The 288358-nt window shown below is 44.2% G+C and overlaps 6 protein-coding genes and 1 long non-coding RNA gene across 8 annotated transcripts in view; 4 read left to right on the top strand and 3 right to left on the bottom strand.

Moving 5' to 3' along the window:
- LOC143818142 (uncharacterized) overlaps positions 1-2214 on the bottom strand; it is a 12522-nt gene extending 10308 nt beyond the window's left edge. Inside the window, exons 1-2 of the long non-coding RNA XR_013224339.1 lie at positions 1577-2214; positions 457-571 (exon numbers count right to left, since the gene is read on the bottom strand). This is a non-coding gene — a long non-coding RNA (uncharacterized LOC143818142). The remainder of the gene's footprint in view (positions 1-456; positions 572-1576) is intronic.
- Positions 2215-23635: 21421 nt separating this feature from the next.
- RNPEP (arginyl aminopeptidase) lies at positions 23636-83694 on the bottom strand. Its single transcript, XM_077295378.1, has 11 exons — positions 83241-83694; positions 80104-80244; positions 73269-73414; positions 73039-73155; positions 65193-65428; positions 61010-61123; positions 41771-41883; positions 37000-37108; positions 35016-35240; positions 28062-28204; positions 23636-24775 (listed from the first exon to the last, which is right to left on the bottom strand). The coding sequence occupies exons 1-11, from the start codon at positions 83595-83597 to the stop codon at positions 24626-24628; spliced, it is 1851 nt and encodes a 616-aa protein (XP_077151493.1). The 5' UTR covers positions 83598-83694; the 3' UTR covers positions 23636-24625.
- An 11937-nt stretch (positions 83695-95631) lies between these two features.
- Positions 95632-273940, bottom strand: CSRP1 (cysteine and glycine rich protein 1). Its single transcript, XM_077295382.1, has 6 exons — positions 273792-273940; positions 238126-238241; positions 225431-225599; positions 205576-205705; positions 99800-99893; positions 95632-96308 (listed from the first exon to the last, which is right to left on the bottom strand). Exons 2-6 carry the CDS (start codon positions 238235-238237, stop codon positions 96232-96234), a joined length of 582 nt encoding a protein of 193 aa, XP_077151497.1. The 5' UTR covers positions 238238-238241; positions 273792-273940; the 3' UTR covers positions 95632-96231.
- On the top strand, positions 126736-137242 carry LOC143815782 (microtubule-associated serine/threonine-protein kinase 4-like). Its single transcript, XM_077295379.1, has 18 exons — positions 126736-127257; positions 127816-127917; positions 128375-128468; positions 129276-129346; positions 131654-131739; positions 132070-132278; positions 132747-132885; positions 132978-133110; positions 133250-133415; positions 133550-133651; positions 133905-134027; positions 134181-134290; positions 134384-134475; positions 134744-134842; positions 135160-135258; positions 135597-135685; positions 136283-136372; positions 136918-137242. The coding sequence occupies exons 1-18, from the start codon at positions 127030-127032 to the stop codon at positions 137055-137057; spliced, it is 2172 nt and encodes a 723-aa protein (XP_077151494.1). The 5' UTR covers positions 126736-127029; the 3' UTR covers positions 137058-137242.
- LOC143815783 (microtubule-associated serine/threonine-protein kinase 4-like) lies at positions 153252-164212 on the top strand. Its single transcript, XM_077295380.1, has 18 exons — positions 153252-154228; positions 154787-154888; positions 155346-155439; positions 156246-156316; positions 158624-158709; positions 159040-159248; positions 159717-159855; positions 159948-160080; positions 160220-160385; positions 160520-160621; positions 160875-160997; positions 161151-161260; positions 161354-161445; positions 161714-161812; positions 162130-162228; positions 162567-162655; positions 163253-163342; positions 163888-164212. Exons 1-18 carry the CDS (start codon positions 154001-154003, stop codon positions 164025-164027), a joined length of 2172 nt encoding a protein of 723 aa, XP_077151495.1. The 5' UTR covers positions 153252-154000; the 3' UTR covers positions 164028-164212.
- Positions 177562-188181, top strand: LOC143815784 (microtubule-associated serine/threonine-protein kinase 4-like). The gene is made up of 18 exons (XM_077295381.1): positions 177562-178196; positions 178755-178856; positions 179314-179407; positions 180214-180284; positions 182593-182678; positions 183009-183217; positions 183686-183824; positions 183917-184049; positions 184189-184354; positions 184489-184590; positions 184844-184966; positions 185120-185229; positions 185323-185414; positions 185683-185781; positions 186099-186197; positions 186536-186624; positions 187222-187311; positions 187857-188181. The coding sequence occupies exons 1-18, from the start codon at positions 177969-177971 to the stop codon at positions 187994-187996; spliced, it is 2172 nt and encodes a 723-aa protein (XP_077151496.1). The 5' UTR covers positions 177562-177968; the 3' UTR covers positions 187997-188181.
- On the top strand, positions 246749-252091 carry LOC143818141 (uncharacterized). Of its 2 annotated transcripts, XM_077299549.1 has the most exons (6): positions 246749-247310; positions 247382-247445; positions 249381-249421; positions 250536-250746; positions 250828-250984; positions 251106-252091. In XM_077299549.1, the coding sequence occupies exons 3-6, from the start codon at positions 249398-249400 to the stop codon at positions 251152-251154; spliced, it is 441 nt and encodes a 146-aa protein (XP_077155664.1). In that variant the 5' UTR covers positions 246749-247310; positions 247382-247445; positions 249381-249397; the 3' UTR covers positions 251155-252091. The 2 variants fall into 2 exon arrangements, with proteins under 2 accessions (XP_077155664.1, XP_077155665.1); XM_077299550.1 differs by lacking the exons at positions 246749-247310; positions 247382-247445 and adding an exon at positions 247510-247622 and having other exon boundaries at positions 250828-251133.
- Positions 273941-288358: the final 14418 nt, after the last annotated feature.

The following is a 288358-nucleotide window of genomic DNA, read 5'->3' as shown; positions in this document are numbered from 1 at the left end:
ACTCAAGACTTTTCTTTTCAACTCCTTTGGCATGGTTAAAAGTTATTTTTTCATTCCTATTACTTTTGGGATACTACTAGCATTTGTTTTGCCTTCCAGTTGTCCTATTGCAAGAGGATTGTGAACACTACAGCAGTGTTTTTTATACTTTCCTTCGTTAAATAAGATTTGGTTCAGTTGATCACCTAATCAGAAGCACATTAATTAGAATGAGGTGTACTCTGGTTGGAATTCAACTGACACTGGAATGGAATGGCTATCAGACATGTAGAGAAGCTGATTTTTATAAAACTGTGCAGTGGTCTCTTAAATTTTTGCCAGAGCTGTATATATTACAGTCTCCTTTATTATGTATATTTTGCTGTCCATTATTACACAGTGCCCTCTCTTGTCATATACAGCTCCGTCCCTTACATATCGGATTATATAGTGTGCTCTTTTTTTTTACATATCAACCTGTCTTGTTAGATATATGATGCAATGACAGCTCATGGAACATGGGAAAGCTTCTTTTCTAATGGAGGAGTTGATGCACTGGTCACCGGCGGCTCTATCAGCAGTCATTTTATATCTAAGAAGAGAGGATTATGTAATAAAAGAGGTTGCTGTGAATAACAAAAATAACAAGAATACACTATGTAAGGGACAGCACTGTACATAGCAGCAGAAGAAACTATATAAGGGAAGACACCATATATAACTAGAGAGAATAGTATGTAATAAGGGAAGGTGCAATACATAATAAAAGAGGAAACTATGTAACTAAGGATGGTGCTATGCATAGTAAGTGAGTACACTATATAGTGACTGTGCTATACATAATTTGTACACTATATACTAAGGGACTGTGCTATACATAATAAATCAGTACACTATATAATAAGGGACTGTGCTATACATGAGTACACTATATACTAAGGGACTGCTATACATAATAAGTGAGTACACTATATACTAAGGGACTGTGCTATACATACATACATAAGTCAGATCACTATATAAGGGACTGTGCTATACATAATAAGTGAGTACACTATATACTAAGGGACTAATATACATAATAAGTAAGTACACTATTTAATAAGGGACTGTCCTATACATAATAAGTGAGTACACTATATACTAAGGGACTGTGCTATACATAATAAGTCAGCACACTATATACTAAGGGACTGTGCTATACATAATAAGTGATTACACTATATACTAAGGAACTGTGCTATAAATAATAAGTGAGTACACTATATACTAAGGGACTGTGCTATACATAAGGCTACATTCTTGTATCTGTGTGCCGTGTCAGTGTGCTGCGCATTTTTACAGATGCATTGAGCATGTCCTATTCTGATCCTCAAAATTGCATCAGACGAGGACATTCTCTGACCCTTACAGATTATATTATCAGAAGGGATCTATAAAACTTTAAGACTCTGTGTGCTGTCTGATAAAAAAATCTGCAAGCACTCTGACATATCACACAAATGTGAGAATGTAGAATGAGGGATTTTACAGATAACATTATCACTCCACATCACATAGTGCAGATACAGAATTATATTCACATCCAGGAACTTACCGCTGATGTCTCGTCTCATTACAGCCGTTTTCTGCTGCTTCTTCTCCATCTGGACATACCTTCATGTTGATATCTCCCAGCCACAACTAATCTTGCCATGATGATCATCGCAGACCTGAAAATAACAAGGTCACATATATTGTATATACACATGGGTCTCCCCCTGAATATATGTATCCCATCATTAAAATATAAAGTGATAAGTAGCACTGTGCCCCCATTAACTATAATCTCTGACTCCCAATAATATAAACTATTCAGGTTGTGACTGTCCCCAATTAACTGTAAGGCTATGTGCACGCGGAAAATATGCAAGGTTTTACAGTATAGGCAAAGTGAATGAGATCCCTGAAGTCTCATGCACACACTGCTTATTTTTCCTTGCAGATTTGCAGCAGATTCAAATCTGCATAATGTAAATTCTTGAAGTGTATTTTACCCATACTAATGAGTAGAGGAAAATAAACAACCAAAGCATGGCAAAAACGTTGCAAAAGAAAAACGTATTTTACGCAGCGTTCTTTCTGCCAACACATTAGGACATGCAGCAGAATTTTCTCCTGCAAATCCTGAATGTGTGCACATAGCCTTAGTCCCTGTCCTGTGTCCCTCCCCATAAGTCATTGATAGTATAATAATGAATTTGGGGGTGAGAAAAGACATCAGGTACTGAGCATCCTCCGCCACCTCCCAATTCATTACAAGTCCCTGACATTGTCTTTTCTCACCTTTCAGCTCATTCTAAAGGGTCCTATGCAGCTTACCCCCTCCTCTACTCTCCTTTTTAAGTTCCTGATAACATCACAATGAATTGTGAGATAGAGGAGGACACTATCAGGTGCTTAGCACTCTTCTCCAACACCCAATTCATTTTACATCCATATCTAACTTCCTCCTCACCCTCACCTTCCCCCTAAGTCCATTATAAGTCCCCCTTCCTCCCATCCCAATCCCCCACATCCCTCATTGTCATCCTACCCCCGCATTTCATCACATCACTTTCCTCCACCTCCATCATTGCCCTCTCCACCATTTCCATCATTGCCCTCTCTACCACCTCCATCATTGCCCTCTCCACCACCTCCATCATTGCCCTCTCCACCTCTGCAATCATTGTACTCTGCCACCACCTCCATCATTGTCCTCTCCTCCACCTTCATCATTGTCCTCTCCCCTGCCTCCATCATTGTCCTCTCTCCACCTCCATCATTGCCGTCTCCACCACCTCCATTATTGCCCTCTCCACCTCCACAATCATTGTTCTCCCCTAACACCTCCATTAATGCACTCCTCCACCACCTCGATCATTGCCTCCTCCACCACCCCAATCATTGTTCTTCTCCACCACCCCATCATTGCCCTCTCCACCACCTCCATCATTGCCCTCTCCACCTCAGCAATCATTGTTCTCCTCCACCAACTCCATCATTGCCCTCTCCACCACACCAATCACTGTTCTCCCTCACCTCCCTCCAATGTATTGTTTAAAAAAAACACACATCACCACTCACCTCTCCACATGTTATCCCGCAGCTGCAGCACCATCGTCACCAGCTGCTTTCTCTCTGACACAGGAGCGCAGAGTACTGACATCATCCAGCCACATGACTGTGTCAGACAGAAAGCTGCTGGGCAGGAAGCAGAGAACAGATCCCTGCAGCTCCACTCCGCTGCCATTTTCTCCTGTAGGCAGCATGGCTGCAGGGATCTCTCCCTGCCTGCCGCATATGAGGACAATCTGGCCATGGGCCCCATGGAGCCTTGATCCCAAAGAAACAGGCCAGATTACCCTCATTTTTAGTCTGAAGGCCCCCTTCACCTCTGGGCCCCAGGTGCAGATGCACTGGATGTACCAGCGGTATGTCTGCCCCTGCTTTCCTTACATTTTTCTAACAATAGTACTGTATGAAACTGATGTTTGTGCCACCTGAGTGTGGCTGGAGTTAAAAAAAAAAATTGGAAGTGTTGCATGAGGTATCAGGTCCCCCTTAACCAGGTCCTCCTTGAAACTTCAATTCCAAGCTGTAAATGCTGGGCCAGACACTGATACCTTATGTATGGCCCATGGCTGATTGCTGCTCTGACATTTGCAAATTTCTACTGTGGGTCAATTGATGCTACTTTTCATGGTGTCTGACCCTAATTTTAGCTGTTTGGGAAGCTTTTGGTCAATCCTTAAAGCAGTGGTGGGGAATCTTTTTCCTGCAAAGGGCCATTTGGATATTTATACCATCCTTCAGGGGCTGTGGAACTCCACCCACAAAGTACATCCTATCTCTGGCACTGGTTTCAGGACGTAATCTTTCATTGTATGCCCTTCAATGCTCAGTAGTGAACACTGCGTGTGTGTGCTAACAGAGCAAGAAGAAATTAATGAGCTTGGTAAAATCAAAATACAGCTCCTTGCTCAAGAATGTGGTCCCTGAGAATCTGCTCGGGGGCCTGATAAAAGGTCATCAAGGGCCGTAAATGGCCCTGGGGCCTGAGGTTCCCCACCCCTGCCTTAAGGTGTTGTGTATACATTTGGTTTAGTCTCCCATTGGGTTCGGGAACATTCGTTGAACATGTTTGGAGGGCATCTAACAGTTTGGTGATTCGAACCGAACCTTGAAAGGTTCGCTCATCTCTAGTGGTGACTACCTGATAAAGCTGCTTGAGAGAATGCCAAAGGGGTGCAAAGCTGCTATCAGAGCAAAAGGAGGGAACATTGAGGAATCTAATGTTTAATACGTATTCAGGTTTATCTCACAAGCATTTCTTTACTCCTTGTTTCTATATGTGTATCTTCGTGATTTTCCTACCTTCAGTCTGATTCCACAGTGTGCATTTTCCAATAATAACAAGGAAAACCATTATAAGATTAGGTTTGTTCAACGTTTTAACGAGTATTTTATGCAACTGTGTAACTAACAACCAATAAGAGTAAAAATATACTGAAAAACATACCTGAGCTTGTATATGCTCTATATGATGGGAAAAAATTTGAAAAACAAGATGGACACAAAATATAAAGAAACTGTAAGCATTTATGTTGCATGTACACCTATTCATTGGCTATGATAAAGTGTATAAAGAACTATATGGAGATATAGCAAATTAGGAAGGGACTCACATTATGTATAATGAAAATAGATAATTAGTGGCTAAGGGCTAGCTAATCTTATATTGTATGGTAGTCTGTGCAGTAATTTCCCTTGGTGTACGCCACCCTATTATAGTTCAGTATCCTTTTCCAAACAAAACACTTCCCAATAAATATACAGTAGTTTATGGATTATGTTTGGAACTAAAGGGTGCAAACTCCAGGTAATGTAACATCCATTGCTGCTCTGCACATGCGGGGACCCCAACATAGTCACCACTCAAGCGATACTTGAACCCTGTAAAAAAAAGTGTATTGAAAGTAATAGGAAACACAATTGTGCTCATACACTCCCTGACAGAAGTTATGTCGCTTATCCATGTTATGTAAATAAAAGCTTATAACCTGACGTTAAATTCATCCATTGGTTGTATAAATTATTCTTTTGAAAGCTGAAATCCTCCAAAATGTGGTTTAGGTTAAGAAAATAAATTGGCATCAATGCAGAAATATTGATCAGTTATTGGACACAGAATGGTCAGATTTTGGCAAGACAAAAGTTTTGTCGACTGGTCGTATAATGCACCCAATCTTAGTTTACATCCTCACCTGTACTCAGTAAATGATAGGTTAATTAGTGTCTGTGTATAAAAAGAAACCCAGCACCCCAGACCATCACTTGTACTGCAACTTGGGCTCTGACAACATGCAAAAAATCCACCTTGCGACAAAAGCCTGGATTATCAAGAGGCTGAAGACCAGATCCACTGCAGAGGTGGCTGGCACCTTTTAATGTGTCTCAGCGTCAAGTACAAAGCATTAAAAATTTTTTGAAGAGACTGGAGATGTGTTTGACAAGCCCAGGTCCGGCAGACCCCGCAAGGCAACTGCTCAGGAGGAACGTTTGTTGGATAGAAAATCCAAAGCAAGCCCCTCTTCCACTGCAGCAGAGCTCCAACCGGCCTGGTCACCTCAAGTCCCTGTGTCAACTAGAACAGTTTGTAGCATTCTGTCTCGAAATGGCCTCCATGGTCGAATCAGTGCCCTAAAGCCAGCACTAAACAAAAGGAAAATAAAAAACTGTGTGGCATTTGCAAAGTCCCACTGCCTGCTAAACAGATGGACACTGGAAAAGTGGTAGAAGGTGGATTTCTCTGATGACTCTTCAGTAGAATTACACCACAGCTGCCGCAAATACTGGCATGTAAGACTGCATTCTTTGCTATTCCTGATGACTTCATTAATAAACTGTATGAATCATTGTTGAACCGCATGGATGCAGTCCTTCAAGCTCATGGAAGTCACACAAAATATGAAATATTACTCTAATAGCACCACAACTTCATTCACCAATGTTATGCAACATATATTTGTATTTTAAGTTAATTATTTGTTTGAATATCACATTACTTTCTGTGGGCGACAAAACTTTTGTCTTGCCAAAATCTGACCATACTGTGTCCATTAAATGATCAATATTTCTGAATTGATGCCAATTTATTTTCTTAACCTAAACCACATTTTGGAGGGTTTCAGCTTTCAAAAGAATAATTTATACAACCAATGGATGAATTTAATGTCAGGTTATAAGCTTTTATTTACATAACATGGATAAGCGACATAACTTCAGGGAGTGTAGGCTGTATATAGGCTGAAGCTGCTGGCGGTTTGACAGGCTCTTTGTGCAATCCTGTCTCATTTCCACATGTACTAAATTGTATAAACACACCATTAACATGCAACAGACCTGCTGAAACTTTAAAAATGCATATAAAATACATGAAGACCCTTGGTCGGTAACTATATAAGGAATGCAGCACGTTGCATCCTAGTTGTCCGGTGCTAGGGCGGTCTTCGTGGAGCGAATGTTGTGTAGTGGGAATGTCCTCCTGTTGCTATGCCTCCCCTAGTGCTAGCAGAGACACGGAATAGCGGTGTGCTCTGGCTGGAAGCGCCTCCATTTAGTAGCGAGGTGAGCGGTGGGCGTTGTAGAAGTGACGTCACCAATCCTCAGCGACAGGCTAGTGGATGGGCCAAAAACCAATGCACACACCGCTATTCTGTGTCCCTGCTAGCACTAGGGGAGGCATAGCAACAGAAGGACGCTCCCACTATGTGCCGCTCACTCCACGACGACAGCCCTAGCATCGGACAACTAGGATGCAAACCCCACTCATCAGGAGAAGAGTAGGTGCTGCATTCCTTATATAGTTACTGACCAAGGGCCGTCCCATATTTTATATGCATTTTTACAGTTTCAGCAGGTCTGTAGCGCGGTAGTTGTGTGTTTAATACAATTTGGTACTTGCACCCTGTAGCCGCAACGGCAGTACCTGAACCGTTTTTCGAGAGCTGTGTGTCTGGACAGTCCACCAGTTTCCAAATCTTGCCTGTCTGTGACTCTTCTCCCATGTTCCCATCCAGCGAACCCGACCCCTGGGATCAGCAGCTGCGGTACCAGAGTCTGCCTAAGAGTGGTACATGGCAACTACCTGCAGCTCAAACCTGACCCACCATCAGGAGCTCCAGTGAACTCCAGGTAGCCACTTAGCTGTGCCCTTCCTAGACAAGCATGGCCCTGTGGTACAGTGGGTCCACTTATGGCCCCACCGGCGAGTGTGAGGCTGCCGTCACACTATCAGTATTTGGTCAGTATTTCACATCAGTATTTGTAAGCCAAAACCAGGAGTGGGAGAAAAAATCAGAAGTGTTAGATACGATTCTATTATACTTTTTCTCTGTTTGTTCCTCACCTGGTTTTGGCTTAAAAATACTGATGTGAAATACTGACCAAATACTGCTAGTGTGACCGTAGCCTGACAAGTATCAAAGCCATAAGGGCCGAGGTTGCCTCTTTCAGTAGTGACATGTTATATTTTCTGTGGGACCTCACAGGAACTTAGCATCATAAGTAAGGGAAGTAGATACATCATAAAAGTTAGCCTTATTAGATAACTAAAGGACAAAGCAAAAGAAAAAATACAAGAGAGGAGTATAATAGCAGTGGATACTAAACACTAACAAACACCTTACTAGAAAATAAGATAAGTTGATAAAACATGGATTCTGTAATAAGTCTGTAAAGCAAAGATAAGAATTAGATGCCATTATACCAACTTTCAGTAGTTAGGTAATAAATGTTGCCACATACACTTGATGATATAATACTGACCTCTAGTGGATACATGTTGAAGTGTTACCACTATTATTTACTGATAAAAATGTAAATTGCGCTGTGTGAACTTGAAAATATCTCCAACGATTAATAACACATATAAGTGATCATACCCTGTTAGATAGGATGATCCTATGAAAGGTGTCATTAAGAGTCCAAATGTATTGCCGTTTGGTAATGAACCAATCAACAAAGATAAAGGTAATATATCCCGATTGTCTCTTTATATGAACAGGCAATATGAACAAAAAATTGTCCCTTGATTCTCACTTTGTCTAAACACAATCAGTGTACATGAAGATAATACTTCCTGATGCCCTCTTTATAAATGAATGAACACTATAAGTGGCTGTGTGCAGTGATCCCACTGGCAACGTACACTAGGCTAACCGCACAGTCCAATTGAAGCGATCCAACTCAGACTAACGTCACCCACTACGGAACAGTCGTTTGGACTGTGTTTAGTACTTACTGTCCTTGTACAAAGGGAATTCACTTTATCTACTTGAATATGAAAGCAAAATGTTATGAGAAAATTTAACTTACTACTTTTCAATGTAATCCTCCTTGACTTCACACTTGTTCCACTTTACATCCAGTGATTTGATAAAAATCGGGTTGCATTCTGAACAATGTTATTCTATGTATCCCTGCTCATCTGTGATTTTTTTCTCAGCTCAAATCAGACTGGTAAAAAAATAGCAGCAAGCTGCAATTGTCCTCGAGTATCGGACAAGACTTGCCAATGCAGGTCAATGGGTGCGATAAAAAAATCACACAGCACACGGACCATGTGAGTGCCATCTGATTTTTACACACCCATGTCCTTGAAAAAATGAAGACATTTCATCTTCCGCATACAGCAAAATCACAGTGTGACCCGACAAAATAGAATTGATATACACTGCTCAACAAATAAAGGGAACATTAAAATACCACAACCTGGATATCACTGAATGAAATATTCCACTTGTAAATCTTTATTCATTACATAGTGGAATGCATTGAAAACAATAAAACATAAAAATTATCAATGTAAATCAAAATTAATATCCCATGGGGTCTGGATTTGGAATAATACTCAAAATTAAAGTGGAAAATCAAATTACAGGCTGATCCAACTTCAGTGGAAATGCCTCAATCTTTAACCTTCATCATGCAGAAACTGCTGACAAACCCAGGTACTAGTGCACCTGCAAATGGTCTCAAAATGGGTCTGAGGATCTCATCCTGGTACCTAATGGTAGTCAGGGTAGCTGAAATGCCTCCCCACACCATTACTGACCCACTGCCAAACTGGTCATGCTGGAGGATGTTGGAGGCAGTAAAATGTTCTCCGCGGCATCTCCAGACTCTGTCACGTATGTCACACGTGCTCAACGTGAACCTGCTCTAATCCGTGAAGAGCACAGGGTGCCAATGTCGAATCTGTCAATCTTGGTGTGCTCTGGCAAATGCAGGTTGCTAAACTGTAAGGACAACATCCACTTATGGGTGTAAGGCCCTCATACCACCCTCATGGAGTCTGTTTCTGACAGTTTGAGCAGACACATGGATGTTAGTGGCCTGTGTAATAATTATAGGGGATAACTCAGGAGACTCTGCGTGGAACAAGACAACTACAGGACACAGATTTATACGTGGTAAAGTCTATATTATCACACGGTGATTCAAACAGGTGCAGAGAGAAACTCAAGTCCACAACACTTGGTGCAAATAATAAACACAGCTTAGCAGTCTATAGGAAACTTCAGAGGAAAATGCAATCAAGCAGAAAGTCTATGAAGCACAGTTATTCTTGAGGATACTTGACACGAATAAATCCTTGTCTTAGTCCAGGCACAGATAGATATGCTTTTTAGGCAGTTCAAATCATATCTTAGCTCAACCAGGGAGGCCTGGTTAATAGTCTCAGGTTATTGCAAAGCAGCAACAGCTTACATGACCAGCAAATGCAGATGGAAGTAAACACGAGCAGCAGATGAAGGAGGATTACTGGAACTGGTGTATGCAGCAGGAACTCAGAGCAGAGTAGCAGGATAACCCCACAGGTTCACAGGAGCAGGTATATAGCCAGGGAGTCATCAGAGGTCAGGAGCTGGATGCAAGGCAGAATACTCTAGCACAGACTGAAGGCTGGGGTGGAGTTTTATAGCAGGAAGACACAGTGCACATGAGACCAAAGACGCCATCTTGGAAAAGGGCAGTAATGCACAAAAGGTAAAAAATGTTCAGAGTCCTGACAGCCTGCTGGAAGTCATTTTGCAGGGCTCTGGCACTGCTGCTCCTGTTCCTCTTTGCACAAAGGAGGTAGCGGTCCTGCTGCTGGGTTGTTGCCCTCCTATGGCCCCTTCCACATCTCCTGTTGTACTGACCTGTCTCCTGGTGTCTGCTCCTTGTTTTGGACACTATGCTGTCAGACACAGCTACACTTCTTGCCAAAGCTCGCATTGATGTGCCATCCTGGATTACCTGAACTACCTGAGAAACATCTGTGGGTTGTAAACACTGCCTCATACTACTGTACAGTACTTTTAGGGGTGAGAGCAATAACAAAATGCAAAAGTGATAAGAACAGAGAAATTGTGGTCACCCCTTGCAGAATCACTCCTTTATAGAAGTTGTCTTGCTAATTGCCTATCATTTCTACTTTTTGTCTGTTCCATTTGCACAACAGCAGGAGAAATTGATTCACAATCGGTGTTGCTTCATAACTGGACAGGTTGGTTTCACAGAAGATTGATTGGAGTTACATTGTGTTAAGTGTTCCTTTTATTTTTCTGAGCAGTGTATATACATAGAATAAATAGATATAAGGATGTCAGTGACATATATGATTAGTACAGTGCTTGTATAGCTTACTGTACATGTATTTAATAAATAAATATCTGTATGGGTCCCCCATTATAATAACCAGTAAAGGCTAAGTATACAGCTGTGAGCTAATATTAATAGCCTAGGAAGCTCCATGGGTATTACCCTCTTCCCAAGCTATAAACAACTGCCCCCAGCTGTCCACTTTCTCACTGCTGGTTAATCATATTTTGGGGGATCCCACGCCATGTTTTTCATAAAATACATGTAAAGTAAGCTACACACACAAAGCACCGATTATACTGTATATATCTTTAAATTACAGAGTAATTCTCTAAAAGCTTATGTTAAAATCCCATCACAAACTCATCACATTCGCATGTCACTCAGATGCTAGGTACCAAAAATCACATTGTACTTGCATGAAAATTGCATGCCACTTGCATGACACGACCAATTTTTCAGGAATATCGGACCGATTTTTTTTTCTTTTTTTAACAGTGATGGGTATGAGCCCGAAGCCACATTCTCTGATAGCGGCTTTGGATTTGGGAAACTTGTGAGCTGGTGCATTGTAGTAAAGCAACAGCACACCTGTCGACAACTTACCATGGCGATTCTTTGTCTCCCATAATGCCTTCATTGTTAAAGCATAGATGTCTTCAGTAGGGTTGAGACATTTATAGGATCGGGTCGGGTTTCACGAAACGCGACTTTTTCAAAAGTCGGGTCGAGTGAAATCGGCCGATCCTATAAAAAAGTCGGGGTCGGGGTCGGCCGAAACTCGAAACCCAATGCAGTGCATTGGGTTTCCAATGGTTCCCAGGGTCTGAAGGAACGGAAACTCTCCTTCAGGCCGTGGGATCCATATTTAAGTGTAAAATAAAGAATTAAAATAAAAAATATCGCCATACTTACCCTCTGATGCGCCCTGGTACTAAGCGGGAACCTTCCTTCCTTAGAATCAGCCTTCCAGGACCTTGCGATGACGTCGCGGTGACGTCGCGGCTTGTGATTGGTCGCGCGGCCGCCCATGTGACCGCTCGCGCGACCAATCACAAGCCGCGACGTCACCGTGACGTCACCGAAGGTCCTGGAAGGGCTGATTCTTAGGAAGGAAGGCTGCCGGAAAGAAGCCGAGGGTGAGTATATTCCTATTAGGTATATACTCACCCTCGGACGCGCCCTGCTTCTTTCCGGCAGCCTTCCTTCCTAAGAATCAGCCCTTCCAGGACCTTCGGTGACGTCACGGTGACGTCGCGGCTTGTGATTGGTCGCGCGAGCGGTCACATGGGCGGCCGCGCGTCCAATCACAAGCCGCGATGTCACCGCAAGGTCCTGGAAGGCTGATTCTAAGGAAGGAAGGTTCCCGCTTAGTACCAGGGCGCATCAGAGGGTAAGTATAGCGATATTTTTTATTTTAATTCTTTATTTTACACTTAAATCTGAATTCCGATACCAATTCCCGATATCTTAAACATATCGGGAATCGGTATCGGAATTCCGATTCCAGATTCAGAAGATCGCCGACTTCATGGCCGACCCCACACAGGGGTCGGGTCGGGTTTCATGAAACCCGACTTTGCCAAAAGTCGGCGACTTCTGAAAATTGCCGACCCGTTTCGCTCAACCCTAGTCTTCAGTAATTATAGTCTCGTGTGGCACAAATTCTAGAAATAAAAACACCAAAAAACTATTCCTATGATCTTTCCAGCTGACTGAAGGACATTTACATTTTTTACGAGTTGGTCACCTCTTGTGATTCCTTTGTATGGACTCTTATTTGGTCTCAGGCTTATGATGGTGGACCCACGTTTTAACACTCGTACAAATTCAAAGATTATAGTCTCCTGGATTTTCTCCAAACATTAACCCTTAAAAAATTCCATCAGACCAAAAATCATTACATAAAATATATTTTTATTTTTAAAATTAATTGCAATCACAGAAAAACAACAATAAAATATATGGAAATTTTATTAAAATTATTTAAAAACAATATCCAACAAATATATCATTATTTAGAATATAAAATGTATAAAAAATTATATTAATATTATATAACTCCTCCAATCGAGATTTTACTGGGGATAGATGAAATATTAAATCCCGTATGTGCAGGACTAGGCAACACCAAACTGATCAGTATGAAAATTAAATAAATATAATGCAGCAAATAATATTTTAATAATATAATATGTGATAAAAGTAAATCAAATACATTTGTGAATAATATGTGTGTATATCCATATATACATACACAACCCTTTATGTGCAACAATTCATTATTCAATTAATAATAAAGTGCAATAGTGCAATGAAAAACAAATTGTATACAAAATATATAAATATGATCACAAAAAATGGTGAGCAAAAAAATCAAACACCCAATTAATTATATTTTACACTATCACAGTGCTGCCAATTGTGCCAACCTATATTGAACAAAAGTTTGTTAATACTGACCAGTTAGGGATGCCACCGCCCCGCACACACCGCCCCGCACACACTGTGATAGTGTAAAATATAATTAATTGGGTGTTTGATTTTTTTGCTCACCATTTTTTGTGATCATATTTATATATTTTGTATACAATTTGTTTTTCATTGCACTATTGCACTTTATTATTAATTGAATAATGAATTGTTGCACATAAAGGGTTGTGTATGTATATATGGATATACACACATATTCACAAATTTATTTGATTTACTTTTATCACATATTATATTAAAATATTATTTGCTGCATTATATTTATTTAATTTTCATACTGATCAGTTTGGTGTTGCCTAGTCCTGCACATACGGGATTTAATATTTCATCTATCCCCAGTACAATCTCGATTGGAGGAGTTATATAATATTAATATTATTTTTTATACATTTTATATTCTAAATAATGATATATTTGTTGGATATTGTTTTTAAATAATTTTAATACAATTTCCATATATTTTATTGTTGTTTTTCTGTGATTGCAATTAATTTAAAAAATAAAAATATATTTTATGTAATGATTTTTGGTCTGATGGAATTTTTTAAGGGTTAATTTCTATAGTGGTTTTCCTCAGTTTGTATACATTGTCATTTCTGGTGTTTCTTTCTACATAGGTTTTTGTTTTCTCCAAACATGTCTAAATTTCTTGGCTAAATTGCTGGCAATATGTTTTTTGCTCAGGTGTGAGGATTTGTGACACATTTTAAATCTTGTTCACTGAAGATTGCTGTGCAACTCTGGATGGTCCAGATGGATGGAGTGGTGGATAATTGATGGATGGCCACAATGTTCCATGGGGAAAGAGATGGTAGGCCCGTTAAGGGTCCCCTGAAGGTACGAAAATAACCTGGGAAAAGTATATATAGTTGCTGATTGGCCACTTTCTTCCATAGGACAAAAAGAACCATGCCATCCACAGCAAAATCATCTTCATGCATGACAATGCACTATTTCATGCTGCAAGGAATACCTATTGACTGTTAGGGCTCATACCCATATGTCTGAAAAAAACGGTCCGATTTCCGGACTGAAAAAACGGACGAGTGCTATGCGAGTGCCCTGAGAGTACAATGCGATTTTTACACCTAGCATCTGATTTACATCCGAATGCATTGCGATTGCAATGCGATTTTAACATGAGCTTTTACATACAGTTCTCTGTATGTAAATGTCCATGTTAAAATCGCATTGTAATGCACAACTGTACATAGTTAAAACGCATGCACAACGCTGCGTTTTGCGCCGCATGCGTCCTTTTTTTGATTGATTTTGGACGCAGCAAAAATGCAACTTGCTGCGTCCTCTGCGCCCGGACGCGTGCGCCGCAGTGACGCATGCGGCGCAAAACGCAAGTGCGACGCATGTCCATGCGCCCCCATGTTAAATATAGGGGCGCATGACGCATGCGGCGACGCTGCGGCGCCCGACGCTGCGGCGCAGACCGCACATGTGAACGTAGACTAATATAGTTATTAAGGTTGAAGGAAGACTTTAAGTCTATCTAGTTCAACCCATAGCCTAACCTAACATGCCCTAACATGTTGATCCAGAGGAAGGCAAAAAAAACCCATGTGGCAAAGAGTAAGCTCCACACTGGGGAAAAAAATTCCTTCCCGACTCCACATACGGCAATCAGACTAATTCCCTGGATCAACACCCTATCAAGGAATCTAGTGTATATACCCTGTAACATTATACTTTTCCAGAAAGGTATCCAGTCCCCTCTTAAATTTAAGTAATGAATCACTCATTACAACATCATACGGCAGAGAGTTCCATAGTCTCACTGCTCTTACAGTAAAGAATCCGCGTCTGTTATTATGCTTAAATCTTCTTTCCTCCAGACATAGAGGATGCCCCCTTGTCCCTGTCTCAGGTCTATGATTAAAAAGATCATCAGAAAGGTCTTTGTACTGTCCCCTCATATATTTATACATTAAAATAAGTACACATCCTTTTAAAACCAAATATTCTTCAATATATAATATATATATATATCTTAATAAATACTTACCTTGTAATGTCTTCACATCCTGTTCTGTACAGATGTGTCCGGATCCCAGAATTCCAAGCGGCGGAAGTTCACCGACCTCCATATTGGGACACCCAAGTGATGGGTGTCTCAATATGGAAACTGCTGGTGGTATCAGCCTCTTGCGCGGTACCACCAGTGGAAAACTGTCGCACCACACACACACACACACACTGTATATGCCGTAAGCACCACACACACTGCATACGCTGCGTACAGCCTCTTGCGCAGTACCACCAGCGGAACACTGTCGCGAACACGCCGCCGCTGGGATCTGCTGAATGATTCACTGACCGCCGCCATCTTTGTACAGGAGGCGCGCATGCAGTTTTAATATGACTGTCGCTATCTGTCATTCGGCTGATCCTGGCGGCAGATGCGCGACGTATCTACAGGCAGAGGAAGCCAGTTACATTAAAGGGGTTTTCCCACGAACGAAAGTTTATTTTAAAAATTGTCTGTGTCCGACTGTGTACGGAGCATACAACATCTCCTGGGCAGGGGAGGAAGCGAGACAGCAGACAAGGGGGATAGCACATGGGGTAGACAAGTCAAAGAAGAGAGCACAGATGGGAGAAGTCAGCACATGGGGAAAGAGACAGTGGATAGGTGGATGATCACATGGGGGAGAGATTCTCAACGCTGCAAAGGCTGCCCCCAGCTTGACATTACCACCCTACATCTAGTATCTATCTATCTATCTATATACACTCACCGGCCACTTTATTAGGTACACCATGCTAGTAACGGGTTGGACCCCCTTTTGCCTTCAGAACTGCCTCAATTCTTCGTGGCATAGATTCAACAAGGTGCTGGAAGCATTCCTCAGAGATTTTGGTCCATATTGACATGATGGCATCACACAGTTGCCGCAGATTTGTCGGCTGCACATCCCAAAGATGCTCCATACAAGGCAGGATGGATCCATGCTTTCATGTTGTTTACGCCAAATTCTGACCCTACCATCCGAATGTCGCAGCAGAAATCGAGACTCATCAGACCAAGCAACGTTTTTCCAATCTTCTACTGTCCAATTTCGATGAGCTTGTACAAATTGTAGCCTCAGTTTCCTGTTCTTAGCTGAAAGGAGTGGTACCCGGTGTGGTCTTCTGCTGCTGTAGCCCATCTGTCTCAAAGTTCGACGCACTGTGCGTTCAGAGATGCTCTTAGGCCTACCTTGGTTGTAACGGGTGGCGATTTGAGTCACTGTTGCCTTTCTATCAGCTCGAACCAGTCTGCCCATTCTCCTCTGACCTCTGGCATCAACAAGGCATTTCCGCCCACAGAACTGCCGCTCACTGGATTTTTTTTCTTTTTCGGACCATTCTCTGTAAACCCTAGAGATGGTTGTGCGTGAAAATCCCAGTAGATCAGCAGTTTCTGAAATACTCAGACCAGCCCTTCTGGCACCAACAACCATGCCACGTTCAAAGGCACTCAAATCACCTTTCTTCCCCATACTAATGCTCGGTTTGAACTGCAGGAGATTGTCTTGACCATGTCTACATGCCTAAATGCACTGAGTTGCCGCCATGTGATTGGCTGATTAGAAATTAAGTGTTAACAAGAAGTTGGACAGGTGTACCTAATAAAGTGGCCGGTGAGTGTATATATATATATACAGTATCTCTATCTATATATATATACAGGGGTTGGACAAAATAATGGAAACACCTAACGTTTTGGCATCATAATCTTTGAACATGTGATAAACATGCAAACCGTGACATATGGTAATGTTTTGTAGTTGATTATTTGTGTTATGTGATATGGAAGAAGGAAGGTCCGAAACGCGCGTCGGGGCGGACGGACCGGGTCACTGGCAGTTTCTTGTTGCCGGGCATCGCCTCTTAGCAGGTAATTATGGTCATGACATGGAAGTGAGGCGGCTGCCTTTAGATCAGCAATATGCTGACATTGAGTATAGGCATACCTGGGCGGTAATTTGGGTTAACCCTTAGCTTTTTGTCTAGGAGTGTACATTGTTTATGGCACCCTGCCCATATGTGAGCCCATAATAATTTTGGGCTTCACTTATCTCCCAGTGTCCTGGTGTGTTCTGACATACACAATATTCCATAATGCATTTTTTAGCATTTGCATATTTCCCTCTTGTATTTTGTAATTTGTTTAGTGTTTGACCTAATGTTTGGTCATTTTAATTAATAAATTATAAATCTTTTCTATATATTTTGGACCCTGTAATCATTCAGTTGTGTGGTTTTTGGTGATATGTGTATGTAAATTAACTGTTTGTTTTGCATAATTGTAAGAACATTGATGAGAACCTGATACCAATGGCAGACCTCTCAGATTTTCAAAGAGGCCAAATTGTTTGTGCTCATAAGGCAGGCGCAAGTGTAACAGAAAGTGCCCGAAGGCTTGGCGTAGCAAGAGGTACTGTCTCCAAAGTAATGACTGCGTTTGAAAGAGAAGGAAAAATGCCCGTAGCAAAGCACAGGTCCAGCCAAAAGTCAAAGGTGACAGAGAGACCGTCGGACTCTAAAGCGAATTGTGAGAGAGGATCGCAAGACAACGGCTCCGAAAATCACTGCTGAGCTCAATGAACACCTACAGAACCCAGTTTCCACGAAAACTGTTCGTCAGGAGCTGCACAAATCTGGATTCCACGGAAGAGCTGCAATTAGAAAACTGCTGCTCTCAGTGACAAATGTTTCCAAGCGTTTAGAGTGGTGTAGAAATCTCCAGAATTGGTCCCTCGAGCAGTGGAAATGTGATATTCTCAGGCGAACCATCGTTTACCCTATTTCTGACCTCCGGCCGAGTGTAGTTTGGAGACAGCCAAAAGAAGCATTCCATCCAGACTGCCTTCTCCCAACCGTTAAACATGGCGGAGGTTCTGTGATGATCTGGGGTGCTATGTCGTGGAGATCCGCCGGGTCAATGATATCCTTTCATGGAAGAATTAACAGCCGAGATTATTTAGGCATCTTGGGCGACCAAGTGCATCCAATGGTTCAAGCACTGTTCCCGGAGGGGAACACCATCTTTCAGGATGATAATGCACCAATTCATACAGCTAGAATCGTTAAAGCATGGCACGAGGAACATACTAATGAAGTTGAGCATCTCATCTGGCCCCGACAATCCCCAGACCTCAACATTATTGAGCATTTATGGTCGATTTTAGTGATTCAAGTTAGATGTCGATTTCCACCACCATCTTCGCTCAAAGAATTGGAGGGTGTTTTAACTGCAGAATGGGCTAAAATTCCTTTTGGAAACAATTCACACCTTGTATGAATCCATACCTTGGAGAATTGAGGCTGTAATCACCGCAAAAGATGGACCTACACCAGATTAAACTAACTTTTGTTGATGTTTACAGGTGTTTCCATTATTTTGTCCAACCCCTGTATATCTATAGCTATATCTCTCTCTTTCTCTCTCTCTATATATACAGTTAGGTCCATATATATTTGGACAGACACAACATTTTTCTAATTTTGGTTATAGACATTACCACAATTAATTTTATACAAAACCATTCAGATGCAGTTGAAGTTCAGACTTTCAGCTTTCATTTGAGGGTATCCACATTAAAATTGGATGAAAGGTTTAGGAGTTTCAGCTCCTTAACATATGCCACCCTGTTTTTAAAGGGACCAAAAGTAATTGGACAATTGACTCCAAGGCTATTTCATGGACAGGTGTGGGCAATCCCTTTGTTATGTCATTCTCAATTAAGCAGATAAAAGGCCTGGAGATGATTTGAGGTGTGGTGCTTGCATTTGGAAGGTTTTGCTGTGAAGTAAACATGCGGTCAAAGGAGCTCTCCATGCAGGTGAAGCAAACCATCCTTAAGCTGCGAAAACAGAAAAAACCCATCCGAGAAATTGCTACAATATTAGGAGTGGCAAAATCTACAGTTTGGTACATCCTGAGAAAGAAAGAAAGCACTGGTGAACTCATCAATGCAAAAAGACCTGAGCGCCCACGGAAGACAACAGTGGTGGATGATCGCAGAATAATCTCCATGGTGAAGAGAAACCCCTTCACAACAGCCAACCAAGTGAACAACACTCTCCAGGAGGTCGGCGTATCAATATCCAAATGTACCATAAAGAGAAGACTGCATGAAAGTAAATAGAGAGGGTTCACTGCACGGTGCAAGTCACTCATAAGCATCAAGAATAAAATGGCTAGACTGGACTATGCTAAAAAACATCTAAAAAAGCCAGAACAGTTCTGGAAGAACATTCTTTGGACAGATGAAACCAAGATCAACCTCTACCAGAATGATGGAAAGAGAAAAGTATGGCAAAGGTGTGGTACAGCTCATGATCCAAAGCATACCACATCATCCGTAAAACACGGCGGAGGCAGTGTGATGGCTTGGGCATGCATGGCTGCCAGTGGCACTGTGTCACTAGTGTTTATTGATGATGTGACACAGGACAGAAGCAGCCAAATTAATTCTGAAGTATTCAGAGACATACGGTGTGCTCAGATCCAGCCAAATGCAGCAAAACTGATTGGTCGTTGTTTCATACTACGGATGGACAATGACCCAAAACATAAAGCCAAAGCAACCCAGGAGTTTATTAAAGCAAAGAAGTGGAATATTCTTGAAAGGCCAAGTCAGTCACCTGATCTCAACCCAATTGAGCATGTGTTTCACTTGTTAAAGACTAAACTTCAGACAGAAAGGCCCACAAACAAACAGCAACTGAAAACCACCACAGTGAAGGCCTGGCAGAGCATCAAAAAGGAGGAAACACAGCGTCTGGTCATGTCCATGAGTTCTAGACATCAGGCAGTCATTGCCAACAAAGGGTTTTCAACCAAGTACTAAAAATGAACATTTTATTTAAAATTATTGAATCTGTCCAATTACTTCTGGTCCCTTTAAAAACAGGGTGGCACATGTTAAGGAGCTGAAACTCCTAAACCCTTCATCCAATTTTAATGTGGATACCCTCAAATGAAAGCTGAAAGTCTGAACTTCACCTGCATCTGAATTGTTTTGTTTAAAATTCATTGTGGTAATGTATATGACCAAAATTAGAAAAATGATGTCTCTGTCCAAATATATATGGACCTAACTGTATATACTGCTCAAAAAAATAAAGGGAACACTAAAATCCCAAATCCTAGATATCACTGAATGAAATATTCCAGTTGTAAATCTTTATTCATTACATAGTGGAATGTGTTCAGAACAATAATACCTAAAAATGATTAATGTAAATCACAACTAATAACCCACGGAGGTCTGGAGTTGGAATGATGCTCAAAATCAAAGTGGAAAATGAATTTACAGGCTGATCGAACTTCAGTGGAAATGCCTTAAGACAAGGAAATGATGCTCAGTAGTGTGTGTGACCTCCACGTGCCTGTATGATCTCCCTACAACGCCTGAGCATGCTTCTGATGAGGCGGCGGATGGTCTCCTGAGGGATCTCCTCCCAGACCTGGACTAAATCATCCACCAACTCCTGGACAGTCTGTGGAGCAACGTGAAGTTGGTGGATGGTGCGAGACATGATGTCCCAGATGTGTTCAATCGGATTCAGGTCTAGGGAATGGGCGGGCCAGTCCATAGCTTCAATGCCTTCATCTTGCAGGAACTGCTGACACACTCCAGCCACGAGGTCTGGCATTGTCCTGCATTAGGAGGAACCCAGGGCCAACCACACCAGCATATGGTCTCACAAGGGGTCTGAGGATCTCATCTCGGTATCTAATGGCAGTCAGGCTACCTCTGGCGAGCACATGGAGGGCTGTGCGGCCCTCCAAAGAAATGCCACCCCCCACACCATGCTGAGGGATGTTGCAGGCAGCAGATTGCTCTCCACGGCGTCTCCAGACTCTGTCACGTCTGTCACATGTGCTCAGTGTGAACCTGCTTTCATCTGTGAAGAGCACAGGGCGCCAGTGGCGAATTTGCCATTCCTGGTGTTCTGTGACAAATGTCAAGCATCCTGCACTTTGTTGGGCTGTGAGCACAACCCCCATCTGTGGACCTTGGGCCCTCAGACCATCCTCAAGGAGTCAATTTCTAACAGTTTGTGCAGACACATGTACATTTGTGGCCTGCTGGAGGTCATTTTACAGGGCTTTGGGAGTGCTCCTCCTTGTACAAAGGCTGAGGTAGCAGTCCTTCTGCTGGGTTGTTGCCCTTCTATGGCCCCCTCCACGTCTCCTGGTGTACTGGTCTGTATCCTGGTAGCGCCTCCAGCCTCTGGCCACTACGACAGACAGAGCAAACCTTGCTCCAGCTCGCATTGATGCACCATCCTGGAGGAGATGCCCTATCCGAGCCACATGTGTGGGCTGTAGAGTACGTCTCATGCTACCATGAGTGTGAACGCACAACCAATATTCGAAAGTGACCAAAACATCAGCCAGAAAGCATTGCTGAGATGTGGTCTGCGGTCCCCATCTGCAGAACCACTCCTTTATGGAGTGTGTCTTGATAATTGCCAATACTTTCCATCTGTTGTCTATTCCATTTGCACAACAGCATGTGAAATTGATTCTATTCTGTTGTTTAAATGTTCCCTTTATTTTTTTGAGCAGTGTATATAAATATTAGATATATAGAATAAAAGCTGGCAAATGATCTGCCGTGTACAGTATAGAATAGCTTTAGATAGAATATATACACATAGAATATATATATATTTACATACATACATACACACACATACATACACAATGCTCAAAAAAATAAAGGTCACTGAGGCTGCAGTGACTCACAGCTTGACCGGCGGTGAACTCTTCAGCGTGGGAAAATGAACTGGCATTTTCCCACGTTACCGAGGTCATCCCAGTTCAGGCTGTGAGAAATAGCAGCTTCAGTGATTAGCGGTGCCATCACTGAAGCTGCCGCTTGGATGTTTGCTGGTGTTGTGTGGGAGGGGAGTAGGTGTTTTCAGGTCATGGGGCACTACAGCATTAAAAAAAAGGGGCTGTCAAAGTTGTGACAGTAGTAGTAGCAGCACCATTCCATCTGTCAATCAAACCATTTTTTCTTGAAGATTGGGCCAGAAGTTAGTATGGTCCTTTGAATTCACAGGCTTCTGTTTTCATAAGAGATCATATTGTACTTAAAGCGGTCTTGTTACCAGGTTAAAAGTGGCCAGTTTTTGCCCTTACCTTTTGCCTCATTTTGAATCCACCACACAGTACCAGTGATTTGGGTTTTTTTTAATGTATTTTTTATGGTCTTTACTGAGGTGTGTGTGTGTGTGGCCCACATGGTAATAATGCAGAACAGCCCAAAGACATGCCGTCAGAGTATCCAATGAAACATGCCCCCCCCCCCCCACCCCTATTGATAAAAATTAACACTAAATACAAAGTCCCATATCTCCGAATACTTGGAAGCAATGGGAATAAAATGACAAAAACTGCCCACTTTGTACATGGTAAGTCCTCATTACATTTCACAATTTCAGTTATTTGCCAACCTTAAACTTTGTGTACATTTATTGTGCTAGCCTATTTTCTTCTCTGCATAAATATTCCACAGATTTTGGTTTCAGCTCCGCTCCCAGAGAAGCTCTGTCACTTCCATCCATGAAATATGTGATCGTGCTGAAGGAGCGATTAGTTATGGGAGGTGTAGGAGTATGAAGGAAGCACAAGAAAGCAGTGAGAGCCATGTGGTATCACAGAAGAGCTGTGAAGTGGGGAGGACGTGCAAAACTTGCCAAAAGAATACACACTCATTCTGTGCTAACTTTCTAGTATAGGTACACACCTCATACACTTTACCGCATTCAGGAACATTTTAATACACATCAGGATAGTAGTATTTGACAAAGATGACAGAGGGGATAACATCTACAGTGATAAAAGTGACTTAAAGGGGTACTACCAATGTGTGGGTTAGCAGCACACCGCTCTGTAGACTTTTCACTCTCTTGTTGCTAGGTGGGATGAGGGGAAAAGATGGGGGTTCGAGGTCTGTGAGTGCCTGTTCTTCAGTCTACACAGTGATCACTATACTTGCATATAATAACAGGGCTTTTGAACAAGTCCATTGCTTGAAAATAGAAGCAGCAATTTGGAGAACTGCTCTGGCAGGAGGGACAGGTGGAACCAGGTGCTTGTGACTGAACTACCGATAGCCTCTGACATACAGCTGATGTCGAGGAGGAGGTGAGCAGTTTACTGCTTTATAAAAATTAAAAAGGACCTTTTACCAATTCTTTCAAGTTATAAATGTTTGGAAGGATGTAGGACCTACAGAAAAAATAAAAAGAAGAATTCAGCCGTCCCACCATTCCTGTTTTATCAGTGGACCACTCTGATGCAGATGGATAGTGGAAAATAGGGACAGAATGTGACAAAAAAAAAAAAACTTTGTAGCCTTACCAAATTAATTTCAAAATCGCCCATGCATGCTGTAAACTGGCGACCTAGGTTGCTGCCTACTCCCGCCAACCCTTAATCCCAGCACTACCTAGAGTAAGAGTCGTACATCAATTGTGTTTTGTTTTTTTATAACGAGTAACACCATGCAACAGTGATAAAAGCAATCCATCTTCATGGCTTTATAGTTGAATAGCATGGTTAGCACTGGGGTCCTGGGTTCACATCCCACCAAGGCGTTTGTATGTTCTCCCCGTGTTTGTGTGGGTTTCCTCCGGGTTCTCCGGTTTCATCCCACATTCCAAAGACATACTGATAGGGAATCTAGATTGTGAGCCCCATCGGGGACAGCAATGATAATGTATGTAAAGTGCTGTAGACTATGATGGAGCAATATAAGCGAGTAAAATAAATACATACGTGAACTGAATATTGCACAGAATACATTCATTTAACATTTTATCTTGATATGTGTCTGGTGTTATGAAACAAGATATGAATTACAAATCCCTTACTATGTATTAATTCTATATAAAGCATTGATATTGCGTATATTATCTGAAGACATCAGACACAAATATACACAATTATGAAACATGTGCCTTTTCAGATGAAAGCATACAGGTCCTTGGTTCATGCTTCCTATAGTACGAGCACCACGAGTAACCAAACAAGTTCCATTTACCAAGAGCCCTTGCCACCAGGTGAGTATATAAGTATAGTGCTATAGACCCTGTTTTATGATATTTCATATGTATATAAATGATTATTACAGCATCAACAATAGCTAGTGGCTCCATTAAGTGTCATGAACAGCACTGGAATTACCAAACATGACAGCTTAGGACAGATCTACAATAGCAAACATTAACTGAAGGCATTTTCCTGTAGAATAGGAGATGCTACTTGGATAAAAGGCATTGTGAATCATTTATTTCATTCTGTTAATTACACATTACAGATTGTTTACCAGAACTGTGCAAATGACAAATGTTAAGATTTTAATGAGGTCTCCGCAAATGGAGAAATATTTGGAAACTAGTAAAGCCACATAAAATCAATATCTAATACTTTCTTATAAAGTATTCAATAACATATGACTTTTCACAAGCCCATGATCTTTTTCACATAATTACGGACATTAGAGTGAAGCTGTGAAGAGGTTTGCTTGAAGGTCTCAATGGCTAGCGCACGAGCAGACTCTGACCCAGCTTGCATCGCACGGTACAATGGCAATGTATACTTCTGTTTTCCCTGAAAGTATATTAGGTAGAAGGAGGAAAAAGGAAAAATTGTGTTAATTAACTGTGTGTAAGTTGTGTCTTCAGAGAGGAAGAGGACTATAACTCTAGTGCCACCTATTGGAAGTAGCAATCCTAACAGTCAATGTCGACCCTTTAACGAGCCTGGTCACATGACTTAGGATAAAAGCCAAACCAGATCTCAATTTGCAGAAACTGTGTTTCGGGGTACTGCCCCACGTCAGTGCAAAGCGGAGATCTGGCTTGGCTTCCCTGTGTGTACAAATATACATGCAAATGTTGTAAGCAGATGTGCTAACAATGCTGCAAAGTAAGAATGCTTTAAATAATAGAAGTGTTAATAGCTTATATACATCAGTTAACCCCTTTCCGACATCCACCGTACATGTAAAGCGCAAGTTAGAAGCAGGTGTATGAAGAGGGCTCACAGGGTGAACCTGACAGATACCTGGCAGATAAAAGCTGCAAGGCCACATTCACACTTTCATTATTTGGTCAGTATTTTTACCTCAGTATTTGTAAGCCAAAACCAGGAGTGGGACAATCAGAGGAAAAGTATAATAGAAACCCGTCACCACTCCTGATTTTGGCTTACAAATAATGAGGTAATATACTGACCAAATACTGAACGCGTGAATGGGGCTTAACAGACAGCCAGGACTCGCCAAGAACCACCGCAATTTTTACTATGATGTATGTAGCAATACTGTGGTATCGCTGTATATAGCACAAACTATCACATGGTCACAGATTCAAGACCACTGAAAGAAGGACTAAAATTAAAAGTAAAAACAGGTGGTTTAAAAAAAAAAAAAGTTTGAATTTCCACCATCAAAAATAAAGAAAAAAAATGAAATACATGTGGTATCACCATGTCTAAAAATGTTCAAATCTATTAAAATATAAAAATGATTATCCTGTTATAATAATTGTATATATTGATATTCACTGATATCAAAACTTATAAAAGGCATTTACATCTCTTAGATTTAGTTGAAATAAGATTGAGACATCCCTATTGGTAAATACCGTAAACAAACAAAAAAAATGAAAACCCGTCAAAATTGTGGGTTTTCTTGGTCACTGCATTACCACAAAAAATACTGTAAAAAGCAATAAAAAAAATAATGTCAATAAAATCGTTGTCTCACCCCGCAAAATATAAGCCCTCACACAAGTCTACCGACCATAAATTAAAGCATTCAGTGTCTCGGAAAACAGTGACTCAATCAAGTTGCGTTTTTTTTTTTTTTCAAATTTGAAGTGGGGCATCATCGTATTTACAAGTGGGGTATAGCCGTAATCATACTCATGAGGAGAATCATATTGCCAGGTAATTTTTTACCACCCAATGTACACCGTAAAAACAATTCACCACAAAAGGAAGGAAGACAAAAACTGAGGGTTTTTTGGGGGGAATTTCTCCGCACTTTGAATTTTTTGCCAGTTTTTCTGTACACTATGTTGTAGAATGAATGGTGTCATTAAAAAGGTACAACTCGACCAGCAAAAAAAAATAAAAAAAAAGCAAGCCCCTTACTTCTAAGTGGAAAGAAATACACAGCTCAAAAAAAAATAAAGGGAACACTTAAACAACAGAATATAACTCCAAGTAAATCAAACTTCTGTGAAATCAAACTGTCCACTTAGGAAGCAACACTGTTTGACAAACAATTTCACATGCTGTTGCGCACATAGAATAGACAACAGATGGAAATTATTGGCAATTATCAAGACACCCTCAATAAAGGAGTGGTTCTGCAGGTGGGGACCACAGACCACATCTCAGTACCAATGCTTTCTGGCTGATGTTTTGGCCACTTTTGAATGTTGGTTGTGCTTTCACACTCGTGGTAGCGTGAGACGGACTCTACAACCCACACAAGTGGCTCAGGTAGTGCAGCTCATCCAGGATGGCACATCAATACGAGGTGTGGCAAAAAGCTTTGCTGTGACTGTCAGCGTAGTGTCCAGAAGCACTACCAGGAGAAAGGCCAGTACACCAGGAGTTGTGGAGGAGGCCGTAGGAGGGCATCAACCCAGCAGCAAGACCACTACCTCAGCCTTTGTGCAAGGAGGAACAGGAGGAACACTGCCATAGCCCTGCAAAATGACCTCCAGCAGGCCACAAATATGCATGTGTCTGCACAAACGGTTAGAAACCGACTCCATGAGGATGGTCTGAGTGCCCGACGTTCACAGATGGGGGTTGTGCTCACAGCCCAACACCGTGCAGGACGATTGGCATTTGCCACAGAACACCAGGATTGGCAAATTCATCACTGGTGCCCTGTGCTCTTCACAGATGAAAGCAGGTTCACAATGACCACATGTGACAGACGTGACAGAGTCTGGAGACACCATGGAGAGCAATCTGCTGCCTGCAACATCCTTCAGCATGACCGGTTTGGCAGTGTGTCAGTAATGGTGTGGGGTGGCATTTCTTTGGAGGGCCGCCCAGCCCTCCATGTGCTCGCCAGAGGTAGCCTAACTGCCATTAGGTACCGATTGAGATCATCCGACCCCTTGTGAGACCATATGCTGGTGCGGTTGGCCCTGGTTTCCCCCTAATGCAGGACAATGCCAGACCTCATGTGGCTGTAGTGTGTCAGCAGTTCCTGCAAGATGAAGGCATTGAAGGTATGGACTGGTCCGCCCATTCCCCAGACCTGAATCCGATTGAACACATCTGGGACATCAATTCTCGCACCATCCACCAACGTCACGTTGCACCACAGACTGTCCAGGAGTTGGCGGATGCTTTAGCCCAGGTCTGGAAGAAGATCCCTCAGGAGACCATCCACCACCTCATCAGGAGAATGCCTGCCCAGGCATTGTAGGGAGATCATACAGGCACGTGGAGGCCACACACGCACACACACACGCACACACACACGCACACAAAAACGCACACACACACACATCATTTCCTTGTCTTGAGGCATTTACACAGAAGTTGGACCAGCCTGTAATTTGATTTTCCACTTTGATTTTGAGTATCATTCCAAATCCAGACCTCTAAGGGATATTAATTTTGACTTAAATTATTCATTATATAGTGGAATGTGTTGAGAAGAATAAAACATAAAAATGATCAAAGATTCGCAACTGAAATATTTCATTCAGTGATATTTAGGATGTGGTATTTTAGTGTTCCCTTTATTTTTTTGAGCAATGTTTAAAAAAGAAATGGAGGAAGGGGAGGAAAAAAAAAATAGACATGTCGGGAAGGGGTTAATATTCTCACAACTTTTTAGTAACCTATCGTACAAACTTACTTGGCTAAGCAGGAAATCTCTGACTTTGTGAAAATGATCTTGATAATCATTTTTCAAGACAATCTGGGCCCAACGGAGTCGCAGTTCAGCATTAGTTGCTTCAGAAATCTTGGTGTACAATTTTCCAAGCTCTTCAACATTGCCTACATAAAAAAATGATCAGAATCTGTTCATTACGCCAATAAATTATATCTGAAACCAATAAAACAAAAGAAAATTATAAACATCACACAACAGGCTGCTTTCATTTCTGACTTTCTTCTTCCAGTAATTTCAGGAGTTTCTGCCTTTACTTTGAAAAATATAAGTTTAGGAAAGTGGACATGCAGTGAGGGTTTAATATATAAACATTCATTACTTACTGATATACCCAAATTAAGAAAGAAGAGCCAATTCTTGCTTGCTGCATTTGCTCCAGAGTAGTGCGGAGTCTGCAGTGGGCTGACGATTGGCTTAATTCTCTTGCCAACATTGTACTTGCTTTGTAATCACAAGAAAGGGGGCTAGCTTGGCTACCACGCACACGGTACTCGTCATAGGTCATATGCATTTATCTTCTACAAAGAAGTGGACCTACCAGTACCAGGAACATATGCAGATATCAGGAGCATTGAACAGCATTCTTATCTACTTCTGAACCGCCTGTAGACTATAAACATCCAAGTGGCTACACTCAGAAAAGTTGTCTGTATGGTGCTGTGGCTGGAGACTGAGATAATAGCTGACCCGGACCTTCAGGAGGGGAATACATGGCATTACCAATCATGCACTAGGACGGTAATCCTCTCCAGAAGAGGTTAATTAGTGGGAAAAGGAGGAGTTTTTTTCTGCCAAGGGAGTCTTCCTGCACAGCTGAATTGGAGGAGAGGGCAGGCTGTCAGCTGTGCATCGTGGGGGTGTTTGCTTCGTTTTCTTCGCCCCAGTGATGATCAGTGATAGGATGTTTTTTTATGTAAACAGAAACGGCATGGTCTTAAAATATGGTGACGGCCATTCTGTTACTCCCCGCCGCCGCTGTTGTGAAGTAGCTGTCCTGCCCTTTCCTTCCCCTTAACTACCATTTCATCATGGCATTGCGTTATAGTTTTGAAATAATTAAAAGTAAGGTTATTAGAGTTTTTGTCATCGCTGTATGTTCAAGAAAATTTATTAAAAGGCAGTGGTCAAGTTTAATCCACCAATTCAACGTGTGATGTGTATTTTGTTATTTAGGTAATTTCATAGTTAATCTTAAGGTAAAAAAAGTTAGATCATTATGTGCCATGACTTAGGATTACTACATCCAATAAATGACCTAGGGTTCCAGTTTCACTCTTCTCTGAAGAGGCAGATTTAATTTCCCAGAGGAGCACTGCATGGCCTACAAGTCTCCTTACACTGGCTTGGTACTCTCCACAAGAAGAAATGTTCACCCTTTACACTCACAGTCACACACGAAGTGCAAGCACCCTGAAACACATGTCCGCAATTTGAGTACCTGGTTTGGCTTCTTATCCTAAGTCTAATAAGTGGCGATAGAGTTCAAGACCTCGTCCTGTGTCAGAAGAGGCCATTTGCATATATACAGCGAGGGAAATATGTATTTGATCCCATGCTGATCAAATATAAATTTATACAATGTGATTTTCTGGATTATATTTTTGGCATCCTCTCTCAATGTTAAAATTAACCTACCCTTAAAATTATAGACTGATAATTTCTTTGTCAGTTGGGAAACTTACAATATCCGCAAGGGATCAAATACTTATTTCCCCCACTGTAGATCTGAAGCCCATAAATACATTTTTTGTTTCTTTTTTAATTGTAATCTCATTAAATGATGCAGTTAATAAAATAGCACTTATACCTAGGTTCACCAATTGGCCTTTTAGATAATTGTGGACTCACTTTTATTTTATATGATTTTCAGTTGCATAAAAAGATGTGTGCTGCAGTGCAGTCTTCAGTTCTGTGGCCGGCGTCCTGGGGACCATTTGCATTTACTAGACTTCCAAATGCAGTATGCACCCTCAAAGAGCTGCAAGACTGCACACACAAGGAAGCATTGAAAATCATGGAGAAAATACAAATCTTAAATAAATGCAAACTAAGGCCCATTTAGATGGAGTGATAATTGGGGAAAAACTGATTGATTATTGGGCAGGATAAACAGACTGGCAAACCAGATGAACGCGCAAAATATTCATTCATTCAGTGCGATGGCTTAAGTCTGCTGAAAAATTATCTCTAAAAAACTTTTTCTAAAGCTAGCACATGCTTTTGTTTAAACAGGTGATGTGTGGCCAATAACATGATATTCTAAGAGCACCAAACTATCATATTTATGATTCTGTGAACATATAATTATGGTCTAAACAGGTCATTAACCCATTTATGACCTCTGGCGTATAGGTACATCATAGGTCGCCTCCCTCCCTTTTATGTGGGCTCCGGCACCAAGTCCACAACTTTTCAGGCACAACAGCTGATTTGATCAGCTGTCATGTGTCCCTAATAGCCAAGGGTGGAAATGCAATCCACTCACAGCTGTTAACAAGTTGAATGACGCTGTTCAATCTCTGACAGCGGCATTTAACACAAGCGGACACGAAGCGTGTCACACACCCCGCCCATCGGCACCTGTCACATGATCACAGGGCTCCAATGGGTTGGCATGAGAACCTGCAGGAGACCATTGTGGTTATACAAAGAAAAAGAAAGAGAAAAAAGCAGCGCAATTAAAGTGCACAGCAGCGTTGCAGCTGCCACCGGGCGCCGCAGCTTCGCCCTAAGTGGTGAACGTATTATTTTCGTAGCGCTAGTAGATGTTCTATTGCCCTGCGCATGCGTCACCTGTTCTTTCCCAGCACGGCTTGTATCGTATCCAGGATAGTGGGTATTCCGGTATTGCGCATGCGCCTCTATTGTGAGAAGGGCGTGCACTAAGTGGTGACGTGGGGAATTGGTTCCAGCCAGGCGTAGACCGGTGCCTGTCACACCCAGCAAAGCCAAACATAAGGGCCTGAATGATTGGTGAATCTAGGTAACTAGGGAAGGCCCTCTGCATGTGAGTGACGTGGAGGCCAGGCCAGCGCATGCGCAATTGTCTCTCCCGGTAAGAAACACAGACACTTCTGGAACATACCTTAATATGTTGCAAACTCTGGAGTGGAGCTGCCGCCCATTCGACCTTCCTGACTCACCCTGACCCTGACAGACTGTTCCACTGCTTAATGAGTGCCGGACACAGGTGCCAGCAATCATGGACTTTATAGTAAGTGCACTTACGCTATATATACCAGACGTAACCAACTGTTTCTCACTTCCCCTGACGAAGCTACCAGGAGTAGCGACACCCGTTGGGAGCCAGCGGGCTCAACCACTCCCAGTGAGTATCACTGTTCTTATATTTAACCATGTGCTATGGGCTGTGCATTGCTGATTGTGACTCCGGTGTGGGATATCCTCATAGGCATTCCACAGTGGCATGGGTACAGCTTTAACCTATGTTAGACAGCGTTGTACTATTCCTGTGTTTTACATGACAACACTATTAGTCACAAGTGTACATGTTTAGCAATTACTGTTGGATAATATTGTATTTATCTCTTGCTTCACATGGCAGTACAGCTACTTTAGCATGTTAACCCCTTTACCCCCAAGGGTGGTTTGCACGTTAATGAAAAGGCCAATTTTTACAATTCTGACCACTGTCCCTTTATGAGGTTATAACTTGGGAACGCTTCAACGGATCCCGCTGATTCTGACATTGTTTTCTCGTGACATATTGTACTTCATGATAGTGGTAAAATTTCTTTGATATTACCTGCGTTTATTTGTGAAAAAAAACAGAAATTTGGCGAAAATTTCGCAATTTTCCAACTTTGAATTTTTATGCAATTAAATCACAGAGATATGTCACACAAAATACTTAGTAAGTAACATTCCCCACATGTCTACTTTACATCAGCACAATTTTGGAACCAAAATTTTTTTTGTTAGGGAGTTATAAGGTTTAAAAGTTAACCAGCAATTTCTCATTTTTACAACACCATTTTTTTTAGGGACCACATCTCATTTGAAGTCACTTTGAGGGGTCTATATGATAGAAAATAACCAAGTGTGACACCATTCTAAAAACTGCACCCCTCAAGGTGCTCAAAACCACATTCAAAAAGTTTATTAACCCTTCAGGTGTTTCACAGGAATTTTTGGAATGTTTAAATAAAAATGAACATTTAACTTTTTCACAAAAAATTTACTTCAGCTCCAATTTGTTTTATTTTACCAAGGGTAACAGGAGAAAATGGACCCCAAAAGTTGTTGTACAATTTGTCCTGAGTACGTTGATTAACCACTGTTTGGGCGCATGGCAGAGCTCGGAAGGGAAGGAGCGCCATTTGACTTTTCAGTGCAAAATTGACTGGAATTGAGATGGGACGCCATGTTGCGTTTGGAGAGCCCCTGATGTCACTATTTTGGAAAGTAGACCCCCTAAGGAACTTACCTAGATGTGTGTTCAGCACTTTGATCCATTAAGTGATTCGCAGACGTTTATAATGCAGAGCCGTGAAAATAAAAATTCAATTTTTCACAAAAATGATCTTTTCGCCCCCAATTTTTTATTTTCCCAAGGGTAAAAGAAATTGGACCCCAAAAGTTGTTGTACAATTTGTCCTGAGTACGTGATACCCCATATGTTGGGGTAAACCCCTGTTTGGGCGCACGGAAGAGCTCGGAAGGGAAGGAGCACTGTTTTACTTTTTCAACGCAGAAATGGCTGGAATTGAGTTCGCCGGGGGTCTCAGGGAAGCACGCAGGGAACCCCCTCCCTGCGCGATGCTTCCCTGTACCGCTGGTACACTGCGATCATGTTTGATCGCAGTGTGCCGGGGGTTAATGTGCCGGGGGCGGTCCGTGACCGCTCCTGGCACATAGTGCCGGATGTCAGCTGCGATAGTCAGCTGACACCCGGCCACGATCGGCCGCGCTCCCCCGTGAGCGCGGCTGATCGCGCTGGACGTACTATTCTGTCCTTGGGAAGTAGGGCCCACCCCACATGGACGGAATAGTACGTCCAATGACAGAAAGGGGTTAATATAGTTATATTCTAACGTAAGTGGGATGCTGGAGGGGAGAATCGACACTGGAGCCTAAGGCAGATGCACATGCATATTTTCATACTGTCATATTAACTATTTATTGTTACTCACTGGGAAAGTCTTTTGGATTATTTTTCCTTGGTGAGCCTGCTAACTCATATCTTCACATAAAGGGGATATTGACCATGCATGTTTGGGTATGTTTTACATGCTTTTTAAATGTTTTTATGTCTATTAGCACTTTTTTCGTCTCAATAAAGCATTGTTTACACTAATTACAAAGGCTGTGTGTGCACTTTAACTGCACTGCTTTTTTCTTTTCTCTTTCTTTGTATATGCATGGTTTTGGCGCATTAGTAGCACCCGCCTTTTATTATAAGCTACACTCTAGAGGTGCCCCCTCGATTTCTTTGTTTCAGACCCCTGTGGTTGTCATTGCTGATCTGCTATGAGCACCGACCCGTGGCCAGAGTTCACAGCAGATGAGCATTTATGCTACACAGACCAGGGCTGAAGCAATCAGAGGATTGCAGCTTCAAGTCTCCTAAGAAGACTATTGCAAGAAGTAAGACAAAATATATATATATTTTTTGTTTAATTATTGTGTGTGTGTGTGTGTGTGTGTGTGTGTGTGTGTGTGTGTGTGTGTGTGTGTGTGTGTGTGTGTGTGTATATAGTGGTGTAGTGACCAATGTTACAGCCAGGGGGTGCTGTGTGTGCGCTGCAAGATGCACTTGGAGGCATAATAGTGACGAGACAAAGTCCGGCAGTGTTGTGAATGGCAGATATGTGTTGCAGAGGGAGTCTGTGTGGTAAGTCTGATGCAATGTTCTTGTTCTGGGACCTGTAGTCCCGCAAGAGTTTGTATAGTGGTAAGGGAGACTTACTAGGCTAGTTGTGTGAGATGGGCGGGACAAACTAGCCACACATCCACGCTCCCACCTGTGGGAGTGGTTAGTACTATATAATGTGACTGAGGGCTGGTCACATGGTCTTGGAGTGTGGACCTGAATGGTCTATGCCAGAAGGTCCTGGAAGCCTGTGTTGGAAGTTCTGGAAAATAGGATTCCTGAAGAGCACATGGCAGGGCTCTGGACCTAGCACATGCCAGTGTGTGGAAGGGATGGAGATCCGTGTTGTACTGACCGGGGTCAGAGTGAGAAACGTCTGAAGGATACCTCTGTGGAGGAGAGGTATCCGAGAAACCTGTGCGGCACCAACAGGTAACGCAAAGGGATCCGTGTTATGCTAACCGAGGTTAGAAGAGAGAGACATTGTGTATGGGGCACCTCTGAGGCCAAGAGGTGTCCAGGAACCCGTGAAGGTCGCCAATGGGTAACGGACGAGGTCCGTGTCTTATGCTGACCGGGGTCAGAGATGAACTGTTGTGAAGTGGAATACGTCCAGATGGTGTTCAAACTGTTACTAAGTTCCTGAGGATGTGCTTTATATTGTGTGAAATAAAGTAGTAGGCGCTATATATATATATATATATATATATATATATATATATATATATATATATATATATATATATATATATATATATATATATATATATATATACATATATATATACATATACATATACACACACATATACATACACACACACGCTTGGACCCACTTGTGCAGGTTGTCTATGGCTTCCTGCTATACGTTAAGAGCTGTAAAAAGAATGTGTGTATTTTTTCAGTTTATTAACAGCTCTAGAATTGTAAGACAGGAAGTCGCAGACAATTTCCACGAGTGCTTTTGATCTCATGATTGGTTTGAGAATTTCTGTAATGTGACCAGTCTCACCATTTACACCCTAGTGTTCAAGTGGTTGTGAAATGGTCAAACATAATTAATGAGTTAATTAATCTCTTACCCATTGGAAGCGGTGACTTGTCAAGTACTCTATCCAAAAAATAGACAAGCTGATAGGTTTTCCATTGTGTGATATCCACTTTGGTAATAGACTCAAAGTCAAGCGGTGAAGAAGCCAAGAGTTCAGCCAAAGCTTCAGATGGCTTCATCAGAGAGTTGCCGGAAGACAAATCTGGAAGAAATGGTGGCCAGCCAGGCGTGTTCAACCAATGGTCAAATTCAAAGCCTAGTTTGAGAAAATCACATTTTAGTTTAGGAAATACGGTAAATATAGACATGCTCGAAGTTCTCAACTTTAGGTGTAATGTACAAAGCGCAGAAAATCAATACAAAGAAAATGGAGAAAGACAAATAAAAATATCAACAGCTTCGGTGATAAGTACATGTTGATCTTCGGATTAGTGTTAAGGTGGTCTGTATCTTCACGTACTGTGGAGTAACATTTTTCCCCATCAACAATATTTCACAGTAAAGCAAACTTCATTAGTTTATTATAATTAGACCATATTTAACCAGTGATCACAACTTCAATATAGAAATAATTCTTGTGATCTTGCACTAATCCTCCAACATGACCGAATCTTACTTGTGCACATAGTTCAGTGGCCTTCTCTTCAGTCCATCATACTTTATGACCAGTGATGGGGTTATGGCGTATATTTTTTGTTCACTCATCCCTAATGCCTTCATAGCAACTTCAGAGAGTATTTAACCATATTGTTAATCTTCTCCCAGGTCAAAGATAATACTGTGTTGGACATTGGCAGCCCTGTGATGCACCTACCTGTCAGCACGCACAGCTCCTTTTTGATTTCTTGTCCTGGCACAACGTCATTATTGTAACATGACGCATGGGCAACTGCAGCTAGACACATTAATGATTTTGAGCCAGGACTACAAATGAAAAGAAGAGCCAGGGATGCCAACATGGAGGGCACATTATGCAGGGTACCCATGGACTACCGACAATGCTGGTGAACCAGGGACCCTCAACGATATACAGTCTACTTCACCTACAGCACGTAAGTCAAAAACACTTAGGCTGTGTTCATATCTTGCAAAACCTTCTTACTGATTAAAAGTAGAAACTGATACATGACTAAGACACACATGAGGTCAAAACACGTCAACATTATGCCACTTACGGTACTCCTCCTTAATATGTGCATGGGATTGTAATGATTATATAAAGGACTCTCTTGATTCTACAAGATAGTCCATCAGTGCTTTCTTCAGCCTTTGAATTAACTCATTTACGTGTAATTGAGATCACCTTGAGGTGCCTTTTTTAAGACAAGACCAATTTTCCTTGCTTTCCATTATAAGACACCTCCTTTGCCTTCAAAACTAGTGTTCCAATACTCTTAAGAATGTGAAATGCACAACTGGGTCCCATATACACTATGTGGCCTTACAAACTATTTATAAATGGGTAATGTTACATTGAGATTACAGGGTTTTCTCACTCTTGAAATACACCCTAAAATCCCATTTGCTTACATAGCTGCTGCCTGACATTGAGTACTGACACTTTCCTGCCTTGTGACCAGAATAGCCATGTTCTTCTTGTCCCGTTTTCCCCAGTTTAAATCCTATTTAAACTATTAATGCAGCCGAGGTGCGTTATTTTACATTTAACAACACTAAAATTAATCTATGTTTTTTGACGTGTGGTCAGATTATCTACGTCATTCTACAAAATCAAGCAGAACTTTTATTATCCAGAAAAATGTTGAATCAGCAAACTATGCCACTTTACTTTCTCATCAACAAGGTAATTAATAAATAGATTAAAAATAAATGATTTAACATCATTTAATTTAAGCATCAAATTTAAAATGATCCTTATTGGCTACAAGGGGTTTACAAAATACAAATAAGTTACAAATACGAAAATGATGAAACTATTGCATTGTGTATGTATCATAGTTATGAAAAGGTGGTATAATATTTACAGCGTTACATACCAATTACTTGAAACTTACCCTTGATTTTATCAACACCCTTTTCCTTAAGTTCTGGAAAATAATCCAAATAAAAGGCCAACGCTTCATCAGCCGTGATGCTCTGAAACTTAAATCTGTCAACATAAGCCTAAAAATGCAAAGACAGGTTATTCATCACAGCGTCAATAGGTGTTGAACATAATCAATCCTGTACATAATCAATCCTGTTAAAATATGTATCCTTTAACTCCTTCACGACCTTGGGATTTTCCATTTTTGCGTTTTAATTTTTTTTGCTCCCCTTCACTTGAGCCATAAGTTTTTTTTATTTTTCTGTCAATATGACCATGTGAGGGCTTGTTTTTGAAGAATGAGTTGCATTTTTGAAAGACAACACTGATTTTTACCATATAGTGTACTGGAAAAAAAAACAGGAAAAAAATTCCAAGTGTGGTGAAATGGCAATAAAAAGTGCAATCCACATTTTTGTTTTCTCTTACCATCTTTACTAAATGCTAAAACTGACCATCCATTAAGATTCTCCAGGTCATTACGAGTTCACAGATACCAAACATGTCTAGGTTATTTTTTATTTTAGTGGTGAAAAAAAAAGTCCAAATACTATAAGAAAAAAAAAAATGGCGCCATTTTCCAAGACTTGAAGTGTCTCCATTTTTTTAAGATCTGGGGCTTATTTTTTGTGCAATGAGCTGACATTTTTATTCATTCCATTTTGGGGTAGAAACAATGTTTGATGGCCTGTTACCATTTTTTGGTCGCCACAATATTGCAATAAAATGCAGTAATTCTGATTTTTTTTTTAATCTCTTTACACTGTTTACCGATCGGATTAATTTAGTTTATATTTTCATAAATTGGATATTTCTGAATGCTGTGTTACCAAATGTGTATTTTTTTTATTGTTTTATCTTGAATGGGGCAAAAAAGGGGGGGCAATTTGAACTTTTAAATATGTATTTTTAAAATATTTTTTACTTGGTTCAATAGTCCCATTAGGAGACTTGAAGCTGTGCTCATCCAAAAAAAAATCATCAGCTCCTATGAACGAAGGCCATGGGCCGGCGTTCATAGCAGATCTGCAATGACAAGCACAGTGGTCTTCTGTAGACCCCCAGTTGTCATGCCAACTCATCAGGGCCCAGGCCACATAATCACGGGGTTTGTGACTGGCTTCCTGTAAGTGAGAGTTAAATGCCGCTGTCAGAAATTGACAGTGACATTTAGCATGTTAACTGCCGTGGGTGGATCGAGATTCCACCCGAGGATGTTAGGGGCACCTGACCGCTGATCAAATCAAGTGACACTGCCGCAGTTTCTTATGGGATTCGGGGACAGCGGCCGGAAGTCCCAACTGTTGATTCTATATCATCAGAGACAGCTTTGGTGGACAACCCCCAGAGGCTTTCCTGCCAACTACCCAGCCCTCCACCTCCAAAACCAACTACTCCACCATTACAGAAGATACTCTCCACTCTACTCTCAAGATCGCATCTCATCACCTGTGCACTCGACCCGATCCCATCCCACTTCATCCCAAACCTTGCCACAGTCTTCATCCCAACCCTAATCCATCTCTTCAACCTATCACTAACAACTGGCGTTTTCCCCCTCAAGTTTTAAACATGCCTCAATCACACCTATCCTCAAAAAGCCCTCTCTTGACCCATCCTCTGTATCTAGCTATCGCCCTATATCACTTCTCCCCTATGCCTCAAAACTACTGGAACAATAAGTCCATCTTGAACTGTCCTCCCATCGCTCTTCCTGCTCCCTCTTCGACCGCTTACAATCTGGCTTCCAGTCACACCACTCCACTGAAACTGCCCTAACTAAGGTCACCAATGACCTATTAACCGCCAAGAGCAAGCGACACTACTCTGTCCTTCTCCTCCTAGACCTGTCCTCTGCCTTTGACACAGTGGACCATTCCCTATTATTACAGACCCTCTCATCTCTTGGCATCACAGACTTGGCCCTATCCTGGATCTCGTCATACCTAACAGACCGGACATTCAGCGTCTCCCACTCACACACCACCTCCTCACCTCACCCCCTATCTGTTGGAGTCCCGCAAGGTTCAGTCCTAGGGCCCCTGCTCTTCTCCATTTACACCTTTGGCCTGGGACAGCTCATAGAATCTCACGGCTTTCAGTATCACCTCAAAAACCCTAGTCCATGCCCTCATCTCCCGCCTTGACTACTGCAACCTGCTGCTCTGTGGCCTCCCCTCCAATCTATTCTAAACTCTGCTGCCCGACTAATCCAACTGTCCCCTCCCCCTCTGTCAATCCCTTCACTGGCTCCCCTTGCCCAGAGACTCCAGTACAAAATCCTAGCCAAGACATACAAAGCCATCCACAGCCTGTCTCCTCCATACATCTGTGACCTCATCTCCCAGTACTTACCTGCACGCAACCTCAAATCCTCACAAGATCTCCTTCTCTACTCCCCTCTTATCTCCTCTTCCCACAATTGCATGCAAGATTTTTCTCGCACATCACCCCTACTCTGGAACTCTCTACCACAAAATATCAGACTCTCGCCTACCATCGGAACCTTCAAAAAGAACCTGAACACCTACCTCTTCTGACAAGCCTACAACCTGCAGTAACCACCAAATTGACCAAACCGCTGCACGACCAGCTCTACCCTCACCTATTGTATCCTCACCCATCCCTTGTAGATTGTGAGCCCTCGCGGGCAGGGTCCTCTCTCCTACTGTACCAGTCGTGACTTGTATTCTTTAAGATTATTGTACTTGTTATTACTATGTATACCCCTCACATGTAAAGCGCCATTGAATAAATGGCGCTATAATAATAATAATAATAATAATAATATCTGAGACTGGGTAATAAAAGGAACAGATTAATATGGGCAAAAGAACAGACATTGGACTGAGGAAGATTGGAAAAAAGTGTTATGGACAGACGAATCCAAGTTTGAGGTGTATGGATCACACAGAAGAACATTTGTGAGATGCAGAACAACTGAAAAGATGCTGGAAGAGTGCCTGACGCCATCTGTCAAGCATGGTGGAGGTAATGTGATGGTCTGGGTTTGCTTTGGTGCTGGTAAAGTGGGAGATTTGTACAAAGTAAAAGGGATTTTGAATAAGGAAGGCTATCACTCCATTTTGCAACGCCATGCCATACCCTGTGGACAGCGCTTGATTGGAGCCAATTTCATCCTACAACAGGACAAGGACCCAAAGCACACCTCCAAATTATGCAAGAACTATTTAGGGAAGAAGCAGGCAGCTGGTATTCTATCTGTAATGGAGTGGCCAGTGAAGTCACCAGATCTCAACCCCATTGAGCTGTTGTGGGAGCAGAATGACCGTATGGTACGCAAAAAGTGCTCATCAAGCCAAACCAACTTGTGGGAGCGGCTTCTGGAAGCATGGGGTGAAATTTCTCCAGATTACCTCAGCAAATTAACTGCTAGAATGCCAAAGGTCTGCAATGCTGTAATTGCTTCAAAGGGGCATTCTTTGATGAAAGCAAAAAAGTTTGAAGGAAAATATTATTATTTCAAATAAAAACCTTTGTTTCGAACCTTGTCAATGTGTGGACTAGATTTTAAATTAATTCGGGAACTCGTTTGATTAAAAAAAAAAAAACAAAAAAAAAAAAACACCATGAGTTTTCATGGAAAACACAAAATTGTCTGGGTGATCCTAAACGTGTGTGTGTGTGTGTGTGTGTGTGTGTGTGTGTGTGTGTGTGTGTGTGTGTGTGTGTGTGTGTGTATGTATATATATATATATATATATATATTATATATACACACACACATATACATACACACACACACACACACACCGTATACGGTATATATCCTCACACGGAAATGGCAATACAATTTTTTTTTTTATTATAACTAATTTGTTGCTATTTATTTTTCCACGATCACCATACTTGCACTGACTTGGTAAATCAAATTGCTGAGTAGAAACATACAAACAAAGCCCCCCCCCCCCACCCCCCCAAAAAAAGAAAAGGGAATTGACTTTTTTTTAACCAATCCACTACCCTTGATTTTTTATTTATTTTCCAGTACAGTAAAATAATCAGTCTTTCAAAACTACAACGCATCCCCTATCCAGCAAAATATGCCCTCATATAGATGTGTCAGAAAAAAAAAGTTAAGCCTCAAAAAGGGAAGAAAAAAACAAAAAAGCACAAATGAAAAACTGCAATGTCGGGTAAGGGTTAAATATATAATAGGATTAGTAAAGCTATCATGGCACCATTAAAGAACAGAAGCAGAGAGCCCATCCTCATAGCAACAATGGATATTGACAGACATATCCAGACTATAGGCTTTACAGCTTTTACTGTAACAGACATTTCACATACACAGAAAAAAAATTATTTGCATTTGAACTGTTTTTGCAAGACTGCAAAGATATTTAAGAAAAAAATAAAAACTGTGTTTGTTGGAAAAGATGCAATCATTTATTAATATCAGGTTTCTTTTTCTCCTATATGCATATATGAGTCGAGGCCTCCTACTCAGTGATTGCTAGCCATCTTTGCACGCGCAGTCACAAAGGCAAAACGATCAACAGCCAGTAGGACCGCAAACTGGACTCGTATACATACCAACACCGGAGATTTCAATGAATGAAATGCAAGTTACAGTGAATCTTTTCCGGCAAAAAAAAAAAAAAAAAAAAAAAGGATAATCAATCTGACCTCCTCCTGCTCTATGCCTGCAGATCAGACACCATTTTCAACAAGTTCCCAAAAATGTGCTCCCAAAATATCAATATATGAAAAAATACCTTTAGAAAGTCATCAAATTTTTTCTGATCTCCAACCAGGTGGGCGAGGTAAGAGACAAAGCAAAATCCTTTTTCATATGGAGTTTCATTGTAAGTGTCATCCGGATTTACCCCTGTTGAGCAAATTATTTAAACACTTCAGTCTTGGAGCATTCACATCCCCCATCACGTTTGTCACCGGCAGTAAACCTTTGTTTTTGCGGTGTCACATTATGAGCGTATACAATGTTCAAAGTGCAGCACTTAAAACATCCATCGGATCTCTATGAACAAGATGTTCAAGTTGAATAACTAATTGTGTGATCTTTACTTGACAGTATAATTCTATGTGCGAACGGAGTCCCTTTCAGGCCATAACCCACCAGAACAAGCATTTAATAGAGTAAAAAGTATGAACATATGCACCCCATAGTAAAAACGACTTTTAGTATTTCTTATCGTTTTAACTGCTTCACGTTTGTAAAGACATGAAGTGGTTAAAAGTAGTGACCAGCCCATTCTTCAGGCAGCGCCCACTTGGTCGACAGCCACTAGTTACACTTTCAAGGCAACTATATAAAAAAAGAAAATAAATTATAGCCAGCGAGTAGGGTTGAGCGAAACGGATCGGTCATTTTCAAAAGTCGCCGACTTTCGTGAAACCCGACCCGACCCCAGAGTGGGATCGGCCACACGGTCGGCGATCTTCGCGCCAAAGTTGCGTTTTGCATGACGCTTTCCCCGCCATTTTTTAAGCCAATGAAGGAGTGCGTGCAGCGTGATGACATGGGTTCCGGCTCGCTTTGTGCAGCGTCACAGGGGGTAAAACCGCCATGTTAACGTTTGGGATATAGCGATTTCCACAGTGAAACACGAGAGAGAGAGCGAGAGAGAGAGCGCGAGAGAGAGAGCGAGCGAGCGAGAGAATTGACTTGCATTGGGTTTCATGTTTCGGTCGGCCCCCCGACTTTGCACAATAATCGGCCGAGTTCACACGATCCGACTTTCGAGACAGTCGGGTTTCACGAAACCCGACTCGATCCTAAAAATGCAAAAGTCGCTCAACCCTACCAGCGAGTACTCAGGTGTCTAAGAGACACCGCGTGAACATAGCCCAATGTGAACAAAAGGAAGTATCAATGGTCAATTAAGACCAACATCATCAACCAATTGAAGGACTCCAAATCTGAAAAAAACATCAATGTAAAAAATAAATGCAATAACAAGCGTATTGTGCAAATTTCATCATGTCAACTAATACAGTATTAACGGCCCCCCATGAGCCTACATAATATCCCAGTTCTCAGTTGAATTCAGTCCTAAAAAAATGTGAGGGCCAGTCAATGGCATCAAAGCCTGGGTCATCCCAAGAACAGTTTATACTCTTTAGCCACAGGAGGCCAGGCACTGTCCTGCACCTGGCAGCACCCAATACCCACTGCAATGATAGGACTTTACCACATGGTAACCAAAATCCTTTGAGCCAATTTGTCAACCCGAGAATATGCCTCCCAGTCAGGCTAATGTTGTAGGCAGCATAATAATCACCAAGGTGTCTTCAAACTCTTTCATAGGTCGGTCTAATGTGCTCAGTGTAAACCTCATTTTTGAGAACTAAGCACTGTGCTTTGCTAAGAGCACAGTTCTCAATGCATGATGTTGAGCCCTCATACCACCATCATGTAGTTTATTTCTGATAGTTTGATTAAAAACATGCAAAGTAGTAGCATGCTAGAGGTCACTTAGCAGGCCTTTGGCAGAGTTCTTCCTATTATTATTATACATTTTTATAGCGCCATTTATTCCATGGCGCTTTACATGTGAAAAGGGGGCAGATATAGACAAATACATTAAACATGATCAAAAACAAGGCACACTGGTACATAAAGAGGGAGGACCCTACCCGCGAGGGCTCACAGTCTACAGGGGGTGAGGATACACTAGGGGAGGGTAGAGCTGGTGGTGTGGCAGTTCAGTAGGTTGAGGATCACTGCAGGCTTGTCGGAAGAGTTGAGTCTTCAGGTTATTTTTGAAGGTTTCTTTGGTAGGCGAGAGTCTGATGTGTTGTGGTAGAGAGTTCCAGAATATAGGGGAAGCACGGGAGAAGTCTTGGATGCGGTTGTGGGAAGAAGAGATGAGAGGGAAGTAGAGAAGGAGATCTTGAGAGGATCGGAGGTTGCGTGTAGGTAAGTACCGGAAAACCATGTCACAGATGTATGGAGGAGACAGGTTGTGGATGGCTTTGTATGTCATTGTAAGGGTTTTGAACTGGAGTCTCTGGGCGATGGGAAGCCAGTGAAGGGCTTGGCATAGGGGAGAGGCTGGGGAATAGTTGGGCAGCAGAGTGTAGGATGGATTGGAGTGGTGCCAGAGGGGAGGCCAGAGAGTAGGAGGTTGCAGTAGTCAAGGCGGGAGATGATATTCACTTGGTCTTACTTCTGGTTTGATGCCATTACGCGGCCCGGTCTGTCTCATATCGGGCGGCAACTGTTCCGTTCTCTGAAGATTATAATGAGACATGGCAGTACTTCTTACAATGGTGTTTATGGATGTTCCATACTGGAGGATCTGGACTACTGATGCAACCTGGGCTGCAGGTACCACCACCTCATGATACCAGTACTGACAAGGACACTACAAAACTAGAGAAGAATCAGTCAGCAAGGATAAGAAGATAGTAATTGTCTTTTCAACTGGACAGATTGTAATGGCTGAAGATTAAGTGACTTGGGGTTACAATATGCTTAAAATGACGCTTGGTAATGTCCAGAAACACTATTTACCTCCAAATGTAAGGTTAAATCTGCAGGTAAATAGGATTCAAATGATGTTAGGCTGCTAACTGAAGCAGCAGTTACAAGGAGAAAACTAATTTACTGTATATCCTCCCTGCAGCCACTAGCTTCCAGTCATCGAGGTGGCACAGGTAGCACTAACATAGTGAGAATGTTGTAATCACACCATAGCACTTTGATTAACAAGAGAGCACCATATGTGTTCAGAGCAGTTGGTCAGTGAAGGTGCAGGAGAGTGACTACAGTTTTGCTCACAGTATCTTGATTGTTGAGTGTAATCACTCTTTGTTGCGTTCCTATAATCTGAAGCGAGCGGCTAATGGGAGGATAAATGCTAAATTTCCCCCTGTAGCTGCTGCCCCAGTAATGCAGCCTAACAAGATTTAGGGGCCATCTACCTGCAAATTACCTGTTTAATTGCAGGTAAATAGCGTTTCCAGACATGACAGTTTCCCTAACCTTTTTTTTTTTTTAGCAGCATAGATACCCTTATGTTGTAATGTTTTGGTATACTGGGTTTGTACCCTTGGCAGGCTTAAAGCTTTTGTTAAACCACCTGCTCCTACATCAACTACTGGCACCCAGCGCTGCACTGCTAGGGCTGATGGCATGATAAAGCGTTCTTTCTCGGTCTATACCCGTAGATGCAATGGTTGCTATTGATGACTATATCAAAGGTTTTAACAACTGTAGTGGTGGCCTGCTTTATGTTCTCTGTAACTGCTGCAGTTTATTAACAGCAGGGGCATGAGCCTCATCAGCTGCACCTTTCACCTGCACTGTTTTTGTTCTGTAGCCTCTTTAAATGCTGCTGAATAGAGTAGACCCCTGGACGAAGCATTTCCTTGCGAAACGTGCGGAGGGTGTGGTGGGTTCCTGGTTTTATACACTGCAGGTAATGTTAGCTTTACTATTAGTCCTAGAAGTGTGGTCAATATGCTTTAAGATTTGTGCTTTGCAGGATTGTCACTGACTTATTTACGCTTCACTCAGCACTTTTTACTTTCTATAGGGACACTTTCTGGCATAAAAAAAAATCTAGCAAAATTTAGGTTATAATTTATAATAAATTCAATTGGCCGTTATCATAGATTTGTCTTTTGAGCCATGTACTTCTTCCCCTGCATGAGACGGACCAATCATAAATCAGGCAGGAAAATACAGAGAGGAAAATGAAAAAGCCCCCACAATAGTTTAGAACAAGCCATCGCCTGTGTGATACACAAAAATGACAGAGCCTTTTTTTTTCCTCACTGCTGAATGACTACAAGTGTCAGGAGCAGAGCAGAGATTACAAACACCTTTCATCTCACAGCAGTTAGTATGGGGAGAGGGGAATATCGCAGAGCTGACAGCACTGTGACAGCAGAGCTGTACCTGCAGCCATGTTTGTAATGAAACAAAGCTCAGCTGTGCTAGACTGCTCTACCCTCAACCCAGCAGTGGTATCAGTTATTGCAATCCTGTCTGTGATGATAAGGAAACTACTGAAAGACAGGAAGTATGAGTTTAAAATTATCATAGTGGCAAGTGTGCAAATTGCAAGAGTATTACAGTAATGTATTTTTTTTTTTTTTTAATATGGATCGTGATAGAAAAAAAAAAAAAAACACAAACCATATTTAGTTACTGAAGTTCATATTTTGCTTGCTCAAATTCTGTGCATTGAACTCGTGTGTGATTGCCACTTAATCCAGACATCCCATACTGTATAAAATCTTTTCCATGCCCGCTTAAACATTTTGCAAAGTAAAATGGCTTCAAATAAAGAAGTGTTCATTCATAATTGATAAAAATAAACTAACAAAATGCAAAGTGAACAAACATAAGAGAAATCTAAATCATATCACTATTTGGGGTGACCACACTTTACCTTCAAAACAGCAGCAGTTCTTTCAAGTACACTTGCACACAGTTTTGTGAAGTAACTCTTGAGAGGTTGTTCCAAACATCTAGGAGAACTAACCCCAGATCTATGATTGTAGGCTTGTGCAAATCCTTTTAACTTTTAATCCCAGAGAAATGCAAATGTTGAGATCAGAGCTCTGTGAGGCCACACTATCACTTCCAGTACTTTTTGTTTTGTTTTTTGCATTGGCTTAAATAAAACGGAGAATAAAATGTCCAATCTGCCACAGTGTCGTAATGAGTCAGATGGGCTCCCAATACAAAGTGTGGACTTGCCCCCCTCCTCATGTTGGTCAGATGTATGGGCCCTTCTAGCATTCTAAAATCCTATAATAACAGATGTGATGCCCTCCCCTATATTTAGTAATGTCCCCCATCCTGGGCCCTTGCCATGTATGTATGCCCCTGATCTTGGGCTTCTTACCGGTATAAATTTCCCCCATCCTGAGCCTATCATGATATACAAGTTCCCCCATCCTGGGCCCACCCTGGTATAAATGTCTCCATTCCTGGTATATATGTTCCCCATTCTGATTCTGTTCTTTAATGCAGAAAAAAAAGAAGATTTATTTCCCACAAAGCGCGGTGACCTCTTCTGTAGCCAGTGGGCAGCGCGTGTAGTCAGTGCCATGTGCAGCCAGTGACTACCATACCTACGTCAGCTGCCGGCCTCCGATTGATAGTCAGCAGGTATTCTGGTGCAGGGATCCGGCAGGCCTCTGTGCAGCATTGCATTTCAGCAGAATGTGTGTCCTCGGGTGCATACCCAGGAGAAACATGAGCTGGCGTCAGCGGGCCCCCCTGCACCTCTGGGCCTGGTCACACAATCAGTCTATTACAGTAGCTGGAACAGGTGTAGAGCCCACAGGCCGGGGCCCAGAGTCCAAAAATCAAATCAGAGATACTGTGCAAGCAAAAATTAGCCGCAGGTGTCAGGATCTTATACAGGACTTTCCATGTACCACAAACCAGGCTCTGAATAGCAGACATGGAGATGAAATCTTCAGCAACGCGTAGATGTAAAATTTCCACTGATCTAATTTGTGGACAAAGCCTCCAATGGTGAACCGCTAATAGTGAGGATAACAATAGGACCCCAAAGCTTTTATTATACTCACAAAATTGCTATGACTAAAAACACTCTGGGGCTGTTGTCCTGCTGCAGAGTAAGGGTATGTGCACAAGTCCGGAATGCATGCAGAATTTTCCTGAGATAAACCTGAGGTTTTCAGCAGCAATTCTGCATGCGTTTTTTTCACGTTTTTTGCGCGGATTTGGCACTTTTTTTTGCAGATTTTATGTGGATTTTTTGCGTTTTTTTCCGGACACTCCAAAACAATGGGAAATCCGCAAAATTAATGAACATGATGCTTCTTTTCCCGAAATGCGTTTTTTTTTGCGGAAAAAAATGCATCATGTGCACAAAAAATGCGGAATGCATTCTAAATGATAAGATGCATATCTATGCGTTTTTATCGCGAAAAAACGAGCAAATTCCTGAATGTGTGCACATACCCTTAGTTTGGAAACAATCAGACATCTTTCTGATGGCACAGCACGAAGGGTAAGTGTCTGCCTGGAATTATCAGAATGAAGAACACCAAGAAAAGGGGCAACATTGAGGACCGAAGACGTATCATAATTACCGTATATACTCAAGGAGAACCAGCACATTTGTTTGTGCAAAAAAAGCGCCCCCCTGTTTATACTCAAGAGAGGGTCCAAGAAGACGGAGGAGAGCAGCGGGTCACAGGAGGCGACTACTGCGCTGGCAGTGAATATTTATTGCTCTATAATAGCGCGCACAGTGTCAGCCGCAGCCCCCAGCATCAGGAGGCAATCATGTGCGCCCACTACTTAGAAAAATTATTTATTATTATTTATTATTATGTTTTTCTGATGGTGGCCATGCAGACCAGGCTGGGGGATGAGGAGGCCGTGCATACCTGGCTTATACTCGGGTTGGCTTATACGTGAGTATATACGGCAAGTCCCTTGATTTTAGTAAGTGGAGTCGGAGATTTGGCAAAGCTTAATGGTGTCCTCAATGTGGAGAAATACAGGCAGATACTTATACATCACCATCAGGGAGGCAACTGAATGGGTCCAAATATACTCTGCATTAGGACATGCCCAAATATACAACCAATGTTACTAAGGGTGCTTCCACACTGCGTTTTGGCACCCGTTCGTTAGCCCCATCGGAGCTTATGTCGGAACCCTCGTACAACAGGGTATAATGGTGCAGACAGAGTGAACGTGTGCTCTGTTGTGCATCATTCGCAGGCGTGTACACCTACTGGAGGCAGACACTCAGACGCATTATCTTCAGCATCAGTCCGGAGTCACACTGCTGTCAATTCTCTCTGCGCGAGAATCGGGCCGATTATGCAAATGATGCTCTGCTCAAATACTGACAGAGTTTGAGCTGAGTGTCAGTGCACTGTGCTCAGATTTTCTCGCATGTGAGTATTTCAGTACAGGTGTGGAGAAGATAAAAGATTGAGAAAGCAATTTCCCTCCACTGCTGATGTCCAAGGTAATTGGACTGCACTCGGATGACATTCAAGTGCAGTCCGATGTTTCAGACGCACCCATAAACTTGTATGGGTGCACGTAATCCTATTATGGGATGCACTTGCAGTATGATATGATTATTTTCTCATGAATTGGCATGAGAAAATAATGATAGTTGTCAACTGCCCCATAGCATAAGACTGGCCAAGTGCTATCTGATAAAACATTGCATAGCACTTGGCCGTGTTATATGGTAGTATGAGAGAGCCCTTAAGATGAGCAAGGAGTCCTGGGAGTGATGCTATGCCCCCACAGAGCCCTCATCTAAACAGTCTGTCTGGGGCTTTATTTAGATACAGAAGGATTTGCACAAGTCCATATCCATAGATTTGTAGTTAGTTCTCAAACATGCTTGAAACAACCTTGCTTCCTTCCATCAAATACTGTGTGAAAGTGTAACTAAAAGAATTGAAGAGTTGATGCAGTTTTCAATGGTAACAGGTGGTCACCCCAAATATTGATTTCATTTTTCTCCTTTATTCACGGGGGAAAAAAAAAAAAATACACTTCACACAGCATTTTAACTTTCTAGTATATTTTCCACTCCAGCATAAAACTTGTACAGTACGGTATATACAAACACTATTAACCCATTCCCGACCTGTGACACAGCGTATGCGTCATGAAAGTCGGTGCCAATCCGACCTGTGTCGCATATGCTGTGTCATAGTATGATCGCGTTCCTGCAGATCGGGTGAAAAGATTAAGTGTAATTTCACCCAACCTGCAGGGACGGGGGAGTGGTACTTCAGCCCAAGGGGGTGGCTTCGCCCCCCCAGTGGCCACTGTTTAGGCACATCAGGGGCTCTCCAAACGCGACATGGTGTCCGCTAACGATTAGAGCTAATTTTTCCCATCTCCCATGACAGCACACCTGAGAGAGGGATCCGCCCAGCCAGGACAGGAAACCTACTGAAATAAAAGGGCGGTACCTCTCCCTCGCTTCAGTTGGGTTTCCTGTCCTGATGGGAACCCTTGTGCTGAATCGGCGGTATTTTGATTGAAGATTTCCACTCACCCACTCCTGTCCCGGCACTGGAAGGGCAGGCAGGACGCCTGTATGCCGGCCTTCAGGATGCTGGAAGCGCCGTTCGCAGATCCTGTGGGCTCTTGCGCACGTGCGGGCGTCGGGTCAGCACAGTCCGGGGGCCCTCCTGTGACTGCCACGCCGCTCTCTCCCCCTCTGCTGTCGGATCTCCGGTCACTTCCGAGCGCGCGGCTGGAGTCGCGCGCAAGGCACGCTGGGAGTGGGCGTGCCTACGTAACATCAGAGCTGCGCGCCGGATCCAAGATGGCGGCGCCCATGGGACGGACGCCGGCGGCAGTGCGGACATTTCGGCAGGATACAGGAGAAGGGGAGGTGCATATGTAATACCGGAAGAGGCGGTGAGCGCTACGGATCACCCTTTTTTAAGGGTGAGGTCTGCATAGAGCGTCGCTCACTTCTATACAGCTCTCCAAGTATGGAGGATCGTATGGAGCAGCAGCAGCAGCCTTTACAGCAGCAGCAAGAGCCCTTATCAGGTGATGCACCTGCTCACCGACATGCTAAAAGAAGTAGCGGCTCAACTGGAAGGAGCGGCAGTCGTCCTGGCCAGACGTCACAGGACTCTTCAGCTTCTAGGAGGGACGTTGTCCCTGCTCCTATTCAGCCTCAGAATCCGGTACCTTTCATGGTCAGCGGGTGGTGAGTGATCTACGTGAATGTCACCCTGGTGGTAATGGGCTACATTTTCTGTTTACTTGGCAGGTGCCGAAGAAGGCTAGTACCAAGTCAAAGAACAAGGAATGTGCCCTCTGTAGAGCTCCGTTGCCAGTCCAGTATCAAAAAAGTCTTTGTGTGGATTGTATCCAAAAGACTATCCAGGAAGAGACCCCTGACTTTGCTTCTAGTCTTATGGCTATAATTAGAGCCGAAGCTGAAGGCTCAGTAAAGACAGCCCTTAAGAAAAAGGGTAGTAAAAACCCAGAGCCTGTTTCAGATTCCGAAATTTCTCATTCTGACGAGGAATATCAGGAGGAACCGTTATGTCCCTTCCCCTCCTCTTCTATATCCTCTGGCTCCTCTTCAGATAGCGATGCTGGGGGCTGTCCGTGTTTTCTAACTGAGAACACGGATAAATTAATAAAAGCCGTTAGAGCTTCAATGGGCTTAAAAGATGAGAAACCGGCTAAATCCCTGGAGGACATTATGATTGGAGGTTTAGAGCAAAAAAGGAAGCGTACATTCCCAGTTAACTCTAAAATAAAAGCCCTTATAGAAAAGGAGTGGAAGAAGCCAGAGAAATCGGGTAATCTACCCTCGGCTTCGAAAAGACGTTAGCCCTTTGAGGAGAAAGATTCAGAGACATGGGATAAGGTTCCAAAAATTGATGGTGCGGTAGCCAGGTCGTCTGAAAAGTTATCCCTTCCCTTAGATTCCGGAGTGTTACGGGACCCTTTAGACAAAAAAGCGGACGGGTTCCTAAGACACACTTGGGAAGCAACCGCAGGGGGTTTAAAACCGGCGATTGCGGGAACTTGTGTTGCACGCTCCCTTATAGTCTGGCTACAACAGATAGAGGAGCAACTGAAGTCTAAAGTAACGAGGGAAGAGATCCTATCTAATATAACTATGGCTAAAGGAGCAGCAGCCTTTATAGCAGATTCCTCGGCAGACTCCGTGAGGCTTGCAGCTAGAGCAAGTTTATCCAATGCGGCTAGACGTGCTCTATTGTTGAAGGGGTGCCCGGGCGACTTGCCTTCGAAGAATAGACTTTGTTCCATACGGTGTGACGGCCATTTCCTCTTTGGTCAGAAACTAGAAGACATTTTGGAAAAAGCAGGGGATAGGAAAAAAGGTTTTTCCCTCGCTTTCCGGTGGACATTAGAAGACCTTATTTTCAGAGGGGGAAATTTAGTAGAGGCCGCCCCCCGTTAGATAGGAGGAATTGGGACTCCAGAGACAGGAAGGGTTCTGGATACATGTTTAAGGGTCCCTCTACGTCAGCAAAAAAGCCCTCCCAATGACGCCAGGCCAGAGGTAGGGGGAAGACTCATTCTTTTTCCCCGCCTGGGTAAATATCTCCCCCAGTCGCTGGGCTCTAGAGGTGGTCAAGGACGGCCTAAAAATAGACTTTGTTTATCCACCGCGACAGACTTATTTTGACATCCCAAAGAAAATCCCTGGAAGAGCAGCTAGCCTTAGAAGCAGAGGTATTGGAACTAGTGTTAAAACGAGTTCTGGTAGAAGTCCCTGGGGAAGAGGAAGGAAGAGGTTTCTACTCCCCTCTTTTTTTAATAAGAAAACCAGACAGATCACTAAGAACTATTGTCAACTTAAAGAAACTTAGTCGATAGTAAATTGCTCCTTCAAAATGGAGTCGGTAAATACAGCGATAAAACTTCTGTTCCCAAACTGCTTCATGGCGGCTATAGATTTAAAGGACGCCTACTACCACGTCCCAATCCATCAGGACTACCAAAATTTTCTAAGAGTAGCAGTTTATGTCCAAGGAAGACTTTGCCACTATCAATACGCTGCTCTCCCATTCGGCCTGTCTATAGCGCCAAGAATATTCGCCAAGCTAATGTCAGAGATCATGTCCTTCCTCAATTCTCGGGATGTGGTTATAGTTCCGTATCTAGACGACTTCCTTATAATAGGGAATTCGGCAGTACACTGTCTAGCACAAATAGAAGAGGCGACGGCAACACTAGAGGTGTTGGGGTGGAAAACAAATTTCACCAAATCAAGGTTGACGCCGGAGTTAGTTCAGTCCTTTCTGGGCTTGGTCCTGGACTCCAGGTGTCAACTTTGTCTCCTGCCAGAAAACAAATTGGTCAAAATACAAAATCTCGTAGAGTTAGCAATTCAACACCCGGTGAGGACACTAAGGAAGGCGATGTCCCTGTTAGGTTCTCTGACATCCTGTATACCCGCGGTGAGATGGGCGCAGTTTCATCTAAGACAGTTACAGTGGGAGGTCCAGTCAGCACAAAGGTGGTTAAAAGGGCATTTAGAGGGGAAGCTATGCCTTTCATTAGACGTAACAGATTCCCTAAAATGGTGGGCAGTAAGAGATCATTTGGCGTCGGGGGTCCAGTGGATAACTCCGATAGAGCACGTCATCACTACAGACGCAAGTGGTACAGGATGGGGGGCTCATTTAGGGACCCTCTCTGTTCAGGGATCCTGGTCCCGACTAGAATCACATCAGGCGTCCAATATAAGAGAATTATGGGCTGTAGAGAGAGCTATAAAACATTTCCTTCCTATCCTTCGGGGTCACCACACCAGAGTCATGTCAGACAATTATGCAGTAGTAGCATATATCAACCACCAAGGGGGAACGAGATCCCCTTCCCTTATGGAGTCAGTGTCTGTCCTCCTACAGCTAGCAGAGCACCATCTACTATCCCTCTCTGCCCTTCACATAAAGGGGGTTGAAAATACGAAGGCGGACTACCTAAGTCGCAAAATACTGAAACAGGGAGAATGGTCATTGAATCCCCGGGTGTTTCAACAGATAGATTTATTTGCCACTCGGAACAACAGGAAAGTGGTGAATTTCTGTTCGTTAGACCCGAGAGAGAAAACATTTGCGGTAGATGCTCTTCAAAACCAATGGAAATTCAGTCTTGCTTACGTTTTTCCACCGATAGCAATGATTCCGGCAGTGGTAAGAAAGATCAGAATGAAGCAGGCGAGAGTAATTCTGATTGCTCCTTTTTGGCCGAAAAGACCTTGGTTTTCCTTCCTAAGACAGATGTCGGTAACCGATCCATGGATTCTGCCAGAAATTCCGGACCTGCTTACTCAAGGTCCAATATGCCACTCTCAGGTGAAGGGCTTCCATCTTGCAGCCTGGAATTTGAGAGGGCATTACTGAGTCGGCAGGGGTTTTCAACAGGGCTAGTCTCCACCTTGTTGAAAAGTAGAAAACCGGTCACGTCTAGAATTTATGGTAGAACGTGGAAAAAGTTTCTAGATTTTTCAGGGCAACCTTTGGGGGATGAGGCTCCTGTGGGCACTATTTTAGAGTTTCTACAAACAGGTTTACAACTAGGGTTGGCAACCAATACGCTCAAAGTACAAGTGTCGGCGTTAGGAGCCTTATATAATTGTGATCTGGCCTCCAATAGGTGGGTGTCCCGCTTTATAAAATCAGGTAGTAGGTCTAGACCAGTGGTAATTCAGAGGGTTTCCCCATGGGATTTGAATCTGGTTTTAGATGCTCTAAGTAGTAGTCCATTTGAGCCTTTACAGGAATTATCGGTAAAACTCCTCACTCTTAAAACAGTGCTTCTGGTAGCGTTGACATCAGCCCGTGGGGTGAGTGACTTGCAAGCCCTGTCTATTTCCCCTTCTTACACACAAATATTTGAGGACAAGGTAGTTCTGAGACCGGATCCGGCGTATCTGCCGAAGGTGGTACTTAAATTCCATAGGAGTCAAGAAATTGTATTACCCTCCTTTTGTGATAATCCTAGGAACCCAGGTGAAGAAAAATGTCATACACTGGATGTAAGAAGGCTATTTTACAATACATGTCTTTGACCAGTCAGTGGAGGAAGGATCAGTCCCTATTTGTAGCTTTCCAGGGTAGCAGGAAGGGATATGGGGTATCCAAAAGTACTATTGCTAGGTGGATTAGGGAGGCTATTACCTTATCCTATGCTTCACGTGGTGCCCCGATCCCTGAAGGCATCAAGGCTCACTCCACCAGAGCTGTGGCTACTTCCTGGGCAGAAAAAGCAGAGGTATCGATTGATCAGATCTGTAAGGCCGCTACCTGGTCCTCACCGTCTACCTTCTTTAAACACTACCGACTAGATCTATCCTCCTCATCTGACCTTACCTTTGGTAGAAGGGTGCTACAACCGGTGGTCCCTCCCTAAGGTGTTCCTTTCTCCAAAAATCTCAGGTGTGCCGTCATGGGAGACGGGAAAACACCAAGGTTACTTACCGGTAGCCGTTTTTTCCAGAGCCCATGACGGCACCTGTATATTCCCTCCCTTCTTTTTCACCCTTTGGTGTGCACTTTTAACTGGGTGTTTTTTTGTTATTATTATAATGTGGTGGTAGATTGCCATGTGAACTAACCAAGGGGGCCTCTCATGCTCTGAAAACCAACTGAAGCGAGGGAGAGGTACCGCCCTTTTATTTCAGTAGGTTTCCTGTCCTGGCAGGGCGGATCCCTCTCTCAGGTGTGCGGTCATGGGCTCCGGAAAAACCGGCTACCGGTAAGTAACCTTGGTGTTTTCATTCAAAAGGCAAATGGATCTTCTTCCCTTCCAAGCCTTGCCGTGTGCCCAAACAGTGGTTTACCCCCACATGTGAGGTATCGGTGTACTCAGAAGAAATTGCCCAACAAATTTTAGGATCCATTTTATCCTGTTGCCCATGAGAAAATGAAAAAGTATTTATTTATTTTTTTCCACAAAAAAAAATTTTTGCCTCAATTTTTTCATTTTTAAGGATCAATTTGTGAAGCACCTGGGGGTTCAAAGTGCTCACTATGCATCTAGATAAGTTCCTTGGGGGATCTAGTTTCCAAAATGAAGTCACTTGTGGGGGAGCTCCAATCTTTAGGCACACAGGGGCTCTCCAAACGCGACATGGTGTCCGCTAAAGATTGGAGCCAATTTTTCATTCAAAAAGTCAAATGGCGCTCCTTCCCTTCCGAGCCCTGTCATGCGCCCAAACAGTGGTTCCCCCCCCACATATGGGGTATTAGCGTACTCAGGACATATTGTACAATAACTTTCGGGGTCCAGTTTCTCCTTTTACCCTTGGGAAAATAAAAAAAAAATTGTTGCTAAAAGATCATTTTTGTGACTAAAAAGTTAAATGTTTATTTTTTCCTTCCATGTTGCTTCTGCTGCTGTGAAGCACCTGAAGGGTTAATAAACTTCTTGAATGTGGTTTTGAGCACCTTGAGGGGTGCAGTTTTTAGAATGGTGTCACTTTTGGGTATTTTCAGCCATATAGACCCCTCAAACTGACTTCAAATGTGCGGTGGTCCCTAAAAAAATGGTTTTGTAAATTTTGTTGTAAAAATGAGAAATTGCTAGTCAAATTTTAACCCTTATAACTTCCTAGCAAAAAAAAAAAAAAAAAAAATTTTGTTTACAAAATTGTGCTGATGTAAAGTAGATATGTGGGTAATGTTATTAACTATTTTGTGTCACATAACTGGTTTAACATATTCTTCTTAAACCACTTATTCTGGTTTAACAGAATAAAAATTCAAAATTTGAAAATTGCGAAATGTTCAAACTTTTCGCCAAATTTCCATTTTTTTCACAAATAAACGCAAACATTATTGACCTAAATTTACCACTAAATTAAGGTCAAAATAGGCTGGGTCATGAAGGGGTTAAAGAATATATAAACTCCACTATTTCTATGCAAGTAAAAAAAAAAATAAAATTTGAGGATCTTGGCTATTTTTATTTTATTGTGCATTGACAGTGGGGTTGTGGAAGCCTCCTGGGCTGAGCAGGCAGGTTTCAATCAGAGCAAAGCTGGATCTGCTCTAACACCGAAAGATGGCACTTTGAGAGGTAAAATGTAAGGTCCACTTATGAGGAACATCTTCTAGTGTGATGGTGTCTACACTTTTTTTTTTTTTTTTTTTAATGAAGAAGGCAGACCGTCTTTACTCCTATATTTATTGCATTATAACGCTGTTAACCTGCTGATTCACCCCATATCTGCAGGTTAACAGTGCTATTTCTGGTGACAGGTTCACTTTAAAACTAACGTGTTTGGATGCATACTGCTCTGCGCAATCATTGTGGGCAATGGGGCAGCAGCTGTTTGATATTCTGGGACTTGTGGTGTTGCTCAAGTGATTCCTGAATATTGGCATATCATTAACTTCTTTATGTTTGCTTTGACCACACTATGCCAACTGGAGGCAGCGAGAGGTTTATAGTTATAGGTTGTACCTCACCCTGGTTTTATCACGATAGATAGACCAAAGGTTTGGACACACCTTCTCATTTAAAGATTTTTCTGTATTTTCATGACTATGAAAATGGTACATTCACACTGAGGGTATCAAAACTATGAATTAACACATGTGGAATTATATACTTAACAAAAAAGTGTGAAACAACTGAAAATATATGTCTTATATTCTTGGTTCTTCAAAGTAGCCACCTTTTGCTTTGATGACTGCTTTGCACACACTTGGCATTCTCTTGATGAGCTTCAAGAGGTAGTCACCTGGAATGGTCTTGAAGGAGTTCCCAGAGATGCTTAGCACTTGTTGGCCCTTTTGCCTTCACTCTGCAGTCCAGCTCACCCCAAACCATCTCGATTGGGTACAGGTCTGGTGACTGTGGAGGCCAGGTCATCTGGCGTAGCACCCCATCACTCTCCTTCTTGGTCAAATAGCCCTTACACAGCCTGGAGGTGTGTTTGGGGTCATTGTCCTGTTGAAAAATAAAGGATGGTCCAAGTAAACGCAAACCGGATGGAATAGCATGCTGCTGCAAGATGCTGTGGTAGCCATGCTGGTTCAGTATGCCTTCAATTTTGAATAAATCCTCAACAGTGTCACCAGCAGAGGACCCCCACACCATCACACCTCCTCCTCCATGCTTCACAATGGGAACCAGGCATGTAGAGTCCATACGTTCACCTTTTCTGCGTCGCAAAGACACGGTGGTTGCAACCAAAGATCTCAAATTTGTACTCATCAGACCAAAGCACAGATTTCCACTGGTCTAATGTCCATTCCGTGTGTTCTTTAGCCCAAACAAGTTTCTTCCGCTTGTTGCCTGTTCTTAGCAGTGGTTTCCTAGCAGCTATTTTACCATGAAGGCCTGCTGCACAAAGTCTCCTCTTAACAGTTGTTGTAGAGATGTGTCTGCTGCTAGAACTCTGTGTGGCATTGACCTGGTCTCTAATCTGAGCTGCTGTTAACCTGCGATTTCTGAGACTGGTGGCTCGGATAAACTTATCCTCAGAAGCAGAGGTGACTTTTGGTCTTCCTTTCCTGGGGCGGTCCTCATGTGAGCCAGTTTCTTTGTAGCGCTTAATGGTTTTTGCCACTGCACATGGGGACACTTTCACAGTTTTCCCAATTTTTCGGACTGACTAACCTTCGTTTCTTAAAGTAATGATGGACACTCGTTTTTCTTCACTTAGCTGCTTTTTTCTTGCCATAATACAAATTCTAACAGTCTATTCAGTAGGACTATCAGCTGGGTATCCACCAGACTTCTGCACAACACAACTGATGGTCCCAACACCATTTATAAAGGCAAGAAATCCCACTTATTAAACCTGACAGGGCACACCTGTGAAGTGAAAACCATTCCCAGTGACTACCTCTTGAAGCTCATCAAGAGAATGCCAAGAGTGCAAAGCAGTCATCAAAGCAAAAGGTGCCTTCTTTAAAGAACCTAGAATATAAGACATAACAAAAAGTGTGAAACAACTGAAATTAAGTATATAATTCCACATGTGTTAATTCATAGTTTTGATGCCTTCAGTGTGAATGTACAATTTACATAGTCGTGAAAATACAGAAAAATCTGCAAATGAGAAGGTGTGTATATATTTGCCTAAGGGGTACTTCCGTCTGTCGCGGAAATCCCAGGTCGCTGATTGGTCGCGGCCGACTGGCAACGACCAATCAGCAACAGGCGCAGTCCGGCTGCGAATTGGCCCCTCCCTACTCCCCTCCAGTTAATGCCCCTTCCAGTCAGCGGCCACATAGGGTTTTAGCAGTCCGTTAAACGGACTACGTTATAACGTGGTGTAACGCAGTCCGCTAACACTGCTATTAACCCTGTGTGACCAACTTTTTACTATTGATTCTGCCTATGCAGCATCAATAGTAAAAACATATAATGTTAAAAATAAAAAAAATAAATAAAAAAACATTATATTCTCACCTTCCGGCGCCTTTCCCGCTCCTCGCGACACTCCGGTCCCAAGAATGCATTTCGGCAATGACCGGAGAGGACGTAGAGGTCTCGCGAGACCGCTACATCATCACGTGTTATTGTCGCAATACATTCTTGGGACCGGAGCGTCGCGAGGAGCATCGCTAAACACCTGGCTCCGGGGGCCGCCGGAAGGTGAGTATATAACTTTTTTATTCTTTTTTTAACAGGGATATGGTGCCCACATTGCGATATACTGTGTGGCCTGTGCTATATACTGCGTGGCCTGTGCTATATACTACTATACATATTCTAGAATACCCGATGCGGTAGAATCGGGCCACCATCTAGTTTGCTTAATAATTCTGACTTGGCTTCTGACTTCTCTGGCTTTGACCCCGCTTAAGTACCCTTCTACCATCCCGCTAGATAATGTCCTGCACAACATCTGTACATGGAAGCCATCTTAAGAGCTGCCTGGCTACTACGAACAGAGCTACGTTATAGAATAATTGGCTTCAAAAATTGGAACAAACCACGTTTGTACAGCACCTTGCAAAGTGGATTCAGTTAGAAAGGATACCAAAACTTAGGGGAACTTCAGGTTATTTCTTTCATTTATATTAGGTTAATCCTTGTAAAAGTAAGCTACACACCATAGGCACCAATTCTGTATCTCACATATGTCCAGCATCTATTTCTTCTCGCTCTCTAATTTCTATTCTACATTCTATGTTATGGATGTTACTCTTATGTCATCCATGTGCACGTCTGTGATACGTATGGTCATCCGTGCTGGCGGGGAAAAAAAAATAAATAAAAAATAAATAAATAATAAAAAAAATATATATATATATATATATATATATATATATATATATATATATATATATATATATATATATATATATATATATATACATACACACACACATACATATACACACACACACACACACACACGTCTTAGTGTGGGTCACACTGAAAACAGGTGTGCAGCCCCATAAATTATAAGGCTATGAGCACACGTTACGGATTTGGCTGCGGATCTGCAGCAGTTTTCCATGAGTTTACTATACCATGTAAACCTATGGAAAACAGAAACCGCAGTGCCCATGTTGCGGAAAAAAACGCGCAGAAAAGCAGCAGTGGTTTACACCTGCTCCATAATAGGAATCCGCAGGTGTAAAACCGCAGGATGAATCCGCACAAAATCTGCAGGTAAAAGCAGTGCCTCTTACCTGTGGATTTATCAAATCCGCTGGGGAAAAATCTGCAGACCTCTGAAATACGTGCGCACATAGCCTAATGGGTGTGCATGTGAACAAGGATGCCACATGTACAGGAAACACTGAAGGGCCTCAAACGGTGCACAAGTTACATCCAAGTGTTTATGTGGTGAATGATAATTTAATGTTTCCCATATGAAAACTGCACCACTCCTCACACTTCATCCACTGACTAGCACCATTTAACATCAACATTAACGTTTTCAGTCAATTCTGCTGAAGTAGTTTTTCTGTGGCACAGAACCAGGCATGGCAGTCTTTGCCTTTACATGAAAGCAATGAGATTTATATGCCATGACCCGGTCAATGTTCATAGGAGGAAAGCTGGCAATGCCGGTTTAAAAAGGGGCTAAACCACTGCATCCTTAGAACGCTCCAACAGACCTTGGACTGATTGTGCTGATCCAGTTATTTAGCCAACACAACTTGGCCTTGTCATGGTTACTCCGATCCTTATACTCTCCATTTTAGCAGCTTTCCAATGACAAGAATGTAGTGTTCATTTTCTGCCTACCCACAATAGCCCACCCCTTAGCAGGGGCTATTTCAATGAGATCAGCAATATTATTCATTTCTCACATAAGAGGTTTTCAGGATACGGCTTGTCAATGTAAACATCTGAAAGGTGCATGCACCCTACCTCTTTGCTCTCGACTCCTGTTCCGTTATATGCATTTTTTTTTTCATATAAAACTTTATCCCTTGCTATCAATAGAACATTAATCTAAATTTTCTTCAATGAGTCAATTCATTTTAGAACTTAAAATGCTGCGAGTACAATATAATAAATGCTTTTAGAAACGCACCAGGCTCAATTTTGACTCTTAGTCTGTTCAATGCATGATCTTCTCCTGATGAATCCATGTGTTGACGAAGAAGGGCTCTCCCAATCGCAGCTTCTAGACAACTGTATGCAGCTCCTATAGAAAATATTTTAGATAATTTTAAAGATTAAAGGATTTTCTCTTCTCTACCATATAAAGTTCATTCCCTACACAACCACCTGCCACAGCATTCATTGCTTCCTCTTACGCAGCAAGTGCTCAACAAGAAGGTCCCACCTTGAGACAAGAGGGGCTTAGTGCACTGGTATGTGCTCACTAGTCTTGCAGTGAGCTTTCCAGTAAGAGGAGCCAATGTGTCAGCTAAAACTGTACACCAGTCCCTCATGACTCAGGACAGAAGAACACTGCTCATAAAGGGAACACTTAAACTACACAATGCATCTCCAAGTCAATCACACTTCTGTGAAATCAACCTGTCCAGTTATGAAGCAATACCAATTGAGAATCAATATCTCCTGCTGATGTGCAAATGGAACAGACAACAGGTAGAAATGATAGGCAGTTGGCAAGACACTTCTATAAAAGAAGTGGTTCTGCAGGTGTTGACCACAGACCATTTCTCTGTTCTTCCTTTTTGGCTGTTTTGGTCACTTTTGCATTTCGGCATTGCTCCCACCCCTAGAGGTACAGTCGCATGAAGAGGTGTCTACAACCCAGAGAAGTTGCTCAGGTAGTGCAGTTCATTCAGGATGGCACATCAATGCGAGCAGTGGCAAGAAGGGTAAGTGTGTGTCAGCACAGTGTCCGTAGTATGGAGCAGATACCAGGAGACAGGCAAGTACACCAGGAGACATGAAGGGGGCCATAGGAGGGCAACAACCCAGCAGCAGGACCACTACTTCCTCCTTTGTGCAAGGAGTAACAGGGAGGAGTAGTGCCTGAGCCACGCAAAATTACCTCCAGCAGGCCACTAACATCCAGGTGTCTGCTCAAACTGTCAGAACCAGACTCCATGAGGGTGGCAGGAGGGCCAGACTTCCACAAATGGGTGTTTTGCTTACAGCTCAAGATGGCAGATTCAACATTTGTGTCCTGTGCGCTTCATGGATGAGAGCAGGTTCACATTGAGCACATGTGACAGTCTGATGCCGTGGAGAATGTTTATTTGCCTGCAACATCCTCCGCTATGACCAGTTTTCCAGTGGGTCAGTAATGGTGTGGGGAGGCATTTCTTTGGAGGGTCACACAGCCCTACATGTGCCAGCCAGAGGTAGCCTGACTAAATGAGTCTGTGGATTTCATCCCGGGACCTACTGTGAGACCATATGTAGGTGCACTCGGACGTGGGATCATTCTGATGCATGGCGATGCAAGGCTTCATGTGGCTGAAGTGTATCAGCCGCTCCTGCATGATGAAGGCATTGATGCTATAGACTGGCCCGCCCGTTCCCAAAAACTGAATCCAATCGAGCACATCTGGGACATGAAGTCTTGTTCCATCCACCATTGCACCCTAGACTGTCCAGTTGGCTGATGCTTTAATTCTGATATGGTAGGAGATTCCTCAGGAGAACATCCGCCGCCTCATCAGGAGCATGCCCAGGCATAGTAGAGAGGTCATGCAGGCACGTGGAGGCCACATATTACCAAGCATCATTTTCTAGTCTTGAGACCATGCCACTGAAGCTAGATCAGCCTGTAATTTAATTTTCCACTTTGATTTTGAAAATCATTTCAAATCCTGACCTCCATTGCACATTAATTTTGGATTTACATTTATAACTTATATGCATTATTGTTCTCAATGCATTCCACCATGTAATGAATAAACCTTTGAAACTGGAATATTTAATTCAGTGATATTTAGGACACGGTATTTTAGTGTTCCCTTTATTTTTGAACAGTTAAATCTATAATATAACGCTGGGAGCGTCACTCTGTCCGAAGCCTTTATAGACTGCGCAAGCGCAGTCTGGACCCCACAGAGTGACGCTCCCAGGAGATCGCGGTATGCGTAAGCACTGAACGCACACCGCGATCTCCAATGGAAAATCAGGGACGAGCCAGGAGGGTGAGTATGCAATATTTACCTGTCCCGGCGTTCCACAGATGCGCGCTGCTCCATCCTTCACATCCCCTGTGACGTTCAGTTCAGAGGGCGCAATGACGCGCTTAATGTGCGCCGCCCTCTGACTGAACAGTCACAGCCAGAGGATGTGGAGGATGGAGCAGCGCGCATCGGTGGAACGCCGGGACAGGTAAATATAGCAAGTGCCGGGGGCCTGAGCTAGCGGCGACTCCGGCACCTGACCCCCACAGCGCATCGGTGTCCCCGCCTGCTCAGGCCCCCAGCACTCGGCGCCCAGCACAGCCACACACAGCCGCCCGCCCGCACTCACCCACAGCCGCCCGCACTCACCCACAGCCGCCCGCACTCACCCACAGCCGCCCGCACTCACCCACAGCCGCCCGCACTCACCCACAGCCGCCCGCACTCGGGCAGTAGAGCCGGAGAGAGAACGATGGGAGCAACATATGGCAGAAAGGAAACAGGAACAGGCAGAATGGGTGCAGCACATTACAACAGAATGGCGGCGCAGGATGGGAGCAGCACATGACAGAATGATTGCGCACGATGGGAGCAGCACATGACAGAATGGGGCCGCACACATGACAGGATGGGGGTGTAGGATGGAGCAGCATATGACAGGATGGGGGCGCAGGATGGAGCAGCACATGACAGGATGGGGGCGCAGGATGGGAGCACATGACAGGATGGGGGCACAGGATGGGAGCAGCACATGACAGAATGGGGGCACAGGATGGGAGTAGCACATGACAGAATGGGGGCACACATGATAGGATGGGGGCGCAGGATGGGAGCAGCACATAACAGGATGGGGGTGCAGGATGGGAGCAGCACATGACAGGATGGGGGCACACACATGACAGGATGGGGGTGTAGGATGGAGCAGCATATGACAGGATGGGGCGCAGGATGGAGCAGCACATGACAGGATGGGGCGCAGGATGGGAGCACATGACAGGATGGGGCACAGGATGGGAGCAGCACATGACAGAATGGGGGCACACATGATAGGATGGGGGCGCAGGATGGAGCAGCACATGACAGGATGGGGGTGCAGGATGGGAGCAGCACATGACAGGATGGGAGCACATGATAGGATGGGGGCGCAGGATGGAGCAGCACATGACAGGATGGGGCGCAGGATGGGAGCACATGACAGGATGGGGGCACAGGATGGGAGCAGCACATGACAAAATGGGGGCACACATGACAGGATGGGGGTGTAGGATGGAGCAGCATATGACAGGATGGGGGCGCAGGATGGAGCAGCACATGATAGGATGGGGGCGCAGGATGGAGCAGCACATGACAGGATGGGGGCGCAGGATGGAGCAGCACATGACAGGATGGGAGAGCAAGATGGGAACAGCACATACCAGGATGGAGACCATATACCAATATAAATGCTCGCCACCCGGGCGTAGAACGGGTTCAATAGCTAGTAAGAATATAGCCAGCAGTGCCAACTTGAGAGCTAAAAGCGGCAACTTACTTTTTCTGGTCTTATTCATAACCATTTTATTTGTCATCTGGGCACTGACTTTACTATAGAGCCAGAGATTGGCGAAGGTAGAGTGAAATTGCACTTAAATGTTTGTTCATGCCAAGGGTGCACCAAGCACCTGAACTTGGTTAGAACATTCTGTGCTTTGACAGACTTTCATTAAAGCGTTTTTACCCTACTTTTAGAAAAATCCAAACCATGGGCAAAGTTTGTTACAAAAAATAAACTGGTGTATGCACACCCTCCCTCAGGCCTACGCGGAGTCTCCACTGCTGCTCCTGGTATTGGCTGTTACACTGATGTCACACAGACAGTGCAGCAGCCAATCGCATTACAAAGCTCAGGGACTCTTGTGAACGGAAAGCCCCGTTTGGAATCGCTAACGTCAGTGTTGCAGCCAATATCACACTGGGAGAAGTGGCAAAGACTTTGCACTAGATCTGGGAATAGTGAGAAGAACAATGTTAAATTTGGAAAAAAAACAAAAAAAGGCCCAGGCACCAGGATTTTCAGAAAAGGGATAACCCCTTTAATTTCACCATGAAATGTACCATACAGATTAAAGAAAAAAAATACAATTTTTATGCATAGAAAGAAAAAAAAAAAATTACCATAGAGCTCTGTGGTTATCCTTCGCTGAGCGTACATGGTGAAACCCTCATTTAGCCAAAACTCGCCCCAATGAGCATTGGTCACCAAGTTTCCAAACCAACTGTGGGATATTTCATGAATAATGACATCAGCCAGAGAACGATCACCAGCTAGCAGACAGGGGGTGACAAATGTTATACATGGATTCTCCATACCACCAAATGGGAAAGATGGGGGCATAAACAAAACATCATACCTTGAAAAAAAAAAAAGAAAAATAATTTGAGAGCAGATATTTATATGTACTACAGACCAGAATTTTAAAATGGACACTTATAAAGGGTTGTGTGTTGGACAACCTTGCTTAATAAATTCATAAAGATCATGGATACTGGCCACCTGCAGTGGCACCATTCCAGCGTTGTCGGCGCCTCTGTTCTCAGAATAACGTGACTTATATCATGTGCAGGCTGCAGCCAATGAGCAGACTGGCTGCAGCTCATCAATATTCCGTCAGGGCGGCTTCTTCGATGTCATCAAGCAAATTGCAGCTGTTCATTGGCTGCAGCCAGCAAGTGACACAATAAGCCAAGTCACTCTCTAGGAACCCCGGAGATGAGTTTGTTTTTTATTTAGTTGGGTTCTGAATTGATTAAGCAGGGGCTGTAACGGACAAAGTCTTTTGTACCAAGTTAATAGCTTATCCCCCATTACTAGCTTATTGAGAAACTTAAAATAGGTTTTCCTAGATCCATTTTCATAATGTAAGAACCATCAAAAACGTTTTAATATTGATTACTTGAACTTTAAACAATTATATTAGTCAGAAAATGATTTTATACAGGCAAATAGAGCCCTCATGATTGCTTGCATTCTTTCTGGTGGTGGGTGTTCCTACATGTCTCATTTGTCTTTTGTTTTGAGTGTTTTCACCTCACCCCAACCCATTAAAAAAAAAATAAATAAATAAATAAAAAAAAATCAAAATCCCTTCATAAACATTAAAGTCAAATGAAGACAATTATTGTTGGAAAGGCCAACAGTGTGTATGGGGGAGGGTGGTGTGCGATGGGTCTCATGACTTTCAACTGAAAGATAATGTTGGCAGAGTAGAATCTTGACCAGCTTCTCTGCCCTCACTCCAATCTTCCTGCGCTTTCGGCGCCGCCCCCTCAGCGCTGTTATCGTTTCAAAACCGGCACCTGCGCTGTGTACTGCGCAGACGCAGTAAGCTCTGGCCATCTGACATCCCAGCCAGGCTTGCACACTGCGCTGGCGCAGGCAGCCGAGTTTTCAGATTTAGATCTCGGCTTCAGGAAAATGGCCGCCGCGATCTCCATCTGCGCACGCGCGGCCTCCCGCGGCCATTTTCCTGAAGCCCCGTGAAGCAGAGCACTCCATCTGCGCACGCGCGGCCTCGGGAAGATGGCCGCCGCCACCGATATTCAACCCGGCTCTGCTGCTCACATTGCATTCCGGGCCGCTGCGTCACCTCACCGGTGGAAGGGACCCTGCGCACGCCATACCGCACTTCTGCCATCGCCACACCACTGCTGCAACCCCCCCATGGACACCAGGCCGTGGCGTCGCCCACCTAAGCAGGAAGGGACCCTGCTCAGGTGCACGCCACACCGCATCACCCCATCTCTGCCGACACCATGCCTCCTGTGACCCTGCTCTGCCACCGCCAGCCTTCAGGTAAGATACTGTAAATTCGGACAATAAGACGGACCCCCATCTTATAAAAAAAATCTTTTTTTCTGCAATTTTCACCCCAAATTTGGGGTGCGCCTTATGGTCCGGTGCATCTTATAGTCCGAAAAATACGGTAATTATATTAGTCTGGCCCTCTAAAACCATCCCAATTTCTCATGCGGCCCCGTGGCAAAATTGCCCACCCCTGCTCCAGAGCTTTTAAAACATTGAGTAATGACAATGTCCTTGGATCTCACAATCTAAAATCCAGACGACAGTAGTTTATTTTCCCCTTTTAGAGCGGTGGGAAACTTGCATTCCTGTAGGAATCCTATACAAATACAAAGGGTGGGGTTGGCAGGGGTACAAAACTATATGCAGCCAGGTAACTTAATCTCTATGAGCAAAACTATGTGGACATAATAAGCTATATATTTGTTGAATGAGCACAAATTCCCAGTCACATCGTGAAATCTTGTGAGCCTTCTCAGAAGACTTATTACTGAAGAAGCTACTGAGCTATTTCGGCAGACTAAGAACTTTATCAAAAGATATGTACAAAGATAGAAAGAACATCTGAGGAAAACATACCTAAATATCAAAAGAAACATGACAAAAGTTTCAACAAAGAGTGGGCATATTGAAAGAGGCCACTGGGAACAAACTAAGCCAGAACAGATCAAGGAAGAGATGGAAAAACAGTATACAGAGCCCCTCTATTCACTAACGCTGGAAGAAACAGACTTTAAATGATAGAGAGCTGAATATCCTGAAAGACAAAGTCATTGCTGCGATAAAGATTCTGTCAAAAAACAAAACGTGAGACTGTGACAATATTCCAATAGAGCTAATAAAATCTTCTGAAGCAGCAGTTGATGTCATCACACGCCTGTGTCAACAGATATGGGCAACTGGTAAATGACCCAAGAACTGGACAAGATCCCTGTTTATTCAGATTCCAAAAAGGGAGATGCTACAGATTGTGGAAACTAACAGACTATTGTGCTCCTCCCTAATGCTAGCAAAATATTACCGAAGATCCTACAAAGACTGTTACAGCCTTACTTTGAAAAAAAATCTGCTGGAGGAACAAGCAGGATACAGAAAAGGAAGAGGAACAAGACATGTAATTTCCAACATTAGATAATGGAAACCGCCAAAGAATACAAGATCTATCTTTGCTTCATCGACTACGGCAAAGCTTTCAACTGTGATCACCAGAAACTTTGGAATACTATGAAAGATAGTGTGCAGAACCATCAGATTAGTCTCATTGGGGACCTTTACAAGAAGCAACAGTCTGAACGGAAAACGATGACATGAAAGTTCTCACGCAGCAGTGGTGCCGTAAGTGAGAGCACCGGAGCTGATGAACTCTGGTGACCGCTCTCAAGGCAGTTCAGTGATACACTTCGGGAGCGATTACCTCCTGTCAGTGTATCGCTGGCAGCCAGGTAGAGAAGTCACATCTCCCAAAGTGACTGTTCTACACGTGAGATCGCCGTCGGACACTCGGGATTATGTGGACAGGTGAGTATATGGTGCTTTATTATTTTTAATTATTTCTAGGAGACATGGATATCGGGGACTAGGCCTTAATGTAAAATAAAAAAAAAAAATATGCTCCCCTTTTTTTTTCTAGGAGACAAGGGCATCGGGGAATAGGCATTAGGGGAGTATATTTTTTTTATTTTAATATGTATGTAATTATTTTACATGGTTTTTTTTTTTTTTTTTTTTTTAAGTGTGAGCACAGGCGCCGGCTGACTACTTCTCCCATCAGCGGCTCCTGCCATCTCGCTTATCAATGGCAGCAGACATAGCCCGAAGGGAGGAGTAGTCTCATCAGCTCACGCCTGCGGACCTGCGGTAAGCCTTTTACCACGGGTCACAGCATCTTTGATGGATCACACTGACATCTGACAGCATGACCCCACAGCGCTCTGATTGATGGTCTTACGGGCGGTAATGTTACTGCAGATAAGAACCACCGTGCCGGTGTTTCTCACACCATCACACAGATGACAGCGTGGGAAACACAGTAGGAAGCTGGTAAAAAAAAATGCAACAAAAACTCAGCAAATCCGCAAACATCTTTATACCTGTATTTTTGCTGCAGATTTGACTGACTCATTTGAAGTAAATGTGTGGAAAATGCTACGAATCCGCACATAGAATAGACATGCTGCAGAAGAAAAAAAAAAAAACACACACGCACTGCAAATACTCAAGGAAATTTACTGATCATGTGCCCAGTGTTCTATGCCCATTTCCACACAGAAAACACACGGTGTACACATAGCCTTAACAGTCGAAAGAAGCACTTGAATTTATCAAACAGCATAAAATGCTTTGATAAGTTCTTGTGCAGTTTAAAATGGTTTGTTCAAGTTTGGATTGTCTACGGTCTCAGTCAGTCAGAGTGAATTTTCAGGTGTACAGAAAATGGTCACAACGTGAGTGTTTTTGTATCCCATTTTATCAGTGATTGATATGCTGACCAATGTTACTATCAGCGATTTGCACTGATGAATAAAGTTAGTTGCAAGGCTTCTCCTATTCATTGCAATGTTAATCACGGACAGCATACTGACAACATCCATTGTTTAGTCAGTGATTAGACTGATTTGGATTATTTTAAAATTTGTGATTCAAATGAAAAATTTGGAACTTAGCACTCCATTATGTGTAATAGATGCAAGAATTTACTTGTAGGCAATCCCAAACAAAAAAGTAAGGTTTCAGTCTGCTTTCTTTACCTAGGTCTAACAAAGGGGTTGCACATTTTAGAGTCACGCTACAATTTTATATGGTTTAGGTTTTCTACAAATAAGGGTATGAACTGTATGTAAATTATATGCAGTTTCTATGGATGTTGGTATTATATTGGCGGTGGCTATATTTTTCCTGTGAATGCGCAAAAAGGCAGGGGTGGGGAACCTCAGGCCCTTTACGGCCCTCGATGACCTTTTATCAGGCCCCCAAGTAGATTCTCAGGGACCGCATTCTTGGGCAGGGAACTGTATTTTGATTGCCACCAGCTCAATAATTTCTTCTTGCTCTGTTAGGCTACTTTCACACTAGCGTCGGGCTCGGTCCGTCGCAGTGCGCCGGGCCGAGGTTACCGACGCTAGCGTTCTCTGCGCCGCACAACGGGGGCAGCGGATGCATTTTTCCAGCGCATCCGCTGCCCCATTTTGTGAGGTGCGGGGAAGTGCGTGGAGGAGGGGGCGGAGTTCCGGCCGCGCATGCGCGGTCGGAAAAAGCGGACCGTCGGGAGCAAAAAACGTTACATGTAACGTTTTTTGCTCCCGACAGTCCGCCACAACACGGCGCAACCGTCGCACGACGGTTGCGACGTGTGTCAATGTGTCGCAAATGCATCGCTAATGTTAGTCAATGCAGAAAAAACGCATCCTGCAAGCACTTTTGCAGGATGCGTTTTTTCGGCAAAACGGCGCATTGCGACGTATTGCAGTTAACGCTAGTGTGAAAGTAGCCTTAGGCTACTTTCACACTAGCGTCGTTTGGAATATGTCGCAATGCGTCGTTTAGGAGAAAAAAACGCATCCTGCAAAGTTGTCTGCAGGATGCGTTTTTTCCCCATAGACTTACATTAGTGACGCATGGCCACACGTCGCATCCGTCGTGCGACGGATGCGTCGTGTTTTGGTGGAAAGTCGGCACAAAAAATGTTACACGTAACTTTTTTTGTGCGTCGTGTCCGCCATTTCCGACTGTGCATGCGCGGCCGGAACTCCGCCCCCTCCTCCCCGGACATTACAATGGGGCAGTGGATGCGTTGAAAAACTGCATCCGCTGCCCCCGTTGTGCTTATATTTCACAGCATGCGTCGGGCCGACGCATGGCGACGGCCCCGTACCGACGCTCGTGTGAAAGTAGCCTTAGCACACACACGCAGTGTTCATTACTGAACACTGAAGGGCATGTAATGATAGATTATGTCCTGAAACCAGTGCCACTTCGGGGGCCATACAAACGCTACCCACAAAGGACGGTATAAATATCAAAATGGCCCTTAGCAGAAAGAAAAAAAAAAAGAAAAAAAAAAAAAGATTCCCCACCCCTGCTCTAAGGTATTGTCTAGGACATTTGTGGGATTTCACACTGACTCAAACATGTGGAATTGTAACATTGGGGAAAGTATTGGTAAGATTTGGCTGTTTTCATACTCGCAGCGCAAAGCGTCTGAAAACAGCCGAATCCCAATACTACGTCAGAATCTTGTCATAGAAGAAAAAAAAAAGTTTCCAAATGTGTTTATAAGAAGGTGGTAAACAAAGAGCGCCTCACTGTCCAACATGCTGTTTGAGATAGGCAAAACTACAAGGAGAATAAGCAGTTTCTAAGGCACATACTTTTTCTTCTCCAGTCTGGTTCTGTTCTTGGCATGCTTACATTTGTTCCTGTAGCTACGTAGTATGCTTGGTTCTGTTCCCTTTTCTAATTAGCAATTGGCAGTTCTGTGTTGAATGCGATTCTATGTAAAGTCTGAATTTGGTGTATTTGCTATTGAATTTGGTGTAGTGAACTATATTTGTATCTGGGACGGTGATGTTCCACATCAGAGACAGACAACTAGTAAAAAGGTTATCATGGTCAGAAGGAGAAACTGGCCAAGGACTAAAGACTATTGGACCATTGCACATAGAGCAGAATGCTCTGAAAGATGCAAACTTTTTACAACACGGAGCACCGGTTACATCAATATTATTGTTGTGTCCTATTAGAGATTTGCTTGCTCATAAATTCAGCCTCAGGAATCAATGTTTCTATTCAGTGATCGTAAGCAGAGGAAGACGTGCAGGCTGGATCTTATGCATACATAAAGCCAGACCCAAGACTGGTAATCAGCAAAGCAATCATTCCATTACTGTAGTTAGCATCTAAGGAGCCTCAAGCAACTATTTTCCCAATAACTAGTTTCATTGTGTCGATGGTGATCCTAGACCCAGCAAAAAGGTCTCCACAGGTGGTCTCACATGCAGTCCCAGGTGATGAGTTTGGCATGAGGAAAACACCTACACCAATGCAGTTAGCTTTGGGGGAGACCCACTTCAGCACATTCAGGGGGCTGGTCGCAGGAGAGGGAGAACAATAAGCTACATGTTTAGAGAATGAATTGGTGAAGTGACACTGAGGATCTATTGAGGAGGTCCTGGTGCCCATGTATGATGGCCTATGAAATTTGGAGATCGGTTGCTTGCTGGGCTGGATATATATTTAAAAAAATAAATAAGTAATAGATAAACAGACCACTCTATTCTTGATGACCAGCATTGCTAATGCTGACAGCTGAGGGTTGCAGCCCTCAGCTGTCAGTTTTGCCTGGCTGGTTATCAAAATACAGGAGAAGCCACTTTTTTTTTTGTATTTACCCATTTATAGAGCAGGTGGTGGCTAATGAGATTATTCATCAGCTGCGGCCTGCTCTATAAATTACTGTTATTAGCGGCAGCATGTGTAGGCCGATTTGAGTAATAGTCCCATCAGACACCGCCTGCTCTCGCTATCAGTTGATTACAACTCTCAACAGTCTCCCCTGCTAGCGCTGATAACAGTGCAAGCAGGGGAGAATGATGAGAGCGGTCTTCAACACCTGGCCCCGGCGGAACAGTGCTAACTGTACCGCTGCTTCCCAGGCACCGGTATGTGTCACACTGATGTGTGTGCACGTGTGCGGGAAGTTTTGCGGCCCGTGCGGCTGTTAAAAGGACGCGTCAGCGTATTATCCCCATGGTCACATGGCCCGTTGAAACACACTGACATGTGCACAGACCCATTCACTAAAATGTGTCTGTGCGTGTAAGGGTCTCCAATACGTGTGAAAACTCATCACACGTACCAGACATACTGACGTTTGAAAGAGGTCGTAATGTGTATTGGAGCCATTATACGCCTTCACATGGTCACCATTGGAATGAATGAATGAATGAATGAATGAATGAATGACTAATCGAGCATGCACACTGCTGTTATATTTAGATGGGAGACAAAAACTCCCCGTTCTGGTGATAGATGAGGTCTCATGAGGTTAGATGCCCACCAACATAGAAGTCATCATTGTGGATAGATTTAGTGGTTCAACTTCATGAGTTTTATATATAAAATAAAAAAACCCTTTATAAATATTTGACAAACAAAGCTTACCTTCCCCAAACATATGGCCCAAAGAGTTTCTCCCCTACACTTAAGAATTCTTCTATGACACCATCATACTCTTTTTTTGCAGCTTGAATTAGGCATGGTTCTGCCCAAACCCTGCTCCTAAGAGGAAACAGATTTGCAACATTTACACACTAAAAAGGATTACAATTAGAAAGCAAAAAAAAATGCAGATTAAACAAAAAATATTTTATGACCCAAGTCATATTACTAACCTTGGTCCAACTTCTGCAGACACTATATCCCCAACAACCAGGGCCACAAGGTAAGAAGGAATCGGATGTGTCATTTTAAAAGTAGAAGTAGAACCTTGATAATCCCAAACATCAGCACTCATGACTGCCGTAAATCCATCTGGAACCTTTACAACCAAAAATAAATGAAAAAAATATGGTAAATCAAAACTGATGCCAGTATTAAATTTTCACCACTAGTGGGCAGTGTTTCAGATTAGCTGTTACATAGATGCAAGAGAAAAAAAATATTTAGTTATGGGGAGATCAAAACTTATTATTGTTGAAAAAAAAATAGAGCGACATTGTACAGATGCTACGCTTTGCTCCATTTCAGATGTTTCAAGGAATCATGCAATAATTTGTTTATTTCCTTTGTGTGTATCGGAGCACAAAAAACAGAAATAAGGCAAATTGGACATAAACCCCAAAAATGGTCAGGACAAAAAAATTGTTGGCACCCTCAACTTAATATTTGGCCACATGAAAGGTACTAAAAAGGGTGCTTGTGACATTAAATATCTGCAGGACATCCATCCGTATATAAGATTGCTTTATAAACGTCGAAAACCAACTTTAAATGACAGAATTACTGTATGTAAAAGTTGATGTTAAAAACAAATTCCATACGGATGCCACTTAAAAAAAAAACAAAAAAAAAAAAACACCAGCTTCACTAATTCAGTGGCAATTTGTACTTTTTCACTTTTTTTTTTTTTTTGTTTTGTTTTTTCAGGGTAGCAATAAACCATGACAGGCTGCCACCCTGTGGTGGGCTTCCCCCACTAAATTTAACTAGAGTATTGCAGCAGCACTCCTGGGAGAGATTAAATGGCACCCAGCTTGAAAACTGATTCTATTAAGCCATGGTCAGCAAAGAGGTTAGCCGTCATCATGGTGAGCTACAGTATAGCACTGCTTGGAGGGGAGATAAAAGGGGCTCAGGATATACAGTGGTCAGAATAACAGTATGTGATACATTGCCGATTTTGCAAGTCTTCCATCCTACAAATAATGGAGAGGTCAGTAATTATTTTTTTTATCTTACGTACACTTCAACTGTGAGAAAGAATCTAAAAAAAAAAAACACATTGTATGCTTCTTAATTAAATTGCATTTTATTGCATGAAGCAAGTATTTAATGAAGTATTTAATCAGCTACCAACCAGCAAGAATTCTGGCTCTCACAATCCTGTTAGTTTTTCTTTAAGAAGCCCTCCTACACTTCACTCATTACCTGTAGAATGTAAAGGTACCTTCACACGAGACGACTTTACAACGAGAACGACAACGATCCGTGACGTTGCAGCGTCCTGGCTAGCGATATCGTTGTGTTTGACACGCAGCAGCTATCTGGATCCTGCTGTGATATCGCTGGTCGTTGAATAAAGTTCAGAACTTTATTTGGTCGTCAGACCGGCGTGTATCGTCGTGTTTGACACCAAAAGCAACGATACCAGCAATGTTTTACACTGGTAACCAGGGTAAATATCGGGTTACTGAGCGCCGGCCCTAAAGTGAAAGTAAAAGCACAGCGGTGACGTCACCGCTCTGCTGTTAGGGCCGGCGCTCACACAGTACAGGAAGCGGACGCCGGGGGACGCGCAGGTGAGTATGTACTGTTTGTTATTTTTACTTTTACGCTGGTAACCAGGGTAAACATCGGGTTACTAAGCACGGCCCTGCGCTTAGCAACCCGATGTTTACCCTGGTTACCCGGGGACCTCGGCATCGTTGGTCGCTGGAGAGCGGTCTGTGTGACAGCTCTCCAGCGACCAAACAGCGACGCTGCAGCGATCAGCATCGTTGTCTGTATCGCTGCAGCGTCACTTCGTGTGAAGGTACCTTTAGCCTCTCCCCTCTATCAGTCTGTCATTGTTAGTTTGCTTACTGTAAGTCATATTTGTATTTTGATGTAACCCCTTCTCATGTACAGCACTATGGAATTAATGGTGCTATATAAATAATAATAATAATAATAATAATAATAATAGCACCCGCTTGAACTCATTACCTGTATAAGAGACACCTGTCCACAAACTCAATCAATCACAATCCAACTCTCCACCATGGCTAAGACCAAAGAGCTACCTTAGGACACCAGGGACAATATTGTAGACCTGCACAAGGCTGGGATGGGCTACAGGACAATAGGTAAGCAGCTTGGTAACAAGGCAACAACTGTTGGCACAATTATTAGAAAATGGAAGAAACACAAGACTGACAATCTTCCTTGGTCTGGGGCCCCATGCAGGATCTCACCTCATGGGGTGAGGATGATTCTGAGAAAGGTCAGGAATCAGCCCAGAACTACATGGGAGGACTGGGACAGTGACCTGAAGAGAGTTGGTCCACAGTATCAAATATTACTGTTAGTAACACACTACGCAGTCATGGATTAAAGTTCTGCAGGGCTGGCAAAGTCCCCCTACTCACACCAGCACATGCCCATGCCCGTAAGCAGTTCACCAATAACCATCTGAATGATCCAGAGGACGCATGAGAGAAGGCTACGTGGTTAGGCGAGACAATCAGAACTTTTTGGTATCAACTCCACTTGCTGTGTTTGGAGGAAGGAGAATGATGAGTACAAGCCCAAGAACACCGTCCCAACTGTGAAGCATGGTGGGAAAAAAAAAAAAAAAAAAACATACTTTGGGGGGGTGCTTTTCTGCAAAGGGGACAGGACGACTGCACCTTATTGAAGGGAAAATGGATGGGGCCCATGTATTGCCGGATTTTGGGCAAAAACCCTCCTTCAATCATTAAGAGCATTGAAGAGGAGTCTTGGCCGAGTCTTCCAGCAGGACAGTGGCCCTAAACACACATACAGCCTAGGCAACTAAGAAGTGGCTCCGTAAGAAGCATTTCAAGGTGCTGCAGTGGCCTAGCCAGTCTCCAGTCCTGTACCCAATAGAAAATCTTTGGAGGGAGCTGAAACTCAAAGTTGCCCAGCACCGAAACATCTGGAGAAGATCTGTATGGAGGAGTGGGCCAAAATCCCTCCTGCAGTGTGCGCAAACTTGGTCAAGAACTACAGGAAACGTCTGACCTCTAATTGCAAACAAAAGTTTCTGTACCAAAATTTTATTTTCTGTTTTTCTACTGTATGAAACTAATTTCATGCAATAAAATGCTATTTCATTATTTAAGAGTCATACAATGTGATTTTTTTGATTTTTAGATTCTGTCTCTCACAGTTAAAGTGTAACTACAATAAAAATTACAGACCTCTCCATTCTTTGTGCAAAATCGGCAGTGTATCAAGTACTTATTTTCCTCACTGTATGGCGGAAAAAGGTTGGGTCTAGTGTCTAAATTTTGCATTCTTGTTTTACCTGGGGGCCAAATTAGTTTTGAAGCATGGCATAGGACACTGCTATAATTGCAGGCTCTGGTGTAGGGTATGGGTGATATTTAGCCCTTCCACACCTATCTTGCATTTTCTAATGTGCGTGATACAAGGGTTTCTGAAAGTACAATCAACCATTATCTAAGCATGTATCCTTTCACAGAATTGTTGGGTTTTATTTTAATGTGACTCAATGACCAAGTTAGCCTTCGAAGTTTACATGAAACAGGTAAGCACTAGGGATGAGCGAATACTCCTTATCCAAACAGCTATAGCACTTACTGAAGAGCTGCATCGGGGACCCGGATACCTGGAGCGCTCCCGATGATCAGCTGCGCGTGTGTCGCGGCTGTGTGACAGTCACACCACATGCAGGGATGGCCTGTGTGTTGGACAAAGCACAGCTCTACTGTAATGTCCCTCCCCACACTGACTGCTGTGAGATGAACGCTCATCTATACTCTACTCCCAGCACTTGTAACTACTCTGCAGTGATATCAGACTCCCTACACCTTCCCTGAGCAAATGTGGGGACATCATTTTATTCCCCCACGTATGTTGCTGACTGCTTATGATTGGTCAAAGCCATACAGGGAATGAAATACACCCCCCACCTCACCCCGAGAGAAAAATCTCTAACATCCAGCTGGGCTCAACAAAAAAACTATAACCTAAACTCTACCAGCTAATATCTTTGCCACGGAGAAGAGAAATTAAAAAATAAACTACATTTTATTCAGCACTGCAGCCATTATTCCATAATGTGTCATTTTAATAAGTGCACACTAGTGAAAGGTCCCCTTTAAAAAGAGGCAGCAAACTAAGGGGTGACCAGGGTTGTAGAAACTGAGAAGGCGTTCAGGCCAGTACTCAGCGGTCATTATATAAAGACTTCCGGGCTGGATAGGGAAGAACAGGAACTTACAGCCACAATTAGAAACTATCCCCAGCAGTCACATGCAGAACTTACACAGCAGTGTCAGCACTAAACACACACTCAGATGAGAAATGTCTTTTGCCATTTTAACAAAATAAAAAAAAATAAAAAAAATTCATGTTAACACCTGGATAGCTGCTTCAATTGTTAAATGGTTGTTCCCTTAAATCTGATCATTCCTGTACTTTCGTGAAGAGACTCCAAGTCTGCAGTGACAGGCTATGTTCACATGTTGCTTTTTTGACGCTTTTTTTTTTTTTTGCAGGCTTAGGCTACTTTCACACTTCCGTCGGTATGGGGCCGTCGCAAACCGTTGGCCCGACGGACGTTGTGCTAAATTTAGCACAACGTGGGCAGCGGATGCAGTTTTACAACGCATCCGCTGCCCATTGTGATGAGCGGGGAGGAGGGGGCGGAGTTCCGGCCACGCATGTGCGGTCGGAAATGGCGGACACGTCGCACAAAAAAACGTTACAAGCAACGGTTTTTTTTTTGTGCGACGCAGTCTCCAAAACAAGACGGATACGTCGCACGACGGATGTGACGCGTGCCCATCCGTCGCTAATACAAGTCTATGGGCAAAAAATGCATCCTGCAATAACATTTGTAGGATCCGTTTTTTGCCCATAACTACGGATTGTGACGGAGGACAAAAGACAGAAGTGTGAAAGTAGCCAAACCTGATTTCTTGAAACAAAATAAAAAAATTATAATATATATATATATATATATATATATATATATATATATATATATATATATATATATATATATATATATATTTATTTTGTTGGCTCTTTAGGATCCTAAAGTTCTGCTTTGCTTTCACCGTACATGCATGAACAATGAAAGTTATTAGGCCACCAATGCAAGACATATGGTAAACCATAAAAGGGCACATTGACCAAATTTAGTGGAAAAAAGATTTGTTTTATGTCTGAAAAAATAGTGACTATTCTGAACAAAAGTTAATGGAAAAAAAAAATAATAATTGCAAATGTAACAGCGGGGAGAGTTGAATTGGCAGGGAATAGTTTACCTAAGGGTATGTGCACACGCTGCAGATCACGCTGCAGATTTTTCCAGACTGATTTTGGTAAATCCACAGGCAAACTGCACTGCAGATTTCCTGCGCAATTACCGCGGATTTAACACATTTTTTTTGTGGATTCCACCTGTGGTTTTACCTCTGCGGATTCCTATTATGGAGCAGGTGTAAACCACTGTGGAATCCGCATAAATAATTGACATGCTGCAGAATACACAATGCTACGTTTCCGCGCTGTATTTTCCGCAGCATGTGCACTGTGGATTTTGTTTTCTATAGGTTTACATGATACTGCAAACTCAGGGAAATCTGCTATGAATCCGTAGCAAAATGCGCAACGTGTGTACATACCCTAAGACATGGACAGTCTATTTTGTAAAGGAGGAAACTTTACTTTCACACATTGGTCAGGGCCATTGAGATGGTCAGGCATTGTTCTATGCAACACATACAGATTGAGCAATTCAATGGCCTACCAGTTCACTTTAGCTCATCCCTACTTTCATTAAATTGTACCAATTCTCGGGTTAGGACACCAAGACATTTTGGTTTAAACTTGAGAAAAAAAATAAAATAAAAAAAATTAAATGAGTTTCACATACTGCTGTACCTGCTTTGTTTCACACTAAAAAAAAAAAAAAAAAAAAAACACACACTGTGCGCATGAGATCTCTGAAATCTCAGACTTTGCTGGTACAGTAAAACAGCTTGTAATGTGCATATTGATAAAAAATTCAACATGTGAACATGGCCTTAGAATATGGCCGGAGTCAGATGAGCCTATGGCATCGGATGGGATATGCTAATGACCCTCGGCTCCTGCTCTGCTGGGAGTGGGAGCCGAGTGTCATGTGTCTGTGCTCCGAGCCTCTCGCACAGAGTGGATCAGAGCACAGCTGCGGAGGAGGCGGAGAAACGAATTTCTCCATCTTCTCCATTGCCGGGTCAGCGTATATTGCACATCATTTGGATGATATCCGAGTGATGTGCGTTGTCTCACTCGCACCCATAGGCTTATATGGGTGCGAGTGAGCCGAGACTTGGCCGAGTGTCTGTGACAATTGCAGCATGCTGCTATTTCACTCGCACATTGAAAACGGCTGAGCAAAGAAAAAAAAAAAAAAAAAACACGCTGATGGGAGCTGCCCCATGTAGGAATACTGGTCCGAATGCTGTGCAATGTTTTATCACATAGCACTCGTCCGTATTCCTTGCTGGTGTGACCCCGGCCAATAGAGAGCCATTATATAAGAATACTAAGTGTACATGTTTGCGCAGTGCATACCTCTCCCTGGCTGCATGATCCTGGGTTTCTATATTCCACTTTTAGCTCCCTTCCTGGGTTGATAGTGTAACATACATATTTCAAGAAGAAACATCACAGAGCATGAGCCATTATAATATGGTGAAAAGAATGAGTAAAGAAATAGAAATCTATACCGACACACATCTACCTACAGTATTTTCACTACATACTTGCCTTGACATCTGCAGAATATGTGCATTTAACAGCAGGTGTATCAAAACAAGGGAAAAAGCAGCGATTTAAAACAGCCTGACCCTGTGTATACAAGTAGGGCTTCTTCTTTCCAGCAGTCTGTTCAGGTTCTAACCAACATACCTAGAAAAATAAGAAACAAATATATATTACATCAAGTAACCTGATACTATAATCATTTTACATTGGAAAAAAACAAAAAACACATCAATCTCCAGGTACAGATCACACAGTGCCATTTTACAACATACCCCATTTAGCAACTGGAACCAACTAGCAGCGCACTCCTGCAAACGTATAGCACTGATATACAGTAACTAAAAGCGGTCTTCCCATGCATATTTTCTCATTAAATATGTGTAGTGAGTGTATTAAAAGGGTGGTCCAAATGCAAGGCAATTTTCATTCTAGATCCCCAATTGATGCTATAATCTGAAACTATTTTCTAACATCATTGCATTAAAACTTCTCTACTGTTCCCCAACTACATTATCTAACGGCTATTCTATTTTTTTTCCTTAATCCCTTTGTGATGATGCTTCATTTGAGAATCCCAGTGCATGCTGGAAGAGTCATCATGGGGCAGAGGCTGCGGTCACGGTCGCTGCCCCTTCCATACAACGAAGCGTCAGGGACCCTCGTTCAGTGCACACTGTAGTCGGCTCAGATCGGCAATAAGCGCTGGAGCCCGGAGAAGGAAGCGGTAGGCGACTATATAATACTCACCATACACATAAAAGGATTGGCAGTACTCAGACCGCCCCTTCTTAACCCAGAAGTGTCCTCCTTTTAAAATACATACTCACCTGTGGTGCCGATGCTGGCACTGTCTCTCCCGACGATCGTGTAACAGTGTGTTGTCACAAACCCTGCAGCCAATCACCGGCTGCTCCAATCTGTGCCTAAATCATTAGGAGGCATGTGCCACTTAAGGCCCCGTCTCACACAGCGACGCTGCAGCGATACAGACAACGATGCTGATCGCTGCAGCGTCGCTGTGTGGTCGCTGGGGAGCTGTCACACAGACCGCTCTCTCCAGCGACCAACGATCAGGGGAACGACTTCGGCATCGTTGAAACTGTCTTCAACGATGCCGAAGTCCCCCTGCAGCACCCGGGTAACCAGGGTAAACATCGGGTTACTAAGCGCAGGGCCGCGCTTAGTAACCCGATGTTTACCCTGGTTACCAGCGTAAATGTAAAAAAAAAAAAAACACTACATACTCACCATCTGTTGCCCGTCAGGTCCCTTGCCGTCTGCTTCCCGCTCTGACTGAGCCGCCGTACAGTGAGAGCAGAGCGCAGCGGTGACGTCACTGCTGTGCTCTCACTTTACGGCGGCAGTCAGAGCAGGAAGCAGACGCCAAGGGACCTGACGGGCAACAGATGGTGAGTATGTACTGTTTGTTTGTTTTTACATTTACGCTGGTAACCAGGGTAAACATCGGGTTACTAAGCGCGGCCCTGCTCTTAGTAACCCGATGTTTACCCTGGTTACCAGTGAAGACATCGCTGGATCGGTGTCACACACACCGATTCAGCGATGTCAGCGGGACCTCAACGACCAAAAAAAGGTCCAGGCCATTCTGACACGACCAGCGATCTCGCAGCAGGGGCCTGATCGCTGGTACGTGTCACACATAGCGAGATCGCTACTGAGGTCGCTGTTGCGTCACAAAACTTGTGACTCAGCAGCGATCTCGCTAGCGATCTCGCTATGTGAGACGGGGCCTTTAATGATTTCAGCAAATCTCACAAGTGCGGTGCGCCTCCACAACAGTTAATGACATTTTACAATCTGACGAAAAGGCCTTCATTAATCGGGCTCCATATTTTTATACCACTGTGTGCGGGAGAGATCAGTCACAAATAACCTCATTCTCAGAGTGCTCCTGGTGGAAACCTGCGTAGAGAAACCGTGGAGTGCAAAGTAGCACTAAGGTAAGGTGCTAGTACGTCCGCTATCTGGAAACATCAGGCTGTAGTACGACGTTCTGCTCTCCATGTAATATAGATCTATGGAGGGGAAGGGTTTGGCCATACAAGAACATGGCTGTCAGCAGAAGAGCGTTTCGGCTGATCCTTCAACCAACAGCCATCACTTTCACATACAGGAACGCTCACTTGGCCGTCTGCTTGTCTCTGGGAGAACAATGCGACCGACAGTCCAAAATCTGATCTATCTAATTGACATTTCTCTCAACCACCAATCAGCCGGCACCCCCATACACAGACCGCCGGCCGAAGCAGTCAATATCGGTGTTCACACATCAGTATCTGTAAGCCAGAACCAGGAGAGGGTGAAAAACATGTTTCTATTATACTTTTCCTCTGATTGTAAGCCAACACAAGAAATGGAACAATCACTGATGTAAAACACTGAGCTGAATGCGGCCTGAACGGGCTCTGAGGTAACTATGTGCTTCTAATAGCGTAATCTTAAGTAGCGAGATAATAACTAAAGACGTGTTTATTTGTACCCTCCAACTGCTCGTCAATGATCTACAGCCACATTGTAAAGAGAAATAAATAACAGAACCAGCTCACTGAGGAGTCAAATCAGCAAAAGTGCCGAGAGTCACAGTATATGGTGCAAGGAGAGGGCAAAGGTTAGATGTGAGCCCTTCATGGTGCAAGCAGCAGGCACAGGTTAGGTGCAGACCCCTACATGGGGCAAGCAGCGGGCACACGTTAGGTGCAGACCCTACATGGGGCAAGCAGCGGGCACACGTTAGGTGCAGACCCCTACATGGGGCAAGCAGCGGGCACACGTTAGGTGCAGACCCTACATGGGGCAAGCAGGGGGCACAGGTTAGGTGCAGACCCCTACATGGGGCAAGCAGCGGGCACACGTTAGGTGCAGACCCTACATGGGGCAAGCAGCGGGCACACGTTAGGTGCAGACCCTACATGGGGCAAGCAGGGGGCACACGTTAGGTGCAGACCCTACATGGGGCAAGCAGCGGGCACACGTTAGGTGCAGACCCTACATGGGGCAAGCAGCGGGCACACGTTAGGTGCAGACCCTACATGGGGCAAGCAGGGGGCACACGTTAGGTGCAGACCCCAGTGTGAGGCTACAGCAGGACAATACACATGGCGCAGCACAGAAGCTCTCACCCCAGGGTTGTCCCCGACCTCATACTCCACACCGACCACAAGGTGCGCTCCGGCGCTGCCAGCCTCGGGCAGTCCGATGACCAGGGCGCTGCCATAGCTGGTGAAGGGCTTCTCCTCCCAGGACAGCTCCTTGCGCTGCCCGGCAGCCGCCTCCAGCCACACGCGCAGGACTTGCAGGCTGGGGAAGGAGTCCAGCCGGAGCTCAGTGGCCTCAGAGAGCACGCGCAGCTCCAGCCTCTCCCAGCCCCGCAGCTTCTTGGCCTCCATGTCCACCTGCAGGTCCAGGTGAAAGTGCTCCAGCTGGAACTCGCGGTAACTGGAAGCGGTGGCCACATCTTCCACCAGCAGCGCTGCCATCCTGCCTCCCGGAGGATAGGAAGTGAGCTCCGCGCTTTGTGCTTTATGGCTTCCGCTGGAGACGCGCTCCGCAGCCTCCTGGGTCCTAACGCTGCCCCCCACGAGTCAATAGCGGACGCTGCTGTCAGCGCATGCGTGCACACTGCAGGGAAGGAGGATAGGAGGGGGTCTCCTGTAGGCAGCACACTATAGGGCCGACTACTAGAATGGAGCCATTACAGGAAGGTCCTTGGCAGTACTGGGGTACACAATGTATGGGGGGTTACAGAATGGGTTCAGGGGCACACCGGCGGCATGAGATAGGTGTGTGGAGGAGGGGGGTTCCGAGGGTGCATAGTGGGAGATCAGGGGCGCACAGATGTACAGGGGTGGTGGTGGGGTCACATAAAAATCTGTGCTCTGTACACGCTTACATTCATTTTAGTTATGCTCTTGAGGTCTGATCTCCCCAGGATTCAAACTCCCATTCTCCTCCGCCTGTAGTAGCGGAGGCAGAAGCAGTAGCGATGAGCCACAGGCTGCGCTGTCAGCACAGGGGCCTTTTCTCTGCTAGGATGTGCAGTGCATTCTTCTTTACAGGCAGATGTACAGTCATGGCCAAAAGTATTGACACCCCTGCAATTCTGTCAGATAATTCTCACTTTCTTCCTGAAAATGATTGCAAACACAAATTCTTTGGTATTATTATCTTCATTTAATTTGTCTTAAATGAAAAAACACAAAAGAGAATGAAGCAAAAAGCAAAACATTGATCATTTCACACAAAACTTCAAAAAGGGCCAGAAAAAGTATTGGCACCCTCAGCCTAATACTTGGTTGCACAACCTTTAGCCAAAATAACTGCGACCAACCACTTCCGGTAACCATCAATGAGTTTCCTACAATGCTCTGCTGGAATTTTAGACCATTCTTCTTTGGCAAACTGCTCCAGGTCCCTGATATTTGAAGGGCGCCTTCTCCAAACTGCCATTTTTAGATCTCTCCACAGGTGTTCTATGGGATTCAGGTCTGGACTCATTGCTGGCCACCTTAGAAGTCTCCAGTGCTTTCTCTCAAACCATTTTCTAGTGCTTTTTGAAGTGTGTTTTGGGTCATTATCCTGCTGGAAGACCCATGACCTCTGAGGGAGACCCAGCTTTCCCACACTGGGCCCTACATTATGCTGCAAAATTTGTTGGTAGTCTTCAGGCTTCATAATGCCATGCACACGGTCAAGCAGTCCAGTGCCAGAGGCAGCAAAGCAACCCCAAAACATCAGGGAACCTCCACCATGTTTGACTGTAGGGACCGTGTTCTTTTCTTTGAATGCCTCTTTTTCTCCTGTAAACTCTATGTTGATGCCTTTGCCCAAAAAGCTCTACTTTTGTCTCATCTGACCAGAGAACATTCTTCCAAAACGTTTTAGGCTTTTTCAGGTAAGTTTTGGCAAACTCCAGCCTGGTTTTTTTATGTCTCGGGGTAAGAAGTGGGGTCTTCCTGGGTCTCCTACCATACAGTCCCTTTTCATTCAGACGCCGATGGATAGTACGGGTTGACACTGTTGTACCCTCGGACTGCAGGGCAGCTTGAACTTGTTGGGATGTTAGTCGAGGTTCTTTATCCAACATCCGCACAATCTTGCGTTGAACGTCAATTTTTCTTTTCCGTCCACATCTAGGGAGGTTAGCCACAGTGCCATGGGTTTTAAACTTCTTGATGACACTGTGCATGGTAGACACAGGAACATTCAGGTCTTTGGAGATGGACTTGTAGCCTTGAGATTGCTCATGCTTCCACACAATTTGGTTTCTTAAGTCCTCAGACAGTTCTTTGGTCTTCTTTCTTTTCTCCATGCTCAATGTGGTACACACAAGGACACAGGACAGAGGTTGAGTCAACTTTAATCCATGTCAACTGGCTGCAAGTGTGATTTAGTTATTGCCAACACCTGTTAGGTGCCACAGGTAAGTTACAGGTGCTGTTAATTACACAAATTAGAGAAGCATCACATGATTTTTCGAACAGTGCCAATACTTTTGTCCACCCCCTTTTTTATGTTTGGTGTGGAATTATATCCAATTTGGCTTTAGGACAATTATTTTTGTGTTTTTTTCATTTAAGACAAACTAAATGAAGATAATAATACCAAAGAATTTGTGTTTGCCATCATTTTCAGGAAGAAACTGAGTATTATCTGACAGAATTGCAGGGGTGTGAATACTTTTGGCCACAACTGTATATGTCACACATGTACGCCAGGGCATTTCTTTCAATCTGTTTTCTGGGAGTAAACTAAAAGTCTGGTTCTTTTTTTTTACAGAGGAAAAAAAAATCTGGTAGGTTCCCTCTAAGTCAGGGTCACACTTGTGTGTGCAATGCGAGAAGCTCACGCATCAATACCCGGCACTGCCACCGGCACTCAGGACCGGAGCGTGCGGCTCCATGCGGCAGTGACGGGTATTGATGCGCGAGACTCACGCACATGTGACCCCGGCCTTAGGTAGGAAAACCACTAATGGTATGAGAGACTTCATCTTGTAGGTTTCCCGTCCTTATAGGTGCAGCCTCTCACAGGTGCTGTCATGGGTGAAAGGAAAAAAATTACAATAATGACATTTTTTAAATGAAGAAAAAAAATTACAACGCAGTAACAAGCACAAAACATATATAAAAAGAAGAAATCCACACAAAATCCGCAATGTGTGCACATACCATAAATGTTTTCATCAGAATTTGGGAAAGTTATGAAATGTCCTATAAATGTCTGTTCCTGATCTAAGGATCTAGGCTTTTAGTTTAGATGAATCTGTGCTGGACTTTATGCACATGCTCAGTAGTGAGGCAGGGAATTTGAGGAGTCTTGAGATTTTGCTGCCCAACTCCGCAGCCCTGCCGTGAATGGATTTACAGTGATCATTAAATGGCATGGTTAACATTTTTTCTTTTTTAAACCTTTTTTTTTTTTAATAAAAATGTAAGTCTGAGGTTGTGTTCACATGTAGTGCATATACTGCATTTTTTTCTTCTGCATGAACGACAACTACTTTGCCTGAAGCTACACAGCATAGAGGCTGTCAGTCCAGATGATGAGGCCAAGGGAGAGAGCTGGAGTGACAGACGCTTCAGATCTACAGTAGCTCTTTAGCCTAAATTCCATATTAATTCAAACACTGATCTCTCAGTAATGGAGGAACGGATTGGCCAAGTAAAGATTTACTGGGCTTGTGTATAATAGAGGTAAATGCACATACTGTGTAAATAGGTTAGTGGGGGACATCCTGCTCGCAGATTCCATTTAACTGTGAGTGTGGATCACCCCCATGGGGCCGTGGGGTACTCGGTACCGGGTCCTTCGGTTCACAGGGGGGATGTCATGGTGGCTGACCCGGTCCATGGCTCTGGGACGTCCATGTAAAAGGGAAACGTCTTTAAAGGGATAAAGTTTGTGTTCGTGACGCCACCTGTGGTATTCAGTCAGGGTGACCGACGCTGCTTTAAGGGGTCCACTGGGGTGATGTTATGGCAGCTAGATGGTATACCTTCCCACAGGTGAAGTGTGTCCCCAGGGCTTCCCAGTGTGTAGATGGTGGATGGTGAGAGGCACAGTGAAGAACGAGGACACAAGGTTGCAGTCTCTTTACCTTTACTGAAGACTTCAGCATCCACAGTCCAGGGCACCAGATCACAGGGCAGGCAGAGTCCGGCCAGTTTGGAGGCAAGTCCGGAGTTCCCTTATCCAGGTGGAAATCAGTAGCCTTCCCTTGCGCTGCAGTGGTGTAGTCCCTTACTGCCTAAGGCTTCACATAAGGTCCTCACAGATGTAATGTCTCTCTCTCTGTCCCCCATATAGGATAGGACAAACCCGTATGAATGGTGGCTTGAGGCTGTTTATAGGGACTCTAGCATGCCCCGGCCTCCAAAGGTTGCCACCGTGCCTCCTGGATGTAGGGGTGGACAGGTAACTTGCAATTAGCTGTCCTGCCGGTCTCTGGAGCAAAGCATAACGGTCCTTACTCCCTCGGTGTTCCAGCTACCGGGATTCTGCGCCTCAGAAGGAGGCAGCCTGTGCAGGGTTAGTCCCCTTCTGGCATCCTCTCCTTTGCTTTTCTTTCCTTGCACGCTCTCTGCAATATGTTCGGTTTTCTATCCGTCCGTTTCCTAGGAGCTGCAGCACTTTAGGCCACAGGGCTCCTCTCCTTCCTTTCCCTCTGTCTCTCTGACAGGAACTGAACTCTTTCCCTCCAGATCAGGATGTTCTTATAGGGGAGTTCACCTTAAACAGGCTTAGAGCTCCCCCTTCTGGTCTGGAGTGTGAACATGTTGCATGCATTGTTTTACCTGACAGAGTTCTCCTTCATTGCCTCCAAACGTAACATCATTCTCCCCAAGAGGAAAGCAATACCACTGCGACGACCAGGACCCTGGGGCGCCGCACATGCAAAGTGGATGCTTTCATGAAAATCTAATGACCTTGCTGAAGTTGAACTGTGTGGTGTTGCTTCTTCCAAATGTGTTTTAAAGGGAATCTGTCACCACATCTGACCTATTAATATGGACATACAGGTTATAGAATGCTGAAAAAAGTGATATCTGTGTGTCTCATATCAGATGTGTTGTTGATAAATCATCTTTTATCACTTCTTGTAAATTACCTCTTCCAGGGTTTGGGGTGTACGCTGCCCAGAAGATACCGCTACCTCCTCTCCATTATCCTTTCTCCTCCCACATGATCACCATGTCCCTATCACATCAGGTGCACAACCAGAAATCTTGCGCCTTTGCTTTCTGACTGCGTCGCTCCTCTTCACTGTTCCTCCCCTCTATGAGCATTGGCTTCTCTTTTGTTCTGCGCAGGCTCCAGAGAGTCACTGGTAAGGCCGGGGTCACAGTACCGTAGAATACGGCCAAGTGCTATGGGAGAAAACATCGCACAGCACTCAGCCCAATGTTAACCCCTCCCCGACATGTGACGGAATAGTACGTCACATGTCGGGACCCCCGCTTTGATGTGCGCTCCGGCGGTGAGCGCACATCAAAGTCGCGACATGTCAGCTGTTTTTTACAGCTGACATGTGCGCGCAATAGCGGCGGGTGAAATCGCGATCACCCGCCGCTATTAACTAGTTAAATGCCGCTGTCAAACGCAGACAGCGGCATTTAACTACCGCATCCGGCCGTGCGGCCGGATATGAGCGCATCGCCGACCCCCGTCACATGATCGGGGGTCGGCGATGCTCCTCCATTGTAACCATAGAGGTCCTTGAGACCTCTATGGTTACTGATTGCCGGTGGCTGTGAGCGCCCCCCTGTGGTCGGCGCTCACAGCACACCTGCATTTTAGCTACATAACAGCGATCTGATGATCGCTGTTATGTAGCAGAGCCGATCGGGCTGTGCCTGCTTCTAGCCTCCCATGGAGGCTATAGAAGCATGGCAAAAGTAAAAAAAAAAAGTTTTTAAAAATGTGAAAAAAATAAAAAAAATATAAAAGTTTAAATCACCCCCCTTTCGCCCCAATCAAAATAAATCAATAAAAAAAAAACCCAACCTACACATATTTGGTATCGCCGCGTTCAGAATCGCCCGATCTATCAATAAAAAAAAAGCATTAACCTGATCGCTAAATGGCGTAATGATAAAAAAATTCGAAACGCCAGATTTACGTTTTTTTGGTCGCCACGACATTGCATTAAAATGCAATAACGGGCGATCAAAAGAACGTATCTACACCAAAATGCTATCAATAAAAACGCCAGCTCGGCACGCAAAAAATAAGCCCTCACCTGACCCCAGATCACGAAAAATGGAGACGCTACGAGTATCGGAAAATGGCGCAATTTTGTTTTGTTTTGTTTTTTGCAAAGTTTGGAATTTTTTTTCACCACTTAGGTGAAAAATAACCTAGTCATGTTAGGTGTCTATGAACTCGTAGTGACCTGGAGAATCATAATGGCAGGTCAGTTTTAGCATTTAGTGAACCTAGCAAAATAGGCAAGCAAAAAACAAGTGTGGGATTGCACTTTTTTTGCAATTTCACTGCACTTGGAATTTTTTTCCCGTTTTCTAGTACACGACATGCTTAAACCAATGATGTCGTTCAAAAGTACAACTCGTCCCGCAAAAAATAAGCCCTCACATGGCCAAATTGACGGAAAAATAAAAAAGTTATGGCTCTGGGAAGGAGGGGAGCGAAAAACGGAAAAACGGAAAAAGCTCCGGGGGTGAAGGGGTTAATCTATGGGGCAGCTCCCATCACCGTTTATTTTCTCAGGCATATTCGGCGTGTGTGTAAAATCGAAGCATGCTACGATTGCCACCGAGACCTGGCCCAGACCACTGCAAGACTATTGGTGCGAGGAAAAAAAACAGCACTCAGACCATGCGGTGCTGCCAATTTTTATGCACCAGTGTCCTTTGAAAAACTGACAATTCCTGTGCCTCATACGGTAAAATTACACTGACAGGTTAGAGTAGAATAGATACAGTGGGGCAAAAAAGTATTTAGTCAGTCAGCAATAGTGCAAGTTCCACCACTTAAAAAGATGAGAGGCGTCTGTAATTTACATCATAGGTAGACCACAACTATGGGAGACAAACTGAGAAAAAAAAATCCAGAAAATCACATTGTCTGTTTTTTTATCATTTTATTTGCATATTATGGTGGAAAATAAGTATTTGGTCAGAAACAAAATTTCATCTCAATACTTTGTAATATATCCTTTGTTGGCAATGACAGAGGTCAAACGTTTTCTGTAAGTCTTCACAAGGTTGCCACACACTGTTGTTGGTATGTTGGCCCATTCCTCCATGCAGATCTCCTCTAGAGCAGTGATGTTTTTGGCTTTTCGCTTGGCAACACGGACTTTCAACTCCCTCCAAAGGTTTTCTATAGGGTTGAGATCTTGAGACTGGCTAGGCCACTCCAGGACCTTGAAATGCTTCTTACGAAGCCACTCCTTCGTTGCCCTGGCGGTGTGCTTTGGATCATTGTCATGTTGAAAGACCCAGCCACGTTTCATCTTCAATGCCCTTGCTGATGGAAGGAGGTTTGCACTCAAAATCTCACGATACATGGCCCCATTCATTCTTTCATGTACCCGGATCAGTCGTCCTGGCACCTTTGCAGAGAAACAGCCCCAAAGCATGATGTTTCCACCACCATGCTTTACAGTAGGTATGGTGTTTGATGGATGCAACTCAGTATTCTTTTTCCTCCAAACACGACAAGTTGTGTTTCTACCAAACAGTTCCAGTTTGGTTTCATCAGACCATAGGACATTCTCCCAAAACTCCTCTGGATCATCCAAATGCTCTCTAGCAAACTTCAGACGGGCCCGGACATGTACTGGCTTAAGCAGTGGGACACGTCTGGCACTGCAGGATCTGAGTCCATGGTGGTGTAGTGTGTTACTTATGGTAGGCCTTGTTACATTGGTCCCAGCTCTCTGCAGTTCATTCACTAGGTCCCCCCGCGTGGTTCTGGGATTTTTGCTCACCGTTCTTGTGATCATTCTGACCCCACAGGGTGGGATTTTGCATGGAGCCCCAGATCGAGGGAGATTATCAGTGGTCTTGAATGTCTTCCATTTTCTAATTATTGCTCCCACTGTTGATTTCTTCACTCAAAGCTGGTTGGCTATTGCAGATTCAGTCTTCCCAGCCTGGTGCAGGGCTACAATTTTGTTTCTGGTGTCCTTTGACAGCTCTTTGGTCTTCACCTTAGTGGAGTTTGGAGTCAGACTGTTTGAGGGTGTGCACAGGTGTCTTTTTATACTGATAACAAGTTTAAACAGGTGCCATTACTACAGGTAATGAGTGGAGGAAAGAGGAGACTCTTAAAGAAGAAGTTACAGGTCTGTGAGAGCCAGAAATCTTGATTGTTTGTTTCTGACCAAATACTTATTTTCCACCATAATATGCAAATAAAATGATAAAAAAACAGACAATGTGATTTTCTGGATTTTTTTTTCTCAGTTTGTCTCCCATAGTTGAGGTCTACCTATGATGTAAATTACAGACGCCTCTCATCTTTTTAAGTGGTGGAACTTGCACTATTGCTGACTGACTAAATACTTTTTTGCCCCACTGTATATACACATAGAATACATAGATATATAGATGTCAGAGACACACACATACAGTAGGTAACAGGGAACTCTTGGCAAATTGGCAATCAATTGGGCTTTTGAAGAATGGTGTAATTTCTTGGTGGGAGCAGTTCATCCGGCTATGGTGATCACGGATCATAAGAATCTTGTATGTTTAGAAGCTGCAAAATGTCTAACACCAACAGGCAAGATTGGCATTGTTCTTCACCAGGTTTGACTTTCTGTAATTTATAGGCCCGGGAACAAAAACATTGAAGGCAGTTGCCTTATCTCATTGTTTTCCTGGGGGAGGAAATAATTGTGAACCACAAAACTCCAAAAAAGTGTGGTTATAGCGTCTATATGTTGCGATCTTGAAAAAGAGATTGTTGACGCTGAGAGAGATGCCCCTGCTGCCTGTGCAGTAGGGAAACTGATTGTACCTGTGAATCTTCGTCTAAGAATCCTTAGTGAACATCACGAATTGGTCTTGGGTGGACATCCTGTAACAAAGCCACCACTGATATTCTTATGCGGCAGCTTTGGTGGCCAGGGGTACATCAGCATGTCCAGGAGAATGTAGCTTCCTGCATTGTCTGTGTGCATTCTAAGACATCTCGTACTCATTCGTCGGGGTCTCTCCAACCATTGGAGATTCCCAGTAAACTTTGGACTTAAGGCCCCGTCTCACATAGCGAGATCGCTGCTGAGTCACAAGTTTTGTGACGCAACAGCGACCTCAGTAGCGATCTCGCTATGTGTGACACGTACCAGCGACCAGGCCCCTGCTGTGAGATCGCTGGTCGTGTCGGAATGGCCTGGACCTTTTTTTGGTCGTTGAGGTCCCGCTGACATCGCTGAATCGGTGTGTGTGACACGGATTCAGCGATGTCTTCACTGGTAACCAGGGTAAACATCGGGTTACTAAGCGCAGGGCCGCGCTTAGTAACCCGATGTTTACCCTGGTTAGCAGCGTAAAAGTAAAAAAAAACAAACACTACATACTTACATTCCGGTGTCTGTCCCCCGGCGCTGTGCTTCTCTGCACTGTGAGCATGACGTCACCGCTCTGCTTTCCGGCCGCTGTGCTTACACAGTGCAGAGAAGCAGAACGCCGGGGGACAGACAGCGGAAGGTAAGTATGTACTGTTTGTTTTTTTTTACTTTTACGCTGGTAACCAGGGTAAACATCGGGTTACTAAGCGCGGCCCTGCGCTTAGTAACCCGATGTTTACCCTGGTTACCTGGGACCTCGGCATCGTTGGTCGCTGGAGAGCGGTCTGTGTGACAGCTCCCCAGCGACCACACAGCGACAAAACAGCGACGCTGCAGCGATCAGCATCGTTGTCTGTATCGCTGCAGCGTCGCTGTGTGTGACGGGGCCTTTACTTGTTGGTCGATTTTATCACGGATCTACCCGAGTCAGCGAGGAATACTGTAATTTTGGTGGTGGTGGATAGATTCAGTCAGATGTCTCATTTTATTGTGGCAGGGGGTTACTAATAACTTGAGGAAGATAGGGTCAAAATATAAGAGTGTGGCTGATTGGAGACATTTGGTGTGTCCGGACATGTGTGTTGGTGACTTGGTGTGGTTGTCCTCTAGGAACATTAAGTTGAAGGTTCCATCTTGGAAACTAGGTCCCTGGTTTATCGGTCCTTATAAGTATAACACCCCAGGTAACCGGTTATTACTGTGGTATTGCCTTTCTCACAGGGAGGGTGATGCCATGCTTGGAAGCGACGAAGGATCCCTTTAGCAGGTAACAAGTACATGCAACACTGTTCTGACTCCAGGCCAGAAGGGGGAGCTCGAGACCCGATTCAGGGGAACTTCCTTATATATTCTGGCTGGAGGAGGAGTTAGTTGGTTAGTCTGTGAGACGAGATTGTGAGAGGTGAGAGAAGAGAGAGGAAGCAGACAGAGAGTCTGAGAGAGGAAAGCTGGGGCCGTGCAGACCCGTGGATCTATAGCTCCTGGAAGGAGAGAGAAACAGAGCAATCTGTAGGAGACTGAAAGGGGAAGAAAAGCACAGGAGAAGTAAAGAGCTGGAGGGAAGCTCCGACTGAGCTTAATCCACGCTGAAGCGCAGAATTCCGGTAGCCGTAAGACCGAGATTGTGGGGGTCTCTATGCCCCACGGCAGAAACTGGCAGACAGGAGATTGCAGGTCGCCTGCCCACCATTAACACCCAAAGGCACACTAGCACATAGAGCCCGGAGTCATCCTGAGAGACCCATGTAAAAAGGCTTACACTGCTTGCCATGCGGGTAGTGTCCTACCAACAAGGGGGACAGAGAGAAAGTGAGGACCTTGCGTGAAACCTAAGGCAGCAAGGGACTACAACACAACGCAGAGAGGAAGACTTCATCCCCCGCCGGCCGGACCACACCAGCACCTGTGATCTGTACCCTAGACTGTGGCTGCCTTACACCAGTAAAAAGGTAAAGAGAATGCAACCTTGTGTCCTCTAGTTCTTTCTGGCACTACACCATCTTTATCTACTACACCAGGAGCCCTCGGGACCCAGCTTCACCTCTGGGAAGCCATACCATCCCTGCTGCCATAAAATCACCCCAGTGGACCCCTTTAAGCAGCGTCGGTCATCTCTGATCAAATACCAAACAAACTTTATTCTTTATTCAATAAATAATTTAATTTGGATGCCCAGGGCCATGGACCAGGTCACTGCCACCGTGACCACCCCTTTAATGATCCCTGGACCGGTACCGAGTATTCCCTAGGCTCTAGCGGGCGCTCCATAAGAATGTAGCCATTTGTAGCATTCCGCCTTGCTTTGCCACCTACCTTTAGGATCCATAATGTATTTCATTGACCTCTCCTCAAAAAATATGTTGCGTCTTCAGTACCATCACTGCTACCACCATCTCCTGTCATTGTGGATGGAAACTTAAAATTTCAGATAGCAAAAATCATGGATTTTCTTTTAGTTAATCTGAAGCTTCAGTATCTGGTACATTGGAGGGGATACGTTCCTGAGGAGAGGATGTGGGTACCAGCATCTGACGTCCATGCGGCCAGACTGATCCAGTCCTTTCACGTTGCACGCCCCGATAAATACGGTCCTGAGGTTCGGGAGGTCCCTTCTAGACGGGGGGTACAGTCACAGGATTGCCACAACAGGGAGGAGCCAGAAGACCGCAGCATCTGATTGCTCTTACTCCTGCACTGAAAAGAAGCACTACACCTTTTTAAATGTAATTTCTTTTGGCAGTATAGGGGTTAATCGGCCATGTTGGGTGCTTGGAGAGTCTGAGCTCTCAGCTGAGCATGGTTAGCCACTCCTATCCCCTATATAATCTGGATCCTGACTGACACACATCGCCAGAGGTAGCTTATGCTGCATGGCTAGGAGGATAGTTGTTTGCTGGCTGTATGAGAAGGAGTTTGGTTTATTTATCTGTGATTGTTGCCTTGGTTTGTGATAGTGATATTTCCTTTACCTTCTCCTACTTAGGTTTTTTCTCACCCTCCACTCCCTGGTGGATTCTTCTATAATATGTGAGTGAATAATTGTATGCCTGGTATTTTCAGTTGCCCTTGTTCATGTTGCCTTGTTCTTCTGGTTGGTGTACTGCGGTGCACAGCTGCTCCTTTCTTCCCTGGGTGGGGGAAGGGAACAGGCAGAGGTCAGATACAGGAGATAAGGCAAGGTAAGTGGCCCCGGCATCTTCACCTTCAGAAGTAACCAGGGGAATAGGGTGAGCTAGGATGCCCCCTACCGTTAGGGGCAGGGAAGGATCCCCTGGTCCCGTGTCACCCGACAACCGAGTCGTGACATTTGGTTTGTGGATGTACTGGTAAAATGTAGGTGAAGAATTTGGGGCCTCACTTTTATTTTCTGCCTGGGGCCAAACTTTGTCTAAAACAGGTAATCGATGCACATTTGCTTTTAATTAGTTGCTGCATAGCCACAATCAAATTTAAAACACTGACCACACTTTGATTTTATTATGCCTTTATTGTATTTAGCAACAATATTTTAAGAGTGCTGAAAGGAACATGTTAGCAAAAAGATAGTAATCCAAACTGTGCAACTTACTTGTTAAAATGATTCTTCACCTAAATGTATTTCTAAAAAATTCTATGTGTCACTAGTTAATATAAAAATATTTTCTCTTTATTTTTCCTTTTAGTGCTATATAATAGACTGTAGTATTCACTATTCCTTTTGATATAGCAGCCACACTTTTTGACATGATTTATATTGCTCATAGAGAGGCTCCTGTAGAGTTGGTACTGTACGCACAAGCATGAAGGTACAGCTTAGCAACTGTCAAGCCATGTACTCATCCCATCTCAGCCCACCGTAGTTACCATCTTTTTAGTATTCAATTTACGTGAAGACCCACTATGAATGTTTTTAAGTCTAGACGTGCTACAGTATGTGCATTGAGTGTTTACAGCCAAGTAAAATCAACTCACTATCGGTATTAGGTGAAAGCAGTAAAATATATCTGCTCAGTTACAGCATGGAAGCAATAGCATTAATACGTTCATTGCATAATTCTCATAATAATGATGAAATACAAATAGAAATGGAATGTTCATCCTGTGTGAGCCAGAGCTCCAGCACCTTGACCAAATCCAAAGCCTTTTGGACCAAAATTCTTGGCGTAACATCCTAAAATAAGAAAAAGATACAATTAATGGGTTATTCCCAAGAAAACATGTTGTTAGTTGATAACTAGGGGGTCCAACACCTAAACTCCCCAGTGATCATCTTTGATCTATGCTCTAATCAATGTCTATAGGACTGCTGGAAATAGCAGAGCTCTGTATTAAGCAGTCCCATAAACAATGAATAGCGTGGACACTGAGCATTCATATTTCCTCTCCATTCAGGAAAAGGACAAAGTTTTAGCAGATTGGACTCCTAACAAACCGAAAATTAGCCAAAAAAAAAACACCACATTTTTGTTGTTGTCTGTAAAACTTTTCTTCCTCTTCCTTCCATTTAGACTTCTGTTTTTCTCTTGAATGTGATAAAAATGGACAGATTTTGATCAGTGTTTGTCCATGCATCAGTTTTTATCATCATTGTTCTATCAATGTTTCTTGTATGCAAAAACAAACTAAGGCTACGTTCACACATTGCTCTTTTGCTGCATTTTTTGTTGATTTTTAATGCAAATGTTATCTGCGTTTTGCAGTACCAGCAAAAGTACCAGAAGTCTCCTGCACACACATTGGTTTCTTTTCTTGACTGAATGTGAAAACTGTTGTATTTTTGAAAACGGCAGGACGTCACATCTTTTAGCGTTTTTCACCCATAGAAAGCAATGAGTAAGTGCAAACATGCGGCAAAAACTCAGCAAAAAATGAAGGTATCAGGTTTTGCTGCATTTTTGTAACAAAAACCTCAGGAAGTTGCAATCGTGTTTTTTTATGTACTAAACTTTATCAGCATGCACAAAAGACTAATCTTCCAGACAAAAACGCAGCAAAAATGCAGCAGAACTTTGTGCAGAAGGTCTACAGTGGAAGCAGAAAATCTTGATTTTCATAAAAAAAATACAGATATCAAGGGGTTGTGTAGACAGAAAGGCATGAACTATACTGACTTTGGGTGTTAGGCCGGGGTCACACTTGCGAGTGCAATGTGCGAGTCTCTCACATCAATACCCGGCATTGCACGCTCCGAACCCAGTGCCAGGTATTGAGCAGAGAGACTCACGCCAGTTGCTCGCATTGCACTCGCAAGTGTAACCCCGGCCTTAAAAGCAATCTTCATGTACAACCCCTGGCAAAAATTATGTAATCCCCGGCCTTGGAGGATGTTCATTCAGTTTAATTTTGTAGAAAAAAAGCAGATCACAGACATGGCACAAAACTAAAGTCATTTCAAATAGCAACTTAAATGGCTTTAAGAAACACTAAAAGAAATCAAGAACAAAAAATGTGGTAGTAATGGTTACTTTTTTAAACCAAGCATAGGGGAAAAATTATGGAGTCACTCAATTATGAGGGGAAAAATTATGGAATCGCCCTGTAAATTTTAATTCCCAAAACTAACACCTGCATCAAATTAGATCTGCTCGTTAGTCTGCATCTAAAAAGGAGTGATCACACCTTGGAGAACTGTTGCAGCAAGTGGACTGACATGTATCATGGCTCCAACACAAGAGATGTCAATTGAAACAAAGGAGACGATTATCAAACTCTTAAAAGAGGGTAAATCATCACATAATGTTGCAAAAGATGTTGGTTGTTTACAGTCAGCTGTGTCTAAAATCTGGACCAAATACAAACAACGTGGGAAGGTTGTTAAAGGCAAACATACTGGTAGACCAAGGAAGACCTCAAAGCCTCAAGACCGGAAACTTAAAGCAATATGTCTCCAAAACAGGAAATGCAAAACAAAACAAATGAGGAACGAATGGGTGGAAACTGGAGTCAACGTCTGTGACCGAACTGTAAGAAACCGCTTAAAGGAAATGGGATTTACATACAGAAAAGCTAAAGGAAAGCCATCATTAACACCTAAATAGAAAAAAACAAGGTTACAATTGGCTAAGGAAAAGCAATCGTGGACTGTGGATGACTGGATGAAAGTCATATTCAGTGATGAATTGTGAATCTGCATTGGGCAAGGTGATGATGCTGGAACTTTTGTTTGGTGCCGTTCCAATGAGATTTATAAAGATGACTGCCTGAAGAGAACATGCAAATTTCCACAGCCATTGATGATATGAGGCTGCATGCCAGGTAAAGGCACTGGGGAGATGGCTGTCATTACATCTTCAATAAATGCACAAGTTTTTTGTTGATATTTTGGACACTTTTCTTATCCCATCAATTGAAAGAATGTTTGGGGATGATGAAATGATTTTTCAAGATGATAATGCATCCTGCCATCGAGCAAAAACTGTGAAAACATTCCTTGAAAAAAGACACATAAGGTCAATGTCATGGCCTGCAAATAGTCCAGATCTCAATCTAATTGAAAATCTTTGGTGGAAGTTGAAGAAAATGGTCCATGACAAGGCTCCAACCTGCAAAGCTGATCTGGCCACAGCAATCAGAGAAGGTTGGAGCCAGATTAATGAAGAGCACTGTTTACACTCATTAAGTCCATGCCTCAGAGACTGCAAGCTGTTATAAAAGCCAGAGGTGGTGCAACAAAATACTAGTGATGTTTTGGAGTGGGTTTTTTTGTTTGTTTGTTTTTCATGATTCCCTAATTTTTTCCTCAGCATTGAGTGATTCCATAATTTTTCCCTATGCTTAGTTAAAAAAAGTAACCATTACTGACTACCACATATTTTGTTCTTGATTTCTTTTAGTGTTTCTTAAAGCCAGAATGTTGCCATTTGAAATTACTTTAGTTTTGTGCCATGTCTGTGATCTGCTTTTTTTCTACAAAATTAAACAACTGACTGAACATCCTCCAAGGTCGGTGATTCTGTAATTTTTGCCAGGGGTTGTAATATACGATAGCTGCATCCACCCAATGTCAATAAAATCACCACTTCAGGGTCAACAATGGTAGATTTTTTTTTTCCAAAAATATTTTTAAGTTAGATGATCCCTTTACTGTAGCTCAGTGGTAATTTGGAATTGGCAGACATTGATGAATTATTTTACATTGTTTTTAGGGTGCTTGCCTCTGCTTGGATTTGGAATTTAGTTAGACTTAAATTAACAAGATTTTGTAGAAATTCCTGTTGGTCACAAAATTACATGAAGGGGGATAATCACTATATAGAGCAGGTTTAAGGGCTTCTCTGAGCTAAATATTTCTTTGCAAAGGTGTAAAAAATCCAACTCAGTCATACTGTCAGTACTATCACCCACCTAGCTCCAGCTCGGGTCACTCTGTTAGTCGAGATGCCACTGTTACCCCAGCCATCAAACCAATGTGGACTGTGTTTACACCAGATCACGGCACCAATCACAGGCCGGCGGTCCGGCATTTGGTTACAGGAGGTTTTTTTATTTCCTTACAAATTCAGTTCCCTTGGGCAAATTTTTATTTTGGACAACCACTTTAATACCACTTTAATCTTCAACTTTGGAGTTATGTCCACTCTTATATTGATGTTACTTCTCCCAAATGTTCATGTATGCAGTAACTTCGTTACAAAAATGTACCATAATGCAGTATCTACTTACCTTTGCAGTAGATTTCCCCATCTTTATCTGCCAATGTTGTGGACTCCAAACCTTTCCCACACTTGGCACAACGGAAACAGGCCTTATGCCATGACTGAAAGAGAAAGAATACCTTTAAGCCAAGTGAATTTTCTGAAGCAGATTTGTGACTAGTACAACCACGGCCACCACACTGTCAAGTTCATTCAAGGGAATCTGTCAGCTTGTTTTTACTCTATAAGTTGAGAACAGCATGATATAGGGACAGAGACCCTGATTACAGCAATACTGTATATCACTTGATGGGCTGTATTTCGATTAACACACAGACTAGTAAGTGATACATCACTGGAATTAGGGTTTTTGTCCCTACATTATGCTACTCTCAAATTACATAATAAAAACCTAGTGACAGATTCCCTTTAAACACTCCACACAGTAGTTATTGCAAGGTTTCTAAACTTTATCTGTCCTTTGAAAAACACTTATTCTTGTTTCATCAGAAACCATATAAGTCATGTTAAGGGGTTGGTTCAGCAGGCTTGTGCTTCATTAATATTCAGTTTCACCTTCCCACCCCAGCACGGTGATTGACAGCCAAGACTTTCCTGAAGTCTGGGTAAATATTATGTTACATAGTAGAGATATAATACTTACCGTATATACTTGAGTATAAGCCGAGATTTTCAGCCTATTTTTTTGAGCTGAAAGTCCCCCTCGCGGCTTATACTCGAGTCATACCCAGGGGTCGGCAGGGGAGTGGGGGCTGTCTAATTATACTCACCTGCTCCTGGCGCGGTCCCTGCAGGTCCCTGGCTTCCCCGGCGCCCCAGCTTCTTCCTGTACTGAGCGGTCACATGGTACCGCTCATTACAGTAATGAATGTGCGGCTCCACCTCCCATAGGGGTGGAGCTGCATATTCATTACTGTAATGAGCATTAACGGTGACCGCTCAATACAGGAAGAAGCTGCGGCACTGGGGAACAGGGACTGCACAGCGCCAGGAGTAGGTGAGTATAACGGGGAGGGGGAGCGCTACGCGATATTCACCTGCTCCTCGTTCCGGCACCGCTCTGTCTTCAGCATCTTCTGCAGTGATGCTCTCCAACTTCCAAAAATATTAAGCTTTGATATTTATGAGTCTTTTGGGTTGATTGAGAACATAGTTGAGAATCAATAATAAAAATAATCCTGTAAAATACAACTTGCCTAATAATTCTGCACACAGTGTATAAGCCGACCCCCCTAATTTTGCCAGAAAAAAATGGGAAAACTTAATGACTCGAGTATAAGCCTAGGGTGGGAAATGCAGCAGCTACCGGTAAATGTCAAAAGTAAAAATAGATACCAATAAAAGTAAAATTAATATCGCGAGTGCGTCTTCTGCACTGACGCTCAGGTCAGAGGGCGCGGTGACGTGGTTAGTGCGCGCCCTCTGCCTGAATGTCAGTGCAGAAGACGTTGAAGATGGAGCGGCGCCGGAACTAAGTCAGGTGAATATTGAAAGTGCCGGGGGCCTGAGCGATGGAGAGGTGAGTATGTGATTTTTTTTTATCTTGAGTATGTGATTTTTTTTTTATCTCAGCAACAGCAAATGGGGCAAGTGTCTGTATGGAGCATCTTATGGGGCCATATCGTTTGTGCAGCACTATACGGCGCAAATGTCTGTATGGAGCATCTTATGGGGCCATAATCAACGTTTGTGCAGCACTATATGGGGCAAGTGTCTGTATGGGGCCATAATCAACGTTTGTGCAGCACTACATGGGGCAAGTGTGTGTATGGAGCATCTTACGGGGCCATAATTAATGTTTGTGCAGCATTATATGGGGCAAATGTGTCTATAGAGCATCTTATGGGGCCATTATTAACCTTTATGCAGGATTATATGGGGCATATTTTTGTATGGAGCATCTTATGGGGCCATCATAAACTTTATGGAGCATTATATGGGGCTCCTGATTCAATATGGATATTCAAAAACACTTAACCTACTGATGTCTCAATTAATTTTACTTTTATTGGTATCTATTTTTACTTTTGACATTTACCGGTAGCTGCTGCATTTCCCACCCTAGGCTTATACTTGAGTCATTAAGTTTTCCCATTTTTTTCTGGCAAAATTAGAGGGGTCGGCTTATACACTGTGTGCAGAATTATTAGGCAAGTTGTATTTTAGAGGATTATTTTTATTATTGATTCTCAACTATGTTCTCAAACAACCCAAAAGACTCATAAATATCAAAGCTTAATATTTTTGGAAGTTGGAGTAGGTTTTTTTTAGATTTGGCTATCTTAGGAGAATATCTGTTTATGCAGAAAACTATTACTGTGCAGAATTATTAAGCAACTTAATATAAACCAAATATATTCCCATCTCAGTTGTTTATTTTCACCAGGTAAACCAATATCACTGCACAAAATTTAGAAATAAACATTTGTGACATGCAAAAACAAAACCCCAAAAAATTAGTGACCAATATAGCCACCTTTCTTTATGATGACACTCAGCAGCCTTCCATCCATAGATTCTGTCAGTTGCTTGATCTGTTTACGATCAACATTGCGTGCAGCAGCCACCAGAGCCTCCCAGACACTGTTCCGAGAGGTGTACTGTTTTCCCTCCCTGTAGATCTCACATTTTATGAGGGACCACAGGTTCTCTATGGGGTTCAGATCAGGTGAACAAGGGGGCCATGTCATTATTTTTTCTTCTTTGAGACCTTCACTGGCCAGCCACGTTGTGGAGTAGTTGGAGGCATGTGATGGAGCATTGTATTGCATGAAAATCATGTTTTTCTTGAACGATACCGACTTCTTCCTGTACCACTGCTTGAAGAAGTTGTCTTCCAGAAACTGACAGTAGGTCTGGGAGTTGAGCTTCACTCCATCCTCAACCCGAAAAGGTCCCACAAGTTCATCTTTGATGATACCAGCCCATACCAGTACCCCACCTCCACCTTGCTGGCGTCTGAGTCGGAGTGGAGCTCTCTGCCCTTTACTGATCCAGCCTCTGGCCCATCCATCTGGCTCATCAAGAGTCACTCTCATTTCATCAGTCCATGAACCTTTGAAAAGTCAGTCTTAAGATATTTCTTGGCCCAGTCTTGACGTTTTATCTTATGTTTCTTGTTCAAAGGTGGTCGCTTTTCAGCCTTCCTTACCTTGGCCATGTCCCCGAGTATCGCACACCTTGTGCTTTTTGTTACTCCAGTAACGTTGCAGTTCTGAAATATGGCAAAACTGGTGGCAAATGGCATCTCGGCAGCTTCACGCTTGATTTTCCTCAATTCATGGGCAGTTATTTTGCTCCTTTTTTACCCAACACGCTTCTTGCGACCCTGTTGGCTATTTGCCATGAAACACTTGATTGTTCGGTGATCACGCTTCAAAAGTTTGGCAATTTCAACACTGCTGCATCCCTCTGCAAGACACCTCACAATTTTGGACTTTTCAACGCCCATCAAATCTATCTTCTGACCCATTTTGCCAAAGGAAAGGAAGTTGCCTAATAATTAAGCACACCTTATATAGGGTGTTGATGTCATTAGACAACACCCCTCCTCATTACAGAGATGCACATCACCTGATTTACTTAATTGGTAGTTGGCTCTCAAGCCTGAACAGCTTGGAGTAGGACAACATGTATAAAAAGTATTGTGATCAAAATACAACTTGCCTAATAATACTGCACGCAGTGTACTCGGGTCGGCTTATACTCGCGTATATACGGTATATGCAGAATTACCCTTTATTAATGTGGTTCTTGCATTAGGCGGTGTTAGACAGCTATTCCACACTGAAAGCGCTCCTGGAAAAGAGTGCCAATTCTTACTAGGGTGTTAAAGTGACTGCAGTTTCCACTAAACATGTGCAAGGTTTCATCAGCAGGTACAGAAAGGAGTACATAGAGAATCGTGATTTAAAAGATGAATATAAGTAAAAATGGTATAGCTGAAAATGTAATCTTGTCCCCCAAATAACAAGCAGCCATAAAGTTCCACCAGTGGAAAAATGAAAAAGCTATAGCTTTCAGATTATAGAGATGCAAAAGTAATATTTTTTCTTTAAAATTATTTTTATTGTGTAGAAGTGAAAAAATATTAAACAAATGATATAAATGTGGTATTTCTGTAATCGCACTGACGCAAAGAAAAATGTTGCCTTATCACTTTTATCATATTGTGAACGGCATAAAAAAAAAACTATCTCTGAGTTGCTGGTTTTTCGTCATTCTGTCTCTCAAAAATCAGAATAGAAAGCGATCAAAAAATATTATTTGCCCAAAAATGGTACAAATAAAAACTCCAACTCATTCCGCAAAAAGCAAACCCTCACATGACTTTTATATCCAACAATGAAGAAAAAAGAAAATCCGCACCGCTGCTTGTCATAAACCCATAGATTCCATCAGGGCCGGCGTCAGCACCTGGCGTACCCGGGCAAGTGCCGGGGCCATGGCGAGACAGGGGGGCCCATTCAGGGCCGGCGTTAGGGGCAGGCTGCCCGCATGCGGCCCCTGAGGCAGGCATCTGCGGTCCGAGGTGCACGCTAAGGGCTCATTTCCACATGCGAGGCACACGTCCGTATCTCGCATGGGGAAACCAAGCTCTGGCGCCGGCACTTTGGAGCGGAGCTGTGCAGCTCCATGTGTTCCTATGCGGCCGCACGCTCCGCTCCAAAGTGCCGGCTCCACAGCTTGGTTTCCACATGCGAGATATGGACGTGTGCCTCGCATGTGGAAATGAGCCCTAAAAGAGAGGAGGCAGAGGCAGCACGGAGCTCTGGAACTTTTGCAGCTGCTGGAAAGCCGCCCACAATCCGTCGCCATGGATACGCAGAGCAGAGTGACTTCCGACTGTCCAGTGCCTGGAGAATGAGCCGAGCGTCGCCAAACAGGAAGTGTGCAGCACCTGCCACCTGCAACAAAGGATTGCGGGGGCCGGGGGGATGCAGAGCCTGGCTGGGAGGACAAGGTATGGGCTCTTATATACTGATTGGGTTGTGTTATATACTACGTGGTGGGCTGCTATATACTACGTTGGCTGCTATATACTACGTGGGCTGCGCTGCTATATACTACATGGGCTGCGCTGCTATATACTACATTGGCTGCTATATACTACATGGGCTGCGCTGCTATATACTACATTGGCTGCTATATACTACATGGGCTGTGCTGCTATATACTACGTGGGCTGGGCTGCTATATACTACATGGGCTGCGCTGCTATATACTACATTGGCTGCTATATACTACATGGGCTGCGCTGCTATATACTATGTGGGCTGGGCTGCTATATACTACATGGGCTGCGCTGCTATATACTACATTGGCTGCTATATACTACATGGGCTGCGCTGCTATATACTACGTGGGCTGGGCTGCTATATACTACATGGGCTGCACTGCTATATACTACGTGGGCTGCTATATACTACGTGGGCTGTGCTATATACTACATTGGCTGCTATATACTACATGGGCTGCGCTGCTATATACTACGTGGGCTGGGCTGCTATATACTACGTTGGCTGCTATATACTACGTGGGCTGTGCTATATACTACGTGGGCTGCTATATACTACATGGGCTTCTATATACTACATGGGCTGCTATATACTACATGGGCAGCTATTGCAGCGCCCCAGAGTCCTGGTCGTTGCAGTACTGATGCTCCGCTGCTAAGGGGGGCTATGGTACGTCTGATGGCACTGAAGGAGTTCACCTGACCAGGTATCACAGACACCAATGCACTTCACCGTCTGGCCTCCAGGGGGAGCTAAGGGCGCTATGTATTAGGCCACTCCTCACAGTCTGGTAAAACTGGGGGTTAGACAGGAAGTTAGAGAGAAGCTGACTGGGAATCGAACAGGCAACATCCTGTGGCAGAGGGTGTTGCGGGGAGAGACTCAGGAGGGTCCTTGTCAGGAGTGGGATCCTGGCAGAGACCTAGCGAACCAGAGAGAACGTAAAGGGACCGCGCCTGCACTTCCTTGCGGCGGTACCCCAAGAAAGGACAAGAAGCGAGGTTTATTGTGCTGAGTGAGAAACGAGATTAACGCAACAAGGAGAAACACCAGTAGGAGTCGTGCTGTAAGACGAGGCAACATCCTACTGAGGCGCGTAGCCGGTGGCCGGAACGCCGAGGAAGTATTGAGCTCCAGGCCTTACTTCAAACCTACGGCAGGACAGTCAGTTATAGGCGGGCTGTCTCACTCAAATCACCTAAGAAGACATAGGGGGCAACAACTGGAGAGGGGCGACACTAGGGTCCCGGAAGAGCTCCGAGCCTACCCGTCATACGGGTGCGTCCTAGCCATATGATCTGGGGGACGAAGCAGAACATCATAATCGAGTTGTGAGGGAACTTCAGAAACAGACACAACAGTTGTGGGGACTATCCCGTAAGCACAGCAGGGGAGGACCACAACACACAAGCGCTAGAAGGTAGGCACAGATTTCCACCTGCAAAGGGAACTCTGGAGGTGCCATCGGACCGGCCGGACTCCCACAGCCCGGTTAACCGTATTCCAGACTGAGAATCCTGAGCCTTCAGTAAAGAGGTAAAGAGACTGCAACCTGGTGTCCTCGTTAATTACTGCGACCGGCACTGCACCACATCATCACCACCACCCACACATCGAACTGTTATTCCTTTATTGGATCCCCCTTAACAGGGTCACAGGCCGGGGTCTAGCCACCGTGACATCGCCAGAGCCAGAAGGGAGACCCGGTACTTGGGACTCGGTGGCCCTGTGACAGGGGGCGCTCCACTATATGCTACCTGGGCTGCTATATACTACGTGGGCTGCTATATACTACGTGGGCTGTGTTATATACTACATGGCTGTGTTTATATGCGATCATGAATCGTGGTATGTGTTAAAGGGGGGGCCCACTGAGACTCTTTCGCCCGGGGCCCTCAAAAACCTGGAGCCGGCCCTGGATTCCATGTCACCATATAGCTGTATTTTCAATGCCTCAAAAAACTATTTGGGCCACCTCAGGTGCTACATCCATAAACAGAAACATACTGTAGTCCAATGTTGAAGAAAAAAATGATGTGCACTCACCGGTCCCGTGAATTAGTTTCTTTTATTTGGACATTTGGTGGTTACAGACAGGGAGAAACGTGTAGGTAAAAGGATGACCCCATTGGGACCTGTAGACGCACACTTGTGTGAAACAGCTGTCATCCTTTTACCTACACGTTTCTCCCTGTCTGTAACCACCAAATGTCCAAATAAAAGAAACTAATTCACGGGACCGGTGAGTGCACATCATTTTTTTCCTCACATGACTCTGTCAACAGAAATATATGTAGAAAAATTATATCTCTTAAAATATGGCAATGTGACAACTTTTTTTTTTTAAACACAGGGTTTTTTAGTGAGTGATAGCAGCCAAGTATAAAAAAAATCTATGGAAATCTGACTTGAAGAGTGGTAATCTAATCACTTATACTGCATAAGGAATAGTGTAAAAAATAAATATTCTTCATCTGCTGTTGATTTGTTTATTCTGCCTCCCAAAGATCGCAGTAAGGCTCGGCTCACATTTATCCTGTGCATTGCGCTGAACGCTTACACCGGGGTTCCTGTGTATGTCTTTGAAACACCTGTTTCAGGCAGAACCCCAGCAGAAGATTCCCTATAATGAGTCAGATGGATTCACTGTTGACTCAGTTGGCCACAGTTTTGTGCACCTTTTAAAAGGCGTATACCACCGAACAGAAGCCACACAAATTTTAGAATAACTCTGCTGCCTCATTAGTGAATAGATCCCTCGGGGTTTCATCTGAATCATGCATTTTGTAAATTTAAACACAAAAAGAGGTGGTAGCATACCCGTCCCTTCAATGAAGCAAGAACATCTATATTAGATCCAAATGGTCTTTATTGAAAATATAAAAAATGTCAAAAGTTTTAAAAGTTTCCAAAGACATACTGATAGGGAATTTAGGTTGTGAGCTCCAACGGGGACAGCGATGATAATGTGTGCAACCTGTAAAGCGCTGCGGAATATGTTAGCGCTATATAAAAATAAAGATTATTATAGTGCTTTGGAACACAGCACTATACTGTTATTCCACCGTGGTAAACTTCTTCTTATTATAGTGCTTTGGAACAAAGCACTATACTGTTATTCCACCGTGGTTAACTTCTTCTTATTATAGTGCTTTGGAACAAAGCACTATACTGTTATTCCACCGTGGTAAACTTCTTCTTATTATTATTATAGTGCTTTGGAACAAAGCACTATACTGTTATTCCACCGTGGTAAACTTCTTCTTATTCTTATTATTCAGTCCGCACGTAATGCGGCCCGAACCGCTAAACTCACAGACTCCAGTGAGGTGTCATTTCGAAGCCAGCGTTCCTGAGAGGTGTGCTAAGTATTTTTCGTGTCGATCGGATTTGTAGTTTTTGCGCAATTTGTGTTTGAAAAAAGTCTTTCAATGCGTTTCAATGGAGAAATTTTCCTATACGTTTATAATGGGCTGGTTTCTGAGGCAATTTCTAAAAATAACTGCCACCTGGCTGATTAGCTCATTGATATGCGCAGTCAGACACAGTTACTATGCCAACGCCTATGAAATCTACATCAGCTCACCAGGTCACAAGTTTTGTCAGATAATATCAGCTCTTAAAGTGACAGTACAGCACAATTCCAAACCACTATCCGTAGTCTTATGATTATTAGACTGTGGCCCGATTCTAACTCATCGGGTATTCTAGAATATGCATGTCCACGTAGTATATTGCACAGCCACGCAGTATACAGTGCAGAGCCGTGCAGTACACAGCGCAGAGCCGCGCAGTACACAGCGCAGAGCCGCGCAGTATAAAGCGCAGAGCCGCGCAGTACACAGCGCAGAGCCGCGCAGTACACAGCGCAGAGCCGTGCAGTACACAGCGCAGAGCCGCGCAGTATAAAGCGCAGAGCCGTGCAGTACACAGCGCAGAGCCGCGCAGTACACAGCGCAGAGCCGTGCAGTACACAGCGCAGAGCCGCGCAGTATAAAGCGCAGAGCCGTGCAGTACACAGCGCAGAGCCGCGCAGTACACAGCGCAGAGCCGCGCAGTACACAGTGCAGAGCCGCGCAGTATAAAGCGCAGAGCCGCGCAGTATAAAGCGCAGAGCCGCGCAGTACACAGCGCAGAGCCGCGCAGTACACAGCGCAGAGCCGTGCAGTACACAGCGCAGAGCCGCGCAGTATAAAGCGCAGAGCCGTGCAGTACACAGCGCAGAGCCGTGCAGTACACAGCGCAGAGCCGCGCAGTATAAAGCGCAGAGCCGTGCAGTACACAGCGCAGAGCCGTGCAGTACACAGCGCAGAGCCGCGCAGTACACAGCGCAGAGCCATGCAGTACACAGCGCAAAGCCGCGCAGTATAAAGCGCAGAGCCGCGCAGTATAAAGCGGAGAGCCGCGCAGTACACAGCGCAGAGCCGAGCAGTACACAGCGCAGAGCCGCGCAGTAGACAGCGCAGAGCCGTGCCGTACAGAGCGCAGAGCCGCACAGTATAAAGCGCAGAGCCGCGCAGTATACCGCGCAGAGCCGTGCAGTACACAGCGCAGAGCCGCGCAGTACACAGCGCAGAGCCGCGCAGTACACAGCTCAGAGCCGCGCAGTACACAGCGCAGAGCCGCGCAGTACACAGCGCAGAGCCGAGCAGTACACAGCGCAGAGCCGCGCAGTACACAGCGCAGAGCCGCGCAGTACACAGCGCAGAGCTGCGCAGTACACAGCGCAGAGCCGCGCAGTACAGAGCGCAGAGCCGCACAGTATAAAGCGCAGAGCCGCGCAGTACACAGCGCAGAGCCGCGCAGTACACAGCGCAGAGCCGCGCAGTACACAGTGCAGAGCCGCACAGTACACAGCACAGAGCCGCGCAGTACACAGCGCAGAGCCACCCAGTATACAGCGCAGAGCCGCGCAGTACGCAGCGTAGAGCCACGCAGTATGCAGCGCAGAGCCGCGCAGTATACAGCGCTGAGCCGCGTAGTATACAGCGCAGAGCCCCGCAGTATACAGTGCAGAGCCCCGCAGTATACAGCACGGACACGCGCAGTACACAGCGCAGAGCCGCGCAGTACACAGCGCAGAGCCGCGTAGTATACAGCGAAGAGCCACGCAGTATATAGCGCAGAGCCGCGCAGTACAAAGCGCAGAGCTGCGCAGAGCCGCGCAGTATACAGCGCAGAACGCGCAGTACACAGTGCAGAGCCGCGCAGTACACAGCGCAGAGCCGTGCAGTACACAGCGCAGAGCCGCGCAGTACACAGCGCAGAGCCACGCAGTATACAGCGCAGAGCCGCGTAGTATACAGCGCAGAGCCGCGTAGTATACAGCGCAGAGCCACGCAGTATACAGCACAGAGCCACGCAGTATACAGCGCAGAGCCACGTAGTTATACTGCCCAGTCACGTAGTATATTGTCCAGTCACATAGTATACTGCATATCCCTGTTAAAAAAAAAAAGAATTAAAATAAAAAAGTTACATACTCACCTCCTGGAGCGGCCGGTATCTGATGGTTGTTGCACCTCCTAGAGCGGCCGGTACACGATGCTTGTTGCACCTGGAGTGGCCGGTACCCGATGCTTGTTGCGCGCTCCGGTCCCAAGAGTGCATTGCGGTCTCACGAGATGATGACGTAGCGGTGTTGTGAGACAGAAAGACGGAAGTGCCCTTAGATAATTAGATAGTAGATTACCCCGCTCACCAATTCGGAACCCGAGAGGCCCGGCCCACCAAATCGGACCCCGAGGGGCCCGGCCCACCAAATCGGACCCAGAGTGACCCCGCCCCCTAAATCAGACCCAGAGTGACCCCGCCCACCAAATCGGACCCAGAGTGGCTCCGCCCACCAAATCGGACCCAGAGTGACCCCTTCCACCAAATCAGACCCAGAGTGACCCCTTCCACCAAATCGGACCCAGAGTGACCCCTTCCACCAAATCGGGCCCAGAGTGACCCCGCCCACCAAATCGGACCCAGAGTGACCCCACCCACCAAATCGGACCCTGAGGTGCCCAGCCCACCAAATCAGACCCTGAGGTGCCCAGCCCACCAAATCGGACCGAGTGACCCCACCCACCAAATTGGTCCCTAAGGTGCCCCGCCCACCAAATCGGACCCAGAGTGGCTCCGCCCACCGAATCGGACCCAGAGTGGCCGCGCCCACAGAATCGGACCAAAAGTGACCCCGCCCACCGAATCGGACCTAGATTTACCCCGCCCACAAAATCAGACCCAGATTGACCCAACCCACCAAATCGGACCGCCTGAGGGGCACCCAAGTGTGAAAGTCTTGCAGGGGCAGCCCGGGCACCATTCCAAAGCACTATCTGTAGTTCCTTCAGGAAATACCCATCTAGTTCTTATTATTATTCAGTCCGCACGTAATGCGGCCCGAACCGCTTCACTCACAGACTCCAGTGAGGTGTCATTTCGAAGCCAGCGTCCCCAAGAGGTGTGCTAAGTATTTTTCGTGTCGATCGGATTTGTAGTTTTGGCGCAATTTGCGTTTGAAAATGGTTTTTCCCCTCATTGTAATGCTTTTCAATAGGGAAATTTTCACATAGGTTATAATGGCCGGGTTTCTGAGGCAATTTGAAATGTACCTGCCACCTGGCTGATTAGCTCATTGATATGCTCAGTCAGGCCCAGTTACTATGCCAACGCCTGCGAACTGTACATGACCCTAGCAGGACAGTTTTGGCAGATAATATCAGCTCTTAAAGTGATAGCACAGCACAATTTCAAAGCACTATCTATAGTCTTATTATAATTATTGCCCCGCTCACCAAATCGGAACCCGCCCGCCAAATCGGACCCAGAGTGGCGCCGCCCGCCAAATCGGACCCAGAGTGGCGCCGCCCGCCAAATCGGACCCAGGGTGGCGCCGCCCGCCAACTCGGACCCAGGGTGGCGCCGCCCGCCAACTCGGACCCAGAGTGGCGCCGCCCGCCAAGTCGGACCCAGAGTGGCGCCGCCCGCCAAGTCGGACCCAGAGTGGCGCCGCCCGCCAAGTCGGACCCAGAGTGGCGCCGCCCGCCAAATCGGACCCAGAGTGGCGCCGCCCGCCAAATCGGACCCAGAGTGGCGCCGCCCGCCAAATCGGACCCAGAGTGGCGCCGCCCGCCAAATTGGACCCAGAGTGGCGCCGCCCGCCAAATCGGACATAGAGTGGCGCCGCCAGCCAAATTGGACCCAGAGTGGCGCCGCCCGCCAAATCGGACCCAGAGTGGCGCCGCCCGCCAAAATCGGACCCAGAGTGGCGCCGCCCGCCAAAATCGGACCCAGAGTGGCGCCGCCCGCCAAAATCAGACCCAGAGTGGCGCCGCCCGCCAAAATCGGACCCAGAGTGGCGCCGCCCGCCAAATCGGACCCAGAGTGGCGCCGCCCGCCAAATCGGACCCAGAGTGGCGCCGCCTTCCAAAATCGGACCCAGAGTGGCGCCGCCCGCCAAAATCGGACCCAGAGTGGCGCCGCCCGCCAAAATCGGACCCAGAGTGGCGCCGCCCGCCAAAATCGGACCCAGAGTGGCGCCGCCCGCCAAATCGGACCCAGAGTGGCGCCGCCCGCCAAATCGGACCCAGAGTGGCGCCGCCCGCCAAAATCGGACCCAGAGTGGCGCCGCCCGCCAAAATCGGACCCAGAGTGGCGCCGCCCGCCAAATCGGACCCAGAGTGGCGCCGCCCGCCAAATCGGACCCAGAGTGGCGCCGCCCACCAAAATCGGACCCAGAGTGGTGCCGCCCGCCAAATCGGACCCAGAGTGGCGCCGCCCGCCAAATCAGACCCAGAGTGGCGCCGCCCGCCAAAATCGGACCCAGAGTGGCGCCGCCCGCCAAAATCGGACCCAGAGTGGCGCCGCCCGCCAAATCTGACCCAGAGTGGCGCCGCCCGCCAAATCGGACCCAGAGTGGCGCCGCCCGCCAAATCGGACCCAGAGTGGCGCCGCCCGCCAAATCGGACCCAGAGTGGCGCCGCCCGCCAAATCGGACCCATAGTGGCGCCGCCCGCCAAATCGGACCCAGAGTAGCGCCGCCCGCCAAATCGGACCCAGAGTGGCGCCGCCCGCCAAATCGGACCCAGAGTGACCCGGGCCACCAACTCGGACCCAGAGTGACCCGGGCCACCAAATCGGACCCAGAGTGACCCGGGCCACCAAATCGGACCCAGAGTGACCCGGGCCACCAAATCGGACCCAGAGTGACCCGGCCCACCAAATCGGACCCAGAGTGACCCGGCCCACCAAATCGGACCCAGAGTGACCCGGCCCACCAAATCGGACCCAGAGTGACCCGGCCCACCAAATCGGACCCAGAGTGACCCGGCCCACCAAATCGGACCCAGAGTGACCCGGCCCACCAAATCGGACCCTGAGTGACCCGGCCCACCAAATCGGACCCAGAGTGACCCGGGCCACCAAATCGGACCCGGAGTGGCGCCGCCCGCCAAAATCGGACCCAGAGTGGCGCCGCCCGCCAAAATCAGACCCAGAGTGGCGCCGCCCGCCAAAATCGGACCCAGAGTGGCGCCGCCCGCCAAATCGGACCCAGAGTGGCGCCGCCCGCCAAATCGGACCCAGAGTGGCGCCGCCCGCCAAAATCGGACCCAGAGTGGCGCCGCCCGCCAAAATCGGACCCAGAGTGGCGCCGCCCGCCAAAATCGGACCCAGAGTGGCGCCGCCCGCCAAAATCGGACCCAGAGTGGCGCCGCCCGCCAAATCGGACCCAGAGTGGCGCCGCCCGCCAAATCGGACCCAGAGTGGCGCCGCCCGCCAAAATCGGACCCAGAGTGGCGCCGCCCGCCAAAATCGGACCCAGAGTGGCGCCGCCCGCCAAATCGGACCCAGAGTGGCGCCGCCCGCCAAATCGGACCCAGAGTGGCGCCGCCCACCAAAATCGGACCCAGAGTGGCGCCGCCCGCCAAATCGGACCCAGAGTGGCGCCGCCCGCCAAATCGGACCCAGAGTGGCGCCGCCCGCCAAAATCGGACCCAGAGTGGCGCCGCCCGCCAAAATCGGACCCAGAGTGGCGCCACCCGCCAAATCTGACCCAGAGTGGCGCCGCCCGCCAAATCGGACCCAGAGTGGCGCCGCCCGCCAAATCGGACCCAGAGTGGCGCCGCCCGCCAAATCGGACCCAGAGTGGCGCCGCCCGCCAAATCGGACCCAGAGTGGCGCCGCCCGCCAAATCGGACCCAGAGTGGCGCCGCCCGCCAAATCGGACCCAGAGTGGCGCCGCCCGCCAAATCGGACCCAGAGTGACCCGGGCCACCAACTCGGACCCAGAGTGACCCGGGCCACCAAATCGGACCCAGAGTGACCCGGGCCACCAAATCGGACCCAGAGTGACCCGGGCCACCAAATCGGACCCAGAGTGACCCGGCCCACCAAATCGGACCCAGAGTGACCCGGCCCACCAAATCGGACCCAGAGTGACCCGGCCCACCAAATCGGACCCAGAGTGACCCGGCCCACCAAATCGGACCCAGAGTGACCCGGCCCACCAAATCGGACCCAGAGTGACCCGGCCCACCAAATCGGACCCTGAGTGACCCGGCCCACCAAATCGGACCCAGAGTGACCCGGGCCACCAAATCGGACCCGGAGTGGCGCCGCCCGCCAAATCGGACCCAGAGTGGCGCCGCCCGCCAAAATCGGACCCAGAGTGGCGCCGCCCGCCAAAATCGGACCCAGAGTGGCGCCGCCCGCCAAATCGGACCCAGAGTGGCGCCGCCCGCCAAATCGGACCCAGAGTGGCGCCGCCCACCAAAATCGGACCCAGAGTGGCGCCGCCCGCCAAATCGGACCCAGAGTGGCGCCGCCCGCCAAATCGGACCCAGAGTGGCGCCGCCCGCCAAAATCGGACCCAGAGTGGCGCCGCCCGCCAAAATCGGACCCAGAGTGGCGCCGCCCGCCAAATCTGACCCAGAGTGGCGCCGCCCGCCAAATCGGACCCAGAGTGGCGCCGCCCGCCAAATCGGACCCAGAGTGGCGCCGCCCGCCAAATCGGACCCAGAGTGGCGCCGCCCGCCAAATCGGACCCAGAGTGGCGCCGCCCGCCAAATCGGACCCAGAGTGGCGCCGCCCGCCAAATCGGACCCAGAGTGACCCGGGCCACCAACTCGGACCCAGAGTGACCCGGGCCACCAAATCGGACCCAGAGTGACCCGGGCCACCAAATCGGACCCAGAGTGACCCGGGCCACCAAATCGGACCCAGAGTGACCCGGCCCACCAAATCGGACCCAGAGTGACCCGACCCACCAAATCGGACCCAGAGTGACCCGGCCCACCAAATCGGACCCAGAGTGACCCGGCCCACCAAATCGGACCCAGAGTGACCCGGCCCACCAAATCGGACCCAGAGTGACCCGGCCCACCAAATCGGACCCTGAGTGACCCGGCCCACCAAATCGGACCCAGAGTGACCCGGGCCACCAAATCGGACCCGGAGTGGCGCCGCCCGCCAAATCGGACCCGGAGTGGCGCCGCCCGCCAAATCGGACTCGGAGTGGCGCCGCCCGCCAAATCGGACCCGGAGTGGCGCCGCCTGCCAAATCGGACCCAGAGTGGCGCCGCCCGCCAAATCTGACCCGTAGTGGCGCCGCCCGCCAAATCTGACCCGGAGTGGCGCCGCCCGCCAAATCTGACCCGGAGTGGCGCCGCCCGCCAAATCGGACCCGGAGTGGCGCCGCCCGCCAGAGTTGCGCCGCCCGCCAAATCGGACCCGGAGTGGCGCCGCTCACCAAATCGGACCCGGAGTGGCGCCGCCCGCCAAATCGGACCCGGAGTGGCGCCGCCTGCCAAATCGGACCCAGAGTGGCGCCGCCCGCCAAATCTGACCCGTAGTGGCGCCGCCCGCCAAATCTGACCCGGAGTGGCGCCGCCCGCCAAATCTGACCCGGAGTGGCGCCGCCCGCCAAATCGGACCCGGAGTGGCGCCGCCCGCCAGAGTTGCGCCGCCCGCCAAATCGGACCCGGAGTGGCGCCGCTCACCAAATCGGACCCGGAGTGGCGCCGCCCGCCAAATCGGACCCGGAGTGGCGCCGCCCGCCCAATCGGACCCAGAGTGGCTACAACTACCAAAACAGCACCTGAGGGGCACCCAAGTGTGAAAGTCTTGCTGGGGCAACCCGGGCACCATTCCAAAGCACTATCTGTAGTTCCTTCAGGAAATACCCATCTAGTTCTTCTTATTATTATTCAGTCCGCACGTAATGCGGCCCGAACCGCTTCACTCACAGACTCCAGTGAGGTGTCATTTCGAAGCCAGCGTCCCCAAGAGGTGTGCTAAGTATTTTTCGTGTCGATCGGATTTGTAGTTTTGGCGCAATTGGCGTTTGAAAAATGTTTTCCCCTCATTACTCAATGCATTTCAATAGGGAAATTTTCCCATACATTTATAATGGGCCTGATTTCTGAGGCAATTTCTAAAAATAACTGCCAACTGCCATCTGGCTGATTAGCTCAGACCCAGTTACTATGCCAACACCTACGAACTCTAAATGACACCACCAAGACAGTTTTGCCAGATAATATCAGCTCTTAAAGTGACCCGCCCACCAAATCGGACCCGGAGCTGCGCAGCATACAGAGCAGAGCCCCGCAGTATACAGCGCAGAGCCGCGCAGTATACAGCGCAGAGCCCCGCAGTATACAGCGCAGAGCCCCGCAGTATACAGCGCAGAGCCCCGCATTATACAGCGCAGAGCCGCGCATTATACAGCGCAGAGCCACGCAGCATACAGCGCAGAGCCGCGCATTATACAGCGCAGAGCCGCGCAGCATACAGCGCAGAGCCACGCAGCATACAGCGCAGAGCCCCGCAGCATACAGCGCAGAGCCCCGCAGCATACAGCGCAGAGCCGCGCAGCATACAGCGCAGAGCCGCGCAGCATACAGCGCAGAGCCCCGCAGTATACAGCGCAGAGCTGCGCAGCATACAGCGCAGAGCCCCGCAGTATACAGCGCAGAGCCCCGCAGTATACAGCGCAGAGCCACGCAGTATACAGCGCAGAGCCGCGCAGTATACAGCGCAGAGCCGCGCAGTATACAACGCGGAGCCGCGCAGCATACAGCGCGGAGCCGCGCAGCATACAGCGGCGCCGCCCGCCAAATCGGACCCAGAGTGGCGCCGCCCTCCAAATCGGACCCAGAGTGACCCGGCCCTCCAAATCGGACCCAGAGTGACCCGGCCCACCAAATCGGACCCAGAGTGGCCTTAACCCTGAGGGGCTACAACTACCAAACCAGCGCCTGAGGGGCACCCAAGTGTGAAAGTCTTGCAGGGGCAGCCCGGGCACCATTCCAAAGCACTATCTGTAGTTCCTTCAGGAAATACCCATCTAGTATTATTATTATTATTGCTGTTAGTATTATAAAAGGGTCAGAGAGGCATTATTACTTCTAACTAAATAAAAAAGAACAGGCAGTCACTATTATTATCACTATCATCAGGAGCCCACAATGGGCACTATTATTATAAGGAGGACCGAGACACACTATTATCCCCTTCACCTCAGGGCCATTTTTCGTCTTTACATTCCTGTTTTTTCGCTCCCCTTTTTCTCAGAGCCATACGTTTTTTATTTTTCCATCAATATAGCCATATGAGGGCTTGTTTTTTGCGGGACGAGTTGGACTTTTGAACGACACTATTGGTTTTACCATATCATGTACTGGAAAACGGGAAAAAATGTCCAAGTGCCATGAAAAAAAAGTACAATTCCACAATTGTTTTGTTTTTTTACCATGTTCATCAAATGCTAAAATGTACCTGCCATTATGATTCCCCAGGTCATTACAAGTTTGTACATACCAAACATGTATAGGTTCTTTTTTATATAAGTGGTGAAAATAAAAATCCAAAATTAATTAATTAATTCATTAATTATTTTTATATATTGATAGATCGGGCGATTCTGTACTCAGCAATACCAAATATGTGTATTTTTTTAAATTATTGTTTTATTTTGAATGGGGCGAATAAAGGGTGATTTAAACTTTTTTTAAATTATTTTTTAATATTTTTTAAATTTTTTTTTTCTACTTTACACTTCCATTAATAGAAGAAGCTGCGATCATCTGATCACTTGTGGTACAGAGAAAGGGCTGCAGCTCTGCCCTGAGAAGCAGAAATGCTTACTTCCTACGAGCGCAGACCGCTGCTCATAGCTATCTGGCTATGACAACCTGAGTTCCTGCAGACCCTGGGTTGTCATGCCAACCCATCAGCGACCAGCAGACCCGTGACACGGGCCCCAATGGGCGGGATTAGTTACTCGCTTCAGACCAGATCGTACTAAATACCCTGTCAGAGATTGACAGCAGCATTTAACAGGTTAACAGCTGTAGGGGGATGGCGATTCCACCCGCGGCTGTTAGGGGCACATGTCAGCTGCTGAAATAAACGACATGTGCAGGAAAAGATGTGGGCTCAGCGCCAGAGCCCACATCAAAGGGGGAGACGAGACATGCACTATACATGTAAGGCGCATGTCGGGAAGGGGTTAAAAGGGAATCTGTCAATAGGATCATCTCTTCTAAGGTGTCTACATAAAAATGCAGGTCATAGAAAGTCGAATAAACTGATACCCTGATATCCGTGATTCAATTTGTTAATCCAGAGAAATCCACTTTTTTTTCTAAATATGTAAATGAGCTGTTAAGATCTATGGGCCGGACATAGATCTCCCTGAGAATCTGCCTCCAGAGAGTATTTTAAGTATCAGTGTGAGACATGTAATGACTGACAGTCTGCTCTCTCTAATCAGTCTTACACTGGTAACTGTTTCATTGAAAATAAGCTCTGAAGACAGATTCTCAGGGAGATCTATGTCCGGCCCATAGATCTTGACGGCTCATTTACATATTAAGAAAAATGTGGATTTCTCTGGATTAACACATTGAATCACAGATGTCAGAGTATCAGTTTATTCAACATTCCATGACCTACATGCCCATATAGATGGTTTAGGAGAGTGGATTCTCCTGTCAGATTACTTTTAACCCCTTAGTAACTGAATCAATTTTGACCTTACTGACCAGGACAGATTTTTTTAAATCAGACAACTGTCAGTGTATGTGGTAATAACTCTGGAACCCTTCAACAGATCCCACCGATTCTGAGATTGCTTTCTCGTGACATTGTACTTCACGATAGTGGCAAAATTTGTTCGAAATGACTGTTTATTTGTGAAAATATCGGAAACTTGGCGACAATTTCTCAAGTTTAAAGCTTTAAATTTCTATGCCCTTAAATCAGAACGTTATGTTACACAAAATAGTTAATAAATAGCATTTACCGCATGCTACTTTACATCAGCACAATTTTGGAAACATCATTTTTTTTGTTAGGAAGCCAGCGAGTTCTCATTTTTCTAACAAAATTTACAAAACCATTTTTTTTAGGAACCACCTCACATTTGAAATGGTTTTGGGGGCCTATATAACAGAAAATACCCCAAAGTGACACGATTCTTAAATCTTCACTCTTAGAGTGCTCAAAATCACATTCAAGAAGCTTATCAACTTGAGGTGCTTCACAGGAACTAAAGCAATGTGGAAGGAAAAAATTAACATTTAACTTTTTGTCACGAAAATATTATTTAGCCCCAAACGTGTTATTTTCAAAAAGGTAACAGAAGAAAATGGACTCTAAAATGTGTTGTGTAATTTCTCCTGAGTAGTTGATGCCTCATTTGTGGGAGAATACTACTGTTTGGGCGCACGGCAGGTTTCAGAAGGGAAGGAGCGCTTTTGACTTTAGGAACACAAAAATGGCTGGAATCGGGAACGGATATCACAGCGTGTTTTTGAGAGCTCATGCTGTGCCGAAACAGTGGAAACCCCCACAAATGACCCCATTAACGGATGTGCTTCACAGAAGTTTATAACGTAGAGCTTTGAAAATAAAAAAATCACATTTTACCCACAAAAATGTACTTTTAGCTCCAATTTTTTATTTACACAAGGGTAACAGGATAAAATGGACCCCAAAATTTGTTCTTCAATTTCTTCTGAGTACGTCGATACCTCATATGTGGTGGAAATCCACAGTTTGGGTGCACAGCAGGGCTTGGAAAGGAAGGAGTGACGTTTTGGAATGCAGACTTTGATGAAATTTATAACATTAGGTCGTCATATTAAAAATTTTCATTTTTTTCACAAAAATTTAGTTTTAGCCCCAAATTTGCAATTTTCACAATGGATAATAGGAGAAAACGGACTCCATAATTTGTAAGCCATATCTTGTCAAAAACTTCCGCTTGGGCACATGTCAGGGCTAGGAAAGTAAAGAGCGCTATTTGCCTGGGATAGATTGTGAATGCCATGTCGAATTTGAAGAGCCCCTGACATGCCAAAGCACACAGAATTTTAGAACATTGAGGTGGAAATGTGACATTTTAGGGTAATTTTTGTATTTGCTGCAAATTTGTCAGGTAGACAACGGTTAGATGCCCCTAAGGTGCCAAAACAGCAGGAAGCCCCCAAAATGACCCCATTATAGAAACTGCATCTCTCAGTGAATTCATCTAGGACTGCAGTGACTATTTTGTAACATCCACGCTATGCTTTTTTTCTGGAGAATTGCAAATCTGACAGTCTAGTACTGTGTCCCCATACAGTGTAGCGCCCCCATATATTATAGCGCCCCCATACATTGTACCCACCTTGTGCTTCTGGTGACACACACTACGTAAATTATTAGGTGCTCTCTCCCCACATGATAATGTCAAACATGTGGCCTTTTACTCTAGTTTAGGCACAGTTGGGATCAGAAGGGGCATTCGCATTTGGGAGCGCAGAATTCACTTGATTTTATTTGAGGGGACGGGACCATGTAACTTTTCCAGAGACATCGTTCTACCAGTAACGTCGGAACACCCTACAGTTCCAGTGACAGACCTACTTGGTGTTTGGAGGATGTCTGTGTTACATCTCTGTGTCTACTCAAGGCAAGTGTTCCCCTTGTTCGTCTATCCCAGCTGTCTTTAGTAGAAGTGGGGATTAACTATTGCACACCCCGTCCTTCCTGCTCGGCAATAGGTGCAGAACCTATATAGGGACGTTTAGGGCAGACAGTGACTTTAGATTTGCCTAGGGGTCTCCACTCCCCCCTTCCTTAGTGTTGGGCTCCCTTCCCCTCATCCCTTCATGTTGCTCTTAGTCTTTCCTACACTGTGCATTACAACTTACCTTAGGGGTTACCGTGGAAATCTCACAAAAATGTGACTCAAACGAAACCCCCAACGGAAACACCCACCATAATGTGGCAGATGGAGACACTTTCTACTCTGTTTGGCATCTGCGCTAATGGTATCCATCTTTTCAGCTGTGCACAGATCTGTGGTCGCCAACACTTGTATGCTAAAATGACTCCTAAAATGATGGGACACCACCAGAACAGAGACTAGTCCAAAGTCATTCCGTCTGCCTCATAATTGAGTAGTTATGTCTGGGGTTTCGTCTGAATTGCAGTTTTGGGGAATTTACACAGTAATCCCGAAGTAAGCGTTCAGCGGAGAGCGCAGGATAAATGTGAGCTGAGCTTTATTCCGATTTTTGGGAGGTAGAATGAATAAATAGTATTACAAGAATAGTCCTTATTTTTACGTTTGCGCGGCTCAGCATACAGAATAAGTGATTTATTCTTTGGGTTGCTGTGATTACAGATTTATATTTTTTTTTTAGGTTTTGCTGCTATCACATAGTAAAAATATAAAAAGTCGTTTTTTTTGTTGCCATATTCTGAGAAATGTAACCTTTTTGTTTTTGGTGAACAGAGCTGTATGAGGGCTTATTTTTTGCAAGATGAGTTGCAGATTTTGTTGGTTCCATTTTGGGGTACATAATATTTTTTTATCACTTCTTATTCAGACTTTTCAAACAGAGAATGAATAAAAACCAGCAATTCAGTTATTGCTTTTATTCTTATTTATTGCACCATTCACCGTGCCATAAAAATAATAAAAACAATTTGTTCGTCGGATCAGTACAATTACAGAGATACCAGATTTGTATTGGTTTTTTATGCTTTCTATTTTACAGACTGAAAACAATGTTTTAGCAAAATGAATTTCTTTTTGCATTGTCATATTCTTAGAGCTGTAACTTTTCTATTTTTTCTGCAGAATGAGCCATATGAGGGCTTGTATTTTGCAGGACCATTTGCAGTTTTCATTCATACAATTTATTTTACATATGACTTTTTGAACACTTTTTATTCACTTTTGTGTGAGTCGCTATGATGAAACTGACATTTTTGGGGTGGTTTTTATTTTATTTTTTTTACATCTTTCGCCAAACTGAATAAATAATGTGCCAGTTTTATAGAGCGGGATTTACCTGACGCGGCGATACAAATTATGTGTATTTTTTTTGTTTTATGCTGCATTTTTTTTTCACGTTTTTACACTTTTTCACTGTGGAACATGTATAATTTTTATTTTGATCACTGGTCTCATATACTGCTGTACTCATATACAGCAATGCAGGCAGGGCCGGACTGGCCATCTGGCAAATGCCAGAAGGGCCTGTCTAGTCATGGGCCGCCTTGTCTGCTACGTTGCTAACAGAATTGGGGTTCTCAAGATACCCATACTGTTAAAGGGAACCTGTCACCACGTTTTTGGAAGATGGGATAAAAATAGCGTTAAATAGGGGCAGAGGTGGGCATTACATTAGTGTGTTTGTTATGCGTTTATTACCCACCTAAGTTGCCGAAATACCTTTGCAAAGTCTCCGTTTTCGCCTGTCAATCAGGCTGGTCTGGTCAAAAGGGCGTGTTGTCTTCCCCCAGATTTTGCGTAGTTTTCCGTTGGTGGCGTAGTGGTGTGCGCATGCCCAAGGTCCCGAATCCTCTGCCAGGGGATTTAAAAGAGCGCGCTGTTCATTATTTCATTGGTGATCGGTGGGCGCGGCCATCTTCCTTTGGCCGCGCGTGCGCAGAAGCGGCGCTCTGCTGGCCGCGGCGCTCTGCTGGCCGCGGCGCTCTGCTGGCCGCGGCTTCAGGAAAATGGCCGCCGCGATATCCATCTGCGCACGCGCGGCATCCCGCGGCCATTTTCCTGAAGCCGCGGCCAGCAGAGCGCCGCGGCCAGCAGAGCGCCGCTTCTGCGCACGCGCGGCCAAAGGAGGATGGCCGCGCCCACCGATCACCAATGAAATAACGAACAGCGCGCTCTTTTAAATCCCCTGGCAGAGGATTCGGGACCTTGGGCATGCGCACACCACTACGCCACCAACGGAAAACTACGCAAAATCTGGGGGAAGACAACACGCCCTTTTGACCAGACCAGCCTGATTGACAGGCGAAAACGGAGACTTTGCAAAGGTATTTCGGCAACTTAGGTGGGTAATAAACGCATAACAAACACACTAATGTAATGCCCACCTCTGCCCCTATTTAACGCTATTTTTATCCCATCTTCCAAAAACGTGGTGACAGGTTCCCTTTAAGGCTGGAGTCACACATGGCGTAAGACAATACGCCACGTATTATACGTCCGTACTACGGCCGTAATACGGAGAAATGTTCCCAAAATAGTGATCCGTAGTCAGGGTGTGTCAGCGTATTTTGCGCATGGCATCCTCCGTATGTAATCCGTATGGCATCCGTACTGCGAGATTTTCGCGCAGGCTTGCAAAACCGACATCTAATGGATTTATGTGCTCAAATGTTCGGGAAAACATATATACAGTGTATATATATATATATATATATGTCATTGTGACACATATATATATATTCTGTATTTAGATTTCAATCAGCGCGATATCTGTGAACAGCCGGTAATTCAATTGCCGGCTTTTCATTTCTCCTGCACAAACCCGACAGGATATGAGACATGGTTTACATACAGTAAACCATCTCATATCCCCCTTTTTTTTGCATATTCCACACTACTAATGTTAGTAGTGTGTATGTGCAAAATTTCTGCGCTGTAGCTGCTAAAATAAAGGGTTAAATGGCGGAAAAAATTGGCGTGGGCTCCCGCGCAATTTTCTCCGCCAGAATGGTAAAGCCAGTGACTGAGGGCAGATATTAATAGCCAGGAGAGGGTCCATGGTTATTGGCCCCCCCGTGGCTAAAAACATCTGCCCCCAGCCACCCCAGAAAAGGCACATCTGGAAGATGCGCCTATTCTGGCACTTGGCCACTCTCTTCCCACTCCCTGTAGCGGTGGGATATGGGGTAATGAAGGGTTAATGCCACCTTGCTATTGAAAGGTGACATTAAGCCAGATTAATAATGGAGAGGCGTCAATTATGACACCTCTCCATTATTAATCCAATTGTAGGAAAGGGTTAAAAAACACACACACACACACATGATTGAAAAGTATTTTAATGAAATAAACACAGCGGTTGTTGTAATAATTTATTGTTCTCTCAAATCCATTTGCAGTCCCTCGCTTGGCAACATAATAAACGCACAAGATACATACCTTCTGATGTACTGTCAGGTCCAACGATGTAATCCATCTGAAGGGGTTAACTAATATTACAGGCAGGAGCCCTGCTAAATGCAGCTGTGCTCCGTGCCTGTAATCCCCGGCGAATGAATGAAATGTAGGTCATTGACCTACATTTCATTCATTCGCGGTGAGGCGCCCTCTGGTGGATGTTCTCATGAACTGCAGCCTGGGAACTTTTTCCCACGCTCCAGGTCATATGAGGACATCCACCAGGGGGCGCATCACCGCGAATGAATGAAATGTAGGTCAATGACCTACATTTCATTCATTCGCCGGGGATTACAGGCACGGAGCACAGCTGCATTTAGCAGGGCTCCTGCCTGTAATATTAGTTAACCCCTTCAGATGGATTACATCGTTGGACCTGACAGTACATCAGAAGGTATGTATCTTGTGCGTTTATTATGTTGCCAAGCGAGGGACTGCAAATGGATTTGAGAGAACAATAAATTATTACAACAACCGCTGTGTTTATTTCATTAAAATACTTTTCAATCATGTGTGTGTGTTTTTTAACCCTTTCCTACAATTGGATTAATAATGGATAGGTGTCATAATTGACGCCTCTCCATCATTAATCTGGCTTAATGTCACCTTCCAATAGCAAGGTGGCATTAACCCTTCATTACCCCATATCCCACCGCTACAGGGAGTGGGAAGAGAGTGGCCAAGTGCCAGAATAGGCGCATCTTCCAGATGTGCCTTTTCTGGGGTGGCTGGGGGCAGATGTTTGTAGCCACGGGGGGGCCAATAACCATGGACCCTCTCCTGGCTATTAATATCTGCCCTCAGTCACTGGCTTTACCGCTCTGGCGGAGAAAATTGCGCGGGAGCCCACGCCAATTTTTTCCGCCATTTAACCCTTTATTTCAGCAGCTACAGCGCTGAAATTTTGCACATACACACTACTAACATTAGTAGTGTGGAATATGCAAAAAAAAAGGGGATATGAGATGGTTTACTGTATGTAAACCACGTCTCATATCCTGTCGGGTTTGTGCAGGAGAAATGAAAAGCCGGCAATTGAATTACCGACTTTTCACTAACAGCGCTGCGTATTTCTCGCAAGTCACACTGCTGGTCCGTGTGGAATCCGTATTTTTCTCGCCCCCATAGACTTTCATTGGCGTATTATTTGCGCAATACGCTGACAAACGCAGCATGCTGCGATTTTGTACGGCCGTAGAAAGCCGTATAATACTGAACCGTAATATACGGCTGATAGGAGCAGCCCCATTGAGAAGCATTGTGCCGTATGTAATGCGAGTTTTACGTACGTAGTTTTTGCGCTCTTACGTACGTAAAACACGCATGTGTGACCCCAGCCTTAGAGTTGTGATGGAGCACAAAGTCGCTGACTCCGCCACTTACCCCAGCAGGACACGGGAATCATTAGAAATATTGGTCTTGTAGTAAATCTTCCTTTCCTCCATCCAGGGTAATATTAGTAATATATCCCGTCTGGTTCATGGGGACGGGGACAACATGGGCCTGAGTGATTTCAAATGCCAGGACTGAATTTCAGCCCCAGTCCATACCTGAATGCAAGAGAGCAGTCAGTGAGTCATTATGGCTGGATCTCACAGGCCACCTTACCTTGGGGTCATCACACGGACCTTGGGGTTCCAGCACGGTGGCTCAGTGGTTAGCACTGAAGCCTTGCAGTGCTGGAGTCCTGAGTTCAAATCCCACCAAGGACAACATTTGTAAGGAGTTTGCATGTTCTCCCCGTGTTTGCGTGGGTTTCCTCTGGGTATTCAAGTTCCCTCCCACATTCCAAAGCCATAGTGGTAGGCAATTTAGATTGTGAGCCCCATCGGGGACAACGATGATAATGTGTGCAAAACTGTATAGTGCTTCGAAATATGTTAGCGCTATATAAAAATAAAGATTATTATTATCATAGGGTCCAATACTGCAGGGTGTCAGATGCCATATACAGATGACACCCGCAGGAATTGCAGCCGTCTGGCGGCGCTATACCCTTATTTCTGCAGACCGCTAAAAAGCCGTGCTGAGAAATAAGGCCCCCTTAGCCACAGCCGTTAAAAGGCGTATCGGCGGTCGTCCAGGGGTTAATATAAGGAGATAAGGAAACCCCAAGGGGCACTATTAATATTATAAGGAGGCCCAAGGGGGCATTATTAATATTTTAAAGAGACCTTTATGGCCACCCTCATATATTGATATTCTTGTTAGTAGTACCTTTTGATTTTCTCCAATGGTCTGCAGGGTCATATTTGTAATAGAGACCCCCCATCTTTGGAAGTGGGTGAGGGAGAGCAACATGGGCCTGTGTGCTTCATATGCCAGGGCTGGATGAAGGTGTTACCACAGTAAAGATACTTCTTTTATCACCGGAATCTGACTTTCTAATTGATACAAAATGCTATAATTTTTACTGTGTATAACAGATATAAAATAATTTATCTTCCAATATAAAAATCCCCTCACTGATCAGAAGAGTAGAGCCCCCATAGCGCTTTCCTCCATGCCTGCTTCTGGTACTGATGCTCCGCTTAGATTGTTGCCCCTTTAAGGGTTGCAACCAACTTCCTTATAAGGTAAGATGGGAAGATGCCGCTTTAAGAAAAGAACACGAGATTCCGTTATGACATCACAATTAACCATCACTTCTTATCCCGGTGTTTTCCCTGCTGTTGTCACTTTGACATTCCGGTGTCATTGCTGTTGGTGTGATAAGCTACATAGCTAGTCATTTACTAACTGCGCTTTGATTTGCTTGAAATGTCTGGGATTCCTCCAGACAGACTTCAGGTGTTAGCACTACTCCAGGGCATTCTTACCACCTATGCCCCTGACATTGTGCTACCACTGCCCAATGGCGTCCTCAGCTTCACTTACCGGCTGGTTATGGAGCTAATGAGAGACTGCCTGACCAAATACCAACAAGGTCGAATAAGCCAAGAATATCTTGAGCATTTACAACAAAACATCTGGACATTAGTACAACAGGCAAGTAGCAGACGATCTGCACAAATCATTTCACAATAATAATAATGGAATATAAGTTTATCCTGCACCAAATACTCAGATAGAATATCCGAGGAGCGTAAATAGGGCGCACAGGCTACAGGACAAGGCATAGGGGGGTCTAAAGGGTTCATCGAATTAGAGTTGGGAAGGTTGTGGACGCTGGGGGAGGGGAAATTGGATGGGTTAATCCTTTATGGACCACAGAATTATTTCGCTCACTTTCTTTCAATAGCCATAACTTTATTATCTCTCCATTGACAAGGACTTGTTTATTGCGGGCTGAATTGCAGCTTTCAATGGCTCCATCCTATTTACCATACATTGTATTGAAACAAGGGGGAAAAATTCCAGCCATGTGTCTTATTTCCATACGTTGAGTATGGAGGGAGGACGTGGAGATGTAAAGGTTTACAGGTGACTGGTTCCCTCGCCAGCTGTGATGTAGCACTTGTAGAGAAACATGGTGACATAAATGGCCTCCTCCATTCTGAACTTTTTCTCATGATTTTCATTTCTTGTTTTTTCCCATCTCTATAGGCTGAAGAAAAATCCCAAAGTGGAGAATTGGCCTTTTTTAAACAACTGGCCCAAAATGTCCTGCTTGTACTGGAGTATCTGGCCCACGAACTGGAGCGCCTGGTAAGGATCCATCACCTTCTACATCTCATGTCCTTGTTGTCTGATCTTCTCCAGATCACCAGTCATATAGCAGGAGCTCAGATTTATGATGGTAGAGGCCTCCCTGTCCGCACCGGTCAGACACAGGATACTTTATGGCAGCCTGTCTCTGCGGCTCCATCCTCTGTGATGACAGCCTGTACTCAGCGGTGCAGAGTTTGTATTTCTACCTCTTTCTCGCTCGATCATCACAATCTTCCTCCTGGTAAATGCTGCAGTTCTGATAGAAGTTATTAGAGAACAGTTGTAGATACAAATCCGTTATATTAATGTGGATTTACTGGGGAGAGCGGCCGTGAATAGTCCGTCCTATACTGAAATTATCAAATAAATCCAGGTTTAGTCCTTCCTGCTTTATTTATACGGTAATTTAGTGTTTGAGAAATGTTATATTAATTGTATATATTTCATCCATCAGGAAACATCAGACGGTGACTCCAAAGAGGGGCAAAACCTAAATATTGCTGACCCCGATACCAGTGAGTCGGGGCTAAACTCTGATCTGACAGAAGGTAAGCCGATCATATTTTACATACAAATATTAAGTTATAGAGAAGAGCAGAGAATATGTGGATTTATTCTTCATCCTCTGTATGAGGCCGGTGACGGCTCCTGAACCCCTTATAGACTACGAGGGGGCTCACGTAATTCTGCTTCTCTCCTCTGTGGTCTTCTCAGCTCCCAAATGTACAAAGAGGCTCACAGGTCCCCAATCATGTCATCGTTCGGGATTCAATTAGATCCTAAGCAATATCAATCTGTGTGTCTCAAAATACACAAATAAATAAGAGAAACCTGCATTGTCTGGAAGTGTGAGGATCAAGACTCGCATTTCCTGTAGGAGTCTTCCACATCCACTTAATGACGACAAAGTGGACCTTCTTCAATATCCCCTGGAAGAAGCCTACACAAAACTTCTTCAATACTCCTTGGAAGAAGCCTATGCGAAACACGTGTCGGAGTCTTGCTCTCCTTCCTCCCAGACAGAACACATTTCTCTTATTTGTCTTGTTTATTTTGAGGCCTATAGATTGTTCCTGTGTCTTCTAAATTCTAGAAAGACACAAACTTGTATAAATACGATTATGAATATGTTTTGATGTGATTTTGATGACCCGTTCTTGGTATGAAAAGGTGGGGAAGCGTTCTCTACGTCTTACATTCTGTTGTTATACTTTTATCATGAATTATTCTAACTAATCAAATAAAACTTGTTACATTTTTATATTTGTTTTTCTGCTTTCTTTTCTTTTGGTTATTAAGTTCTGATATAGACTAATACATGATGACGTCTCTTCATTATTTTATCATTACTTTAGAAATAACTCTGCTGGCAAATGCTGATAGTGGAATATGTGAGACACCAGAGATCAGCCACGAATCTGTCAGTGTAAGTATCAGAGGGACGTCTGTATCATCAGAGGACGGGGTGTGAATTACACGTCCCATATTATACCTCATATGATAATGGGATATCTCTGTTCGCCATGTAGATCGGACCTATTATGTGTGATGATGACATTATTATTCCTGCCTTCCCTGTGTGATGCCCCTTATCCCCAGTGCCGGCTCCAGGTTTTCATGGGCCCTGGCGAAAGAGTCCCAGTGGGCCCCTTTAACACATACCACAATTCAGAATGCACGGATACGGCAGAGAAATATAGGAATAGTACAATGCCAAAGATTTCACATACTGTACTTCTTACATTACATGAGTGATATCTATTGTGCATTCTACATTAGCTCAGAAACCAGACAGTATAATCCTCTATACAGAATAATGAGCCCCATATATTGCTCCAAACAGAATAATGAGCCCCATATATTGCCCCATACAGTATAATGGCCCCATATAGTGCTCCATACAGTATAATTGTCACCACATAGTCCTCTATACAGAATAATGAGCCCCATATATTGCTCCAAACAGAATAATGAGCCCAATATTATGCTCCATACATAATAATGAGCCTCATAGAATGCTCCATACAGTATAATGGGCACCACAGAGTACTCCATACAGAATGAGCCGCATATGTTGCTCCATACGGAATTGACCCCATATAATGCTCCATACAGTATAGTGAGCCACATATAATTCTCCATACAGTATATGATGGGCCCCATCTATTGCTCCATATATAATGGGCCTCATATAATGCTCCATACAGTATATGATCGACCCCATACAGTATACTGAGTCCCATATATTGCTCAATACAGAATGGGCCCCATATAATACTCCTTACAGAATGGGTCCCATATAATGCTCCAAAAATAATTGTCCCCATAAGATGCTCCATGTATAATGGGCTCCATATAATGCTCCATATATAATTGGCCATATAAAATGCTCCATATATAATTAGTCCTATAAGATGCTTCATATATTGGCCCCACATACTGCTCCATATTAAATTGGCCCCATATAATGCTCCCTATAGAATTGGCTTCATAATATGCTCCCTATATTATTGGCCCCATAAGATACTCCATATAGAATTAGCCCCATATAATGCTCCATATATGAGCCCCTTCTGATGGTCCCCATATATTACTCCAAATATAAAAAAAAAATAAAAAATAATGAAATACTCACCTCTCGTTGCTTGACGCTGCTCTGCTCTGGACTCCTCACCATCGATGTCTTCCTGCTCTCTGTACTGCGACTGCTCAGGCAGAGGGCGCGCACTGGTGATGTCATCGCGCCCTCTGACCTGAACGTCACAGTCAGAGGATGGAAGACGCTGCAGCACTGGAAATGGGGGAGGTAAGTATCGCAACTTAGTGCCGTGGCCTGAAGCAGGCGGGGGTCCACTCGCGGGGGCCGGCACTAGCGCACCAGTGTCCCGACGGCGAGTGGGCCCCCTGCCTGTTCAGGGCCCCGGCACTTGCCCGGGTGCTGACGCCGGCCCTGCTTATCCCCCCCCGGCAGTAATGATTCATGTGTATAGGGGGTATCTCCTATAATAGGGTCTGTGGAGGGTCCGGCTTGTATCACGTCCCTACTTCTGCTGCAGTGTAATCAGCGGGGACGTGATATAGAAGGAGACATTCCTGCATCTTGAGCTTATATCTTCCTTGATTACCAACGTCCAAAACAGATAAAGCTGGCACTTCCAAATACAATGTAAGAACCACTGGTCACCCCAAAGGGGTAACTAACATGAAGAGATCTAAACTAACATTAAATTAAGGCTTTTATTGGAAAACTTTCATAAAATGCATAGAATGCCCAAGCACCCTAACATAAGGTGGAGGCTAAGTGCAATACATCATAAGATTATATCAATTGCAAGGCGCCCCCGGAAGAAGCCTGGTGCGAAACGTGCGTTGGGGTGAGGTGGACCGCTGTGCTATCTTTGCAGGTAGATATTATTATAGTATCTGATTATGTACATTGACACAGTTTGTGTATTAGGAGCATGCTTGGGCAGCTAAGATGTACTGAAAGGAATTTGTTATTGTGATACCACTACCTTGCAATTGATATAATCTTATGATGTATTGCACTTAGCCTCCACCTTATGTTAGGGTGCTCGGGCATTCTATGCATTTTATGAAAGTTTTCCAATAAAAGCCTTAATTTAACGTTAGTTTGGATCTCTTCATGTTAGTTACCCCTTTGGGGTGACCAGTGGTGCTTATATCTTCCTGCAGTTTCTATGTCCTAAAGTCATTTTTTATTCCTTTTTAGGACTTGATCGGATCATTGAACCCGGAGAGAAATCCTTGTAAGAGCGACTATAAACCCATCAAACTGATCAGCAGTGGAGCCTTTGGGTGAGCTTTACTTTGGTATAATATTTATTTCTCAGGGCTCCTTATAACAATGCCTCTGTCTCTGCGTCCTGCCCGTGCAATGTTCCCATAGAGAAATGATGAGTCCACATCACTGTCCACATCTGTCTGTCACTATCCAGGTCAGTTAGGATGCTGTGTGGATGAGGACCCCCATAAGTGATCATTTATGGAGTATTATTTTATGTATTTCTGGATTTCTAGTGATGGCTGAACATCTAGTATTAATCATTAGTACAGGTGATCACTTAATGAGGTCTACAGACAGTTAGTAAGAATTCATAATAAATCATGGATTTTCTTCCTTTCCAGGGCCGTCCACTTAGTTCGCCATAAAGACACAGACCAGATATGTGCTGTGAAGAAAATTGACAAGGAGAACCTGAAAAATATAAAGATGCTTGAATTGGTCTTTCTGGAGAGGGACATCTCAACATTTGCGGATTGTCCCTTTGTGGCCTCCATGTTCTGCTCCTTTCCTACCAAACTTCATCTGTGTATGGTCATGGAGTATGTACCAGGTAGGAAACTTCCATAGTATCTATATCCAGCCCACGTCTGCTGAATCCTAGCATCTATATATGCCCATAATGTGCCCACATGGATGGTTACATGTCCACTCTGCATTTACTACGCGTTATTTGTTACTAAGAAGCCTGAAAAACCATTGATCTCTCTGGAAGTCTCCCTGTATGTCATCACTGAGCACGGCAGCAGCTTCCACTATGGAGAAAAGGAAGATCTGTCTCAAACAGTTTTTATAGATGAGAACTTCACAGAGAAGTAAATGAGAGGCTTGTAGATGAGACCCGGCGTGGTCTCTTTGTATAGGGTCACTGTGTAGTATACAGTATACGCTCTACATCACACAGTATATCTCTATATAGGCCATCCTGTCCCAATGTCTCTGCTTATCTCCCATTCACCCTCATCATGTGTAATTTACACTGTAACAAACCCTAACCTGTCATATTTGCTTTCTCCCACAGGAGGAGACTGTGGCAGTCTTATAAATCACAGGGGTCCTTTACCCCTCCCCTTGGCACGACTGTACATTGCTGAAACCATTCTTGCTGTGGAATATCTGCACAGCTTTGGTGTGGTGCACAGAGACCTGAAGCCTGACAAGTAAGTGCCCCCTGTAGTAAAATAAAGGGGAAGAGTTTGTTATACAGTCTATGGGTTATTACTTGGGGCTGACACCATCTTTTCTTTCACAGTATCCTGATAACATCAACAGGACATATTAAGGTCACCGATTTTGGGCTTTCAAAACTCGGCCTCATGAGACCGACATCAGACATCTACAAGGCCCCAACTAAGGACATCACCCACGAGTTCCTTGATGGCGAGGTCGGCTTTACTGACAAGATCTTGTACTTTACAGATCTCATCTCTTTCTCTGATAATTTCTCTATAAAACGTTAACATTCATGTTATTTGTCGCAATAATGTTTATTGATCATCATCTCATTCTTCTGTTGGTTTCCAGGCTTTTGGCACCCCTAAATACATGGCCCCAGAAGTTATCCTAGGGAAAGGCTATGGAAGGCCTGTTGACTGGTGGTCAGTAGGGATCATCCTGTATAATTTTTTCTTTGCAATTACACCATTTCGAGGGGCTTCCAAAAGAGAGATAGTACGCAGTGTCCTTGAGGGTAAGTAAAATAATCTGAGTGTTATTTGGCTTCATTGGTTCTGTGGTTTAGTTTCTAGCTTTAATAAGGAATTTTTTAAATGAAAATAAATGAAGAAATTTTATTTCCTGTAATCTTTGCTTTTTATATAACAGATGACATAATTTGGAAACATCATAACTACTCTGCTCCACCCTATGCTCGTCGCCTGATCACTGAGCTACTTCGGAAGAATCCAGCATATAGACTTGGGACAGGTAATATTATAATAGTATTATGACTTATTACACTTCTGTAACCAGACAAATGGTCGTGTCCATGAGGTTCAGCACTGAGGTTCTGTATTCTACCTACATGTCCAATCTCCATTCTTCATGCTATGACTTTCAGTACATTTCCTTCATGTTGGCTCTGTTACCTCTTCAGTTCATGCTAACATAAACTGTACAGATACGGAGCAGTTTCTCTGACAGTGACTGTATCAATTTCTTTCTTGTCTTGCTTTTCCAGAAGGAGCAAATGAGATCAAAGTTCATCCATTTCTACGTGTTTTGGACTTCAACAAACTTCTAAGTCAGAAACCCATGTTTGTGCCTGATCTAAAGTCAGATGAGGACACATGCTACTTTATCAGTAAGTAAAATGAGACGTCATCTACAAAAAACTGCTGTGTGTCCTGTCTTTTATTTTATGTGAAAATCAGTTCACATCAATATTAGTGATAACATGATGACAGTCTGACTAGGTCTTATGCTAATAGTTTCTGATAACACTTGTACTTTGTAGTTGGTCGTAGCAGACAAAAACATATGAATTCAGATGAGGGGGACACAACTGAGGACAATGACTGGCCAGAAATGAAAAACTTTGTATCATCTTATCAAAGGTTTTCTAAAGTAAGTATGTAGCCAATAAAATATCTAACAAATAAATATAATCAGAGAAAAGCTAAAAAATATATCAATTTTATATTTCTCTGTGTGTTTTAGCTACATATCACCAATACCGGGATCATGACCAATGTAGAGCCTTCTTCACCTCCACAGTGTTCCAAAGAGAACCATGAAAACCACTCAGACATGTGAGTAGATTATTATTGTGAAATTTAGTTCTGATATATGTACACAACTAAATACAAGACACAAGTAACACAAATATCTGGCTTGTGTAAACTCTGCAATAAGAGCTGGTCATTTCGTCAGCTTACAATATTTACAGGCCAATATTACTAGTTGGGGTCCTGAGAAGGGTATCTCCTCCATGTTGTCCAAATTGGCCTTACAGACAGGTGTTCTTCCCTTTTGTATTGATTTTATTTGTAATTTACTTGTCTTTCTTCTATCAAAAAGGCAGAAGGAATCTTCCCCTTCCAAAACTATTGGAGACAATGAAGAGCCTATGTCAGCTCAAGGGCTTTCCTCAGAGAACAGCAAGAAACACTCAGACATGTGAGTAGATTATTAATATGAGATTTAGTTCTGACATATGTACACAGTCAAATACAAGACACGAGTAACAAATCTAAATTCAGAATCCACCACAACTTCATTGCTGACCTCTATAGGTCTAGCTTGTGTAAACTCTGCAATAAGAGCTGATCATTTCAACCAGCCATTCGATTTCAGCTCATTACAGGCCAATATTACTAGTTGGGGTCCTGAGAAGGGTATCTCCTCCATGTTGTTCTAATTCACCTTACAGACAGGTGTTCTTCCCTTTTGTATTGATTTTATTTGCAATTTACTTGTCTTTCTTCTACCAAAAGGCAGAAGGAATCTTCTCCTTCCAAAACTATTGGAGACAATGAAGAGCCAATGTCAGCTCCAGGGCTTTCCCCAGAGAACAGCAAGAAACACTCAGACATGTGAGTAGAATATTTTTATTATGAGATTTAGTTCTGATATATGTTCAGAACCAAATACAAGACAAAAATCTAAATCCAGCATCCACCACCCCGTGATTGCTGATGTTTGTGGGTCTGACTTTTGGTAACTCTGCAGTAACAGCTGATCATTATGACCAGCGATTCATTTCCAGCTCATTACAGGCCAATATTGCTAGTTAGACTCCATTCTTGCTGGTAGAAGGCGGTGTGAGCAGGGTATCCCCTCCATGTTGTCCCAATTGGCTTTCAGACAGTTGTTCTTCCATTTTTTTTATTGTTTATACTTGTAATTTACTTGTCTTTCTTCTACCAAACAGGCAGAAAGAATTGTCTTCTTCCAATACTAATGGAGACAATCAGTGTTTCAGTGCTAAAACCAGCGAGTCCTCCTCGCCCTCATTGTCAGGTATGTACAGATTTATAGGCCGTCCAATCATAGCCTATTATCCAAAATTATAAGGAGAATCAGCACATGAAGGCTCCAATACTTATTTTATTCCTGTTGCTCCTCTGAGTATTCTGGTTTTGAGTCATGGACTTTTTTATGGTCTTTACCTAGAGGGCGGTGCTCTCAGGATCCTCTGGGGCGTGTCTTCAGGTTGCTCTGCAATATTAAGCTGTGAGCCACGCCCCCATTGTAAAGACCATAAAAGTTAGCACTAAATAAAAAGGCCCATATCTCTACACCCGTGTGGCGGATTTTAACAAGAAAAATATCAGAATACTCAGGGAAGCGCTGACAAAAAGTAAGAGTGAATCTGAGACACCTTTGATCTGGTGATGAGTCCACTCTAAAGTTACATTTTAGTTTTATCCTACTTATTATATAATAACACTGAGGCTTGCTAATGATAATGATAATAAGGGGACATGGTTCCTTTGGGAGACACCACATGGCGGCACACAGAAAAGCTGCATATTAATCAGTTTGCATAACGCTATAAAGATACAAAGCTAATCTTCTATGACTTCATAATCAATATTTTTTCTGCCTTTTCATTAGAATCTCCAGTTCAGAGAAATAGAAAATCATTTTTAAAACTGAGAAAACAACAAAAAACAGAGAAAGTAGAAGAAGGGGAAAGAAGGCGAGGTAAGTGTGGCAATAAGGCCCATGTTGTATGATATCAGTGGGAAGAATTCATGTGGAGCAGATGTTATCTGTCAGTGATGGGATTGTCACATGTATGATGACTGACGTCAGTGGTGGGATTGTCACATGTATGATGACTGACGTCAGTGGTAGGATTGTCACATGTGTGATGACTGACGTCAGTGGTGGGATTGTCACATGTATGATAACTGACGTCAGTGGTGGGATTGTCACATGTGTGATGACTGACGTCAGTGGTGGGATTGTCACATGTATGATGACTGATGTCAGTGGTGGGATTGTCACATGTATAATGACTGATGTCAGTGGTGGGATTGTCACATGTGTGATGACTGGTGTCAGTGGTGGGATTGTCACATGTATGATGACTGACGTCAATGATTGTCACGCGTGTGATGACTGATAATGATCCTGCACCTCTTTATGAAGAAGATTCCTCTACCATTCTGTCTCAGTGACACCACAGTAGTACCCTCTGATATGGAGCCCCATTCTTTACATTACTTTTACATCTTTTCTCATAGGTTCTATCTTCCGCCGGATGATATCATCCTGCCGGCGTGGATTATCCAGGGCTGCTCGCGCTGTCAGAGAAAGCTGCATTTTTGCACCTTGTCAGCATGGCAGCTATAACATCTCTACGACAGAAATCCCCCACATCTAGCGCCCTGAAGACACTACAGCACGTCCACCATCAATGCTGTACCTGTGTGGAAGGACATGTACCATCTACCTGTGGCCTCCTGACCAGCATCAACATCTGCAAAAGTTGAAGGCTCCTCCAGGAACATGTCCTCATCCTTCCATGCTATTTTTAATTAATCTAAATAAATAAACATTTAAAACCGATTAATATCTTTCCTAATTATTACTGACATTTATGGTATATCGATACTTTACATCATGTTCAGCATAGCACACAGAAGGAGCAAGAAACCCCCTATGAGTATGATTATAAAAACGCTTTATATTTTAAACCAGAAGTACAAATAATAATAATGACTACATGATATGAGAAATAGTGACAAGGTAGCTGCTAACCAAGAGAGCAGGGAGTATAACAGACAATACACAGAGTGACAGCAGGACACATTATAGAGAGTGAAAATAAAGCCCCTAACACTTATAAGTGCTAATCGCAAAATTAGAATATCATCAAATAGTTAATTTATTTCAGTTCGTCAATACAAAAAGTGAAACTCATATATTATATAGAGTCATTTCCAACAGAGTGATCTATTTCACGTGTTTACTTCTGTTAATGTTGATGATTATTGCTTACCGCCAATGAAAACCCAAAAGTCATTATCTCAGTACGGTAAATTAGAATTAACAAAAACACCTACAAAGGCTTCCTAAGCGTTTATAAAGGTCCCTTAGTCTGTTTCAGTAGGCTCCACAATCATGGGGAAGACTGCTGACCTCACAGATGTCCAGAAGGCAGTCACTGACACACTCCACAAGGAGGGGAAGCCACAAAAGGTCATTGCTAAAGAAGCTGGCTGTTCACAGAGTGCTGTATCCAAGCATATTAATGGAAAGTGGAGTGGAATGAAAAACTGTGGTAGAAAAAGGCGCACAAGCAACCGGGATAACCGCAGCCTTGCAAGGATTGTTAAGAAAAGGCCATTCAAAGATTTGGGAGTGATTCAGGAGTGGATTGCTGCTGGAGCCATTGCTTCAAGAGCCACCACTCATAGACGTATCCAGGCCATGGGCTACAAGTGTCACATTCCTTGTGTCAGCCACTCGAACAATAGACAACGCCAGAAACGTATTACCAGGGCCAAGGAGAAATAGAACTGGAATGTTGTCAGTGGTCCAAGCTGTTGTTTTCAGATTAAAGTAAATTTTGTTTTTCATTTGGAAATCAAGGTCCCAGAGTCTGGAGGAAGTGGAGAGGCCACAATCCAAGCTGCTGGAGGTCTAGTGTGAAGTTTCCACAATCAGTGATGGTTTGGGCAGCCATGTCATCTGCTGGTGTAGGTCCACTGTGTTTTACCAAGGCCAAAGTCAGCACAGCCGACTACCAGAAAATCTTAGAGCACTTCATGCTTCCCTCTGCTGACAAGCTTTTTGGAGATGGAAATGTCATTCTCCAGCAGGACCTGGCACCTGCCCACACTGCTAAAAGTGCCAATACCTGGTTTACAAACAACAATATCACTGTGTGATTCTCTATGGGGTCCTGTCAAGAGGAAGATGAGACACCAGACCCAACAATGCAGACGAGCTGAAGGCTGCTATCAAAGCAACCTGGGCTTCCATAACCCCTCAGCAGTGCCACAGGCTGATCCCCTCCATGTCACGCCGCAATGATGCAGTAATTGATGCAAAAGTATCCCTGAGCAAGTATTGAGTTCATTTACTGAACATACATTTCAGTAGGCCAACATTTCGGATGTTAAAATTATTTTTCATGCTGGTGTTATAAAGTATTCTGATTTACTTATATAGATATTTGGGGCACCACGGTCAGTGGGATTCACACCAAGACCCATGGAAGGATCAATACTAAAGTGCAGAGAAGCAGAGTAGGTCTTAAAAACGGGGATCACCACACACATGAATGTAGCAAAATTGAACACAGCTTTATTTTAGAATAAACAAACATGAGGCAAAGCACAAACATTTAAAACCATTTAAAAAAGGGAGTACGTGACAACCCTATACACAAACAGCCCCTAATAAGGCTAAAGACCCAGATTTACCCCACCCACCGAATCGGACCCAGAGTGACCGCGCCCACAGAATCGGACCAAAAGTGACCCCGCCCACCGAATCGGACCTAGATTTACCCCGCCCACAAAATCAGACCCAGATTGACCCAACCCACCAAATCGGACCGCCTGAGGGGCACCCAAGTGTGAAAGTCTTGCAGGGGCAGCCCGGGCACCATTCCAAAGCACTATCTGTAGTTCCTTCAGGAAATACCCATCTAGTTCTTCTTATTATTATTCAGTCCGCACGTAATGCGGCCCGAACCGCTTCACTCACAGACTCCAGTGAGGTGTCATTTCGAAGCCAGTGTCCCCAAGAGGTGTGCTAAGTATTTTTCGTGTCGATCGGATTTGTAGTTTTGGCGCAATTGGCGTTTGAAAAATGTTTTCCCCTCATTACTCAGTGCATTTCAATAGGGAAATTTTCCCATACATTTATAATGGGCCTGATTTCTGAGGCAATTTCTAAAAATAACTGCCAACTGCCATCTGGCTGATTAGCTCAGACCCAGTTACTATGCCAACACCTACGAACTCTAAATGACACCACTGTTATGGTTCTCAATGGCAAGAGAACATAGCCCAGCAAACATAAGTACTAGCTCTTGGAAGGATGGAAACTAAACTGACCATGAACTAAACCTGCCGCACAACTAACAGTAGCCGGGTAGCGTAGCCTACGTTTTTTATCCCTAGACGCCCAGCGCCGGCCGGAGGACTAACTAATCCTGGCAGAGGAAAATATAGTCCTGGCTCACCTCTAGAGAAATTTCCCCGGTAGGCAGACAGAGGCCCCCACATATATTGGCGGTGATTTTAGATGAAATGACAAACGTAGTATGAAAATAGGTTTAGCAAAATTGAGGTCCGCTTACTAGATAGCAGGAAGACAGAAAGGGCACTTTCATGGTCAGCTGAAAACCCTATCAAAATACCATCCTGAAATTACTTTAAGACTCTAGTATTAACTCATAACATCAGAGTGGCAATTTCAGATCACAAGAGCTTTCCAGACACAGAAACGAAACTACAGCTGTGAACTGGAACAAAATGCAAAAACAAACGAGGACAAAAGTCCAACTTAGCTGGGAGTTGTCTAGCAGCAGGAACATGCACAGAAAGGCTTCTGATTACAATGTTGACCGGCATGGAAGTGACAGAGGAGCAAGGTTAAATAGCGACTCCCACATCCTGATGGAAACAGGTGAACAGAGGGGATGATGCACACCAGTTCAATTCCACCAGTGGCCACCGGGGGAGCCCAAAATCCAATTTCACAACAGTACCCCCCCCTCAAGGAGGGGGCACCGAACCCTCACCAGAACCACCAGGGCGATCAGGATGAGCCCTATGAAAGGCACGGACCAGATCGGAGGCATGAACATCAGAGGCAGTCACCCAAGAATTATCCTCCTGACCGTATCCCTTCCATTTGACCAGATACTGGAGTTTCCGTCTGGAAACACGGGAGTCCAAGATTTTTTCCACAACGTACTCCAACTCGCCCTCAACCAACACCGGAGCAGGAGGCTCAACGGAAGGCACAACCGGTACCTCATACCTGCGCAACAATGACCGATGAAAAACATTATGAATAGAAAAAGATGCAGGGAGGTCCAAACGGAAGGACACAGGGTTAAGAATCTCCAATATCTTGTACGGGCCGATGAACCGAGGCTTAAACTTAGGAGAAGAAACCCTCATAGGGACAAAACGAGAAGACAACCACACCAAGTCCCCAACACAAAGCCGAGGACCAACCCGACGCCGGCGGTTGGCAAAAAGCTGAGTCTTCTCCTGGGACAACTTCAAATTGTCCACTACCTGCCCCCAAATCTGATGCAACCTCTCCACCACAGCATCCACTCCAGGACAATCCGAAGATTCCACCTGACCAGAAGAAAATCGAGGATGAAACCCCGAATTACAGAAAAAAGGAGACACCAAGGTGGCAGAGCTGGCCCGATTATTGAGGGCAAACTCCGCTAAAGGCAAAAAAGCAACCCAATCATCCTGATCTGCAGACACAAAACACCTCAAATATGTCTCCAAGGTCTGATTCGTCCGCTCGGTCTGGCCATTAGTCTGAGGATGGAAAGCAGACGAGAATGACAAATCTATGCCCATCCTAGCACAGAATGCTCGCCAAAATCTAGACACGAATTGGGTTCCTCTGTCAGAAACGATATTCTCCGGAATACCATGCAAACGGACCACATTTTGAAAAAACAGAGGAACCAACTCGGAAGAAGAAGGCAACTTAGGCAGGGGAACCAAATGGACCATCTTAGAGAAACGGTCACACACCACCCAGATGACAGACATCTTCTGAGAAACAGGAAGATCCGAAATAAAATCCATCGAGATGTGCGTCCAGGGCCTCTTCGGGATAGGCAAGGGCAACAACAATCCACTAGCCCGAGAACAACAAGGCTTGGCCCGAGCACAAACGTCACAAGACTGCACAAAGCCTCGCACATCTCGAGACAGGGAAGGCCACCAGAAGGACCTTGCCACCAAATCCCTGGTACCAAAGATTCCAGGATGACCTGTCAACGCAGAAGAATGAACCTCAGAAATGACTTTACTGGTCCAATCATCAGGAACAAACAGTCTACCAGGTGGGCAACGATCAGGTCTATCCGCCTGAAACTCCTGCAAGGCCCGCCGCAGGTCTGGAGAAACGGCAGACAATATCACTCCATCCTTAAGGATACCTGTAGGTTCAGAGTTACCAGGGGAGTCAGGCTCAAAACTCCTAGAAACAGCATCCGCCTTAACATTCTTAGAACCCGGCAGGTAGGACACCACAAAATTAAACCGAGAGAAAAACAACGACCAGCGCGCCTGTCTAGGATTCAGGCGTCTGGCGGACTCAAGATAAATTAGATTTTTGTGGTCAGTCAATACCACCACCTGATGTCTAGCCCCCTCAAGCCAATGACGCCACTCCTCAAAAGCCCACTTCATGGCCAAAAGCATCACCAAATACTCAAAGTGGCCCTCGGGCGTATTAAATGCGGTCTTCCACTCATCCCCCTGCTTAATTCGCACCAAATTATACGCCCCACGGAGATCTATCTTAGAGAACCACTTGGCCCCCTTTATGCGAGCAAACAAATCAGTCAGCAGTGGCAACGGATATTGATATTTAACCGTGATTTTATTCAAAAGCCGATAATCAATACACGGTCTCAAAGAGCCATCTTTCTTAGCCACAAAGAAAAAACCGGCTCCTAAGGGAGATGACGAAGGACGAATATGTCCCTTTTCCAAGGACTCCTTTATATATTCTCGCATAGCAGCATGTTCAGGCACAGACAGATTAAATAAACGACCCTTAGGGTATTTACTACCCGGAATCAAATCTATGGCACAATCGCACTCCCGGTGCGGAGGTAATGAACCAAGCTTAGGTTCTTCAAAAACGTCACGATATTCAGTCAAGAATTCAGGAATCTCAGAGGGAATAGATGATGAAATGGAAACCACAGGTACGTCCCCATGCGTCCCCTTACATCCCCAGCTTAACACAGACATAGCTTTCCAGTCAAGGACTGGGTTATGAGATTGCAGCCATGGCAATCCAAGCACCAACACATCATGTAGGTTATACAGCACAAGAAAGCGAATAATCTCCTGATGATCCGGATTAATCCGCATAGTTACTTGTGTCCAGTATTGTGGTTTATTACTAGCCAATGGGGTGGAGTCAATCCCCTTCAGGGGTATAGGAGTTTCAAGAGGCTCCAAATCATACCCACAGCGTTTGGCAAAGGACCAATCCATAAGACTCAAAGCGGCGCCAGAGTCGACATAGGCATCCGCGGTAATAGATGATAAAGAACAAATCAGGGTCACAGATAGAATAAACTTAGACTGTAAAGTGCCAATTGAAACAGACTTATCAAGCTTCTTAGTACGCTTAGAGCATGCTGATATAACATGAGTTGAATCACCGCAATAGAAGCACAACCCATTTTTTCGTCTTAAATTCTGCCGTTCACTTCTGGACAGAATTCTATCACATTGCATATTCTCTGGCGTCTTCTCAGTAGACACCGCCAAATGGTGCACAGGTTTGCGCTCCCGCAGACGCCTATCGATCTGGATAGCCATTGTCATGGACTCATCCAGACCCGCAGGCACAGGGAACCCCACCATAACATCCTTAATGGCATCAGAGAGACCCTCTCTGAAATTCGCCGCCAGGGCGCACTCATTCCACTGAGTAAGCACAGCCCATTTACGGAATTTCTGGCAGTATATTTCAGCTTCGTCTTGCCCCTGAGATAGGGACATCAAGGCCTTTTCCGCCTGAAGCTCTAACTGAGGTTCCTCATAAAGCAACCCCAAGGCCAGAAAAAACGCATCCACATTGAGCAACGCAGGATCCCCTGGAGCCAATGCAAAAGCCCAATCCTGAGGGTCGCCCCGGAGCAAGGAAATCACAATCCTGACCTGCTGAGCAGGATCTCCAGCAGAGCGAGATTTCAGGGACAAAAACAACTTGCAATTATTTTTGAAATTTTGAAAGCAAGATCTATTCCCCGAGAAAAATTCAGGCAAAGGAATTCTAGGTTCAGATATAGGAACATGAACAACAAAATCTTGTAAATTTTGAACTTTCGTGGTGAGATTATTCAAACCTGCAGCTAAACTCTGAATATCCATTTCAAACAGGTGAACACAGAGCCATTCCAGGATTAGAAGGAGAGAGAGAGAGAGAAAGGCTGCAATATAGGCAGACTTGCAAGAGATTCAATTACAAGCACACTCAGAACTGAAGGGAAGGGAAAAAAAAAAAGAAAAAAAATCTTCAGCAGACTTCTCTTTTCTCTCCTTTCTCTGTCAATTAATTTAACCCTTTTTGGTCCGGTCAAACTGTTATGGTTCTCAATGGCAAGAGAACATAGCCCAGCAAACATAAGTACTAGCTCTTGGAAGGATGGAAACTAAACTGACCATGAACTAAACCTGCCGCACAACTAACAGTAGCCGGGTAGCGTAGCCTACGTTTTTTATCCCTAGACGCCCAGCGCCGGCCGGAGGACTAACTAATCCTGGCAGAGGAAAATATAGTCCTGGCTCACCTCTAGAGAAATTTCCCCGATAGGCAGACAGAGGCCCCCACATATATTGGCGGTGATTTTAGATGAAATGACAAACGTAGTATGAAAATAGGTTTAGCAAAATTGAGGTCTGCTTACTAGATAGCAAGAAGACAGAAAGGGCACTTTCATGGTCAGCTGAAAACCCTATCAAAATACCATCCTGAAATTACTTTAAGACTCTAGTATTAACTCATAACATCAGAGTGGCAATTTCAGATCACAAGAGCTTTCCAGACACAGAAACGAAACTACAGCTGTGAACTGGAACAAAATGCAAAAACAAACGAGGACAAAAGTCCAACTTAGCTGGGAGTTGTCTAGCAGCAGGAACATGCACAGAAAGGCTTCTGATTACAATGTTGACCGGCATGGAAGTGACAGAGGAGCAAGGTTAAATAGCGACTCCCACATCCTGATGGAAACAGGTGAACAGAGGGGATGATGCACACCAGTTCAATTCCACCAGTGGCCACCAGGGGAGCCCAAAATCCAATTTCACAACACACCACCAAGACAGTTTTGCCAGATAATATCAGCTCTTAAAGTGACCCGCCCACCAAATCGGACCCGGAGCTGCGCAGCATACAGAGCAGAGCCCCGCAGTATACAGCGCAGAGCCCCGCAGTATACAGCGCAGAGCCCCGCAGTATACAGCGCAGAGCCCCGCATTATACAGCGCAGAGCCGCGCATTATACAGCGCAGAGCCACGCAGCATACAGCGCAGAGCCGCGCATTATACAGCGCAGAGCCGCGCAGCATACAGCGCAGAGCCGCGCAGCATACAGCGCAGAGCCCCGCAGCATACAGCGCAGAGCCCCGCAGCATACAGCGCAGAGCCGCGCAGCATACAGCGCAGAGCCGCGCAGCATACAGCGCAGAGCCCCGCAGTATACAGCGCAGAGCTGCGCAGCATACAGCGCAGAGCCCCGCAGTATACAGCGCAGAGCCCCGCAGTATACAGCGCAGAGCCACGCAGTATACAGCGCAGAGCCGCGCAGTATACAGCGCAGAGCCGCGCAGTATACAGCGCGGAGCCGCGCAGCATACAGCGCGGAGCCGCCCAGCATACAGCGGCGCCGCCCGCCAAATCGGACCCAGAGTGGCGCCGCCCGCCAAATCGGACCCAGAGTGGCGCCGCCCGCCAAATCGGACCCAGAGTGGCGCCGCCCGCCAAATCGGACCCAGAGTGGCGCCGCCCGCCAAATCGGACCCAGAGTGGCGCCGCCAGCCAAATCGGACCCAGAGTGGCGCCGCCCCCCAAATCGGACCCAGAGTGGCGCCGCCCGCCAAATCGGACCCAGAGTGGCCTCAACCCTGAGGGGCTACAACTACCAAAACAGCGCCTGAGGGGCACCCAAGTGTGAAAGTCTTGCTGGGGCAACCCAGGCACCATTCCAAAGCACTATCTGTAGTTCCTTCGGGAAATACCCATCTATTTCTCTCTGTTATCAGCCATTCCCCGTCCTGCTGTCAGTCTTTTTCTCTCTGTTATCAGCCATTCCCCCGTCCTGCTGTCAGTCTATTTCTCTCTTTTATCAGCCATTCCCCTGTCCTGCTGTCAGTCTATTCTCTCTGTTATCAGCCATTCCCCGTCCTGCTGTCAGTCTATTCTCTCTGTTATCAGCCATTCCCCAATCCTGCTGTCAGTCTATTTCTCTGTTATCAGCCATTCCCCTGTCCTGCTGTCAGTCTATTTCTCTCTGTTATCAGCCATTCCCCGTCCTGCTGTCAGTCTATTTATCTCTGTTATCAGCCATTCCCCTGTCCTGCTGTCAGTCTATTCTCACTGTTATCAGCCATTCCCTTGTCCTGCTGTCAGTCTATTCTCTGTTATCAGCCATTCCCTTATCCTGCTGTCAGTCAGAGTGACCCGGCCCACCAAATCGGACCCAGAGTGACCCGGCCCACCAAATCAGACCCAGAGTGACCCAGGCCACCAAATCGGACCCAGAGTGACCCGGGCCACCAAATCGGACCCAGAGTGACCCGGGCCACCAAATTGGACCAAGAGTGACCCGGCCCTCCAAATCGGACCCAGAGTGACCCGGCCCTCCAAATCGGACCCAGAGTGACCCGGCCCACCAAATCGGACCCAGAGTGGCCTTAACCCTGAGGGGCTACAACTACCAAACCAGCGCCTGAGGGGCACCCAAGTGTGAAAGTCTTGCAGGGGCAGCCCGGGCACCATTCCAAAGCACTATCTGTAGTTCCTTCAGGAAATACCCATCTAGTATTATTATTATTATTGCTGTTAGTATTATAAAAGGGTCAGAGAGGCATTATTATTTCTAACTAAATAAAAAAGAACAGGCAAGGCAGTCACTATTATTATCACTATCATCAGGAGCCCACAATGGGCACTATTATTATAAGGAGGACCGAGACACACTATTATCACTATTATCCCCTTCACCTCAGGGCCATTTTTCGTCTTTACATTCCTGTTTTTTCGCTCCCCTTTTTCTCAGAGCCATACGTTTTTTATTTTTCCATCAATATAGCCATATGAGGGCTTGTTTTTTGCGGGACGAGTTGGACTTTTGAACGACACTATTGGTTTTACCATATCATGTACTGGAAAACGGGAAAAAATGTCCAAGTGCCATGAAAAAAAAGTACAATTCCACAATTGTTTTGTTTTTTTACCATGTTCATCAAATGCTAAAATGTACCTGCCATTATGATTCCCCAGGTCATTACAAGTTTGTACATACCAAACATGTATAGGTTCTTTTTTATATAAGTGGTGAAAATAAAAATCCAAAATTAATTAATTAATTCATTAATTATTTTTATATATTGATAGATCGGGCGATTCTGTACTCAGCAATACCAAATATGTGTATTTTTTTAAATTATTGTTTTATTTTGAATGGGGCGAATAAAGGGTGATTTAAACTTTTTTTAAATTATTTTTTAATATTTTTTTAAATTTTTTTTTCTACTTTACACTTCCATTAATAGAAGAAGCTGCGATCATCTGATCACTTGTGGTACAGAGAAAGGGCTGCAGCCCTGCCCTGAGAAGCAGAAATGCTTACTTCCTACGAGCGCAGACCGCTGCTCATAGCTATCTGGCTATGACAACCTGAGTTCCTGCAGACCCTGGGTTGTCATGCCAACCCATCAGCGACCAGCAGACCCGTGACACGGGCCCCAATGGGCGGGATTAGTTACTCGCTTCAGACCAGATCGTACTAAATACCCTGTCAGAGATTGACAGCAGCATTTAACAGGTTAACAGCTGTAGGGGGATGGCGATTCCACCCGCGGCTGTTAGGGGCACATGTCAGCTGCTGAAATAAACGACATGTGCAGGAAAAGATGTGGGCTCAGCGCCGGAGCCCACATCAAAGGGGGAGACGAGACATGCACTATACATGTAAGGCGCATGTCGGGAAGGGGTTAAAGGGAATCTGTCAATAGGATCATCTCTTCTAAGGTGTCTACATAAAAATGCAGGTCATAGAAAGTCGAATAAACTGATACCCTGATATCCGTGATTCAATTTGTTAATCCAGAGAAATCCACTTTTTTTTCTAAATATGTAAATGAGCTGTTAAGATCTATGGGCCGGACATAGATCTCCCTGAGAATCTGCCTCCAGAGAGTATTTTAAGTATCAGTGTGAGACATGTAATGACTGACAGTCTGCTCTCTCTAATCAGTCTTACACTGGTAACTGTTTCATTGAAAATAAGCTCTGAAGACAGATTCTCAGGGAGATCTATGTCCGGCCCATAGATCTTGACGGCTCATTTACATATTAAGAAAAATGTGGATTTCTCTGGATTAACACATTGAATCACAGATGTCAGAGTATCAGTTTATTCAACATTCCATGACCTACATGCCCATATAGATGGTTTAGGAGAGTGGATTCTCCTGTCAGATTACTTTTAACCCCTTAGTAACTGAATCAATTTTGACCTTACTGACCAGGACAGATTTTTTTAAATCAGACAACTGTCAGTTTATGTGGTAATAACTCTGGAACCCTTCAACAGATCCCACCGATTCTGAGATTGCTTTCTCGTGACATTGTACTTCACGATAGTGGCAAAATTTGTTCGAAATGACTGTTTATTTGTGAAAATATCGGAAACTTGGCGACAATTTCTCAAGTTTAAAGCTTTAAATTTCTATGCCCTTAAATCAGAACATTATGTTACACAAAATAGTTAATAAATAGCATTTACCGCATGCTACTTTACATCAGCACAATTTTGGAAACATCATTTTTTTTGTTAGGAAGCCAGCGAGTTCTCATTTTTCTAACAAAATTTACAAAACCATTTTTTTTAGGAACCACCTCACATTTGAAATGGTTTTGGGGGCCTATATAACAGAAAATACCCCAAAGTGACACGATTCTTAAATCTTCACTCTTAGAGTGCTCAAAATCACATTCAAGAAGCTTATCAACTTGAGGTGCTTCACAGGAACTAAAGCAATGTGGAAGGAAAAAATTAACATTTAACTTTTTGTCACGAAAATATTATTTAGCCCCAAACGTGTTATTTTCAAAAAGGTAACAGAAGAAAATGGACCCTAAAATGTGTTGTGTAATTTCTCCTGAGTAGTTGATGCCTCATTTGTGGGAGAATACTACTGTTTGGGTGCACGGCAGGTTTCAGAAGGGAAGGAGCGCTTTTGACTTTAGGAACACAAAAATGGCTGGAATCGGGAACGGATATCACAGCGTGTTTTTGAGAGCTCATGCTGTGCCGAAACAGTGGAAACCCCCACAAATGACCCCATTAACGGATGTGCTTCACAGAAGTTTATAACGTAGAGCTTTGAAAATAAAAAAATCACATTTTACCCACAAAAATGTACTTTTAGCTCCAATTTTTTATTTACACAAGGGTAACAGGATAAAATGGACCCCAAAATTTGTTCTTCAATTTCTTCTGAGTACGTCGATACCTCATATGTGGTGGAAATCCACAGTTTGGGTGCACAGCAGGGCTTGGAAAGGAAGGAGTGACGTTTTGGAATGCAGACTTTGATGAAATTTATAACATTAGGTCGTCATGTTAAAAATTTTCATTTTTTTCACAAAAATTTAGTTTTAGCCCCAAATTTGCAATTTTCACAATGGATAATAGGAGAAAACGGACTGCATAATTTGTAAGCCATATCTTGTCAAAAACTTCCGCTTGGGCACATGTCAGGGCTAGGAAAGTAAAGAGCGCTATTTGCCTGGGATAGATTGTGAATGCCATGTCGAATTTGAAGAGCCCCTGACATGCCAAAGCACACAGAATTTTAGAACATTGAGGTGGAAATGTGACATTTTAGGGTAATTTTTGTATTTGCTGCAAATTTGTCAGGTAGACAACGGTTAGATGCCCCTAAGGTGCCAAAACAGCAGGAATCCCCCAAAATGACCCCATTATAGAAACTGCATCTCTCAGTGAATTCATCTAGGACTGCAGTGACTATTTTGTAACATCCACGCTATGCTTTTTTTCTGGAGAATTGCAAATCTGACAGTCTAGTACTGTGTTCCCATACAGTGTAGCGCCCCCATATATTATAGCGCCCCCATACATTGTACCCACCTTGTGCTTCTGGTGACACACACTACGTAAATTATTAGGTGCTCTCTCCCCACACGATAATGTCAAACATGTGGCCTTTTACTCTAGTTTAGGCACAGTTGGGATCAGAAGGGGCATTCGCATTTGGGAGCGCAGAATTCACTTGATTTTATTTGAGGGGACGGGACCATGTAACTTTTCCAGAGACATCGTTCTACCAGTAACGTCGGAACACCCTACAGTTCCAGTGACAGACCTACTTGGTGTTTGGAGGATGTCTGTGTTACATCTCTGTGTTTACTCAAGGTAAGTGTTCCCCTTGTTCGTCTATCCCAGCTGTCTTTAGTAGAAGTGGGGATTAACTATTGCACACCCTGTCCTTCCTGCTCGGCAATAGGTGCAGAACCTATATAGGGACGTTTAGGGCAGACAGTGACTTTAGATTTGCCTAGGGGTCTCCACTCCCCCCTTCCTTAGTGTTGGGCTCCCTTCCCCTCATCCCTTCATGTTGCTCTTAGTCTTTCCTACACTGTGCATTACAACTTACCTTAGGGGTTACCGTGGAAATCTCACAAAAATGTGACTCAAACGAAACCCCCAACGGAAACACCCACCATAATGTGGCAGATGGAGACACTTTCTACTCTGTTTGGCATCTGCGCTAATGGTATCCATCTTTTCAGCTGTGCACAGATCTGTGGTCGCCCACACTTGTATGCTAAAATGACTCCTAAAATGATGGGACACCACCAGAACAGAGACTAGTCCAAAGTCATTCCGTCTGCCTCATAATTGAGTAGTTATGTCTGGGGTTTCGTCTGAATTGCAGTTTTGGGGAATTTACACAGTAATCCCGAAGTAAGCGTTCAGCGGAGAGCGCAGGATAAATGTGAGCTGAGCTTTATTCCGATTTTTGGGAGGTAGAATGAATAAATAGTATTACAAGAATAGTCCTTATTTTTACGTTTGCGCGGCTCAGCATACAGAATAAGTGATTTATTCTTTGGGTTGCTGTGATTACAGATTTATATTTTTTTTTTAGGTTTTGCTGCTATCACATAGTAAAAATATAAAAAGTCGTTTTTTTTGTTGCCATATTTTGAGAAATGTAACCTTTTTGTTTTTGGTGAACAGAGCTGTATGAGGGCTTATTTTTTGCAAGATGAGTTGCAGATTTTGTTGGTTCCATTTTGGGGTACATAATATTTTTTTATCACTTCTTATTCAGACTTTTCAAACAGAGAATGAATAAAAACCAGCAATTCAGTTATTGCTTTTATTCTTATTTATTGCACCATTCACCGTGCCATAAAAATAATAAAAACAATTTGTTCGTCGGATCAGTACAATTACAGAGATACCAGATTTGTATTGGTTTTTTATGCTTTCTATTTTACAGACTGAAAACAATGTTTTAGCAAAATGAATTTCTTTTTGCATTGTCATATTCTTAGAGCTGTAACTTTTCTATTTTTTCTGCAGAATGAGCCATATGAGGGCTTGTATTTTGCAGGACCATTTGCAGTTTTCATTCATACAATTTATTTTACATATGACTTTTTGAACACTTTTTATTCACTTTTGTGTGAGTCGCTATGATGAAACTGACATTTTTGGGGTGGTTTTTATTTTATTTTTTTTACATCTTTCGCCAAACTGAATAAATAATGTGCCAGTTTTATAGAGCGGGATTTACCTGACGCGGCGATACAAATTATGTGTATTTTTTTTGTTTTATGCTGCATTTTTTTTTCACGTTTTTACACTTTTTCACTGTGGAACATGTATAATTTTTATTTTGATCACTGGTCTCATATACTGCTGTACTCATATACAGCAATGCAGGCAGGGCCGGACTGGCCATCTGGCAAATGCCAGAAGGGCCTGTCTAGTCATGGGCTGCCTTGTCTGCTACGTTGCTAACAGAATTGGGGTTCTCAAGATACCCATACTGTTAAAGGGAACCTGTCACCACGTTTTTGGAAGATGGGATAAAAATAGCGTTAAATAGGGGCAGAGGTGGGCATTACATTAGTGTGTTTGTTATGCGTTTATTACCCACCTAAGTTGCCGAAATACCTTTGCAAAGTCTCCGTTTTCGCCTGTCAATCAGGCTGGTCTGGTCAAAAGGGCGTGTTGTCTTCCCCCAGATTTTGCGTAGTTTTCCGTTGGTGGCGTAGTGGTGTGCGCATGCCCAAGGTCCCGAATCCTCTGCCAGGGGATTTAAAAGAGCGCGCTGTTCATTATTTCATTGGTGATCGGTGGGCGCGGCCATCTTCCTTTGGCCGCTCGTGCGCAGAAGCGGCGCTCTGCTGGCCGCGGCGCTCTGCTGCCGCGGCGCTCTGCTGGCCGCGGCTTCAGGAAAATGGTCGCCGCGATATCCATCTGCGCACGCGCGGCATCCCGCGGCCATTTTCCTGAAGCCGCGGCCAGCAGAGCGCCGCGGCCAGCAGAGCGCCGCTTCTGCGCACGCGCGGCCAAAGGAAGATGGCCGCGCCCACCGATCACCAATGAAATAACGAACAGCGCGCTCTTTTAAATCCCCTGGCAGAGGATTCGGGACCTTGGGCATGCGCACACCACTACGCCACCAACGGAAAACTACGCAAAATCTGGGGGAAGACAACACGCCCTTTTGACCAGACCAGCCTGATTGACAGGCGAAAACGGAGACTTTGCAAAGGTATTTCGGCAACTTAGGTGGGTAATAAACGCATAACAAACACACTAATGTAATGCCCACCTCTGCCCCTATTTAACGCTATTTTTATCCCATCTTCCAAAAACGTGGTGACAGGTTCCCTTTAAGAGTTGTGATGGAGCACAAAGTCGCTGACTCCGCCACTTACCCCAGCAGGACACGGGAATCATTAGAAATATTGGTCTTGTAGTAAATCTTCCTTTCCTCCATCCAGGGTAATATTAGTAATATATCCCGTCTGGTTCATGGGGACGGGGACAACATGGGCCTGAGTGATTTCAAATGCCAGGACTGAATTTCAGCCCCAGTCCATACCTGAATGCAAGAGAGCAGTCAGTGAGTCATTATGGCTGGATCTCACAGGCCACCTTACCTTGGGGTCATCACACGGACCTTGGGGTTCCAGCACGGTGGCTCAGTGGTTAGCACTGAAGCCTTGCAGTGCTGGAGTCCTGAGTTCAAATCCCACCAAGGACAACATTTGTAAGGAGTTTGCATGTTCTCCCCGTGTTTGCGTGGGTTTCCTCTGGGTATTCAAGTTCCCTCCCACATTCCAAAGCCATAGTGGTAGGCAATTTAGATTGTGAGCCCCATCGGGGACAACGATGATAATGTGTGCAAAACTGTATAGTGCTTCGAAATATGTTAGCGCTATATAAAAATAAAGATTATTATTATCATAGGGTCCAATACTGCAGGGTGTCAGATGCCATATACAGATGACACCCGCAGGAATTGCAGCCGTCTGGCGGCGCTATACCCTTATTTCTGCAGACCGCTAAAAAGCAGTGCTGAGAAATAAGGCCCCCTTAGCCACAGCCGTTAAAAGGCGTATCGGCGGTCGTCCAGGGGTTAATATAAGGAGATAAGGAAACCCCAAGGGGCACTATTAATATTATAAGGAGGCCCAAGGGGGCATTATTAATATTTTAAAGAGACCTTTATGGCCACCCTCATATATTGATATTCTTGTTAGTAGTACCTTTTGATTTTCTCCAATGGTCTGCAGGGTCATATTTGTAATAGAGACCCCCCATCTTTGGAAGTGGGTGAGGGAGAGCAACATGGGCCTGTGTGCTTCATATGCCAGGGCTGGATGAAGGTGTTACCACAGTAAAGATACTTCTTTTATCACCGGAATCTGACTTTCTTATTGATACAAAATGCTATAATTTTTACTGTGTATAACAGATATAAAATAATTTATCTTCCAATATAAAAATCCCCTCACTGATCAGAAGAGTAGAGCCCCCATAGCGCTTTCCTCCATGCCTGCTTCTGGTACTGATGCTCCGCTTAGATTGTTGCCCCTTTAAGGGTTGCAACCAACTTCCTTATAAGGTAAGATGGGAAGATGCCGCTTTAAGAAAAGAACACGAGATTCCGTTATGACATCACAATTAACCATCACTTCTTATCCCGGTGTTTTCCCTGCTGTTGTCACTTTGACATTCCGGTGTCATTGCTGTTGGTGTGATAAGCTACATAGCTAGTCATTTACTAACTGCGCTTTGATTTGCTTGAAATGTCTGGGATTCCTCCAGACAGACTTCAGGTGTTAGCACTACTCCAGGGCATTCTTACCACCTATGCCCCTGACATTGTGCTACCACTGCCCAATGGCGTCCTCAGCTTCACTTACCGGCTGGTTATGGAGCTAATGAGAGACTGCCTGACCAAATACCAACAAGGTCGAATAAGCCAAGAATATCTTGAGCATTTACAACAAAACATCTGGACATTAGTACAACAGGCAAGTAGCAGACGATCTGCACAAATCATTTCACAATAATAATAATGGAATATAAGTTTATCCTGCACCAAATACTCAGATAGAATATCCGAGGAGCGTAAATAGGGCGCACAGGCTACAGGACAAGGCATAGGGGGGTCTAAAGGGTTCATCGAATTAGAGTTGGGAAGGTTGTGGACGCTGGGGGAGGGGAAATTGGATGGGTTAATCCTTTATGGACCACAGAATTATTTCGCTCACTTTCTTTCAATAGCCATAACTTTATTATCTCTCCATTGACAAGGACTTGTTTATTGCGGGCTGAATTGCAGCTTTCAATGGCTCCATCCTATTTACCATACATTGTATTGAAACAAGGGGGAAAAATTCCAGCCATGTGTCTTATTTCCATACGTTGAGTATGGAGGGAGGACGTGGAGATGTAAAGGTTTACAGGTGACCGGTTCCCTCGCCAGCTGTCATGTAGCACTTGTAGAGAAACATGGTGACATAAATGGCCTCCTCCATTCTGAACTTTTTCTCATGATTTTCATTTCTTGTTTTTTCCCATCTCTATAGGCTGAAGAAAAATCCCAAAGTGGAGAATTGGCCTTTTTTAAACAACTGGCCCAAAATGTCCTGCTTGTACTGGAGTATCTGGCCCACGAACTGGAGCGCCTGGTAAGGATCCATCACCTTCTACATCTCATGTCCTTGTTGTCTGATCTTCTCCAGATCACCAGTCATATAGCAGGAGCTCAGATTTATGATGGTAGAGGCCTCCCTGTCCGCACCGGTCAGACACAGGATACTTTATGGCAGCCTGTCTCTGCGGCTCCATCCTCTGTGATGACAGCCTGTACTCAGCGGTGCAGAGTTTGTATTTCTACCTCTTTCTCGCTCGATCATCACAATCTTCCTCCTGGTAAATGCTGCAGTTCTGATAGAAGTTATTAGAGAACAGTTGTAGATACAAATCCGTTATATTAATGTGGATTTACTGGGGAGAGCGGCCGTGAATAGTCCGTCCTATACTGAAATTATCAAATAAATCCAGGTTTAGTCCTTCCTGCTTTATTTATACGGTAATTTAGTGTTTGAGAAATGTTATATTAATTGTATATATTTCATCCATCAGGAAACATCAGACGGTGACTCCAAAGAGGGGCAAAACCTAAATATTGCTGACCCCGATACCAGTGAGTCGGGGCTAAACTCTGATCTGACAGAAGGTAAGCCGATCATATTTTACATACAAATATTAAGTTATAGAGAAGAGCAGAGAATATGTGGATTTATTCTTCATCCTCTGTATGAGGCCGGTGACGGCTCCTGAACCCCTTATAGACTACGAGGGGGCTCACGTAATTCTGCTTCTCTCCTCTGTGGTCTTCTCAGCTCCCAAATGTACAAAGAGGCTCACAGGTCCCCAATCATGTCATCGTTCGGGATTCAATTAGATCCTAAGCAATATCAATCTGTGTGTCTCAAAATACACAAATAAATAAGAGAAACCTGCATTGTCTGGAAGTGTGAGGATCAAGACTCGCATTTCCTGTAGGAGTCTTCCACATCCACTTAATGACGACAAAGTGGACCTTCTTCAATATCCCCTGGAAGAAGCCTACACAAAACTTCTTCAATACTCCTTGGAAGAAGCCTATGCGAAACACGTGTCGGAGTCTTGCTCTCCTTCCTCCCAGACAGAACACATTTCTCTTATTTGTCTTGTTTATTTTGAGGCCTATAGATTGTTCCTGTGTCTTCTAAATTCTAGAAAGACACAAACTTGTATAAATACAATTATGAATATGTTTTGATGTGATTTTGATGACCCGTTCTTGGTATGAAAAGGTGGGGAAGCGTTCTCTACGTCTTACATTCTGTTGTTATACTTTTATCATGAATTATTCTAACTAATCAAATAAAACTTGTTACATTTTTATATTTGTTTTTTGCTTTCTTTTCTTTTGGTTATTAAGTTCTGATATAGACTAATACATGATGACGTCTCTTCATTATTTTATCATTACTTTAGAAATAACTCTGCTGGCAAATGCTGATAGTGGAATATGTGAGACACCAGAGATCAGCCACGAATCTGTCAGTGTAAGTATCAGAGGGACGTCTGTATCATCAGAGGACGGGGTGTGAATTACACGTCCCATATTATACCTCATATGATAATGGGATATCTCTGTTCGCCATGTAGATCGGACCTATTATGTGTGATGATGACATTATTATTCCTGCCTTCCCTGTGTGATGCCCCTTATCCCCAGTGCCGGCTCCAGGTTTTCATGGGCCCTGGTGAAAGAGTCCCAGTGGGCCCCTTTAACACATACCACAATTCAGAATGCACGGATACGGCAGAGAAATATAGGAATAGTACAATGCCAAAGATTTCACATACTGTACTTCTTACATTACATGAGTGATATCTATTGTGCATTCTACATTAGCTCAGAAACCAGACAGTATAATCCTCTATACAGAATAATGAGCCCCATATATTGCTCCAAACAGAATAATGAGCCCCATATATTGCCCCATACAGTATAATGGCCCCATATAGTGCTCCATACAGTATAATTGTCACCACATAGTCCTCTATACAGAATAATGAGCCCCATATATTGCTCCAAACAGAATAATGAGCCCAATATTATGCTCCATACAGAATAATGAGCCTCATAGAATGCTCCATACAGTATAATGGGCACCACAGAGTGCTCCATACAGAATGAGCCGCATATGTTGCTCCATACGGAATTGACCCCATATAATGCTCCATACAGTATAGTGAGCCACATATAATTCTCCATACAGTATATGATGGGCCCCATCTATTGCTCCATATATAATGGGCCTCATATAATGCTCCATACAGTATATGATCGACCCCATACAGTATACTGAGTCCCATATATTGCTCAATACAGAATGGGCCCCATATAATACTCCTTACAGAATGGGTCCCATATAATGCTCCAAAAATAATTGTCCCCATAAGATGCTCCATGTATAATGGGCTCCATATAATGCTCCATATATAATTGGCCATATAAAATGCTCCATATATAATTAGTCCTATAAGATGCTTCATATATTGGCCCCACATACTGCTCCATATTAAATTGGCCCCATATAATGCTCCCTATAGAATTGGCTTCATAATATGCTCCCTATATTATTGGCCCCATAAGATACTCCATATAGAATTAGCCCCATATAATGCTCCATATATGAGCCCCTTCTGATGGTCCCCATATATTACTCCAAATATTAAAAAAAAATAAAAAATAATGAAATACTCACCTCTCGTTGCTTGACGCTGCTCTGCTCTGGACTCCTCACCATCGATGTCTTCCTGCTCTCTGTACTGCGACTGCTCAGGCAGAGGGCGCGCACTGGTGATGTCATCGCGCCCTCTGACCTGAACGTCACAGTCAGAGGATGGAAGACGCTGCAGCACTGGAAATGGGGGAGGTAAGTATCGCAACTTAGTGCCGTGGCCTGAAGCAGGCGGGGGTCCACTCGCGGGGGCCGGCACTAGCGCACCAGTGTCCCGACGGCGAGTGGGCCCCCTGCCTGTTCAGGGCCCCGGCACTTGCCCGGGTGCTGATGCCGGCCCTGCTTATCCCCCCCCGGCAGTAATGATTCATGTGTATAGGGGGTATCTCCTATAATAGGGTCTGTGGAGGGTCCGGCTTGTATCACGTCCCTACTTCTGCTGCAGTGTAATCAGCGGGGACGTGATATAGAAGGAGACATTCCTGCATCTTGAGCTTATATCTTCCTTGATTACCAACGTCCAAAACAGATAAAGCTGGCACTTCCAAATACAATGTAAGAACCACTGGTCACCCCAAAGGGGTAACTAACATGAAGAGATCTAAACTAACATTAAATTAAGGCTTTTATTGGAAAACTTTCATAAAATGCATAGAATGCCCAAGCACCCTAACATAAGGTGGAGGCTAAGTGCAATACATCATAAGATTATATCAATTGCAAGGCGCCCCCGGAAGAAGCCTGGTGCGAAACGTGCGTTGGGGTGAGGTGGACCGCTGTGCTATCTTTGCAGGTAGATATTATTATAGTATCTGATTATGTACATTGACACAGTTTGTGTATTAGGAGCATGCTTGGGCAGCTAAGATGTACTGAAAGGAATTTGTTATTGTGATACCACTACCTTGCAATTGATATAATCTTATGATGTATTGCACTTAGCCTCCACCTTATGTTAGGGTGCTCGGGCATTCTATGCATTTTATGAAAGTTTTCCAATAAAAGCCTTAATTTAACGTTAGTTTGGATCTCTTCATGTTAGTTACCCCTTTGGGGTGACCAGTGGTGCTTATATCTTCCTGCAGTTTCTATGTCCTAAAGTCATTTTTTATTCCTTTTTAGGACTTGATCGGATCATTGAACCCGGAGAGAAATCCTTGTAAGAGCGACTATAAACCCATCAAACTGATCAGCAGTGGAGCCTTTGGGTGAGCTTTACTTTGGTATAATATTTATTTCTCAGGGCTCCTTATAACAATGCCTCTGTCTCTGCGTCCTGCCCGTGCAATGTTCCCATAGAGAAATGATGAGTCCACATCACTGTCCACATCTGTCTGTCACTATCCAGGTCAGTTAGGATGCTGTGTGGATGAGGACCCCCATAAGTGATCATTTATGGAGTATTATTTTATGTATTTCTGGATTTCTAGTGATGGCTGAACATCTAGTATTAATCATTAGTACAGGTGATCACTTAATGAGGTCTACAGACAGTTAGTAAGAATTCATAATAAATCATGGATTTTCTTCCTTTCCAGGGCCGTCCACTTAGTTCGCCATAAAGACACAGACCAGATATGTGCTGTGAAGAAAATTGACAAGGAGAACCTGAAAAATATAAAGATGCTTGAATTGGTCTTTCTGGAGAGGGACATCTCAACATTTGCGGATTGTCCCTTTGTGGCCTCCATGTTCTGCTCCTTTCCTACCAAACTTCATCTGTGTATGGTCATGGAGTATGTACCAGGTAGGAAACTTCCATAGTATCTATATCCAGCCCACGTCTGCTGAATCCTAGCATCTATATATGCCCATAATGTGCCCACATGGATGGTTACATGTCCACTCTGCATTTACTACGCGTTATTTGTTACTAAGAAGCCTGAAAAACCATTGATCTCTCTGGAAGTCTCCCTGTATGTCATCACTGAGCACGGCAGCAGCTTCCACTATGGAGAAAAGGAAGATCTGTCTCAAACAGTTTTTATAGATGAGAACTTCACAGAGAAGTAAATGAGAGGCTTGTAGATGAGACCCGGCGTGGTCTCTTTGTATAGGGTCACTGTGTAGTATACAGTATACGCTCTACATCACACAGTATATCTCTATATAGGCCATCCTGTCCCAATGTCTCTGCTTATCTCCCATTCACCCTCATCATGTGTAATTTACACTGTAACAAACCCTAACCTGTCATATTTGCTTTCTCCCACAGGAGGAGACTGTGGCAGTCTTATAAATCACAGGGGTCCTTTACCCCTCCCCTTGGCACGACTGTACATTGCTGAAACCATTCTTGCTGTGGAATATCTGCACAGCTTTGGTGTGGTGCACAGAGACCTGAAGCCTGACAAGTAAGTGCCCCCTGTAGTAAAATAAAGGGGAAGAGTTTGTTATACAGTCTATGGGTTATTACTTGGGGCTGACACCATCTTTTCTTTCACAGTATCCTGATAACATCAACAGGACATATTAAGGTCACCGATTTTGGGCTTTCAAAACTCGGCCTCATGAGACCGACATCAGACATCTACAAGGCCCCAACTAAGGACATCACCCACGAGTTCCTTGATGGCGAGGTCGGCTTTACTGACAAGATCTTGTACTTTACAGATCTCATCTCTTTCTCTGATAATTTCTCTATAAAACATTAACATTCATGTTATTTGTCGCAATAATGTTTATTGATCATCATCTCATTCTTCTGTTGGTTTCCAGGCTTTTGGCACCCCTAAATACATGGCCCCAGAAGTTATCCTAGGGAAAGGCTATGGAAGGCCTGTTGACTGGTGGTCAGTAGGGATCATCCTGTATAATTTTTTCTTTGCAATTACACCATTTCGAGGGGCTTCCAAAAGAGAGATAGTACGCAGTGTCCTTGAGGGTAAGTAAAATAATCTGAGTGTTATTTGGCTTCATTGGTTCTGTGGTTTAGTTTCTAGCTTTAATAAGGAATTTTTTAAATGAAAATAAATGAAGAAATTTTATTTCCTGTAATCTTTGCTTTTTATATAACAGATGACATAATTTGGAAACATCATAACTACTCTGCTCCACCCTATGCTCGTCGCCTGATCACTGAGCTACTTCGGAAGAATCCAGCATATAGACTTGGGACAGGTAATATTATAATAGTATTATGACTTATTACACTTCTGTAACCAGACAAATGGTCGTGTCCATGAGGTTCAGCACTGAGGTTCTGTATTCTACCTACATGTCCAATCTCCATTCTTCATGCTATGACTTTCAGTACATTTCCTTCATGTTGGCTCTGTTACCTCTTCAGTTCATGCTAACATAAACTGTACAGATACGGAGCAGTTTCTCTGACAGTGACTGTATCAATTTCTTTCTTGTCTTGCTTTTCCAGAAGGAGCAAATGAGATCAAAGTTCATCCATTTCTACGTGTTTTGGACTTCAACAAACTTCTAAGTCAGAAACCCATGTTTGTGCCTGATCTAAAGTCAGATGAGGACACATGCTACTTTATCAGTAAGTAAAATGAGATGTCATCTACAAAAAACTGCTGTGTGTCCTGTCTTTTATTTTATGTGAAAATCAGTTCACATCAATATTAGTGATAACATGATGACAGTCTGACTAGGTCTTATGCTAATAGTTTCTGATAACACTTGTACTTTGTAGTTGGTCGTAGCAGACAAAAACATATGAATTCAGATGAGGGGGACACAACTGAGGACAATGACTGGCCAGAAATGAAAAACTTTGTATCATCTTATCAAAGGTTTTCTAAAGTAAGTATGTAGCCAATAAAATATCTAACAAATAAATATAATCAGAGAAAAGCTAAAAAATATATCAATTTTATATTTCTCTGTGTGTTTTAGCTACATATCACCAATACCGGGATCATGACCAATGTAGAGCCTTCTTCACCTCCACAGTGTTCCAAAGAGAACCATGAAAACCACTCAGACATGTGAGTAGATTATTATTGTGAGATTTAGTTCTGATATATGTACACAACTAAATACAAGACACAAGTAACACAAATATCTGGCTTGTGTAAACTCTGCAATAAGAGCTGGTCATTTCGTCAGCTCACAATATTTACAGGCCAATATTACTAGTTGGGGTCCTGAGAAGGGTATCTCCTCCATGTTGTCCAAATTGGCCTTACAGACAGGTGTTCTTCCCTTTTGTATTGATTTTATTTGTAATTTACTTGTCTTTCTTCTATCAAAAAGGCAGAAGGAATCTTCCCCTTCCAAAACTATTGGAGACAATGAAGAGCCTATGTCAGCTCAAGGGCTTTCCTCAGAGAACAGCAAGAAACACTCAGACATGTGAGTAGATTATTAATATGAGATTTAGTTCTGACATATGTACACAGTCAAATACAAGACACGAGTAACAAATCTAAATTCAGAATCCACCACAACTTCATTGCTGACCTCTATAGGTCTAGCTTGTGTAAACTCTGCAATAAGAGCTGATCATTTCAACCAGCCATTCGATTTCAGCTCATTACAGGCCAATATTACTAGTTGGGGTCCTGAGAAGGGTATCTCCTCCATGTTGTTCTAATTCACCTTACAGACAGGTGTTCTTCCCTTTTGTATTGATTTTATTTGCAATTTACTTGTCTTTCTTCTACCAAAAGGCAGAAGGAATCTTCTCCTTCCAAAACTATTGGAGACAATGAAGAGCCAATGTCAGCTCCAGGGCTTTCCCCAGGGAACAGCAAGAAACACTCAGACATGTGAGTAGAATATTTTTATTATGAGATTTAGTTCTGATATATGTTCAGAACCAAATACAAGACAAAAATCTAAATCCAGCATCCACCACCCCGTGATTGCTGATGTTTGTGGGTCTGACTTTTGGTAACTCTGCAGTAACAGCTGATCATTATGACCAGCGATTCATTTCCAGCTCATTACAGGCCAATATTGCTAGTTAGACTCCATTCTTGCTGGTAGAAGGCGGTGTGAGCAGGGTATCCCCTCCATGTTGTCCCAATTGGCTTTCAGACAGTTGTTCTTCCATTTTTTTTATTGTTTATACTTGTAATTTACTTGTCTTTCTTCTACCAAACAGGCAGAAAGAATTGTCTTCTTCCAATACTAATGGAGACAATCAGTGTTTCAGTGCTAAAACCAGCGAGTCCTCCTCGCCCTCATTGTCAGGTATGTACAGATTTATAGGCCGTCCAATCATAGCCTATTATCCAAAATTATAAGGAGAATCAGCACATGAAGACTCCAATACTTATTTTATTCCTGTTGCTCCTCTGAGTATTCTGGTTTTGAGTCATGGACTTTTTTATGGTCTTTACCTAGAGGGCGGTGCTCTCAGGATCCTCTGGGGCGTGTCTTCAGGTTGCTCTGCAATATTAAGCTGTGAGCCACGCCCCCATTGTAAAGACCATAAAAGTTAGCACTAAATAAAAATGCCCATATCTCTACACCCGTGTGGCGGATTTTAACAAGAAAAATATCAGAATACTCAGGGAAGCGCTGACAAAAAGTAAGAGTGAATCTGAGACACCTTTGATCTGGTGATGAGTCCACTCTAAAGTTACATTTTAGTTTTATCCTACTTATTATATAATAACACTGAGGCTTGCTAATGATAATGATAATAAGGGGACATGGTTCCTTTGGGAGACACCACATGGCGGCACACAGAAAAGCTGCATATTAATCAGTTTGCATAACGCTATAAAGATACAAAGCTAATCTTCTATGACTTCATAATCAATATTTTTTCTGCCTTTTCATTAGAATCTCCAGTTCAGAGAAATAGAAAATCATTTTTAAAACTGAGAAAACAACAAAAAACTGAGAAAGTAGAAGAAGGGGAAAGAAGGCGAGGTAAGTGTGGCAATAAGGCCCATGTTGTATGATATCAGTGGGAAGAATTCATGTGGAGCAGATGTTATCTGTCAGTGATGGGATTGTCACATGTATGATGACTGACGTCAGTGGTGGGATTGTCACATGTATGATGACTGACGTCAGTGGTAGGATTGTCACATGTGTGATGACTGACGTCAGTGGTGGGATTGTCACATGTATGATAACTGACGTCAGTGGTGGGATTGTCACATGTGTGATGACTGACGTCAGTGGTGGGATTGTCACATGTATGATGACTGATGTCAGTGGTGGGATTGTCACATGTATAATGACTGATGTCAGTGGTGGGATTGTCACATGTGTGATGACTGGTGTCAGTGGTGGGATTGTCACATGTATGATGACTGACGTCAATGATTGTCACGCGTGTGATGACTGATAATGATCCTGCACCTCTTTATGAAGAAGATTCCTCTACCATTCTGTCTCAGTGACACCACAGTAGTACCCTCTGATATGGAGCCCCATTCTTTACATTACTTTTACATCTTTTCTCATAGGTTCTATCTTCCGCTGGATGATATCATCCTGCCGGCGTGGATTATCCAGGGCTGCTCGCGCTGTCAGAGAAAGCTGCATTTTTGCACCTTGTCAGCATGGCAGCTATAACATCTCTACGACAGAAATCCCCCACATCTAGCGCCCTGAAGACACTACAGCACGTCCACCATCAATGCTGTACCTGTGTGGAAGGACATGTACCATCTACCTGTGGCCTCCTGACCAGCATCAACATCTGCAAAAGTTGAAGGCTCCTCCAGGAACATGTCCTCATCCTTCCATGCTATTTTTAATTAATCTAAATAAATAAACATTTAAAACCGATTAATATCTTTCCTAATTATTACTGACATTTATGGTATATCGATACTTTACATCATGTTCAGCATAGCACACAGAAGGAGCAAGAAACCCCCTATGAGTATGATTATAAAAACGCTTTATATTTTAAACCAGAAGTACAAATAATAATAATGACTACATGATATGAGAAATAGTGACAAGGTAGCTGCTAACCAAGAGAGCAGGGAGTATAACAGACAATACACAGAGTGACAGCAGGACACATTATAGAGAGTGAAAATAAAGCCCCTAACACTTATAAGTGCTAATCGCAAAATTAGAATATCATCAAATAGTTAATTTATTTCAGTTCGTCAATACAAAAAGTGAAACTCATATTATATAGAGTCATTTCCAACAGAGTGATCTATTTCACGTGTTTACTTCTGTTAATGTTGATGATTATTGCTTACCGCCAATGAAAACCCAAAAGTCATTATCTCAGTACGGTAAATTAGAATTAACAAAAACACCTACAAAGGCTTCCTAAGCGTTTATAAAGGTCCCTTCGTCTGTTTCAGTAGGCTCCACAATCATGGGGAAGACTGCTGACCTGACAGATGTCCAGAAGGCAGTCACTGACACACTCCACAAGGAGGGGAAGCCACAAAAGGTCATTGCTAAAGAAGCTGGCTGTTCACAGAGTGCTGTATCCAAGCATATTAATGGAAAGTGGAGTGGAATGAAAAACTGTGGTAGAAAAAGGCGCACAAGCAACCGGGATAACCGCAGCCTTGCAAGGATTGTTAAGAAAAGGCCATTCAAAGATTTGGGAGTGATTCAGGAGTGGATTGCTGCTGGAGCCATTGCTTCAAGAGCCACCACTCACAGACGTATCCAGGCCATGGGCTACAAGTGTCACATTCCTTGTGTCAGCCACTCGAACAATAGACAACGCCAGAAACGTATTACCAGGGCCAAGGAGAAATAGAACTGGACTGTTGTCAGTGGTCCAAGGTGTTGTTTTCAGATTAAAGTAAATTTTGTTTTTCATTTGGAAATCAAGGTCCCAGAGTCTGGAGGAAGTGGAGAGGCCACAATCCAAGCTGCTGGAGGTCTAGTGTGAAGTTTCCACAATCAGTGATGGTTTGGGCAGCCATGTCATCTGCTGGTGTAGGTCCACTGTGTTTTACCAAGGCCAAAGTCAGCGCAGCCGACTACCAGAAAATCTTAGAGCACTTCATGCTTCCCTCTGCTGACAAGCTTTTTGGAGATGGAAATGTCATTCTCCAGCAGGACCTGGCACCTGCCCACACTGCAAAAAGTGCCAATACCTGGTTTACAAACAACAATATCACTGTGTGTGATTGGCAGCAAACTCGTCTGACCTTAACCCCATAGAGAATCTATGGGGTCCTGTCAAGAGGAAGATGAGAGACACCAGACCCAACAATGCAGACGAGCTGAAGGCTGCTATCAAAGCAACCTGGGCTTCCATAACCCCTCAGCAGTGCCACAGGCTGATCCCCTCCATGTCACGCCGCAATGATGCAGTAATTGATGCAAAAGTATCCCTGAGCAAGTATTGAGTTCATTTACTGAACATACATTTCAGTAGGCCAACATTTCGGATGTTAAAATTATTTTTCATGCTGGTGTTATAAAGTATTCTGATTTACTTATATAGATATTTGGGGCACCACGGTCAGTGGGATTCACACCAAGACCCATGGAAGGATCAATACTAAAGTGCAGAGAAGCAGAGTAGGTCTTAAAAACGGGGATCACCACACACATGAATGTAGCAAAATTGAACACAGCTTTATTTTAGAATAAACAAACATGAGGCAAAGCACAAACATTTAAAACCATTTAAAAAAGGGAGTACGTGACAACCCTATACACAAACAGCCCCTAATAAGGCTAAAGACCCAGATTTACCCCACCCACCGAATCGGACCCAGAGTGACCGCGCCCACAGAATCGGACCAAAAGTGACCCCGCCCACCGAATCGGACCTAGATTTACCCCGCCCACAAAATCAGACCCAGATTGACCCAACCCACCAAATCGGACCGCCTGAGGGGCACCCAAGTGTGAAAGTCTTGCAGGGGCAGCCCGGGCACCATTCCAAAGCACTATCTGTAGTTCCTTCAGGAAATACCCATCTAGTTATAGTGCTTTGGAACAAAGCACTATATTGTAATCCGAACGTGGTAAACTTATTCTTATTCTTATTATTCAGTCTGCACGTAATGCGGCCCGAACCGCTAAACTCACTGACTCGAGTGAGGTGTCATTTCGAAGCCAGCGTCCCCAAGAGGTGTGCTAAGTATTTTTCGCGTCGATCGGATTTGTAGTTTTGGCGCAATTTGCGTTTGAAAAAAGTGTCTCAATGCATTTCAATAGGGAAATTTTCCCATACGTTTATAATGGGCCTGATTTCTGAGGCAATTTCTAAAAATAACTGCCAACTGCCACCTGGCTGATTAGCTCATTGATATGCGCAGTCAGACACAGTTACTATGCCAACGCCTACGAACTGTACATGACCCCACAGGACACACTTTTGTCAGATAATATCAGCTCTTAAAGTGACCCCGCCCACCAAATCGGACCCAGAGTGACCCCGCCCACCAAATCGGACCCAGAGTGGCTCCGCCCACCAAATCGGCCCCTGAGGGGCCCCGCCCACCAAATCGGCCCCTGAGGTTCCCCGCCCACCAAATCGGACCCAGAGTGGCCCCGCCCACGAAATCGGCCCCTGAGGGGCCGCGCCCACCAAATCGGACCCAGAGGGGCCCCGCCCACCAAATCGGACCCAGAGTGGCCCCGCCCACCAAATCGGACCCTGAGGGGCCCCACCCACCAACTCGGACCCTGAGGGGCCCCTCCCACCATATCGGACCCTGAGGGGCCCCGCCCACCAAATCGGTCCCAGAGTGACCCCGCCCACCAAATCGGTCCCAGAGTGACCCCGCCCACCAAATCGTTCCCAGAGTGACCCCGCCCAACAAATCGGTCCCAGAGTGACCCCGCCCACCAAATCGGTCCCAGAGTGCCCCGCCCACCAATTCGGTCCCAGAGTGCCCCACCCACCAAATCGGTCCCAGAGTGCCCCGTCCACCAAATCGGTCCCAGAGTGACCCCGCCCACCAAATTGGTCCCAGAGTGACCCCGCCCACCAAATCGAACCCAGAGTGACCCGGCCCACCAAATCGGACCCTGAGTGACCCCATCCACCAAATCGGACCCTGAGTGACCCCGTCCACCAAATCGGACCCTGAGTAACCCCGCCCACCAAATCGGTCCCTGAGGTGCCCCGCCCAACAAATCGGACCCAGAGTGGCTTCGCCCACTAAATTGGTCCCAGAGTGACCCCGCCCACCAAATCGGACCCAGAGTGGCCTCAATCCTGAGGGGCTACAACTACCAAACCAGCGCCTGAGAGGCACCCAAGTGTGAAAGTCTTGCAGGAGCAACCCGGGCACCAATCCAAAGCACTATCTGTAGTTCCTTCAGGAAATACCCATCTAGTTCTTCTTATTATTATTCAGTCCGCACGTAATGCGGCCCGAACCGCTTCACTCACAGACTCCAGTGAGGTGTCATTTCGAAGCCAGCGTCCCCAAGAGGTGTGCTAAGTATTTTTCGTGTCGATCGGATTTGTAGTTTTGGCGCAATTGGCGTTTGAAAAATGTTTTCCCCTCATTACTCAATGCATTTCAATAGGGAAATTTTCCCATACATTTATAATGGGCCTGATTTCTGAGGCAATTTCTAAAAATAACTGCCAACTGCCATCTGGCTGATTAGCTCAGACCCAGTTACTATGCCAACACCTACGAACTCTAAATGACACCACCAAGACAGTTTTGCCAGATAATATCAGCTCTTAAAGTGACCCGCCCACCAAATCGGACCCGGAGCTGCGCAGCATACAGAGCAGAGCCCCGCAGTATACAGCGCAGAGCCGCGCAGTATACAGCGCAGAGCCCCGCAGTATACAGCGCAGAGCCCCACAGTATACAGCGCAGAGCCCCGCAGTATACAGCGCAGAGCCCCGCATTATACAGCGCAGAGCCGCGCATTATACAGCGCAGAGCCGCGCAGCATACAGCGCAGAGCCGCGCATTATACAGCGCAGAGCCGCGCAGCATACAGCGCAGAGCCGCGCAGCATACAGCGCAGAGCCGCGCAGCATACAGCGCAGAGCCCCGCAGCATACAGCGCAGAGCCCCGCAGCATACAGCGCAGAGCCGCGCAGCATACAGCGCAGAGCCGCGCAGCATACAGCGCAGAGCCCCGCAGTATACAGCGCAGAGCTGCGCAGCATACAGCGCAGAGCCCCGCAGTATACAGCGCAGAGCCCCGCAGTATACAGCGCAGAGCCACGCAGTATACAGCGCAGAGCCGCGCAGTATACAGCGCAGAGCCGCGCAGTATACAGCGCGGAGCCCCGCAGTATACAGCGCAGAGCCCCGCAGTATACAGCGCAGAGCCCCGCAGTATACAGCGCAGAGCCGCGCATTATACAGCGCAGAGCCACGCAGCATACAGCGCAGAGCCGCGCAGCATACAGCGCAGAGCCCCGCAGCATACAGCGCAGAGCCCCGCAGCATACAGCGCAGAGCCGCGCAGCATACAGCGCAGAGCCGCGCAGCATACAGCGCAGAGCCCCGCAGTATACAGCGCAGAGCTGCGTAGCATACAGCGCAGAGCCCCGCAGTATACAGCGCAGAGCCCCGCAGTATACAGCGCAGAGCCACGCAGTATACAGCGCAGAGCCGCGCAGTATACAGCGCAGAGCCGCGCACTATACAGCGCGGAGCCGCGCAGCATACAGCGCGGAGCCGCGCAGCATACAGCGGCGCCGCCCGCCAAATCGGACCCAGAGTGGCGCTGCCCGCCAAATCGGACCCAGAGTGGCGCCACCCGCCAAATCGGACCCAGAGTGGCGCCGCCCGCCAAATCGGACCCAGAGTGGCGCCGCCCGCCAAATCGGACCCAGAGTGGCGCCGCCCGCCAAATCGGACCCAGAGTGGCGCCGCCCGCCAAATCGGACCCAGAGTGGCGCCGCCCGCCAAATCGGACCCAGAGTGGCCTCAACCCTGAGGGGCTACAACTACCAAAACAGCGCCTGAGGGGCACCCAAGTGTGAAAGTCTTGCTGGGGCAACCCAGGCACCATTCCAAAGCACTATCTGTAGTTCCTTCGGGAAATACCCATCTATTTCTCTCTGTTATCAGCCATTCCCCGTCCTGCTGTCAGTCTATTTCTCTCTGTTATCAGCCATTCCCCCGTCCTGCTGTCAGTCTATTTCTCTCTTTTATCAGCCATTCCCCTGTCCTGCTGTCAGTCTATTCTCTCTGTTATCAGCCATTCCCCGTCCTGCTGTCAGTCTATTCTCTCTGTTATCAGCCATTCCCCAATCCTGCTGTCAGTCTATTTCTCTGTTATCAGCCATTCCCCTGTCCTGCTGTCAGTCTATTTCTCTCTGTTATCAGCCATTCCCCGTCCTGCTGTCAGTCTATTTCTCTCTGTTATCAGCCATTCCCCTGTCCTGCTGTCAGTCTATTCTCACTGTTATCAGCCATTCCCTTGTCCTGCTGTCAGTCTATTCTCTGTTATCAGCCATTCCCTTATCCTGCTGTCAGTCAGAGTGACCCGGGCCACCAAATCGGACCCAGAGTGACCCGGGCCACCAAATCGGACCCAGAGTGACCCGGGCCACCAAATCGGACCCAGAGTGACCCGGGCCACCAAATCGGACCCAGTGACCCGGGCCACCAAATCGGACCCAGAGTGACCCGGGCCACCAAATCGGACCCAGAGTGACCCGGGCCACCAAATCGGACCCAGAGTGACCCGGGCCACCAAATCGGACCCAGAGTGACCCGGCCCACCAAATCGGACCCAGAGTGATCCGGCCCACCAAATCGGACCCAGAGTGACCGGGCCCACCAAATCGGACCCAGAGTGACCCGGGCCACCAAATCGGACCCAGAGTGACCCGGGCCACCAAATCGGACCCAGAGTGACCCGGGCCACCAAATTGGACCAAGAGTGACCCGGCCCTCCAAATCGGACCCAGAGTGACCCGGCCCTCCAAATCGGACCCAGAGTGACCCGGCCCACCAAATCGGACCCAGAGTGGCCTTAACCCTGAGGGGCTACAACTACCAAACCAGCGCCTGAGGGGCACCCAAGTGTGAAAGTCTTGCAGGGGCAGCCCGGGCACCATTCCAAAGCACTATCTGTAGTTCCTTCAGGAAATACCCATCTAGTATTATTATTATTATTGCTGTTAGTATTATAAAAGGGTCAGAGAGGCATTATTATTTCTAACTAAATAAAAAAGAACAGGCAGTCACTATTATTATCACTATCATCAGGAGCCCACAATGGGCACTATTATTATAAGGAGGACCGAGACACACTATTATCCCCTTCACCTCAGGGCCATTTTTCGTCTTTACATTCCTGTTTTTTCGCTCCCCTTTTTCTCAGAGCCATACGTTTTTTATTTTTCCATCAATATAGCCATATGAGGGCTTGTTTTTTGCGGGACGAGTTGGACTTTTGAACGACACTATTGGTTTTACCATATCATCTACTGGAAAACGGGAAAAAATGTCCAAGTGCCATGAAAAAAAAGTACAATTCCACAATTGTTTTGTTTTTTTACCATGTTCATCAAATGCTAAAATGTACCTGCCATTATGATTCCCCAGGTCATTACAAGTTTGTACATACCAAACATGTATAGGTTCTTTTTTATATAAGTGGTGAAAATAAAAATCCAAAATTGATTAATTAATTCATTAATTATTTTTATATATTGATAGATCGGGCGATTCTGTACTCAGCAATACCAAATATGTGTATTTTTTTAAATTATTGTTTTATTTTGAATGGGGCGAATAAAGGGTGATTTAAACTTTTTTTAAATTATTTTTTAATATTTTTTTTAATTTTTTTTTCTACTTTACACTTCCATTAATAGAAGAAGCTGCGATCATCTGATCACTTGTGGTACAGAGAAAGGGCTGCAGCCCTGCCCTGAGAAGCAGAAATGCTTACTTCCTACGAGCGCAGACCGCTGCTCATAGCTATCTGGCTATGACAACCTGAGTTCCTGCAGACCCTGGGTTGTCGTGCCAACCCATCAGCGACCAGCAGACCCGTGACACGGGCCCCAATGGGCGAGATTAGTTACTCGCTTCAGACCAGATCGTACTAAATACCCTGTCAGAGATTGACAGCAGCATTTAACAGGTTAACAGCTGTAGGGGGATGGCGATTCCACCCGCGGCTGTTAGGGGCACATGTCAGCTGCTGAAATAAACGACATGTGCAGGAAAAGATGTGGGCTCAGCGCCAGAGCCCACATCAAAGGGGGAGACGAGACATGCACTATACATGTAAGGCGCATGTCGGGAAGGGGTTAAAGGGAATCTGTCAATAGGATCATCTCTTCTAAGGTGTCTACATAAAAATGCAGGTCATAGAAAGTCGAATAAACTGATACCCTGATATCCGTGATTCAATTTGTTAATCCAGAGAAATCCACTTTTTTTTCTAAATATGTAAATGAGCTGTTAAGATCTATGGGCCGGACATAGATCTCCCTGAGAATCTGCCTCCAGAGAGTATTTTAAGTATCAGTGTGAGACATGTAATGACTGACAGTCTGCTCTCTCTAATCAGTCTTACACTGGTAACTGTTTCATTGAAAATAAGCTCTGAAGACAGATTCTCAGGGAGATCTATGTCCGGCCCATAGATCTTGACGGCTCATTTACATATTAAGAAAAATGTGGATTTCTCTGGATTAACACATTGAATCACAGATGTCAGAGTAACAGTTTATTCAACATTCCATGACCTACATGCCCATATAGATGGTTTAGGAGAGTGGATTCTCCTGTCAGATTACTTTTAACCCCTTAGTAACTGAATCAATTTTGACCTTACTGACCAGGACAGATTTTTTTAAATCAGACAACTGTCAGTTTATGTGGTAATAACTCTGGAACCCTTCAACAGATCCCACCGATTCTGAGATTGCTTTCTCGTGACATTGTACTTCACGATAGTGGCAAAATTTGTTCGAAATGACTGTTTATTTGTGAAAATATCGGAAACTTGGCGACAATTTCTCAAGTTTAAAGCTTTAAATTTCTATGCCCTTAAATCAGAACATTATGTTACACAAAATAGTTAATAAATAGCATTTACCGCATGCTACTTTACATCAGCACAATTTTGGAAACATCATTTTTTTTGTTAGGAAGCCAGCGAGTTCTCATTTTTCTAACAAAATTTACAAAACCATTTTTTTTAGGAACCACCTCACATTTGAAATGGTTTTGGGGGCCTATATAACAGAAAATACCCCAAAGTGACACGATTCTTAAATCTTCACTCTTAGAGTGCTCAAAATCACATTCAAGAAGCTTATCAACTTGAGGTGCTTCACAGGAACTAAAGCAATGTGGAAGGAAAAAATTAACATTTAACTTTTTGTCACGAAAATATTATTTAGCCCCAAACGTGTTATTTTCAAAAAGGTAACAGAAGAAAATGGACCCTAAAATGTGTTGTGTAATTTCTCCTGAGTAGTTGATGCCTCATTTGTGGGAGAATACTACTGTTTGGGCGCACGGCAGGTTTCAGAAGGGAAGGAGCGCTTTTGACTTTAGGAACACAAAAATGGCTGGAATCGGGAACGGATATCACAGCGTGTTTTTGAGAGCTCATGCTGTGCCGAAACAGTGGAAACCCCCACAAATGACCCCATTAATGGATGTGCTTCACAGAAGTTTATAACGTAGAGCTTTGAAAATAAAAAAATCACATTTTACCCACAAAAATGTACTTTTAGCTCCAATTTTTTATTTACACAAGGGTAACAGGATAAAATGGACCCCAAAATTTGTTCTTCAATTTCTTCTGAGTACGTCGATACCTCATATGTGGTGGAAATCCACAGTTTGGGTGCACAGCAGGGCTTGGAAAGGAAGGAGTGACGTTTTGGAATGCAGACTTTGATGAAATTTATAACATTAGGTCGTCATATTAAAAATTTTCATTTTTTTCACAAAAATTTAGTTTTAGCCCCAAATTTGCAATTTTCACAATGGATAATAGGAGAAAACGGACTCCATAATTTGTAAGCCATATCTTGTCAAAAACTTCCGCTTGGGCACATGTCAGGGCTAGGAAAGTAAAGAGCGCTATTTGCCTGGGATAGATTGTGAATGCCATGTCGAATTTGAAGAGCCCCTGACATGCCAAAGCACACAGAATTTTAGAACATTGAGGTGGAAATGTGACATTTTAGGGTAATTTTTGTATTTGCTGCAAATTTGTCAGGTAGACAACGGTTAGATGCCCCTAAGGTGCCAAAACAGCAGGAATCCCCCAAAATGACCCCATTATAGAAACTGCATCTCTCAGTGAATTCATCTAGGACTGCAGTGACTATTTTGTAACATCCACGCTATGCTTTTTTTCTGGAGAATTGCAAATCTGACAGTCTAGTACTGTGTTCCCATACAGTGTAGCACCCCCATATATTATAGCGCCCCCATACATTGTACCCACCTTGTGCTTCTGGTGACACACACTACGTAAATTATTAGGTGCTCTCTCCCCACACGATAATGTCAAACATGTGGCCTTTTACTCTAGTTTAGGCACAGTTGGGATCAGAAGGGGCATTCGCATTTGGGAGCGCAGAATTCACTTGATTTTATTTGAGGGGACGGGACCATGTAACTTTTCCAGAGACATCGTTCTACCAGTAACGTCGGAACACCCTACAGTTCCAGTGACAGACCTACTTGGTGTTTGGAGGATGTCTGTTACATCTCTGTGTCTACTCAAGGTAAGTGTTCCCCTTGTTCGTCTATCCCAGCTGTCTTTAGTAGAAGTGGGGATTAACTATTGCACACCCCGTCCTTCCTGCTCGGCAATAGGTGCAGAACCTATATAGGGACGTTTAGGGCAGACAGTGACTTTAGATTTGCCTAGGGGTCTCCACTCCCCCCTTCCTTAGTGTTGGGCTCCCTTCCCCTCATCCCTTCATGTTGCTCTTAGTCTTTCCTACACTGTGCATTACAACTTACCTTAGGGGTTACCGTGGAAATCTCACAAAAATGTGACTCAAACGAAACCCCCAACGGAAACACCCACCATAATGTGGCAGATGGAGACACTTTCTACTCTGTTTGGCATCTGCGCTAATGGTATCCATCTTTTCAGCTGTGCACAGATCTGTGGTCGCCCACACTTGTATGCTAAAATGACTCCTAAAATGATGGGACACCACCAGAACAGAGACTAGTCCAAAGTCATTCCGTCTGCCTCATAATTGAGTAGTTATGTCTGGGGTTTCGTCTGAATTGCAGTTTTGGGGAATTTACACAGTAATCCCGAAGTAAGCGTTCAGCGGAGAGCGCAGGATAAATGTGAGCTGAGCTTTATTCCGATTTTTGGGAGGTAGAATGAATAAATAGTATTACAAGAATAGTCCTTATTTTTACGTTTGCGCGGCTCAGCATACAGAATAAGTGATTTATTCTTTGGGTTGCTGTGATCACAGATTTATATTTTTTTTTTAGGTTTTGCTGCTATCACATAGTAAAAATATAAAAAGTAGTTTTTTTTGTTGCCATATTCTGAGAAATGTAACCTTTTTGTTTTTGGTGAACAGAGCTGTATGAGGGCTTATTTTTTGCAAGATGAGTTGCAGATTTTGTTGGTTCCATTTTGGGGTACATAATATTTTTTTTATCACTTCTTATTCAGACTTTTCAAACAGAGAATGAATAAAAACCAGCAATTCAGTTATTGCTTTTATTCTTATTTATTGCACCATTCACCGTGCCATAAAAATAATAAAAACAATTTGTTCGTCGGATCAGTACAATTACAGAGATACCAGATTTGTATTGGTTTTTTATGCTTTCTATTTTACAGACTGAAAACAATGTTTTAGCAAAATGAATTTCTTTTTGCATTGTCATATTCTTAGAGCTGTAACTTTTCTATTTTTTCTGCAGAATAAGCCATATGAGGGCTTGTATTTTGCAGGACCATTTGCAGTTTTCATTCATACAATTTATTTTACATATGACTTTTTGAACACTTTTTATTCACTTTTGTGTGAGTCGCTATGATGAAACTGACATTTTTGGGGTGGTTTTTATTTTATTTTTTTTACATCTTTCGCCAAACTGAATAAATAATGTGCCAGTTTTATAGAGCGGGATTTACCTGACGCGGCGATACAAATTATGTGTATTTTTTTTGTTTTATGCTGCATTTTTTTTTTCACGTTTTTACACTTTTTCACTGTGGAACATGTATAATTTTTATTTTGATCACTGGTCTCATATACTGCTGTACTCATATACAGCAATGCAGGCAGGGCCGGACTGGCCATCTGGCAAATGCCAGAAGGGCCTGTCTAGTCATGGGCCGCCTTGTCTGCTACGTTGCTAACAGAATTGGGGTTCTCAAGATACCCATACTGTTAAAGGGAACCTGTCACCACGTTTTTGGAAGATGGGATAAAAATAGCGTTAAATAGGGGCAGAGGTGGGCATTACATTAGTGTGTTTGTTATGCGTTTATTACCCACCTAAGTTGCCGAAATACCTTTGCAAAGTCTCCGTTTTCGCCTGTCAATCAGGCTGGTCTGGTCAAAAGGGCGTGTTGTCTTCCCCCAGATTTTGCGTAGTTTTCCGTTGGTGGCGTAGTGGTGTGCGCATGCCCAAGGTCCCGAATCCTCTGCCAGGGGATTTAAAAGAGCGCGCTGTTCATTATTTCATTGGTGATCGGTGGGCGCGGCCATCTTCCTTTGGCCGCGCGTGCGCAGAAGCGGCGCTCTGCTGGCCGCGGCGCTCTGCTGGCCGCGGCTTCAGGAAAATGGCCGCCGCGATATCCATCTGCGCACGCGCGGCATCCCGCGGCCATTTTCCTGAAGCCGCGGCCAGCAGAGCGCCGCGGCCAGCAGAGCGCCGCTTCTGCGCACGCGCGGCCAAAGGAAGATGGCCGCGCCCACCGATCACCAATGAAATAACGAACAGCGCGCTCTTTTAAATCCCCTGGCAGAGGATTCGGGACCTTGGGCATGCGCACACCACTACGCCACCAACGGAAAACTACGCAAAATCTGGGGGAAGACAACACGCCCTTTTGACCAGACCAGCCTGATTGACAGGCGAAAACGGAGACTTTGCAAAGGTATTTCGGCAACTTAGGTGGGTAATAAACGCATAACAAACACACTAATGTAATGCCCACCTCTGCCCCTATTTAACGCTATTTTTATCCCATCTTCCAAAAACGTGGTGACAGGTTCCCTTTAAGAGTTGTGATGGAGCACAAAGTCGCTGACTCCGCCACTTACCCCAGCAGGACACGGGAATCATTAGAAATATTGGTCTTGTAGTAAATCTTCCTTTCCTCCATCCAGGGTAATATTAGTAATATATCCCGTCTGGTTCATGGGGACGGGGACAACATGGGCCTGAGTGATTTCAAATGCCAGGACTGAATTTCAGCCCCAGTCCATACCTGAATGCAAGAGAGCAGTCAGTGAGTCATTATGGCTGGATCTCACAGGCCACCTTACCTTGGGGTCATCACACGGACCTTGGGGTTCCAGCACGGTGGCTCAGTGGTTAGCACTGAAGCCTTGCAGTGCTGGAGTCCTGAGTTCAAATCCCACCAAGGACAACATTTGTAAGGAGTTTGCATGTTCTCCCCGTGTTTGCGTGGGTTTCCTCTGGGTATTCAAGTTCCCTCCCACATTCCAAAGCCATAGTGGTAGGCAATTTAGATTGTGAGCCCCATCGGGGACAACGATGATAATGTGTGCAAAACTGTATAGTGCTTCGAAATATGTTAGCGCTATATAAAAATAAAGATTATTATTATCATAGGGTCCAATACTGCAGGGTGTCAGATGCCATATACAGATGACACCCGCAGGAATTGCAGCCGTCTGGCGGCGCTATACCCTTATTTCTGCAGACCGCTAAAAAGCAGTGCTGAGAAATAAGGCCCCCTTAGCCACAGCCGTTAAAAGGCGTATCGGCGGTCGTCCAGGGGTTAATATAAGGAGATAAGGAAACCCCAAGGGGCACTATTAATATTATAAGGAGGCCCAAGGGGGCATTATTAATATTTTAAAGAGACCTTTATGGCCACCCTCATATATTGATATTCTTGTTAGTAGTACCTTTTGATTTTCTCCAATGGTCTGCAGGGTCATATTTGTAATAGAGACCCCCCATCTTTGGAAGTGGGTGAGGGAGAGCAACATGGGCCTATGTGCTTCATATGCCAGGGCTGGATGAAGGTGTTACCACAGTAAAGATACTTCTTTTATCACCGGAATCTGACTTTCTTATTGATACAAAATGCTATAATTTTTACTGTGTATAACAGATATAAAATAATTTATCTTCCAATATAAAAATCCCCTCACTGATCAGAAGAGTAGAGCCCCCATAGCGCTTTCCTCCATGCCTGCTTCTGGTACTGATGCTCCGCTTAGATTGTTGCCCCTTTAAGGGTTGCAACCAACTTCCTTATAAGGTAAGATGGGAAGATGCCGCTTTAAGAAAAGAACACGAGATTCCGTTATGACATCACAATTAACCATCACTTCTTATCCCGGTGTTTTCCCTGCTGTTGTCACTTTGACATTCCGGTGTCATTGCTGTTGGTGTGATAAGCTACATAGCTAGTCATTTACTAACTGCGCTTTGATTTGCTTGAAATGTCTGGGATTCCTCCAGACAGACTTCAGGTGTTAGCACTACTCCAGGGCATTCTTACCACCTATGCCCCTGACATTGTGCTACCACTGCCCAATGGCGTCCTCAGCTTCACTTACCGGCTGGTTATGGAGCTAATGAGAGACTGCCTGACCAAATACCAACAAGGTCGAATAAGCCAAGAATATCTTGAGCATTTACAACAAAACATCTGGACATTAGTACAACAGGCAAGTAGCAGACGATCTGCACAAATCATTTCACAATAATAATAATGGAATATAAGTTTATCCTGCACCAAATACTCAGATAGAATATCCGAGGAGCGTAAATAGGGCGCACAGGCTACAGGACAAGGCATAGGGGGGTCTAAAGGGTTCATCGAATTAGAGTTGGGAAGGTTGTGGACGCTGGGGGAGGGGAAATTGGATGGGTTAATCCTTTATGGACCACAGAATTATTTCGCTCACTTTCTTTCAATAGCCATAACTTTATTATCTCTCCATTGACAAGGACTTGTTTATTGCGGGCTGAATTGCAGCTTTCAATGGCTCCATCCTATTTACCATACATTGTATTGAAACAAGGGGGAAAAATTCCAGCCATGTGTCTTATTTCCATACGTTGAGTATGGAGGGAGGACGTGGAGATGTAAAGGTTTACAGGTGACCGGTTCCCTCGCCAGCTGTCATGTAGCACTTGTAGAGAAACATGGTGACATAAATGGCCTCCTCCATTCTGAACTTTTTCTCATGATTTTCATTTCTTGTTTTTTCCCATCTCTATAGGCTGAAGAAAAATCCCAAAGTGGAGAATTGGCCTTTTTTAAACAACTGGCCCAAAATGTCCTGCTTGTACTGGAGTATCTGGCCCACGAACTGGAGCGCCTGGTAAGGATCCATCACCTTCTACATCTCATGTCCTTGTTGTCTGATCTTCTCCAGATCACCAGTCATATAGCAGGAGCTCAGATTTATGATGGTAGAGGCCTCCCTGTCCGCACCGGTCAGACACAGGATACTTTATGGCAGCCTGTCTCTGCGGCTCCATCCTCTGTGATGACAGCCTGTACTCAGCGGTGCAGAGTTTGTATTTCTACCTCTTTCTCGCTCGATCATCACAATCTTCCTCCTGGTAAATGCTGCAGTTCTGATAGAAGTTATTAGAGAACAGTTGTAGATACAAATCCGTTATATTAATGTGGATTTACTGGGGAGAGCGGCCGTGAATAGTCCGTCCTATACTGAAATTATCAAATAAATCCAGGTTTAGTCCTTCCTGCTTTATTTATACGGTAATTTAGTGTTTGAGAAATGTTATATTAATTGTATATATTTCATCCATCAGGAAACATCAGACGGTGACTCCAAAGAGGGGCAAAACCTAAATATTGCTGACCCCGATACCAGTGAGTCGGGGCTAAACTCTGATCTGACAGAAGGTAAGCCGATCATATTTTACATACAAATATTAAGTTATAGAGAAGAGCAGAGAATATGTGGATTTATTCTTCATCCTCTGTATGAGGCCGGTGACGGCTCCTGAACCCCTTATAGACTACGAGGGGGCTCACGTAATTCTGCTTCTCTCCTCTGTGGTCTTCTCAGCTCCCAAATGTACAAAGAGGCTCACAGGTCCCCAATCATGTCATCGTTCGGGATTCAATTAGATCCTAAGCAATATCAATCTGTGTGTCTCAAAATACACAAATAAATAAGAGAAACCTGCATTGTCTGGAAGTGTGAGGATCAAGACTCGCATTTCCTGTAGGAGTCTTCCACATCCACTTAATGACGACAAAGTGGACCTTCTTCAATATCCCCTGGAAGAAGCCTACACAAAACTTCTTCAATACTCCTTGGAAGAAGCCTATGCGAAACAAGTGTCGGAGTCTTGCTCTCCTTCCTCCCAGACAGAACACATTTCTCTTATTTGTCTTGTTTATTTTGAGGCCTATAGATTGTTCCTGTGTCTTCTAAATTCTAGAAAGACACAAACTTGTATAAATACGATTATGAATATGTTTTGATGTGATTTTGATGACCCGTTCTTGGTATGAAAAGGTGGGGAAGTGTTCTCTACGTCTTACATTCTGTTGTTATACTTTTATCATGAATTATTCTAACTAATCAAATAAAACTTGTTACATTTTTATATTTGTTTTTTGCTTTCTTTTCTTTTGGTTATTAAGTTCTGATATAGACTAATACATGATGACGTCTCTTCATTATTTTATCATTACTTTAGAAATAACTCTGCTGGCAAATGCTGATAGTGGAATATGTGAGACACCAGAGATCAGCCACGAATCTGTCAGTGTAAGTATCAGAGGGACGTCTGTATCATCAGAGGACGGGGTGTGAATTACACGTCCCATATTATACCTCATATGATAATGGGATATCTCTGTTCGCCATGTAGATCGGACCTATTATGTGTGATGATGACATTATTATTCCTGCCTTCCCTGTGTGATGCCCCTTATCCCCAGTGCCGGCTCCAGGTTTTCATGGGCCCTGGTGAAAGAGTCCCAGTGGGCCCCTTTAACACATACCACAATTCAGAATGCACGGATACGGCAGAGAAATATAGGAATAGTACAATGCCAAAGATTTCACATACTGTACTTCTTACATTACATGAGTGATATCTATTGTGCATTCTACATTAGCTCAGAAACCAGACAGTATAATCCTCTATACAGAATAATGAGCCCCATATATTGCTCCAAACAGAATAATGAGCCCCATATATTGCCCCATACAGTATAATGGCCCCATATAGTGCTCCATACAGTATAATTGTCACCACATAGTCCTCTATACAGAATAATGAGCCCCATATATTGCTCCAAACAGAATAATGAGCCCAATATTATGCTCCATACAGAATAATGAGCCTCATAGAATGCTCCATACAGTATAATGGGCACCACAGAGTGCTCCATACAGAATGAGCCGCATATGTTGCTCCATACGGAATTGACCCCATATAATGCTCCATACAGTATAGTGAGCCACATATAATTCTCCATACAGTATATGATGGGCCCCATCTATTGCTCCATATATAATGGGCCTCATATAATGCTCCATACAGTATATGATCGACCCCATACAGTATACTGAGTCCCATATATTGCTCAATACAGAATGGGCCCCATATAATACTCCTTACAGAATGGGTCCCATATAATGCTCCAAAAATAATTGTCCCCATAAGATGCTCCATGTATAATGGGCTCCATATAATGCTCCATATATAATTGGCCATATAAAATGCTCCATATATAATTAGTCCTATAAGATGCTTCATATATTGGCCCCACATACTGCTCCATATTAAATTGGCCCCATATAATGCTCCCTATAGAATTGGCTTCATAATATGCTCCCTATATTATTGGCCCCATAAGATACTCCATATAGAATTAGCCCCATATAATGCTCCATATATGAGCCCCTTCTGATGGTCCCCATATATTACTCCAAATATAAAAAAAAAATAAAAAATAATGAAATACTCACCTCTCGTTGCTTGACGCTGCTCTGCTCTGGACTCCTCACCATCGATGTCTTCCTGCTCTCTGTACTGCGACTGCTCAGGCAGAGGGCGCGCACTGGTGATGTCATCGCGCCCTCTGACCTGAACGTCACAGTCAGAGGATGGAAGACGCTGCAGCACTGGAAATGGGGGAGGTAAGTATTGCAACTTAGTGCCGTGGCCTGAAGCAGGCGGGGGTCCACTCGCGGGGGCCGGCACTAGCGCACCAGTGTCCCGACGGCGAGTGGGCCCCCTGTCTGTTCAGGGCCCCGGCACTTGCCCGGGTGCTGACGCCGGCCCTGCTTATCCCCCCCCCGGCAGTAATGATTCATGTGTATAGGGGGTATCTCCTATAATAGGGTCTGTGGAGGGTCCGGCTTGTATCACGTCCCTACTTCTGCTGCAGTGTAATCAGCGGGGACGTGATATAGAAGGAGACATTCCTGCATCTTGAGCTTATATCTTCCTTGATTACCAACGTCCAAAACAGATAAAGCTGGCACTTCCAAATACAATGTAAGAACCACTGGTCACCCCAAAGGGGTAACTAACATGAAGAGATCTAAACTAACATTAAATTAAGGCTTTTATTGGAAAACTTTCATAAAATGCATAGAATGCCCAAGCACCCTAACATAAGGTGGAGGCTAAGTGCAATACATCATAAGATTATATCAATTGCAAGGCGCCCCCGGAAGAAGCCTGGTGCGAAACGTGCGTTGGGGTGAGGTGGACCGCTGTGCTATCTTTGCAGGTAGATATTATTATAGTATCTGATTATGTACATTGACACAGTTTGTGTATTAGGAGCATGCTTGGGCAGCTAAGATGTACTGAAAGGAATTTGTTATTGTGATACCACTACCTTGCAATTGATATAATCTTATGATGTATTGCACTTAGCCTCCACCTTATGTTAGGGTGCTCGGGCATTCTATGCATTTTATGAAAGTTTTCCAATAAAAGCCTTAATTTAACGTTAGTTTGGATCTCTTCATGTTAGTTACCCCTTTGGGGTGACCAGTGGTGCTTATATCTTCCTGCAGTTTCTATGTCCTAAAGTCATTTTTTATTCCTTTTTAGGACTTGATCGGATCATTGAACCCGGAGAGAAATCCTTGTAAGAGCGACTATAAACCCATCAAACTGATCAGCAGTGGAGCCTTTGGGTGAGCTTTACTTTGGTATAATATTTATTTCTCAGGGCTCCTTATAACAATGCCTCTGTCTCTGCGTCCTGCCCGTGCAATGTTCCCATAGAGAAATGATGAGTCCACATCACTGTCCACATCTGTCTGTCACTATCCAGGTCAGTTAGGATGCTGTGTGGATGAGGACCCCCATAAGTGATCATTTATGGAGTATTATTTTATGTATTTCTGGATTTCTAGTGATGGCTGAACATCTAGTATTAATCATTAGTACAGGAGATCACTTAATGAGGTCTACAGACAGTTAGTAAGAATTCATAATAAATCATGGATTTTCTTCCTTTCCAGGGCCGTCCACTTAGTTCGCCATAAAGACACAGACCAGATATGTGCTGTGAAGAAAATTGACAAGGAGAACCTGAAAAATATAAAGATGCTTGAATTGGTCTTTCTGGAGAGGGACATCTCAACATTTGCGGATTGTCCCTTTGTGGCCTCCATGTTCTGCTCCTTTCCTACCAAACTTCATCTGTGTATGGTCATGGAGTATGTACCAGGTAGGAAACTTCCATAGTATCTATATCCAGCCCACGTCTGCTGAATCCTAGCATCTATATATGCCCATAATGTGCCCACATGGATGGTTACATGTCCACTCTGCATTTACTACGCGTTATTTGTTACTAAGAAGCCTGAAAAACCATTGATCTCTCTGGAAGTCTCCCTGTATGTCATCACTGAGCACGGCAGCAGCTTCCACTATGGAGAAAAGGAAGATCTGTCTCAAACAGTTTTTATAGATGAGAACTTCACAGAGAAGTAAATGAGAGGCTTGTAGATGAGACCCGGCGTGGTCTCTTTGTATAGGGTCACTGTGTAGTATACAGTATACGCTCTACATCACACAGTATATCTCTATATAGGCCATCCTGTCCCAATGTCTCTGCTTATCTCCCATTCACCCTCATCATGTGTAATTTACACTGTAACAAACCCTAACCTGTCATATTTGCTTTCTCCCACAGGAGGAGACTGTGGCAGTCTTATAAATCACAGGGGTCCTTTACCCCTCCCCTTGGCACGACTGTACATTGCTGAAACCATTCTTGCTGTGGAATATCTGCACAGCTTTGGTGTGATGCACAGAGACCTGAAGCCTGACAAGTAAGTGCCCCCTGTAGTAAAATAAAGGGGAAGAGTTTGTTATACAGTCTATGGGTTATTACTTGGGGCTGACACCATCTTTTCTTTCACAGTATCCTGATAACATCAACAGGACATATTAAGGTCACCGATTTTGGGCTTTCAAAACTCGGCCTCATGAGACCGACATCAGACATCTACAAGGCCCCAACTAAGGACATCACCCACGAGTTCCTTGATGGCGAGGTCGGCTTTACTGACAAGATCTTGTACTTTACAGATCTCATCTCTTTCTCTGATAATTTCTCTATAAAACGTTAACATTCATGTTATTTGTCGCAATAATGTTTATTGATCATCATCTCATTCTTCTGTTGGTTTCCAGGCTTTTGGCACCCCTAAATACATGGCCCCAGAAGTTATCCTAGGGAAAGGCTATGGAAGGCCTGTTGACTGGTGGTCAGTAGGGATCATCCTGTATAATTTTTTCTTTGCAATTACACCATTTCGAGGGGCTTCCAAAAGAGAGATAGTACGCAGTGTCCTTGAGGGTAAGTAAAATAATCTGAGTGTTATTTGGCTTCATTGGTTCTGTGGTTTAGTTTCTAGCTTTAATAAGGAATTTTTTAAATGAAAATAAATGAAGAAATTTTATTTCCTGTAATCTTTGCTTTTTATATAACAGATGACTTAATTTGGAAACATCATAACTACTCTGCTCCACCCTATGCTCGTCGCCTGATCACTGAGCTACTTCGGAAGAATCCAGCATATAGACTTGGGACAGGTAATATTATAATAGTATTATGACTTATTACACTTCTGTAACCAGACAAATGGTTGTGTCCATGAGGTTCAGCACTGAGGTTCTGTATTCTACCTACATGTCCAATCTCCATTCTTCATGCTATGACTTTCAGTACATTTCCTTCATGTTGGCTCTGTTACCTCTTCAGTTCATGCTAACATAAACTGTACAGATACGGAGCAGTTTCTCTGACAGTGACTGTATCAATTTCTTTCTTGTCTTGCTTTTCCAGAAGGAGCAAATGAGATCAAAGTTCATCCATTTCTACGTGTTTTGGACTTCAACAAACTTCTAAGTCAGAAACCCATGTTTGTGCCTGATCTAAAGTCAGATGAGGACACATGCTACTTTATCAGTAAGTAAAATGAGACGTCATCTACAAAAAACTGCTGTGTGTCCTGTCTTTTATTTTATGTGAAAGTCAGTTCACATCAATATTAGTGATAACATGATGACAGTCTGACTAGGTCTTATGCTAATAGTTTCTGATAACACTTGTACTTTGTAGTTGGTCGTAGCAGACAAAAACATATGAATTCAGATGAGGGGGACACAACTGAGGACAATGACTGGCCAGAAATGAAAAACTTTGTATCATCTTATCAAAGGTTTTCTAAAGTAAGTATGTAGCCAATAAAATATCTAACAAATAAATATAATCAGAGAAAAGCTAAAAAATATATCAATTTTATATTTCTCTGTGTGTTTTAGCTACATATCACCAATACCGGGATCATGACCAATGTAGAGCCTTCTTCACCTCCACAGTGTTCCAAAGAGAACCATGAAAACCACTCAGACATGTGAGTAGATTATTATTGTGAGATTTAGTTCTGATATATGTACACAACTAAATACAAGACACAAGTAACACAAATATCTGGCTTGTGTAAACTCTGCAAAAGGAGCTGGTCATTTCGTCAGCTTACAATATTTACAGGCCAATATTACTAGTTGGGGTCCTGAGAAGGGTATCTCCTCCATGTTGTCCAAATTGGCCTTACAGACAGGTGTTCTTCCCTTTTGTATTGATTTTATTTGTAATTTACTTGTCTTTCTTCTATCAAAAAGGCAGAAGGAATCTTCCCCTTCCAAAACTATTGGAGACAATGAAGAGCCTATGTCAGCTCAAGGGCTTTCCTCAGAGAACAGCAAGAAACACTCAGACATGTGAGTAGATTATTAATATGAGATTTAGTTCTGACATATGTACACAGTCAAATACAAGACACGAGTAACAAATCTAAATTCAGAATCCACCACAACTTCATTGCTGACCTCTATAGGTCTAGCTTGTGTAAACTCTGCAATAAGAGCTGATCATTTCAACCAGCCATTCGATTTCAGCTCATTACAGGCCAATATTACTAGTTGGGGTCCTGAGAAGGGTATCTCCTCCATGTTGTTCTAATTCACCTTACAGACAGGTGTTCTTCCCTTTTGTATTGATTTTATTTGCAATTTACTTGTCTTTCTTCTACCAAAAGGCAGAAGGAATCTTCTCCTTCCAAAACTATTGGAGACAATGAAGAGCCAATGTCAGCTCCAGGGCTTTCCCCAGAGAACAGCAAGAAACACTCAGACATGTGAGTAGAATATTTTTATTATGAGATTTAGTTCTGATATATGTTCAGAACCAAATACAAGACAAAAATCTAAATCCAGCATCCACCACCCCGTGATTGCTGATGTTTGTGGGTCTGACTTTTGGTAACTCTGCAGTAACAGCTGATCATTATGACCAGTGATTCATTTCCAGCTCATTACAGGCCAATATTGCTAGTTAGACTCCATTCTTGCTGGTAGAAGGCGGTGTGAGCAGGGTATCCCCTCCATGTTGTCCCAATTGGCTTTCAGACAGTTGTTCTTCCATTTTTTTTATTGTTTATACTTGTAATTTACTTGTCTTTCTTCTACCAAACAGGCAGAAAGAATTGTCTTCTTCCAATACTAATGGAGACAATCAGTGTTTCAGTGCTAAAACCAGCGAGTCCTCCTCGCCCTCATTGTCAGGTATGTACAGATTTATAGGCCGTCCAATCATAGCCTATTATCCAAAATTATAAGGAGAATCAGCACATGAAGGCTCCAATACTTATTTTATTCCTGTTGCTCCTCTGAGTATTCTGGTTTTGAGTCATGGACTTTTTTATGGTCTTTACCTAGAGGGCGGTGCTCTCAGGATCCTCTGGGGCGTGTCTTCAGGTTGCTCTGCAATATTAAGCTGTGAGCCACGCCCCCATTGTAAAGACCATAAAAGTTAGCACTAAATAAAAAGGCCCATATCTCTACACCCGTGTGGCGGATTTTAACAAGAAAAATATCAGAATACTCAGGGAAGCGCTGACAAAAAGTAAGAGTGAATCTGAGACACCTTTGATCTGGTGATGAGTCCACTCTAAAGTTACATTTTAGTTTTATCCTACTTATTATATAATAACACTGAGGCTTGCTAATGATAATGATAATAAGGGGACATGGTTCCTTTGGGAGACACCACATGGCGGCACACAGAAAAGCTGCATATTAATCAGTTTGCATAACGCTATAAAGATACAAAGCTAATCTTCTATGACTTCATAATCAATATTTTTTCTGCCTTTTCATTAGAATCTCCAGTTCAGAGAAATAGAAAATCATTTTTAAAACTGAGAAAACAACAAAAAACTGAGAAAGTAGAAGAAGGGGAAAGAAGGCGAGGTAAGTGTGGCAATAAGGCCCATGTTGTATGATATCAGTGGGAAGAATTCATGTGGAGCAGATGTTATCTGTCAGTGATGGGATTGTCACATGTATGATGACTGACGTCAGTGGTGGGATTGTCACATGTATGATGACTGACGTCAGTGGTAGGATTGTCACATGTGTGATGACTGACGTCAGTGGTGGGATTGTCACATGTATGATAACTGACGTCAGTGGTGGGATTGTCACATGTGTGATGACTGACGTCAGTGGTGGGATTGTCACATGTATGATGACTGATGTCAGTGGTGGGATTGTCACATGTATAATGACTGATGTCAGTGGTGGGATTGTCACATGTGTGATGACTGGTGTCAGTGGTGGGATTGTCACATGTATGATGACTGACGTCAATGATTGTCACACGTGTGATGACTGATAATGATCCTGCACCTCTTTATGAAGAAGATTCCTCTACCATTCTGTCTCAGTGACACCACAGTAGTACCCTCTGATATGGAGCCCCATTCTTTACATTACTTTTACATCTTTTCTCATAGGTTCTATCTTCCGCCGGATGATATCATCCTGCCGGCGTGGATTATCCAGGGCTGCTCGCGCTGTCAGAGAAAGCTGCATTTTTGCACCTTGTCAGCATGGCAGCTATAACATCTCTACGACAGAAATCCCCCACATCTAGCGCCCTGAAGACACTACAGCACGTCCACCATCAATGCTGTACCTGTGTGGAAGGACATGTACCATCTACCTGTGGCCTCCTGACCAGCATCAACATCTGTAAAAGTTGAAGGCTCCTCCAGGAACATGTCCTCATCCTTCCATGCTATTTTTAATTAATCTAAATAAATAAACATTTAAAACCGATTAATATCTTTCCTAATTATTACTGACATTTATGGTATATCGATACTTTACATCATGTTCAGCATAGCACACAGAAGGAGCAAGAAACCCCCTATGAGTATGATTATAAAAACGCTTTATATTTTAAACCAGAAGTACAAATAATAATAATGACTACATGATATGAGAAATAGTGACAAGGTAGCTGCTAACCAAGAGAGCAGGGAGTATAACAGACAATACACAGAGTGACAGCAGGACACATTATAGAGAGTGAAAATAAAGCCCCTAACACTTATAAGTGCTAATCGCAAAATTAGAATATCATCAAATAGTTAATTTATTTCAGTTCGTCAATACAAAAAGTGAAACTCATATTATATAGAGTCATTTCCAACAGAGTGATCTATTTCACGTGTTTACTTCTGTTAATGTTGATGATTATTGCTTACCGCCAATGAAAACCCAAAAGTCATTATCTCAGTACGGTAAATTAGAATTAACAAAAACACCTACAAAGGCTTCCTAAGCGTTTATAAAGGTCCCTTAGTCTGTTTCAGTAGGCTCCACAATCATGGGGAAGACTGCTGACCTGACAGATGTCCAGAAGGCAGTCACTGACACACTCCACAAGGAGGGGAAGCCACAAAAGGTCATTGCTAAAGAAGCTGGCTGTTCACAGAGTGCTGTATCCAAGCATATTAATGGAAAGTGGAGTGGAATGAAAAACTGTGGTAGAAAAAGGCGCACAAGCAACCGGGATAACCGCAGCCTTGCAAGGATTGTTAAGAAAAGGCCATTCAAAGATTTGGGAGTGATTCAGGAGTAGATTGCTGCTGGAGCCATTGCTTCAAGAGCCACCACTCACAGACGTATCCAGGCCATGGGCTACAAGTGTCACATTCCTTGTGTCAGCCACTCGAACAATAGACAACGCCAGAAACGTATTACCAGGGCCAAGGAGAAATAGAACTGGACTGTTGTCAGTGGTCCAAGGTGTTGTTTTCAGATTAAAGTAAATTTTGTTTTTCATTTGGAAATCAAGGTCCCAGAGTCTGGAGGAAGTGGAGAGGCCACAATCCAAGCTGCTGGAGGTCTAGTGTGAAGTTTCCACAATCAGTGATGGTTTGGGCAGCCATGTCATCTGCTGGTGTAGGTCCACTGTGTTTTACCAAGGCCAAAGTCAGCGCAGCCGACTACCAGAAAATCTAAGAGCACTTCATGCTTCCCTCTGCTGACAAGCTTTTTGGAGATGGAAATGTCATTCTCCAGCAGGACCTGGCACCTGCCCACACTGCTAAAAGTGCCAATACCTGGTTTACAAACAACAATATCACTGTGTGTGATTGGCAGCAAACTCGTCTGACCTTAACCCCATAGAGAATCTATGGGGTCCTGTCAAGAGGAAGATGAGAGACACCAGACCCAACAATGCAGACGAGCTGAAGGCTGCTATCAAAGCAACCTGGGCTTCCATAACCCCTCAGCAGTGCCACAGGCTGATCCCCTCCATGTCACGCCGCAATGATGCAGTAATTGATGCAAAAGTATCCCTGAGCAAGTATTGAGTTCATTTACTGAACATACATTTCAGTAGGCCAACATTTCGGATGTTAAAATTATTTTTCATGCTGGTGTTATAAAGTATTCTGATTTACTTATATAGATATTTGGGGCACCACGGTCAGTGGGATTCACACCAAGACCCATGGAAGGATCAATACTAAAGTGCAGAGAAGCAGAGTAGGTCTTAAAAACGGGGATCACCACACACATGAATGTAGCAAAATTGAACACAGCTTTATTTTAGAATAAACAAACATGAGGCAAAGCACAAACATTTAAAACCATTTAAAAAAGGGAGTACGTGACAACCCTATACACAAACAGCCCCTAATAAGGCTAAAGACCCAGATTCACCCCACCCACCGAATCGGACCCAGAGTGACCGCGCCCACAGAATCGGACCCAAAGTGACCCCGCCCACCGAATCGGACCTAGATTTACCCCACCCACAAAATCAGACCCAGATTGACCCAACCCACCAAATCGGACCGCCTGAGGGGCACCCAAGTGTGAAAGTCTTGCAGGGGCAGCCCGGGCACCATTCCAAAGCACTATCTGTAGTTCCTTCAGGAAATACCCATCTAGTTATTATTATTATTATTATTATTATTAAAATAGCCACATATTCATTATTCCACTAAATTATAACCCCAAGGAGGGCAAACACCTTCATACTTATTGATACTAAATAACTGTATGGAGATAAGAGCATCTCTGCATTCCAATACTCCCTTATAGGACTTAAGTACACATAGGTCCAGATAAATAATTCCAGTGCTGAATAGCATCTCCCTAATTAATAAACAATACATATTTACATATCACAGTAACCCATACTGACCTAAGTCCCAAACTAATAAAGGGAAACAAAACTTGTTCCAAAGTTTATGTGATCAAAGTGCCCGCATAGCCTTACCTCCGTAGTAGCCGTTGTGAGACCCTATACCGACCGGTAGTCCTCCTTCCATTCAGAGCTTTGCACTGTGTCTAAAAAGTGTTTTTTTGACCACACATGAGGTATTGCTGTAATCAGGACACATTGTGTAACAATTTTTATCGTTCATTTTTTCATATTGGCTCTTTTGAAAGTTAGAGACTTGGGACTAAACAACATTTTAGTGGAAAAATATAACTTTTCATTTAACAACCTAATGATATACAAGTCTGTGAAATACATGTGGATTTAACCCCTTCAAGACCTTGCCCTTTTCCGTTTTTGCATTCTCGTTTTTCGCTCCCCTCCTTCCCAGAGCCATAACTTTTTTATTTTTCCATCACCCTGGCCATGTGAGGGCTTGTTTTTTGCGGGACAAGTTGCACCTTTGAACGACATCATTGGTTTTAGCATGTCGTGTACTAGAAAACGGGGGGGAAAAAAAGTGCTGTGAAATTGCAAAAAAGTGCAATCCCACACTAGTTTTTTGTTTGGCTTTTTTGCTAGGTTCACTAAATGCTAAAACTGACCTGCCATTTTGATTCTCCAGGTCATTATGAGTTCAAAGACACCAAACATATCTAGGTTACACTTTATCTAAGTGGTAAAAAAAAAAAAAATGCTCAATTTTCCGATACCTGTAGCGTCTCCATTTTTTGTGATCTGTAGTCAGTTGAGGGCTTATTTTTTTGTGTGCCGAGCTGACGTTTTTAATGATACCATTTCGGTGCAGATACGTTCTTTTGATCGCCCGTTATTGCATTTTAATGCAATGTCGCGGCGACAAAAAAAACGTAATTCTGGCGTTTCGAATTTTTTTCTCGCTACGCTGTTTAGCGATCAGGTTATTGATTTTTTTTATTGATAGATTGGGCGATTCTGAACGCAGCGATACCAAATATGTGTAGGTTTGATTTTTTTATTGTTTTATTTTGAATGGGGTTTTTACCGTATTTTTTTCATATTTTTTTAAACTTTTTTTTAACTTTTGCCATGCTTCAATAGCCTCCATAGGAGGCTAGAAGCTATCATTGCCTGATCAGCTCTGCTACTTAGCAGGGATCATCAGACTGGTTGCTATGCCGACGCATCGCTGACCCCCGATCAAGTGACAGGGGTCGGCGATGCGCTCATTTCCGGCCCGGTTAAATGCCACTGTCAGCATTTGACAGCGGCATTTAACTAGTTAATAGCGGCTGGTGGATCGCGATTTCACCCGCCGCTATTGCGGGCACATGTCAGCTGTTAAAAACAGCTGACATGTTCCGGCTTTGATGCGGGCTCACCACCGGAGCCCACATCAAAGCAGGGGACCCGACATCCGCAGTAATAGTACGGCGGAGGTCGGTAATACACTGCTCAAAAAAATAAAGGGAACACTAAAATCCCACATCCTAGATATCACTGAATGAAATATTCCTGTTGCAAATCTTTATTCATTACATAGTGTAATGTGTTGAGAAGAATAAAACATAAAAATGATCAATGTAAATCAAAATGAATATCCCATGGAGGTCTGGATTTGGAATGATACTCAAAATCAAAGTGGAAAATCAAATTACAGGCTGATCCATCTTCAGTGGAAATGCCTCAAGACAAGGAAATGATGCTCTGTAGTGTGTGTGGCCTCCACCTGCCTGTATGACCTCCCTTCAATGCGTGATGTTTATCATTTTCTTTTGTTTTATTGGTTTCAGATATAATTTATTGGCGTAATAAACAGATTCTGATCATTTTTTTATGTAGGCAATGTTGAAGAGCTTGGAAAATTGTACACCAAGATTTCTGAAGCAACTAATGCTGAACTGTGACTCCGTTGGGCCCAGATTGTCTTGAAAAATGATTATCAAGATCATTTTCACAAAGTCAGAGATTTCCTGCTTAGCCAAGTAAGTTTGTGGGATAGGTTACTAAAAAGTTGTGAGAATATTAACCCCTTCCTTGTCTAGTTTTTTTTTTCCTCCCCTTCCTCCATTACTTTTTTAAACACTGCTCAAAAAAATAAAGGGAATACTAAAATCCCACATCCTAAATATCACTGAATGAAAAATTTTAGTTGCAAATCTTTATTCATTATATAGTGGAATGTGTTCAGAAGAATAAAACATAAAAATGATCAATGTAAATCAAAATATCCCTTAGAGGTCTGGATTTGGAATGATACTCAAAATCAAAGTGGAAAATCAAATTACAGGCTGGTCCAACTTCAGTGGAAATGCCTCAAGACAAGGAAATGATGTTCATTTCGTGTTTGTGTGTGTGTGACCTCCACGTGCCTGTATGATCTCCCTACAATGCCTGGGCATGCTCCTGATGAGGCAGCGGATGTTCTCCTGAGGGAACTCCTCCCAGACCTGAATTAAAGGATCAGTCAACTCCTGGACAGTCTATGGTGCAATGGAACGAGACATGATCTCCCACATGTGCTCAACTAGACTCAGGTCTGGGGAATGGGCTCTGGCACTGCTCCTCCTGTTGCTCTCTGCACTGGTTTGTTGCCCTTCTATGGCCTCCTTCACCTCTCCTGGTGTACTGGCTTGTCTCCTGGTATCTGCTCCATGCTCTGGACACTATGCTGACAAACGCAGCTATTCGTCTTGCCACAGCTCGTATTAATGTGCTCCCCTTATTCTTTTGAGCAATGTACCCCCACAGTGTAATTCTTCATGAGATGTAGTGGGGTTACTTGTGGGGGTTTCTACTGCTATGGTACCATAGCGGCTGTCCATATGCTACATGGTGTCCGCAATCCATTCCAGATAATTTAGCACTGCAAAAATCAAATAGTGCTCCTTTCTTTCCAAGCTCTTCCATGTACCAAAACAAGAGTTTCTGACCACATATGAGGTATCCCTGTACTGAGGAGAAATTGCACAACAAATTGTATAGTCCATTTTTTCCTGTTACACTTGTGAAAATAAAAATGAAAAATTGGTGGCTAAAGTAACATTTTTATGTTTTTTTTTCCATTTTCATAGCTCAATTCTGTGAAGCACCTGTTGGCTCAAGGTGCATACCACACCTCTAGATAAATTCCTTGAGGGTTGTAGTTTCCAAAATGAGATCATTTATGGGGGTTTTCACTGTTTAAGAACATCAAAAGCTCTGCAAATGCGACATCGTGTCTTCTATCTATTCCAGCCAATTTTGCACTCAAACGGTACTCCTTCTCTTCCAAGCCCTGATATGGGCCCAAATAGTTGTTTTCTACCACATATGGGGTATCGATGTACTGAAGAGAATTTGGAGGACACATTTTACAGTCTATTTTCTCTTGTTAACCTTGTGAAAATGGAAATTTAAGACTAAAGCAAATTTTCATTTTCCTTGCATTGTATTTATTCCTGTGATGCACCTAAAGGGTAAATATGCTTCTTGAATGTGGTTTTAAGCACCTCGAGGGGTGTAGTTTTTAAATTAGTGTCACTTTGGGGTATTTTCTGTCATATAACCACTCAAAGTCACTTCAAATATGCTGTGGTCCTTAAAAAAATGGAAAAATTAAAAATTGCTGATAAAATTTTAACCCTTTGAACTTCCTAGCAAAAAACTGATGCTAATGTGAAGTATATAAACATAAGAATGAATGACCTCAGGGAGATCAAAACATCCAACACCGCGGAGACACCATCACGTGTTTCTCAACGCAGAGATCCAGAACACTGCCCCCATCCCTTATGGGAAATATGCAAATGCATGTAGAAAAGCCGCGGAGACACCATCACGGGTTTCTTAATGCATGCAATGAATAGCCAGGTCTTTCACCGGGAAGGAACAACCACGGGAAGGGCAGCATCCAATAAAGGAAAGCCACCTATGCCAAAACATGGTATCCATCCACAGACAGCTGTTTCGGGGAATTTGCCCCTCATCAGTGTGGAGTAGGAAACTGGCTATTAGTAGCAGTGCCTCGTGAAAAGGCTATAAACATAAGGATGAATGACCTCGGGGAGATCAAAACATCCAACACCGAGGAGACACCATCTCGTGTTTCTCAACGCAGTGATCCAGAACACTGCCCCCATCCCTAAAGGGAAATATGCAAATGCATGTAGAAAAGCCGTGGAGACACCATCACGTGTTTCTCAACGCAAGCAATGAATAGCCAGGTCTTTCACCAGGAAGGAACAACCACGGGAAGGGCAGCATCCAATAAAGGAAAACCACCTATGCCAAAACATGGTATCCATCCACAGAATAGGAGGGCTTTTTAAAGAAAATCTAACAGGTCTCTGAGAGCCAGATTTCTTGTTGGTTTGTGGGTGATCAATTATTTATTTAATGCAATAAAATGCAATTTATTTATTTAAAAATCATACAATGTGATTTTCTGTTTCTTATTTTTAGATTCTTTCTCTCACAGTTTAATTGTAGCTAGGTGGGAAAAATTGCAAAATAGGCAGTGTATCTAATACTTATTAAAAATTAAGTTGGAAAATTGCAAATTTTTTTAATTTTTCAGCTATGGTGACCTGTTAGACCCTGCTATGAAAAGTGTCTAACAGTCTTGGTCAATTTAAGGCTGGGGTCACACGGCCGTCGATTCTTTCATGCAAGAGAATCTGATTATGCTAATGTTACTTGGATCAAACTATGTCAGAGTTTGCACTTGCACACACTTTAATATATTATAATGGTCTGTTTTACCATTTAGAGGGCACAAAGGAGGTGTTTTATTTGCAAGGGACACAGAGGTGGGCATTATTACTGTATATGGGGCAGTAAAAGGAGCGCTGTTTATGTGCCAAACCGCAGATGTAGTAATAGAAACACATACAGCGCGTCTCAGCAGTGGGTTGAGGAGTTTGTGCACATGGGGAATAGATGGGGAAGGTGCATGAAAGTCAAATGTAATCTCTGCAGACAAGCTGCCCAAATTATCATAATACAATACGCCACACTATATGTATACATCAACATAACTCGACGCGTTTCCCCGCTTTTAAACTGAGATCCTCATCAGGAGTATATATACATATAATTATTAATGACTGCTATTTAGCTCCACAGGATTTGATGTCCATAGCGTTAGTCATCCACACATAGGGCAGATCCCCTCCAGATAGTGAGCCTTGGCACAAACTTGTCGAGTTATGTTGATGTATACATATAATGTGGCATATTGTATTATGATAATTTGGGCATGTCAAAAACAGAGTTGGTAAATGTTATGGGGTATTTTTCCTAGAGAACTATCCTTTTGTTTGGCTGGGTCCCTTTGTAGGTGGCGGGCCTTATATAGAGATTGCCAATCCGTTCCCCTGTTATAGGCCCATTGAGGAATTACTGCTAATATTGCACTTTTTGTTTGTTATAATTACAACAAATAGCAGTTAGAAGCCCAACCCATATTGCTATTATAGGCCCTCTCTGTGCTACATTTTCTTGCACTCCAGCACTTTCTACTTCTTCTTATAGGGTGAGCCTTAGGATAGCCGTCGAGGAGTGGGGGAGCCATATGTCGTGACTATTTTAGGGTGCCAACCCCCATTGTGAGGTAGGGTCAGGATATTAGGGTCAGGGTTAGTGTTACTTGACCTGGCCCCTAACAATTTGCATACATCATATTTATCATCATTGCTATTGGATTTTATTTTTCTACCCCTTGTCCTATAGGGACCTTGAGAATAGAAGGGACAGCCGACGGTGAGCGGGGGCGCCACGGCGTAGGTTTTAGGGTGTCAACCTCCGCTGTTAGGTAGGGTGCCAGTGAGTATCAGGCTATACGGTCAGGTACCTCCTAAGGCTTTTCCTATTAGCTTTTTTATCAAGTTTTCTTTGTGTTGGTGATGGTTTTGTGTGCACCAGTTTTTATATAAATGATTAATAAAAGGTAATTTTTTAAGGAATGGGTTTTTTTCTGTGAATTAGCTTTTTTGATTAATATTCCCAACAAATTTATATTTACGGTACTGTGAATTGAGCACTAAATGTTAAAACTGACCTGCCATTATGATTCTCCAGGTCATTACGAGTTCATAGACACCAAACATATCTACAGTAGGTTCTTTTTTATCTAAGTGGTGAAAAAAAATTCCAAACTTTGCTAAAAAAAAAATGCCCAATTTTCCGATACCCATAGTGTCTCCATTTTTCGTGATCTCAGGTTGGGTGGGGGCTAATTTTTTGCGTGCTGAGATGATGTTTTTAATGATACCATCTTGGTGCAGATATGTTCTTTTGATCGCCCGTTATTGCATTTTAATGCAATGTCACGGCGAATAAAAAAACAAAATTCTGGTGCTTTGATATTTTTTATTGCTATGCCGTTTAGCAATGAGGTTAATCCTTTTTTTTATTGATAGATTGGGCAATTCTGAATGCGGCGATACCAAATATGTGTAGGTTTGATATTTTATATTGTTTTATTTTGAATGGGGCGAAAGGGTGTGATTTGAACTTTTATATTTTTTTTATTTTTGGCATGCTTCAATAGCCTCCATGGGAGGCTAGAAGCTGCCACAACTTGATCGGCTCAGCTACATACAGGCGATGCTCAGATCGCCCCTATGTAGCAGAGCTACAGCCTTGCTATAAGTGCCGACCCTTAGGGTGGCATTCATAGCAATCATGCATCAACAACCATGGAGATCTCAAGGAGACCTCTGGTTGTCATGCTGATGCACCAAGACCCCGATCATGTGACAGGGGTTACCAGTGCGCGCATTTCTAGCCTGATAAATAGCAGCTCATAAGGCGTATCCGCATTATAAATGCAATCCTCAGTATAAACAAAAAACCGAAGGACAATGTGACCTATCGTCAATGTTGATAACAACACCACAGAAAAAAACGATACTTAAGTCCTAATCAATTCCAAAAATACAAAATCTCTTTATTATTAAAATATGACAAACACATGTGAGCAGGAATTAAGTACATGAACCATATCCTTAAGAAATGCTGTACAAAGAAACGCAGGGGAGCACGAATTCCTGGACATACCCCACTAAATAACAGATTAATGTCTGGCCACCATCATATCAAATGCTATTACCGCTGAAAAAAACAGCAAAGAGGCCAGAACTCAGGGGATATACCCATACACACCATAGTCACAAAGAATCACCACACCTCATTAGTGTATCGTAGTTACCTACAGTTGATGCGATCAGGGTGTCCAGGGAGCGTGCGCCCACCCCAACGCGCGTTTCGGTGAAGCACCTTCGTCAGGGGCCATGATGGCCGGAAGCATTTGTTAACTAGTTAATAGGCACGGGCGGATCGCGATTCTGCCCGCGCCTATTGCGGGCACATGTCAGCTGTTCAGAACAGCTGACATGTCCTGGCTTTGATGCAAGCTCACTGCCAGAGCCCACATCGAAGCGGGGGTGCTGCCATCGGATGTACTATTCCGTCCAATGGCAGAAAGGGGTTAAATTTCATATAAACCTCAAAAGAGTAGGTCATCTACCCTTGGATCCTTTCTCGTAGTCAATTTTCATGAGGCCTCAGTCACACATCCGTGTTAAACCAGGGCTTGGAAGGGAAGGAGCACCATTTGACTTTTGGAGTGCAAAATTGGCTGCGAAAGATGGCAGACCCAGTGTCGCATTTGCACAGCCCTTGAGGTGCTGAAACAGCGGAAACCCCCACAAATAACCACATTTTGTAAACTATACTCCGCACGTAATTTATCCAGAGGTGTGGTGAGCACTTTTGACCCACAGATTCTACACCTAATATTATAGCAGAGACTTGAAAATAAAAAAAATATTTTTTGATACCCCACATGTGGTGGAAAACTACTGCTTGGGTGCATGGCAGGGCTCAGCAGGGAAGGAGCGACGTTTGACTTTTGGAATGCAAAATTGGCTGGAATACATAACAGATTACTATAATGCGCATGTGCGAGGAAAGGCCAAAGAGTGCCTACACATACAGTCATGGCCAAAAGTATTCACACCCCTGCAATTCTGTCAGATAATACTCAGTTTCTTCCTGAAAATGATTGCAAACACAAATTCTTCGGTATTATTATCTTCATTTAATTTGTCTTAAATGAAAAAACACAAAAAGAATTGTCCTAAAGCCAAATTGGATATAATTCCACACCAAACATTAAAAAGGGGGTGGAAAAAAGTATTGGCACTGATTGAAAAATCATGTGATGCCTCTCTAATTTGTGTAATTAACAGCACCTGTAACTTACCTGTGGCACCTGTTGGCAATAACTAAATCACACTTGCAGCCAGTTGACATGGATTAAAGTTGACTCAACCTCTGTCCTGTGTCCTTGTGTGTACCACATTGACCATGTAGAAAAGAAAGAAGACCAAAGAACTGTCTGAGGACTTGAGAAACCAAATTGTGAGGAAGCATGAGCAATCTCAAGGCTACAAGTCCATCTCCAAAGACCTGAATGTTCCTGTGTCTACCGTGCGCAGTGTCATCAAGAAGTTTAAAGCCCATGGCACTGTGGCTAACCTCCCTAGATGTGGACGGAAAAGAAAAATTGACAAGAGATTTCAATGCAAGATTGTGCGGATGTTGGATAAAGAACCTCGACTAACATCCAAACAAGTTCAAGCTGCCCTGCAGTCCGAGGGTACAACAGTGTCAACCCGTACAATCCGTTGGCGTCTGAATGAAAAGGGACTGTATGGTAGGAGATCCAGGAAGACCCCACTTCTTACCCCGAGACATAAAAAGCCAGGCTGGAGTTTGCCAAAACCTACCTGAAAAAGCCTAAAACGTTTTGGAAGAATGTTTTCTGGTCAGATGAGACAAAAGTAGAGCTTTTGGGCAAAGGCATCAACATAGAGTTTACAGGAGAAAAAAAGAGGCATTCAAAGAAAAGAACACAGTCCCTACAATCAAACATGGCGGAGGTTCCCTGATGTTTTGGGGTTGCTTTGCTGCCTCTGGCACTGGACTGCTTGACCGTGTGCATGGCATTATGAAGTCTGAAGACTACCAACAAATTTTGCAGCATAATGTAGGGCCCAGTGTGAGAAAGCTGGGTCTCCCTCAGAGGTCATGGGTCTTCCAGCAGGACAATAACCCAAAACACACTTCAAAAAGCACTAGAAAATGGTTTGAGAGAAAGCACTGGAGACTTCTAAGGTGGCCAGCAATGAGTCCAGACCTGAATCCCATAGAACACCTATGGAGAGATCTAAAAATGGCAGTTTGCAGAAGGCACCCTTCAAATATCAAGGACCTGGAGCAATTTGGCAAAGAAGAATGGTCTAAAATTCCAGCAGAGCATTGTAAGAAACTCATTGATGGTTACCGGAAGCGGTTGGTTTCAGTTATTTTGGCTAAAGGTTGTGCAACCAAGTATTAGGCTGAGGGTGCCAATACTTTTGTCTGGCCCATTTTTGGAGTTTTGTGTGAAATGATCAATGTTTTGCTTTTTGCTTCATTCTCTTTTGTGTTTTTTTCATTTAAGACAAATTAAATGAAGATAATAATACCAAAGAATTTGTGTTTGCAATCATTTTCAGGAAGAAACTGAGTATTATCCGACAGAATTGCAGGGGTGTGAATACTTTTGGCCATGACTGTACGTACTGCAGCACTTTGCACAGCAGGGCAGGTTCACTATTGTTGTATTGTGCAAATATCTGGGAATAGATCCAGTCGCTTCATTTGTGCAGAACTGGAGATATTCTCTATATATTGGGTTACATGTAGACTTCTTAATGTATGGTATCTATGTTACCGTATAGGTGGCCTTTGTTCCCACTGTATATGGCCTCAGTAATCACACTCTGTATTGGAGCCCGTTTTTCTCTCTTCAGCTAGCATTAATATTTTTTAATATTTTATTAAAAGTCATATTTTATTCTATTATTTTGCTGGTTACCCTTATTTCTTAGCGCATTTAAAAAGCGGCCTTGAGGAATAAGTACCCTTAAGGCTATGTGCACACGCGTTTTTTGTGCGTTTTTTCCCAAATGCATAGACTGTGAGCTGCGGAGATTCGTTGGTTTCTGACCTGGGTCCGGAGGGTATGTATGAGTTATACATACTCCTGGCCAGAGTCCGTCCAGTGTGCGTAGCCTCGCTCCATACACATCTCCTACATTACAAAACTAAACAATGAAGCAACCGGGTGCCTTTAGTAGTCACCTACAATCCAAAACTGGGGGTGTTAAGTGGAGCTCCCTCGTCAAAGCTCTGGCAAAACACGCGTTGGGCAGGAGCAGTGTGCCTGTGTGTGGGGTTTGTATACACTTGTCAACTACTCAATGTTTCTATGCAGTAGCACCTCCTTCATGCAGTAGCACTTTATAATTATCCTGCTATAGCTTGATCTGTGTGTTGTCATATAATCTTCAGTTGTGGAATAGTTTTTTATACTTGCTCCATTATCTATATACTATTCGCAGTTAGATTCATATACTATTTGTAGTTTTATCTATTACTGCACAGTCACTTTATTGGATGTTACAGCCACATTAGCATACACATGAATATTGATCTAAACTATGGATATTAATAATATTTGGATACATTTGTACAGTTCACTTTATTCTATTGGATTCAGGGAGCATCTATTAAGTAGCTGACTATCCTGCATTACTTCTCCCTCATGATGCATTAATGAACCATTTTTATATATAGATATATCTACCTATACCTATGCACTTCACCTGCATTAGTCAATTGTTCTCTAGTACTTATACTTTTTATTATTTACTGCGTTAGTTGCTTAATATTTATTCTATCTATAGGTAGATTATATCACATTATTTTCTGTTTGGTTCACCTCTTTACATCAAGAGAATCCAATTTGTTATGTGTTTGCATATCCCACATCCCCTTGCTAAATTTATTCCACTTGTGGAAATATTTTAGGCTATACAATATTAACTAATTGTTGTGGCCACTAGGGGTCACTCTTGCCTCACATACTTATTTCTGCTTGCACTACTTACTCAAACATTATACTGTATATTTTGCAGAATAAGACTAATGGCTAGAGACTTTTACATGGTATCATCATTAGATAAGTCTTGTATTTAGGGGATATCCCTTGTTCTGACTCTCCCTTATATACTAAGTTTTAATTGTTTTTAAACACCTGTTTAGGTGTTCAGACAAGACATTTCTGTGAGATGATTACAGTCTCATCTTTGTTAAATTTTTGTCACATTTGCTACAGTATTCTGACTGATAAGTTAAGCTTTTCTGATCTTTTTGTAGCCTTCAACCATTTAGCTTAAATAAGTTATTTTATTCCTCAGGTCTTGTGACATTTCTGTTCCATGTGGTGCCATTACTGAAAGCTTGAAATGAGAAAGGGTTTTCTTAGTTAAATTATGCTCTTTAATAGTCAACTGTCTGCTGGACACCTGTTTAATGAATTAGACGTACCTTTCATTGAATTCTTGTTAATTAAAATTTTGTAGTCTAAACTTTAGCATTGCTCCTAAGACTTTCATTGGGGCATACTCTTTTTTGCAACATGGTAATTTGATAGGAAAAGTACTGAAAAGTATGACTGCAAAGTCATACATTCATTTGTGAGAGTATTTTGTGGTCTGATATCTCATAGAAAAGGTTGATTCTGAAAGGAAGCTAAAAATTCTCTGCCAAATATATTGGGATTTTACTTATTTATGCTGAACGCTGTATGTACACTGTATATATACATAAATATATATTTATGATCATGTAATATAAATTATTGCTTATCGCTTTTCTACTTACAGTATGTCACAACTTTGTTGTCGGTATACTGGGACCAGGGGCTCCTTCCCTGTCCCTAACGCTAGGGGCGCCCTAGTTTGCCCTGTTCCCCAGATTACTTTTGATGGTGAAAACACCAGGATCACATACCTTGCCTGAGCTCCTGAATCCACCCTCCATCTGTACCCTTCCCCCAGGCAGGGAAGAGTTGAGTAGTAGTGTATGGCAGTACACCAACCAGACTAACAAGGTAATACAAACAGGGATAAAAGAAAACACCTATTATACAAATATACTCACACAAACAACAGAGGTAAACACCAGGGAGAGGAAGATTGGAAGAAACAAATAGGAGATGGAGGGGATTAGTACACAACCAAAACCTCATAACAGTCTCAGATATATCCACCAAATGCCTTCTCAAACAACAACAAGCCACCATCTCCTAAACTATGCAGCAATGATGCTACTCTGGCAATGAGTGCTAACCAGGCCCCAGAATATATAGGAGAGGGGAGTGGCTAACAGTGAACAGCTGAGAGCCTTAATGCAGGAAAGCTTCCAAGAGCTTTCAACTGAACAGATAAACCCCTGCACTGCTCAATTTAAGTTGAAGGTGAAGTAACATAGTAACATAGTTAGCAAGGCCAGAAAAAAACATTTGACCATCCAGTTCAGCCTATATTCCGTCAGAATAAATCCCCAGATCTATGTCTTTCTAAAGAACCTAATAACTGTAAGATACAATATTGTTATGCTCCATGAAGACATCCAGGCCTCACTTGAACCCCTCGATTGAGTTCGCCATCACCACCTCCTCAGGTGAGGAATTCCAGATTCTCACTGCCCTGAATAGAATCCTCTTCAATGTTGGTGGAAAAACCTTCTCTCCTCTAGACGCAGAGAATGCCCCCTTGTGTCTGTCACCTTCCTTGGTATAAACAGATATTTGTATTGTCCCCTTATGTACTTATACATGGTTATTAGATTGCCCCTCAGTTGTCTTTTTTCTAGACTAAATAACCCTAATTTTGCTAGTCTATCTGGATATTGTACTTCCCCCATCCCGTTTATTAATTTTGTTGCCCTCCGATGTATTCGCTCTAGTTCCATTATATCCTTCCTGAGCACCGGTGCCCAAAACTGTACACAGTACTCCATGTGCTGTCTAACCAGGGATTTGTACAGAGGCAGTATAATGCTCTCATCATGTGTTTCCAGACCTCTTTTAATGCATCTCATGATCCTGTTTGCCTTTGCAGCTGCTGCCTGGCACTGGCTGTTCCAGGTTAGTTTATCATTAAGAAAAAAGGAGAAGAAAGGGGAGTATATAGGGTATCAAAGTTTATTAAATGTACAATGTGTGAATACAAGCACTAATTAAATAATTACAAGACATAAATAGAAGCTACATATAAAGTGCATACAGGATGGGGACAGACAGTCCCACTGGGGAACGGGGCCCAAATAGTCCAGTAGTCTGCACAGAGCCGCAGACTGAGAGTGAACATAACCGCAAGATGCCAAAGAGCTGAATAAGTGCTGTATAGTGACCGCAGTCACTGATAATAGGCACCGCACGACATCCTTACCGCTAAATGATATGGGCTCACCAGGACACCAGGCTGGGACCGGCTGAGCCCATATCATTTAGCGGTAAGCATGTCGTGCGGTGCCTATTATCAGTGACTGCGGTCACTATACAGCACTTATTCAGCTCTTTGGCATCTTGCGGTTATGTTCACTCTCAGTCTGCGGCTCTGTGCAGACTACTGGACTATTTGGGCCCCGTTCCCCAGTGGGACTGTCTGTCCCCATCCTGTATGCACTTTATATGTAGCTTCTATTTATGTCTTGTAATTATTTAATTAGTGCTTGTATTCACACATTGTACATTTAATAAACTTTGATACCCTATATACTCCCCTTTCTTCTCCTTTTTTCCTACTACTCATATGGAGTGGGTGGCCCTTGGTGTAGGCCTGGGGCTGTTGTGCACTATTATGTGTTAATTCGCCAGTCTCTGCGCCGTTTTTTTTCGGCAATATGCTTTCTGGTTGTGTTATAAAGTTTATCATTAACTAGAATCCCCCAAGTACTCCATGTCAGATTTACCCAGTGGTTTCCCGTTCAGTATAACCTTACATTTGTTATTGTTAAACCGCATCTGCTACCACTCGGCCCAAGTTTCCAACTTATCCAGATCCATCTGTAGCAGAATACTATCTTCTCTTGTATTGACTTCTTTACATAGTTTTGTATCATCTGCAAATATCGATATTTTACTATGTAAACCTTCTACCAGATCGTTATTAATTATGTTGAAGAGAATAGGTCTCAACACCGAACTCTGTGGTACCCCACTGGTCACAGAGACCAAGTTAGAGAATATACCATTTATAACCACCCTCTGCTTTCTATCACTAAGCCAGTTACTTACCCATTTACACACATTTTCCCCCAGACCCAGCATTCTCATTTTGTGTACCAACCTCTTGTGTGGCACGGTATCAAACGCTTTGGAAAAATCAAGATATACCACATCCAATGACTCACCTTAATCCAGTCTATATCTTACCTCTTCATAAAATCTGATTAGATTGGTTTGATAGGAGCGATTCCTCATAAACCCATGCTGATATGGAGTTAAACAGTTATTCTCATTGAGGTAATCCAGAATAACATCCCTCAGAAACCCTTCAAATATGGCTACTTTCACACTTACGTTTTCAGCTAACCGTCACAATACGTCGTTTTGTGAAAAAAACGCATCCTGCAAAGTTGCCGGCAGGATGCTTTTTTTTTCACATAGACTTGTATTACCGGCGCATCGCGACGTATGGACACACGTTCCATACGTCGTGCACTGGATGCGTCGGTATTTGGAGGACCGTCGTATCGAAAAAACGTTCAAGGGAACGTTTTTTCATACGTCCTATCATGAAATTTTTAATGTGCATGCCCAGCCGGAAATCCTCCCCGTCCTCCCTGGGACTTTACATTGGACAGCGGACGCGTTGAAACACTACGTCCACTGCTCACCTCACTCAAAATTTCACACACTTCCATCGGTACGTCGCGCTTTGTGACGGCCGCGTACCGACGGAAGTGTGAAAGAAGCCTATGAGCTTCTAAGTGCTTCTAATCGGTGAAGGAGTAGGAGAAATCGGACGCCGCGGTCTTTTTGGCTCCTCTCTCATGCATTAAACCAGTGACACAATATTTATCTAAAGGTTTTACTAAAGCAGCAAGAGCTGACTTTTAGTTGTACTTACATTTCCTCCTCCGATAACTTTTTCGGCAGCGTACACAGACTTCGAGCAACGTGGACAAACATCAGCATGTGACGCTTTCTGAGCAAACTTCGAAGCATTTGGGTTATTCGTCGGCTGGAAACTGGAAGCCCTGGAAAATGTACCAAATTTAAGTATTGAAATAAAGTAAAATTCCATTAATATAAAAGCAAAATTTGAAGAGTTCACCAGTATTGGCATGTTAAACTGGCCACATGGCACAATAGTGGCTGGAGTTCAGTAGCTACAGAGATCAGGCCTTAGAGCAGGACTGGCTATCATTACACCTACAGGAGAAAGTATGTCCTAATCTTCTGGGGACATATTATTTTTTCCCCTGCATGATACCTCACGCGTATGATTGGTCAATGCTGTGCATAGGACAAAGTACATGCCCCCAGAGACAAATTTTTTCTAACATCACCCTGGACTTATAATAAATTATAACATAAATTTTACAATCTAATATCTCTGCAACGGAGATGAGAAGAAAAGATGCTTTAATAAGCTCTGCAGTTTCTACTCTATTTTTATGTGGCCAGTTTAATAAGCTAAAACTTGTGAAAGGTCCCACTTAAGGGGTTTTCCAGGTTTAACAATTTTTACTTCACAAGTAGTGTTGAGCATTCCGATACCGCAAGTATCGGGTATCGGCCGATATTTGCTGTATCGGAATTCCGATACCGAGATCCGATACTTTGTGATATCGGGAATCGGTATCGGGATCGATATTAATGTGTAAAATAAAGAATAAAAATAAAAAATATTGATATACTCACCTCTCCGACGCAGCCTGGACCTTACCGATGTAACCGGCAGCTTCCGTTCCTAAGAATGAGCGCTTGAAAGACCTTAGATGACGTCGCGGCTTGTGATTGGTCGCGTGGCGGTCACGTGACCGCTCACGCGACCAATCACAGGCCGCGACGTCATCTAAGGTCTTTCAAGCGCTCATTCTTAGGAACGGAAGCTGCCGGTTACATCAGTAAGGTCCAGGCTGCGTCGGAGAGGTGAGTATATCAATATTTTTTATTTTTATTCTTTATTTTACATATTAATATGGATCCCAGGGCCTGAAGGAGAGTTTCCTCTCCTTCAGACCCTGGGAACCATACAGGATACCTTCCGATACTTGGTGTCCCATTGACTTGTATTGGTATCGGGTATCGGTATCATAGTTACATAGTTATTAAGGTTGAAGGAAGACTGTAAGTCCATCTAGTTCAACCCATAGCCTAACCTAACATGCCCTAACATGTTGATCCAGAGGAAGGCAAAAAAAACCCATGTGGCAAAGAGTAACTCCACCATGGGGAAAAAAATTCCTTCCCGACTCCACATACGGCAGTCAGACTAGTTCCCTGGATCAACGCCTTATCAAGGAATCTAGTGTATATACCCTGTAACATTATACTTTTCCAGAAAGGTATCCAGTCCCCTCTTAAATTTAATTAATGAATCACTCATTACAACATCATACGGCAGAGAGTTCCATAGTCTCACTGCTCTTACAGTAAAGAATCCGCATCTGTTATTATGCTTAAACCTTCTTTCCTCCAGACGTAGAGGATGCCCCCTTGTCCCTGTCTCAGGTCTATGATTAAAAAGATCATCAGAAAGGTCTTTGTACTGTCCCCTCATATATTTATACATTAAAATAAGATCACCCCTTAGTCTTCGTTTTTCCAAACTAAATAGCCCCAAGTGTAATAACCTATCTTGGTATTGCAGACCCCCCAGTCCTCTAATAACCTTGGTCGCTCTTCTCTGCACCCGCTCCAGTTCAGCTATGTCTTTCTTATACACCGGAGACCAGAACTGTGCACAGTATTCTAAGTGTGGTCGAACTAGTGACTTGTATAGAGGTAAAATTATGTTCTCCTCATGAGCATCTATGCCTCTTTTAATACATCCCATTATTTTATTTGCCTTTGTAGCAGCTGCCTGACACTGGCCACTGAATATGAGTTTGTCATCCACCCATATACCCAGGTCTTTTTCATTGACGGTTTTGCCCAGAGTTTTAGAATTAAGCACATAGTTATACATCTTATTACTTCTACCCAAGTGCATGACCTTACATTTATCCCCATTAAAGCTCATTTGCCATTTATCAGCCCAAGCTTCTAGTTTACATAAATCATCCTGTAATATAAAATTGTCCTCCCCTGTATTGATTACCCTGCAGAGTTTAGTGTCATCTGCAAATATTGAAATTCTACTCTGAATTCACCCTACAAGGTCATTAATAAATATGTTAAAAAGAAGAGGGCCCAATACTGACCCCTGTGGTACCCCACTGGTAACCGCAACCCAATCCGAGTGTACTCCATTAATAACCACCCTTTGTTTCCTATCCCTGAGCCAGCTCTCAACCCACTTACACATATTTTCCCCTATCCCCATTACTCTCATTTTATGTAACAACCTTTTGTGTGGCACCGTATCAAAAGCTTTGGAAAAGTCCATATACACTACGTCCACTGGGTTCCCTTGGTCCAGTCCGGAACTTACCTCTTCATAGAAGCTGATCAAATTAGTCTGACATGAACGGTCCCTAGTAAACCCGTGCTGATACTGGGTCATAAGGTTATTCCTCTTCAGATACTCCAGTATAGTATCCCTTAGAATGCCCTCCAGGATTTTACCCACAGTGGAGGTTAAGCTTACTGGCCTATAATTACCGAGTTCAGTTTTTGCCCCTTTTTTGAATATTGGCACCACATTTGCTATACGCCAGTCCTGTGGTACAGACCCTGTTATTATGGAGTCTTTAAAGATTAAAAATAATGGTCTATCAATGACTGTACTTAGTTCCTGCAGTACTCGGGGGTGTATCCCATCCGGGCCCGGAGACTTGTCAATTTTAGTTATTTTTAGACGCCGCTGTACTTCCTGCTGGGTTAAGCAGGTGACATTTAATGGGGAATTTTTATCACTAGTCATTTTGTCTGCCATGGGATTTTCTTTTGTAAATACTGATGAAAAAAAGTCATTTAGCATATTGGCTTTTTCCTCATCCTCATCCACCATTTCCCCCAGATTATTTTTAAGGGGGCCAACACTGTCATTTTTTAGTTTCTTACTATTTATATAGTTAAAGAATATTTTGGGATTATTTTTACTCTCTCTGGCAATGAGTCTCTCTGTCTCAATCTTTGCTGCCTTGATTTGCTTTTTACAGAATTTATTTAATTTGCTGTATTTATTTAATGCCTCCTCACTACCTACTTCCTTTAATTCTCTAAATGCTTTCTTTTTGTCCCTTATTGCGCCCCTTACAGCTCTATTTAGCCATATTGGTTTCCTCCTATTTCTAGTATGTTTATTCCCATACGGTATATACTGTGCACAGGTCCTATCCAGGATGCTAATAAACGTCTCCCATTTTCTTTGTGTATTTTTGTGTCTCAGGATATCGTCCCAGTTAATTGCACCAAGATCCTCTCTCATCCGTTGGAAATTTGCCCTCCTGAAGTTTAGTGTCCTTGTCACCCCCCTACTACCCATCTTATTAAAGGTTACATGAAAACTTATTATTTTGTGATCACTATTCCCCAAGTGATCCCCAACCCTTATATTTGATATGCGGTCTGGCCTGTTGGTTAATATTAGGTCTAGCAGTGCCCCCCTCCTTGTTGGGTCCTGAACCAGTTGTGAAAGGTAATTGTCTCTCATAGTTGTCAAAAACCGATTACCTTTGCTGGAACTGCAGGTTTCTGTTCCCCAATCTATTTCAGGGTAGTTGAAGTCCCCCATAATAATGACTTCTCCTTGAGTCGCAGCTTCATCTATTTGCTTTACGAGGATATTCTCCATTGCTTCCATTATTTTTGGAGATTTATAACAAATCCCTATCAGTAATTTATTATTTTTCCCCCTCCCCTTATCTCCACCCACAGGGACTCTACATTTTCATTAAATTCACCTATATTATCACGCAGGATGGGTTTTAAGGAAGATTTTACGTATAGACACACCCCTCCCCCTCGCTTATCTGTACGGTCATTTCTGAACAGGCTATAGCCCTGCAAGTTAACAGCCCAGTCATGGCTCTCATCCAGCCACGTCTCAGATATCCCCACCATGTCATAATTATGCTCCAACAACATTAGTTCTAATTCATCCATTTTGTTGGCGAGGCTTCTGGCATTAGTATATATGCACTTGATGTTACTCTCTGTACCTCTATTCTTTCTTAAATTACTAACTGTTCTAACCCCACCCCCCATGCCACCGCCACCCCCAACTTCCTTATTTGTGCCCAGGTCTCTATCTGCACTATCTTCCCCTCCTATAAAATGAATACCCTCCCCCCAATCCCTAGTTTAAACACTCCTCCAACCTTCTAACCATTTTCTCCCCCAGCACAGCTGCCCCTTCCCCATTGAGGTGCAGCCCGTCCCTAGCGTAGAGCCTGTAGCCAACTGAGAAGTCAGCCCAGTTCTGCAGGAACCCAAACCCCTCCTTCCTACACCAATTCTTGAGCCACTTATTAACCTCCCTAATCTCCCGTTGCCTCTCTGGCGTGGCACGTGGTACAGGCAGTATTTCGGAAAATACCACGTTGGAGGTCCTTGCTTTCAGCTTGCAGCCTAATTCCCTGAAATCATCTTTAAGGACCTTCCACCTACCTCTAACTTTGTCATTTGTGCCAATGTGCACCATGACCGCTGGGTCCTCACCAGCCCCTCCCATTAATCTGTCCACCCGATCAGCGATGTGTCGGACTCGAGCGCCAGGTAGGCAGCACACCGTCCGACGATCCCTGTCTTTGTGACAGATTGCCCTATCTGTTCCCCTAATAATTGAGTCCCCCACTACCAGCACCTGTCTGGCCTGCACTGCTCTCCTATTTCCCTCCTTACTGGAGCAGTCACTCCTCCGGCTTTCAGAGGACATGCCTGGCTGCAGCAGTGCTACCCCTGTACTGGCACCCCCCTCATCTGCCAACTTAGCAAACTTATTGGGGTGTGCCAGATCAGGACTAGCCTCCCTGGCACTCTTCCCTCTACCCCGCCTTCTATCTGTCACCCAGCTAACTGCCACACTGTCCTGCAGCTCCATCCTACCATCCCCCTCCTCATCTATCCCATTGAGCGTCTGCTCTGTGAGCAGAAGACTCCTCTCCATATTGTCTATGGATCTCAGTGTTGCCAGCTGCACATTTAGATCCAGTATCTGGGTTTCCAAATGCACAATGTGCTCACATCTCGCACAGCAGTATGCACCCTCGACCGGCTGGTCAAGGACTGCATACATGTGGCAAGATGTACACTGGATGGCATTAACAATTGTGGAGCACATTTCCTAATGGGGATTGCACCACACAGAAACGTTAATTAAAAATAAATACAAAGTATTAATTAAAAAAAAAAAAAAAAAAAACAGAAGCAATTCCTCCCTTGGAAACTCCCTGATTCCAAAGTCACTGAATCACAAGTCACACACTTACCGCCGTTCACACTTACGCTCAGGTCACACTCAGCTCGCTCACACTCGCTGTGCTGAAGATTTATAGATTTTTTTTTCTCTCTGTCTCCCCTCAACAGCAATCCACCTTGCTGTTCAGATGCACTTTTCGGGTATCGGCCGATACTATCCGATACCGATACTTTCATTTATCGGACGGTATCGCTCAACACTATTCACAAGGCAAGAAAATGAGCCTCTCTGCTGCTGCCCTTAGTGTTCCTTGATAAGGCTGCATTGCAACAGTAATGTCAAAACTGATACATGTGACCATTACAGGCTCAGATTTCATGCAGTAGACAACTGAGCCCAGTAATTTTCTGCAGTGGTCACAAGTCCAGGTCTTCCACTTGTCTCTTTGTTTACACTCCAAGAGGAAAAGGAGCAGTTAGTCAGTGGCCGCAGCATTGACCATTGTGTCACTATTGACAGGTGATTTGTTTATTTTGGAACATATGACTTATATGTCTCATCATAACTAAGATTTTATTGTTTATTTTGCCCTCCTTAATATTTGTTTTACATATACAAGTAATTAAAAAATATCCTACATAAAAAAATTGCTATAAAAATGTTTGAAAGGGATGTCCCAGCTGTTTCATGTATGGCACATCAGCACCTACAGTATAAATATGATACACAACTGTAAAATAATTTAAACATTTATTTATTGAATCTCAGAAACTCAAATACATGAAGGGATATAAATAAAGGCGAAGGCAAAATCAGGTGGAAAAATTGTGCAGGTAGGTGGGGGGTAAATATACTGTACATGTCTTCCTGCTATAAAACTCCTCCCCAGCCTTCAGTCTGTGCTAGAGTATTCTGCCTTGCATCCAGCTCCTGACCTCTGGTGACTCCCTGGCTATATACCTGCTCCTGTGAACCTGTGGGGTTATCCTGCTACTCTGCTCTGAGTTCCTGCTGCTTACACCAGTTCCAGTAATCCTCCTTCATCTGCTGCTCGAGTTTGCTTCCATCTGCATTTGCTGGACATGTAAGCTGTTTCTGCTCTGCAAGAACCTGAGACTATTACCCAGACCTCCCTGGTTGAGCTAAGATATTATTTGAACTGCCTTATAAGCATGTCTATCTGTGTTGTGGACTAAGCAAGGACTTATTCGTGTCAAGTATCCTCAAGAATAATTGTGCTTCATAGACTTTCTGAGTGATTACATTTTCCTCTGAAGTTTCCTATAGACTGCTGAGCTGCATTTGATATTTGCACCAAGTGTTGTGGACTTGAGTTTCTCTCTGCACCTGTTTGAATCACCGTGTGATAATATAGACTTTACCACTTATAAATCTGTGTCCTGTAGTTGTCTTGTTCCACGCAAAGAGTCTCCTGAGTTATCCCCTATAATTATTACACACACATTATTAAAAAGTATTTTAATGAAATAAAGACACATGGTGTTTTAATATTTTATTATACTCTTAATCCACCTGAAGACCCTTGTCACCTGAAATAAAGTTAAAAAAACAAAACAACAATATTCCATACCTTCCGTCATTCAGTCTTGTCCCACACTGTAAATCCATCTGAAGGGGTTAAATCATTTTACACCCAGGAGCTCTGCTAATGCAGCTGCCCCTGACTGTAAAACTTGGTGAATAATTGGAATGCAGGGGAAAGTACTCTAGTTACCTTGAGTCACGGTGATGCGCCCTCTGCTGGATGAACTCATATGAACTCGAGCGTGGGAAAATATTCAGAAAAGTTCCCAGGCTCGAGTTCAAACCTGCAGGGTTTTTACAAGGAACCTGTGGCCATAGGTCACTTGTAAGACGTGGGTGGGAGGCAGCGGACCGCACCACTACCATCCTGTAGTCCACTCCTTTTAACAGGTCAATTAGGGGTACTGATCTCCCCGCAAAATTGGGTATAAACCGGCAGTAGTACCCAGTGTTGCTGAGGAACACCCTCACCTGTTTGGTACTTAACGGTTTGGGCCAATTATTTATTTGGGGTTTGATAACCCCGTGTCCGATCACATAACCTAAGTACTGGGCTTCCGTGAGTCCTATCGCACATTTCTTTGGGTTCGCTGTTAACCCTGCGATTCGGAGAGACTCCATCACTGCTTGTACCTGGGACAGATGGGTATTCCAGTCAGCACTTAAGATGACTATGTTGTCTAAATATACTGATGTGTATTTACAATGAGGTTCTAACACTATGTCCATCAGCCACTGGAATGTGGCCGGAGCCTCATGTAATCTGAAAGGCAAGATGACATAGTGATAGAGACCCTCTGGTGTTATAAAAGCAGTCTCTTCTGTCGCCGATTCTGTCAATGGGACCTGTCAGTAACCTTTGGTGAGATCAAGCGTGGTGAAGTACTGGGCCTCCCCCAGTCTCTCAATTAGCTCTTCCACCCGGGGCATTGATAGAGGTCAAATTTTGACACCTCATTTAATTTTCTGAAGTCATTACAGAATCGTAATGACCCATCTGGCTTTGGAATTAGCACAAATGGCTAGCCTACTCACTCCAGAACTCCTTGATGATTCGCAACTGAATCATTTACTTCACTTTGTTGGTGATGGCTTGCCTCTGGGCTTCTGGTACTCGGTACAGTTTCATCCATACCCTTTCACAGGCCTTGGTGACAATCTCTTGCTGGATCATCGAGGTCCTCCCCTGCAGCTCTGAGAATACATCCATATTCTGCTGCACCAGAATCCGAGTCTCCTGTCGCTGCTGTTTGGTGAGTGTGTCATTTATTTTAACCTTACCCCCGGCCGCGACTTTGGGCGAGGCCAGAGGGTTCCTCGTTGGTACAACTGGAGTCGCCTCTATGACCAAACTTTCCCGATCCTTCCAGGCTTTTAACAGGTTTACATGGTACAGTTGTTCGGGTTTCCTCTTTCCGGGCTGGTACATTCTATAATTTACTTCTGCCACCTTCCCCTGTGTCTCATATGGCCCTTGCCACTTGGCCATGAGTTTACTCTCTGTGGTGGGTAATAGTATCAACACCCAGTCCCCTTCTTTAAAGGATCTGAGCGTGGCCCTTTTATTATATGTACAGCTCTGTGCGGCCTGGGCATTCATTAGATGCTCTTTTACTATGGGCATGACTGCCGCAATATGGTCCTGCATGCTTGCCATGTCCACGATCACACTCCGATGCAGCATTGGCTCCTGTTCCCACGTCTCCTTAGCTACATCGAGCAGTCCCCTCGGATGCCTGCCATACAATAGCTCAAATGGTGAGAAACCTGTGGACGCCTGTGGTACCTTGCAGATAGCGAAACATTAGATAGGGTAATAAAATGTCCCAGTTTCTCCCCTCCTTGGATACCACCTTTTTCAGCATGGACTTAAGGGTCTTATTAAATCTCGGTGGATGAGGTTAGTTGGTACTCTGGACATGTGTCACAGAACCTCTGGACCTCTGCTGCAGTGTGCGCTCCTGCATCTTTTTGGCCCCCAAGTGCCTCCCAGCAGGTGGATGTGAGCCATTTCGAGCACCGCCTGACAGTAGGATTGGGGCACTGTCAGTTGTTCCACCACATCATCCCTGATTCTATCCACCCTGTATAACAACTCCTGGTGTATAGCCATGTGGGGATAAACTGCCTCAGCACCTGGATGCTGAGCCACTCCCTTTATCTCTATCACCCTTTCTCGTGCCTGAGCCAGAGTGGAATCCTGGTAATTTCTCGGGCATTTAGGAAGGCAAGGAATAAGGATTGCATTCAATTATTACAACCACGCTAGTGTTGTACCTCCAAACCGCTTAGCATCACTACCACTTACAATAATCAGTGACAAGATGTTCGGGGTATTCTGTCCCAAGTATTGGGGTATCCTACACAATGAACCGAAATTGACACCTCATATTGCATTACAGCCTAGCCTTGTGGCCAGAAAGGCCAAGTGTCTTAAGGACAATCTCAGCCATAGCCACTTTAGATGGCCTACACAAAAACTCAATAGGGGGTTTCGTCTATGTGGCACTTTTCACTGTGGAGGCTGTAATATCTGCCTTTTTATTATTGGATCTGACGGTATTTCGTTATCTATTTTTCCCTTTCAGATTAAGTCTACAACCTACTTCAACTGCAAATCTAGAAATTTGGTCTACGCCTTGATTTGTGGATGTCCAAAGATCTACATGGGACAGACCACGCAAGAATTGAGAAAGAGGATACAACAACATTTCTCTAATATCACAACAGCTAAGAAAGATAAGGACAAAGGTAAAACCTTGACCCGACCCCAGTGGCAGCACACTTCTTATGCCAGCATGGTGGCAGCACAACTGGGGCCAGAATCTTGGGTTTGGAATCTATAAGGACGCATATTAGAGGGGGCAATGTCACACTTTAATTATTGAAATGTGAGTCCAAATGGATTTATAATTTACACAGTTTGACACCTTCAGGATTGAACGAAGATATATTATTTACAGGTTTTTATAAGCAGCTGTAATATTGACCTGGATTTTAAAGTTCCCTTTGTTCTCTTTTTTCATACTAGATAAAAGAAGCAAGATATGAGAGACTACACTCCACCTGATCTTCTATGGCCTTGTCATTTCTAGATGCCTCACTCTTATTCCTTCATGTCCACCACCTGATCAGTATATTCCAAAAAATAGGCCTGGTAGTGTTTTGGACGTTTGTTTGATCCGGTCGTTAATATTGTGTCATACATCATGGTTTGATCGACAAATCTTAAAAAAAGTTGTGGCCCTTTTTATTTTTATTTTGAGGCCTATCTGTGGTTTTTTGTGATCAGCATACCAAAAATAGTGTCATTTTTTGTCTATAGTATTATTTTTGATTGTTTGGAGACCACTTGACTTCTCCCTCACATTTGTGAATATCTTGATATCATTGCTAAATGAGAACGACTCCTTACTATTGCTTGGATTTATTTATATTTGGTCATCATCAATACCTTACTCTGTACCTTCAGGCTTATTGGCATTTGTCCAAATTCACCATCTTGTCTCATTGAAATGAGATTCTGGAGCTTTGCAGTCATTCGGATGTTTCCCTGCATGGAACATACTTGGGGGCACATGCCAATCTGTGCCCATTTTCTCAATATCTGGTTCATTAGTTCGGCGGACTTATTGATTGATTTTTCTAATAAATATTTATATTGTATAACACACTGCTGATTTTTTTCTTCTATATGAACTTGAATTGTTCTATTTATTCAGCTTTTGAATTTTTTTTTTTTAATTTTTTTAACGCCATTCGCGTTACATTTACATTAGACTGCTATGGTTCATTCGAGCACTGGTATGCTTTTGGTTGGGTTTATTATTGATACCCCGGCCTCGAGTGACATCTCTCATGTATGTGCAGCAGAGATATTACAAATAATTATGGTTTATCATTGAGTGCTTTAATAATAAATTATACTTTTGGTACATCTTTTATTGAATTCTGACACATGTGTGTCTACATGCCATCTACTCTATGGCTATTGTGACTGTGTATTGCCTATTTATTAAAATCCTTAAATTCTTAGCTTTTACCACAACATATGCTGTGATTTATTTATTTTTTTCAGTCGTTTTTGCGTATGCGCTGGCTTCCACCTTTCCATGGTTGTGCAGCATTGTTTGTATCTTCGCTTTGCATTTGCGCATTGCCTTGTTTACATCATTGGCGGACTTTACTATTATGTTCATCGCATGCGCCGTCCTATTTGCTGTCTGGTCTCCATGAAACGATCAAATGACTGGTATGCACTGTACATGCGTATTTTTTGTATATTTACTTATTTGCTTGATTCTTAGTTTCTACAGCAATATTACCCTTTTGGATCCATGGTTTCATCATAGTCCCATCACGCATGCACCAGCTCCTATATCGTCATGGGAACACAATGTTATTTATGTCATTGTTCGGCGCTTGCGTATTGCTTTGTTTACATCACCGGCAGACTTTCCTTCTTATCCACCGCATACGCAAGAGCCGTCCTATTTGTTATATCTTCTCCAGGATGCGGTCACATGACCGTCTCCAAGATACGGTCACATGACCGGTCCGCACTTCCGACTTGCCTCACCGCTGATTCCCCGGTAAGCTACACAGCTGTTTATTATTGCTAATCGACTCTACTGACATATATATATATATATATATATATATATATATATATATATATATATAGGAGCATGCAATCACTGGTCCCTGACGAAGCCACCTTGAGTGGCGACACACGTCGGGCATGTCTCTCGCCCTATTGATGTGACTCTTTCTTTGGTACCACTGTCCAAGCTCGCCTCTATTATAGAGAAGTATTTAGGCTCTTGGGTATTTCAACCCCTGCCTTCAGGTGTATTTTTACACTTGTACTTGGATTGGTGGGGTTTTGCAGTTTTCTGGGATTTTCTTTCCATTGCCAGACAAGCACCTTAGGCTTTGTGTCAGCATATGTGATTCATGCATTACATTGACTTTTTGTCATCTTACTTTTCATTTGTGATCGATTACTCCATCTTTTCAGGCTGGTTATTCACACGGCCTTATCATATGGTTACACACATTATCAGTGCTATTTGTGCATGTTTCAAGTAATAACTTGGTGTAATTTTTGCCTGTGAGCCTTTTTTGGTGTGCTGATCGTTTATATACTGGTGATTTAGTGCCTTACAACACATATGTTGAGTCTGTCATCTTGAGGGCTGGCTCTATTATGAGCATGTTTGTATTTGTCATTTTATGACATTTAAATGTTTTTATATCAGTGTTTGTGTGTTTTCTCCATTTTGTACAATAAAGTATTGTTTATATTTTGTAGTTATTTGGGTGATCCTCGTGTACATGGTCTGTTGTCTTTTTATGTTTATATTGACGTTTTATTTCTCCACATGGTGTGGAAAAATGACCTCCGTGGTTGGGTACTCTCGGAGTACCCCATATATACACACCACCCCCACTTTCCGACCTTTGAGGTTGTCCCCAGGAACAAGAGACCCATGGACCATAGTCACTAAGCTCCCCAAGTCCAAGAGAACCTCAGTTTCGTACCCGTTAATGAATACCTGGCACAGTTGGGGTTTGCTGCCGGCAGTACTGCGGTGCAGACAGGCTGGGCGTACATAGAGACTCTGCGCATAAACCCGCAGTCCATAGGTTCAACTGTCAAGGGGCAGTTGGCAGCCACATGTCTGGGCCCTTGGCACCACCAACACTTTATAGCAGCTGCACTACTGGACCTCGGGACCAGTTTAGGGGAAACGGGACTTTTGTCACCCTCACTCTCAGCACAGGCTTGGATCTGATTAGCCCAAACAGAGGGTTGTAGACTTCTCTCCGGCCCCTGGGCTGGCGGTGCCTGATGTGACAGCCAAAGGGGAGCAGTGTCCTCTATAAAGTCTTGAGTGGCCATATACCGATCAACTAGTCCAACCACCTGGTCCAGAGTGCCTGGGTCGCCTTGCCTCACCCAATGCTGTATGGCTGCTGACAGAGCTCTCATCAGCCAGTCAACCACCACCCTCTCTACCATCTGCAACTGGGTTAAGGTCTCAGGCTGAAGCCATTTTTTTCCAACTGCAACAAGTCATAGGCCTGAGACCTGGCAGGGCGAGACTCAGCAAAGGACCACCCGTTGGGCCCTCACATATGCATTAACCCGCAGTCAGGCAAGGATCTCACCTCTTAGTTTCTCAGTCTAGGGCATCCTCCCGACTGCGGTCCAAGTAGGCCTTCTGGGCATGTCCCGTAAGGAAGGGGGGCACCACTTCAGGTTCTCCCTCTCTGCTGTGCATTCAAACATGGCAAGGAAAGCCTCCAAATCGTTCTCAGGACTCCTCTTCCTCAGCGCTGACAGAACTTTGTACTGGGCCTCTGAACAGAAAGTGGTTGCTGGTGTGGACATCTCTCGCAGAGCCACGTGTCATGATTCCCAATGGCAGGGACATAGGCAAAAACAGGACTAGCTCTAGGATGATGAAATCTAAGCTGACCGCGATGCTGAACCTCACACACAACTACCAGTGGCCGGGGAACGTACCTGCGTTTTATCCCTAGACGTCTCGCACCAGCCGGAGATCTAGCTACCCCTAATAGAGGAAACACAGACCTGGCTTGCCTCCAGAGAAAACCCCAAAGTAATAGTAGCCCCCAACATATAATGACGGTTAGTTAAGAAGAAAACACATACGTAGTATGAATACAGGTTCAGCAAAGAGAGGCCCACTAACTAGATAGCAGAAAATACAAAAGTGGACTTCGCGGTCAACTCAAAACCCTACAAAATACCATCCTGAAGTGACTTTAAACTCCGGTATCAACTCATGACACCGGAGTGGTCACTTCAGTTCACTAGAGCTTCCAGCAGCAAGATTCATATAAATGCACGCTGGACAAAAGATACAAATGATCAAACTTATCTGACTCAGCAGACTTGGAGCAGGTAGCAAGTAACAGAGGAGCTCTGGTAACATTGATAGCCGGCAAGTAAATGAGTGAGAAGCCAGACTATATAGGAAACTCCCATTTCCTGATGGGAACAGGTGCACTGGAGATAGAAGACAGAAGTCAACCAGTACCACCAGTAGCCACCAGAGGGAGCCCACAAACAAAATTCACAACAGTACCCCCCCCTTGAGGAGGGGGCACCGAACCCTCATGAGAACCACCAGGGCGATCTGGACGAGCCCTATGAAAGGCGCAAACCAAATCAGAGGCATGAACATCAGAGGCAGTCACCCAAGAATTATCCTCCTGACCGTATCCCTTCCACTTGACCAAATATTGAAGTCTCCGTCTGGAAATGCGAGAGTCCAAAATCTTCTCCACAACATACTCCAATTCACCCTGCACCAGCACAGGAGCAGGAGGCTCAACAGAAGGAACAACCGGTATCTCGTACCTCCGCAACAAGGACCGATGGAAGACATTATGAATAGTGAAAGATGCTGGTAGGTCCAAACGAAACGATACAGGATTAAGAATCTCCAAAATCTTATAAGGACCGATGAACCGAGGTTTAAACTTAGGAGAAGAGACCTTCATAGGGACAAAACGAGAAGATAACCACACCAAGTCCCCAACGCGAAGACTATTACCAGCACGACGACGACGATTAGCAAACTGCTGAGTCTTCTCCTGGGACAACTTCAAGTTGTCCACCACATGACTCCAAATCTGGTGCAATCTATCCACCACAGTGTCCACTCCAGGACAATCCGAAGATTCCACCTGACCAGATGAAAAACGAGGGTGAAACCCCGAATTGCAGAAGAAAGGAGAAACCAGAGTGGCAGAACTAGCCCGATTATTAAGGGCAAACTCCGCCAACGGCAAAAAGGCGACCCAGTCATCCTGATCAGCAGACACAAAACACCTCAAATAAGTCTCCAGGGTCTGATTAGTTCGCTCAGTCTGGCCATTCGTCTGAGGATGGAAAGCAGACGAAAAAGACAAATCAATGCCCATCCTGGCACAGAACGCCCGCCAAAATCTAGACACAAATTGGGATCCCCTGTCAGAAACGATGTTTTCCGGGATACCATGTAGACGAACCACATTCTGAAAAAATAGAGGAACCAACTCCGATGAAGAAGGCAACTTGGGCAAGGGTACCAAATGAACCATTTTAGAAAAACGGTCACACACCACCCAGATGACGGTCATTTTCTGAGAAACCGGGAGATCCGAAATAAAGTCCATAGAGATGTGCGTCCAAGGCCTCTTCGGAATAGGCAAGGGCAACAACAATCCACTAGCCCGAGAACAACAAGGCTTGGCCCGAGCACAAACATCACAAGACTGTACAAAAGTACGCACATCCCGAGACAGGGAAGGCCACCAGAAGGACCTGGCCACCAAATCTCTGGTACCAAAGATTCCAGGGTGGCCTGCCAACACAGAAGAATGAACTTCCAAGATGACTCTACTGGTCCACTCATCTGGAACAAACAGTCTCCCAGGCGGACAACGATCAGGCCTATCCACTTGAAACTCCTGCAAAGCACGTCGCAAGTCTGGAGAGACAGCAGACAATATCACCCCATCCTTAAGAATACCCGTAGGCTCAGAATCACCAGGGGAGTCAGGCTCAAAACTCCTAGAAAGGGCATCTGCCTTCACATTTTTTGAACCTGGTAGATATGAGACCACAAAATTAAACCGGGAGAAAAACAACGACCAGCGCGCCTGTCTAGGATTCAGACGCCTGGCTGACTCAAGGTAAATCAGATTCTTGTGATCAGTCAAGACCACCACCTGATGCCTAGCACCCTCCAGCCAATGACGCCACTCCTGAAAGGCCCACTTCATAGCCAAGAGTTCCCGATTACCAACATCATAATTTCGCTCGGCGGGCGAAAATTTTCGAGAAAAGAACGCACATGGTCTCATCACCGAGCAATCGGAACTTCTCTGCGACAAAACCACCCCGCTCCGATCTCTGAAGCATCAACTTCGACCTGAAAAGGAAGTGAAACATCAGGCTGGCGCAACACAGGAGCAGAAGAAAAGCGGTGCTTAAGCTCCCGAAAAGCCTCCACAGCCGCCGAGGACCAATTGGAAACATCAGCACCCTTCTTAGTCAAATCCGTTAGAGGCTTAACAACACTTGAAAAACCAGTTATAAATCGACGATAGAAATTAGCAAAGCCCAAGAATTTCTGAAGACTCTTAAGGGAAGTCGGTTGCGTCCAATCACAAATAGCCCGAACCTTGACAGGATCCATCTCAATAGAAGAAGGGGAAAAAATGTACCCCAAAAAAAGAGATCTTCTGAACCCCAAAAATACACTTTGAACCCTTTACAAACAAAGAATTGGCCCGCAAAACCTGAAAAACCTTCCTGACCTGTTGAACATGCGACTCCCAGTCATCGGAAAAAATCAAAATATCATCCAAATACACAATCATAAATTTATCCAGATATTCACGGAAAATATTGTGCATAAAGGACTGAAAGACTGAAGGGGCATTAGAAAGACCAAAAGGCATTACCAGATACTCAAAATGGCCCTCGGGCGTATTAAATGCAGTTTTCCACTCGTCTCCCTGCTTAATCCGCAACAAATTATACGCACCCCGAAGGTCAATCTTAGAGAACCGCCTTGCCCCCTTAATACGAGCAAACAAATCAGTCAACAGTGGCAAAGGATACTGATATTTGACTGTAATCTTATTCAACAGCCGATAATCAATACAAGGCCTCAGGGAACCATCTTTTTTACCCACGAAAAAAAAACCTGCTCCTAAAGGGGATGAGGATGAACGAATATGTCCCTTTTCCAAGGACTCCTTAATAAACTCTCGCATAGCAGCATGCTCTGGCACATACAGATTGAACAAGCGACCTTTAGGAAATTTGCTGCCAGGAATCACATCTATAGCACAATCGCAATCCCTGTGAGGAGGGAGCGAACTAAGTTTAGGCTCCTCAAAAACATCACAATAGTCAGACAAAAATGCCGGAGCCTCAGAGGGAGTAGATGAAGCAATGGAAACCAAAGGTGCTCCCCCATGAACCCCCTGACATCCCCAGCTTAATACGGACATTGTTTTCCAGTCAAAAACTGGGTTGTGAGTTTGTAACCATGGCAATCCAAGCACTAAGACATCATGCAAATTATGCAACACAAGGAATCGAATCACCTTCTGATGGTCTGGAGTCATACACATAGTCACTTGTGACCAGTATTGAGGTTTATTCCTAGCCAATGGTGTGGAGTCAATACCCTTCAAAGGAATAGGGACTTCCAGAGACTCTAGACTAAACCCACAGCGCCTGGCAAAGGACCAATCCATAAGATTCAAGGCGGCGCCAGAGTCCACATAAGCATTCACGGTAATAGATGATAATGAACAAATCAAAGTCACAGACAAAAGAAACTTAGACTGCAAGGTGCTACCTGCAAAAGACTTATCAACCATTTTTGTGCGTTTAGAGCATGCTGATATAACATGGGCAGAATCGCCACAATAGAAGCACAACCCATTTTTACGCCTATAATTCTGCCGTTCACTTCTGGACAGAATTCTATCACATTGCATATTCTCCGGTGCCTGCTCAGAAGACACCGCCAAATGGTGCACAGGTTTGCGCTCCCGTAAACGCCGGTCAATCTGGATAGCCATTGTCATGGACTCATTCAGACCTGTGGGCGTAGGAAACCCCACCATTACATCTTTAACGGCGTCAGAGAGACCCTCTCTGAAATTCGCCGCCAGGGCGCACTCATTCCACTGAGTAAGCACAGACCATTTTCGAAATTTTTGACAATATACCTCAGCTTCATCATGCCCCTGAGAGAGGGCTATCAAGGCCTTTTCAGCCTGAATCTCCAAATTAGGTTCCTCATAGAGCAACCCCAGCGCCAGAAAAAATGCATCCACATTGAGCAGCGCAGGGTCCCCTGGCGCCAATGCAAATGCCCAATTCTGGGGGTCACCCCGCAGCAAGGAAATAACAATCTTAACCTGCTGAGCGGGGTCTCCAGCGGAGTAAGATCTCAGAGAAAGATACAATTTACAATTGTGCTTAAAATTCAAAAAACGAGATCTATCTCCAGAAAAAAACTCTGGTATAGGAATTTTAGGTTCAGACATAGGAGCATGTATGACGAAATCCTGTATATTTTGCACCTTAGAAGCAAGATTATTCAGATTTGAAGCTAAACTCTGGATATCCATTTCTCAGCAGCTGAGATCTAAGCCATTCAGGGATTAAGAGGAGGGGAAAGAAGCAGACTGCAATTATGGCTAGACAGACTTCAGAGTAAAAAAAAAAAAAAAAGGTGTCAGAAACTTCTTTTCTCTCCTTCTTCAGCCAATACTTAACACAGTCGGGCCGGCTATACAGTCATGATTCCCAATGGCAGGGACATAGGCAAAAACAGGACTAGCTCTAGGATGATGGAATCTAAGCTGACCGCGATGCTGAACCTCACACACAACTACCAGTGGCCGGGGAACGTACCTGCGTTTTATCACTAGACGTCTCGCACCAGCCGGAGATCTAGCTACCCCTAATAGAGGAAACACAGACCTGGCTTGCCTCCAGAGAAAACCCCAAAGTAATAGTAGCCCCCAACATATAATGACGGTTAGTTAAGAAGAAAACACACACGTAGTATGAATACAGGTTCAGCAAAGAGAGGCCCACTAACTAGATAGCAGAAAATACAAAAGTGGACTTCGCGGTCAACTCAAAACCCTACAAAATACCATCCTGAAGTGACTTTAAACTCCGGTATCAACTCATGACACCGGAGTGGTCACTTCAGTTCACTAGAGCTTCCAGCAGCAAGATTCATATAAATGCACGCTGGACAAAAGATACAAATGATCAAACTTATCTGACTCAGCAGACTTGGAGCAGGTAGCAAGTAACAGAGGAGCTCTGGTAACATTGATAGCCGGCAAGTAAATGAGTGAGAAGCCAGACTATATAGGAAACTCCCATTTCCTGATGGGAACAGGTGCACTGGAGATAGAAGACAGAAGTCAACCAGTACCACCAGTAGCCACCAGAGGGAGCCCACAAACAAAATTCACAACAGCCACGATCTGCTGCGTCAGCAGGGGTTTTGTCTGCTCCTGCTGCTGCTGCTTTAACTCTAGCTGTTGCTGCTGCTCCTGCTGCCATTGCTGAGTGAGGACCAACTGCTACAAAAGCTCCTCCCTTTTTGTCGGCAGGTTTGTGCTGTAGCGTTGCAGGCTTAATCATTGACATGCAGCACGCTTTGGGGTATGCCTCAGTTCACATTGTTGGCATTCTCAAACCATATGTAGTGCAGCAGGGTTGATGCAGTGTGACAGACAGGCAGTGACCACAGGAAAGTTCAAAACAAATGTCTTTTAGTGTCCAAAGAAACTTGCAACTGGAACACAAAAGGTATTTTCCGGATCGCAGCCGGGAAACAAGACAGCCAGTAACCGAGATCGGTTGCCGCTGGCGATGGCACCACCATGTCACGCTGAGGGGTGCCAGGCCTTTTGGCTCTACTTGGCTCTTTGCTACATCACACAGGTTGAAGCTTTGCAGAGCCACCTGCTCTGCAAGTTTGCAAACCAAAACTGACATACCCAGCCCTTTGCTGCAGGGTTTTTACAAGGAACCTGTGGCCATAGGCCACATGTAAGATGTGGCCGTGAGGAAGCGGACCGCATCACTACCATCCTGTAGTCCGATCCAAAAATAAAAGCCCATGGCAGGTTTTCTTAAATCTGCCTTGAGCAAATAGTTTGCCCAAGACCAACACTTACTTTTATATTGCACTGCAATCACAGCTATGTCTGTGACTGCAATGCACTCCCGCAGCCTCAATATGCTTCTGTGCGCATCCAGGGGGACATATAATACTGGTCACTGCTTCACAAGTGTGACTTTGCTTTTCAAAGTGCCTTGCAAAGGTTAACTTACTCTTCTGAAGTGATGCCCAAGCCTTCACCTCGGTCCATACTTAGGGTTCCGGCTCCTTGTCCAAATCCATATCCTTTGGGGCCATATTTCTTTCCATAGCATGATTTACAATATATTTCATTTCCATGAATAGCAACTGTAGTGCTGTCAAGATTCTTCTTGCATACCACTGTAAAGAGAAATAACAAAGATAGTGCCAAACTGATCTCAAATTCATATAATTTAAAAGTTATCATTTTATGCATACATTTGCAAGGCAAAATATTATTTATTAAATATATGTGTTATGTATATGCAATGTACGTTAGTTTAGATTAGATCACTGCTGAACTTATCCGACAAGTCAAGTCCACAAATTGCGGATATGACTGACTTTGTGTACAGTTCCATATGCTCTTTTACTTAGCACTCCCTGGAATTAACTAATTTGGTTCCACCTTTGATTTGAAAGCCTAATGTTTTCTGTTCACATTCTAAGCATAAGTCAAAAAGCACATCAAAGCAACATCAAAAAAAAATTTGTTAGTCATTTATACATTGTCATAAAGTACATTTAATTAATTTCAGTGCTTATTAGTATAGTATTCCAATAGTTAAACAAGTTATCTAGTCTTCAATATATGTATTATATTTCATTTTAATCTATTTAAACAAAGTAATTCAATCAATAACCCAATCTGAAACAACTTATTAATATACCTTCCTTTTGCAACACTTACAGGAAAAATGTCACCTGACATTTTTGTAACCAAAAAAGTCTGGAGAGGATTGAATGGGGAAAATCATGGAATATGTAGTCTTCAGAGCTAAGACTAGTGGTATGCAGCAAAGGAGTGAGTCCATAGGGAAAAGTCTAAAGACAGAAACCCACACGGGAAGCGTATGTAAGTATGTGCCTGTACCCTATATATCTATATACAGTATACTGGATATATATATATATATTTTTTTGTGACATTGGATAACCCCTTTAACCCTTTGTAACACAAATACACTAATCCATGCCTTGCTACAACAGCTTACAATTGGTGTTTGTCAAATTATCACTTTCTTTCTGGCGCCCTGCCATTTATTTCCTGCTACAATGTTACATGGTAGCAAAGTTAGAGCTGTGATGCATCAAGTCATGTAACTTTACTGCAAACTCTGTCTGATGGGTGAGAGAGCTGTGTGAGCCTTCCCACTGCACTGACAGTATGAACTATGTAGCAATTACAAATTAGATATCTCTACTAATGTTATACTAAAATAAGATGTGCCTTTTATAATTTCTATGAATAGAACACAGATAAATAGTTAACCAATACTGGCTTAGAATACTAATATATACAGTACTTTGCAAACTAGGACAATTGTTCATACAAATAGTATGATAGCTGTAAGTGTACAACTAAAGTAGTCTAGAACGTTGTTAAACTCAATATTACCTTCCCAGACAGTAAGCATTTTACTGCTGTTGGAATCAGGTAAAAGACAGCATAGTATGACACTCTGCTCGGTAGTGCTGGTACAGGTATGGGCATCCTTAACTGTATACAGATAGAAAATGTTATAAATAAGGACACTAGAGCTGGATCCTATATATGTCGAGTTGTTAATATGAATGCAAAATATTTGCCACCTAGCTTTTGGACACAGAAAGAGTGTGTTGAAGTTTCTTGTGACTTTTCACAAATATTCAAAGGAAGTGTATATATTCAGTGGATTCTAACTAGTGATAAGCAAACCTTTTAAGGTTCAGTTCGGTTTGGTTCGCAAACGTCTCAATGTTTACTGAACGGTTCATCGAACATAACCAAATCCCATTGAATTTAATGGGAGGCTAAACCAAACGCATAGACAACACCTTAAGCTCAAATTAGAGGCAGACACCAGGAAAAGTGGCATCAATTGACTCAGAGTACAAATAGTATAATTACGCAGCATGGATGCATGGGACAGGGCTTGGACCAGCATTTTTAGCTGAAACATTGATCAGTAACAGGTGGATGAGTGACAGGTGTAGGCCTGATGCTCTGGGAGGCCACCCAAACAGGACAGGCAACACACATGAAGGAGACCCTACTAAAAGTCCAAACATTTCCCAAGGTTAGGGGCAGACAACAGGAAAAGTGGTATCAATTGACCCACAGTAGATATTTGATAATGTCTCAGCAGCAGTCAGCCATGTATAAGGTATCAGGGTCTGGGCCAGCAGACCAATGTAAGCCTACTTTGCTGGGAGCCCTGATACCTCAATCAACAGTTCAAACTGCTTTTTTGCTCAACCACACACAAGTTGCACAAATATCAGCTTGGTAGACCACTAATGTTAGAAAAATGTAAGGATAGTAACTAAGGTAGTTGACTGATGATCAATTCACCCACAGTAGAAATTTGATAATGGCACATCAGCAGTCAGTCAATGGCCATGCAAGAGGTATCAGGGTCTGGGCCAGCATTTACAGTTTTGAACTTAAGTTTAAATTAAGATGAGGTGGGTGAGGGGTCAGTATAATCCTGCTGTGCTGGGGGCCCTGATACCTCATACAACAGTTCAAACTGCTTTTCTGCTCAGTCACACTCAGGTGGCACAAATATCAGCTTCGTAGACTATTGTTAGAAACATTTAAGCATAGTAACACAGGTAGTTGACAAATTAAGTGCAGGCTTGGTGGTCTGGGAAACCTACTGCTACAGGCAACACATATGAAACCCAACTTGGAGTCCAAACATTTCAAAAATTATTGCGAAACACCACTAAAGTTACATCAATTTTCTTAGAGTAGAAATAGCATAATGGGCCTCTCAGACCCCTTCTATTACAGGTAGCCCAACAGATGGAGACCCACCTTGGAGTGGCCAAATTTCAAAAAAATATTAGCACACACCTGTAAAGTGGCATCAATTTTCCCAGAGTATAAATACAGTAGTAGTAGTAGTAATGGGCCTCACAGACCCCTTCCTCTACAGGCAACTCACCAGATGGAGACACAACTTGGAGTCTCCACATTTCAAAAAATTTTTTGTAACATCAGCAGCAGTAGCAACAGCAGGCACAGAAGCCACAACAAAGGTGTCCTAGACTGCAATAAGGCTAGATCAATGCAGTACGCTATAAACTACACCATGGGCTAGTCTGTCCAGTCGAGACTGGGATGCAAAAGTCATTGTAGATCCATGACTTGTTCAGCTTAATGAAAGTTAGGTGGTCTACACTTTCAGGGGACAGCCGGATGCTCTTATCCATCAGGACATCAACAGCAGTGCTGAAGACATGTTCTGTGAGAACGCTGACTGTCCAGCATGACAAAACCTCCAAGGCGAGACAGGCGAGCACAGGCCACGCTTCCATTTTTGAAGACCAAAATGCAAAAGAGTCCAAATTCCCCCTGATGGCATTGATATTGAGCTCCAGATACTCCTGCACCTTCCTCTCCACTTGTTGAAAACATGTCAGACTTGTACTCTAATCTGTTGGTGCACGGGCTGGTCTAAAAATGTGTGAAACTACTCACAGAAATTGTTTATACCATTTAAGCTGCTGCTGCTAATGTTTTTGTGTTGAAGACTCGATGTTTCCAGGGTTGGAAGTCTAGAACTGCGATGCACATTGTGTTCCTCACTCTTGTCTTTGGGAAAACCACTCTTAAGATTGTCTACAAGCATGTTTCGATACACCATGTACGCATCTCTTACCGGGGGGAAGCATCTGGCAAAATTTACTCTTATGCAGTGGATCAACAGAGTGGCAACCCAGTAGTCAGCACTATTTCTAATCCTAACAATATGGTATTTTGTTGCAGATAGTGCAGCAAGAAGGAGCTCATGTGTCAGGCGCTTCCATGAGCTCCAAGTCCATGGTGTGTTAGTGGCAGGGTAACACTCAAGCTTGCTTACTTCGTCCTCTCCCGCCAACCACGGAGAACAGAGGGGTGATCATCATCCTCTTCATCTCCTGACTGTTGCGTGCCTATCACCTCTTCCTCCTCATGCTCCTCCATTTGTCGCTTGGCTCCTGCAACTTCACTAACACAGTTTTTCTGGTACCATGAGCCGCCCTCCATCACTGTAATTCACCCTCCCATGGCACCCAACTGTGTGACAACAGTCTGGAACTTAGAAGTATTGTTATTTCTTCTGCAACCTCCTCTGTTTCCACCTCTTCCTCTGGGACCAACACCTCCCCCCGTGGTGGTTCAAAGTGTGCTCCAGCATGCTGATGACTGGAATAATGATGATGATGCTGATGGCATCATCAGTGCTAATCATCTTAGTAGCCATTTTGAAACTGTGCAGAAGGATGCAAAGGTCCTTCATGTGTGCCCACTCTTCAAACGTTATTTGCACCTCGTGTGTAGTACATTGTCCCAGGCTATGCAAAAGGACATATTACACTAGGGCTTGTCACTGCTGCCACAGTTGCGGCAACATGTGGTCAGTGGAATTCCACTGTGTCGGCACATCACATATCAAATGGTCATGCCGAAAGACCTATGTAGCGATGCAAGTCGATGACCTGTGGGATGCAAACAGCAGAATTGAAAACACAGCGACCGTGCTTTTTGCATCAGCGCATCCAGGCCAGGACAGTGGCAGAGAAATTGATGTACCACCAAGTTGAGGATGTGAGCCATGAAAGGCATATGTGTGAGGTTGCTCCAGCATAGGGCCGCCACCAGGTTCACACCATATTCGCACACGGCCTTCCTTGGCTCCAGGTTCAGTGGTGAAAGCCATTGCTGAATATCGGCCTAGATAGCTGTCCACAACTCTTGAGCTGTATGACTGATCTCCAAGGCATATTCATTTAAACATTGTCAGACTGGGGTGAGCTGTGGCTGCACAGTACAGAGGTGGGGTATATTCTCTGCACTGTTGGAACATGGCTCTAATTAAAGGAGAGGTTGAGGGTGCAGGTGGAGGCCCTAGAGGAGATGGAGGAGGCAGAAGCAGTAAAGGAACTGTTAGATGCAGAGGTTTGTCCCGCAAGCCTTGGGGATTCTAAGACTTGTGGAGTAGACCCTTGCCCCCATTCCCTCACAGCCACCAGAGTCACACAGTGCCCAGTCAGAAAAATGTAATGTTCCTGGCCATGTTTGCTCTTCCAAGTTTCATTGATGAAATGCACCCTGGCAGACATGGATTTTTCCAAGGAACAGGTGATATTGTCTGTGACATGCTGTTGTAGCGCAGGAACAGCTTTCTTAGAGAAGTAATGGCAACTGAGCAACTGGTACTGGGGGACTGCAATTGCCATCATCTTTCAGAAACTGTATCCACCAGGCAGAAAGGCAGCATTTCCAAGGCCAACAAATTGGAGATGGTGGAATTCAAGCTCTTAGTTTTGGTATGTGTAGGAGGCAGCATTCTTTTACGTAACCACAAGTGCGGGACCGAGGCCTGGCTGCTGTGCTGAGAGTGGGTGAAGTAGGGTGAACACAACATACTGCTGGACTGTGAGTGCAGTGCAGGCAGAGATGTTGTGGTGGATTGAGAAAGATGTTGTATGAAACAAAAATAGCAGGCATGTGCACTTCCTCAAGAGCTGACAGGCTTTCACTCACCCAGATTGTAGGAGATAAACAAGTGGATATTCTGCAGCCTGAGTCCGGTGTGAGTACACTTGCAATGATGACAGAGGAAGAAGCAGCAGAAGCGGTTGATGGGATGTGTGCTGGGTGGCGAGGCCCTCTAGCCTGCCTTTTTGCACCATGAGATTCCTAAAGTATCACATGTTGATCGCGCATGTGCCCGTTCATGCATGTAGTAGCCAAATTATTGCAATTTTTGCCTCTACTGAGTCTTTTTTTTCAAAGTTGGCAGATAGCATTAGTTGGGTCATACTATGTGGTCTCAAAAAAGGCCCAGGCTAGGCAACCCTTACCGCCCCTGTGAACTGCAGACTCGCGACCGCTGCTGGCCACAGCGAGAAATGTGGCTGAGGATGCAGCGCTTGTCTTGGTTGTGTCACTCCTTTCTGTGCGGCAAGCCGCAACATCACCTCCTCATCTTCCTCCTTTATCTTCTCTGCTGAGCTACTCAGCTGTGTGGCTCTGGGTTCACACCAAGTGGGATCTATAACCTCATCATCATCCGCTTTGTTCTCCCACTTATTGCCCTAAGAGTCACCCTCCGCCTCTTCCTGCCCTGACAGCACAGTGGAGTCCGTGTGACCCTCAGGTATCTGAGTCTCATCAGGATCACCTCCACCCACCCCAGGGGTTAACGCCTGGTATGAGGGTCTGGATTCTGCTCTGACCCTACTTTGTCCAGCCCCGGATCCACCCAGAAAAATTTTGGGGCATCAATGCAAATGCTTTCCTCCTCTGGATTCTGTGAATCTTTGGAGCAGACCTCTGTTGCTCATCTGCAGACTCACCCATCTGTTGACACCTTTGCAGACTCACCCATCTGTTTTTCACCAGTCAATTGGCTGGTTGGAGAGTTGTGACACAGGAGGGAATCAGGGTAATTGGGGTGCACCTCTGAGGTTTGTACTGTGTGTGATGTTAAGCTGGAGGAAGAGGAGGAGATCCCACTTGATGCAGCGCTTGCTATCCACTGGAACACATGCTCTTTCTGGTCTGCCTCTACAAGGCGTACTGCTGTGCGGCTGTCAAAGAAAGGGTGTCAAGTAGCCCGTCCAGTAACAGATCTTGACAGTTGTCTTTGGATAGGACAAGACAGTGTTTATTTAGAAGAGCTTTCAGTAGTATTACCAGCTAAACCACATACATGTCGAACATGAAGCCTATTCCCCCTTCCACCACGACCTCACAATTTCCCACTCATGTTGGATGCATCTTTCTAGGCAGCTGTTTCACAACCCTAGGCACAGACTTGTCAGTCACCTGTAACTAAATTCATAAATATTTATTTACTGTGATAATGTGCTTGCACAACAATATTAGCCCAAATGATTTTGATTAGGGAATTTGCACTGGTGCCTGCACAGCAATATTAGCCCAAAATCTTTTGGGATAATATTGGGGTGCAAGCATGAGTTACTATTGATTAAGAAATGGAGACTCATGCTTGCACCCAATATTATACCAAACCATTTTGAATAGGAAATGGGGCCTGGTGCCTGCACAACAATATTAGTCCAAACAATTTTGCTTAGGAAATGGGGCCTGGTACCTATAGAGCAATTTTAGTAAAAACAATTTTGATTAGGAAGTGGGGACCTTTGCCTGGACCCCAATATTAGCCCAAATGATTTTGATTAGGAAATGGAGTCTGGTACCCGCACAACCATATTAGCCCAAATTATTTTGATAAGGAAACCTTGCCTTGTGCCTGTACAACAATATTAGCCCAAACAATTTTTATTAGGAAATGGGGACTGGTGCCTGCACAACTGTATTAGCCCAAACAATTTTAATTAGGAAATGGGGACTCCTCCCTGCACCGCAATTTATTTATTTTTTTAGCAAAGTTTGGAATTTTTTTTCACCACTTAGGTAAAAAATAACCTAGTCATATTAGGCGTCTATGAACTCGTAGTGACCTGGAGAATCATAATGGCAGGTCAGTTTTAGCATTTAGTGAACCTAGCAAAAAAGCCAAACAAAAAACAAGTGTGGGACTGCACTTTTTTTGCAATTTCACTTCACTTGGAATTTGTTTCCCGTTTTCTAGTAGACGACATGCTAAAACCAATGATGTTGTTCAAAAGTACAACTTGTCCCGCAAAAAATAAGCCCACACATGGCCAAATTGACGGAAAAAAAAAAGTTATGGCTCTGGGAAGGAGGGGAGTGAAAAACGAACACGGATTAACGAAAAATCCCAAGGTCATGAAGGGGTTAGAGTGTGAGAACAAATAATCACTGATTAAAACCAGCTATCATGTTACTTTTGCAGTTGTGAATATGGACACACGAAGCTCTTAAGTTGAAGCCAAGGTTGGAGGGCTGTCAGGACACACCATTAGTTTGCCCAGTCTAAAATTCTCAGCTGTGCTTAAACCATTTCAACAACATATACATGAAATTACATGAATTCATAATCATAATATATTTTTACTGGGATATTGTGGAATTTCAGTTCCACAAACAGCACGCCATTATTCATTACAATACGAACTAATGACTGTATAACTTATTTATTGATTGTACAAATAATTGATACAGATAAAGAAAAGATATATCTCGCAGACTTATACAGAAAAGATATGAATAATTTCAAATATACAGCAGTATTACGCTATGCGAATAGCAGGTTGGTAGTATGTATAGATTATATGATTATAAAAAATCCGAGATAAATAAGTGAAAGATGGATATTGATAGTGTGTGACTCCAACATGCTCAGAAATAATTTAGGGTAGCAAAAACAATCGACAATTGTGAGTAGAAACACAACAAACAACATTTTTCACTAGTGAAATTCAAAGTGAGCAAATGAACTTTGCTGACATTTCTTTCATAAAGATCACAATGAAGGAGTTGCAGACTACCATATCTCATAGACCAATTGTGACAAACAGCCTCCTGAATAACGAGAGGCGGCTGTGATTGAAAAAACTTCTACTCTAAAAAGTGTGCAGATAGTTTCATTGTCTATGATCTTTACAAGAGAAGAAAATGTCCAGCTTCACCGAATCCGTAAAAAAAGTTTTCTTTATTCAAACTTGAACATGAAGGATACAAACTTCAGCACAAACCATATGGGTAAGAATCTCAACGCGTTTCTGGAGACATGTCATGATTAAGGGAGCTTAGTCTCCAGAAACGCGTGAGATTCTTACCCATATGGTTTGTGCTGAAGTTTGTATCCTCCATGTTTAAGTTTGTGAATAAAGAAAACTTTTTTTCATGGATTTGGTGAAGCTGGACACTTTCTTCTCTTGGATTCTACACGACTGGACACAGCAGGTCCGTGCTTCCGAAACTCAGCTTATGCATCACGGGTGAGCTGGTTTATATTCCTTCTCTTCATATGATCTTTGCAACCATATGGGCTCAATGAATATTACTGACATGTTTTACTGATACATAGCATATTATTTGTTTTTCCCTCACTTTTATTCCACTTTAATCTTAAAATCTCGATATGTCTCCTTTTTCACTTGAATACCTTTCCCAGATGAGTGACATATATGATGCTTCCTCCAATCATGCCTTTAAAAGGCCCACATTATATTTCCATTATCTAGAGTTCCTAGAGGACATTTTTCTCCTCTCCTTGTAATTTCCCCCCTCTTCTGCCTTATAATATAACATCTAATTTACGGTTATTAAGTCCTGTACTCTTGTGGGATATCTTGATTTTTATATATTTAGTTGGGATACCTCAAATGATACAAGTGATGGGTCTATCCTAATGTAGACATGTGGGAACTGACATTGTTACTACCTTGTCTTTTATATATTATTCTTGTGGTTGCTTAATGACTGGCCCATTTTTGTTTGGATGCAGGCTGCCTTTAACATTCTACTAGTGAACATATGGTCTTTATGTAGATTGGGCGCATCAGCTCTTTGTACTGCAATATTGATTGGGTGTACCTTGATATTCTCACTTACGCTGATTTGTCGTGTTATTTATTTCCATTTTTCATGGGTATACGCCAAGATAGCTCAACATTGTTTGAGTTGGCGTACATCCAAATTGTTCCTACTTGTTGTTTTCTTCTACTAGTTGGTTACTATAACTAACATGAATATTGTTTAAGATGCCAATTGGGCGCATTCACATATGTTTTCTATGTAACTGCGTTATACTATGTAACTAAGTAAGCATTATTTGAATGGGTGCATGCCGAGAACATTGAACTGGTGCCTACAGAGTTTGTTCTTGCCTATTGTTTTCTATTAGTTGGGCAATATCCCTAACAGGAATGTTGTGCATGGAACAGATTGGTGCATGCAAATATTTTCACTGCTGCTATAGCAAACACTAAGCACCAGTCCTTTGTAATATTACTCTTCATTTTTTGGAATAACATGTCTCTTATTACATATGTTTAATTAACAGTGAGGGGTATATGTATATAGTATTTTCCTAGTGCGCAACATGGGGCCACATTAGTGTTATTCTGTGAATTGTTAAAGTGTGAGTGGGCATTACTGTGGGAGTGTGTGATTTATTGGCATTTGGGCACTGCTGAGAGCTGGTTGGCTTAGTCCGACCACTGGAGCAAGGTACATTTGTGCTCAAAAGTTTACATACCCGGGCAGAATTTTTGCTTTCTTGGCCTTTGGATGTTTTGGGTTGTCATTATGATTTAAAAAGAGAAAACACTGTAATTTGACAATAAATGGCTTCACTCAACCACTAACCAAGAGTGGAGAAAAAGTTTTGGTGTTTACATTCATATTCTCTGAAAAAAGGCCAAGAAAGCAAAAATTCTGCCAGGGTGTGTAAACTTTATGCTGGCATTTTGTTCATAATATAATCGGCATTAAAATTAAAAAAGATATCCTGCAATTTTTACACTGGCCACTGCGTGTTTTTACACTCTAATGACACGTTGAGTATTTGGTGAGTTTTTTTTACATCAGTATTTGTAAGCCAAAACGCTGAGAAGGTGCTAAATACAGAAGTGGTGCACGTGTTTCTATTATACTTTTCCTCTGACTATTCCTCTCCTTGTTTGGGCTTACAAATAGTGAGGTAAACTCACCAGATACTAAACCTGTGCACATGGCCTAATTGTTTCATAAGATCCATATGTACATTAGAAGCAATGAAAAGACTCTAAACATATAATGAATGGAATACGTTTGCGACAAATTTTGCAACTTTTCAAAAAGTCACAAATAGTAAATCAGGCCCAAACATCTGAAAACCTTAAACTCCACCTAAAGTTGCAAATCTGTTGAATTAAATTAAACTTAGAAAAGTTTGCAAATAGACAGATGAATTTAGCACAAACAAAAAAGGCACAAAACACTAAAAACTAGACCAAAAGATAGGAGAAAATGCAATAATGAATTGGACCTTGTTTTTGTTTTTTAAGACATCCAAGACACAGCATAACAGTGACTACCGGTGACGTCACTGAAGCTCAGCTCCTAGAGTTTCAGTCATTCACCAGTAGTTTACAGCCGGGAGTGGTCGCATTGGCAGCGCTCCCTGTTGTAAACCGTAAATTCCCCTAGATATGGATTACTGTGTGGGACTGACTGTACGCTGGACAGGTATGGATATATTGGTTGGTTTATTTTTTTAACTTTTTTTCAGGAGATCGAGGGCTTCACTTGGAATGGCAGACTAATAAAGATGGAAAAATGTGTATATTGTTTTATTTCATTAAAATACTTTTTTTCTTACTGTGTGGTGTGTTTGATTAACCCTTTAACAACTATAGGATTAGTAATGGATAGGTGTCTTATTGACACCTCTCCATTACTGAGCCGGCTTAATGTCATCTTACAATACGAAGGTGAAAATAACCTCTCATTAGCCCACTTGACACCGCTACAGGGCAAGTGGTAAGAATCGGGCAAAGCTCCAGAATTGGCGCATCTAATAGCTGCGCTTTTTCTGGGCAGCTGCGGGCTGCTTTTTTTAGGCTGGGGGGCCCATATCCCTTACCAGCCTGAGAATAGTAGCCTGCACCTGTGAGTTTTGCCGGGTTGGTTGTAAAATATAGGGGGGACCCCATGTCGTTTTTTTCTTTCATTCATTGTCTCCTGCTCGTGCTGCTCCCAGCACAGCAGGGGACAATGGATGAAAGCCACGCTCAGCATCACACGCAGGGGAACAGCGGCATACAGTAGCGCTGCTTCCCCCGCAGCTGTCCGTGCGCACGGAGGACAATGTATACTGTTCTCCGTGTGCGGCACATTTGGCGGGCCATGTGTCTGAGTAAAAACGGACATGTCTGCGTGTTTTGCACACGGACACACGGCCATTCATTTGAATTGGTCTACATGTGTCAGTGTCTCCGGTACATGAGAAAACTGTCAGTACACGTACCGGAGGCACTGACGTGTGAAACCGGCCTAATAAAGGTTCCTAAGCGACTGTGAGTGTTTATTGCGATTGCAAATCTGCTTCTTATCAATTAGCAATATTATAGTAATATTTCCTTGTAGATTGTAAGCTTGAGAGCAGGGACCTTACTCCTAATGTCACTGTTTAAATTGTCTTAAAGGGAACCTGTCACCCCCAAAATCGAAAATGAGGTAAGCCCACCGGCATCACGGGCTTATCTACAGCATTCTGTAATGCTGTAAATAAGCCCCTGATGTATCCTGAAAGATGAGAAAAAGAGGTTAGATTAAACTCACCCAGAGGCGGTCCCGCTGCGGTCCGGTCCCATGGGCTCTCTGACCTTTGTCGACGCCTGCGCACTGAAGTACTTTGCTCTGCCCTCAACAGGGCAGACAAAGTAAGCCTGCGCTGGAGCCGCAGCGTGAAGACAAGAAGAGGACGTCATCATAAGAAGATGGGAGGCCCCGCACCGGACCGCGACGCCTATCGCAGGGGGACCGCCCCTGGGTGAGTATAATCTAACCTCTTTTTCTCATCTTTCAGGATACATTGGGGGCTTATCTACAGCATTACAGAATGCTGTAGATAAGCCCCTAATGCCGGTGGGCTTAGCTCATCTTCGATTTTGGGGGTGACAGGTTCCCTTTAACTTGTATTGAATTTATTGTCCGTACATGTCCCCGCTTAATTGTAAAGTGCTGCGAAATATGTTGGTGTTATATAAATTAAAATTATAATAATTATTAATATAATAGAAGACAACTTACTGCACAAGAAGCACGATTTGTGGAAACTTCCACCTTCACATTGTACTTCCTCTGCAAAGTAGACAGATGTATTGCACACTGAACATTTCTTTCCTCCACCCCAGTTGGGCATTTTTCTGTAAGAAATATATTTGATAACATTGGTAACAGTGATAAAATGTTACTTAAATCTTGCATACAAACTTTCATACATACTGTTCCATTTGACAATTTAAGGAAAAAGTAAAAAAAAAAAAAAAAAAGATTTCTTACTATATAAAAGTAACCAAACACAAAAATATACATGTTTGCTGTAACCATACATATGAAAGCCAGTGTTAGCAGGATTATTACATACTTAAAAACTCCTTTTTGAATGGCCCTAATGTAATGTAAAGTTAATAAACAGTATGCTCACATCCTGTATGTTCAAACTTAGCACTTAGTCCCCTGTCAGTCTCCTGCTATCAACAGCTAGCAAGGGCAAGTAAAAAAGACCCTAGTGTTTATACAATGCTCTTCAATTCCTTACTTTGCTCTCTGGCTCTAAATGGGGGGCTTGATCTTGTGGGAGTTGCTTTGCCTGTGACAAATGTACTCATTGCATTGATTCCTCATTACATAAATTGCACAACCTAAGCTATACCATAATTCATGTCCATGTGGACTCACTGCACATACAGCAGTGTGAAAAAACGTTGGTCCCTTTCCTAATTTCCTATTCTTTTGAATGTTTGTCACACTTAAATATTTCAGATCACGGAATGAATGTAAATATTAGACAAAGATATAAGAAGTAAACACAAAAGGCAGTTTTTAAATTAAGGTCTTCTTTATTATTAAGGTAAAAATAAATCCAAACCTACAAGACCCTGTGTGAAAAGTGATTAGTTAATTGGGAAGTGTCTTTGGGAAGCTGAATTCAAATTCCCAAGCCACACCCAGGCCTGATTACTGCCAATCATGAAATCACTTAAATAGGACCTGCTTGACAAAGTAAAGAAGAGCAATTGATCTTCAAAAGCTAGACATCATGCCACGATCCAAAGACATTCTGGAACAAATGAGAAACAAAGCACCATCAGGTGGACCATCGGGTCGAAGAGAGGTGTTTCTATTGCGGCAGTCCCAAACATTTAATCTGCTCCTGTCCAGAAAAAACGTGAAGTCCATTGGGGAGGCTACCCTATGCAAGGATTACTTCTTTCCTCCCCTGACTCTATATCTGTTTCCTGTGGCAACATCGATTTCATTGAATTGGCTTATCTGGTCTCTGGTTTCATAGGAATTTTATTCAACAGGCCACAGTGGAGTAGTATTCCCATTCAATGTCTGCAGAATCCTTTGGTGGTATAATTTGTGAATGGGAGACCTCTTTCTGAGACCATGCTTTTAGTTACCGAGCCTGAGGAACTTCACGTAGGAATGCTATTGGAGAAGATTCCTCTCTATGTGCTGTCAGGTTTGTCTCATCCTCTTCTTGTCAGTCTGCCAAGGCTACGAACACATGAGCCTATCTTGGATTGAAAATCTGGAAAAGTTCCCCTTTGGAGTTAGGAGTGCTATAAGAGTTGTCTAGTTCTAATTCATCCTGCTCGACCTCCAGCTACTCCATTAAATTTATCTAGCTTGCCTTCTGCTTATTGGATGTATGCTGATGCCTTTGACAAAAAGGAAGTTGAGATGCTAACACCTCATAGGCCACACAACTACCCTATTGACCTTCTTCTTGGCTCTCCTCCACGAGGCCGAATCTACCCCCTGAATCAGGCTGAGACCCAAGCCATGTCCAAGAATATCAAAAAGAATATTGACGAGATTTATCCGGAAGTCTTCCTCCCTGGCTGGAGAATCTTCTTTGTAAAGAAAAAGGACAGGTCACTTTGACTCTGTATCGATTATAAGGGACTCAATCAGATGATGATCAAGAATAAATATCCTCTGCCCATCATTTCAGAGTTGTTTTATCTTCTCAAAGGCTCCAGAGTCTTCACGAAACTTGACCTACGGGGGGCATATAACTTGATCCGAATAATCCAGGAGGACAAATGGAAGACAGCCTTTAACACTTGTGATGGCCATTATAAGTATCATGTAATGCTGTTTGGGCTCTGTAATGCCCCCACAGTCTTCTAAGAACTGGTGAACGATAGCTTCCAGGACCTCCTCTTCATGTGCAAGGTAGTTTACTTGGACGATGTTTTGGTGTTTTTTTCTGGTCTGCTTACTCACAGGAAGGATGTTCACCAGGCCCTGCAGAAATTAAGGAAGGACCATCTGTACACCAAGTATGAGAAGTTCATCTTCTAGCAAACCTATTTTCCATTTTCTAGGGCATTAAATCTCTGAGACCGATCTGGATCTCGAGAAGGTGTCCACCATACTGAAGTCTCCCTGTCCTGATGGTCTGAAAGCTATCCAGTGGTTTCTCAGATTCACTAATTATTACCACCAGTACATTCTGCATTTCTCCTCTTGGACTGCTCCTATTTATGCCCTGACCTGCAAAGGGGTCAACCCTGAGGTATGGACTCCATATGCAGAGAACCTCTTTGTATCCTTAAAACAGGCCTTCTCCTCAGCTCCTGTGCTGCATCAACCAGACAATAATAAGCAATTATTTTTGGATTCTTCCTCTGAGGCCAGCTGTATAGTGACCTATGTTTTTTTTCCAAAATCTTATCAGTTTCTGAATGCAACTACTTGGTAGGCGATTGAGAACTGTTGGCAATAAAACTTGCGCTGGAGGAGTGATAATTTTTCCTTAAATGAGCGATGCATCTGGTGGTTATTTACTGTCTATATACCAGCTATTCCTGCCTCCACCTGCCATGCCAGTCTGTATACCAGCCATACCTACCTGTTCCTGGCATGCTAGTCTGTTTACCAACCGTGCCAGCATGTTCCTGCCATGCCAGTCTGTACAGCAGTCGTACCTAACTAAAACTGCTGTGTTTCCCAGTATTTCTGTTGTGACTGCCTGTACCTATCAAGTCCATCTAGTCTTGGCTGTTTCATCTGCTTGCCCCTTTGGGGGTCAGCTGCCGTGCATCCAAGGTCAGTCCTTAAGTAGCACCTGCCATCCATCTGAAGCTAAGTATAACCTCACCATAGATAGCAGATCCAATGTCAGGTTTTCACAGCTCATGAAGTGCCTAAACTGTGGAAATCCCTAACAAGTGAGCCCATTTTGGAAACTATACCCCTCGAGGAATTTATCTACAGGTGTGGTGAACACGCTGAATTCACAGATGCTTCAAACATTATTTATAACATTAAGCCATGAAAATTAAAATTAAGATTTTTCAAAACAAAAATGTTGCTTTAGTCCCAATTTTTCATTTTTACAAGGGTAACAGGAGAAAATAAATACAATACATTTTGTTGTGCATTTTCTCCTGAGTACAATAATGCTCCATATGTGGTGGAAATTTACTGTTTGGGGACATCGCAGTGCTCAAAAGGGAAAGAGCATCATTTTACTTTTAGCTCAAAAATGGCCTGTAATCCATTGAGGATGCCATGTCGAGTTTGCAGAGCCCCTGATGTGCCTGAACAGTGGAAACCCCCCACAAATGACACCATTTTAGAAACTGCACCTCTTGAAGAATTTAACTAGAGGTATAATGAGCATTTTTAACTTTCACACAATTCACGGAATTATATATCAGTGTGATGAGTAAATCAAAATTATGATTATTGCCACTAAAATGTTCTAATTTTTAATTTTCAAAAGGGAAAATAGGAGAAAACGAACAAGTTGTTACACAAATTCTCCTGAGTACACTGATTCCCCAAATGTGGTCAAAAACTACTTTTAAGGCACAATACAAAGCTCAGAAACGAAGGAGCGCCATATTACAGTGCAGATTTTCCTGTTATAGTTTGTGTGTGCCACATTGGTAGAGAATCTGAGGTGCCAGAACAGCAAAAAAAAAGTCATAAGTAACCCCATTTTAAAAATTACCTCTCATTGAATTCATGTAAATGTGCAGTGATCATTTTGACACCACAGGTGTGTCACAGAAATAAAGCAATAAAGGAAAAATAATTACATTTTTACTACAAAATGTTGTTTTAGCCCCAGATTTTACATTTTAACTTATGGAAATGGGTAAAAATGGAACCAAAATTTGTCACACAATTTATGCTGAACGTAGCAATACCCCATATGTGTCTGTCCAGTGCTGCTTAGCAACACAGCAAGACTTGCGAAGGAAAGAACACTATTTGACTCTTGGAGTACAGACAGAATCCCACCCTTAAGTGACCCCATTTTTTAAATTACACCCCTCTGAGAATTTATCTACAGGTACAGCAATCATTTTGCTTCCATTGGTATTTTACAGAAACAAGCATCAATGGATGTTGCTGAGTGAAAATTGCAAATCTGCCATCATAGCACCCAGTACATTGTAGAGCTCATTCATTGTAGTGCTCATAGATTGTACCCAGGTCATGCTTCTGGAGACACACATGCCGAAAATTAAGCGGGCTCTCCTCACTACAGTAATGCCAAACATGTGGATGCTAAATGTGGTTGAGGCACATTATGTGGCTTATAAGGAGGGGGGCATTTAGATTTGGGAGAGCAGAGTTTTCTATATTTCTTTTGGAGGAAGCCATTTAACTTTTATTCCACAGTTTTATACAGTAGATCAGGCCGTTCTGGGTGCAGAAATACCAAATATGTGTACTTTTTTGTTTTTACATTAATATATGCATTTATTGATGTAATTTTTTTTTCATTTTTTTGTTCTTGATTTAGTGATGTTGTAAACAATGCTTTTACAATCTTTTAAAACTTTTTTCATTTTTTACTTTTTTTCCTTGTCCTAGGATGGATCATCATCTTTTCCTGCCCTCATCACTGATCTAATACTCTGCAGTGCTTTTGCATTGCACGGAGGCGTGTCAGCTCCTGCTCTCGGCAGTAACTTATAGTCCACGTACACTCACTGGCCACTTTATTAGGTACACCTGTCCAACTTCTTGTTAACACTTAATTTCTAATCAGCCAATCACATGGCGGCAACTCAGTGCATTTAGGCATGTAGACATGGTCAAGACAATCTCCTGCAGTTCAAACCGAGCATCAGTATGGGGAAGAAAGGTGATTTGAGTGCCTTTGAACGTGGCATGGTTGTTGGTGCCAGAAGGGCTGGTCTGAGTATTTCAGAAACTGCTGATCTACTGGGATTTTCACGCACAACCATCTCTAGGGTTTACAGAGAATGGTCCGAAAAAGAAAAAAAATCCAGTGAGCGGCAGTTCTGTGGGCGGAAATGCCTTGTTGATGCCAGAGGTCAGAGGAGAATGGGCAGACTGGTTCGAGCTGATAGAAAGGCAACAGTGACTCAAATCGCCACCCGTTACAACCAAGGTAGGCCTAAGAGCATCTCTGAACGCACAGTGCGTCGAACTTTGAGGCAGATGGGCTACAGCAGCAGAAGACCACACCGGGTACCACTCCTTTCAGCTAAGAACAGGAAACTGAGGCTACAATTTGTACAAGCTCATCGAAATTGGACAGTAGAAGATTGGAAAAACGTTGCTTGGTCTGATGAGTCTCGATTTCTGCTGCGACATTCGGATGGTAGGGTCAGAATTTGGCGTAAACAACATGAAAGCATGGATCCATCCTGCCTTGTATGGAGCATCTTTGGGATGTGCAGCCGACAAATCTGCGGCAACTGTGTGATGCCATCATGTCAATATGGACCAAAATCTCTGAGGAATGCTTCCAGCACCTTGTTGAATCTATGCCACGAAGAATTGAGGCAGTTCTGAAGGCAAAAGGGGGTCCAACCCGTTACTAGCATGGTGTACCTAATAAAGTGGCCGGTGAGTGTATATAATAATGAAGGGGTTAAATAGGAGGGGATGTTACTGTGGCACCCCAGGAGTCTGGTTGCCACAGTGGCATTGCCTACCTCACAGGGGGGTGATGACATGCTTGGAAGCAAGAAGGGTTTCCCTGACCAGATGACACTTACTTCCAACAGTTTCCTGACTCCAGACCAAAAGGGGGAGCTCTAAACCCAGTTTCAGGGGAGCTTCTCTATTAGTTCTGGCCTGGAGGAGGAGTCCGTCAGTCAGAGTCTGGAACTGAGAGAGTCGGAGTGAAGAGAGGAGAGGTAAAAGAGAACCTGGGGGGTGGAGCTGTGACCAGGTTCACCCCAGAGTACAGCGCTAGAAGCCGGACGCCGGAGTCAGTGGCTGACAGGTACAATAGTCCCAGCAGCTAAATCCAGAGGGCAGGGGATTGCAGGTCTCCTGGCGCAGCAGACACCAGAAGGCATTGCAGCAGATCAGAGCCCGGAGCCACCATAATTGGCTTAAGCTGCCTGCCATACGGGCAAGTACTTCAGAACAATAAGGAACAGAGGACTGAGCATAGCTTTAGGCAATAAGGACGTCAGAGGACAGCGCAGTAAGGAGGCCTTGAAATCTGTCTGGCTTAAGGTAACGTTACACTAAATGACTTACCAACGATTACGACCAGCGATACGACCTGGCCGTGATCGTTGGTAAGTCGTTGTGTAGTCGCTGGGGAGCTGTCACACAAACAGCTCTCTCCAGAGACCAACGATCAGGGGAACGACTTCGGCATAGTTGAAACTGTCTTCAACGATGCCGAAGTCCCCCTGCAGCACCCGGGTAACCAGGGTAAATATCGGGTTACTAAGTGCAGGGCCGCACTTAGTAACCCGATATTTACCCTGGTTACCATTGTAAAAGTAAAAAAAAAAACCACCACATACTCACATTCTGATGTCTGTCACGTCCCCCGCCGGCATCCACAGGGTTAAAACTGCTTTCGGCAGGAGCGCTTGCTAATGCTGCGCTGCTGCCGAGAGCTTCCCTGCACTGAATGTGTCAGTGCCGGCAGTAACAGCTGTGACGTCACCGCTGTGCTCTGCTTTACGGCCAGAGCTGACAGTTCAGCAAGCTCTCGGCAGCAGCGCAGCATTAGCAAGCGCTCCTGCCGAAAGCAGTTTTAACCCTGTGGACGCCGGGGGACATGACAGACATCAGAATGTGAGTAGTGTTTTCTTTTTTAACTTTTACAATGGTAACCAGGGTAAATATTGGGTTACTAAGCGCGGCCCTGCACTTAGTAACCCGATGTTTACCCTGGTTACAAGTGAACACATCGCTGGATCGGCGTCACACACGCCGATCCAGCGGGTGATCAGCGACAAAATAAAGTTCTGGACTTCTAGCTCCGACCAGTGATATCACAGCAGGATCCTGATCGCTGCTGCGTGTCAAACACAACAAGATCGCTATCCAGGACGCTGCAACGTCACGGATCGCTGTCGTTCTCGTTGGAAAGTTGCTCAGTGTGAAGGTACCTTAAGTGAATCCTAAGTTGCTCCCAGGCTCCAGGGACCTCCATTGTCATCTGTAACTAGTGCTCCGGCCTGCACTTCATACCATGAGTAAAAGTGTGGAAACTGCACCCTTCTGTGTCCTCAGAGTTATTTACTGCACCATTCACCCTGCACTACATTCATCATCACCATCTTTAACATTATAAATGCCCTGGGACTAAGGCCTCTTTCACACTTCAGTCTTTTGGCATCAATCTGAAACCGCCATTTTCCTCAAATAGCGGATCCGCCATTTTTTTGGGCGGATCCACTATTTCCCCATAGACTTGCATTAGCGACGAATTGTGGAGGATGGTCATCCGTTCCATCTGCCATGTGACGGATCCGTCGAAATTTGGCGGACGTTGTCTAGACATTGGCGGTCATTGTAACATTTTTTGTCTGCGCCTAATTGACGGTTCGCGACGGATCCATCGCGGCCGCCATTTCATAGAATGGGTGCCTATGGGCGACGGATCCGTCGCGAACCGTCATTTGGCGGATCCGTCGCCCCAATCCGCTTTTTTCAATTGAGCATGCTCCAAAAAGTAGATACTTTGCCCAGACAACCCCAAAACTATATAAACAGGACAGGTGGGCCTCATTCCTCAATGTGCCATCAAGAGAGAACAAAGTGCCAGCCAGCAAGACAGACAGACCCTGCCAGCAAAACAGACCCTGCCAGCAAGACAGACTCTGCCAGCAGCCAGCAAGACCCTGCCAGAGACTGCCATGTGAGTACTGCCATCCAGCATGAGTTCTGCCAGTGTGTGTGTGTGTGTTTGTGTGTGTGTGTGTGTGCCCGCCTTGCATGTTTTTATTTTTCATACTGTGCTGGTATTTTGAATGGCTGTGCTGTGACATGTGTGTGGTGTGTGTGTATAAATGCCGTGTGATGTGTGTGTCCTGCATTTTTGTTATTTTTCATACATTAACATACTGTACTGGTATTTTGAATGGCTGTGCTGTGACATGTGTGTGGTGTGTGTGTATAAATGCCGTGTGATGTGTGTGTGCCCGACTGCCCACCTTGCTTGTTTTTATTTTTCATACTGTGCTGGTATTTTGAATGGCTGTACTGTAACATGTGTGTGGTGTGTGTGTATAAATGCCGTGTGATGTGTGTGTCCTGCATTTTTGTTATTTTTCATTCATTAACATACTGTACTGGTATTTAAAATAAAGAGCAGTGTAGCTCCTACTTTCAAAAAAAAAAAAAATTAATAAAAAAAAAAAATAGTAATAAAAATTCCACAAAACTGTCCGTAGTCTGGACAAGATTTCAAGATAAATCTAAAACCGGGTATACATGCTTTAAAGGTTCTATATACAAATGCGGAATGCAAACCATTGGTATAGAAAATGTTATCTGGTTATAGAAAATAGTAACTGTAGGGTAATCATAATTGACATGTTTGGGTATTGGTATTTTAACTTTGAATGAGGGAAATTCTTTATAAGGTTGATACTTTGTCTGTGGGGGAGAGTAGGTTTACCAGCATGTGCATGGCGCATATCAAGTTTTAAGTAGTTTTGGTGTTGCTTTCAAGGAATTTTGTTTTTTTTTGTGGGGGAGACAGGAGGTGGAGGGTTTGGCAGCTTGCGCATCAAGCATATCAAGTTAACACTCTTTTTTTTTTTTTGGTGTGGTAATAATTTTTTGTGGGGGGGGAATCAAAAAGTTGGCATACCAATACATAATCATTCTAATTAAAACTGCTTCTATCCTTTTGTATAGTAGCTTAGAACTCTCTTTATACTTGCAGATTCTAGGGACCAAGAGGGAACCAAGACAGACGCAGGCAGGCCCCCCAAGTTTTGAAAACAGATGTAAGTATAAAGTCCCGAAAGCTGCGTCTATCCTTTTGTATGGTAGCTTAGAACTCTCTTTATACTTGCAGATTCTAGGGACCAAGAGGGACCCAAGACAGACGCAGGCAGGCCCCCCAAGTTTTGAAAACAGATGTAAGTATAAAGTCCTGCGTCTATCCTTTTGTATAGTAGCTTAGAACTCTCTTTATACTTGCAGATTCTAGGGACCAAGAGGGACCCAAGACAGACGCAGGCAGGCCCCCCAAGTTTGAAACAGGAACCATAATGTCTTCTTCTGGGAGCCCCCCATCACATCGTCAGCCACCTAAGGTGTTTATATTTTTTCTTCATAAATTTTTTTTGGTACATCTCTGGTAACATATGTTTTTGAACCATACAGTTAGGTCCATATATATTTGGACAGAGACAACATTTTTCTCATTTTGGTTATAGACATTACCACAATTAATTTTAAACAAAACAATTCAGATGCAGTTTAAGTTCAGACTTTCAGCTTTCATTTGAGGGTATCCATATTAAAATTGGATGAAGAGTTTAGGAGTTTCAGCTCCTTAACCTGTGCCACCCTGTTTTTTAAAGGGACCAAAAGTAATTGGACAATTGACTCCAAGGCTATTTCATGGACAGTTGTGGGCAATCCCTTCATTATGTCATTCTCAACTAAGCAGATAAAAGGCCTGGAGTTGATTTGAGGTGTGGTGCTTGCATTTGGAAGGTTTTCCTATGAAGTAAACATGCGGTCAAAAGTGCTCTCCATGAAGGTGAAACAAGCCATTCTTAAGCTGTGAAAACAGAGAAAAAACCCATCCGAGAAATTGCTACAATATTAGGAGTGGCAAAATGTACAGTTTGGTACATCCTGAGAAGGAAATAAAGCACTGGTGATCTCATCAATGCAAAAAGACCTGGGCGCCCACGGAAGACAACAGTGGTGGATGATCGCAGAATAATCTCCATGGCGAAGAGAAACCCCTTCACAACAGCCAACCAAGTGACCAACACTCTCCCGGAGGTCGGCGTATCAATATCCAAATCTATCATAAAGAGAAGACTGCATGAAAGTAAATACAGAGGGTTCACTCCATGGTGCAAGCCACTCATAAGTGTCAAGAATAAAAAGGCTAGACTGGACTTTGCTAAAAAACATCTAAAAAAGCCAGCACAGTTCTGGAAGAACATTCTTTGGACAGATGAAACCAAGATCAACCTCTACCAGAATGATGGAAAGAGAAAAGTATGGCGAAGGCGTGGTACAGCTCATGATCCAAAGCATACCACATCATCTGTAAAACACGGCGGAGGCAGACGGCGGAGGCAGTGTGATGGCTTGGGCATGCATGGCTGCCAGTGGCACTGGGTCACTAGTGTTTATGGATGATGTGACACAGGACAGAAGCAGCCGAATGAATTCTGAGGTATTCAGAGCCACACTGTGTGCTCAGATCCAGCCAAATGCAGCCAAACTGATTGGTCGTCGTTTCATACTACAGATGGACAATGACCCAAAACATAAAGCCAAAGCAACCCAGGAGTTTATTAAAGCAAAGAAGTGGAATATTCTTGAAAGGCCAAGTCAGTCACCTGATCTCAACCCAATTGAGCATGCATTTCACTTGTTAAAGACTAAACTTCAGACAGAAAGGCCCACAAACAAACACCAACTGAAAACCACCGCAGTGAAGGCCTGGGAGAGCATCAAAAAGGAGGAAACACAGCGTCCTGGTGATGTCCATTAGTTCAAGTCTTCAGGCAGTCATTGCCAGCCAAGGGTTTTCAACCAAGTACTAGAAATGAACATTTTATTTAAAATTATTGAATCTGTCCAATTACTTTTGGTCCCTTTAAAAACAGGGTGGCACATGTTAAGGAGCTGAAACTCCTAAACCCTTCATCCAATTTTAATGTGGATACCCTCAAATGAAAGCTGAAAGTCTGAACTTCAACTGCATCTGAATTGTTTTGTTTAAAATTCATTGTGGTAATGTCTATAACCAAAATGAGAAAAATGTTGTCTCTGTCCAAATATATATGGACCTAACTGTATATGTATTTATTCTGTTTTCACAGGAAGCTGAAGTGGAGAAATGCAAGGAGCGGGAGCGCATAGTGTAAGTTTTGCAGAGACAGATCCTCACATACAACACACTACACCCAACACAAACATTCAGCACAGTGTTATGATCCTAGTGGCAAGGATCGCAGGTCGGACTAGCTAAGTAACTGAACAGACTACTAGCTCTGGGGAAGTGGTAACTAGATTGACCGCAACCTGATCCTATCCGCAAACAACTATAGGCAGCCGTGGAACGTTACCTAAAAATCCTAGACGTCTCGTCACGGCCTGAGAAACTGACTATTCCTGGAGGGAAAGTAAGTCCTCACTTGCCTCAGTGGAAGACCCCAAAGATATAGAATAGCCCCCCACAAATATTAACGGTGAGTTAAGGGGAAAGCACAAACGCAGAGATGAAATCAGATTTAGCAAATGAGGCCCGCTAATACTAGATAGCAGAAAATAGGAAGGAAACTGTGCGGTCAATAAAAAAAACCCTATTCAAAATATCCACGCAGAGATTGCTCGAGCCCCCGCACCAACTAACGGTGCGGGGGAAGCAACTCCGTACCCCAGAGCTTACCAGCAAAAAGAAATCACATGTTAGCAAGCTGGACTAGACTCCTCATACACAGAAATCATATTGCAGGCAGATGAGCAAAAAATATTCAAACAGAACTTAGCTTATCCTGAAGAGGCAGAAAACGAGATAATCAGGAGTAATCAGAATAGCACTGAATACATTGACAGCCGGCAACAAGTGGAAGTGAAGCAGAGCTAAATAGGAGCCTCCCTGGTGAATAACGAGGCAGCTGATCCAGCAGACCCGCAGGATAATAAACCAAACCACCAGGGGGAGCCAAAAAACCAAAGTCACATAATACCATCTGTGACCACAAGAGGGAGCCTGAAAACGGAGTTCACAACAGCACAGCACACACAATACATATGCCTCCATCCAAGCATATAATTTATTTATTTATTTATTTTTTTATTAGTCTTCACAATCCGGGGCTCGACCTAGAGTTCCTCAAAGCACCTCCCATAGTCATCGGAATGCTAATCGCGGCGGTCACCGAAGAATAAGTTCCTTTTTGGTTTGGTGTTCAGTAAATTTTAAAATTCATGTGGTATAATCTTTCCCTTTTTATTTTATTTTTTTCTTAAAGGCTTCACAGCGTGCTCCCGAACAGGCTGAGGAAGAGGAGGGGATAGATGTGGACACCCTCATCCAAGAGGTCCAAAATCAGGAGCCGCTGTGGAACATGGCGGACCGCCGCCATGCTGACCAGTTCGTCACCCGACGGCTATGGGATGAAGTGTGCAGTGCTGTTCTGGAGAACCGGGAGGAACTTGACGCTGGGGCCCAGGATTTAGCGCGTAAGTATTGACACTTCATTACCTTATGTTAGCATGATTTAATGTGTTGTATAGTAACCAATTTTTGCTTTATCTTTCCAGGTAACAGGGTTATCGTGCGGTGGCGGTCACTCAGGGATCGCTTCAAGAGGGAGTTTAACAAGGAGATGCAGGCCCCGAGTGGATCTAGAGGATGCAGGAGCAGGTATAAATATGCCAGAGCCCTGTCGTTCCTCCAGTCTACGCTGCTGAGCAGAAGGTAAATATTCAACAACACATGTTTTCAGTCAAACTGTTAAAATGTGTAACCTTCAATTTTTTTTGGCAGCAAGGGCAATTGTAATATCAAGATACAAAATTTTTTTTTTCTTCTTTAACAGCACTGTCTGCAGCACTCGGGAGCCTGCATCAGAGTTACACCCCTCTTGAGCGATCTCTCAGGAGTCCACCACCGGGGACCACGTCGACCCCTCTGTATCTGTACCTTCCCTTTTGTGTGATCCCTCGGCCCCATCCACCAGCACTGGAGCAGCAGGGCGGACTTCGTCACTTGAAGCTGCAGGTGATGAGTTAGAGTTCCCTTTACCCCACCCCTCTGACACTGCCGCAACATCTAGACCACCTTTGGGGTCAGGACGGCAGCACCAGAGAGGTCAGGAAAGGAGCGATGCGCCTGAGTTTTTGCATCTGAATGCAGCCTTCCAGAATGCCATCAAGCTTTTGGGTGAGCAAACATCTGCTGGGTACAATATGCTTAACAAAATCATACTTGAACTCAGCAGTCGTCTGGATAGGATGCATTCAGATGCAAACCAGTCACCAAGACACTGTTTTTTTTCAGTCGGTCCTCAGGCACATGGAAAATCTAACTCCTGACCTGAAGATGCATGTGATGCAAGGCTGCCACACTGCTCTAGCGCAGGCGATGTCCCAAGCCCCTCCACCTACCCTTCATGTTTCAACACCTTTCCCCTCTCAAGCCGCCGTCTATCCTCCTGTCCATCCTCCTCCCGTCCATCCTCCTCCCGTCCATCCTCCTCCCGTCCATCCTACTTCTACTCCTTCACCATTCCTTCCTTCCCCCCTCAGTATTTCCCAGTACCTACCTTCCCCTTTCCATTCTTCCCCTTTAACTTCACCATTCCCAATCCCACCAACACCTTCACCATACCTCCCACATTCCACATCTGTACCTCTACTCCCTGCCCAACCTCATGTTTTCACCTCCCATTCCACTTCTGTTCCTCCCCGTGATGTTCTGTCCCCCGCTATCGACGTGGTCCGCCCTGTCAGCCCCTCCGCTACTATCTCCATCCCAAATTATGAGAACTTGTAAACTTGTAAATAAATAAAGCTTTTTTTGGTTTAAAAACAATTTTATTGTCTTTCCTTTTTTTTTTTTAAACTGTATAAAAACCACCAAGGTTATGGTAAAAGTAACAGTAGAAAATGTGTAAAGGGGTACCGTTTCAAAACATACAATACTGCGAGGTTAAAGTACAAAAGGTTTTGTAAACAAAACAAAAAACATGGTATATTTACAAGTGTGAAAAAAATTTTTTTTTTACACCATTTCGTACTGCCAGTCAACTGATCCTTGAGGAGACATGAAGTAGTCTGCAAAATTGTCCCGCATTCTGGAGACTGCCACTGGACTGCGAAAACTTGTGTTGTGGTAATCCCGCAAGGTGGTTTCTGACACATTATCCTCCAGGGAAACATGTTCTTTGGATAATACAAAATTGTGAAGTACCACGCAAACCTTCACCACATCATCAACAGTCTCAGGCTGCAGTTTAATTGCAGTTAGTAGGATTCTCCATTTAGCAGTTAATATGCCAAAGGCACATTCCACAACTCTTCATGCTCTGGTTAAGCGATAATTAAAAATGTTCTTCCTCTGGGCCAGTCCACTACTTCCATAGGGTTTTATCAAGTGTGGTGAAAGCTGTAAGGCATCATCTCCAACGCACACAAATGGTAATGGTGGACCGGTGGTTCCAGGGAGAGGTCTAGGCGGTGGAAAGTCAAATGTCTCTCCATACAAACGACGCCCCATTGGTGTAGTTTTAAAAATCTGGGAGTCATTTGCGCGTCCATACGCACCGATATCCACAGCGATAAATTTGCAGTGTGCGTCGGCTATGGCCATCAATACAATTGAGAAGTACTATTTGTAGTTGTAAAATTCTGATCCAGAGCCATAAGGTTTGACAATCCTTATATGCTTCCCATCGACTGCTCTAACACAATTTGGGAACTGGCATATTTGTTCAAAATTGTGGGCAATCTCCAGCCACCTCTCCTGTGATGGCTCTGGGATGTATTCCGCTTGTAAGCAATCCCACAATGCCCGGCAGGTCTCTCTGATGATCCCTGAGATTGTGGATATCCCAAGCCTGAACTGGAAATGTAGGGATGAAAATGATTCTCCAGTTGCAAGGAATCTGTTAACAAAAGGAAAAGACAATAATTAATAAAAACTTCACAAAAACAACATTACAGTTCTAAGTCTGATGAATGAGAATCATTAAAAAAAAGAATAACTTACCGAATAGTCACCATCAGACGCTATGCTGGTGATATGGAGATGCGCATCTGGGTGTCTCGTCTCCGTATTGTATCTTCAACATGGCCCAGCAAAATTTCAAAATTTTCCGCTTTCATTCTTACATAGCTGAAAAATCTTTCAGGATTTTCCCTCAATTCAATGTACAGTGTGGAATAAACTCCACGGGTCATGTGTTGGGCTGTGATAGGATGGATCCACAGCCTTCTCTTCCGCCGCTGCTGCAGGATGCGTAGTCTTTCTTCCTCCTTGTCTCGAACGATGACTGCCAACCGATTAGCCTCAAAAGTGAAATCCGCACATATCTTCACAATATTCGCCAGCACCCCTTCTATCTTTGCCACTTTCTCTACAACCTTTCAAAGATGTGGTGTAAATACACTGTATATGTAGTTTCCCAGTAGTTTCCAGTAGCCAATCACATTGAGATCCTCCTTTTTTAAAAACGGATCCGTTAAAAAATGGTTACAACGGATGGAAAAATGGTCGCAACGGTTCTAACGGATCCGATTTTTTGACGCATCAGTGTAACTGATCCGTCAAAAAAACGGATCCGTTAGAACCGTTTTCTCAACAATTTTGACGGATCCGTCGATCCGTCACGATGTCGGAGCTGACTGACGCCAAACAACTGAAGTGTGAAAGAAGCCTAAGCTCTGCCTGTGGAGAGCTGTATCAACTCTGCTGCATCACCATCAGCCCCAGCGGTCTCTTTAAGCTGCGTTGGCCATCCCTAGCCAAGTACCACAGGTGGTGTCACAAATCATCTCTTATAAACTTTATTTCCCCTTTAATCAGCATTTTTCATTGGACATCCAGGGCCACGGACCGGGTCACTGCTGCCGTGACACATCCCTTTAAGAACCGGCCCGGTACTGAGTATCCCCACGGCCCTGGCGGGTGCTCTGTTACCAGTGTGATGTGTTATGGCCTCTTTGCTCTGACTGCAGAACTCTGTGTGATTATAATGGACACATCTGCAGGCTCATCTCAGGGCTTCAGCTTCCATCTCACAGGCAGACAGGGTTGCAATATTGTTACAATTCAGAAGAGCTCAGAGAGCTGCAACAAATGTGCTTGCAAGAAGACCAATTTAATTCCTCCTGTTCTATGTTAGCTACTTGTCTCACACTGGTAACTCGCCCTTTTGATTTAAAATAAACTCTGGAGACAGAGTCTCATGCAGATCAGCGTCCGGCCCATAGCCTGGCATAGCTCATATACATATAAGAAAACTGTGGATTTCTCTGGAATAAAACATCAGATTGCAGATATTAAGGTATCATTTCATTCAGCTTCTTATGACCTACATGCCCATACAGATGGCTTAGGAGGGTTGATCCCATTGAAAGATTCCATTTAAGGCTACGTTCACATTTGCGTTGTGCGCCGCAGCGTCGGCGACGCAGCGCACAACGCAAATGTGAACGCATGCACAACGCAGCGTTTTGTGACGAATGCGTCCACTTTTGCATGGTTTTGGGCGCAGAAAAAACTGCAACTTGCTGCGTCCTCTGCGCCCTGACGCATGCACCACAGCGACGCATGCGTCACAAAACGCAAGTGCAACGCATGTCCATGCGCCCCCATGTTAAATATAGGGGCGCATGATGCATGCGGCGACGCTGCAGCGCCCGAAGCTGCGGGGCCGAACGCAAATGTGAACATAGCCTAAGGCTGCATCTACAAGATAGCAGGCTCACTTTTGGTGAGGTGCAGACATGCGAGCCTCCCCATAATTATTTTCAAATATCACATCACTTGGTGTAGCACAGCAAAACAGGTGGGAATATCACAGCCACTATAAAAGATGAGGGGGAGGAAAGCAGTGGCGATTTTAGAGATTTACAGAATGGCCTAAATAAAGGTATGGTCTACTACTGCAGCATTGAATATCATATAAAATATGATTGGTATTCTGACTCTGTGAATAATATTACATAGATGCAAGTGATAATGTGCAGGACCTGAGGTGTACCATTCATAGCAGCAGACCATGTGGCTGCTAAGAGGTCCTTGAGCTATGTGAGCCCAGTGCTCAGCGGCATTGGCCCCCCATTTTATCCTTAGGAAGCAGATACCATTGCTCGCTCCCTGCTACACCATTCAACCTGTGCAGATGAGATTCAGCACAACAAGCATGATGATGCCACTAGATTATGCCTGCTGCGAAAGGCCTCAGTCCACACACTTCACATACCAGCACTGCAATCTTATATTCCTCCCAGCATATGCCCCATAGTCTGGAAGAATTAACATAAAGCAATAAAAGATGATTTTTACTGAGTAAGGCATCATCCAGGAGTCATACAGGTATGACTAATTTCAGCTGAATACAACCTGTATCCATATCAATAGCTGAAAACTCAAATGGGGTAACAGATTCCCTTTAAAGCTTGGACCTTGGAAAAATTTGAAAAACAGCTTTTGCATTGATTAACCCAAAAAACATCACAAGATACTCATAGTGACTCTTAGTTGTGTTAAATGCTGTGTTTACTGATCCGCTTCACTGACACATATAAGTTCCCCTGTGATCAAATTTGGTGAACCAGTAGGCTCTCAATAGCTGGTTATAGAAATCAGATATGAGTGGCAAAGTTTAATGGTCTTTTACAGTCCCCGGTACTCAACTAAACATTAAAAAAAAAAACATGTAACCACACCAAGTAATATAAATATAATTTTATTAAATAGGATTATGAGAATTACATCAGATATGGGGCCACAATTAGAGACAGGTCGACAGTATATATCATTGTAATAAAGATAACATACAAAATATCATATATATAAAGGAGATTGACCAAGGTATATATATATATATATACTTAGTGTAAACAGTGTAAAATAATACATCTCAAACATAACAAGTAAAAAAGCCATTGTAAATACACCGATAAAGAATAATAATGTTAGTGGAAATATATCACAGAAATAGCTGGCCCTACCTAGAAGAAGAGCCGCCACTCTGACGCACGTTGGGCCTGAACTTCTCTCAGGAAGCCCTTGAGATTGTAGTGTTTTGTTTTTAGGTTACTAACAGTGCCCGGTAGTCAATACATGGTCTAAGACCTTCATCGATCAACAAAAAAGAAAACTGTGCCTACTGATGACTTGGAAGGTTTGTTTGATGAACCATTTTTACAAACTGTTTGGTATGTAATCTTTCATGGTCTGACATTCTGGATACATTTTGCCCTTGGAGAGATGGGAGTTTGATCCCAGATAAATAAAACAATCATATTTTTTTCAGATTTGGACCATTAAAATAAATCAGCTAAATTTCAAAATGTATCAGGTAAACCACTGGGTATAGCTGCAGAGAGATTCCCAAATAAAGACATGCATTAGTTCTGACACTTATTGCTTCAGCACACAATATCACCCAGTTAATAACAGCTTATGCTTATGTAATCAAGCTATGCTCTAGACCACGGTTGCAGACAGGTTTTCAATAACGAAAAATGACATAGATTAAAAATGTAAAGCACCAAAAATCAAGAAAATCTCCTTAGTTATATACTTCATTAAACCCTAGGCTACTGAACGATGTATAATCAATAGCAATGATATTCTTAGGATATAATTTTAACAAGAGTAAATCAAGATGCTTTGCCACCTTGGCATCAACAAAATATGCTCCAGAACTGCAATCATTAAAGGCCTAATGCCACATTGTTTATCTTACCTAGATAAATCTTCACTAACAGGGAGCAATAATTTTGCAGAATCATAGGGAAATACCAGTCACCTTATTTTCCATGGGCTCCGCATTAAGGATAATAGGTAGAGATGAGCTAATATTTCAATGTTCGGTTCAGTTTACGATCTCTGAATTTGCAATATTCGCCGATTAACTCAATGTCAATGGGAGACAAAAACAAACGCATGCATACCTTGTAACAGCCCCAAATGCTGCCAAAAAACATGAAATGAGGGACATACAACAGGAAAGTGGCCATAATTCACCCACAGTACAAACTGTAGCATTGCACTGCAGCAATCAGACAGGCAAGAGGTATCGGAGTCTGGGACAGCATTTATAGCTTTCAATTGAAAGTCACAGTAAGACAAGGTGGGTGAGGGATTGGTGTAGGCTTCCTTTGCTTGCAGCCCTGATACCACATGCAACCCCTCTACCTGCTTTCATGCTCAGCCACACGCAGGTGGCACAAATATCACTTTTGTAGATGTAAGCAGGTTGCGGTATGCAGTGACAGACAGAAGGCAGAGCAAGCGTTCACAAATTTTATCAGTTTTAATTTAACAGGGAGTTAACTCCTCTCAGGAAGATGAAGGGTTAAACAGAGGAATAGCTGTCCATTTGTGGGGAATATGCAGGGTAAATAAACAAAGTAACAGTTCTGTGATGCACTTATCGTGTCAGAAGTTCTTCAGAATGTAGGTACCACTTGGCGATTGGAAGCGCTGTCAACGGCTGGCTCAGTGTTTGTCCAAGAAGATTTAGCAGATAATAGCGGTCTGTCCTCTAGCGGCAGCGGTCGGTCTCCGGCACCTTCCGCTGAGCCCCTAGTCCATGAACAAGCCCGCAGCACGATCAGAGCCCCGTGTGGGCGGGAAGATGTATGGTGGTAAGGTGGGCCGCAAATGTCTGTCCAGTAACCGGTTCTCTATCTGCGGCACGTGCGCTGTACTCACGGTCACAAAGCGCATGACACCTTGCTTACTGCCAGCTCCTGGGCCCGCTGCACTTCTCCTGAAATCCACGATGGTGATGGCAGGAGTACACGGATGTGGGCTGGCGCAGCCCCGATGCTCAGGGGCCAGAGCACTTCTCTCTCTGTGCAGCACACTGTTCCCGCCAAGACTGACTGCTTCCGCGCGCGCTGTGACTGTTGCCACCTAGCCACACCCCCTATTTCCGAGTGCAAAGGTCTGTCCAGTCTCTTACTCCTTCCCCCAGACAACAGAGGAGACAGTCCCGACAGTTCCGGACCCGGCATAGGACAGGTACCTGCGGCCTGGTTCTCTTTACCTAGACTACCATTGTCAGAAAAATGTAAGGATAGTAACACGGGTAGTTGAGTCCAAGGAAGTGGAGGCCTGATGGTCTTGAAGGCATACTGATACAGGCAACATGCATGAAGGAGACCTAACCAGGAGTGTTCATATTTCCAAACATTATTGGCAGACACCACCATAGTGGCATCAATTTCACCACAGTAGAAATAGTATAATAGGGACCGACAGGTCTTCCACTATGCCGAATCCAGCAGATGCACACCCAACCAGGAGTGTTCACATTTAAACAAATGAGGGCCTTATACCACAGAAGTGGCATAAACTTCTCAAGAGTAGAAATAGTAAAATAAGGACCGACAGGTCTTCCACTACACCCAATCAAGCAGATGGACACCCAAACATCAGTGTTCACATTTCCAAAAATTATTGTCAGACAACAGATAACTGTTTGTTTGTTATCACCAGCCCTCCTTGATCGCAGTAATCCACCCTCCCTTGGCACCCGCCTGTGTGACGACAGTCTGGAACTTAGATACAATATTATCCCTTCTGCATCCTCCTCTGCCTCCTCCTATTCTTCTGCGACCACCATCTCGTCCCGCAGGCTATTCAAAGCCTGCTCCAGCATATACATGACCGGAATAGTGATGCTAATGACAGCGTCATCAGCGCTAACCATCATAGTAGCTATTTCGAAACAATGCAAAAGGGTGCAGATGTCCTTAGTCTGTGCCCACTCCGTAAACTTGGTATGCGCCACATCCGTACTGCATGGGCCCAGGCTATATGACATGAAATACTGCGTCAGGGCTTGTTGCCGCTGCCAAAGTCGCTGCAACATGTGCAGAGTGGAATTCTACAGTGTTGGCACATCGCATATCAACCTATTAACTGGCATGGACAATGACGTCTGTATCTATGCTAGTCGATGACCTGAGGGGTGCAAATGGTGGAAATGAGCACACTGCTTATGTGCTTTCTGGAACAGCTCACCCAGATCAGGACAGTGGCAGAGAAAACGCTGTACCACCAGGTTGAGGATGTGAGCCATGCAAGACGTGTGTGAGCTTGCCTCACTGTAGGGCCAACACCAGGGTCGCACCGTTAATGGACAAAGCCTTCCCTGGATGCAGGTTCAGCAGAGAGCCATTGATCAAATTTAGCCTGGAGAGCTGTCCACAATTATTTAGCTGTATGACTGTGATCTCCAAGGCACATCAATTTTAACACTGCTTGATTGTTGTGAGCCCTGGCTAAGCAGTACAGAGGTGGTAGGGATTCGCTCTGCACTGTTGGAAAGCGTGTCTCATTAAGATAGAGGTTGAGGGTGCAGGTGGAGGCCCTAGAGGAGATAGACAAAGAGGCAGAAGCAGTGGAGGAAGTGTTAAATGTAGAGGATTGTCCTGCAAGCCTTGGGGATTACAAGACTTATGGAGCAGCGATTGCCCCCACAGCCAACAGTCACCCAGTGCCCAGTCAGCGAAATGTAATGCCCTTGGCCATGCTTACTCGTCCAAGTGTCTGTGGTGAAATGCACCCTGACAGACATAGATTTAGTTAAGGAATGGGTGATGTTGTCTGTGACATGCTGGTGTAGCGCACGCACAACTTTCTTAGAAAAGTAATGGCAACTGGGCAATGGATACTGTGGGACTGCGATGGCCATCAGCTTTCAGAAATCATCTGTACCTACCAAGTGGAAAGGCAGTATTTCCATGGCCAACAGATTGGAGATAGTGGAGTTCAACATCTTAGCTTTCTCATGCGTAGGAGGAAACAATATTTTCCGTGACCACAACTGCGATACCGTGAGCTGACAGCATTGCTGAGAGAGGGCGGAGTACAGTGAATCGGACAAACTGCTGGACCGAGAGGTGCAGGAGGAGATGTTATGGTGGATTGCAAAAGTTGTGGTGTGCTTGTTCTCTGAGATGGATCTAAACCAGCAGGCATGTCCGTATCTGTTACAGCTGATGGTGGGCTCTCAGTCAGCATGACTGGAGCAGGTAAAGAACCCTCGTTTCTGCAGTCAAAGACCTGTGTCTCAATAGTTGGCATGGTTACAGAGAAGGAAGAAGCAGCAGATGTGATTGATGGGGCAGCTGACGGTTGCTGAGGTCCAGTGGGATTTTGAGAGTAACGCATGTTGATTGCTCATGTGAAGGCTCATACATGTAGTAGTCAAATTACTGCACTTTTTACCTCCACTCAGTTTTTTTTTTTGCAAAATTGACAGATTACGTGAGTTGGCTCATTCGGTGCAGTGTCAAAAAAGGCCCAGGCTAGGCAACCCTGGCAGACCCGTGGATACTGCTGGTCATAGCCACAGTTGTGGCTGAGGATGCATTGGTCATTGTGACTGCATCACTATGTGTCTGCGATGTGTGGCTCAATGTAACCTCCTCGTCTTTCTCCTCAGATGACCTACTCAGCTGTGTGCCTCTATGTTCATGCCAACTGGGATCTAACACCTCCTCATCATCCTCTGTGCTATCATATTCCTAACCATTGGAGTCGCCCTACTCCTCTTCCTGCCTTGACAGCACAGTACAGTCCGTGGGAGCTTCAGATATCTGAGTGTCACCAGGATCCCCTCCCCTCCAGGGTTAACGTCTGATGACGAGGGTCACGATGCTGCTTTGACCCTACTTCATCCTGCCCCCGATCCAAGCTAAAATAAATTTGGGCATCAGTGCAGATTTCCTCCTCTTGACTCTGTGAAGCTTTTGAGTACGCTAATGATGACCATGGCATAGAGTGTGTGAACAGCTCTTCAGACTAATGCATCAGTCAGTTGAATGGTTAAACAGTTGGGACGTGAATGGAAGCAAGGGGAATTTGTTTGCCACCTCTGTGGACTGTACTGGGTGTGACGTGTGATGTTGAGGTGGAGGAAGAGGAGGACAGGCCACTTGAAGCTGCGCTTGCTATCCATTCGAGCACATGCTCTTTCTGGGCTTCATCAACAAGGCATACCACTGTGTGTCTGCCAAAGAAATGTAGGGGAGTAGCCCGTCCTGTAACAGAAGTTTTCAGTTGTCTTTGCATAGGACGTGACGTTGGTTCACTAGTGCTTACACAAACATTACCACCTAACCCACGCACACCTTGAACACCAAGCCTAATTCGCCTTCCACCAGGGCCTCTCTTTTTCCAAGGCATGTTGCTCAGATACTGTGGTAGGAGCACAGTATTTGCAACGAAAAATTTGATTTTAAACTCTGCACCACCTCTGCATATAGACAGTAAATTACAAGGTGAAATATGGTGTGCTGTATTGTGTTAGTCACAGAAGAAAGAATTGTTTGAGTGTGAATGAGGCCTGTATGACAAAGAAGATATGTTACAAACAATTTGAAAGTTAGATGTCCTCTACTGTATGACGTTAGGAACACAAAAATGTTTTAGTGGCCTTTAGATCAAGCTTGTATAACACACTAGATGCTACAAACTATTTGAAAGTCAGGTCCCCTACTGTTAGTAATAAATGAAATATAACCCAGCGGTGAAACAGAACAACAGAGAACCCTATGTATGGAAGTTAACAAATATGCGCCTTGCATTTGGAAGGTAAAAAAATATTCATACATAATAGCCAAAATAAAATAAAAATAAATATAAAAGGAGACAAGATAAAACCGTAATAGAATATAAAAATGCCTTTATTAGAAGTATAGTGTGCAAACATGGCACATACAAAAGTGTGCCTGTACCTGGAGGTAAATATAGACTATACATTAAAAAGTAAACATATAACCCAGACCCATTACCTCACACTTGGGATGGGTAACACTCTACTAAATGTATAAACATACTGACCAACTATGCAATTATTAAACTGCGCGCTGAATCAAAAAAGTGTTGTTTCTTTTTTTATTTAAAAAGTTATCACTGTGTAAGCCAGTAATGACAATTACAGGTATATGAGGAAGGAAATCCAAATAGAAGGAGGGATGTAACCTGTGTCCAGAGTGCTGCTGCGGCGTCCACCACTGGGATGTGTGGGATATTTCATTTATCACTAACGGTTTGGGAACCTACCCTGGGCACCACATGGTTGTAGTGCACACGTCTCTGTATCACTTGAGGTCCCCTACTGTATGACAGTAGTAACAACAATTTTTGGTGGCCTCTGGATCAGGCCTCTATAACACACTAGTTTCTACAAAATATTTTAAAAGTCAGGTTCCCTACTGTATGACACTAGGAACAGAAGAATTTTTTTGGTGGCCTCTGGATGAGGCCTCTTTAACACACTAGATGCTGCAAATTATTTTAAAGTCAGGTCCCCTACAATATGACGTTTAGCAACAGAAAAAAATGTTTTGGTTATGAGCGCGAGATCTGCAGACAGCTTAATTTCAACCCAATAAAATGACGAAGTGAGATACGGCAGGCTGTCAAACTTTTTGCAACTGAATTTTTTTTTTTAATGTATCTTAGGTCTGCAGACAGTTTGATATCACCACAGCACTAAATGACAAGGTGGAATACAGCAGGCTGTTTCACATTTAGCTAGTGAAAAATTATTATTTAGAATGCTATATTCGTGCATGGAGCACAATGGCAGCAGTGCACAACACACTTGTAGCACATGTATCCTGCAGGCTTTGTCTCTGGCCAACAAAAAAAAATGCTGGAAGGTAAATTTAAAAGTGCCAGCGTCAGGAGCAGCATCTCTGCACTGTTACAGTGTCAAAATGGCACTAAAACAAGTTGTCCCCTATTTATATGGAGAGGGACGTGATTTCAGCAGCCAATGAAAAAAGCCGTGGTGTCAGGACATTGGGGATATTTCCTGCACCCTGATTGGCTAGCTGCAATGTACACAAATAAAGTTAGGGGAAAAAAAAACTTTACAAGAACGCCATGCCTCTGAGCTCTGCAAACCGCCTCATCACCCACGTGCCAAACGCTCAGGATACACCACCATTAACGTTGCTAAACCTTGGGTTTCAGAAACTTTTCAGGGAGGTAATGCAGTGACTGGGCAGGAGCAGTTTCATGACCCTGAAACTGCTTCACCAGATGCTGGACTGACTGGGCTAAGTCTTGCATCTGATTCACCACCTTTTGGGGGGTATTCATATGTGGAGTTAGATCTACTTTAACGTGAGCCTGTTAGTGGTCACATGGCAGATTCAAAAATGGCTTTCATGGGTAAGCTTAGCACAGGCCATACAGTTTACCAGATCCAAGAGGTTGATCTGTCATTCTCCATTTAACACTGTAAAGAAATCTGCTTTTACACTGTGGTCCCTGGGTTGGGGACATGGAGTCAGCTGCTGTCTGATGGTGCAAGCTGGCAGAAGTGATCAGTTAGCTGGGTCAAAAGGACTGTCAAGGTACAAAATCAGAAGACGTTAGACAAGTCAGGGAATGGGTCATGGTCTTTAACAAGAAAAAGCACTGAATCTACACGAACTGAAATATAGACACATAAATTGGACTTGCATAACCATATCTCACAGCTACCAGCAGTAAGCTGGAAGAAATAGTGGGGTGTGGTGCTGTACTATTGGCCAAGGGAAGGACCTGACTCCGGCTGGATAATACACTCTGCCAGACTAGATGGCACTACAGTTCCCAGCCATCCTAGCCTCTGTGGCTGGTCAGAGCAGGAGCAGGTTTCAAAGGAGATGTGACAGCTATGTTATGAAGTAGCTACACATGCGTTCACAAACAAAAACAAATATGTAGTAACAGGGTGCCGTTTGATCACAGAGTGTTTAGTTGCTAAATTGCACTAATAGTATACCTATAAATAGGTATTTAAAATTAAAATCTGCCCTTATTAAAAAGATCTGTAAGAAAAAAAATAACACCCCCGGCATGGGCAGACATACCGCATGTGCAGCCTGTGCGGCTGCACCGGGGCCTGGAGGTGGAGGGGGGCCCCTGCAGGGCACCTAATAATGAGGGCAATCTGGCCTGTTTATCCAGCTCTGAGGCTCTGGGGGTCCCTGGCCAGATTGCCCTCATGTGCGGCGGGCAAGGAGCTCCACTACCTACAAGAGAGAATAGCAGCAGAGCAGAGCTGCAGGGATCTGTCCTGCTTCCTGCCCATGCTTCCTCTCACACAGACAGCAGTGCCGCTAGATGACATAATCATTCAGCGGCTGTTATGATCCTAGTGGTAGAGGATCTCTGGTATTCTGGCTCAGTGTGCAAAAAACAGAACTGCTCTAGGGAGGTGTGTCATGATCTCAATGGCAAGAGATCATAGCATCAGCATACATAGGAACTAGCTCTTGGAAGATGGAAACTGAGCTGACCATGAACTAAACCTAACGCACAACTAGCAGTGGCCGGGTAGCATGCCTACGTTGATTCTAGATGCCCAGCACCAGCCGGAGGACTAAATAAAGCTAGCAGAGGAAAATATTAGTCCTAGCTCACCTCTAGAGAAATACCCCGAAAGGAGACAGAGGCCCCCCACATGTATTGGCGGTGAATCAAGATGAAATAACAAACGTAGTATGAAAATAGGTTTAGCAAATTTGAGGTCCACTTACTACATAGCAGAAGACAGAAAGGACACTTTCATGGCCAGCTGAAAACCCTATCAAAACACCATCCAGAAATTACTTTAAAACTCTGGCATTAACTCATAACACCAGAGTGGCAATTCCTGTTCACAAGAGCTTTCCAGACACAGTAACGAAACTACAGCTGTGAACTGGAACAAAAATGCAAAAACAAACATGGACAAGAGTCCAACTTATCTAGTAGTTGTCTAGGAGCAGGAACAAGCACAGAGAGGCTTCTGATAACATTGTTGACCGGCAAGCAACTAACAGAGCAGCAAGGTTATATAGCGACTCCCACATCTTGATGGGAACAGGTGAACAGAGAAGATGAAGACACCAGTTCAATTCCACCAGTAGCCACCGGGGGAGCCCAGAATCCAAATTCACAACAGTACCCCCCCCTCAAGGAGGGGGCACCGAACCCTCACCAGAACCACCAGGGCGATCAGGATGGGCCCTATGAAAGGCACGAACCAGATCAGAGGCATGAACATCAGATGCATTCACCCAAGAATTATCCTCCTGGCCGTATCCCTTCCACTTGACCAGATACTGGAGTCTCCGTCTGGAAACACGAGAGTCTAAGATTTTCTCCACAACGTACTCCAACTCACCCTCAACCAACACCGGAGCAGGAGGCTCAACGGAAGGCACAACCGGTACCTCATACCTGCGCAATAATGACCGATGAAAAACGTTATGAATAGAAAAGGATGCAGGGAGGTCCAAACGGAAGGAAACAGGGTTAAGAATCTCCAATATCTTATACGGGCCGATGAACCGAGGCTTAAACTTAGGAGAAGAGACCCTCATAGGGACAAAACGAGAAGACAACCACACCAAGTCCCCAACACGAAGACGAGGACCAACACGACGACGGCGGTTAGCAAAAAGCTGAGTCTTCTCCTGGGACAACCTCAAATTGTCCACCACCTGCCCCCAGATCTGATGCAATCTCTCCACCACAGCATCCACTCCAGGACAATCCGAAGATTCCACCTGACCAGAGGAAAATCGAGGATGAAACCCCGAATTACAGAAAAACGGGGACACCAAAGTGGCAGAGCTGGCCCGATAATTGAGAGCGAACTCCGCCAATGGCAAAAAAGCAACCCAATCATCCTGGTCAGCAGACACAAAACACCTCAGATATGTCTCCAGGGTCTGATTAATCCGCTCGGTCTGGCCATTCGTCTGAGGATGGAAAGCGGACGAAAAAGACAAATCTATGCCCATTCTAGCACAGAATGCCCGCCAAAATCTAGACACGAACTGGGTCCCTCTGTCAGAAACGATATTCTCAGGAATACCATGCAAACGAACAACATTTTGAAAAAACAGAGGAACCAACTCGGAAGAAGAAGGCAACTTGGGCAGAGGAACCAAATGGACCATCTTAGAGAAACGGTCACACACCACCCAGATGACAGACATCTTCTGAGAAACAGGCAGATCTGAAATAAAATCCATCGAGATGTGCGTCCAAGGCCTCTTAGGAATAGGCAAGGGCAACAACAATCCACTAGCCTGAGAACAACAAGGCTTGGCCCGAGCACAAACGTCACAAGACTGCACAAAGCCTCGCACATCTCGTGACAGGGAAGGCCACCAGAAGGACCTTGCCACCAAATCCCTGGTACCAAAAATGCCAGGATGACCTGCCAACGCAGAAGAATGAACCTCAGAGATGACTCTACTGGTCCAATCATCAGGAACAAACAGTTTATCAGGTGGGCAACGATCAGGTCTATCCGCCTGAAACTCCTGCAAGGCCCGCCGCAGGTCTGGAGAAACGGCTGACAATACCACTCCATCCTTAAGGATACCTGTGGGCTCAGAGTTACCAGGCGAGTCAGGCTCAAAACTCCTAGAAAGGGCATCCGCCTTAACATTCTTAGAACCCGGTAGGTATGACACCACAAAATTAAACCGAGAGAAAAATAATGACCAGCGCGCCTGTCTAGGATTCAGGCGCCTGGCGGTCTCAAGATAAATCAAATTTTTGTGGTCAGTCAATACCACCACCTGATGTCTGGCCCCCTCAAGCCAATGGCGCCACTCCTCAAAAGCCCACTTCATGGCCAAAAGCTCCCGATTCCCAACATCATAATTCCGCTCAGCGGGCGAAAATTTACGGGAAAAGAAGGCACAAGGCCTCATCACGGAGCAGTCAGAACTTTTCTGCGACAACACTGCCCCAGCTCCGATCTCAGAAGCGTCGACCTCAACCTGAAAAGGTAGAGCAACATCAGGCTGACGCAACACAGGGGCAGAGGAAAAACGGCGCTTAAGCTCCCGAAAGGCCTCCACAGCATCAGGGGACCAATCAGCAACATCAGCACCCTTCTTAGTCAAATCGGTCAATGGCTTAGCAATATCCGAAAAACCAGCAATAAATCGACGATAAAAGTTAGCAAAGCCCAAAAATTTCTGAAGACTCTTAAGAGAAGAGGGCTGCGTCCAATCACAAATAGCTTGAACCTTGACAGGATCCATTTCAATGGAAGAGGGGGAAAAAATATATCCCAAAAAGGAAATCCTCTGTACCCCAAAAACACACTTAGAACCCTTCACACACAAAGAATTAGACCGCAAAACCTGAAAAACCCTCCTGACTTGCTGGACATGAGAGTCCCAGTCATCCGAAAAAAATCAGAATATCATCCAGATACACAATCATAAATTTATCCAAATAATCGCGAAAAATATCATGCATAAAGGACTGGAAAACTGACGGAGCATTTGAAAGACCAAAAGGCATCACTAAATACTCAAAGTGGCCCTCGGGCGTATTAAATGCGGTTTTCCACTCATCCCCCTGCCTGATTCGCACCAAATTATACGCCCCACGAAGGTCAATCTTAGAGAACCACTTGGCCCCCTTTATGCGAGCAAACAAATCAGTCAGCAACGGCAATGGGTATTGATATTTAACAGTGATTTTATTCAAAAGCCGATAATCAATACATGGTCTCAAAGAGCCGTCTTTTTTTGACACAAAGAAAAAACCGGCTCCTAAGGGAGATGACGATGGACGAATATGTCCCTTTTCCAAGGACTCCTTTATATATTCACGCATAGCAGCATGTTCAGGCACAGACAGATTAAATAAACGACCCTTTGGGTATTTACTACCCGGGATTAAATCTATGGCACAATCGCACTCTCGGTGCGGAGGTAACGAACCAAGCTTGGATTCTTCAAAGACGTCACGATAGTCAGACAGGAACTCAGGAATTTCAGAGGGAATAGATGATGAAATGGAAACCACAGGTACATCCCCATGAGCCCCCTTACATCCCCAGCTCAACACAGACATAGCTTTCCAGTCGAGGACTGGGTTGTGAGATTGCAGCCAAGGCAATCCTAGCACCAAATCATCATGTAGATTATACAGCACCAGAAAGCGAATAATCTCCTGGTGATCCGGATTAATACGCATAGTTACTTGTGTCCAGTATTGTGGTTTATTATTAGCCAATGGGGTGGAGTCAATCCCCTTCAGAGGAATAGGAGTCTCCAAAGGCTCTAAATCATACCCACAGCGTTTGGCAAAGGACCAATCCATAAGACTCAAAGCGGCGCCAGAGTCGACATAGGCGTCCGTGGTAATAGATGACAAAGAGCAAATCAGGGTCACAGATAGAATAAACTTAGACGGTAAGGTGCAAATGGAAACAGATTTACCAAGCTTTTTAGTGCGCTTAGAGCATGCTGATATAACATGAGTAGAATCACCACAATAGAAACACAACCCATTTTTCCGTCTAAAATTCTGCCGCTCGCTTCGGGACAGAATTCTATCACACTGCATACTCTCTGGCGATTTCTCAGTGGACACCGCCAGATGGTGCACTGGTTTGCGCTCCCGCAAACGCCTATCGATCTGAATAGCCATTGTCATGGACTCATTCAGACCCGCAGGCACAGGGAACCCCACCATAACATCCTTAATGGCATCAGAGAGACCCTCTCTGAAAGTCGCCGCCAGGGCGCACTCATTCCACTGAGTAAGCACAGACCATTTACGGAATCTTTGGCAGTAAATTTCCGCTTCATCTTGCCCCTGAGATAGGGACATCAAAGTTTTTTCTGCCTGAAGCTCCAAATGAGGTTCGTCATAAAGCAACCCCAAGGCCAGAAAAAACGCATCCACATTGAGCAACGCAGGATCCCCTGGTGTCAATGAAAAAGCCCAGTCTTGAGGGTCGCCCCGGAGCAAGGAAATCACAATCCTGACCTGCTGTGCAGGATCTCCGGCAGAGCGAGATTTCAGGGACAAAAATAATTTGCAATTATTTCGAAAATTCTGAAACCCAGATCTATTCCCCGAGAAAAATTCCGGCAAAGGAATTCTCGGCTCAGATACAGGTGCATGACAAACAAAATCTTGCAAACTTTGCACCTTCGTGGCGAGATTATTCAAACCTGCAGTTACACTCTGAAGATCCATTACAAACAGGTGGATACAGAGCCATTCAAAGAGGAGAGAAAAAAAAAAAAAAAAAAAATTTCAGCAGACTACTTATTTCTCTCCTTTCTCAGCCAAGGATTTTAACCCTTTATGGGCCGGTCAAACTGTCATGATCTCAATGGCAAGAGATCATAGCATCAGCATACATAGGAACTAGCTCTTGGAAGATGGAAACTGAGCTGACCATGAACTAAACCTAACGCACAACTAGCAGTGGCCGGGTAGCATGCCTACGTTGATTCTAGATGCCCAGCACCAGCCGGAGGACTAAATAAAGCTAGCAGAGGAAAATATTAGTCCTAGCTCACCTCTAGAGAAATACCCCGAAAGGAGACAGAGGCCCCCCACATGTATTGGCGGTGAATCAAGATGAAATAACAAACGTAGTATGAAAATAGGTTTAGCAAATTTGAGGTCCACTTACTACATAGCAGAAGACAGAAAGGACACTTTCATGGCCAGCTGAAAACCCTATCAAAACACCATCCAGAAATTACTTTAAAACTCTGGCATTAACTCATAACACCAGAGTGGCAATTCCTGTTCACAAGAGCTTTCCAGACACAGTAACGAAACTACAGCTGTGAACTGGAACAAAAATGCAAAAACAAACATGGACAAGAGTCCAACTTATCTAGTAGTTGTCTAGGAGCAGGAACAAGCACAGAGAGGCTTCTGATAACATTGTTGACCGGCAAGCAACTAACAGAGCAGCAAGGTTATATAGCGACTCCCACATCTTGATGGGAACAGGTGAACAGAGAAGATGAAGACACCAGTTCAATTCCACCAGTAGCCACCGGGGGAGCCCAGAATCCAAATTCACAACAGAGGTGGAAACTGGGCTAACCACATACCTGATCCTGACACACAACTAGAAGTAGCTGGTGAACGTGCCTATGTTGATTCTAGACGTCTCGAGCCAGCCGGAGAACTGACTACCCCTAAAGGGAAAATAAGACCTCACTTGCCTCCAGAGAAATTAACCCCAAAGATATAGAAAGCCCTCAACAAATAATAACGGTGAGGCAAGAGGAAAACACAAACGTAGAGATGAACTAGATTTAGCAAAGTGAGGCCCACTAATCTAGAAAGGCAGAAAATAGAAAGTGAACTATGCGGTCAGCAGAAAACCCTGCAAAAACATCCACGCTGAGTATTCAAGAACCCCCGCACCGACTGACGGTGTGAGGGGAGAATATCAGCACCCTAGAGCTTCCAGCGAGCTAGAAAATCACATTTTGAGCAAGCTGAACAAAAAACACTGATAATGCAAATGATCCAAAGTATGCAAACTGGACTTCGCTTTTCTTGCATGAGACAGATGGCAAGGAATCAGGAAGAGACCAAATAGGACTGAATACATCGATACCAGGCAAGAGACTGAGTCCTAAGGAGGACTAAATAGGGAACACCCACAGATTAATGGAACAGCTGAAGTCCAGGCCTGCAGAAAGACATGACTCATACACTACCATTAGTGACCACAAGAGGGAGCCCCGAAACACAGCTCACAACAGCGGCCGACTGAGAGAGGAATCTGCCGATGGTGATGCTTCAGCTGTGGGAAAGCGTGCGGACAGGTGAGAGGTGCTGTGTGTGTGTTTTGTTGTATGTATGTGTGTTGTGTGTGTAGAAATGAGTGGTGGTGTGCGTGCATGTGTAGCGCTGCGGGGGAATGTGCAGAGAGGTGAATGGTGCTGTGTGTGTCTGTGTGTAGGCGGAGGAGAGGACAATGATGAGGGTATTGGGGAGAAGGCAATGATGGGGTGATGGAGAAGGCAATGATGGGGATGTGGGGGAGAAGGAAATGATGGAAGTGGTGGAATGGGAAAGGATGGGGATTGTGGGGAAGGAGGAAATGATGGAGGTGGTGGACAGGGCAATAATAGGGGTACAGGGAGAGGAAATGTTGGAGGTGGTGGAATGGGCAAGGATGGTGGTGATCGAAAGGGCAATGATGGGGATGGTGGGGGAGGAGGAAATGATGGAGGTGGTGGAAAGTGTAATGATGTGGTGGTTGTTAAAAAAGCAATGAAGGAGGTGGTGGAAAGAACAGTGATGGGGTGATGGGGGAGAATGCAATGATGGTGGTGGTGGAAAGGACAATGGTGGGGTGATGGGGAGAAGGCAATGATGATGGTAGTGGAAAAGACAATGATGGGAGTGGTGGGGAAGAAGGCAATGATGGAAGTGGTGGAGGAGAAGGCAATGATAGAGATTGGAAAGGGCAATGATGGAAGTGATGGAGAGGGCAATGATGGGGTGATAGAGGAGAAAGCAAAGATAGAGGTGGTGGAAAGAACAATGATGGGGTGGTGGGGGAGAATGCAATGATGGTGGTGATGGAAAGGACAATGATGGGGTGGTAGGGGAGAATGCAATGATGGTGGTAGTGGAAAGGACAATTGTAGTGGTGGAAAGGGCAATAATGGGGGTGGTGGGGAGGAGGAAATGATGGAGGTGGGGTAGGTCACGAAGTTGATTCACTATAATGTCACACATCTGTGCTTTCATTGTCAATTAGTGGTTTGATACGCACTGTATATGCCTCTGTATGTTTGCACATTTGCACAGCACTTTATGTGATTTATGCTGTCCTGTATAATGCTCTGCACTTTTTTAATTTCACATAATGAAGGGCAATGTACCCTTTTTTTACTAATGTTGTTAAATATTTCTAATTTGCACATCCTTTAAATATATCTCCTTGCTCCTTTAAACTACATTACTGCTCTTGTGTACCGACTCCTTGGCTATCCCTGACTATACAAAATAATCTTGTGCACAAAATTGAGTCTTTTGCATCTCAACCGAGGCAACAAGTTGCTGAACTTCTGAATTTTGGGGCCACATACCAAGAAAAATTTTCTAAGTTGTAAACTCAGTTGTTGGGTCAGCAAAAAGAAATTAATGAGTTAAAGAGGCAACTTCTGGATTTGCGCAACTCTGGCCTGGAATCAAACACAGGCATACCACTGCTCGCAAAGTTCAGTGGGGATCATTATCAATACCATGGGTTCCTTAATCAATGCCATATGTATTTTCAGATGCAACCTTCTCCATTTTCCAATATAAACAGATATAAGTGGGCACCATCGACCAAAAATATAATTATTCAGGGATGTCCTGATGCATGCCAAGGAAAGACGTGAACAAGAAGGAAAAGAAGTACATGCATACAAACAGGGATCACCCAGATATTTTAAATATAGATACACATTTTTATTTAAAGACCAAAAAATACACACACATAAAAACATTTAACACTTGGGATAATTTACACACAAAACAATGATCCATAATGAGGAGTTAAATACTCTCAAATACCCGTAGACTAAATTTGAATATAGTTAAATGACAAAATCAATACAAATGAGGACTATCTACTGAGCTGATGCTTGAATATATTGAGGGGTGCTGTTTTTAAAAGGGTATCACATTTGCAGGTTTTCCAATATATGGGACCCCCAAAGTCACTTCAAAACTGAATACGTCCCTAAAAAATATATTTTGTAAATTTTCCTTTCAAAAAATTAAAAATCACTTCTACATTTTTAAACATTGTAAAATGCTAACAAAATAAACAAACATTTCACAAATGGTGCTGATGTAAAGCAGGCATGAGGTAAATGTTATTTATTAATGTTTTTCTATGATATGATTATCTGGATTAAAGGGATAATCATTCAAAGTTTGAAAATTGCAAATATTTAGAAATATCTGTTTTGTGTTTATTTAAAAAATATATCAACCTAAATTTACCATTATAATAAAATATAATGTGTCACGAAAAAACAATCTCAAAATCACCATTCCAGAGTTATTAACACGTAAAGTGACACTGGTCAGATTTAAAAAATTTGGCCACTTGACAAAGTGACCAAAAAGTGAATCAAGTCAGAAAAAAAACACTCCTTTCAGGATTAGTAATGCAAAATAGCTTACTACTATAATACTGAATCCATATTATATTCCAAGTGTTCCTTCCCACAAAGCTGCAACCTACAGTTCGTGCATTGACAGCTGTATTGTATCAGTATACGCACACACTAGAGGCATCCCTATGTACACTCTGTTTCCTTCTTGGACAGTTCTTTCCTACTATGCTGATAGGCTACGGAAACTCCACGCCTATTCAGGAAGGCTTCAGAACCTCTTACTATGTCTATAAAAGGTAGCCTACATTCCACTGGAGTAGCTGGTTTACACAATCCCCAGTCCATTCACGCCCAACTAGGAAACTAAGAATTTAGCAGCCTGCTACAACTGAGCATGAAAATGCTTCCTACATTTTATTACTATGCCAGAATTTCTATTTTTTAAAACCTCAAGGAAAAAGTAACCGTTACAGCCAGTAAAATGCTATAATTCAGCCGTGGAGCAACTCAGCTTTTGCAAGCTATCATAACATGCACACATGACATATCATCTCTGTATCTATATCTGTCTGACTTATCATGCTCTTATCGAGCAATAATCAAATATGTAAGGTTATGATACGTACCTGACTGTGAATGGCTTCTTAGGTTGTCTTGATCACTTTGCTGCCTTTGTTACAAAGGAGTGACTTGTCTCCTTTTAAATAGTGTAGTCCACAAACTGGTTGTGAGTTGTGACCTTATAGGGGAAGAAAGGGGAAAAAAATCAGACAGAAATGTACGGGAGGAGGGAGGTCAGACGAGACAGACACATCCTACACTGGCATTGCAGCAAGACGTAATTCTGCATTTATTATTGCAGATTATATCACAGTAGGTTCTGTCAAATGTGAGTAAAAATGAAGTGCAGCACACAGCCCTATCCTTCCTGCCAAAACTACAGAGACCATGGTCAGGGTACGTTCCCAATAGGCATTTTTTTCAGCATTTTCTTTTGCAGCAGAATCTGATCTCTAGGCAGGAAAGAAGCTGCAGAAAAAAGCATGTTTTTTCTTGCATTTTTTTAATACTTTTTTTGTACGTGTTTTGTGGTGGTTTTGGCATGCTAGATCTGTCTCTTGTGCATGCTGATAAAGTTTAGTGTTGAAAAAAAAAACCAATTACATAGAATCAAGTTTTGGCACAAAAAACGCAGCAAGACATGATATCTGCGTTTTTGGTGCATTTTTTCACCACCCATTCAAGTCAATGGATGAAAAACGCTGAAAAAACGCTGAAAGAAGTGACACGCTCTATGTGCAAGAAGCCATGCAAAGCATGCAAAAAAACAATGAGAAATCTCATAGACTTTGCTGGTACTGTAAAATGCACCTGAAAATTAGCAGAAAAAAACGCAGCAAAAACACCTAGTGTGACTTTGCCTTCAACCTAAACTTGAAAAATCCTTTATAAGTCAGTGGAGCCCACCACGCATTGGAACTCTAAACTGCAGATGTTGGAAAGGATTTGTGAGCAGAAGAGGGCAGTTGTTGACTATCAGCATCAACAAGGCCGTCGGTATTCAATTCAGACTCCACACATAAGACCTCAGGAGTGGACATGGATGTCAGACATATGTACCATCCTCCAAAACTTTGAGGACTCCACTAAGATGATGAGCGGCGATGACGCCATAATTAGCATCACCATCCCACTTCTCTGTGTCCTGAAATGCTCTCTGCTCACTATCAAAGAGGATGCATTGCAGGCAGAGATTGATGAGATGGAGCAAGGAATCATACATGGTGACTACACACAGCCCAGGCTCATCTCATCCCAATGTGGATTGGGTGACAATGAGGAAGAGGAGGAGGAAGAACAGGAGCTATTTTCATGCTCTATAGACGGTACTACAAGCACAACTGTCATACTATTTGTTCAGCGTGGATGGCCTGAGGACAGGGAGGAGTAGGACAGCATGGTCAGTCGTCCTCTTGGTGAGGACACGGAAGTCTTGCCTGGTAGCAGTCTGGCATGCATGGCTGAGGGGGGTACTCTCACATGGACTGCAAAGTTTTGGAAGATGCTGGGGGAGTACTTTGATGACCATACCAAAGTCTCCGTGATTCCTCTGTGCCTTATAATTATTGGGTATCCAAGCTGGACACGTGGCATGAACTAGCTCTGTACGCCTTGGAGGTCCTGGCCTGCCCTGCCACTAGCGTTTTGTCAGAGCAGGTATTTAGTGCCACTGGTGGAATTGTAACTGATAAGCGCATCCGCCTGTCAACTGAAAATGCTGACAGACTGACTCTTATGAAAATGAACAAGGGCTGGATTCGGCCAGACTTCTGTACACCACCGAATGATAGCAGCAAAACATAAACTCTACTACAGTGTCTTTTTTTGGTAACTCAATTGCCCTGCACCTCTTCACAATCACACGTGGGTATACGCTTCCTGATTTCGCCTATTTGCTGTTATCGTCCTCCTCCTTCTCCTCATCCTCATCTTCCACCACCACTATATCACCATGGTGACCATGTTTTGTGATGCAACAGCCAAGTTATTGTGTTAAAGGGTGTTATTGATGCCCGTAAAAAAAATGTTTACACAATACGTTGATATGTTTGTCAGCCTATACACATAGTGTATGGGCATTACAAGTATGGGAGACCCACTCCTTTAAATTGGGAAAATAATTTTTAGGAGGCCATCCTCATTGTCTCTTCAGACACCACCACTAGACCACTAGGGTGAACATGTTCCGTGATGCATCAGCCACATTATTGTGTTATAGGTTGTTTATGATGCCCGTAAAAAAAATATTTACACACTATGTTGATGTGTACCTCCCAAGGGCAAATTTTTTATGAGGCCCTCCTCCACGTTTTTTTCCAAGGGAGATTGGAGTGAGTCCAAATTTGGGGCAGGCCTTGCATTCACTGCATAGCCAAACAGTATGGGGGACCCAGTTCCTAATAATGAGAACTGTAGGGGTTTGCCAAATAGTATGGGAGTACCAACGTCCTAATAATGGGAACTTTGGTTTCATGTGACCCTCCTGTACGTCAGTTCAAAGGGTTATTGGGGTGCATGTAACTTTGGGGCAGGGCGGGCCTTACATTCAATGCATAGGCAAACAGTATAGCAGTACCAAATAAAAAAGAATGGGAACTTTGGTTTCATGGGGCCTTCCAGGATGTCTGTTTTTTTGGGTTATTGGTGTGCATCCAAATTTGGAGCAGGCCTTGCATTCACTTCATGGGCAAACTGTATGAAAGTGAAAAAAAACAATAATGGGAACTTTGATTTCATGTGGCCATCCACTACGTCAGGTCAAAGGGTTATTGGGGTGCGTGTATCTTTTGGGCAGAACAGGGCTTGCATTCAATGAATAGGCAAACGGTATGGCCATATCAAATAAATAATAATGGGAACTTTGGTTTCATGTGGTCATCCAGGACGTCTATTCAATGGGTTATTGGGGTACGTCCAAATTTGGGGCACGGCAGGCCTTGCATTCAATGCATAGGCTAACAGTATGGCAGTACGAAATAAAAAAGAATGGGAATTTTGGTGTCATGTGGCCATCCACTACGCCGATTCAAAGAGTTATTGGGGTCCATGTAACTTTGGGGCATGACAGGCCTTGCATTCAATGCATAGGCAAACAGTATTGCAGTACCAAATAAAAAAGAATGGGAATTTTGGTTTCAAGGGAACTTCCAGGGTGTCAGTTTTTTGGGTTATTTGGGTGCATCCAAATTTGGAGCAGGCCTTGCATTCACTTCATGGGCAAACTGTATGAAAGTAAAAAAAAATCCAAATAATGGGAACTTTGGTTTCATGTGGCCATCTACTACGTCAGTTCAAAGGGTTATTGGTGTGCGTGTAACTTTGGGGCAGGGCAGGCCTTGCATTCAATCCATAGGCAAACAGTATGGCAGTACCAAATTTCTAATAATGGGAACTTTGGTTTCATGTGGCCATCCACTACGTCGGGTCAAAGGGTTTTTGGAGTGCGTGTATATTTGAGGTAGGGCAGGCCTTGCATTAAATGCATATTCAAACAGTATGGGAGTACCAAATTTCTAATAATGGGAACTTTGGTTTCAAGGGGCCTTCCAAGACATCTGTTTTTTTGAGGTGCGTCCAAATGTGGGGCAGGACTTGCATAGGCAATAACAGTATAGAAGGCCCACTGTTTAATATTGGGAACAGCAAAGCATAGCTGATGGCTCTCTATGAATAGTGAGGAACAACTGCTGTCCCTTTAAGAATATTAAAGTCCGCCTGATGGCCCTCCTCCTTTAACAGTCCCTCCTTTGTAAATGTAGCAGGATGTGTCTGATGATGTGTCACACTCCACATGGCCAGCTAAAGTTGCAAAATGTTAAAATAACATTTCCCAGTGAATGCGTTTGTCTGGTTGAAAGCAATGCTAAAGTTGAAAAATACATCACAAACGCTACATCTGAACATAGCCCAAGTGGTTGAGGAACATTTATTTTTTGGGTAATTTTTTTGCCTAACATACAAATCATTACCGTGGAAAGGATGTTCCTTAAGATATGTCCCAGGAAAATCAATTTTGGATTCGTTTTTGTATGCTTTATTGTGAGCCTGGAAAAGTGGCGTAAGACTCTGACAACATTGTTCACAGCAGTGACCTGGGAGTCAGTCAGAAATGCTTCCAGGGGTCTTTCCCATGATGTTCCCATGTCTTTTGAGCACTTTTCTCATCGATTTCTGATGTTTTTAGACCCTAAAAAGACCCCCAGCAAAAATGCCTGTGCAGCGCCCCAGAGTCCTGGTCGTTGCAGTACTGTGGCTCCGCCACTAAGGGGAGCTATGGTACGTCTGATGGCACTGAAGGAGTTCCTCTGATCAGGTATCACAGACACCAATACATTTCACAGTCGGGCCTCCGGGGGGAGCTAAGGGTTCTATTCACTAGGCCACTCCCCACCATAGTGGGTAAACTGGGGGTCAGGCAGGAAGTTAGTGCAGAAAGCTGACTGGGTTGGAACCAGGCAACACCTTGTGGCAGAGGGTGTTGTGGGGGAAGATACAGTAGGGTCTCTGTCAGGGGTGGGATCCTGACAGAGGCTTGGCAACTAGAGCGAACGTAACGGGACCGTGCCTGCTCAGGATAGCGGCGGTGCCCAAGGAAGGATTAGAAGTGAGATAGATTGTGCTGAGTGAGAAACGAGATCAAGCAATAAGGAGAATACCAGTAGGAGTCGTGCTGTAAGACCGAGGCAACATCCTACTGAGGCGCAAAACCGGTGGCCGGAACGCCGAGGGAGTATTACAATATTCAGCTTCAAGCAATACTCTAAACAGCAGCAGGACAGTCAGTCTAAGGCGGGCTGTCTCACTTAAATCACCTATGCAGTCTTGGGGGGCAACTTGTGGAGAGGGGCGACTCTAGGGTCCCGGAAGAGCTCCGAGCCTACCCATCAAACGGGTGCCGTCCTAACCGTAACATCAGGGAGGGACGGAGGATTAGCAGAACATCATCTAATCGAGTTGTGAGGGAACTTAAGAAACAGACACAACAGTTGTGGGGACTTTCCGTAAGAACAGCAGGGAAGGACCGCAACACATAGCGCTAGAGGGAAGGCACAGATTTCCACCTGTGAAGAGAACTCTGGAGGTGCCATTGGGCCGGCCGGACTTGCGCAGCCTGGTGAACCGTATTCCGGACTGAGGACCCAGAGATCTTCAGTAAAGAGGTAAAGAGACTGCAACCTGGTGTCCTCGTTATTTACTGCACCGCACCACTACAGCCTCACCACCACCATCATCCATCATACCTATCACTGTACGCCCCTCGGCAGGGTCACGGACCGGGCCTAGCCACCGTGACAACCCCAGAGCAGAGACTCAGATGCCCGGTACCGGGTACCCCTCGGCCCTGCGGCTGTGGGGGCGCTTCAACTTGGCGTCACGAACAGGATCTACTTAAGCCTGAAGAATCAGGTCATGTGTGCCTTGGAACTGTGATTTATTGTGCTTGGACTGTGTACTGCCATTTACCGCCAAAAGTTCCCGCCAAAAGTCGCCGCCATTGCAGCGTCACAGGGAGCGCAGAGGAAGAAGAAGGGCGTGCCATGGGAGGAGACTACCAAAGCGGCGTCAGAAGTAGCGACCGCCCCCTCCAACTCCTGCTGCGAGAGGACGATCTACCCAGCAGCAGAGGAGAACCGCCCCCTGACTTGCAACGGCGGGAACGAGGTGAAGGAAGAACCCGGCCTCGGAGAAATGGCGGAGCCAGGTGCATGCGTTGCCGCCGAATGCCCGACAGCGACGATGAGCAGCAAGTGCCCGAGCCACAGCGAGGTGATTCTGGCCTGCCCCTGCCCATCAGAGACGGACTTGCGTCCACCGCCGGTGGAGGAGCCGAGCTTACCTATCCCAGCCACGGAGCCATGGAGGGCGGAGCCACATCCAGAGACCACTCCGGAAGAGCCGCGGTCCGGGCTGCAGCCGATTCCAGTGTCCTTGCCAACGGACCGGAGCGACATCGGTGGAATCACATCAGGCGCAGGTATGGGCGGCACCCCTACTCCCCTGACTGATTCTGCTCTCCCGACCGATCCGGCTCCCCTGACCGATCCCGCTCCTGTGACCGCTCCTCTCCCCAGCAATAATCGTTCCTTCTTGGTGGAGCGGGTGATCCTCACCTCTAACGCGATGGGGAAGCTAGTGCCTCCGCTACCAACCAAGATGGGAGAACCCATAGATGTGGGCCCAGACGGAGTGATCCTCCGGTGGGACACCCCCTGGACCGGGCCGGATGGAGCCCGGGAGGACGGCCTCACCCTTGCCGTGCTCACTTGGGAGCAATATAAGCAATGTCTAATCCACCACTGGAAGGATCGAGACGAGGCCGAACAGCATGATACACAACGTAGAAAGTCTGCGCACGGCAGGAAAGACGTGGTAAAGCGGGGAACTGTGCTGGCCTACCACCCGAAGAGGGGATGGGGCTCCATACAGGAACCGGGACTACCAACTGATGTCTTTGTTACTAGTTATAACGTGAAAACCCCCTGCTGCAGTCGAGATGGTGACCCATTACAGAAGGGGGATCAGGTGACCTACACCCGTCATCGGAATGCACAAGGATGGTGCGCCCGGAACGTTCGACGGTGTGAACCTGAGAGAGCACCCCCTGTTGCCCCGATCATGACTGATCCCGATTTGCCAGATCTTGTTCCTATCACCACCGTACGCCTTGTAGCGGCTACTGAACTTGCAAGCAGGATTAGCCTTCAAATCCAGACACCGGCTGATCTGATGGCGCCTGAGAGACCAACTACCAGCATGGGTGCTGCCTCAGCTAGGGGTGGGGAACCACCCTCTGTACCGAAAGATGAGTAAGATATTACTACTTCTGAACATGTATATAGTTACTGTTTTACTGTTTTGCTGCTAAACCCGTTTAGGGTAACTCTTAAAGGGATCCCTTTGTTGATCCGGGATCCCTATTGTTTTGTTTGTTTATTTTTCTGAGTTTTTGCACAAAGTTTCCAGAACTGCCGCAATCATGAACAGTGCATGATACAAACTTTTTGTAAATAGTTTGCACCTTATTAAAGGTGCTCCCTACTGGTTTTATTTCAAAAAGGACTCTTTGTGAAGATACCACACTGGAACCTTTGTTGAGTACGGACTGGTAGCTTGAGAAGACATGCTACCTCATAGAGACTTGGTCTCCTCTTAAAGGGGACGTTCATGTGTTGCACTTAGAGAATAGTATTGCTTTAAGACTGAGAGATAGCAATAATGTTTTGATAAAGAGAACGTGATGATAATGTTTATGTGAGAAAGTTATATGTATCCAACTAGTTAATTGTAAAGAAATGCTGATGATGTTCCCTGAAAGAAAGTGAAAGCTAGAAGAAGGATGCAGTGGGCCCGTAGGGGTAGACGTAGTGTCCTGCATACATGTCAGTAAGAAAAATAATGAGAAGGTTTAATGTTCTATAGAAAATGTTTGATAATGTTGATAGACAATGAGGACAGAAGGTGAACCCTGAGTCCTCCTAGGAGTCATGTAGAGATGGCTCGGTGCTCTTAAACTGAAAGTAATGTTATGTTCTATACTGTGTATAGTAGTTGAAAAGACAGAAGGCTCGGGCTGAAAGGAGCGGTCCTGTAAGAAAGGAGAGGCAGTAGGTCTGGTGCCGTTAGGACAGGCGGTCCTGCAGATTTAAAGAAGGAGAATGTAAAAGTTAAATTGCCTTATAATGTGATTATAAGAAGGTCTTTAGCGGATTCAGAGTGTACATCCTTAAAGGCAATGTTAAATTATTGTTCAAAAGTTTGTACTAGTAGAATACCCGGTTGGGTAAGAAAAGTTATTTATAGCATGTTGCTATGATATTTAACCATGTTTGTAACGTTCAAGTGTCCTCACCTCCCATAAAGGGAAGCTCTGTTTAAATATACTTATTGTTATTGCACTCAACAAAACTGTATGTCTTTTTGCTAACTTGTATTGTTGTTTTCTTCTCAGTCCCGGAGTACTGTGTTTAACCAGGGGGGAGTGCAGCGCCCCAGAGTCCTGGTCGTTGCAGTACTGTGGCTCCGCCACTAAGGGGAGCTATGGTACGTCTGATGGCACTGAAGGAGTTCCTCTGATCAGGTATCACAGACACCAATACATTTCACAGTCGGGCCTCCGGGGGGAGCTAAGGGTTCTATTCACTAGGCCACTCCCCACCATAGTGGGTAAACTGGGGGTCAGGCAGGAAGTTAGTGCAGAAAGCTGACTGGGTTGGAACCAGGCAACACCTTGTGGCAGAGGGTGTTGTGGGGGAAGATACAGTAGGGTCTCTGTCAGGGGTGGGATCCTGACAGAGGCTTGGCAACTAGAGCGAATGTAACGGGACCGTGCCTGCTCAGGATAGCGGCGGTGCCCAAGGAAGGATTAGAAGCGAGATAGATTGTGCTGAGTGAGAAACGAGATCAAGCAATAAGGAGAATACCAGTAGGAGTCGTGCTGTAAGACCGAGGCAACATCCTACTGAGGCACAAAGCCGGTGGCCGGAACGCCGAGGGAGTATTACAATATTCAGCTTCAAGCAATACTCTAAACAGCGGCAGGACAGTCAGTCTAAGGCGGGCTGTCTCACTTAAATCACCTATGCAGTCTTGGGGGGCAACTTGTGGAGAGGGGCGACTCTAGGGTCCCGGAAGAGCTCCGAGCCTACCCGTCAAACGGGTGCCGTCCTAACCGTAACATCAAGGAGGGACGGAGGATTAGCAGAACATCATCTAATCGAGTTGTGAGGGAACTTAAGAAACAGACACAACAGTTGTGGGGACTTTCCGTAAGCACAGCAGGGAAGGACCGCAACACATAGCGCTAGAACTCTGGAGGTGCCATTGGGCCGGCCGGACTTGCGCAGCCTGGTGAACCGTATTCCGGAACGAGGACCCAGAGATCTTCAGTAAAGAGGTAAAGAGACTGCAACCTGGTGTCCTCGTTATTTACTGCACCGCACCACTACAGCCTCACCACCACCATCATCCGTCATACCTATCACTGTACGCCCCTCGGCAGGGTCACGGACCGGGCCTAGCCACCGTGACAACCCCAGAGCAGAGACTCAGAGGCCGGTACCGGGTACCCCTCGGCCCTGCGGCTGTGGGGGCGCTTCACCTGCGTGTCCCATAGAAAAATATTTAGAATTAAGAGTCCTCAGTGGTTGATACCTTTTAATGGCTAACTGAAAAGATGGTAACAAATTGCAAGCTTTTGAGATTACTCAGGTCCAGAGGCATACAGTAGCTAGGGTTTTGATTCAAGGGGGCGAAGCTTCTGAGTGGGCCCCTAACCAGGTAACCTTGATTACAATTCGGTGACGCGCCCTAATAGTGGAGGAGTGGAGGAGATCCAACATAGATATTACCACCATACAGTCAGTGGTAAATACAGTCCCACAGAATATATAAGAGATCACAGCACAGTTACAGATAATGTCTTACCGCTTATGTTTTCTGATGGAGTTGTTCACTTTTCCAGTCTTTTCCATCTGGCCCAGACCGACATGACAACTTCTTCCAGCCAGGACTCGTCTTCAGAGAATACAACAAAGACACATTTCACTTCTCACATTCCTGCCCCATTATGATCTATTCCCAACCTGCACAAACTCCTCATCCCACTGATACCCCAATACTGAGCCGCTGCTGCCATATGTGTCCCTATTACTACACCTGACACCCCAATACTGAGCCGCTGCTGCCGTATGTGTCCCTATTACTGCACCTGATACCCCAATACTGAGCCGCTGCTGCGTATGTGTCCGTATTACTGCACCTGATACCCCAATACTGAGCTGCTGCTGCCGTATGTGTCCCTATTACTGCACCTGATACCCCAATACTGAGCCGCTGCTGCCATATGTGTCCCTATTACTGCACCTGATACCCCAATACTGAGCCGCTGCTGCTGTATGTGTTCCTATTACTGCACCTGATACCCCAATACTGAGCCGCTCCTGCCGTATGTGTCCCTATTACTGCACCTGATACCCCAATACTGAGCCGCTGCTGCTGTATGTGTCCCTGTTACTGCACCTGATATCCCAATACTGAGCCACTGCTGCCATATGTGTCCCTATTACTGCACCTGCTGTGTAAATGCTAAAGCACCCCCTCTATAATATAGTAATACCAGGTGCAAGTGCCCTAGAAAACACTGCCCATATTTTGCCACTAGAAAGTAATGTTGCCCTGTGTGCCCCTTTGATAGTCATAGTAACCCGAGTTCCCCTATAACAATAAGTGCCCACTTTACATTTAATGATGTCCCGAGTCTCCCCCTGTACAGCTCCCCTATACACAGCATGATGCTCCCTCACTGTATAGTACCACCCACACAGTATACTGACCCCTTAGTAGACTCCAAACTGTTTGATGGCTTCAACACTGTATGATGGCCCCTTCACTGTAATCCCCACACTGTATGATGGCCCCATAGATAACTTGCATATAGTATAATCTGCCATACAGTCCTCAATATAGTACAAGACAGTACCCCTATAGGCAGACCCTCTGGTATAAGGCAGCACCCCCCATAGGCAGATCCTGTAGTGTATAAGGCAGTGTCCCCCCATAGGCAGATCCTGTAGTGTGTTAGGCAGCAGCCCCCCCCCCTTAGTCAGATCCTGTAGTGTATTAGGCAGCAGCCCCCCATAGTCAGATCCTGTAGTGTATTAGGCAGCAGCCCCCCATAGTCAGATCCTGTAGTGTATTAGGCAGCCCCCATAAAAAAACAAAACACAATACTCAACTCTCTTCCTCCTTATTTCAGTGGCGCTCCCTGCTCCCGCTCTTGTCCTGACAGCTGGCGCAGGGCGGTGACGTCACCGCGCCCGCTGTCAGTGTCGGCGTCTGCGAGTGACGTCAGACGCTGACAGGGGGATGATGGGGGAAGGAGCGCAGTGCAGCGCTCCTTCCCTCATCAGTGCGGTGAGCTGTATCGGCTAGTTGCCGGTACAGCTCACCATGCGATGACGGTGGGGGGCCCACTGCTGGCATCGGGCCCCCCGCCTGCTCAGGGGCCCCATAGCGGTAGAGCAGAGAGATTGATTCTCCCTGCTCTGGTGCAGAATGTAACTGCTTCGGCGTGCGCAGCACGATGCAGTTACAGTAGCGTAGCTTCGGGTGGGCCCCATCAGAGCACTGGGCCCAGGGCGTTGGCCCCCTCTGCCTCCCCGGTAGCTACGCTACTGCTTAGGTCCCTTCATCAGGCATAGACTAATAGAAATTCTGAAGAATCACATATTTATGCACAACACAGCACAGAAATAATGCCATAGATGAGACAGGTGACGTGAAGCAGAACTACCATTATGTGAGTGATAAACAGTTATGTCCATAAATATTGAAACAGTTCATAGAACAGTTCTGCTTCACGTCACCTGTCTTATCTATGGCATTATTTCTGTGCTGCAATTTGTTACCATCTTTTCAGTTAGCCATTAAAAGGTATCAACCACTGTGGACTCTCAATTCTAAATATGTTTCTATCCACTGGCTAACACGGTACCAAGATATATATTTTTTGGGTGTCCCATAAACTTACATTGGGCTTGTTGTTCGGGTCAAACACCTGAGCATTTCAATTTACTCGACTCGAGCAATGAGCATCCGAGCATTTCAGTCCTTGCTCATCACTAGTCCCTTACTGTATGACATTAATGACAGAATAATTTGTTTGTGGCCTATGTATCAGGCCTCTATAACACACTAGATGCTACAAACTATTTTTTCAAGTCAGGTCTCTTACCGTATGATGTTACTAGCAGAAGAATTTTTTTTAAACCAAGGATCAGGCCTCTATTGCACACTAGATGCTACGAACTGTTTTTCACGTCAGGTCCCTTCTGTATGACGTTAATAACAGAAGAATTTGTTTGTGACCTATGTATCAGGCCTCTATAACAAACGAGATGCTACAAACTATTTTTCAAGTCAGGTCCCTTAATGTATGATGTTAATAACAGAAGAATTTATTTGTGGCCTATGTATCAGGCCTCTATAACACACTAGATGCTACAAAGTATTTTTAAAGTTGGGTCCCTTACTGTATGACATTAATAACAGAAGAATTTGTTTGTGGCCTCTACAGCTTCAGAAATAATCCAGTGCTCCAATTCCTCTTTATCGTGCCATAAATGGCAAGAGGAACATATCAACCAGATCTATACTATTCTGGAAGACCACGAGAATAGAGAGAGGAGAAATAATCTGAGACTCAAGGGTATTCCTGAATCCATTCTCCCAGAAGCTTTGACTCCCACTGCTACTGAAATCTTCCGCTCGATCCCTACCTCTTCTGATCCCCCCGAGCTCGATATGGTAAGAGTCCACAGAGCACTAAGACCAAAACCGAAACCGGATGAAGCCCCACGGGATATCCTTTGTCATTTTCTCGACTTCAGAACTAAAGACCTTCTTCTAAGAAAAACTAGAGAAGCAGACTCGATCACCTTCGGGGGAACCCCAGTTCAGATTTTTCAAGATATTTCTGCCTCCACACTCTATAAAAGGCGCCTTTTGAGACCCCTCACCTCTATTCTCCAACAAAGGCACTATTCATATCGCTGGCTGTTTCCCTTCGTATTTCTCGCAAGTCACACTGATGGTCCGTGTGTAATTCGTTATTATCTCGCACCCATAGATTTGCATTGGTGATTCTTGGCCGAGATACGCTGACAATCGCAGCATGCTGCGATTTCACTTGGATCCTGAAAACAGGCGAGAAAACAACAGATAATAGGAGCTGCCCCATGGATTAACATTGGGCCGAGTGCTATGTGATTTTTTATCGCATTGCACTCATCCGTATTACGGTCTAGTGTGACTCCGGCCTAAGGTCGGGTTCACACATACGTGAGATACGGCCGAGTCTCACAGGTGAAAACCCAGCCCTGGTGCCGGCACTCCGGAACTGAGCGTGCAGCTCCATGTATTGCTGTGCGGCTGCACGCTCCGCTCCGGAGTGCTGGCGCCAGAGCTGGGTTTTCACCCGCGAGACTCGGCCGTATCTCGCGCATGTGTGATCTCGACCTTAAAAGGACTATTCTGACCCTATCTCAGCAGCAGCTCTCCCTTCACTCGCTAAGTCCGGAGCAGAATGCGGCGAGCAGGGCGGCGCCAGGTATTTTAGAGCAGTGATTTTCAACCTTTTTTGAGCCGCGGCACACTTTTTATACTTAAAAAATCCCGGGGCACACCACCAACCAAAATGGCACAAAATGACACTAAAACAGTACATATTCTACATATAGTTAATAATATAGATTCTAAATGTATTTATACTCACTCAGTGTGAAACCTGGGCCTAAGTGCAACCCTAGCCCTAAGTGCAACCCTAGCCCTAAGTGCAACCCTAGCCCTAAGTGCAACCCTAAGTGCAACCCTAGCCGTAAGTGCAACCCTAACCCTAAGTGCAACCCTAAGTGCAACCCTAACCCTAAGTGAAACCCTAACCCTACCCCTAACCCTACCCCTAACCCTAACTCTACCCCTAACCCTAATGGAAAAACAAAAATAATTATATTTTCTGTATTTTATTATTGTCCCTACCTATGGGGGTAATAAAGGGGGGGGGTTATTTACAATTTTTTTTATTTTGATCGCTGTGATAGAACTTATCACAGCGACCAAAATGTACAGGAACGAATCTGCCGGCCGGCAGATTCGGCGGGCGCACTGCGCCCGCCATTTTCCAAGATGGCGGCGCCCATGGAGAAGACGGCCGGACACCGGGAGGGACATCGGAGCTAGGTAAGTATGGGGGGTGGGATCGGAATACGGGGGGGGGGGAATCGGAGGACCGGGGGAGCGGACAGGAGGACCGGGGGAGCGGTCAGGAGGGAGGAGGGGAGCGGACAGGAGATCGGGGCAGAAAGGACGACTGGGGAGGCGATCGGTGGCGAGGGGCAGATCGGGGTCTCCAGCCATGGCAGATGCTATTGCAGCATCGGCCATGGCTGGATTGTAATATTTCACCATTTTCATAGGTGAAATATTACAAATCGCTCTGATTGGCTGTTGAAAGTGAAACAGCCAATCAGAGCGATCGTAGCCACGGGGGGGGGGGGGTGAAGCCACCCCCCCTGGGCTGAAGTACCACTCCCCCTGTCCCTGCAGATCGGGTGAAATTGGAGTTAACCCTTTCACCCGATCTGCAGGGACGCGATCTTTCCATGACGCCACATAGGCGTCATGGGTCGGATTGGCATCGACTTTCATGACGCCTACGTGGCGTCATGGGTCGGGAAGGGGTTAATGATTATACACAGCATTATTGGCGGGCATTACCTTGGCGGCAGGCAAATGCGAGAGTCTCTCCGCTCTTAGGATGACGCGCCGGCCTCGGTGACGTCATTAAGTCGCGCGAGCGTTCAAAGCTCGCGCATGTGTTATTCCGTGACTGTGCATCGCTGCACATCGCTGCGCATCGCTGCGCATTGCCGGGGAACAAAACAAAGGGGGCACCATAGTTTGGGGAACTTTCCCCGCGGCACACCCGACCATGGTTGAAAATCACTGTTTTAGAGGATTATTTTTATTATTGATCAACAACTATGTTCTCAATCGACCCAAAAGACTCATAAATATCAAAGCTTAATATTTTTGGAAGTTGGAGTGTTTTTTTTTTTAGATTTGGCTATCTTAGGAG

This window comes from Ranitomeya variabilis, chromosome 3 (assembly GCF_051348905.1).
Source record: "Ranitomeya variabilis isolate aRanVar5 chromosome 3, aRanVar5.hap1, whole genome shotgun sequence".
In the NCBI taxonomy this organism is placed as follows: domain Eukaryota; kingdom Metazoa; phylum Chordata; class Amphibia; order Anura; family Dendrobatidae; genus Ranitomeya; species Ranitomeya variabilis.
This window is presented reverse-complemented; position numbering and strand designations above follow the sequence as displayed.

Excerpts from the sequence above, each read along its gene's own strand:
- LOC143815782 (XM_077295379.1), top strand. The coding sequence starts at position 127,030 with ATGTCTGGGATTCCTCCAGACAGACTTCAGGTGTTAGCACTACTCCAG. Across the intron at positions 127,258-127,815 it reads TCTGGACATTAGTACAACAG|GCTGAAGAAAAATCCCAAAG; the intron begins GCAAGTAGCAGA and ends CCATCTCTATAG. Across the intron at positions 128,469-129,275 it reads AAACTCTGATCTGACAGAAG|AAATAACTCTGCTGGCAAAT; the intron begins GTAAGCCGATCA and ends TCATTACTTTAG.
- CSRP1 (XM_077295382.1), bottom strand. The coding sequence starts at position 238,237 with ATGCCCAACTGGGGTGGAGGAAAGAAATGTTCAGTGTGCAATACATCT. Across the intron at positions 205,706-225,430 it reads TTGGGCATCACTTCAGAAGA|GGCTTCCAGTTTCCAGCCGA; the intron begins GTAAGTTAACCT and ends TACATTTTCCAG. Across the intron at positions 99,894-205,575 it reads AAGTTATCGGAGGAGGAAAT|TCATGGCATAAGGCCTGTTT; the intron begins GTAAGTACAACT and ends TTTCTCTTTCAG.
- LOC143815784 (XM_077295381.1), top strand. The coding sequence starts at position 177,969 with ATGTCTGGGATTCCTCCAGACAGACTTCAGGTGTTAGCACTACTCCAG. Across the intron at positions 184,967-185,119 it reads GGACACATGCTACTTTATCA|TTGGTCGTAGCAGACAAAAA; the intron begins GTAAGTAAAATG and ends TGTACTTTGTAG. Across the intron at positions 186,625-187,221 it reads CTCCTCGCCCTCATTGTCAG|AATCTCCAGTTCAGAGAAAT; the intron begins GTATGTACAGAT and ends CCTTTTCATTAG.
- RNPEP (XM_077295378.1), bottom strand. The coding sequence starts at position 83,597 with ATGGCAGCGCTGCTGGTGGAAGATGTGGCCACCGCTTCCAGTTACCGC. Across the intron at positions 73,415-80,103 it reads CATATTCTGCAGATGTCAAG|GTTCCAGATGGATTTACGGC; the intron begins GCAAGTATGTAG and ends TTGGTTGTAAAG. Across the intron at positions 41,884-61,009 it reads AAGAGTCAAAATTGAGCCTG|GGGTAAATCCGGATGACACT; the intron begins GTGCGTTTCTAA and ends TTTGCTCAACAG.
- LOC143818141 (XM_077299549.1), top strand. The coding sequence starts at position 249,398 with ATGCAAGGAGCGGGAGCGCATAGT. Across the intron at positions 250,747-250,827 it reads TGGGGCCCAGGATTTAGCGC|GTAACAGGGTTATCGTGCGG; the intron begins GTAAGTATTGAC and ends TTATCTTTCCAG. Across the intron at positions 250,985-251,105 it reads TCTACGCTGCTGAGCAGAAG|CACTGTCTGCAGCACTCGGG; the intron begins GTAAATATTCAA and ends CTTCTTTAACAG.
- LOC143815783 (XM_077295380.1), top strand. The coding sequence starts at position 154,001 with ATGTCTGGGATTCCTCCAGACAGACTTCAGGTGTTAGCACTACTCCAG. Across the intron at positions 156,317-158,623 it reads TCAGCCACGAATCTGTCAGT|GACTTGATCGGATCATTGAA; the intron begins GTAAGTATCAGA and ends ATTCCTTTTTAG. Across the intron at positions 158,710-159,039 it reads ATCAGCAGTGGAGCCTTTGG|GGCCGTCCACTTAGTTCGCC; the intron begins GTGAGCTTTACT and ends CTTCCTTTCCAG.